The following is a 288,358-nucleotide window of genomic DNA, read 5'->3' on the forward strand; positions in this document are numbered from 1 at the left end:
TCTCTCTCCCAATGCTGTGTGTGTTTCTCTCCCCATGATTTGTGTCTCTCTCCACATGCTGTGTGTCTCTCTCTCCCCATGCTGTGTGTGTCTCTCTCTCCCCATGCTGTGTGTCTCGCTCTCCCCATGCTGTGTGTGTCTGTTTCCCCATGATTTGTGTCTCTCTCCACATGCTGTGTGTGTGTCTCTCCCCCCCCATGCGCTATGTCTGTGTATCTCTCCCCATGCTGTGTGTCTCTCCCTCCCATGCTGTGTGGGTCTCTGTCCCCATGCTGTGTGTGTCTCTCTCCTCATGCTGTGTCTCTCCCTCCCCATACGCTGTCTCTCCCTCCTCATGCGCTCTCTCTCCCCATGCTGTGTGTGTGTCTCTCTCCCTATGCTGTGTGTCTCTCTCTCCCAATGCTGTGTGTGTCTGTTTCCCCATGATTTGTGTCTCTCTCCACATGCTGTGTGTGTGTCTCTCCCTCCCCATGCGCGATATCTGTGTCTCTCTCCCCATGCTGTGTCTCTCCCTCCCATGCTGTGTGTGTCTCTGTCCCCATGCTGTGTGTGTCTCTCTCCCCATGCTGTGTCTCTCCCTCCCCATGCTGTGTGTGTCTCTCTCCCCATGCTGTGTGTGTCTCTCTCCCCATGCTGTGTCTCTCTCCCCATGCTATGTGTGTCTCTCTCCCCATGCTGTGTGTGTCTCTCTCCCCATGCTATGTGTGTCTCTCTCCCCATGCTGTGTCTGTGTCTCTCTCCCCATGCTGTGTCTGTCTCTCTCTCTCCCCATGCTGTGTGTGTCTCTCTCTCTCCCCATGCTGTGTGTGTGTCTCTCTATACCCATGCTGTGTGTGTGTGTCTCTATCCCCATGCTGTGTGTGTGTCTATATCCCCATGTTGTGTCTCTCCCCATGCTGTGTGTGTGTCTCTGTCCCCATGCTGTGTGTGTTTCTCTCCCCATGCTGTGTCTCTCACTCCCCATGCACTGTGTGTGTGTCTCTCTCCATGCTGTGTGTGTGTCTCTCCCCATGCTGTGTCTCTCTCTCCCCATGCTGTGTGTCTCTCTCTCCCCATGCTGTGTGTCTCTCTCTACCGATGCTGCATGTCTCTCTCTCCCCATGCTGTGTGTGTCTCTCTCTCCCCACGCTGTGTGTGTCTCTCTCTCCCCATGCTGTGTGTGTGTGTGTCTCTATCCCCATGCTGTGTGTGTGTGTCTCTATCCCCATGCTGTGTCTCTCCCCATACTGTGTGTGTGTGTCTCTCCCCATGCTGTGTGTCTCTCCCTCCCCATGCTGTCTCTCCCTCCCCATGCGCTGTGTGTGTCTCTCTCCCCATGCTGTGTGTGTCTCTCTCCCCATGCTGTGTGTGTGTCTCTCTCCCCATGCTGTGTGTGACTCTCTCTCCCCATGCTGTGTGTGTCTCTCTCTCCCCATGCTGTGTGTCTCTCTCTCCCCATGCTGCGTGTCTCTCTCCCCATACTGTGTGTGTCTCTCTCTCCCCATGCTGTGTGCATCTCTCTCCCCATGCGGTGTGTGTCTCTCTCCCCATGATGTGTGTGACTCTCTCCACATGCTGTGTATGTGTGTCTCTCTCCCCTTGCTGTGTGTGTGTGTGTCTCTCTCCCCATGCTGTGTGTGTCTCTCTCTCCCCATGCTGTGTATGTCTCTCTCTCCCTATGCTGTGTGTGTGTCTCTATCCCCATGTTGTTTCTCTCCCCATGCTGTGTGTGTGTGTCTCTCCCCATGCTGTGTGTCTCTCCCTCCCCATGCTCTATGTGTGTGTGTCTCTCCCTCCCATGCTGTGTGTGTGTCTCTGTCCCCATGCTGTGTGTGTTTCTCTCCCCATGCTGTGTCTCTCACTCCCCATGCACTGTGTGTGTCTCTCTCCATGCTGTGTGTGTCTCTCCCCATGCTGTGTCTCTCTCTCCCCATGCTGTGTGTCTCTCTCTCCCCATGCTGTGTGTCTCTCTCTACCCATGCTGCATGTCTCTCTCTCCCCAAGCGGTGTGTCTCTCTCTCCCCATGCTGTGTGTGTCTCTCTCTCCCCATGCTGTGTGTTGCTCTCTCCCCATGCTGTGTGTGTGTGTCTCTATCCCCATGCTGTGTGTGTGTCTCTATCCCCATGCTGTGTCTCTCCCCATGCTGTGTGTGTGTGTCTCTCCCCATGCTGTGTGTCTCTCTCTCTCCCCATGCTGTGTCTCTCCCCATGCGCTATGTGTGTCTCTCTCTCTCCCCATGCTGTGTATGTCCCTCTCTCCCCATGCTGTGTCTCTCCCCATACTGTGTGTGTCTCTCTCTCCCCATTCTGTGTGTGTGTCTCCCCATGCTGTGTGTGTCTCTCTACCCCCCCCCCCATGCTGTGTCTCTCTCTCCCCATGCTGTGTCTCTCTCTCCCCATGCTGTATGTGTCTCTCTCCCAATGCTGTGTGTGTCTCTCTCACCCCATGCTGTGTGTCTCTCTCTCCCCATGCTGTGTGTGTCTCTCTCCCCATGCTGTGTGTGTCTCTCTCTCTCCATGCTGCGTGTCTTTCTCCCCATGCTGTGTGTGTCTCTCTCCCCATGCTGCGTGTCTCTCTCCCCATGCTGTGTATGTGTCTCTCTCTCCCCATGCTGTGTGTGTGTCTCTCTCTCCCAATGCTGTGTGTGTCTCTCTCCCCATGATTTGTGTCTCTCTCCACATGCTGTGTGTGTCTCTCTCTCCCCATGCTGTGTGTGTCTCTCTCTCCCCATGCTGTGTGTGTCTGTTTCCCCATGATTTGTGTCTCTCTCCACATGCTGTGTGTGTGTCTCTCCCCATGCTGTGTGTCTCTCCCTCCCCATGCTCTATGTGTGTGTCTCTCCCTCCCATGCTGTGTGTGTGTCTCTGTCCCCATGCTGTGTGTGTTTCTCTCCCCATGCTGTGTCTCTCACTCCCCATGCACTGTGTGTGTCTCTCTCCATGCTGTGTGTGTCTCTCCCCATGCTGTGTCTCTCTCTCCCCATGCTGTGTCTCTCTCTCACCATGCTGTGTGTCTCTCTCTCCCCATGCTGTGTGTCTCTCTCTCCCCATGCTGCATGTCTCTCTCTCCCCAAGCGGTGTGTCTCTCTCTCCCCATGCTGTGTGTGTCTCTCTCTCCCCATGCTGTGTGTTGCTCTCTCCCCATGCTGTGTGTGTGTGTCTCTATCCCCATGCTGTGTGTGTGTCTCTATCCCCATGCTGTGTCTCTCCCCATGCTGTGTGTGTGTGTCTCTCCCCATGCTGTGTGTCTGTCTCTCTCCCCATGCTGTGTCTCTCCCCATGCGCTATGTGTGTCTCTCTCTCTCCCCATGCTGTGTATGTCCCTCTCTCCCCATGCTGTGTCTCTCCCCATACTGTGTGTGTCTCTCTATCCCCATTCTGTGTGTGTGTCTCCCCATGCTGTGTGTGTCTCTCTCCCCCCCCCCAATGCTGTGTCTCTCTCTCCCCATGCTGTGTCTCTCTCTCCCCATGCTGTGTGTGTCTCTCTCCCAATGCTGTGTGTGTCTTTCTCACCCCATGCTGTGTGTCTCTCTCTCCCCATGCTGTGTGTGTCTCTCTCCCCATGCTGTGTGTGTCTCTCTCTCTCCATGCTGCGTGTCTTTCTCCCCATGCTGTGTGTGTCTCTCTCCCCATGCTGCGTGTCTCTCTCCCCATGCTGTGTATGTGTCTCTCTCTCCCCATGCTGTGTGTGTGTCTCTCTCTCTCCCAATGCTGTGTGTGTCTCTCTCCCCATGATTTGTGTCTCTCTCCACATGCTGTGTGTGTCTCTCTCTCCCCATGCTGTGTGTGTCTCTCTCTCCCCATGCTGTGTGTCTCGCTCTCCCCATGCTGTGTGTGTCTGTTTCCCCATGATTTGTGTCTCTCTCCACATGCTGTGTGTGTGTCTCTCCCCCCCCATGCGCTATGTCTGTGTCTCTCTCCCCATGCTGTGTCTCTCCCTCCCATGCTGTGTGTGTCTCTGTCCCCATGCTGTGTGTGTCTCTCTCCCCATGCTGTGTCTCTCCCTCCCCATGTGCTGTGTGTCTCTCTCCCCATGCTGTGTGTGTCTCTCTCCCCATGCTGTGTCTCTCTCCCCATGCTATGTGTGTCTCTCTCCCCATGCTGTGTGTGTCTCTCTCCCCATGCTGTGTCTCTCTCTCCCCATGCTATGTGTGTATCTCTCCCCATGCTGTGTCTGTGTCTCTCTCCCCATGCTGTGTCTGTCTCTCTCTCTCCCCATGCTGTGTGTGTGTCTCTCTCTCCCCATGCTGTGTGTGTGTCTCTCTATACCCATGCTGTGTGTGTGTGTCTCTATCCCCATGCTGTGTGTGTGTCTCTATCCCCATGTTGTGTCTCTCCCCATGCTGTGTGTGTGTGTCTCCCCATGCTGTGTGTCTGTCTCTCTCCCCATGCTGTGTGTCTCTCCCTCCCCATGCTCTATGTGTGTGTCTCTCCCTCCCATGCTGTGTGTGTGTCTCTGTCCCCATGCTGTGTGTGTTTCTCTCCCCATGCTGTGTCTCTCACTCCCCATGCACTGTGTGTGTGTCTCTCTCCATGCTGTGTGTGTGTCTCTCTCCATGCTGTGTGTGTGTCTCTCCCCATGCTGTGTCTCTCTCTCCCCATGCTGTGTGTCTCTCTCTCCCCATGCTGTGTGTCTCTCTCTACCGATGCTGCATGTCTCTCTCTCCCCATGCTGTGTGTGTCTCTCTCTCCCCATGCTGTGTGTGTCTCTCTCTCCCCATGCTGTGTGTGTCTCTATCCCCATGCTGTGTGTGTGTGTCTCTATCCCCATGCTGTGTCTCTCCCCATACTGTGTGTGTGTGTCTCTCCCCATGCTGTGTGTCTGTCTCTCTCCCCATGCTGTGTCTCTCCCTCCCCATGCGCTATGTGTGTCTCTCTCTCCCCATGCTGTGTATGTCCCTCTCTCCCCATTCTGTGTGTGTGTCTCCCCATGCTGTGTGTGTCTCTCTCTCTCTCTCTCTCTCCCCATGCTGTGTCTCTCTCTCCCCATGCTGTGTGTGTGTCTCTCTCCCAATGCTGTGTGTGTCTTTCTCACCCCATGCTGTGTGTCTCTCTCTCCCCATGCTGTGTGTGTCTCTCTCTCCCCATGCTGCGTGTCTTTCTCCCCATGCTGTGTGTGTCTCTCTCCCCATGATTTGTGTATCTCTCCACATGCCGTGTGTGTCTCTCTCTCCCCATGCTGTTTGTGTGTCTCTCTCTCCCCATGCTGTGTGTCTCTCTCCCCATGCTGCGTGTCTTTCTCCCCATGCTGTGTGTGTCTCTCTCCCCATGATTTGTGTATCTCTCCACATGCCGTGTGTGTCTCTCTCTCCTCATGCTGTGTGTGTCTCTCTCTCCCCATGCTGTGTGTCTCTCTCCCCATGCTGTGTGTGTCTCCCCATGCTGTGTGTGTCTCCCCATGCTGTGTGTGTATCTCTCTCTCCCCATGCTGTGTCTCTCTCTCCCCATGCTGTGTGTGTGTCTCTCTCCCAATGCTGTGTGTGTCTTTCTCACCCCATGCTGTGTGTCTCTCTCTCCCCATGCTGTGTGTGTCTCTCTCCCCATGCTGTGTGTGTCTCTCTCTCCCCATGCTGCGTGTCTTTCTCCCCATGCTGTGTGTGTCTCTCTCCCCATGATTTGTGTCTCTCTCCACATGCCGTGTGTGTCTCTCTCTCCCCATGCTGTGTGTGTCTCTCTCCCCATGCTGTGTGTCTCTCTCCCCATGCTGTGTGTGTCTGTTTCCCCATGATTTGTGTCTCTCTCCACATGCTGTGTGTGTGTCTCTCCCCCCCATGCGCTATGTCTGTGTCTCTCTCCCCATGCTGTGTGTCTCTCCCTCCCATGCTGTGTGTGTCTCTGTCCGCATGCTGTGTGTGTCTCTCTCCCATGCTGTGTCTCTCCCTCCCCATTACGCTGTCTCTCCCCTCCCCATGCGCTCTCTCTCCCCATGCTGTGTGTGTGTCTCTCTCCCCATTCTGTGTGTGTGTCTCCCCATGCTGTGTGTGTCTGTTTCCCCATGATTTGTGTCTCTCTCCACATGCTGTGTGTGTGTCTCTCCCTCCCCCATGCGCTATGTCTGTGTCTCTCTCCCCATGCTGTGTCTCTCCTCCCATGCTGGTGTGTCTCTGTCCCCATGCTGTGTGTGTGTCTCTCTCCCCATGCTGTCTCTCCCTCCCCATGCGCTGTGTGTCTCTCTCCCCATGCTGTGTGTATCTCTCTCCCCATGCTGTGTCTCTCTCTCCCCATGCTATGTGTGTCTCTCTCCCCATGCTGTGTCTGTGTCTCTCTCCCCATGCTGTGTCTGTCTCTCTCTCTCCCCATGCTGTGTGTGTCTCTCTCCCCATGCTGTGTCTCTCCCCCCCATGCGCTATGTGTGTGTCTCTCCCCCCATGCTGTGTGTCTCTCTCCCATGCTGTGTGTGTCCCTGTCCCCATGCTGTGTGTGTGTCTCTGTCCCCATGCTGTGTCTCTCCCTCCCCATACGCTGTGGGTGTTTCTCTCCCCATGCTGTGTGTGTCTCTCTCTCTCCATGCTGTGTGTGTCTCCTCCCCATGCTGTGTGTGTCTCTCTCCCATGCTGTGTCTCTCTCTCCCCATGCTGTCTCTCTCTCTCCCCATGATGTGTCCTCCCCATGCTGTGTGTCTGACTCTCTCTCCCATGCTGTGTGTCTCTCTCCCCATGCTGTGTGTGTCTCTCTCTTCCCATGCTGTGTATGTCTCTCTCTCCCCATGCTGCGTGTCTCTCTCTCCCCATGCTGTGTGTGTCTCTCTCCCCCATGCTGTGTGTGTCTCTTCCTCCCCATTCTGTGTGTGTCTCCCATGCTGTGTGTGTGTCTCTCTCTCCCATGCTGTGTCTCTCTCTCCCCATGCTGTGTCTCTCTCTCCCCATGCTGTGTGTGTGTCTCTTTCCCAATGCTCTGTGTGTCTCTCTCACCCCATGCTGTGTGTGTCTCTCTCACCATGCTGTGTGTGTCTCTCTCTCCCCATGCTGCGTGACTATCTCCCCCATGCCGTGTGTGTCTCTCTCCCCCATGCTGTGTGTCTATCTCTCTCTCCCACGCTATGTGTGTCTCTCTCCCCATGCTGTGTTTGTCTCACTCCCCATGCAATGTGTGTGTGTCTCTCTCCCCATGCTGTGTGTCTGTCTCTCTATCTCCCCATGCTGTGTGTCACTCTCTCCCCATGCTGTGTGTGGTGTCTCTCTCTCCTCATGCTGTGTGTGTGTCTCTCTATCCCCATGCGCTGTGGTGTGTCTCTATCCCCATGCTGTGTCTCTCTCTCCCCATGTGCTATGTGTGTGTCTCTCTCCCATGCTGTGTGTCTCTCTCTCCCATGCTGTGTGTGTGTCTCTGTCCCCATGCTGTGTGTGTCTCTCCCTCCCCATGCGCTGTGTGTGTCTCTCTCCCCATGCTGTGTGTGTGTGTGTGTGTCTCTCCCCATGCTGTGTGTCTCTCTCCCCATGCTGTGTGTGTCTCTCTCCCCATGCTGTGTCTGACTCTCTCTCCCCATGCTGTGTGTGTCTCTCTCTCCCCCTGCTTTGTATGTCTCTCTCTCCCCCTGCTGTGTATGTCTCTCTCTCCCCCTGCTGTGTCTCTCCTCATATTGTGTGTGTGTCTCTCCCCATGCTGTGTCTCTCCCTCTCCATGCGCTATGTGTGTGTCTCTCTCCCCATGCTGTGTGTCCTCTCTCTCCCATGCTGTGTGTGTGTCTCTGTCCCCATGCTGTGTGTGTGTCTCTCTTCCCAAGTTGTGTCTCTCCCTCCCCATGCGCTGTGTGTGTCTCTCTCCCCATGCTGTGTGTGTGTCTCTCCCTCCCCATGCGCTATGTCTGTGTCTCTCTCCCCATGCTGTGTCTCTCCCTCCCATGCTGTGTGTGTCTCTGTCCCCATGCTGTCTCTCCCTCCCCATGCGCTGTGTGTCTCTCTCCCCATGCTGTGTGTATCTCTCTCCCCATGCTGTGTCTCTCTCTCCCCATGCTATGTTTGTCTCTCTCCCCATGCTTTGTCTGTGTCTCTCTCCCCATGCTGTGTCTGTCTCTCTCTCTCCCCATGCTGTGTGTGTCTCTCTCCCCATGCTGTGTCTCTCCCCCCCCATGCGCTATGTGTGTGTCTCTCCCCCCATGCTGTGTGTCTCTCTCCCATGCTGTGTGTCCCCCTGTCCCCATGCTGTGTGTGTGTCTCTGTCCCCATGCTGTGTCTCTCCCTCCCCATACGCTGTGGGTGTCTCTCTCCCCATGCTGTGTGTGTCTCTCTCCCCATGCTGTGTCTCTCTCTCTCCATGCTGTGTGTGTGTCTCCCTCCCCATGCGCTATGTGTGTGTCTCTCTCCCCATGCTGTGTCTCTCTCTTCCCATGCTGTGTATGTCTCTCTCTCCCCTGCTGTGTGTCTCTCTCTCCCCATGCTGCGTGTCTCTCTCTCCCCATGCTGCGTGTCTCTCTCTCCCCATGCTGCGTGTCTCTCTCTCCCCATGCTGCGTGTGTCTCTCTCTCCCCATACTGTGCGTGTCTCTCTCTCCCCATTCTGTGTGTGTCTCTCTCTCCCCATGCTGTGTGTGTCTCTCTCTCCCCATGCTGTGTGTCTCTCTCCCCATGCTGTGTGTCTCTCTCTCCCCATGCTGTGTGTGTGTGTCTCTATCCCCATGCTGTGTCTCTCCCTATGCTGTGTGTGTGTCTCTCCCCATGCTGTGTCTCTCCCTCCCCATCGCTATGTGTGTCTCTCTCTCCCCATGCTGTGTATGTCCCTCTCTCCCCATGCTGTGTCTCTCCTCATGCTGTGTGTGTGTCTCTCCCCATGCTGTGTGTCTGTCTCTCTCTCCCATGCTGTGTGTGTCTCTCTCCCCATGCGCTTTGTGTCTCTCTCCCCATGCAGTGTGTGTCTCTTCCTCCCCATTCTGTGTGTGTCTCCCCATGCTGTGTGTGTGTCCTCTCTCTCCCCATGCTGTGTCTCTCTCTCCCCATGCTGTGTCTCTCTCTCCCCATGCTGTGTGTGTGTCTCTTTCCCAATGCTGTGTGTGTCTCTCTCTCCCCATGCTGTGTGTTGCTCTCTCCCCATGCTGTGTGTGTGTGTCTCTATCCCCATGCTGTGTGTGTGTCTCTATCCCCATGCTGTGTCTCTCCCCATGCTGTGTGTGTGTGTCTCTCCCCATGCTGTGTGTCTCTCTCTCTCCCCATGCTGTGTCTCTCCCCATGCGCTATGTGTGTCTCTCTCTCTCCCCATGCTGTGTATGTCCCTCTCTCCCCATGCTGTGTCTCTCCCCATACTGTGTGTGTCTCTCTCTCCCCATTCTGTGTGTGTGTCTCCCCATGCTGTGTGTGTCTCTCTCCCCCCCCATGCTGTGTCTCTCTCTCCCCATGCTGTGTGTGTCTCCCCATGCTGTGTGTGTCTCCCCATGCTGTGTGTGTATCTCTCTCTCCCCATGCTGTGTCTCTCTCTCCCCATGCTGTGTGTGTGTCTCTCTCCCAATGCTGTGTGTGTCTTTCTCACCCCATGCTGTGTGTCTCTCTCTCCCCATGCTGTGTGTGTCTCTCTCCCCATGCTGTGTGTGTCTCTCTCTCCCCATGCTGCGTGTCTTTCTCCCCATGCTGTGTGTGTCTCTCTCCCCATGATTTGTGTCTCTCTCCACATGCCGTGTGTGTCTCTCTCTCCCCATGCTGTGTGTGTCTCTCTCCCCATGCTGTGTGTCTCTCTCCCCATGCTGTGTGTGTCTGTTTCCCCATGATTTGTGTCTCTCTCCACATGCTGTGTGTGTGTCTCTCCCCCCCATGCGCTATGTCTGTGTCTCTCTCCCCATGCTGTGTGTCTCTCCCTCCCATGCTGTGTGTGTCTCTGTCCGCATGCTGTGTGTGTCTCTCTCCCCATGCTGTGTCTCTCCCTCCCCATACGCTGTCTCTCCCTCCCCATGCGCTCTCTCTCCCCATGCTGTGTGTGTGTCTCTCTCCCCATTCTGTGTGTGTGTCTCCCCATGCTGTGTGTGTCTGTTTCCCCATGATTTGTGTCTCTCTCCACATGCTGTGTGTGTGTCTCTCCCTCCCCATGCGCTATGTCTGTGTCTCTCTCCCCATGCTGTGTCTCTCCCTCCCATGCTGTGTGTGTCTCTGTCCCCATGCTGTGTGTGTGTCTCTCTCCCCATGCTGTCTCTCCCTCCCCATGCGCTGTGTGTCTCTCTCCCCATGCTGTGTGTATCTCTCTCCCCATGCTGTGTCTCTCTCTCCCCATGCTATGTGTGTCTCTCTCCCCATGCTGTGTCTGTGTCTCTCTCCCCATGCTGTGTCTGTCTCTCTCTCTCCCCATGCTGTGTGTGTCTCTCTCCCCATGCTGTGTCTCTCCCCCCCATGCGCTATGTGTGTGTCTCTCCCCCCATGCTGTGTGTCTCTCTCCCATGCTGTGTGTGTCCCTGTCCCCATGCTGTGTGTGTGTCTCTGTCCCCATGCTGTGTCTCTCCCTCCCCATACGCTGTGGGTGTTTCTCTCCCCATGCTGTGTGTGTCTCTCTCTCTCCATGCTGTGTGTGTCTCCCTCCCCATGCTGTGTGTGTCTCTCTCCCCATGCTGTGTCTCTCTCTCCCCATGCTGTCTCTCTCTCTCCCCATGATGTGTCTCTCCCCATGCTGTGTGTCTGACTCTCTCTCCCATGCTGTGTGTCTCTCTCCCCATGCTGTGTGTGTCTCTCTCTTCCCATGCTGTGTATGTCTCTCTCTCCCCATGCTGTGTGTCTCTCACTCCCCATGCTGCATATCTCTCTCTCCCCATGCTGCGTGTCTCTCTCTCCCCATGCTGTGTGTGTCTCTCTCCCCATGCTGTGTGTGTCTCTTCCTCCCCATTCTGTGTGTGTCTCCCCATGCTGTGTGTGTGTCTCTCTCTCCCCATGCTGTGTCTCTCTCTCCCCATGCTGTGTCTCTCTCTCCCCATGCTGTGTGTGTGTCTCTTTCCCAATGCTCTGTGTGTCTCTCTCACCCCATGCTGTGTGTGTCTCTCTCACCATGCTGTGTGTGTCTCTCTCTCCCCATGCTGCGTGACTATCTCCCCATGCCGTGTGTGTCTCTCTCCCCATGCTGTGTGTCTATCTCTCTCTCCCACGCTGTGTGTGTCTCTCTCCCCATGCTGTGTTTGTCTCACTCCCCATGCAATGTGTGTGTGTCTCTCTCCCCATGCTGTGTGTCTGTCTCTCTATCTCCCCATGCTGTGTGTCACTCTCTCCCCATGCTGTGTGTGTGTCTCTCTCTCCTCATGCTGTGTGTGTGTCTCTCTATCCCCATGCGCTGTGTGTGTCTCTATCCCCATGCTGTGTCTCTCTCTCCCCATGTGCTATGTGTGTGTCTCTCTCCCCATGCTGTGTGTCTCTCTCTCCCATGCTGTGTGTGTGTCTCTGTCCCCATGCTGTGTGTGTCTCTCCCTCCCCATGCGCTGTGTGTGTCTCTCTCCCCATGCTGTGTGTGTGTGTGTGTGTGTCTCTCCCCATGCTGTGTGTCTCTCTCCCCATGCTGTGTGTGTCTCTCTCCCCATGCTGTGTCTGACTCTCTCTCCCCATGCTGTGTGTGTCTCTCTCTCCCCCTGCTTTGTATGTCTCTCTCTCCCCCTGCTGTGTATGTCTCTCTCTCCCCCTGCTGTGTCTCTCCTCATGTTGTGTGTGTGTCTCTCCCCATGCTGTGTCTCTCCCTCTCCATGCGCTATGTGTGTGTCTCTCTCCCCATGCTGTGTGTCTCTCTCTCCCATGCTGTGTGTGTGTCTCTGTCCCCATGCTGTGTGTGTGTCTCTCTCCCCAAGTTGTGTCTCTCCCTCCCCATGCGCTGTGTGTGTCTCTCTCCCCATGCTGTGTGTGTGTCTCTCCCTCCCCATGCGCTATGTCTGTGTCTCTCTCCCCATGCTGTGTCTCTCCCTCCCATGCTGTGTGTGTCTCTGTCCCCATGCTGTCTCTCCCTCCCCATGCGCTGTGTGTCTCTCTCCCCATGCTGTGTGTATCTCTCTCCCCATGCTGTGTCTCTCTCTCCCCATGCTATGTTTGTCTCTCTCCCCATGCTTTGTCTGTGTCTCTCTCCCCATGCTGTGTCTGTCTCTCTCTCTCCCCATGCTGTGTGTGTCTCTCTCCCCATGCTGTGTCTCTCCCCCCCCATGTGCTATGTGTGTGTCTCTCCCCCCATGCTGTGTGTCTCTCTCCCATGCTGTGTGTCCCCCTGTCCCCATGCTGTGTGTGTGTCTCTGTCCCCATGCTGTGTCTCTCCCTCCCCATACGCTGTGGGTGTCTCTCTCCCCATGCTGTGTGTGTCTCTCTCCCCATGCTGTGTCTCTCTCTCTCCATGCTGTGTGTGTGTCTCCCTCCCCATGCGCTATGTGTGTGTCTCTCTCCCCATGCTGTGTCTCTCTCTCCCCATGCTGTGTGTGTCTCTCTCTCTCCCCATGCTGTGTATGTCTCTCTCTCCCGATGATGTGTCTCTCCCCATGCTGTGTGTCTGACTCTCTCTCCCATGCTGTGTGTGTCTCTCTCCCCATGCTGTGTGTGTCTCTCTCTTCCCATGCTGTGTATGTCTCTCTCTCCCCATGCTGTGTGTCTCTCTCTCCCCATGCTGCATGTCTCTCTCTCCCCATGCTGCGTGTCTCTCTCTCCCCATGCTGCGTGTCTCTCTCTCCCCATGCTGCGTGTGTCTCTCTCTCCCCATACTGTGCGTGTCTCTCTCTCCCCATTCTGTGTGTGTCTCTCTCTCCCCATGCTGTGTGTGTCTCTCTCTCCCCATGCTGTGTGTCTCTCTCCCCATGCTGTGTGTCTCTCTCTCCCCATGCTGTGTGTGTGTGTCTCTATCCCCATGCTGTGTCTCTCCCTATGCTGTGTGTGTGTCTCTCCCCATGCTGTGTCTCTCCCTCCCCATCGCTATGTGTGTCTCTCTCTCCCCATGCTGTGTATGTCCCTCTCTCCCCATGCTGTGTCTCTCCTCATGCTGTGTGTGTGTCTCTCCCCATGCTGTGTGTCTGTCTCTCTCTCCCATGCTGTGTGTGTCTCTCTCCCCATGCGCTTTCTGTCTCTCTCCCCATGCAGTGTGTGTCTCTTCCTCCCCATTCTGTGTGTGTCTCCCCATGCTGTGTGTGTGTCTCTCTCTCCCCATGCTGTGTCTCTCTCTCCCCATGCTGTGTCTCTCTCTCCCCTTGCTGTGTGTGTGTCTCTTTCCCAATGCTGTGTGTGTCTCTCTCTCCCCATGCTGTGTGTTGCTCTCTCCCCATGCTGTGTGTGTGTGTCTCTATCCCCATGCTGTGTGTGTGTCTCTATCCCCATGCTGTGTCTCTCCCCATGCTGTGTGTGTGTGTCTCTCCCCATGCTGTGTGTCTCTCTCTCTCCCCATGCTGTGTCTCTCCCCATGCGCTATGTGTGTCTCTCTCTCTCCCCATGCTGTGTATGTCCCTCTCTCCCCATGCTGTGTCTCTCCCCATACTGTGTGTGTCTCTCTCTCCCCATTCTGTGTGTGTGTCTCCCCATGCTGTGTGTGTCTCTCTCCCCCCCCATGCTGTGTCTCTCTCTCCCCATGCTGTGTCTCTCTCTCCCCATGCTGTGTGTGTCTCTCTCCCAATGCTGTGTGTGTCTCTCTCACCCCATGCTGTGTGTCTCTCTCTCCCCATGCTGTGTGTGTCTCTCTCCCCATGCTGTGTGTGTCTCTCTCTCTCCATGCTGCGTGTCTTTCTCCCCATGCTGTGTGTGTCTCTCTCCCCATGCTGCGTGTCTCTCTCCCCATGCTGTGTATGTGTCTCTCTCTCCCCATGCTGTGTGTGTGTCTCTGTCTCCCAATGCTGTGTGTGTCTCTCTCCCCATGATTTGTGTCTCTCTCCACATGCTGTGTGTGTCTCTCTCTCCCCATGCTGTGTGTGTCTCTCTCTCCCCATGCTGTGTGTGTCTGTTTCCCCATGATTTGTGTCTCTCTCCACATGCTGTGTGTGTGTCTCTCCCCATGCTGTGTGTCTCTCCCTCCCCATGCTCTATGTGTGTGTGTCTCTCCCTCCCATGCTGTGTGTGTGTCTCTGTCCCCATGCTGTGTGTGTTTCTCTCCCCATGCTGTGTCTCTCACTCCCCATGCACTGTGTGTGTCTCTCTCCATGCTGTGCGTGTCTCTCCCCATGCTGTCTCTCTCTCTCCCCATGCTGTGTCTCTCTCTCACCATGCTGTGTGTCTCTCTCCCCCCATGCTGTGTGTCTCTCTCTCCCCATGCTGCATGTCTCTCTCTCCCCAAGCGGTGTGTCTCTCTCTCCCCATGCTGTGTGTGTCTCTCTCTCCCCATGCTGTGTGTTGCTCTCTCCCCATGCTGTGTGTGTGTGTCTCTATCCCCATGCTGTGTGTGTGTCTCTATCCCCATGCTGTGTCTCTCCCCATGCTGTGTGTGTGTGTCTCTCCCCATGCTGTGTGTCTGTCTCTCTCCCCATGCTGTGTCTCTCCCCATGCGCTATGTGTGTCTCTCTCTCTCCCCATGCTGTGTATGTCCCTCTCTCCCCATGCTGTGTCTCTCCCCATACTGTGTGTGTCTCTCTCTCCCCATTCTGTGTGTGTGTCTCCCCATGCTGTGTGTGTCTCTCTCCCCCCCCCAATGCTGTGTCTCTCTCTCCCCATGCTGTGTCTCTCTCTCCCCATGCTGTGTGTGTCTCTCTCCCAATGCTGTGTGTGTCTTTCTCACCCCATGCTGTGTGTCTCTCTCTCCCCATGCTGTGTGTGTCTCTCTCCCCATGCTGTGTGTGTGTCTCTCTCTCCATGCTGCGTGTCTTTCTCCCCATGCTGTGTGTGTCTCTCTCCCCATGCTGCGTGTCTCTCTCCCCATGCTGTGTATGTGTCTCTCTCTCCCCATGCTGTGTGTGTGTCTCTCTCTCCCAATGCTGTGTGTGTCTCTCTCCCCATGCTGTGTGTCTCGCTCTCCCCATGCTGTGTGTGTCTGTTTCCCCATGATTTGTGTCTCTCTCCACATGCTGTGTGTGTGTCTCTCCCCCCCCATGCGCTATGTCTGTGTCTCTCTCCCCATGCTGTGTCTCTCCCTCCCATGCTGTGTGTGTCTCTGTCCCCATGCTGTGTGTGTCTCTCTCCCCATGCTGTGTCTCTCCCTCCCCATGTGCTGTGTGTCTCTCTCCCCATGCTGTGTGTGTCTCTCTCCCCATGCTGTGTCTCTCTCCCCATGCTATGTGTGTCTCTCTCCCCATGCTGTGTGTGTCTCTCTCCCCATGCTGTGTCTCTCTCTCCCCATGCTATGTGTGTCTCTCTCCCCATGCTGTGTCTGTGTCTCTCTCCCCATGCTGTGTCTGTCTCTCTCTCTCCCCATGCTGTGTGTGTGTCTCTCTCTCCCCATGCTGTGTGTGTGTCTCTCTATACCCATGCTGTGTGTGTGTGTGTCTCTATCCCCATGCTGTGTGTGTGTCTCTATCCCCATGTTGTGTCTCTCCCCATGCTGTGTGTGTGTGTGTCTCCCCATGCTGTGTGTCTGTCTCTCTCCCCATGCTGTGTGTCTCTCCCTCCCCATGCTCTATGTGTGTGTCTCTCCCTCCCATGCTGTGTGTGTCTCTGTCCCCATGCTGTGTGTGTTTCTCTCCCCATGCTGTGTCTCTCACTCCCCATGCACTGTGTGTGTGTCTCTCTCCATGCTGTGTGTGTGTCTCTCCCCATGCTGTGTCTCTCTCTCCCCATGCTGTGTCTCTCTCTCCCCATGCTGTGTGTCTCTCTCTACCGATGCTGCATGTCTCTCTCTCCCCATGCTGTGTGTGTCTCTCTCTCCCCATGCTGTGTGTGTCTCTCTCTCCCCATGCTGTGTGTGTCTCTATCCCCATGCTGTGTGTGTGTGTCTCTATCCCCATGCTGTGTCTCTCCCCATACTGTGTGTGTGTGTCTCTCCCCATGCTGTGTGTCTGTCTCTCTCCCCATGCTGTGTCTCTCCCTCCCCATGCGCTATGTGTGTCTCTCTCTCCCCATGCTGTGTATGTCCCTCTCTCCCCATTCTGTGTGTGTGTCTCCCCATGCTGTGTGTGTCTCTCTCTCTCTCTCCCCATGCTGTGTCTCTCTCCCCATGCTGTGTGTGTGTCTCTCTCCCAATGCTGTGTGTGTCTTTCTCACCCCATGCTGTGTGTCTCTCTCTCCCCATGCTGTGTGTGTCTCTCTCTCCCCATGCTGCGTGTCTTTCTCCCCATGCTGTGTGTGTCTCTCTCCCCATGATTTGTGTATCTCTCCACATGCCGTGTGTGTCTCTCTCTCCCCATGCTGTTTGTGTGTCTCTCTCTCCCCATGCTGTGTGTCTCTCTCCCCATGCTGCGTGTCTTTCTCCCCATGCTGTGTGTGTCTCTCTCCCCATGATTTGTGTATCTCTCCACATGCCGTGTGTGTCTCTCTCTCCTCATGCTGTGTGTGTCTCTCTCTCCCCATGCTGTGTGTCTCTCTCCCCATGCTGTGTGTGTCTCCCCATGCTGTGTGTGTCTCCCCATGCTGTGTGTGTATCTCTCTCTCCCCATGCTGTGTCTCTCTCTCCCCATGCTATGTGTGTGTCTCTCTCCCAATGCTGTGTGTGTCTTTCTCACCCCATGCTGTGTGTCTCTCTCTCCCCATGCTGTGTGTGTCTCTCTCCCCATGCTGTGTGTGTCTCTCTCTCCCCATGCTGCGTGTCTTTCTCCCCATGCTGTGTGTGTCTCTCTCCCCATGATTTGTGTCTCTCTCCACATGCCGTGTGTGTCTCTCTCTCCCCATGCTGTGTGTGTCTCTCTCCCCATGCTGTGTGTCTCTCTCCCCATGCTGTGTGTGTCTGTTTCCCCATGATTTGTGTCTCTCTCCACATGCTGTGTGTGTGTCTCTCCCCCCCATGCGCTATGTCTGTGTCTCTCTCCCCATGCTGTGTGTCTCTCCCTCCCATGCTGTGTGTGTCTCTGTCCACATGCTGTGTGTGTCTCTCTCCCCATGCTGTGTCTCTCCCTCCCCATACGCTGTCTCTCCCTCCCCATGCGCTCTCTCTCCCCATGCTGTGTGTGTGTCTCTCTCCCCATTCTGTGTGTGTGTCTCCCCATGCTGTGTGTGTCTGTTTCCCCATGATTTGTGTCTCTCTCCACATGCTGTGTGTGTGTCTCTCCCACCCCATGCGCTATGTCTGTGTCTCTCTCCCCATGCTGTGTCTCTACCTCCCATGCTGTGTGTGTCTCTGTCCCCATGCTGTGTGTGTGTCTCTCTCCCCATGCTGTCTCTCCCTCCCCATGCGCTGTGTGTCTCTCTCCCCATGCTGTGTGTATCTCTCTCCCCATGCTGTGTCTCTCTCTCCCCATGCTATGTGTGTCTCTCTCCCCATGCTGTGTCTGTGTCTCTCTCCCCATGCTGTGTCTGTCTCTCTCTCTCCCCATGCTGTGTGTGTCTCTCTCCCCATGCTGTGTCTCTCCCCCCCATGTGCTATGTGTGTGTCTCTCCCCCCATGCTGTGTGTCTCTCTCCCATGCTGTGTGTGTCCCTGTCCCCATGCTGTGTGTGTGTCTCTGTCCCCATGCTGTGTCTCTCCCTCCCCATACGCTGTGGGTGTTTCTCTCCCCATGCTGTGTGTGTCTCTCTCTCTCCATGCTGTGTGTGTCTCCCTCCCCATGCTGTGTGTGTCTCTCTCCCCATGCTGTCTCTCTCTCTCCCCATGATGTGTCTCTCCCCATGCTGTGTGTCTGACTCTCTCTCCCATGCTGTGTGTCTCTCTCCCCATGCTGTGTGTGTCTCTCTCTTCCCATGCTGTGTATGTCTCTCTCTCCCCATGCTGCGTGTCTCTCTCTCCCCATGCTGTGTGTGTCTCTCTCCCCATGCTGTGTGTGTCTCTTCCTCCCCATTCTGTGTGTGTCTCCCCATGCTGTGTGTGTGTCTCTCTCTCCCCATGCTGTGTCTCTCTCTCCCCATGCTGTGTCTCTCTCTCCCCATGCTGTGTGTGTGTCTCTTTCCCAATGCTCTGTGTGTCTCTCTCACCCCATGCTGTGTGTGTCTCTCTCACCATGCTGTGTGTGTCTCTCTCTCCCCATGCTGCGTGACTATCTCCCCATGCCGTGTGTGTCTCTCTCCCCCTGCTGTGTGTCTATCTCTCTCTCCCACGCTGTGTGTGTCTCTCTCCCCATGCTGTGTTTGTCTCACTCCCCATGCAATGTGTGTGTGTCTCTCTCCCCATGCTGTGTGTCTGTCTCTCTATCTCCCCATGCTGTGTGTCACTCTCTCCCCATGCTGTGTGTGTGTGTCTCTCTCTCCTCATGCTGTGTGTGTGTCTCTCTATCCCCATGCGCTGTGTGTGTCTCTATCCCCATGCTGTGTCTCTCTCTCCCCATGTGCTATGTGTGTGTCTCTCTCCCCATGCTGTGTGTCTCTCTCTCCCATGCTGTGTGTGTGTCTCTGTCCCCATGCTGTGTGTGTCTCTCCCTCCCCATGTGCTGTGTGTGTCTCTCTCCCCATGCTGTGTGTGTGTGTGTGTGTGTCTCTCCCCATGCTGTGTGTCTCTCTCCCCATGCTGTGTGTGTCTCTCTCCCCATGCTGTGTCTGACTCTCTCTCCCCATGCTGTGTGTGTCTCTCTCTCCCCCTGCTTTGTATGTCTCTCTCTCCCCCTGCTGTGTATGTCTCTCTCTCCCCCTGCTGTGTCTCTCCTCATGTTGTGTGTGTGTCTCTCCCCATGCTGTGTCTCTCCCTCTCCATGTGCTATGTGTGTGTCTCTCTCCCCATGCTGTGTGTCTCTCTCTCCCATGCTGTGTGTGTGTCTCTGTCCCCATGCTGTGTGTGTGTCTCTCTCCCCAAGTTGTGTCTCTCCCTCCCCATGCGCTGTGTGTGTCTCTCTCCCCATGCTGTGTGTGTGTCTCTCCCTCCCCATGCGCTATGTCTGTGTCTCTCTCCCCATGCTGTGTCTCTCCCTCCCATGCTGTGTGTGTCTCTGTCCCCATGCTGTCTCTCCCTCCCCATGCGCTGTGTGTCTCTCTCCCCATGCTGTGTGTATCTCTCTCCCCATGCTGTGTCTCTCTCTCCCCATGCTATGTTTGTCTCTCTCCCCATGCTGTGTCTGTGTCTCTCTCCCCATGCTGTGTCTGTCTCTCTCTCTCCCCATGCTGTGTGTGTCTCTCTCCCCATGCTGTGTCTCTCCCCCCCCATGCGCTATGTGTGTGTCTCTCCCCCCATGCTGTGTGTCTCTCTCCCATGCTGTGTGTCCCCCTGTCCCCATGCTGTGTGTGTGTCTCTGTCCCCATGCTGTGTCTCTCCCTCCCCATACGCTGTGGGTGTCTCTCTCCCCATGCTGTGTGTGTCTCTCTCCCCATGCTGTGTCTCTCTCTCTCCATGCTGTGTGTGTGTCTCCCTCCCCATGCGCTATGTGTGTGTCTCTCTCCCCATGCTGTGTCTCTCTCTCCCCATGCTGTGTGTGTCTCTCTCTCTCCCCATGCTGTGTATGTCTCTCTCTCTCCCCATGCTGTGTATGTCTCTCTCTCCCGATGATGTGTCTCTCCCCATGCTGTGTGTCTGACTCTCTCTCCCATGCTGTGTGTGTCTCTCTCCCCATGCTGTGTGTGTCTCTCTCTCCCCATGCTGTGTGTCTCTCCCTCCCCATGCTCTATGTGTGTGTCTCTCCCTCCCATGCTGTGTGTGTCTCTGTCCCCATGCTGTGTGTGTTTCTCTCCCCATGCTGTGTCTCTCACTCCCCATGCACTGTGTGTGTGTCTCTCTCCATGCTGTGTGTGTGTCTCTCCCCATGCTGTGTCTCTCTCTCCCCATGCTGTGTCTCTCTCTCCCCATGCTGTGTGTCTCTCTCTACCGATGCTGCATGTCTCTCTCTCCCCATGCTGTGTGTGTCTCTCTCTCCCCATGCTGTGTGTGTCTCTCTCTCCCCATGCTGTGTGTGTCTCTATCCCCATGCTGTGTGTGTGTGTCTCTATCCCCATGCTGTGTCTCTCCCCATACTGTGTGTGTGTGTCTCTCCCCATGCTGTGTGTCTGTCTCTCTCCCCATGCTGTGTCTCTCCCTCCCCATGCGCTATGTGTGTCTCTCTCTCCCCATGCTGTGTATGTCCCTCTCTCCCCATTCTGTGTGTGTGTCTCCCCATGCTGTGTGTGTCTCTCTCTCTCTCTCCCCATGCTGTGTCTCTCTCCCCATGCTGTGTGTGTGTCTCTCTCCCAATGCTGTGTGTGTCTTTCTCACCCCATGCTGTGTGTCTCTCTCTCCCCATGCTGTGTGTGTCTCTCTCTCCCCATGCTGCGTGTCTTTCTCCCCATGCTGTGTGTGTCTCTCTCCCCATGATTTGTGTATCTCTCCACATGCCGTGTGTGTCTCTCTCTCCCCATGCTGTTTGTGTGTCTCTCTCTCCCCATGCTGTGTGTCTCTCTCCCCATGCTGCGTGTCTTTCTCCCCATGCTGTGTGTGTCTCTCTCCCCATGATTTGTGTATCTCTCCACATGCCGTGTGTGTCTCTCTCTCCTCATGCTGTGTGTGTCTCTCTCTCCCCATGCTGTGTGTCTCTCTCCCCATGCTGTGTGTGTCTCCCCATGCTGTGTGTGTCTCCCCATGCTGTGTGTGTATCTCTCTCTCCCCATGCTGTGTCTCTCTCTCCCCATGCTATGTGTGTGTCTCTCTCCCAATGCTGTGTGTGTCTTTCTCACCCCATGCTGTGTGTCTCTCTCTCCCCATGCTGTGTGTGTCTCTCTCCCCATGCTGTGTGTGTCTCTCTCTCCCCATGCTGCGTGTCTTTCTCCCCATGCTGTGTGTGTCTCTCTCCCCATGATTTGTGTCTCTCTCCACATGCCGTGTGTGTCTCTCTCTCCCCATGCTGTGTGTGTCTCTCTCCCCATGCTGTGTGTCTCTCTCCCCATGCTGTGTGTGTCTGTTTCCCCATGATTTGTGTCTCTCTCCACATGCTGTGTGTGTGTCTCTCCCCCCCATGCGCTATGTCTGTGTCTCTCTCCCCATGCTGTGTGTCTCTCCCTCCCATGCTGTGTGTGTCTCTGTCCGCATGCTGTGTGTGTCTCTCTCCCCATGCTGTGTCTCTCCCTCCCCATACGCTGTCTCTCCCTCCCCATGCGCTCTCTCTCCCCATGCTGTGTGTGTGTCTCTCTCCCCATTCTGTGTGTGTGTCTCCCCATGCTGTGTGTGTCTGTTTCCCCATGATTTGTGTCTCTCTCCACATGCTGTGTGTGTGTCTCTCCCACCCCATGCGCTATGTCTGTGTCTCTCTCCCCATGCTGTGTCTCTACCTCCCATGCTGTGTGTGTCTCTGTCCCCATGCTGTGTGTGTGTCTCTCTCCCCATGCTGTCTCTCCCTCCCCATGCGCTGTGTGTCTCTCTCCCCATGCTGTGTGTATCTCTCTCCCCATGCTGTGTCTCTCTCTCCCCATGCTATGTGTGTCTCTCTCCCCATGCTGTGTCTGTGTCTCTCTCCCCATGCTGTGTCTGTCTCTCTCTCTCCCCATGCTGTGTGTGTCTCTCCCCCCATGCTGTGTCTCTCCCCCCCATGTGCTATGTGTGTGTCTCTCCCCCCATGCTGTGTGTCTCTCTCCCATGCTGTGTGTGTCCCTGTCCCCATGCTGTGTGTGTGTCTCTGTCCCCATGCTGTGTCTCTCCCTCCCCATACGCTGTGGGTGTTTCTCTCCCCATGCTGTGTGTGTCTCTCTCTCTCCATGCTGTGTGTGTCTCCCTCCCCATGCTGTGTGTGTCTCTCTCCCCATGCTGTCTCTCTCTCTCCCCATGATGTGTCTCTCCCCATGCTGTGTGTCTGACTCTCTCTCCCATGCTGTGTGTCTCTCTCCCCATGCTGTGTGTGTCTCTCTCTTCCCATGCTGTGTATGTCTCTCTCTCCCCATGCTGTGTGTCTCTCACTCCCCATGCTGCATATCTCTCTCTCCCCATGCTGCGTGTCTCTCTCTCCCCATGCTGTGTGTGTCTCTCTCCCCATGCTGTGTGTGTCTCTTCCTCCCCATTCTGTGTGTGTCTCCCCATGCTGTGTGTGTGTCTCTCTCTCCCCATGCTGTGTCTCTCTCTCCCCATGCTGTGTCTCTCTCTCCCCATGCTGTGTGTGTGTCTCTTTCCCAATGCTCTGTGTGTCTCTCTCACCCCATGCTGTGTGTGTCTCTCTCACCATGCTGTGTGTGTCTCTCTCTCCCCATGCTGCGTGACTATCTCCCCATGCCGTGTGTGTCTCTCTCCCCCTGCTGTGTGTCTATCTCTCTCTCCCACGCTGTGTGTGTCTCTCTCCCCATGCTGTGTTTGTCTCACTCCCCATGCAATGTGTGTGTGTCTCTCTCCCCATGCTGTGTGTCTGTCTCTCTATCTCCCCATGCTGTGTGTCACTCTCTCCCCATGCTGTGTGTGTGTGTCTCTCTCTCCTCATGCTGTGTGTGTGTCTCTCTTTCCCCATGCGCTGTGTGTGTCTCTATCCCCATGCTGTGTCTCTCTCTCCCCATGTGCTATGTGTGTGTCTCTCTCCCCATGCTGTGTGTCTCTCTCTCCCATGCTGTGTGTGTGTCTCTGTCCCCATGCTGTGTGTGTCTCTCCCTCCCCATGTGCTGTGTGTGTCTCTCTCCCCATGCTGTGTGTGTGTGTGTCTCTCCCCATGCTGTGTGTCTCTCTCCCCATGCTGTGTGTGTCTCTCTCCCCATGCTGTGTCTGACTCTCTCTCCCCATGCTGTGTGTGTCTCTCTCTCCCCCTGCTTTGTATGTCTCTCTCTCCCCCTGCTGTGTATGTCTCTCTCTCCCCCTGCTGTGTCTCTCCTCATGTTGTGTGTGTGTCTCTCCCCATGCTGTGTCTCTCCCTCTCCATGTGCTATGTGTGTGTCTCTCTCCCCATGCTGTGTGTCTCTCTCTCCCATGCTGTGTGTGTGTCTCTGTCCCCATGCTGTGTGTGTGTCTCTCTCCCCAAGTTGTGTCTCTCCCTCCCCATGCGCTGTGTGTGTCTCTCTCCCCATGCTGTGTGTGTGTCTCTCCCTCCCCATGCGCTATGTCTGTGTCTCTCTCCCCATGCTGTGTCTCTCCCTCCCATGCTGTGTGTGTCTCTGTCCCCATGCTGTCTCTCCCTCCCCATGCGCTGTGTGTCTCTCTCCCCATGCTGTGTGTATCTCTCTCCCCATGCTGTGTCTCTCTCTCCCCATGCTATGTTTGTCTCTCTCCCCATGCTGTGTCTGTGTCTCTCTCCCCATGCTGTGTCTGTCTCTCTCTCTCCCCATGCTGTGTGTGTCTCTCTCCCCATGCTGTGTCTCTCCCCCCCCATGCGCTATGTGTGTGTCTCTCCCCCCATGCTGTGTGTCTCTCTCCCATGCTGTGTGTCCCCCTGTCCCCATGCTGTGTGTGTGTCTCTGTCCCCATGCTGTGTCTCTCCCTCCCCATACGCTGTGGGTGTCTCTCTCCCCATGCTGTGTGTGTCTCTCTCCCCATGCTGTGTCTCTCTCTCTCCATGCTGTGTGTGTGTCTCCCTCCCCATGCGCTATGTGTGTGTCTCTCTCCCCATGCTGTGTCTCTCTCTCCCCATGCTGTGTGTGTCTCTCTCTCTCCCCATGCTGTGTATGTCTCTCTCTCTCCCCATGCTGTGTATGTCTCTCTCTCCCGATGATGTGTCTCTCCCCATGCTGTGTGTCTGACTCTCTCTCCCATGCTGTGTGTGTCTCTCTCCCCATGCTGTGTGTGTCTCTCTCTTCCCATGCTGTGTATGTCTCTCTCTCCCCATGCTGTGTGTCTCTCTCTCCCCATGCTGCATGTCTCTCTCTCCCCATGCTGCGTGTCTCTCTCTCCCCATGCTGGGTGTCTCTCTCTCCCCATGCTGCGTGTGTCTCTCTCTCCCCATGCTGTGCGTGTCTCTCTCTCCCCATTCTGTGTGTGTCTCTCTCTCCCCATGCTGTGTGTGTCTCTCTCTCCCCATGCTGTGTGTCTCTCTCCCCATGCTGTGTGTCTCTCTCTCCCCATGCTGTGTGTGTGTGTCTCTATCCCCATGCTGTGTCTCTCCCTATGCTGTGTGTGTGTCTCTCCCCATGCTGTGTCTCTCCCTCCCCATCGCTATGTGTGTCTCTCTCTCCCCATGCTGTGTATGTCCCTCTCTCCCCATGCTGTGTCTCTCCTCATGCTGTGTGTGTGTCTCTCCCCATGCTGTGTGTCTGTCTCTCTCTCCCATGCTGTGTGTGTCTCTCTCCCCATGCGCTTTGTGTCTCTCTCCCCATGCAGTGTGTGTCTCTTCCTCCCCATTCTGTGTGTGTCTCCCCATGCTGTGTGTGTGTCTCTCTCTCCCCATGCTGTGTCTCTCTCTCCCCATGCTGTGTCTCTCTCTCCCCATGCTGTGTGTGTGTCTCTTTCCCAATGCTCTGTGTGTCTCTCTCACCCCATGCTGTGTGTGTCTCTCTCACCATGCTGTGTGTGTCTCTCCCTCCCCATGCTGCGTGACTATCTCCCCATGCCGTGTGTGTCTCTCTCCCCATGCTGTGTGTCTATCTCTCTCTCCCATGCTGTGTGTGTCTCTCTCCCCATGCTGTGTTTGTCTCACTCCCCATGCAATGTGTGTGTGTCTCTCTCCCCATGCTGTGTGTCTGTCTCTCTATCTCCCCATGCTGTGTGTCACTCTCTCCCCATGCTGTGTGTGTGTGTCTCTCTCTCCTCATGCTGTGTGTGTGTCTCTCTATCCCCATGCTGTGTGTGTGTCTCGATCCCCATGCTGTGTCTCTCTCTCCCCATGTGCTATGTGTGTGTCTCTCTCCCCATGCTGTGTGTCTCTCTCTCCCATGCTGTGTGTGTGTCTCTGTCCCCATGCTGTGTGTGTCTCTCCCTCCCCATGCGCTGTGTGTGTCTCTCTCCCCATGCTGTGTGTGTGTGTGTGTGTGTGTGTCTCTCCCCATGCTGTGTGTCTCTCTCCCCATGCTGTGTGTGTCTCTCTCCCCATGCTGTGTCTGACTCTCTCTCCCCATGCTGTGTGCGTCTCTCTCTCCCCCTGCTTTGTATGTCTCTCTCTCCCCCTGCTGTGTATGTCTCTCTCTCCCCATGCTGTGTCTCTCCTCATTTTGTGTGTGTGTCTCTCCCCATGCTGTGTCTCTCCCTCTCCATGCGCTATGTGTGTGTCTCTCTCCCCATGCTGTGTGTCTCTCTCTCCCATGCTGTGTGTGTGTCTCTGTCCCCATGCTGTGTGTGTGTCTCTCTCCCCAAGTTGTGTCTCTCCCTCCCCATGCGCTGTGTGTGTCTCTCTCCCCATGCTGTGTATGTGTGTCTCTCCCCACGCTGTGTGTGTCTCTCTCCCCATACTGTGTGTGCCTCTCTCCCCATGCTGTGTGTGTATCTCTCTCCCCACGCTGTGTGTGTCTCTCTCCCCATGCTGTGTGTGTCTCTCTCCCCATGCTGTGTGTGTATCTCTCTCCCCATGCTGTGTGTCTCTCTCCCCATGCGCTGTGTGTGTCTCTCTCCCCATGCTGTGTGTCTGTGTCTCTCCCCACACTGTGTGTGTCTCTCTCCCCATGCTGTGTGTGTCTCTCTCCCCATGCTGTGTGTGTATCTCTCTCCCCATGCTGTGTGTGTCTCTCTCTCCCCGTGCTGTGTATGTCTCTCTCTCCCCCTGCTGTGTATGTTTCTCTCTCCCCATGCTGTGTCTCTCCTCATGCTGTGTGTGTGTCTCTCCCCATGCTGTGTGTCTGTCTCTCTCTCCCATGCTGTGTGTCTCTCTCCCCATGCTGTGTTTGTCTCTCTCCCCATGCGCTGTGTGTGTGTCTTTCTCGCCATGCTGTGTCTGTCTCTCTATCTCCCCATGCTGTGTGTCACTCTCTCCCCATGCTGTGTGTGTGTCTCTCTCTCCCCATGTGGTGTGTCTGTCTTCCTCTCCTTATGCTGTGTGTGTGTGTGTGTGTGTGTGTGTCTCCCCATGCTGTGTGTCTCTCCCCATGCTATGTGTGTGTGTCTCCCCTGTCTGTGTGTGTGTCTCTCCCCCCCATGCTGTGTGTGTCTCTCTCCCCATGCTGTGTGTGTATGTCTCTATCCCCATGCTGTGTGTGTCTCTATCCCCATGCTGTGTGTGTCTCTCTCCCCATGCTGTGTGTGTCTCTCTCTCCCTATGCTGTGTGTGTCTCTCTCCCTATGCTGTGTGTGTCTCTCTCTCCCTGTGCTGTCTGTCTCTCTCTCCCCATGCTGTGTGTCTGTCTCTCTCTCCCCATGCTGTGTCTGTCTTTCTCTCCGCATGATGTGTGTGTCTCTCTCTCTCCCCATGCTGTGTCTCTCCCTCCCCATGCGCTGTGTGTCTCTCTCCCCATGCTGTGTGTCTCTCTCTCCCATGCTGTGTGTGTGTCTTTGTCCCCATGCTGTGTGTGTCTTTGTCCCCATGCTGTGTCTCTACCTCCCCATGCGCTGTGTGTGTCTCTCCCCATCCTGTGTGTGTCTCTCCCCATGCTGTGTCTGACTCTCTCTCCCATGCTGTGTGTGTCTCTCTCTCCCCGTGCTGTGTATGTCTCTCTCTCCCCCTGCTGTGTATGTTTCTCTCTCCCCATGCTGTGTCTCTCCTCATGCTGTGTGTGTGTCTCTCCCCATGCTGTGTGTCTGTCTCTCTCTCCCATGCTGTGTGTCTCTCTCCCCATGCTGTGTTTGTCTCTCTCCCCATGCGCTGTGTGTGTGTCTCTCTCGCCATGCTGTGTCTGTCTCTCTATCTCCCCATGCTGTGTGTCACTCTCTCCCCATGCTGTGTGTGTGTCTCTCTCTCCCGATTCTGTGTGTGTCTCCCCATGCTGTGTGTGTGTTGCTCTCTCCCCATGTGGTGTGTCTGTCTTCCTCTCCTTATGCTGTGTGTGTGTGTGTCTCCCCATGCTGTGTGTCTCTCTCCCCATGCTATGTGTGTGTCTCTCCCCTGTCTGTGTGTGTGTCTCTCCCCCCCATGCTGTGTGTGTCTCTCTCCCCATGCTGTGTGTGTATGTCTCTATCCCCATGCTGTGTGTGTCTCTATCCCCATGCTGTGTGTGTCTCTCTCCCCATGCTGTGTGTGTCTCTCTCTCCCTATGCTGTGTGTGTCTCTCTCCCTATGCTGTGTGTGTCTCTCTCTCCCTGTGCTGTCTGTCTCTCTCTCCCCATGCTGTGTGTCTGTCTCTCTCTCCCCATGCTGTGTCTGTCTTTCTCTCCGCATGATGTGTGTGTCTCTCTCTCTCCCCATGCTGTGTCTCTCCCTCCCCATGCGCTGTGTGTCTCTCTCCCCATGCTGTGTGTCTCTCTCTCCCATGCTGTGTGTGTGTCTTTGTCCCCATGCTGTGTGTGTCTTTGTCCCCATGCTGTGTCTCTACATCCCCATGCGCTGTGTGTGTCTCTCCCCATCCTGTGTGTGTCTCTCCCCATGCTGTGTCTGACTCTCTCTCCCATGCTGTGTGTGTGTCTCTCTCTCCCCATGCTGTGTATGTCTCTCTCTCCCCATGCTTTGTCTCTCCTCATGCTGTGTGCGTGTCTCTCCCCATGCTGTGTGTCTGTCTCTCTCTCCCATGCTGTGTGTGTCTCTCTCCCCATGCTGTGTTTGTCTCACTCCCCTTGCAATGTGTGTGTGTCTCTCTCCCCATGCTGTGTGTCTGTCTCTCTATCTCCCCATGCTGTGTGTCACTCTCTCCCCATGCTGTGTATGTGTCACTCTCTCCCCATGCTGTGTGTGTGTCTCTCTCTCCCCATGCTGTGTGTGTGTCTCTCTATCCCCATGCTGTGTGTGTGTCTCTCCCCCCATGCTGTGTGTCTCCCTCTCCCATGCGCTGTGTGTCTCTCTCCCCATGCTGTGTGTGTGTGTGTCTCCCCATGCTGTGTGTCTCTCTCCCCATGCTGTGTCTGACTCTCTCTCCTCATGCTGTGTGTGTCTCTCTCTCCCCCTGCTTTGTATGCTCTCTCTCCCCCTGCTGTGTATGTCTCTCTCTCCCCATGCTGTGTCTCTCCCCATGCTGTGTGTGTGTCTCTCCCCATGCTGTGTCTCTCCCTCTCCATGCGCTATGTGTGTGTCTCTCTCCCCATGCTGTGTGTCTCTCTCTCCCATGCTGTGTGTGTGTCTCTCTCCCCAAGTTGTGTCTCTCCCTCTCCATGCACTGTGTGTGTCTCTCTCCCCATGCTGTGTGTCTCTCTCCCCACGCTGTGTGTGTCTATCTCCCCACGCTGTGTGTGTCTCTCTCCCCATGCTGTGTGTGTATCTCTCTCCCCATGCTGTGTGTGTCTCTCTCTCCTCATGCTGTGTATGTCTCTCTCCCCCTGCTGTGTATGTCTCTCTCTCCCCATGCTGTGTCTCTCCTCATGCTGTGTGTGTGTCTCTCCCCATGCTGTGTGTCTGTCTCTCTCTCCCATGCTGTGTGTCTCTCTCCCCATGCTGTGTTTGTCTCTCTCCCCATGCGCTGTGTGTGTCTCTCTCCCCATGCTGTGTCTGTCTCTCTATCTCCCCATGCTGTGTGTCACTCTCTCCCCATGCTGTGTGTGTGTTGCTCTCTCCCCATGTGGTATGTCTGTCTCCCTCTCCTTATGCTGTGTGTGTGTCTCTCCCCATGCTGTGAGTGTCTCTCCCCATGCTGTGTGTCTCTCTCCCCATGCTATGTGTGTGTCTCTCTCCCCATGCTGTGTGTGTGTCTCTCCCCCATGCTGTGTGTGTCTCTATCCCCATGCTGTGTGTGTGTCTCTCTCCCCATTCTGTCTCTCTCTCCCCATGCTGTGTGTTGTCTCTCTCTCCCTATGCTGTGTGTGTCTCTCTCCCTATGCTGTGTGTGTCTCTCTCTCCCTGTGCTGTGTGTCTCTCTCTCCCCATGCTGTGTGTCTGTCTCTCTCTCCCCATGCTGTGTCTGTCTTTCTCTCCCCATGATGTGTGTGTCTCTCCCTCTCTCTCCCCATGCTTTGTGTCTCTCTCTCCCCATGGAGGAGAGGGGTGTAAGGTTTGTGTGTTCTGGACCCTACCTGTCACTGTGGAACATGAGGGGGGGAAAGCTATCTTGAGCCCTGGCAGCAGACACCGGAAGCTCTCACTGTCTCACTGCTGGGGCTCCGCTGACACTAACCCTGCCCCCACCCTCTGCAGCTAACCCCGCTCCCACCCTCTGCAGCTAACCCCGCCCCCACCCTCTGCAGCTAACCCCGCCCCCACCCTCTGCAGCAAACCCTGCCCCACCCTCTGCAGCTAACCCCACCCCACCCTCTGCAGCTAACCCCACTCCCACTCTCTCCAGCTAATCCCGCCCCCACCCTCTGAAGCTAACCCGCCCCCACCCTCTGCAGCTAACCCCACCCTCTGAAGCTAACCCGCCTCCACCCTCTGCAGCTAACCCCGCCCCCACCCTCTGAAGCTAACCCGCCCCCACCCTCTGCAGCTAACCCCGCCCCACCCTCTGCAGCTAACCCCACTCCCACTCTCTCCAGCTATCCCCGCCCCCACCCTCTGAAGCTAACCCGCCCCCACCCTCTGCAGCTAACCCCACCCTCTGAAGCTAACCCGCCTCCACCCTCTGCAGCTAACCCCGCCCCCCACCCTCTGCTGCTCAGACCCCACCCCCACCCTCTGCAGCTCCGACCAAGCCTTTGCTCTCCTCCCTCCCAGCATTCTCTGCTCTCTGCTGCCCCCCTGCTCTCCTCCCAGCATTCTCAGCTCTCTGCTGTCCCCGCCTGCTTTGATGGTCAAAACCGGGAAAGCCAGAAAAAAACGGGACATTTTAAAGAATGTCGGGCAGCCGGGACAGACATTAAAAAACCGGGACTGAAAAACTTATCGAAAAAGATCGTGTTCTTCTCGCTGGGAGCGTATAAGCAGGCCAACGTGATTCTCTGCCCCCTAATTGTTCCTACAACAATGATGTATCTACCATCCGTATCACGTTTAGTTAACTGCACCTCGAACGGAATGCTGTTCCGGAATAGTATAGCTACCCCCCGTTTTTTGACTGCTGCTGCTGATGTGAAAACCTGGGTGAAATCTTTGTCAAGATATTTAGGGGCACTTGATTTACTAAAGTGTGTCTCCTGTAGAAAAAGGATTTCAGCATGTTTCCTTTTATAGTCTGTAAAGGCCAACTTCCGTTTGGTTGGGTTGTTAAAGCCCTGTACGTTATGGGAAATAAGTATCAACGCCATTTATTAAAGTGTGTGTGTGATAGCTTCGTGAAATCTTTGGACTCACCCAAGAATCCATCCCTGGAGCATGTCCGGTCTGTAGTGCTGAGACGCATCTGTACCATCTGTTGTGTGTTTTGACGGTGTGGACGATGTTCCCCTGAGAGGTGAAGGGAGGGAGAGGTGGGAGGGTGAGAGGTGGGAGGGGGAGGGGGGGAAGGGAGGGTGGGAAGGCGGGGGATGGGGGACCACATGCAGGTAAGAACATTAGGGAGGAAACAAAAAATAACATGCATATATAACGACAATATTGCAGAGACATCAAATAATAAAAAAACAAGAATCCACCTCGGGAGCCCCCGAGTGTGTCTCTTGCGCCCATGGGGTTGGTCTCCTGGTCCAGTCTTATAGAGGGATATCTCCGTCTTGCTGGGACCCGACCTCCCTGGGACTTGTGTGCGATCCCTCTTTCTCAGGGATCGAAAGTGGAAATGCATGCACGCCAATACGGGGGATCCCGCCGGCGTGTTTTTCATAATCAGCTACTATATGTAACTCCGTTAAACTCTTCAACGATGGAAACTGGAACAGAAACTGCATATCAATAAACACCTCCAAACATAACGAAAAACTTTGCCCTGTGTCTAACCTTCTGTCACCCTCCCTGAACCACGTTACCAATTTGGAGCTCATCTACTTAGTTCCTTGGAGAATGTTAACTCATATACCTCCAGTCTGAGAAGATCATGTCCACAGCAGCCCTTTTCTTCTGGGTAACTCTACCATGTATGAGGATATCTACACTGATGAACAGATGTACCCTGCCCTCCGTGAATCCGAGCCTAACATATCAAGTGATTAATCCTCGTCAGTCTGACTATACCCTCCAAGGAGCCTATCCCCTCTTAGATTGTGAGTTGCATGTCTTCTAGTAGCCCTATGCAGAGATCCCTCTGTGCATGTGCCACAGACGTAGCGGAAATAACCTGTCTCCCTGCCCACTTATGCCTGCGCTATCTATATACCTCCGGAGGCTACGTTGTTCAGCATCTTAGCGGCTCCTGTACTCATCACTAAGGTATCTCAGGTCAGGAGTCTAGCTTCCCAGATAGCGCTTTATAGGGAGAGATAGGCTTTAGTCTCTCTAGACCGTGGTCGAGGGACTTAAGTAAATTTTTATTTTATTTTTAAACCTTATATTATGAATCCTGTGGTGGGATTGGCTTGTTTTTTGTTTACCCAACCAATCGCCCCTCTTCTTCCTCCCCCCCTTCTTCTTCTCCTTCCTCCCCTCACCTCCTCTTTCTTCCACCTCTTCTCCCTCCCCCCTCACTCCACCTCTTCCTCCCATCTCTCTCTCTTCCTCTCTCCCACCCCCCTTCTTCTCCTCCATCCCCCTCTCCTCCTTCCTCCCCCACCCCCCTTTCCCTTAGATCCTTTTTATTGTGTGTACATCTGCATCCCCTCTCCTCCTTCCTCCCCCATCCCCCTCTCCTCCTTTTCCCCCTCCCCCCTCCTCCTCCCCCCCACTCCCCCTCCTCCTCCCCCCCTCTCCTCCTTCCCCCCCCCTCCCCCCTCCCTCCCTCCCTTAGATCCTTTTTATTGTTTGAATGTTTTATATGCGTGTATATGAATACTGTATGTGTATATGGAAGACCACAGTTCTGGGGCACAGGCACAGGCGGAGGCTGCTATGCACACTTCTCTGCAGCGCGCCTAGAGCTCCTCTATGCCTGCGTCCCCGTCAGCCTCCTCATTCAGTGTGGCTGCGCTCCTCGGCCGCCATCTTGGTGAGGGCAGCAAGCCCCTCCGCTTCCTCTCTCTTCTGCGCAGGCGCCGGGATCCCGCGTGTGGCAGCGCTCCTCGGCGGCCATCTTGGTAGGTTTTTCAGAACCCTAAACTCAGTAGCCCAAGGGAGCGTCGTACTCGCGGGTGACTTTAACATAGTCATGCAACCGCACATGGATAGGTCAGGGGTCGTAGGTCAGTACAACAAAGGAGCGGGTGTATCTTTGCGCCGGGGCCTCAAGACCAACCAATTGTCAGATATATGGAGGGAACTACATCCGGCGGACAGGGATTACACTTTCTTCTCTCACCCACACGGCTCGTACAGCAGAATTGATTACTTTTTTGTGTCCTGTCAACTGGTTCCTGAGGTTACCCGAGCAGGGATCCATGATATTTCATGGTCAGACCATGCACCAATAGAGCTAAGGTGCAATAATATCCGAACTGATAGACCTGGGACGAACTGGAAACTTAATGAATCAATCTTAAAAATACCGGAAATATGTGATATTATTGGCAACGAGATTGACCAATTCTTCAATATCAATACGGGCTCTGTTGACTCACAGCTTGTCCTATGGGAAGCCCATAAAGCAACGTTACGCGGCACGTTAATAAATATCACAGCCAGACGAAAGAGAGAAAGAGAGTCCAAAATTATCAATCTCCAAAACAAATTACAGACTTTCTCCTCTAACCATAAAAGGAATTTAGACCCCAAAACCTTACAAGAGGTAAAAGATGTCAAAATTGAACTTAACATGCTACTAGCTTCCAGAGCTGACAATTCACTGAGTTGGTCAAAGAGAAAATTTTACGAGAAAGCGAACAGGCCGGATACAATGCTGGCCCGCATGCTAAAGGACAGGCAAGCTAAGTATAACATCCAAGCTATACGCTTAAAATCTGGTATCCCCACGTCTAATCCTCAGAAAATTGTAAACGAATTCGGCTCCTTCTATGAAACACTGTATAACGGTGAAAAAGTGGCACATAACTCTACAACGAGCGGTGCCCTAAGAGATTTCTTAGCCAGCTCGGAACTAGGGAGATTGACGGACACTGATAGAGCAGTTCTGAATGCTGACTTCACTATGGAAGAACTATCTCAGGCCATTAAAGAACTGAAGCCATCAAAGGCCCCTGGGCCTGATGGATTCTCAGGGCTTTACTATAAGAAATTTATAAAGCTGCTCGCCCCAAGGTTGCTCCGCATGTTTAACGCTATTTTAGCGGGAGCCCCCATCCCCAAGGAGATGTTAAAGGCGTCAATATCACTAATTCATAAAACTGGGAAAGACCCGCTAGACTGCAAAAGTTACCGGCCTATATCATTAATTAACACTGATGTTAAATTATACGCTAAATTATTGGCCAATAGACTTAGTCTCATCCTACCCAGACTTATACACCCAGATCAAGTCGGATTTATCAAGGGCCGGCAAGCAGCGGATAATACACGACGATTTATTGATCTGTTGGATTTGGCAAATAGTAAGGCAACTCAAAGCATGTTGTTAAGTCTGGATGCAGAAAAAGCTTTCGATAGGATAGACTGGCCATATCTAAAAGAGACGCTTGCGACATTTGGCTTTGGAGATCGGGTGAGTGAGGCGATTCTATCGCTGTACTCTGACCCCACCGCCAGGGTCATACACCAAGGCTACCCCTCTCTGCCATTCCAAATAAAGAGTGGCACGAGACAGGGCTGCCCATTATCCCCGCTTTTATTTGCCCTATGTATCGAACCACTGGCGGCACAAATCAGAGGAAACCCAGACATCTCAGGGTTAAACGCATACTCCCAGACCCATAAAGCGGCCCTGTATGCAGATGACATCCTCTTGATTATCACAAAACCCCTTACATCCCTACCAAACCTCTTCGACCTACTAGATCGATTTTCTAAGGTCTCCGGCTTCAAAATCAATCAATCCAAATCGGAAGCCCTCAACATCAACCTCCCTAGACACATGGAGAAATTACTAAAATTAAATTTCAAATTTAATTGGCAACAAAACCACATAAAATACCTGGGTGTCCACATCACCAAAACTGTAAAAGACGTGTACAATGCAAATTACCCCAACCTGATTCGGACCTTAAAATCTGATTTACGGAAGTGGACATCCAAAAGGATATCCTGGATTGGACGTATCCATAGTGTCAAAATGAATTTACTCCCCCGTTTATTATACCTCTTCCAAACTCTCCCAGTGCCACTCAGTTGGAGGGACTTGCACTCACTTCAATCTGAAATATCCAAATTCATCTGGGGAGGTAAAAAACCAAGAGTAAGTAAATTAAATATGAAACGATCTGTGGCGGCGGGCGGCCTGGCTGTACCCTGCCTGGTATCATATTACAAGGCGGCACAATTAAGTCAGATTGTACAATGGCATTCTAACCCAAAGTTAAAGAGATGGGTGGAATTAGAAAATGCTGCATGTGCACCTCTGGAACTGAGCAGCTTAATTTGGTTACCTAAAACGGCGCGAAAATTTACCGCCATGCCGCTCTCCTCGATGACCAACTCAGTGTCAATTTGGGAGTCTACGAAATTTCGGTATTCCCTTACGACAAAACATTCTATGGCAACACCCATTTGGAATAACCCTGATTTCGCTCCAGGTCTATCAGTCAGTAATATCTCAATCTGGAGACAGAGGGGCTACAATCGGATTAGAGATCTGGAGGGTCACGACAGAAAAATCAAAACATTCGACCATATCAGGGAAGAAAAAGAGATCCCTCACTCAGAATTCTTTAGATACCTCCAGATCAGGGCATTTTATAACAAACTTGCCCCATACCCCCTATTAACATCTTTCGAAAAGCTCTGTCTGGCTGAGACCGACACGAAGGGACTTACATCTCAGCTATACGGAGAAGTGATCAGTTCTGGTGAACATGAGCAGCAGATACCCTCATTCCGTTCTCAATGGGAAACAGATCTGGGAGAAAACTTAGAAGATGAAGAATGGAGCGCCATATATATGGCCACAGCGAAGAGCTCCATATGCACCACGCTCAAGGAGAACGCATATAAAGTCCTAATGCGATGGTACCTCACCCCACTGAAATTATCAAGGTTTGTGCCGGGTTCCTCTCCCCTGTGCCCCCGCCAGTGCGGAGGAACAGCCGACCTGTTACATATGCTGTGGTCTTGTCCACGGATCTCTCCACTGTGGGAAGCGATTAGACATTGGATACAGAGACTGTTCGATCTCACCATTCCCCCAGACCCGTGGTTGTTCCTACTGAACAGGCCATTGACGGGCCTTTCCAAAACAAATAACAAACTAATTGCCCATTTCGCAATTGCAACGCGGTGCGAGATCGCAGCATTATGGAAACAATCTGATATTCCAACCATCCCAAAGATTCGGAATCGAATTTGGTTCATTTGCCAGATGGAAAAATTAACGAGTTTAGTTAACGATACTGGTGACAATTTTCTAAAAGTCTGGACGCCTTGGCTGGCACAGACAGATATCCCGGGGATTGAGAGGTCCTCAATATGGCTCTGATAACAGTAGGTGCGTTCTCCCTGGGAGGGGCTTACAGGAAGTATTCTATTCACCCAGGACCCCTTATAGCAACATTATAACATAAGTAATAAGAGAGACGACTCAGCTTGCAAACATCTGCGATGCTTAGCACGGAGCCACGTGCCGCACATACTACCAATGCACTCCCCCTACCTCACCCCCAACCTACCCCTCTCCCCTCCCCTCCCCATCCCGCCTCAATTTTTTTTTTTTTTTTTCTGTGAGTATGTATTGTCTCCCCTTTTAAGTTGAGTTATATGTGTCTGTTTGTCCATTTAAGTAGAGTCGGCTTGGACTATATAGTCCACACCAAAGTACCCGGAAGACCGGGTCCCGAAGCACAGCAGGACCTCGTTGTTACTTATATAATTGTTAAAATATTGTTTGCATACAAGACAAAAGTATTCTGTAATGTATTTTATGCTGTCTTGATTCAATAAAATTTAAGTTATAAAAAAAAAAAAAAAAAACCGGGACTGTTCCGACTAAACAGGGACATCTGGTCACCATAAGTGTCACTCAACCTAGCCCTTGTCAGCATGTAACATGCAGTACACATTCAAACTAGCCCTTATCAGCATGTAACATGCAGTACAGTGAGTGTCACTCAGCCTCGCCGTTGTCCTCATGTAACATGCAGTACAGGTTTTCCTACAGCTAGACGGGAAGGGACACAATATCTCACGATCACAGACTTGAGATTCTGGCTGGTATTGCATATAGCGCCACATATCGAATTTCTGCCCGCCTTCAGCTATCACTTCACCCAGGTTAAATCGCGGATAAATCGCGTAAATGTCTTGGGAAATCTCACGCAAGGGACAAGCTCGGGTCAGGTAAATCCTGGATACAAACAGACTACATCTGTATGGCTCCGTTGGGACAGATCACATGACACCGCTAAATGCATTATTTGAATTAGCTCTCACAGACCAAATGTCCTTCCATGCTTCTTAGTTTATATTAACCCCCTGACACTTTACATATCTTTATTTAACCCTATTACTGCTGGGAGCAGTTGCAATGCAGTGCAATGTGTCCATTGCAGGTGTGACGATAAGTAATTGTAGGTTGTAAAATAAAACAGCCATTTAATGCAGTTGTAACGGGTATTCCACCCCACCCAATCTCATATGTACTGCACCGACACACTTTATTCGAGCAAATACCCAGTATGTACCTGGCAGATACCTGGAATGCGCCGCTCCTCACCTCTGACAAGCCCCGTTGCATTTGCCTTCCCAGCCTGGGTTCATGCCTGGCTGACGGGCGGCTGATCTGTTAAATGATAATGATTAGGATTTAATAGGCTACAATGCTTCGCGTGTCTACCAGATGGCATAAATTCATGAATTGTAATGCAGTATATATATATATACTGTGCAGTATTGCAGCCAGCGGGAATAAAATGCTTCAATCCCTGCTTGGAAAATACCTCAATGCACTCGGGCAGAAAACAGTCACAAACCTCAATACACCCGGGTATACCCGAATTCGTGGGACTAGCCGAGCTCGAATAAAGTGTGTCGCCAGTGTAGTGTGGGTGAGTAGAACATGTGGTGTTACCGGTGTGGTGCGTATACCTGCAGGCTCACAGGAGGTCTGAGCCTCCGCTAATGAGAGCCTGGGGTGAATCCTCTGGAACGGATCTTCGTTTACAGCGCCTCCACCTATGTAGGATTCTAGGGAAGTGTGGAATGACCGTACATAGGAACCCAATAAGAAACTACACACACAGTGATTATATATAACTAAGGGCTTTACTACGAACATAGAGAATATCATAATCCATTACATAACATCATAACCTGTGTCCCTCTCACGAGGAGACACTACCCATGGTGACGTCTCACAGGACGATTCCCCGACACCAGGTGATCCCACCCAGTGTCCCTAGAACCCCACCCAATGTCCCGTACTCCTACAGAGATAGTCACTGGGTGACTGCGCAGTCACTAAAACCTCTAGGCCTGTTGGTGCACATATAATATTGATACCTTCCGAGCACTCCGATGCTCGGGCCTGCAACACTCTTCTCAAAGGGTCAGACGTCCGTCTGATCCTTTCCAGGTATTCTGCCGGTGGACCCCAACGAGGGTCCCACCGCTCCACGGGAACTGCAACCGATCACGGCAACACCAACCGCATGGGAACAGCAACCGCCGTTATCAGCTTTCTGCCTAACTACTTCTAGAGTGACAGCAACCCTAACCTAGGGCCTGTCCCTGAGGAACCGCAACCTGGGATGGCTTGGGGAAAACTCCTAGGGCCTGTGGAACATTAACCTGCCCCCCTTCCCCTAGCTACCCAGTCTCAACTGTAACTGCTAATCCTAACAGCCTAACGCACCTGCAGCCAACACTCAGCTCACACTGTCAGCCTGCAGGGATCCACACACACTTCACACACACTGCACGCACTGCGCCCAGCACATGCAGCGACACACACACAGACAGCTGCAATCACACACAGCCACCTGGATCCCGTAACAATCCACTACTAGCACACTGTGCCTATTTGCCAGTGCCCACAGCCCTCTCCGCTGTGGCACTGCCCAACCTGCACCTTACACACACTAAGGGTGACCTCCCTATCTAGGGCCGTCCCTTATCAGTTACCCACTAACCTGGTGGGGAGTTGGGGCCTACCTGGAGGGTGAGGGTACCTATCAGGATGCAGGAGCTGCACTCACTCCCCGCATCCTTCCTTCCCCTTCAGCTCCTCTGCTCCAACTGACAAACGTGCTGCAGCCCAAACAATGTATCTCTTTCCTCCAGGCCTTCCTAAGCCCTATTGGCTCCCTGGTATCACATGGGGCGTGCAAAGGCTCTTGGGATATGTAGTCCCATCTCAGAGCCTTCCCTGGTAGGCTAGGGGTTTGCGGGCTTTTCCTGCACTGCGCGTGCGCAAGCTCTCCCGGGCTTTCTCTCTTCTCCCCGAGCTGTCCCTATGCTCGCGCGAGCTATCCCTAGCTCTGGGGCTTTCCCTGCGCCTACGCGTCCCTGCGCATGCGCAACGCTGTCTTCAATGGCGGCGCCCTGCCTCACCGGCCGCCGGGACCTTAGAGACGCGATCGCGGCCTTAGCAATGGCCCGATCGCGTCCCCGGCAACCGGCCGCAGGCAGGAGAAGCCGCGCTGCTCCCTGCTCCAGCCCCCACTCTTGGAAGCAGCCGTCGGGTTGTTCAGTACCCGCGATCGAGCTGCGCCAGGGGAGGGGGGTCTCCAGGAGCTGCTGGGGACCAGGGTTACACTCTCCCCCTGGTGAAACACCCAACGCCCTCGCTTGGGGAACGACATAGCATGGTACACAGTTATACAATGAAAAGGCAGTGCATATGTACAACTTATCAATGGTGACTTTAAACCCCAGGTTACAATGCATTTCACACCCATTAATACCCGAGACTAGCTGAGACCGTTTGTGGGGTGCCCCTACCAGATCAGATGGGGGTACCTCACTTTTGCGTCCGTGAGCCTCCCCCAGAAAAATTTCTTGGAGAGCACACTCTAAGGCGACAGTTTCTGGCTCTTCGCTACTTCCTCCCCCTGGTGGAAGGAGTAGCCCAGTGTCTCTGAAGCAGACCTTTACCCGGTCATCCGCGGCAGGGATGCGGTAGACCAGGAGGCCAGGACCTTTCCCGCGGTCCACCACCTGGCGAATGGCACGCTCCTTTTTGGGCGTAAAGGAGGCCAGTCTCCCTGGATCGTCCTTTACACAGTCCTTGTCCCTACGGACTTGCGAGGCTTCCACTGAGAAGCAAGCACTGGGAAATGTCTCGGTTTCACCTGGCAGGGGGGGGAAAAGTAGACACCTTACCCCTGCGGTGATTCATGGTGGCCAACAGGTCCTCGGGGACGCTGTCAGTTCCCACCTTGGTGGTATCGGGACCTGCCCCCGGCACTTCTGTGGCAGTCCACTTACGCGCTGGAAACTCGGGAGCGTTGGATCCCAGTCCTGGGACCTCTTGCGTCGGAGCACACGGGCTCACACTCCGCTCAGGAACCGTAGCTTTGGCCTTCTTCACGGCCACCTCCATCGGAGTCGGTGGGGAACAAGGGGGTTCCTTACTACTCTGCTGGCTGACGATGGGCTTCCCTTCTTCCGGAAGGATCGACGGTAGACACTGGTCCACTCTCTTCTCTGGACAGCCACCTTCCAATGAGGACACCTCCACCAGGACGCGATGCAGAGGGGAGCCCTTCGCCCGGGCGACCAGACTTAAGGAGCCATCGTGCTCCGCGGTCACCTGGAGGCTCACCCCCAACACCCCTGGGGCAGTCGACTCACCCTTGTCATCTGTAGGTACTGGTCCCAAGCCTAGGACCGATGGTACCTCTGTAGTAGGTTGGACTGACCATTGTAGGGCACACGGGCCCACAGCAGGGTCCGCAACATCGGGACACACTTCCTCTAGGGCACACGGGCCCACAGCAGGCTCTGCATTCGCCGAGATAGTGTGTTCATTGGTGTCACTAAAGTGGTCCGCCGGCAGGCGCATCACCACAAGTGACGGGTCGCTGGATTCACTAGAAGAAGGTGGGGGTATATACACCTTACCCTGTGATTCCTCTGTCTCACTGCTGGGGTGGTTCGCCAGTCGGCGCATCGCCACCGATGGGAATTCAACCTTGTCCGCTGGCAACATCACGATCGGATCCTCCGCCAACGTGTTGCTCGGCTCCAGGATGGGCTGATCCGGGTTCTGTGGTTCCTGCTCAGGAACCAGGTCTAGAAGGTTCACTTGGGCGCACTGGCCCTCCGAAATGTCTATGAGAAGGGTAGATGGGTTAGTTATACTGACCGGCTCTTCAGGCTGGGGCACAATAGGTTTTAAGAACCAGGCACCGCAATCTTCACATTGAGGCTCCCACGCCAATGCCGCTCTAGAACAGTCACATGTGGGGCTAAAATACTGTATGCTCAGTTCTCCATCCACGTTGCCGGTCTTGAAATCCAGCGGTAGCTGAAATAGGTCGGCTCCTTGGACATAAGCTTTTTGCAGGCATGTGCACATTAATGTAAGGGCTTTCACTCCTGGCGCGTGCCAGGCCACATACACATTGGGGTGTACTCCCTTACAGTCTGTTTCATCACCCTTATCAGGAAACCAAGAGTCTATTTCATTTATGTCGGCCACAGTGCCCTCTTCCTCGGACTGTCCTGTAACCGCCAACGGCACGGGTTGCAGAGTCGGTATCCTGCAGCAGCCACATATGCGTCCCCAGGCCAATTTACAAAAGGAGCAGTCACCGTTGTTACAGAAACATTCCCGGCACCCATCCTCGTTTGCGTTTTCCAGCCGTCCTCTTATCAGGCACGTCAAAACAGCAAAGTTCATACTACCCGACGGACTCAACGATTCTATCATACACGGACACAACAAAAAGGATACGGCCCCGGCCTTCGTGGGCCAGAGTCCATATGACGGCGAGCAATTTTCTTTGCCCCCAGTACTTTCTTTGATGGAGACAGCAGTTACGGGTGAAGGCTCACAGTGCTTGCTCCCCCTGGTGGAATCTGAAGGAGGGGCAGCACACTCTTTCATTGAGTGACTCTGGCTCGGCACAGAGTTATTCAGTTGGCGGGGGCGGGGCTTAGGATTTCCCGCCAAGCTCGGACAGTCTGCAACATTTTCCCGCGCGGCCGGGAAATCAGCACGTGACTTCTTCATGGCGAACAAAAATAGCACAATTTAGAAAAAAATGAAAACAGGGCACCCCAGGTCAATCTCAGCAGCGCCTCCAAATGTAACGGGTATTCCACCCCACCCAATCTCATATGTAGTGTGGGTGAGTAGAACATGTGGTGTTACCAGTGTGGTGCGTATACCTGCAGGCTCACAGGAGGTCTGAGCCTCCGCTAATGAGAGCCTGGGGTGAATCCTCTGGAACGGATCTTCGTTTACAGCGCCTCCACCTATGTAGGATTCTAGGGAAGTGTAGAATGACCCTACATAGGAACCCAATAAAAAACTACACAAACAGTGATTATATATAACTAAGGGCTTTACTACGAACATAGAGAATATCATAATCCATTACATAACATCATAACCTGTGTCCCTCTCACGAGGAGACACTACCCGTGGTGACGTCTCGCAGGATGATTCCCCGACACCAGGTGATCCCACCCAGTGTCCCAAGAACCCCACCCAATGTCCCGTACTCCTACAGAGATAGTCACTGGGTGACTGCGCAGTCACTAAAACCTCTAGGCCTGTTGGTGCACATATAATATTGATACCTTCCGAGCACTCCGATGCTCGGGCCTGCAACACTCTTCTCAAAGGGTCAGACGTCCGTCTGATCCTTTCCAGGTATTCTGCCGGTGGACCCCAACGAGGGTCCCACCGCTCCACGGGAACTGCAACCGATCACGGCAACACCAACCGCATGGGAACAGCAACCGCCGTTATCAGCTTTCTGCCTAACTACTTCTAGAGTGACAGCAACCCTAACCTAGGGCCTGTCCCTGAGGAACCGCAACCTGGGATGGCTTGGGGAAAACTCCTAGGGCCTGTGGAACATTAACCTGCCCCCCTTCCCCTAGCTACCCAGTCTCAACTGTAACTGCTAATCCTAACAGCCTAACGCACCTGCAGCCAACACTCAGCTCACACTGTCAGCCTGCAGGGATCCACACACACTTCACACACACTGCACGCACTGCGCCCAGCACATGCAGCGACACACACACAGACAGCTGCAATCACACACAGCCACCTGGATCCCGTAGCAATCCACTACTAGCACACTGTGCCTATTTGCCAGTGCCCACAGCCCTCTCCGCTGTGGCACTGCCCAACCTGCACCTTACACACACTAAGGGTGACCCACCTATATAGGGCCGTCCCTTATCAGTTACCCACTAACCTGGTGGGGAGTTGGGGCCTACCTGGAGGGTGAGGGTACCTATCAGGATGCAGGAGCTGCACTCACTCCCCGCATCCTTCCTTCCCCTTCAGCTCCTCTGCTCCAACTGACAAACGTGCTGCAGCCCAAACAATGTATCTCTTTCCTCCAGGCCTTCCTAAGCCCTATTGGCTCCCTGGTATCACATGGGGCGTGCAAAGGCTCTTGGGATATGTAGTCCCATCTCAGAGCCTTCCCTGGTAGGCTAGGGGTTTGCGGGCTTTTCCTACCCTGCACTGCGCGTGCGCAAGCTCTCCCGGGCTTTCTCTCTTCTCCCCGAGCTGTCCCTATGCTCGCGCGAGCTATCCCTAGCTCTGGGGCTTTCCCTGCGCCTACGCGTCCCTGCGCATGCGCAACGCTGTCTTCAATGGCGGCGCCCTGCCTCACCGGCCGCCGGGACCTTAGAGACGCGATCGCGGCCTTAGCAACGGCCCGATCGCGTCCCCGGCAACCGGCCGCAGGCAGGAGAAGCCGCGCTGCTCCCTGCTCCAGCCCCCACCCTTGGAAGCAGCCGTCGGGTTGTTCAGTACCCGCGATCGAGCTGCGCCAGGGGAGGGGGGTCTCCAGGAGCTGCTGGGGACCAGGGTTACACAGTTTTCTCACACCAGCTGTGATATTGTCATTTAAACGAGGCATGAAAATAGAATTTTTTTAAATGAAAAAAAAAACAGGATAAAAAAAGTAATACATATCATTATAATATTCGTACACTGGCTCCTCCTATCTAGTTCCCATTATAAGAACGTTACTCACAGCTCTCGCTCCTAACAGAGAGAAATCAGTACTTGAACACTGCCATTAAGAGGGCAATTTAACATACTCCAATAATGAAGCCGCCTGGAAACCCGCATCCAAGTCAAAGGGGCTTTGAAGGGCTGGGCCGTTTCGGAGCATAACGTGACCAAAAACGTAACCCCCATTTTGTATAAGCAGGATGTATTTGAAGAAGAGTTACAGCCTTTTTGCTTAATTGCTAGCCTTTTTATTTTTTTTTAAATTGAGATGCAACTTTGTGCAGACTCTGCTTTAAAACAGAGACGAAGTCCAGGATTCTTTAAGCCAAGGTATCTCAGCTGCAGTCCTCAAGACAAACAGGTCAGGTTTTCAGGATATCCCAGCTTCAGCACGGGTGGCTGAAGCAGGGACTGATTGAGCCGCCTGTGCTGAAGCAGAGACTGAGCCACCTGTGCTGAAGCTGGGACTGATTGAGCCACCTGTGCTGAAGCAGAGACTGTTTGAGCCACCTGTGCTGAAGCAGAGACTGATTGAGCCACCTGTGCTGCAGTTGGGATATTCTGAAAATCTGACCTGTTGGAGGTGCCTGACGACTGGAGTTGAGATCCCCTGCATTAAGCTGTGACACCGGGCATCACACCCCGATCTGACAGTACCTGCCTTGCCTGGAATTACACTTGCAAAACTCTGCATTGCGGCTTGATGAATCCCGGGCAAATATCTATATTCACTAACCAGTGTTAAACTGCCAGGCCTCTTATAGCTCAATCAAAGGACTGGGCTATAGATTGCCTTCCGTCTTTGTTCTGCACACTACACATCGCCCATGATGACTAAACAAGGTCACTTACAGGGATATGTATCAAACTCTTCTCATTGCAAAAACAGGGTAAAGTTGGAGGAAAAAACAGTCTAAAATGTATCACTGCACAAAATCATTTCCTTTAATTGGATCCCTTTTCCTTAGTAAATCTGGTGCAGATTTTTCCTCTACGTTTGCCCAAATTTAACAGCCACAAGACTTTGATACATAATCCTTTTAGAGATTTCTTATCCTAAATAGAAGAATATTATTACACTGTAAAGTTATTGGGGTGTATTTATCAAATTCTCCCATGGATTGATTTATGAAGGAAAAGGCATCGCATTAAAAACCATTGGAGATTCATTTATTAAAGTGCCCCGGCTGCACGATGGGAGCAAAACCCCCCACAAACTTTATCTAGGAAAAACATTCCCATTGAAACCAGTGATAGTTTCTTCTTTAAAAAAAAAATCTGGCAGTTTTGCGACCAGGAGATTATGATAATTGACCTCTGGGTTTTTTTTCTTGATAAATATGGTGCCATGTGATGCTGACACTCTTAGCAGCGTTTCGAACCTTACATGGATCTTTCTCAAGATAAAAAGCATAATTAGGGTACACGTAAGGATTGAGACGTTGATCCTCCCTTGTATACACCAATAAACGAGTTTTTCACGTCTTGCTGAGTGCCTGCACCGTTTGATTCTGTTGCTGCATTGTTACCACTACTGTCTGGAGCATCCAGGCTGATGTTCCTTTGATGTATGAGCGTGCCATTTCTTTTTTCATGTTTATGTTTAGATATAAATGCTTTTGTTTTGTTGGTTCTGGCTCAATTCATTACCTCTGGAGCCTGTGATGGCAGATAGAATAGATATCTTTAAAAAAAAAATGTTTTAGAAAGGTATACAGGAATATACCTGAATATATCGCAGCGTCACCCATGTGACGTCACACGGCATCGCGTTGCCATGGTAACGAGATGCCGTGCCACGTTGGGGACGTCTGTGGCGTCATTTGATGCTGCGATTCGGCAGGAGAAGGAGGGCGGCAGCAAGGAGGCCGGGCCGCCTCATGTAAGTGCCTTCCCATCAGGCCCGATAGGCCAGAGAGCATGGCAAATATATATGGGGCGGACATTTTTGCTGCCCCCAGATTTCGCCGCCATAAGCCCGGACCTAACGGGCCTAATGAGAAATCCGCCACTGCAAAAAAGTAAACATGGGAAGGATGTTGAGCCAGGGAGAAATCTGATTATGTGGAGTCAGTAAGAAATGTATTTTTCCCCTTATGAGACAGCATTGGATGATGTTTCACTGGGGTTTTTGTTTGCTTTTCTCTGGATCAAAATGCAAATATAGGATAAAGTATCTGTCAACATAATTTTAACATAGGTTGTACTCAATGGACATATGTCTTTTTTCAACCTCATCTACTATGTACTGTAGCGATGTAACTATAAAACACATGTTGCATACACAATTTATTTCAACACTTCCATTTCACGAGACCCTATAGTCACAGTTTTATTCCTACAAATATGGAATCAGCCATGAATGACTTCCTGTGTCATTTAAAGTTACCCCCATATATGTATAGTTAAAAGCATGCTTGGCGGGGGGCATCCAAATGCACCCCCCCCTCCGCCCCACATCAGTGTAAAAGCATGTCACAAAATGTTCATTGTACAGTATCTGTTATAGAAAGGGACAATCAGCATAGTCACCATTTGACAGTTTCAAGTGACTTCCCAGGATTCCTCTAATTGTCCACTTTCAGGAAACACAAGTTGTGCCTGGGTGTAATACTGCTTAGTTACTGTAATTACATGAGAAAACAGTGGTGCGTCATTCTTTCCATAGCTACTTTGGGACCCACCACCTTGTTTTAATGTAAAAAACATGAACTAAGCAAAACGTAAACGTATTCAATGTTATGTATTCAATATTATTTCATGTGTGTGTGGTAAAAAAAAAGGAAAAAAGCTAGACACAGAATAATACTGTTTTGCAATGTCTTTTAATTGTTCTATACTATTTAAATACAGATATTTTGCAAATGGAAAAATATTTAAAAATAAATAAAACACATAATACACACTGATTTCCCCCAAAAATAAACACCCAAAAGCATATAATCATATCCCTACATATATAAGCATATCCCTACATATAATGCAGCCTTTATAAAATCAATCATTTAGATGTTGCAATTTCTGTTAACCCTTTGGGTGCCTCAGGACATAGACACTATGTCATTGGGACTGACTCTCCGGGGGCCCCATGAAGTAGTGACTGTCATGCCTGGGGAGGGTGTTGGTTTGCGTTCCCATGGAGCCCAGCATGTGTTGTAACCAGTAAGGAAATGACGCACCCCATCACTGTTTTTTTTCCCTCTCAAAATGGCCACTACGGTCACATGACCACTATTGAAAGCAGTCACGTGACCACATTGTGCTGGAGGGGTTGTGGCACTCAGGCACCACAACCCCTACGGCACTCAAAGGGTTAATTGATACATGGCTACTGGTCTGGTAGCAATAATTATTCCCAAATGTAGACCCAATATTTATCTTAGCACTGTCAGTCAACTATCCTTTACTTGCAGTCATAAAATGTGAGTGGCAACTATCTCAACACTGCAGCAATCTCTCAAAAACAGGCATTGCTTGAATAAAATCACTATACTGCATTGAAATTCTGCCTATTGTAGTCAGGGCCGTTGTAGACGGACATTCACAGAGGTACACAATTGGAGACTTTTATAAGGTGAAATTATAATAAGGCTTTATTGTGCCTTTTCCTTTTCATCAGGAAATCATCCAAACACTTGGGAGTATTTCTAGTGAAATCCTATGCAATTAATTCACATCTCCCTTAGTTAAGCATTTCTCCCAGCCCCAAACACATAGCATGTAATAAGCAGATATAAGAAGTCTCTTAAGAATGAAAGTCTTATCTGTTAGCTGCTGTAGAGTAAGCTTCTTTGCTCTCCTGGAACCGCACCCGTGCATGCACAGAAAATGTCAGCATCCAGGTTTAGAAGTCTTATTGGTCAGCTCCAGAGATCTGTGTTCTCTTGGTCAGTCTCTCCTGGGAGACTCAAGAACCACTGCTCTGTCTCCAAAGTTCAGCTCACAAGTGAGCTAAGGAGTCACTTCCTGTCTCACAAGACAGTCTTTTGTAAGCAATCTAAATCAGGCAGGTGGTGTTTATTAATTGACTACCAGCAGTTAACCACCACACTGCTAGATTAAAGGCACATTACTTGAACAGGGATTACTCCCCTGTTACAGCCGTCTTAACAACATTATAGGCCCCCGGGCAAAGCATTGCACTGGGCCCTACCTACACAACCACTCACAGGAATTTCTACCGAGTTAGCGGGAGATTTGAATGTTGAGGCGAGGGATCGGAAAATTAGTGTTAAATTCTGATCTATGCATAGATTAGCGTGGAGCCCCTATGCTCGTGGGGCCCCCGGGCAACTGCCCAGAGTGCCCATGCGTTAAGACGGCACTGATTGTAGTGTTCAGCAAAGCTGTGATATGAGAACAAGTACATGATCAACCACGCATCCTTCATCTCGGCACTTAAAAATGAGGTCACATAGTGCCGTAAATTTTTTCAGAAAATGTATACTTTTGTGGGGGTATTTTTTTTTTTTTGGCTAGGGATGTCATGGAACAAGAATACCCCTGTCTGTACTTTTGTTTCACCCCCCCTCCTTTTCCTCGCAGCCCTGCTTGTCAGCTTATTAGTGCTAGCTGTATGTGTTTGGCTCTGTACACAAACACAGTGCTTGTGTGATAATACAGTGCCATTTCCCTACTCCCAGCAGCTTGTTGTATTAAAGATGCAACATTATTGCTACATGTTGTAGCTCCCCAGACACTCCTGTGAGTTGCCATAGCAGCCCCAGCCTTTCTCTCAAATGGGCTAGTCTGCTCTCTCCCCCTCTGCTCTGCCCACAGATGGTCTGTCCCCAGACTATCTTACTACCCAGCATACATTGCCATTTCCTTTCCACCATTCCTCTGGACTCGTGAGTACCTTGCTGTAACCCCTGTAATGGTACTGCAAGATTATCTTTTCACCTCCCTTTACTACTAAGCACACACAGAGATATTTAGACCTACACCTCTACACAAGAGACTTTTTTTCCCTGCTTTCTCCAAAATAAAGTAAGAAAAGAAACAGACCTTGTCGTGCTTGGAAAAGAGGGCCGAGTTGACACTATCTGAGCTAAGTCATCACCACGTGACCCTCTGGCTTCCAGAATAGTGAAAAGATATCGTGTGCCTTACAGACACTTACAGGAGCTGCTACTCCAGACTCCATGATAAAATAGGGCAGTCCCTGCAAACTAAGGAAGCACCAAGTAGCTCATACTGCACACAGCCTGCAGCCTTAACAGACAAGCATCAGCCTACACTGCACAGCAGCTTTGCAACAAACAGTGCTTCTTATACAAAAAACCTAACTGCCCTTTTCTCTGTCTGAGTTCACCCTCTGCACAGCCCCATAATGAGGAGCCACCATCTCACCTACCCCTGCGCACGTCCCCACGGCTAGCGCCATGAAGGGCCACGCTACCGGACACCCGCCAGGACACAGGTCAGAGCCACCGGACACCTGTGAGTACAGCTACTCCTACGCTGCACGCTGCAGGACACCGCTCGGCATCATCTGAGACAGACGCCCATCGCTGACAAGGTAAAAGACCGCACGCCACGCACACTGGCAAAAGGCCTACACACACCTACAGCCTCACCAGACATCACGCAGGAAAGCGATCACTCAGACACAGAGAACGCTGCGCAACTGCAACAGGCGGATGCAGGCGCAAGGCCCAAACGGACAGTCACACTGACACAAAAGGCCCGCGAAAAATATGAGACTGACATTGAAGCACACCGCGCCAAATTAGAGTTGGCCTGGGAAACAACCGCACTTGGGGTATGCAATGTCGCCCGCGCTGGCAATTCTGTACAACAGCTCAAGCAGGCAATAACTCAATAAAAGATAGATCACGCACGCTACCAAAGACTGTCAGAGGCATACGTCACTTACCTGGCCAGGGCTAACACCGGTGAAAGCCTGCAAGAAAGGGACTTACAGCACAATATTGACTTGACACGAGACAGCCGCGTGCGAACCGCCATCGTAGACGCCCAAAGCGAGAGAAAAGAGCTCCTCCTGGAGACCGCATCGCAGCGCTCAAACACATCCAGACACTCATCAAGGTCAGCAAGATCAGCACAATCCAACGCGTCCAGCGCAAGCGCTACCAAGGCGCGAGCCACTGCGGAGGCCGCACGTGCCAGGGCCGAATATGGTCGGAGAGAGGCAACCGTACGGGCAGAAACAGCGCGCATAGAAGAGGAAGAGCGGAACGCCGCCGCTGCTACCGCCGCCGCTGCCAATGCCGCCGCCGCGCGTAGAAAGGCCGAATTGGACGCGGATCTAGAGGCACTTAACCAAGAGAAGGAAGCCGCCGCCATAGCCCAAGCTGAAGTCCTGGAAGCAGCCGCGCAACAGGATGGCGGGGAGCAACCGTACAGACGGATTGCCTCACAGGATCCGGTCCGACGCACTGAAGACTATGTAAGGAGCCTCTTCAGTGTAAACACCAGCGCACCATCTCAACACGGAGGGAGTGACACCACAGACACCGAAGACTTGCTAGGACCACGAGGAGAAGATGCTGCTCCGTCAATGGCACATGCTGCCTGGGATAGCCACAGCCGCAACAGTGATCCACACGCCAGCGCGCACACGGATGCACCACAACAGGCTTGCAATCCAGGTACACCCACGCGGGAGAAAACAGCCTCTCACACTAGCCAGCAGCCATCACGCGTCCACACCAAGGAAGAGGCGACCGCACAGACCGTCCCAGCAACTATCTCAGAACAGGACAAACACGCCGATGCCTCAGGTCTGACAGACATAGCCAAGTACATGATCCGGCGTGACCTGGTGCACGCAGGACTCATCAGCTTCGACGACCGCCCTGAGAACTACCGGACGTGGAAGTTCACGTTCAAAGACACAATCAACAGCTTGGACTTCTCAGCAAGGGAAGAGCTCAACCTGTTAGTCAAGTTCCTGGGGAACGAATCCAGAGAGTACGCAAAAAGACTGCGGGCAGCAAACGCGCACCAACCCCAAGTAGGTCTTGACCTAGTGTGGGAAAGGCTAGAAGAGTCCTATGGCAGCCCCGAAGCAGTCGAGGATTCGCTCTTCAAAAGAGTCGACAGCTTCCCCAAGATCACAACTAAAGACTACTTGAAGTTACGAGATCTTGGAGACCTGCTGCAAGAACTGGAGTTCGCAAGGAAAGACCATTCCTTAATAGGTCTCAACGTCCTAGACTCAGCTCGTGGAGTGAGACCCATCCTGGAGAAGCTACCCTTCAACCTCCAAGAAAAATGGATCTCACAAGGCTCCAAATACAAAAGGGAAAAGCAAGTCGTCTACCTCCCATTCTCAGTTTTCTTGAGCTTCATTCGCGAAGCAGCAAGGACGAGGAACGACCCCAGCTTCTTCTTAGGTGCGCAAACCACACACAGTGCAAGCAGCCTGAGGAACGAGAGACCAGCGACGAGATATGGTAACCCCCAAACACCCATCTCGACCCGCAGGACGGACGTGCCTCCCACGACCCAAACTACTCCCGATCAGTCGGTCGCCGAAGACAAGGAACCAAGGGACCCAAACAGGGAATGTCCCATACACAAGAAACCACACCCACTCAACAAGTGCTTTGGGTTCAGGATGAAGTCCCTAGAGGAACGCAAGAGGTTACTTGGAGAATTCAGAGTTTGCTTCAAGTGCTGCGGCTCCACGACTCACCTAGCCAGGGACTGTAAAGAAGAGATCAAATGCACAGTGTGCGAAAGTGACAAGCACGTGACATCGTTACACCCAGAGGCGCTGACACTCCACCAACTCAAGAACCCATCCCCCGTAGCGGAGCATGGCGGGGAGGAAGGAGAAGGAGAGCCAACATCCGTCACATCTCAGCGCACTGAGGTTTGCGGGAAGGAAGGTGACAAAATATCCTGCTCCAAAATATGCCTTGTCGCAGTGCACCCCCAGGGACAACCTGAGAGGGCTATTCGGATGTACGCAATCCTCGACGACCAGAGCAACCGATCGCTGGTCAGGTCAGAGTTCTTCGATATGTTTAACATACAAGACGGTGCTTCTCCTTACATCCTCAGAACGTGCGCAGGGCGAATTGAGACCACAGGGAGAAGAGTGAATGGCTACACCATATGCTCAATAGACGGCAAAGTGAACATGCCCCTTCCCACAATCATTGAGTGCAGCCACATGGCCACAAACAGGGACGAGATTCCCACACCAGACATGGCACGCCATTACCCGCACCTCAAGGGAATAGCCAACTACATCCTGCCGGTAGAACAAGGCGCCAAGATCTTGCTGCTGCTCGGCAGGGACATCATGAGGGTACATAAAGTCCGTAAACAGCATAATGGACCCCACAACGCGCCATACGCACAAAGACTTGACCTAGGATGGGTGATAGTGGGCAACGCGTGCACCGACAAAGAGCACGGATGAGACTATGTTGACGCCCGCAGAACGGTGGTAACAGAATGTGGACACACACCCCTCTCTGAATCATGTCTTGGCCATCTCCAAGTGATAGGAGGGCCAAGTGAAGAGAAGGGACAAGGTCATACCCGTGAGATCAACAAAAACATCCTCACATCAGGGGGATGTGACAATGGCCTGGGATGCTCAGCAGTCCAGACAGCTAACGATGATGAGTCGATTCCACCGAAGGAAGAAAGTAACCTCCCAAAGGTGACCGACAAAGGGATCATCCAAAAGTCAATGAACGATCAAACAGTCCTCTCGCGAGCAGTGGCACGACAAAGATGTACAGTTGTTCCTCTCCACAGAGTATCAAGCGACAAAGCAACCAACTGCCACGGCTGGCATAGCCGCAAAAGATTGCGCCCCACAGGTGAAGCCACAGTGCCAAAAGGACTGTCCTCTCACACATCTAAAAAGAGACAGCCACAGAGACATTTCATAAAGGGTTTTACTAGGGCAAAAGAGACTGTTCTTCGTTACGTCCGGGGAGACAATAACCTCCCGATGTCAGTCAACAAAGAGACACAAAGGCGTTTCACCAAACTACGCGGAGATGTTCTCATGCAAGAGAAATGCACCGATGACCTATGGTGCACAGCGTTCCAGACAACAAGGGACGACAACAAACAAACACCATTGAGGGAAGATAGAGGATTCCCGAGGTTAACAGTCAAGGAGCTCGTTAAAGATGGACTGGGCAGATGGGTGAACCCACTACCACTCTGTTCACCTAAAAGACGCCTCCTCAACAATAGAGAACCTGTCATCTCTAGGCTCACTTCGCATCTCTGCGACCTACAAAGGGAACCAGAGACCAAAAACAACTTTGTGGCCTTCATCCAGAAGATATTCTTTACCGGCCACGCAAAGCCAGTACCTCTAATGGAGGAAGGTGAAGAATGTCGGTACCTCCAATCACCTGGGGCCTACCACCTTCAGGAACCCGATCAAATCCGGGTAATGTTCAACCCCAGCACTCAGCTTCAGGGAGTCTCTCTGAGAGACGCCCTCTTTACTGGACTAGATTCGACAACCAGTCTTCCAGAAGTGTTGTTCCGCTTCCGCAAGGCACCAAAAGCCATCTCCTTCTGCCGAACGCCAGGTGATAGGGTGACAAGCTACCATGACTGGCACACTTACAAGGGGATGTACTCTGTGGATAAAACTACAGAGACAAAATGACTGTTTTCTCATAAGGCTAAAAGGAAACAGTGCCAAAGACTCTTACAAAAGACATTGTGGTGCATCAAGCTAACCAAGAGCTGTGCATCCACCTGGCTTCCCTTACTGGAAGGTTGGCCAAAGGATTTGACGCCAGTGGTACCGGCCGGTATCACCTTGCTATGGGAATATGGACCTTTGCATTGTTATGTTATGTTTGCATTGCACATATGTTCCACATAGCCTGTTATATAGTGGTATCTACAGATACCAGACTGGGAGTGTCATGGAACAAGAATACCCCTGTCTGCACTTCTGTTTCACCCCCCCCCCCTTTTCCTCGCAGCCCTGCTTGTCAGCTTATTAGTGCTAGCTGTATGTGTTTGGCTCTGTACACAAACACAGTGCTTGTGTGATAATACAGTGCCATTTCCCTACTCCCACCAGCTTGTTGTAATAAAGATGCAACATTATTGCTACATGTTGTAGCTCCCCAGACACTCCTGTGAGTTGCCATAGCAGCCCCAGCCTTTCTCTCAAATGGGCTAGTCTGCTCTCTCCCCCTCTGCTCTGCCCACAGATGGTCTGTCCCCAGACTATCTTACTACCCAGCATACATTGCCATTTCCTTTCCACCATTCCTCTGGACTCGTGAGTACCTTGCTGTAACCCCTGTAATGGTACTGCAAGATTATCTTTTCACCTCCCTTTACTACTAAGCACACACAGAGATATTTAGACCTACACCTCTACACAAGAGACTGTTTTTCCCTGCTTTCTCCAAAATAAAGTAAGAAAAGAAACAGACCTTGTCGTGCTTGGAAAAGAGGGCCGAGTTGACACTATCTGAGCTATGTCATCACCACGTGACCCTCTGGTTTCCAGAATAGGATAATTTTTCTTTTGGTCTGCCCCTTTTATATTTAGTCCTGAAAAATTCAGGTGGGAAAGGTCTTGCCAAACAGTATGAAAACCTACACATCAGTATAATCAGGGGACATCTGATATCTGGGACAATATTTAGAAAAGAAATAACATTTTCCCCCTCATATTTAGGACACTACAGTATATCGTGTTTACATGATCGGCAATCCATCCGAGACAGATACCAATAATAAGTTGAACTATATAACAATATATAGTTTCCATAGGTGGTACATACTTGAAAACGAGAGGTAACTCTCAATCTATGACTTCCCTGTAAAACATTTTTATAAATAAATAATATAACGCTGCTCACAGGAATCGTACTTAAAACACATGTTAAAATTAGATTCCTGTGCGCTAATTTTCCCCCTAAAGACCTGTTTGTGATACTTAGTTCCTTTTGAGTTTTCCCTTTGATATATCTAGTGCAAGGATTTTGCTTTAGTTTTGCAGCTGGGAGATTGAAGTAAATATAAATAACACTGTAGACTAGATATTAACCTCCCACCATTTTTTGTGAGGCCAGCAAAAAAGCTAACATTTGTTGTTTTTAATTTTTCTCAGTGGAACAAAAGTATGAAACTTGTAAATTAATCAAACAGCTGATGCAGATTATAAACCAAAGTAGGTATATTGATACAATGACACAGGGTCAAAAAGAACTTTTTCTACTGCCAATGAAATAGTAAAACTGATTTATCATTTAAGTTTGAAACCTTCCCAACAATGTATCGAAAAATCAAAGAGAAGTTAAGTTGTCTCAGTTTTCCCTTCATTGTAAGCATTGGCTAATATGTTCCATGTATATTGTATGTTATGTGTAGCGTTTCCTATACATAGGTCATGTAGCAGATGTTTATGCATAATGTTGTATCATTCAACTAAGTAGAATATTTGAATTTAACAATAAAAAGTAGAACTTTGTTACAGCCACAATTAATCTACGTTCATAGATTGAGTAAAATGCATAGTTTGCTTTGTTGTACAGAGAAAGGACTTGACCAAACAACGGTTTAATTCAAACTACTGCTAGTTTCTCTACATCAGGCCTGCACAACATACGGCCCGCCTGGCCTCTCTGTGCGGCCCGCGATGACTCCGGCCGGGCGCCAGTTAATTAAATAATTTTTTTTTAAAAGTTTGAAAAAATGGCGATTCATCCCCCCTTCCTCCTCCCTCCCTCTCCGCCCCCGGGTTTTGCGGTGCGCGGGGGCAGCAGCAGCATGAGGAGGATGCGTCAGCCGTGATTTTTTTTTTCAATAGCTGGATGCCGGGGGCGGGGCTTAGTACCGGGGAGAGGTGTGCTGATCTAAAAGAGGTGAGACTGTGTGTCTATGTGTCTGTGTGTCTGTATGTCTGTGAAAAACGGGCTGGTGGGGGTGGTGTGAAAAACGGGCTGGTCGGGGGGTGGTGTGAAAAACGGGCTGGTGGGGGGGTAGGCTGCTGACATGTGAGGGGGGGTGGGCTGCTGACATGTGAGGGGGGGTGGGCTGCTGACATGTGAGGGGGGGACTGCTGACATGTGAGGGGGGGGCTGCTGACATGTGAGGGGGGGGTTGGTGACATGTGAGGGGGGCTGCTGATATGTGAGGGTGGGCTGCCGACATGTGAGGGGGGGCTGCTGACATGTGAGGGGGGCTGCTGACATGTGAGGGGGGGCTGCTGACATGTGAGGTGCAGTGGGAGGGTGTGATGTGAGTTGCAGGGGGGAGAGAGTGTAATATTGAGGGGAGGGGGAGAGAGTGTCATTTAGGGGAGGGGGAGAGAGTCATATTGAGGGGAGGGAAAGAGTGTCATATTGATGGGAGGGAGGGAGAGAGTGTCATATTGAGGGGAGGGAGAGAGAGTGTCATATTGAGGGGAGGGAGAGAAAGTGTCATATTGAGGGGAGGGAGAGAGAGAGTGTCATAGTGAGGGGAGGGGGAGAGAGTGTCATATTGAGGGGAGGGGGAGAGAGTGTCATTTAGGGGAGGGGGAGAGAGTGTCATTTAGGGGAGGGGGAGAGAGTGTCATTTAGGGGAGGGGGAGAGTGTCAGATTGAGGGGAGGGGGAGAGTGTGTCATATTGAGGGGAGGGGTAGAGTGTCATATTGAGGGGAGGGGGAGAGTGTGTCATATTGAGGGGAGGGGGAGAGTGTGTCATATTGAGGGGAGGGGGATGAGGATGATGATGATGATGATGAGAGGTGCTGGAGGAGAGGATGATGATGATGATGATTTAACCCGTGCGGCCAAATTTTTTTTTCCTTGGAGCAGTTCGGCCCTTCTCACTTTACGAGTTGGGCAGGCCTGCTCTAGATACATTCACTACCAAGATGTTGTGAAAGTATTGACATTTGGGTGGAGGAACATACAGGCACGTCTGTTGAAAAGTCTGGGCTTTTGTAAATTAACATATTTCTGGCCTCTCCGGCAGGTAAGAAGTTGAGTGGGTATAAATGAGTGCAAATTAATTATCTAAAAAGTACAAGGGATATTAAAAAGAAATAGAAATTATTTAAACAGTGTTTTGTGCAGCTCTCAAAAGACTAAGGGCCTCATGCAGTAAGCGCCGATAAGGCTTATATCGGCATTTTCCTGCCATAATTGGATTTGAGATTCAGTAAGCGCCGATAAGTGCTCACAATCGGCAGTTTTTCTTGCCGATAAAAAATTATCGGCATGCGGCTGCCAATAACCCACTTATCGGCACTTTTCGGCACTTTTTGAAATCGGCTGTATTTAAGTAGCCCCGATCAGCTTATCGGTGCTGATCGGCACTCAGAAATGGAGATTTCATCGGCAATTGGTGCCGCCAACTAAAGTTGACAAGTTGGAGGGGAGAAGGATCGGCAAGGTTGCCGGGACGGCACTTAGAAAAAAAACCTCATCTTTACATCAATGGAGTCAATGGAGCGGGGACTTATAACATTATAGGACTGTTTACGTTCTATTGCTCATAATAAAAATGTGCTTGGCATTACAGTGTCGAGGTCATTTACTTCATCGTGTCAGCGCTTACGTTTATTATTGGCAGAACATTGTACTTTTATATGTTATGATGATTTGCGTGTCACATTAGTCTTAATGTTATGATGTGTCAAGGGAAAATCCTATACTCAACTCTTAAAGGAACAGGTCACATAATATGAAACATGTTACTTAAGTGTGCTTCAATTTATTATATGATGTAACACATTTCACACATCTAACAGAATCAGCGTATAGTAATGTTGCTATACATTATACAATGCTTGTAATGTGTAACGCATGATCAAACGTAAATGTAGCTGTTTGTTTTCATGTTTACATGTACTTTGTGACCTCCCTCTTTTGATGTCGTTCGCAATTGGACACTCAATAACATTGCATGTTTACATTGTACACAATGCATTAGAATCACTTCATGCTGTTACGCTGTGCTCACCACGGACAAGGAGGTACCCCGAAACTAAGGTGAGATGGGTAACAAACTGCACCCACAGCTACGGGGACACGCCTGGAAAGTGGAAAATAGGCGTCTGGAACCGTCTGGGAGTATAAGATAAAGTAAGATACTCGCCAGATGAGAAGGGAGGTTCCAGAAGATAGGTGGTACCGAGAGCATGGGGTCCAGAGCCGGGAGTTAGGTCGGAATCCACAAACCAAGGTAAAGGGGTCGGGGAGTCCAGGAGGTCAACATACAAACCAAGGGTAGAAGTCCAGAGCGGATCCACAGCCAGGCCGGTTCGGTACACAAGGGATCACTAAGGAGACAAAGAGACAGGAACTGAGGCAGGCACGACTGTGGTTAACACAGGTCATACAAAGCTATGCTCAGCCAAAGAATGAATGGCTGAGCAAGGTATAAGTAGGAGGAAGGACCAATAGGGATAGTAACGAGGGAGCGGCCCCAGGGAAGATAGGGATTGGTAGGGAGAAACTTACCACAGCTGTGCTAGATGTGCAGCTTGTGAGCGGTGCACGCGCATCAGGTGTGTGCGCCACGCGGGAGAGGCGCGCGCGGCCTCAGCTGGGGGCGGTAACTCTTCCTGAGGGAGGACAAAAAGGTCCTCCGCCGTGCGCGCGCATGCGCGAAATCTGTAGCCGCCGCGGGAAGCGGAGGAGCAGGAAGATCCCGCCCGCGGCGGCGAGGAGGCAGAGCTGGAGTGGGGGTAAGTAAAGTCGCGGGAGGAACCCCTTTAGAGAGAGGTGTTCCCCCGGACCTTACCGTACCCCCCTTGAGGAGCGGCCTCAGGATGACTCCAATATGGCTTTTGGGGAAATTTGGAGTGAAAGAGTCTCAGCAGTCTGGGGGCATGTATTTGATGGTAGGGTACCCAAGATCTTTCCTCTGGACCAAAGCCCTTCCAGTGAACCAGGTATTGTACCGAACCCCTCGTCCTCCTGGAATCCAGAATAGACTGAATTTTGAACTCTTCCTGCCCCTGAACTATGACTGGTTTAGGGTCAATCGGTGTCCTATGGAACCGTGGTCTCTGGGACACAGGTTTCAGCAGTGACACGTGGAACACGGAGGGTATCCTCATTTTATGATCAGTAAAGATCGAAATGGGGGTCTCCGTTCCCTCCAGAAGATGTCTCCATTCCTGAAGGGCGAGTTTAATAGCCAGGAGCTCTCTGTTTCCGACGTCATAGTTCCGTTCTGCCGAAGAAATTTTTTTGAAAAGAAACCACAGGCATGAAGCTTGGCCTGTGGGGACTGTCCGCGGTCTGCGCGCCCTGACGCGCGTTCGGCTCACATGTGTTAGGATGTGCTCACCACAAACGAGACGAGACCACGGTGCTGAGGTGGGAAGGTAAGAACACCACCCACAGCCACGAAGACACGTCTTGAAAGTAGATTGGTCGGGGATTCCGGATCGGGGCAGGAGAGGTACGGTTGGTAGAGAGTGCCGTTTGCCAAATCCAGGGTTAGAGAGAGGGACGTTGTCGTTTACCGTAAGCCAGGGTCGGGATGCCAGAGATGCGGAGAGTCGAATTGCCGTGTGCCGAGTTCGGGATGCCAGAGGTGCAGGAAGACGTGGCGGAAGCCGGTTTGATACACGAGGAGATCTGTAAAAATAGAACTAGGGAGGCAGAGAATGGTAAGGACAACTGGTACTATGCTCAACCAAAGAACCAGTGATTTTGGCAGGTATATAAAGGAGTGAGGGTCCAATAGGATTGCAGCCATAAAGGGGTGTGTAGAAGGAGCCAGCTGTAGCAGGGATAGGTCCCTTATGAGTCCCAGGAGATGAGGCATAAAGGGCAGCAGTCTGGCTGCATTCAATAGCAGCAACAGTCTTGGGACCTGTACCTTTAAGAGGCGGTTGCGCCTCCGTGTGGCCGCGCCTCTGTGTAGCAGCGCCTGCGGCTGCGTGCGCACCCCCACGCCCTGATCCGAGGGCAGAAGAGAGAGAAGAACGTGTGCGCGCGCGCACAGTGCAGGAGCTCGCGCGCCTCTCTCCGGCGTCCCTGCGAGTCAGGATGGTGTCAGGCGAGGCAGCAGGTAAGTGGGAGGCACGCCGTGAACGGCGTGTCTCCATAATCCTTACAGTACCCCCCCCCTTCAGGGGCGACCTCCGGGCGACCATGATAAGGCTTGGAAGGGTTTCTTCGATGAAAAGCCCGTAGAAGTTGAGGTGCGTGAAGATCCCGGTAAGGAATCCAAGAACGTTCCTCTGGACCGAACCCCCTCCAGTGAACCAGGTATTGTACTCCTGCTCTGGACTTTCTTGAATCGAGGACAAACTGGACCTCGTACTCCTGTTGACCCGAAATCATAATCGGAGGTGGAGAAGAAGTTTTCTTGGAAAAGCGAGAGCTGCGAAACACTGGTTTGAGTAAAGATACATGAAAAACTGGTGAAATCTTCATAGAAGGTGGAAGGCGTAGTTCGTAAGCCACAGGGTTAATCCTCCTAACCACGGGAAAGGGACCGAGGAACTTGGGAGCAAGCTTCATGGTAGGAACCTTCAACCGGATATTCCTAGATGAAAGCCACACCGTGTCCCCTGGAACGAACTCCGGCACTTGTCGTCGAAGGCGATCTGCTTGGAGTTTCTGTCTCCCTGTAGCTACCCTCAAGTTTTCCTGTATCTTAGACCACAAAACCTTTAGGTGAGAGACGTGTTTGTCCACTGCTGGCACCCCAGATGGTAGTGAAGAGAAGGGTAACCGGGAAGGATGGAATCCATAATTTATAAAGAACGGAGATTCTTGGGTAGAGTCGTTGCGGAGAGAGTTCAAGACAAACTCGGCCCAAGGAAGTAGATCCACCCAGTCCTCCTGAGTATCCGTGATGAAGCATCGGAGATATTGTTCTAAGCTTTGATTGACTCTCTCTGTTTGCCCATTGGTCTGTGGATGGTATCCTGAGGAGAAGTGAAGAGCGATTCCCAACCTTTTGGAAAAGGCACGCCAAAATTTTGACACGAATTGCGAGCCCCGGTCAGAGACAATGGTAGAAGGAACTCCGTGAAGGCGAAAAATCTCCTGAATAAACACATCTGCCAGCCTGGGGGAATTTGGAAGACCCCTCAAAGGAACAAGGTGCGTCTGCTTGGAAAATCGATCGATGACCACTAAAATAGTATTCTTCCCTTTGGATTCTGGAAGTTCCACAATAAAATCCATAGAGATATGACTCCAGGGGCGATCTGGAATGGGTAATGGAAGGAGTAGACCAGCGGGTCTGACACGAGGTACCTTGTTACGAGCGCAAATGCTACATGCTTTGACAAACTCCTCTACGTCTTTAGCCCTCTCTGGCCACCAGAAGGTACGTTGAACTAGATCGTTGGTCTTCCGTATCCCTGGGTGTCCTGCTGATTTAGACGAATGACACCACTCGAGAACCTTCTTGCGGTGTTGAGATGCCGTGTAGAGTCTTCCCTCCGGAACCTTGAGTCCCCTCGGAGTCTGTGACTGTTCCGACTGGATTTTGCTCATGACCTCAAAGGAGTTGGCAGACAGGATACAACTAGAGGGGATAATAGACTCAAGCTGTTCCTCGGACCTGTCATCCGCAAGAAATTGTCGAGATAAAGCATCCGCCTTAAGGTTCTTGGAGCCAGGAATAAAAGAAATAAGAAAATTAAATCGTGAAAAAAACAAAGCCCAGCGGGCTTGTCGAGCATTCAACCGACGTGCCCCCTCCAGGTAAAGGAGGTTCTTATGGTCCGTAAGGATGGTAATAGGTGTCTCGGTACCCTCTAAAAAATGTCTCCACTCCTCCAACGCCAATTTGATCGCCAAAAGCTCCCTATTTCCGACATCATAATTCTGTTCAGCGGAAGAGAATTTCTTAGAAAAAAAAGCACAGGGATGCAGTCTGGCTAACGGAGAAGTTCTCTGGGACAGAACAGCCCCGGCCCCAATGTCCGAGGCATCTACCTCCAAGGTGAACGGGAGTCCAGGATCTGGGTGGGTGAGGATGGGAGCAGACACAAAAGCCTTCTTGAGACTCTCAAACGCTTCTTTAGCGGTCACTGACCATGATGACGGATCTGCCCCTCTCTTGGTGAGGGCGGTTATGGGGGATACGGTATCAGAAAAATTGCGGATGAACCGTCGGTAATAATTCGCAAAACCTAAAAAGCGTTGCACGGCTTTGAGAGTAGTCGGAAGAGGCCACTCCAAGATAGCTTTAAGTTTCTCCGGATCCATTTTGAAACCGGAATCCGAGATAACGTAACCCAAGAATGCCACGGATTTAAGGTGGAACTGGCACTTCTCCAATTTCGCAAAAAGATGGTTCTCCCGTAAACGTAATAGTACTTGTTGAACGTGTTTAATATGATCTTGAGCAGTCTTAGAAAAGATGAGGATGTCATCTAAATAAACAATAAGAAAAGTGTTGAGAATGTCCCGAAAGATCTCGTTGACAAAATCCTGGAAAACTGCTGGTGCATTGCACAACCCGAAAGGCATAACAAGATACTCGTAGTGGCCGTCATGGGTGTTGAAAGCAGTCTTCCACTCGTCCCCCTCTCGTATCCTTACTAAATTGTAGGCACCTCTCAGATCCAATTTAGAAAAGATGGTTGCTCCCTGGAGGCGGTCGAATAATTCTGAAATCAAAGGCAGGGGGTAGCGATTTTTGCGAGTGATATTATTCAAACCCCGATAGTCTATGCATGGACGGAGAGATCCGTCCTTCTTCTTGACAAAGAAAAAACCTGCTCCGACCGGGGAGGAAGACTTCCTGATGAAACCCCTCTCCAAGTTCTCGGCAATGTAGGTGTTCATAGCCTTTGTCTCTGGGAGAGAGAGAGGATAAGATCTTCCCCTGGGAAGAGGTGCGCCAGGAAGTAATTCAATGGGACAATCAAACGGACGGTGCGGCGGTAGTACCTCAGACCGTGCTTTGTCAAATACGTCACGGAAATCCCAGTACACAGAAGGTAAGGAGTTGATCTTCTCGGCTATGGTAGACACTCCTCCAATCCTCTGGAAAACCTTGGTACATGTCTTGGCACAAGAAGGAGCCCACTGAACCGGTTCCCGATCCGTCCAGTCGATGCGAGGATTATGAAGTTGAAGCCAGGGAAGACCCAAAATCAACTCAGCAGAGGGCGTGTGGATGACATCGAGAGTAATGATCTCTGTATGGACGTCCACGAACTGCAGTAGGAGAGGTACTGTCTGAAGCGTGATAAATGCTGGCTTAAGAGGTCGACCATCGATGGCCTCCAGACCTACAGGCGTCTCCTTGTTGACAAAAGGGATATTGTTCTGTCTAGCAAAAGTTTCATCAATGAAATTACCTGCCGAACCGGAATCAATGAACGCCCGTGCCCGGGTGTGGAACCCCTCTCCAGACAGTATTATAGGTAAGACTATCCTGGTGGGTAGGATGTTTTGGATGATGGAAGAAGGGGTCAGTATTCCCAATGAAACTCTCCCGGATCTCAGTGGGAGCTGGCGTTTCCCGGTTTAAGGGGACACTGGGTCACGGCGTGAGTGGAATTGCCACAGTACATGCAAAGACCGGCCGTGCGCCTACGTAACTTCTCAGCCGGAGATAGTCGGTTGCCCCCCAACTGCATGGGTTCAGGAATGTCCCCGGAAGAAGGTGACGGAGCCACGAAGGAGGGTGCAAGAGTTCTTGGAACCCTTAAACGATAATGAGTACGTTCATATTTACGTTCCAACAGGCGTTGATCCACCCGAATAGCCAGAGCGATTAAGTCCTCTAGGTTAGTAGGACGATCTCGTGCGGCGAGCTCGTCCTTTAGGGTCTCCGATAATCCTTGCCAGAACGCGGAAGATAGGGCGTCATCGTTCCAACCTGTTTCAGCAGCAAGAGTGCGAAATTCCACCGCATATACAGCAACCGAACGGTCTCCCTGGTTAATGTGGTTGAAGAGCAGAAGCTGCTGTTAACTTTCGTGCTGGTGTGTCAAAAACTCTTCGGAATTCCTCAACGAAGAGATCGATGTCCTGTGTGAGCGCCCCCTGTTGCTCCCAGATGGGAGAGGCCCACGCCAGTGCCTGGTCGGTGAGAAGGGAGTAGATGTAGCCAACCCTGGAGACAGAAGACACAAAGCGAGAGGGAGAGAGCCTAAATTGTACAAGACATTGGTTAATGAATCCCCGACATCCTTGAGGATCCCCCGCATAATGTCTTGGTGGCGGAATACGTGGTTCCGGAGTGAACGGAGATAACGAAAAAGGGTTAGACTGTGCAGTAGGTGCCACGAGAGGAGATTGCCGAGTGAGGGTTCGGACCTGAAGAGTAAGAGAGTGGAGGCTTTGCTGCATGGTATCCAAGCGTCTATCGGATTGCTCCAAATAAGTCTCTAATCTGGTAAACAGAGCAGAATGGGCATTTAAAGTCCGCTCCACCTCAGCTTGGTCCATGTTTGTTGGGTTGAGCATAATGTTAGGATGTGCTCACCACAAACGAGACGAGACCACGGTGCTGAGGTGGGAAGGTAAGAACACCACCCACAGCCACGAAGACACGTCTTGAAAGTAGATTGGTCGGGGATTCCGGATCGGGGCAGGAGAGGTACGGTTGGTAGAGAGTGCCGTTTGCCAAATCCAGGGTTAGAGAGAGGGACGTTGTCGTTTACCGTAAGCCAGGGTCGGGATGCCAGAGATGCGGAGAGTCGAATTGCCGTGTGCCGAGTTCGGGATGCCAGAGGTGCAGGAAGACGTGGCGGAAGCCGGTTTGATACACGAGGAGATCTGTAAAAATAGAACTAGGGAGGCAGAGAATGGTAAGGACAACTGGTACTATGCTCAACCAAAGAACCAGTGATTTTGGCAGGTATATAAAGGAGTGAGGGTCCAATAGGATTGCAGCCATAAAGGGGTGTGTAGAAGGAGCCAGCTGTAGCAGGGATAGGTCCCTTATGAGTCCCAGGAGATGAGGCATAAAGGGCAGCAGTCTGGCTGCATTCAATAGCAGCAACAGTCTTGGGACCTGTACCTTTAAGAGGCGGTTGCGCCTCCGTGTGGCCGCGCCTCTGTGTAGCAGCGCCTGCGGCTGCGTGCGCACCCCCACGCCCTGATCCGAGGGCAGAAGAGAGAGAAGAACGTGTGCGCGCGCGCACAGTGCAGGAGCTCGCGCGCCTCTCTCCGGCGTCCCTGCGAGTCAGGATGGTGTCAGGCGAGGCAGCAGGTAAGTGGGAGGCACGCCGTGAACGGCGTGTCTCCATAATCCTTACAGTACCCCCCCCCTTCAGGGGCGACCTCCGGGCGACCATGATAAGGCTTGGAAGGGTTTCTTCGATGAAAAGCCCGTAGAAGTTGAGGTGCGTGAAGATCCCGGTAAGGAATCCAAGAACGTTCCTCTGGACCGAACCCCCTCCAGTGAACCAGGTATTGTACTCCTGCTCTGGACTTTCTTGAATCGAGGACAAACTGGACCTCGTACTCCTGTTGACCCGAAATCATAATCGGAGGTGGAGAAGAAGTTTTCTTGGAAAAGCGAGAGCTGCGAAACACTGGTTTGAGTAAAGATACATGAAAAACTGGTGAAATCTTCATAGAAGGTGGAAGGCGTAGTTCGTAAGCCACAGGGTTAATCCTCCTAACCACGGGAAAGGGACCGAGGAACTTGGGAGCAAGCTTCATGGTAGGAACCTTCAACCGGATATTCCTAGATGAAAGCCACACCGTGTCCCCTGGAACGAACTCCGGCACTTGTCGTCGAAGGCGATCTGCTTGGAGTTTCTGTCTCCCTGTAGCTACCCTCAAGTTTTCCTGTATCTTAGACCACAAAACCTTTAGGTGAGAGACGTGTTTGTCCACTGCTGGCACCCCAGATGGTAGTGAAGAGAAGGGTTTAATAGCCAGGAGCTCTCTGTTTCCGACGTCATAGTTCCGTTCTGCCGAAGAAATTTTTTTGAAAAGAAACCACAGGCATGAAGCTTGGCCTGTGGGGACTGTCCGCGGTCTGCGCGCCCTGACGCGCGTTCGGCTCACATGTGTTAGGATGTGCTCACCACAAACGAGACGAGACCACGGTGCTGAGGTGGGAAGGTAAGAACACCACCCACAGCCACGAAGACACGTCTTGAAAGTAGATTGGTCGGGGATTCCGGATCGGGGCAGGAGAGGTACGGTTGGTAGAGAGTGCCGTTTGCCAAATCCAGGGTTAGAGAGAGGGACGTTGTCGTTTACCGTAAGCCAGGGTCGGGATGCCAGAGATGCGGAGAGTCGAATTGCCGTGTGCCGAGTTCGGGATGCCAGAGGTGCAGGAAGACGTGGCGGAAGCCGGTTTGATACACGAGGAGATCTGTAAAAATAGAACTAGGGAGGCAGAGAATGGTAAGGACAACTGGTACTATGCTCAACCAAAGAACCAGTGATTTTGGCAGGTATATAAAGGAGTGAGGGTCCAATAGGATTGCAGCCATAAAGGGGTGTGTAGAAGGAGCCAGCTGTAGCAGGGATAGGTCCCTTATGAGTCCCAGGAGATGAGGCATAAAGGGCAGCAGTCTGGCTGCATTCAATAGCAGCAACAGTCTTGGGACCTGTACCTTTAAGAGGCGGTTGCGCCTCCGTGTGGCCGCGCCTCTGTGTAGCAGCGCCTGCGGCTGCGTGCGCACCCCCACGCCCTGATCCGAGGGCAGAAGAGAGAGAAGAACGTGTGCGCGCGCGCACAGTGCAGGAGCTCGCGCGCCTCTCTCCGGCGTCCCTGCGAGTCAGGATGGTGTCAGGCGAGGCAGCAGGTAAGTGGGAGGCACGCCGTGAACGGCGTGTCTAAATAATCCTTACAACATGCACGGCTCCCGCACTGTGCGAGCACGTTTCCAGTAACTCGCTACCCTCCGTGGTAACCGTATTCCTCGGCGTGCCTCTATCACCCCAGCCCTTGCATTACTTGGCTCCTCCGCCTCTCCTTCCCTCCCGCCTGCGGTGCCGAGAGTCTCCCTGGCGGTGCGCCCCTCGCGCCCTGTGACACGCGCGGTGCACGCGCATAACACACTTACAGAAGGCGCACGCACCCGCTCCAGTTATTTGCCGCCCCTAAAACCTAGCTCTGCCCCCCGTGGCTTACGGGCCATCTCACTGGATTATTTCCCTGTCTCCTCCCCTGCTCTCTCAGACCTATCCCTGCAAACACTCACTCAAGCCTCTGCTCCACCTCTCATCCCTATTGGTTCCCCTTCCTTTATAACCCCACTCTGTCCTCTTAGTCATTGCTCTGCATAGCTTTCCTGTAGCTCCTGTGTGTGCATTGTCTATGCCTAGCTCCCTTGTCCGTTTCAGCGCTGGTTCCTGTCCCTGCCCCTGTTTGGATTCCCTTGGTTTGAACTTGAACACTGCTTTGGATTTGACAAATCTGCCTTCACCTGCCCTTGTATTCTGGCTTACGGACATCACTACGCTGCTCTCTTCAACCCTTGAACTCTGGCTTACGGACATCACTACGCTGCTCTCTCCAACCCTTGAACTCTGGCACACGGACATTACTCTCTGACCTCTGTGTCACGGTAACTTGTGATAGGATATAATATACACCAAATAACTGGGTTGAACTGAACACGACTTAGATATAATAAAGAGAATTTATTCCTTAAAGAAGGTGAGCACACAGGATAGTACAAATAACAGACAAGAAATACACTTACTTAGGGATTGGAATGAAGAAGTAATCATGAAAACAGGATTAGCAATTCAACAGCAATCAGGCATCAAGTAGTTGGTAAAATGAAGACAAAGGGTATAGGGCTGACACCAGTTTATATGCAATTCCAGTCTTATACCTATCATTGAGTGCAGGCCATTGGAGAACAATTACCTGCACCCAATCTCTAACATGGGAACATTGATAACCCCTGCCCCCCAGCTAGTTGGCACATGCGTACTTCTGGCCCTGGGGGTCTCATTTCTTTAGCCCCACACAAAAGTCAGGGCGCCGACATATCTACCAGACCTGGATCTGGTTAGGAAACTTTGTCTGTAGGTGTGAATTATAGCACTTACAGACCACTCAAGCCCTGCATTTCTCTGCTCTAATGTACAGTATACAGCTAGGGTGGCTGAGCCTTTGATCAGGGTGTCTGTTGTAGACAATAGGTCACCCCCCTGAGCATTTACATTCCACAGATTCAGAAATCTTCGCGGGCTTTTATCCCCGCTTCGAAATACAATCTAGTTTTTAATATCAAGACATGTTAATATAATCCATTCTGTTGGGCCGAGCCGGTTGAAACTTGCCAGTCCCTCATGCCGGAGGTGACTCTCCATGGTGGCCAAGTTTCAGCTTGCTGCAACCTTCCAGACCGGAAATACACAAATACCGTTTAAAACTCTTATTACTTTAATACAGGATTCTCCGCTCTAAAAATGAATCTCTTTTCACTCGTTCCCATTGAAATCAACGGGCTCCACCGCTATAGGCTTCCAATGGAGCAACTCCGCCATTGAAGTCAATGGGCTCCGCCGCCATAGTCTTTCAATGGAGTAACGCAGCCATTGAAGTTTATGGGGAAAATCACACTTCTTTACAGTTGCCATACTCCGTCTGGTTGGTCGTAGAGGGCTGGAAATGGCCATGCAGTCATGCCGGAACAGTGACTACATGCGACCCAAATCCCAGCCCCTGGTCCTCCCAGAACCGGAGATATGTGCTTACACATTTGACTCTTTCGGACTTAGCCGTTTTCTCGCGCTGCTCTTCTCTCTGCCATTGGAGTCAATGGCACGACCCTCTTGGCAAGCGCGACCCTTTACGGGGATCCTTAATCTTCGGACCCGGTGGTGTTCGAGTGTGGGGGTTCCTAGGATCTAGGGGCAAAAATTATTTTATTTCTGGGTGCCTTAGAACCTAGGGTTCCCACGCCAATTGTAGTTGACCTTGAACTAATGTGATAAAAGCTCTTTTTCAGACATTGTATCCGATTCTGCGGTTTGCGGTTTGGATGGCTGCCAACCCGTTCCTGGAGATCGGCGTCGAGGAATCCCCATTGAAGTCAGTAGCTCCATTGACTTACAATGGGAAACCGCCGCTCTTCCTCTCGGACGCCACCTGCTGGTCTTCGATGGAAACAGGCCCCAACCGCCGTATTCGCCATAGGTTTCAATGGAGCTGTAATGGCGACCTATGGGAAACTGCAAAATGGAGCCTGAAAAGGCGGGAACATGGAACAAAGGGCTATAATCACTTCCTAACTATTAACCCTTCTCCTCCCGAACGGATCCAAGTGTGTGTGTGGTGCAGACACTGAAATGGTGACAATACATTATAACAGGGGAATACACATTTGGATGTTGCAGCAAGGTAAAAACCACATCCCTGGACCGCAGCCCAGTTAACCCCTTGCCTCCCTGGTGAGGTCAGGTGGTGGCCATATGGGGTGCAACCCCTTTAATACCGGGCCAATCCCCCTCTCCCTCTACACTCTGGCACTCCGAACTCAGCAAGTATACGTTAACTCTTTGTTACCAGGCCCGGCAACGCATTACCACACCCGGGCATGCCCTCACTGCTGTGGGTGCGTGTTATACCCTTACCCACCTCAGTACTGGGGACTGGCCAGGTCTGCGGGCATACAGGTGTTAAACATGTATCTCCCCCAGCAGCCCTCATTATCATCCTCATATATCTCTCCCAGCATCCCTCATCATCATCATCCTCATATATCTCCCCCAGCACCCCTCATCATCATCATCCTCATATATCTCTCCCAGCACCCCTCATCATCATCCTCATATATCTCCCCCAACACTCCTCATCATAATCCTCATATATCTCCCACAGCACCCTTCATCAACATCCTCATATATCTCCCCCAGCACCCCTCCTCATTATCATCCTCATATATCTCCCCCAGCAGCCCTCATTATCATCCTCATATATCTCTCCCAGCACCCCTCATCATCATCATCCACATATATCTACCCCAGCGCCCCTCATCATCATCCTCATATATCTCCCCCAGCACCCCTCATTATCATCATCCTCGTATATCTGCCCCAGCACCCCTCATCATCCTCATATATCTCCCCCAGCACCCCTCATCATCATCATCCTCATATCTCCCCAAGCACCCACCATCATCATCATCATCATCATGTCTTCATAGATTATCATCATCATCATATCATCTCCCCCCCAGATGTATGAGGATGATGATGATGAGGGGTGCTGGGGGAGATACGAGGATGGTCATACCAGACAGGGCCGTAGACTGCTTTCCTATGGCTCAGGGCAACAGATTCCATTGCCCTTCGCCCCCAGTGTTGGTGGCCTTTGCGAAACTCCCCCTCTATCTCTCACACCCCCATCCCCCCCGCTCACCCACACACATAATACTCCCCCTCCACCTCACACACAATACCCCCCTGCACACCAAACACATCCCACCCCCCCTGCACCTCACATCACTCTCCCCCACTGCATCTCACATCACCCTCCCCCTGCATCTCACATCACCCCCCCTGAATCTCACATCACTCTCCCCCCTGCATCTCATATCACCCCCCCTGCACCTCACATCACCCCCCATGCACCTCACATCACCCCCCCTGCACTTCACATCACTGTCTCCCCCTTGCATCTCACATCACCCTCCCCCATACATCTCACATCACTCTCCACTCAATCTCACATCACCCACCCCCACCTGCATCTCACATCATTATATCATCGGTTGAGGCGGCGGCGGGCAGCAGACTGAGCAGAGCAGGCAGACTCCTACCCTGCCGTCCTCCTCTGAGACTCATGAGAGCAGGCTCGGGGGGTGTTGTGTGGGCTTGGGAGGGAGAAGGAGGAAAGTGGGCAAAGCCGTCGCAGGCCGCACAGTGAGTGCAGGCGGGCCGCATGTGGCTCGCAAGGCCGCATGTTGTGCAGGCCTGCGCTAAGATAATGAAGCTGCCTGCAAATGTGTTTTATTGCATCGGATTGATGCCGCGGGTCTCCGGTGCTGGTATTAATGTGTGTCCCGGTATCAATCCGATGTAGAAAAAAATGCAGTCCAACTCTTCAATCCCATCCTATGGGGTGGCGAGATGAGATCTGTCATAAGCTCGCTATTTCAGAGCCCCGATTAGATTATTGGGGCTACTAGAATAGTGCGATTTTATCAAAATGGTGCTATTTTGCTTTTTTCAGCTCCCACTCAGTGTGTTTGAGCAGGAGCGAGACCGCTCGGGAAAATGCAGTTCCCGAATGAGTTTGGCAACTTATCTAAGCTTTCTGAATAGCAAACTTGCCAAAATCGTTTGGGAACTGCTCAAAAAGCTCGATGAGTTTGTTATCAAACCTACTAGAATAAGCCCCTATATATACCTAGGAGGGGCCAACACCACTTAATCCCTGATGAAGCAGATGAACGATCTGAGAAATGCGCGTTGGTTTTTTTGAGGCTGAGTTTTGTGGAGAGGCAAGCCGAGGATGTAGGAGGAGTTGACCATGATTGGGGCGCAGGACTGAGGAGCCAGGTTATGACTAAACCTATGTGCACTTACAAGACACTGGCTTGTGTCTAGTTTGGAGGTTTATTGTAAATGATTTAAACTTATAAGAAAAGTTATTCTCCATCAGAGGACATTTCTGCTTTTCTTATCATTGCAGCTGTTATAAAAAAATATGTTTCTCTTTACTGACATAGTGTACTTTTCTTGTGGCAAACAAGTTCACAAATAAATTAGTTTATCTTGACACATTTACATGTGTAAAATGCAATAGTGAAATATGTTAGTGGTATTTCCTCTGTCTGTATAGGACATGCAGTATCTATATGTGAATTTGATCTACCGAAAGTCACATGTAGTAGAAAGTAATCCAGCTAAAATGCTTTAATAAACTATTGACATGCAATATGTCTAGTCTATTTCTGAAACGGCACCACCAACATTAAAACAACTCCAGCATTGAAGAAGGTAATTAGGTAAGCTTTGTGGCATTGTTTCATCCTACAACCAGTTAAAGAGGATTACATTTTATTTCTGGATTAGCGAACGTACACCGATTTCTCTGTAGATATTAGGCTCAAGAAGAAATAATGCCTTGTATTTTTTTTTTTGGCATTTGTTATGATTTAAGTTTCCTCTGGAACGGGTGTTATCCCCCTTGCCGGCATGTGATGCACCTGCCCCTATCTATCAAGGCAAATGTGGGGCAATTCTTGGGCCAAAAAGATGCTTGTGCCAGAGACAAAAAAATTCCACTGAAATTAATATTTTTTTCTTTCATAACAATGAATGCAATTGTCTTGGCTCAAAACGACACCACTTTTGCCTTAATACAAAGACCCCAATAGTATTATGCAAATGAGTAGGTACAAGTAAAAAGTCGTCATATCCATTGTGACTTGTGTTTTACTTTCCATTGGGATATGGCAATTTAGGGAATGTGTGGGGCTTCTTTGGGATTCATGTCCCTGAGGAGATGGTCATGATATTTTTTCCTCTTTTATCCGCCCTGTAGCTATAATATGAGGAGATTACATAGGGCAGTAGTGGGAGTTAGGGAAGGGATGTACTGTATACATAATATTTGATACACTGCTTCAAACATAGTATAGTGAAATGTATTTTTCCATTGTATTGGTGGCAAAAATCTGTGATTTGGCACATACACTAGATCCACTGATATGAATCAGTCTGTTTCAATTATGTTTTTTGGCCCAAAAACCCCAAATCTCACTCATTTCACACCTTTGAGGTTCACTGCTATGCAAAGACCTATTTGAAATTTAAGACATTTCAAATAACTTTTATAGCAGGCGCCTCCCCTGGTCCCCTTACCTTCCACTTCGGCTATGACCAGTAGCGGAGGCTGGGGAGAGTGCGAGCAGGGCTGCGGTAGCTGCAAGGAGGTTGCGCTGGGCAATCGGGTCACCAGAGGTCCACGGCGCACCCGACCGCGGGAGACGCCATGTTGAATATGTGCGCGCAGGTGCAGTACAGTTCGTGCATGTGCAGTTCGGCCTGAGATTGCAACGGCCATCTTGGCACACCCCGCGCATGCGCAGAGATTCACACAGCGGCGGCCATTACAGCAAGTACTCCGCAGGGGAACTACAATCCCCAGCAGCCCCTTGGGCTGCTAAAACATGGGCTGCAGCAGCCAATCTCATGGCCGGATTCCCCTGCAACAGTGTGGATACATTTGGCAAGCTGAGGAGACCACGACAGTCAGAGCTGGGACATCAGAGTGTAAGGGTGTGTGTGCAGGGTGTCTGTAGGCCCCTGCAATAGGCCAGAGACCCCCTATTAGGCCCCAGCTAGGCCCCGACTCCCCTGTAGATTGTGGCTGCTACAGGGACTGGCCCCTTAGATAGGGACACTTCCCCAGTAGCATTCTTAGTGTCAGGGACACAGCAGAGAGCGCCACACAGCAGACACGGCCTGTGGTCTGGAACCAGACCACCACTGCATACAGAGACTCTTGCGGTGGGACCCTCCAACTGGATACCACCCCACGTGGAGGCGGATGCCTTCGCGGACCACGTCGCTGGAGCAGCGGACCCTGTCACCATTCTGTCAACCTACCAGTTGTGGGAGCACCCAGCAGGTATCACACCTCCATCTACAAGTGCACCAACTCTAACACTAGTTGTGGGCAGCACTGTCCCACATACATTGGGTGGGTTGGCTTCTGTGAACACTGGGAGGTTGAGTGCCCAGGGCACCTCAGTACTTTGGGAAACCCCCCCCAGGGTATGGACTGGGTGTTGGACAGAGGGTATGGTGTGTGGGTAAGGCCGTGCGAGGCCACGTTCTATGGTTATGGTTTTGCCCATTGCATGTTAGTAAACTTGTTATTATGTACATGGTGTGATCTTATTGCATTGGGTCCTATGAAGGGGTTACCTGGCACTGTCAGGATCCCTCGCAGGTGGAGGCGCTGTCATCAGACGATCCAGGTACACCTCAGGCTCCCAGCAGCAGAGGTTCAGGCCTCCTGTGAGCCGCAGGTAAAGCACGCACACACTCAGTAGCTGCCACATCTCCCATAGGGTGGGGGAAACAGTGCTACACTTTTTTTTTGTTTGACAAATGATGTGGCCATACGGGGACATTTTTTTATTGTGCGATTATTTGGTCTTCACAGGGCGTATGATGGAAAGCTCCCAACGCAGGGAGAGCAAGGCTCTGTTATAAGGCATTTTAAAATAATGATAACAATAACAGCCAATGAAATGTTATGAGTAATTGACAGAGAAGCTTATATGTACAGTAAGAAATCAGATTGCAGATTGACAGCTGTTAGAAAAGTACTGTAGTTCTGGCCTGAAAACTATCCTTTTCTGTCAAAAACAATACATAAGTGATAGTCACATTAAATCCTGATGTCGATGGGCGGAACATTTCCAGAAGGTTGGAAGAGAATCTACAGAGAATCTACAGACGACCCCGGAGCAGAGGAAGGAGAAGTCTGATATTGGGTATGCTACTTGTGAATTCCATGCTAAGCCAGTGTTCACTCTGAACACTTCACCAGCAGAGAGCCATTGCATTTGCAACTGCTACTGATCCTCATTAAAAAAAAAGCTGTGTGTGCTGTGCACGCGCATAGTAAGTGAAACTTCTTTGACTTTTGTCACAGAAATTGTATTTGTGTTGGTGATGTTTTAATTAAAAATCAAAATACAATCTCAATGACAAAACGCAAATAAATTTGACTTAGAATGCGCGTGCTCGGCACACATCCCCTGTATTAGCTATTTGCACTAAGTGTGAATTCCGCGTGTGACAGTGTGCGTGTGACTGAGAGTGTGTGTGTGACTGAGAGTGTGCGTGTGACTGAGAGTGTGCGTGTGACTGAGAGTGTGCGTGTGACTGAGAGTGTGCGTGTGACTGAGAGTGTGCGTGTGACTGAGAGTGTGCGTGTGACTGAGAGTGTGCGTGTGACTGAGAGTGTGCGTGTGACTGAGAGTGTGCGTGTGACTGAGAGTGTGCGTGTGACTGAGAGTGTGCGTGTGACTGAGAGTGTGCGTGTAACTGAGAGTGTGCGTGTGACTGAGAGTGTGCGTGTGACTGAGAGTGTGCGTGTGACTGAGAGTGTGCGTGTGACTGAGAGTGTGCGTGTGACTGATAGTGTGCGTGTGACTGATAGTGTGCTTGTGACTGAGAGTGTGCGTGTGACTGAGAGTGTGCGTGTGACTGAGAGTGTGCGTGTGACTGAGAGTGTGCGTGTGACTGAGAGTGTGCGTGTGACTGAGAGTGTGCGTGTGACTGAGAGTGTGCGTGTGACTGAGAGTGTGCGTGTGACTGAGAGTGTGCGTGTGACTGAGTGTGCGTGTGACTGAGAGTGTGCGTGTGACTGAGCGTGTGCGTGTGACTGAGCGTGTGCGTTTGACTGTGCGTGTGACTATGCGTGTGCGTGTGACTGTGCGTGTGCGTCTGACTGAGTGTGCGTCTGACTGTGAGTGTGACTGAGTGTGCGTGTGACTGAGTGTGACTGAGTGTGCATGTGACTGTGAGTGTGACTGAGTGTACGTGTGACTGAGTGTACGTGTGAGTGTGACTGAGTGTGCGTGTGACTGTGAGTGTGTGTGGGGGTCTGGGGGGGTCAGTGTGTGGGGGTCTGGGGGGGTCAGTGTGTGGGGGTCTGGGGGGGTCAGTCAGTGTGTGTGGGGGTCTGGGGGGGTCAGTCAGTGTGTGTGGGGGTCTGGGGGGGGGGGTCAGGCAGTGTGTGTGGGGGTCTGGGGGGTCAGGCAGTGTGTGTGGGGGTCTGGGGGGTTCAGTCAGTGTGTGTGGGGGTCTGGGGGGTTCAGTCAGTGTGTGTGGGGGTCTGGGGGGTTCAGTCAGTGTGTGTGGGTCTCTGGGGGTTCAGTCAGTGTGTGTGGGGGTCTGGGGTGGTCAGTCAGTGTGTGTGGGGGTCTGGGGGGGTCAGTCAGTGTGTGTGGGGGTCTGGGGGGGTCAGTCAGTGTGTGTGGGGGTCTCGGGGGGTCAGTCAGTGTGTGTGGGGGTCTGGGGGGTTCAGTCAGCGTGTGTGGGTCTCTGGGGGGTCAGTCAGTGTGTGTGGGGGTCTGGGGTGGTCAGTCAGTGTGTTTGGGGGTCTGGGGGGGTCAGTCAGTGTGTGTGGGGGTCTGGGGGGGTCAGTCAGTGTGTGGGGGTTTGGGGGGGTCAGTCAGTGTGTGTGGGGGTCTGGGGTGGTCAGTCAGTATGTGTGGGGGTCTGGGGGGGTCAGTCAGTGTGTGTGGGGGTCTGGGGGGGTCAGTCAGTGTGTGTGGGGGTCTGTCAGTGTGTGGGGGGGTCCGGGGGGGGTCAGTCAGTGTGTGGGGGGGTCAGTCAGTGTGTGGGGGGGTCCGTCAGTGTGTGGGGGGTTCGGGGGGGTCCGTCAGTGTGTGGGGGGTCCGGGGGGGGTCCGCGCGGGTTGCGCCGGGTTTTTGTACCACCGCTTCCTGGGGGGCCCGCAAACGCCCGCGTCACTGGAGGGCTGAATGGCGCCGCTGCCAGCCGCTTCTGCGCATGCGTGGCTTTCCTCCAGTCCCCATGATTACTGAGCATGCGCGGCTTGGCAGCGGATGTGCGGGGGGAATGGCGGCCGTTAGGCTATCGCCGCCGCCGCCGCATATGTCATCAGCCATGTATGGGGAGCAGCGGCCGTTAGGAGCGCGCCGGCGGCTATCGCCGCCGCCGCATCTGATTTGTGGAGCGGGTGTGATGTCAGTGTTGGGGTCGGGCTGAGCCAGAACACAGCCCGGCCTCAACTGCCAGCACTGACGTCACATCCGTTTCATTTCTGTCTCCACAATCCATTTTTGCCCCAGTTCGAATGAGGTGCCACTAAGGAAGTTTCACTTCAAAAAATTATAAATCTGTTCAACATCGGGACAAAGCTTTTTGTCGGATCGGACATTTGGTTGCGACCATCTCGCCACGAGCAAATCGGCGCCAGCCTTTGGCTGCCGAGGGATCCTTCACTGCAGCTGCTCCACCGCTGGACAATCAGCCTCTGGCCGTTTCTCCAATAAGGTAAGTTAACGTAAGGGGTTTTAGTGGGTAGGGGGTTTAGGATAAGGGCTTAGGGTAAGGGGTTTAGGGTAAGAGGAAAGGGTTCATATTAGGGGCTAATATTAGGCGTTTTTAGGGTAACATTTGGGGTTTTACCTTGGTGGCAAAACAGCCGGCGGTGAGATGTGACTGCGGCGAGTGGCAACAAAACGGCCGCGACCAAATGTCCTTGACCGGCTTTTTGTACCTAACTTTTTAAATGTTGATACAATATTAATGTTGTAAAAATATAAAGGGGCAATTTTTCTAAATACATCCCTTTTTTTCTTTCTCGTAAATAGTGGAACTCAAAGTTTGTTAAAAAAAAAAAAAAAGAAAAAAAAAAGAAGATAAAAAGTTCACACCTGCCAACTAACTCCGGATTAACAGTGTGATAATGATCCAGTCCTGGTTTTGCCGTCCATTTTGCTGATCTCATAGCAACATTGGAATTATACAGTAAGATATGAAAAAACACTGGCCTGGATGCTACACTGGCGACACACTTTATTCGAGCTCGGCTAGTCCCACGAATTCGGGTATACCCGGGTGTATTGAGGTTTGTGACTGTTTTCTGCCCGAGTGCATTGGGTTATTTTCCATGCAGGGATTGAAGCATTTTATTCCCGCTGGCTGCAATACTGCACAGTATATATATATATACTGCATTACAATTCATGAATTTATGCCATCTGGTAGACACGCGAAGCATTGCAGCCTATTAAATCCTAATCATTATCATTTAACAGATCAGCCGCCCATCAGCCAGGCATGAACCCAGGCTGGGAAGGCAAATGCAACGGGGCTTGTCAGAGGTGAGGAGCGGCGCATTCCAGGTATCTGCCAGGTACATACTGGGTATTTGCTCGAATAAAGTGTGTCGGTGCAGTAATTGCGCTGTTGTTGTGCCTGTAATGGAGTTGATTGGCAGGTATGGTACTACCATCACAGTTTGGCCACTGACACTTTGGTTGGGAGCTCTGGACACGGTACATGCATGTTGTACTATCTGTGACTGATTATGAGTGCAATGACTGTAGTGTAGTTCATCAACATGTACAGAAGGGACTTTAGTAGCACCCAGGAAACATTTACTTATTTTCTAAGTGTAACGCTGTTTAACTCCCCCCTCCCAATCTCTCACATAGGGTCTCCTAAGGGAACTAGCTCTCTGATTACATGATTCTGGTTGGTGCATACCTGCTGGTAACAGGGGGCCCTGAGTCTCCCGCGATGTCATGGGGGATAACAGGACAGGCTTCTGGGGCTGAGCCCGAATTCTTCTTACTGGTGCAGCGCCTCCATCTTGTGCAGCCCCCAGTGGTGTGGGGTGGAGTATCTGCAAAAGAGTTATGCCCCCCTCCTCCCAATATACTCCACTCTCAGGCAGGAGGTATAGATAAAAAGCAGATGTTCTTTATTGGTCCTTACTGATTCGGCACAGTCTCGGTTACAGCACACAGCAATCAACTGTTGTCACCTTCAGAATGTCCCTGGACACCACTCCTAGTCAGAGCCCTAGGAGCTGTTCTTGCTCTTCCCTTACTCCCTTGTGGAGTTAGAGGAATATCTCTTCCCTCTCCCAGAGGGAGGGCCTTAAGCGTACCCGAGCCCTGGCAGCTTGCTGGAACCAACTATCCTCTCTCTAAAATGGAGAGGAACTCACTAAAACAGGAAGTGGTAGTTCATTTCGTACAGATCCAGTAGACTCACCCCTGTGCCTTTGATTGACACAAGGCCTGAGCACTACCTTCTCTGACCAGCAGAATTACAGTGGGTGGGGCAAACCCATATTTACTCCTGGCAAACCTGCCCTTACCAGGGATTATTGCACAGGAGGAGGACAGAATAATAGCCCTAACGTACCAGGGCTATATAAGTAAAAATGACAGTATGAATACAATCATAAAGTAATTGTATGTCAATGTCCTGCTTTGAACCCAGCCTATGTGTAAGTGACATGTACAGAGGTATAACAGACATATTTGGGGGAAATAAACCATGGCTTTTATTCAGCCCATAGCTTTAAGCAGTACAGTTTAACGATGCACACAAATAAACAAGCAGCCTTTCCCTTTGTAAGGGCTAACTCACTTTCCCAGTCCCTATCTGCAGGGCTGGGAGGATAGGCCTCTTGCGAGCCTATGACTCCAAAGTCCAAAGAGGTACCTGTACGAAGGGGGCTTTTTACGTCAGTCTCTGGGCTGTGTCTGTTGGTGGGCAACCCTCTGGCAGGTCCCAGGGTCCTAGGCGTACTGGATGTAGAGGGTCTGGTTTGAGGGTGTCTTGCACAACTGTTCCTGTGAGTCTCATGCTGGCAACACAGTCCCTCTGCGCTCAGGAGATCTCTCCTGCAGTTCAAACAGGAGGCTATTCTACATGTCTGATGAGCCAGGTGGAGACTGGTTAATTGTCTGTAGCTGCAATTAACCAACTCCCTGCTGGATTCCTCAGACCGATACGGGCTTTCTATTGAAGCCCTTTTAGACCGAGGTTCTGCCCTGGCACACTATGGAAATTGAATATAATATTTTCTTGTATCATCAATGGATCAAAAACGAATACAGAGGTAAACGATGTTAGTATAATGCACTTGGATAATTTTGATATTCAGCTTTAGGGTAAAGGGCCACCCTTACATTAACTGCAAGGACACCACAGGTTCCATGCAAAACGTGCAATCTAGTTATATTTTTACTGCACAGTATTTGTGCATAGAGTTAGTTATTATATTTTAGTTATTATTATTAAACGGCAGTTTATTTCAGTACAGTATTTAATGTAATGTAATTGTGTAAAACAAACATCCCGGTAACATAATTTCTTTTCCTTCTCAGGGGGAACGTGAAGCGAGATGCTCAGAATCACAGGAGCTGCATGTTTTTTGCACACCGATTCATACCAATAGCTTAGAAAGGTTGCCGGAATGTCATTGTGTTAAAAGGGTGAAGATCCCAGGAAATAATGAATCTGGCAGAATAAATTGCTGTCCTGGATCTTTTCCAGGATATTTCATGTTAAAATTGTTAGATTCTTGGCTACGACTAAAAATAAATATTTACCCCTGTGATGTAATTTACAGGAGTTTCATAAAGGACACACTTCACTCAATACATATCATAAAGCCCAGGGGGCAGACACGGGCATTTCTCAATCTATCCACTGGGTGGCACTATATACTCTATCAGCAATGGTGAATTAGGAGTCCTAATCTCACTGTAATGTGTGCAAATAGGAACATTATTAGCATATGGGTCTTTAAAGATACATTTAAAGATACTTTTTGCCCCTCTCTAGCGGGGAGTGTGCGAAAGCTTAAAGCCGCATCTCTGTGCGGTGGAAAGGGGAATGGAAGGCGATTAAAAGTGGTTTATAAATAATATAATAATAAAGAAAATAGAAGTGCGAAGAAGGACCAAATGTAAATGTCACATGGGAAGAAGACTAGTCAGTTTTAAAGGAAGGCAATATACGCCAGCTCCTGTGTTAACTCCATGCCACGCTAAACTTCTGAGCTCTGGGTCATATTCTATATCGGGTGGCAGACTCCAGTCCTCTGGGGGCTGCCGGCGGGTCAGGTTTTTGGGATGTCCCTGCTTCAGCACAGGTCACTTACAGTGGTTCAGTCAACGTAAAACAAATATATATATATGTAACAGTGTTTCCCCCACCCGGTGGGAGATTTGGCCATTACTACGGTGTATGATGCATATACCTGCTGGTAACAGGAGGGCTGAGTCGTCCGCCGATGGTAGTGGGGACACAGGACTAGTCTTCTGTGGTTCATACCCCAAATATCTCTTTAGCAGTGCAGCGCCTCCATCTGCCGTAGGCTCCAGGAACTGAAGGTGATCTTCCACGGTAGAACTATTACCTCTCCCCCAGTAAGGTCACGCACCAGGCAGGAGGTATATAACAACAGGAATGGTTTATTGTCTTCTGTACAGCACATTTACACGGCAGGCTCCTGCCCGATGCAGTACTCTCAGCTCTCACTGAAGGATGGTCCCTGGACCACCACTACAGGCCAAGGGCACCCGCAGCATTCCTAGCTCTTCCCCACCTCCCTAGCAGAGGCAGAGGTATGGTCCACACTCACTCTCACCCGGAGGGAAGAGTACAAGGGAAGGACCCAATCTCACGCTCCCAGTTGTGTGACCTGCCTTCCTCAGTGGGAGAAGGACACTACTAAATTTATGGTGGTCCTGCCTTTAAGTATTGCCAGGAGGAGGGCACCAGGTCTGCCTCATGATTGGTCATGCCCAGGCCTGATGTCACCGCCTCCCGCTGTTACTCACATGCAGCTCCTCGGAGGGGGAAAACCCCATAGCAACTACTGCCAACCTGATTGTACCAGGGTTTACTGCCAACCCAAGGGCAGAATAGTAGCCATCAGGTGACCTGGCTACACTCTCCCTCTGGTGGATTCCCAATGACCCCGCTTGGGTCCTACATTTTCAGGTACTATCGTCGAATGAAACCTGAACATAACAAGATAACACTTCACATAATTGATATCACATAATTATGCATGATATACATTCTCTGTGAATACAGTATATGACAGTTTTATTTGAATATACATCCACAAAATGGCTGACATACTGAAACAAAGGTTCCTCCCAACATGGAGAACCTTTTTATCAATAGTAGTGCTGTGGGTCAGGCTTTCTTATTAGCGCTCCTGACTCCTCAGTGACTGTAATGGAGTACACGCGTTTTGGGTTTCGTTCTGAAATGTACTCCACCCTATCCATATACACTGATCTGCCTAACTTCCAGAGATGCACCATATAAGCTATCCTTTCCTGCATATTATGGAAAGTGCTCCGGGTATGTTCTAGCACATAAGCTTTTACAGCCTCTGTTAACCACTGTTCCCGGTTAGTGTCAATTTCCCGTATTAATGGCTCAGGGACATACCGGGTACTCAAACTCATGGGAGTTCCAGTACTTTAGGACTACATGTCTCTCAGCTCGGCTGATTTTAGTGAGCCGTCGATCCTCATCCTGACCTGGCAGGACTCAGTATAATGGTTCTTGAACCAGAGATTCATAATTATCTAGGGCATTACTTGTAGGTGATATAACACCCAACCTAATCTCTGCTTCTCTTTTCCTCATTTCTCTGGCGGCCTCATCGGGACTAAATACTCCTTTAGCCCACCAATCATCTACTATGGTTCCTGTCTCTAACAAGAACCCTGTGCAGTCCATAAAGGGCACGTACCCCCTGAATATAGGGTGCCACCATGGTAAAGACCTGGTTGGCTCTTCTACAGCAGACCCTGTGTTGGATGTTGTGCTTGAGAACCCTGAAACCTCAGATGCAACAGACATGGCATAATGACTAACCCCACTGTTGACACTACACACATCATCTTCTATACATTCGTCATCTAGTAACATCTCATTCCCATAGAACCAGTCCTTCCAATCCGAAGAGGGAACAAAAGTCTTAGAGGCCCGTAGACTTCCTCTTTTTAGAGTACCGTTCTCGTGCGGCCTGATCAGATTCCCCAGGTGGTACTCCACCCTGAGACATTCTGGTAGAAGGGGTTCCCTGGTTAGAAGTCCTGGTAAAAGAAGGGCGGCAAGACACCTGGAGACCAGCCGTACTGATCGAAGGTAAAGGGGCCTTGAAATTGTCCAAGTCCCGATCAGTGTCTCGTAAGGCTACATTACCCATGTGATTCACACCAAGTGATGTGTAGGGGCTGGTGTGGGCCTATGGGCCCACAAATAGTCCAGTGACTGGGCCAGAAATGCAGGGGTTGGGGCATAGGGGTACACCAGAGGTCAGTCGACCTTTTTGGACACTTCAGAAATTTTCTGTCGAGTCTCACGATCATACATAGACTGGATAAATGCAGGTCTCTTTAAACGAGTGGGAGCTGTACTCACCGGAGCAGGAATAGGAGTCATCTCATCAGTCCCAGCGGTCGCTAGCAGTTCCCCATCACTTTCAGCAAGTCGATCAGGGTCCTGGAGCATATCCAGATCCCACACCGAAAAGGCATCGACATCCTGTCGCGGCGTAGAGGTGGGATCTTTATCTATGTCCGCTTCTGCCACGTGGTCGTCTGCACCGGAAGGTACCTCCATTGGTACCGGAGAATCGCTGGATAGGCCTCTGGACACCTCCACAAAAGGTAGGCTCATCCGCCTCTCAGGTCTCACGGTCATCGGTAACGGGCTCCGCTATCGGGCAGAGTCGTTGCCACCATTCTGTCCATCTTTAATCTCGGTTGGCATAATCGACAGCGGCCGAAACACCACCTAAGATCAGCGGCTACTGGTACAGGAGGAAGAGGGCAGGGACACATCCGCAGGGGAAAGGCACCGGATCATTTCCGAGTCCACAGTGGCAATAGGCAAGGCCTTTCCAGGCTCCTGCGCCTCTGGGAACAACGGTGCCTCCTCACCCCAGGCAGTCACCTTACCCGACATCTTGTGGGCTGGCTCCAGTTCAACGACCTACTCTGGTTCCTCTGCGGGGACTGGGTCTGGTTCTGTCTCAGCCTGCTCGATGTCGTCGGGATACTCGAATCCCCTTAGGTCTCATCTCGGGCGCACGGGCCCTCTGAAGCCTCCATACTTTGAGGTAGATCATTGCTTGTTAGCAGCAGGATCGACTGCCCAGGTATTGGAGTCGGTCGCATTCTTTGCTGCGAATTCCGTAGGCCGCAGCAGCGTGGGCTTCAGGAAACGTGCTCTGCAGCGGGCACACTGGGCTCCCTAGACTAGTTAACCCGGAAAGTCGCATTTGGGACAGAGGCATCGAAGATACCTCTTCCCTTCCACTGTTACCACCAAGAGTTCTCCTGGTAGTCTGTAGTGGTCGAAATCCATAGTAGCCATTCGTTTCTGAATACACGGGCACAAAAGCAAGGGGTAGATCACTCCTTTCACTCGCCAGGCTCCGAAGAACTGAGGGTGCGGTCCGCTGCATCCGGTACCTCCCTTATTCTCCAAAGTCTTTAGGCATTGGCTGATGGTGTATCCCTTCCCTCTGGTGTATATTAGAGGAGGAGCACTCGGTGATGTGGTTAGGGCGTAACTCTGACTCCTGGCTGAGCAAGTCACATGGCTTGGCTGGGGTTCTGGCTTTCGCGCCAGATCCCCGCAGGATTTTGCAAAAATTTTGCGTGCAGCCTGTTTGCAATCAGCACGTGCGCTCTCCAGCCTTGACGGGAGATGCCATTTTAGCTCATGTAACTCACGTGGCGCATTCCCGAGCAAGGGAATCTCCATTTTGGGTACAATTCCTTCATAGACCACGCAGTGACTGCGATTCCAGCAGGAATCCGTTCCTCGTGTGTCCTCACAACACATAGATTAGCAGTCTACCAAGAGTAGGTTGTACCCCAGGCTAGCAAAGCTCCATCTCGATACGCTGTACACGATTTCAGCACTCTGAGGTTCCATGATTTGGCAATGGCTAGTAGTACTCCCACAGTAGAACTATTACCTCTCCCCCCAGTAAGGTCACGCACCAGGCAGGAGGTATATAACAACAGGAACGGCTTATTACTCTTCTGTACAGCACAGTTACATGACAGGCTTCTGCCCGATGCAGTACTCTCAGCTCTCACTGAAGTATGGTCCCTGGACCGCCACTACAGGCCAAGGGCACCTGCAGCGTTCCTAGCTCTTCCCCACCTCCCTAGCAGAGGCAGAGGTATGGTCCACACTCACTCTCCCCCGGAGGGAAGAGCATAAGGGAAGGCCCCAATCTCAGGCTCCTAGTTGTGTGACCTGCCTTCCTCAGAAATGCATTACTAAATTTAGGGTGGTCCTGCCTTTAAGTACTGCCAGGAGGAGGGAGACTCCCACTGTCACTCACATGCAGCTCCTTGTAGGGGGAAAACCCCATAGCAACTACTGGTAACCTGATTGTACCAGGGTTTACTGCCAATCCAAAGGCAGAATAATAGCCATCAGGGGACCTGGCTACATATATATAAACCGCGCTTCTCCGTGTAAGGAGCATGCTGCTGGTGAAAAGATTGACCATACATATGTAAAAAACAGAACGTGAATCCCTGCGCTTCTCCCATTGGGCTAAAAATAAATGGGGAAATAAATATACATAGTGAAACCTAAGCTTGTAAGCCAAAGGAGACTTTTGGTTACATCTATTGATCAAATAATGACAAACCTGCTAACCAACGTCAAGGTAAGTCTCAGTAGCAGGTCCCTATGCTAAATGCATACAAATGTTCTGTGAAATATACCATGAAGGGGCTAAAAAACTAAGTATAACATGGGTCCCCCTGGTCCCTTTTTGCCCTCCCTTGGCCACTCACCTTCCAATCCGCTGTGGAGGGGCGCGGGTACCGTTGGAGGTTGCGGGAGAGGCAGGGACAGGTGCCGGTAGACGCAAAGGGAACTGTGCAAGCAGAGGGGGCGATCAAGTTGCCGGCGGCACCCGTTGCAGGGCGCCGCCATGTTTGAATGGGTCGCGCATGCGCAGTGACACTTGCGCATGCGCAGAAGCGCAAAACAGCCCGTCGGCCATTAAGGAGCTTTGCGCATGCACAAAAGGTAGCGCAAGGAGAGGCCAGTACAGGAAAAGTTCCCAGGGGGACTACAATCCCCAGCAGCCATAAGGGTTGCAGATCACGTGGGCGCAAACAGCCAATAGGGCTGCAGCAGTCCCCTGCTCACCAAGAAGATACATTTCGCGTGCACAAGACACGCTAGGCAGTCAGAGCTGGGACAAGGAAGGAGTAGGTTGTGTGTACAGGGGTCTGTGGCTCCTGCACTAGGCCAGAAACCCCCATTAGGCCCCAGCCAGGCCTCAACTGCCCTCAGCTTGTGGTTGCTGCAGGAACAAGCCAATAGATAGGGACACTGCCCTGTAGTACTAGAGTGAGGGACACAGACAGGACACGGCGGTCTCCTGTTCACAGGTGATCTGGGACCAGACACCTGCAACAAAGAAACACTGCATATGGTGGTACAATCCATGCGGGACCCACCCACCGTAGAGGCGGAGGCTGCGCGGTTATCGTCACTGGATCCGTGGATCCCATCTGCATCACTGCGCGCCCTGGTGTGGACACACCCGGCAGGTACCTCTATCCAGCTAGTGCACCAACTCAACACTTTAGTGGGGGCAGCGCTGTCTCACACATTTGGAGAATACCCGGATGAAACGCGTAGGGTTATCTGAAATTGCGCAGAGACTCGTGAGCTGTGTGGAGCTTCTTGCCGTTCCCTGTGAAACAGCTGTCCTTCCGTTGCAAAGACCATCGCGCTGTCGCTGACGCTGACTCCGTAGCCTGCCACCTCCCTTACCATTGGAGGAAAGCTGAGGAAGTTCTGTGACGTCAGACGCTGTCTGTATACGGAAGAGACAGATTCTATCCAGAGGACTCATGCGTAGCTGTACTATCGGCGTCGCTCCTAACCCTGAGTTGGTTACACTGCTGTTTATTATCGTGGAGCATGTGAGTGTACTGGAGCTCATTGCTCAAAGGATTTTTTGTTTATTAAACTGTATTGTACTATGATCTTTTCACTTTTCTCTTAACACATGTTGATCTGATTCCTGTGAACTACCATTCATCCACGAGAGGAGTTCTTGCGCTTTGTGTACTCCTCCTGGGTCTTGGGGACACTGGGAATGTTTGGTGTCCAAGACTCTTGATTCATTAGCAATTCCTTTAGGAAATATTAGACTATACACCAGGTATTCTCCACCCTGCTATCTTTGGGGGTTTATTTGGAAGTAGGCAACAATTAGCTATAATTTAATCATTAGCTAGTCCTTTCCCATATCACTACTATGATTAAAATTACTAAGCAAATTCACTGATCTCTGGTGGATTATTCCACCCGTGCTGATCTATACCTTATATTCCCCACCACCTTACAAACTGTACTAATGTGTTTGAGTGGTTATATATGTAGCCCTCTTTCTGACGCTCTAGAGAGACTACGAGTACTGCACACATCTGTGGGCGCCAGGAGATCTGAGCCTCCGCTAGCTGGGAGCCTGGGGTAACACTTATCTTAGCGGCAGCGCCTCCACTTACCCAGGTTCCCCGTCATGTAAGATTCCCCTGGGCAAGAACCATATCCACACACATATATTTGAATGCTTGGACTGACTTTACTAGAATACAATAATAACCTTAATGCTTAACTGAGGCAATAACGCATATCATACCATACTTATCACTTTATCATGGCAATAACACATAACACGTAGCTAACTTGAACTGTCCTTATAACACTAGTGGCTCGGCCACTCTCCTAAAGAGTAATGTCTCTGTCCCGTCACCACGTGCTCTACACCATCTCCATATACTAAATAGTTATATAGGCTCAGTTCTTTGGCCACTCCACTAGTGTCCCCAAAGAGTGTTCCCTAAGGCGGGATCAGCGCCTGTTGACCGGTGTTGGTGCACTTGTTGTAAATACCTTCCGGTTACTGCGGTGACCGGTAACAGCTTCAAAAAGGATCCGTCGATCCAACGCTTTGCTTTCTGATGACACGATGCTCAGCAACCTGGTCCCAGATGACTGCAGCAACCGCAACTCTGCACCTTGTCCCTAACTGTTAATCAGTAAGGGAATAACGCTACCACTATAGGGCATCCCTACAGCAACTCACTCTACGGTGGCTCAGGGATTCTCCTAGGGCCTGCGGGGAAGATCTGTCCTATGCAGGCGGGTCACGGACACCCTGCACCCACACTACTTCTTCCTTTGCCCTCCGGTTCCCCTCTGCCTTGCGTGGTCTCTCCCCCACGCTTCCCTTTCCTCCTCCCGCAAATCCAGTCCTCTGATTGGCTCCCGGCATCAGGTGACTGCGCTAGAGCTCATGGGAGTTGTAGTACCCCAACAGAGCCTTTCTCTTATTGGCCCGTCGTTCGCGCGCTTGCATTGTGCATGCGCGACCTTTCTGCTCTGCCAGTGCCCTCCGTATGTTGCACAACAAACATGGCGGCGCCCTATACGGTCGGGCCACAGCGGAACCCCATACCACTCACTCCGGGCACGCACCGCAACCGCATAAGGTACCTAACACACCCCTACATTCTCCCCCTCGCAGAATCCAACGGCCCCGCTTGGGAACGTAACCATAACATATTTACATTTCTGTACACCTTACTCTGTATGCTCTACATGAGGTTATACATTTCACTGAACATGCCAATTACAGATCTCACTTTATGGCAAGCCCACTGCTGAGCCTCATAATGGGGTGCCCCGAATTGATCATAAGCCATCCTCATTGGAGGTTGACCAGTTCTTTGGCTTCTGCGAAGCTGCTCTTCGGCTACTTCCTCGGGAGAGTAGCAAGTTTCATTTGGCATCTCAAACTCCGCCCTGGAGGGGCTCAATGGGTCTACAAAGTCTTTTTGAGGCACAAAGCACGGGCTCTGTGGGTCTAGTGGCTGGCTCACTGGAGTCAGTGTATCTGTTGTTGGACCAAGGGGCTTTTTACCCGTAGCTCCTTCGGAAGATGCCCCCACGGTTGGAAGGCCCCTTTGAGAGGTTCCTTCCATAGGATTCTCAGAGGTGGCATTTGTTACAGTCTCTGGGCCATCCTCTGTACTATCAGCTTCTCCATCAAGTGAAACAGTGGCCATTTCCAAGTCGTTATCCCCTACTTGAGGTATGGGGAGGAGATGGTTTCTATGCCATACCTTTACCCGGCCATACCTTTTCGGAGTCCTTGATGCGGTATACCGAGAGGCCAGGCATGTGAGATTCCACTTCATACACCCCATCTCTCCACCGATCGGCCAGTTTGTGCTTCCCGGGGATGCCCAGGTTACGGAGAACTGCATCCCCCGGGCGGATTTCTTTATGCCGCACCTTGTGATCGTATCGCCTTTTGTTACTCGCATTTAATTGCGCTGCCGCCTTCTCAGCCAGTTTGTATGCCTGCTGCAAGCTGTCTTGTAACCTTTGCACATATCGAACATGCGTCCTGTTGGATACCCCATCGGTAGATATCAGTAGTCGCACATCCACGGGCAGCCTAGCTACTCGTCCAAACATTAAGAAGTACGGCGTATACCCTGTAGACTCATGTCGGGTACAGTTTTAAGCATGCACCAACGTCTCTACATGCTTGCTCCACTCAGTCTTCTGAGATCCTTTCAATGTGCCCAGCATGTCAAGTAGCGTTCGGTTGAAACGCTCGGGCATGGCATCCCCTTCCGGATGGTACGGGGTAGTCCGGGACTTGGTGATGTTCAACAACTTCAGTAGTTCTCGAATGAGAGTACTCTCAAAATCCCTGCCCTGATCAGAATGCAGTCGGTTCGGCAACCCGTAGTGAAGAAAGTATCTCTCCCATAACACCTTAGCCACTGTCACTGCCCGCTGGTCCTTGGTAGCAAAGGCTTGAGCGTATCTTGTATAGTGGTCTGTGATCACCAGTACATTTCCAATGCCCCGAGTGTCAGGCTTCATGCACAAGAAATCCATACACACCAAATCCATGGGGCCGGAGCTTTTCAGGTGGTCCATGGGGGCCGCCGAGTGGGAAGTGTCTTTCTCTGGGTACAGCGAGTGCACTGCCGGCAATGCATCTCCACTGACTCTCTCATTTTTGGCCAATAGAATCGGTCACGGAGCAACCCAAACATTTTGTCAATGCCCAGATGGCCATGATCATCATGTAGTGCACGGAGGACCATATTTCTCAGAATTTGAGGCAAGAATAGTTGTCGTTGGTCGGGATGATTATGGTACGGTATGACCCGATACAGTAGGCAGTTCTCCAGTTCGAATTTTCCGAACTCATTCAGCAATAGTTTCACCAGTTCCCTGGGGGCTTGCTTAAGTATAGAAGGATTCTCTTGTTGCAGAGCTTGGCGAGCTAGTTCCACCACTGGGTCTTGAATCTGATATTGCATCAAGTCTTTCCACAAAATAATTTTATCCTCCGTAATGTTCATTCCTTCCGGACGTCGGTACGCTCGGGGGACTCATCGGGATTGACACCCTAGCGAATCAGCTAGTCTTAACTCCGAGAATCCCACTTGATCGTTGACCACTGCAGCTAGTGAGCATAGAGCACGTATGCCAGGCCCCGGAATTTCTTCCCACACCTCCTCATCAGTGGTAGGTTGAAGCCCAGGTCTCCGCGACAGAGCATCTGCCCCTATGTTGGTGGGCCCTGGTTTATACTTAAGGTTGAACCGATAGTTGGCCAGCGCCGCCAACCATCGGTGACCAGTCACATCCAATTTGGCGGACGTGTTGATGTAGGTCTTTGGATTGTTATCAGTCCTGACTTCAAACTGTACCCCATACAAGTAATCATGTAGCTTGTCCACTACAGCCCATTTGAGGGCTAGGAACTCCAACTTGTGGACTGGATAGATCTGTTTGCTTGGGGTCAAGCTTCGACTAGCATACGCCACCGGTCGGAGTCCTGTATCATGTTTCTGGTGCAACACTGCTCCCAAGCCGCTGAAACTGGCATACACGTGTAGAACGTATTCTCGGTCAGGATCGGCATAGGCCAGCACCGGGGCCTGCGTTAGGTTGGCCTTCAATCTCAAAAATGCTTGTTCACAAGCAGGGGTCCATTTCTCCCCAAAGGGTGTTTGTGCAGTGGTAGCTTTCCTGCCTGGGTCTTCAGGATACATTTTTAATAGGTTATTCAGGATTTTAGCTTTGCTTGAGTAGCCTTCCACGAATTCGCCGGTAGTAACCGCAGAACCCCAGAAAGGACCGTAGTTCTTGGACGTTGTTGGGCCGGGGCCAATTCACCACTGCCTCTATCTTCCCTGGATCGGTGGATATCCTTTCCGCTGATACAATGTGGCCCACATATGTCACGGAGTGTGGCAGAACTTGCATTTGTCCAGGGACAGCTTAAGTCCTTCCTTTTGAAGTCGATCCAACACCTTCAACAATCGCTCTTCATGCTCCTCCAGTGTCTTCCCGAACACTATAATGTCGTCCAGGTACACCAAGCATTCTTGCGGGTTCATGTCTCCCAGCGTCTTCTCCATTAACCTCTGAAAGGTGGCTGGAGCTCCACATATCACCTGCGGCATACGTGTGAACTGGTAGAACCCTAACGGGCAGATGAAAGCGGTTCTCTATTGGTCCTCCAGGTCCATGGGCACCTGATACAGTGCGGTTGTTCAATGTCCTATAGTCTACGCATAGACGTACGGTCCCATTCTTTTTGCGGACCACCACGATAGGTGAGGCTTAGGGACTGCGTGATCCCTGAACAATACCGGCTTCCTCCATCTCAGCTAATAGTCTCCTCACCTCTTCCACATCTCGGGGTGCTATGCGGCGGGAACACTCGTGGAACGGTGCGGTGTCGCTCAATCGAATGGTGTGGCAGGCGCTGCGACTGCACCCCACGTCCATATCACTTATGGAAAACACCTCCCGCCGATCTTCCAGTTTGGTCTGCAGTCTTCCTCTCCATTCCTCCATCAATGGCGAGTCTCCGAAATCAAACGCCAACCTTGGAGTTACTGCATGGACGGTGGCCACCGGGCGTTCACTTGCTGCCTTCCTCTCAGGAGTTACTGGATAGATTCAACCCAACGGCTGCCGGTGGTCAATGCACATGAGGTACGGAGAAAGGTTTCGCACGTATACCTGAGTTCGAGCCGGAATTTTCCCCGACCACTTCTTAACCGAGGCCAATACTTCGTAGCCGAGCCGCTGGTCATCACGTATCGTGCTTTCCAAGGAGAGTAGTTGATCCTCCGGATGTCTGGCAGGATAATGACAGGCTGCGACCATCATTCTTCCTTCCCCGGGAGGGATCTCGGTCAGCCCACGCTCTTGACTATACAGCATCCCATGCTCCTCTTCGGTCGCAATCCTACCGCAAACCTCTTGTAATGCTGGGAGAGTGGCTAGAGCCAGCAACGGTAATTCACCCGCTTCCTGCAAGTACATGCGGATCACAGATTGTACGATATCTGTATTGGTCCCCATGATTATCGGAGTGCTGGGATGATCCTGGGGTTCTGGGCACACTAACGCTTCCACCTCCATGGGATGATGCATGCCGGTGTTAAACTGGGGAATGTCCAGGTGTACCTTCACCACTCCATCAATAGGGTAGTCTTCATGGCTCAGCCCTCTCAAACTCAGGGAGTCAGCGGATAGTAGCGGCAGCCGATGCAAATGTTGATCGTAAAAGGGTCGATACACTATGGTCACCTGGGACCCAGTATCCATCAGTGCAGAGGCGTAGATGCCTTCAATCATCACCTTGACGATGGCCGCCGGTCTGATTCGACTACTCGTCGGGGACTGGCCCACTGCGGCATTGGCCTGCGGAGTACACAGCATGGACTTAGCCGGACGGGACGAAGTTCTCCGTGGGGAGGGGCAGTACGCTCGAATGTGCCCCATTTTTCCACAGGCGTAACACTGGAGGTGACTTCGGGAGGCACTGTCTCGGGAGGTCGGAGACGTTCGCCCCGACACGGGGCGCTCCCGGGCGCTTCAAAGTCCTCCTTCTCCGGGTTCGCATCCCCTGCCGCCTCGACTTTAGCTTCCAACTTCTTGGCTTCTTTGACCGCTACCCCCGTCTTTTTCCCCGGGGTTAAGTCACGTCCCAACAGCACAGTCTCATGTGCCTGGACTCGATCCATCAGGTCATCAAACTCCAGCGCTTGCCCTGGCACTAGGCAGCCACTGACGCGCACGGACACCGGATGCAGTTGAAGGAGTCCTCTTAGTAACTGGGTGGTGCGCAATCCGTCGGCATCCGCCTTCTCCACCACCCTATTTCTCACCAGGGTCCACAGATCCAGATGTAGACGTCTAAGAAAGTCAGACACCATCTCTCCCTCCTTCTGAGTCAGAGCATGAAACTTGGCATCAGTGCAAATGCATCCACGGGAATCCCATACGCTTTGGTAAGGGAGTAAATGTTACGCCGGTGCTGCCCGCAGACCAGACCCGTCCCCTGAGCTGAAGGGGGAAGTGGTAATACACGCACCCGCAGCAAAGGGAGCGTGTCCGGAGTGTGTTATAAAGTGTTGCCAGGCCAGGTGTTGTAAGGTAGACAATACTTGCCGGTACCGGTTGTAGAGATAGAGTGAAGAATGCCTTGCCGAGGTCAGGGAGTGGAGAGCGGACATAGGTCGTAGTCCAAGCCGTGTTCAAGGGGTTATCAGAGTGAGCGTTGTCCAAGGAGTGCCGAGACCGAGAGCCAGAGGGGGTAGTCGTACAAGCCGCATCAGAACCTGTGAAAACACTGAGAGAATCCAGAAGTACTTCCATACAGAGACTATGTTGAGCAAAGACTGAGAGCAGAGAGTTAGCTAGATAAAGCAGGAAGGTCCAATTAGGAATGGAGGCGGGACAGGAAGAGCTACAGGGAGACACTGCAGATTGGTGCAGGCATAACAGGCCAGGTGAGTCTTGTTGGTAACCTGAGTATGCCCGTGTGGGGTGCGGGGGGCGGAGCCTGAGGTCCGGGGGACGGGAAGAAGAGTGTGCAGAATGAGCGTGCTCCGTAATGCGTGTACGCGCGTGGACTGAGCCAGTGGATGGTGCAGGTGTTCGCGCGGAAGGGCATGGGCGTGCCCGGCGCTGAGCAGAGGAATCGCTGAGGGGAGTGATCCCATGACGGCAGCAGGCGCAGGGAGCCGCGGAGGTCGGTAAGGGGAGAGCTCTGTGTGGGGAGCGCGGAGAACGCCGATTCCTGACAGTACCCCCCTCTTCAGGAACGGCCTCAGGTCGGTCCATGAACGGTTTCTCTGGAAACTTTTTCCTGAAGGACTTAAGAAGAGCCGTGGCATGAATGTCCTTTAAAGGTACCCAGGATCTCTCTTCAGGGCCAAAGCTCTTCCACTGCACCAAGAACTGGAGCTGGCCCCTGGATAGGCGAGAATCCAAAAGAGAGTGAACTTCGTATACCTCATTATTTTGGACAGTAATGGGGTCCGGTTTACGAGTCTGATCCGGAAAGAAGTGACTGGAGATGAATGGTTTTAAGAGGGACACATGAAAGACATTGGGAATCTTCATACTGGGTGGTAGTTGGAGCCGGAATGCCACGGGATTCATTTGTTCACAAATAGGGAAGGGACCCAGGAACTTAGGTGACAGTTTAGGAGATGGTACCTTGAGGTTGATATTCTTAGAGGAGAGCCATACCAAATCCCCTGGTTTGTAACTGGGCACCGAACGACGACGACGATCGGCCTGTAGTTTCGATCTGCGGGAGGAGTCGAGAAGGGTAGACTGAATCCTGGACCATGCGGTTTGGAGGGAAGAAATGCGTTCATCTACGGCTGGTACTCCAGAAGGGATGTTTGGGATGGGAAGACAGGGAGGGTGGAACCCATAATTTATAAAGAAGGGCGACTCTCGGGTGGCCTCGTTTTTGGCAGAATTGACGGCATACTCCGCCCAAGAAAGGAGTTGAGCCCAATCATCCTGAAAATCAGATATGAAACATCTCAGGTACTTCTCCAGGGATTGATTGATTCTCTCCGTTTGTCCATTGGACTGAGGATGATAGGCGGAAGAGAAAGAAGAAGAGATGCCTAATCTCTTCATGAATGCTCTCCAAAATTTGGATACGAACTGAGAACCTCTATCAGAAACAATGGACGAAGGGATCCCATGAATCCGGAAAATCTGCTCCATAAAGATATCAGCAAGGGCGGGGGAAGTGGGTAATCCTTTAAGTGGAATAAAATGGGACATCTTCGAGAACCTGTCCACGACCACTAAGATAGTGTTCATTCCTCTGGACCTGGGCAACTCCACGATGAAGTCCATCGAAATGTGGGACCAGGGGCGGTCAGGAACTTTTTAGGTAACAGAAAACCCTGAGGCTTTTGACGGAGAGTCTTGCTTTGAGCGCACGTGGGCAGGCGCGGGTAAACTCCAGAATATCTTGAGACATCCTTGGCCACCAGAAATTCCGACGAATGAGATCAGTAGTCTTCTTAAAACCTGGATGACCTGCAGATTTAGAGGAGTGAACCCAAGACAGGACCTCTGGAACAAATCTGGAAGGTATGAAGAGTTTGTTGTCGGGAACGACCAAGTCCTTGGGAATGCGTCTCTGGGAGTGCAAAATCTTGTCAAGATTCTTGAAAGAAGACGTGGCGAGAATCCTCTCTTGTGGAAGGATGGTCTCCAAAGGTTCCTCTGGTCTCTCTTCAGAAGAATGTATTCGGGAGAGTGCGTCTGCCTTTACGTTCTTGGTCCTGGGGATATAGGAAAGGTGAAAATCGAATCGAGAAAAAAAAAGAGCCCAACGAGCCTGTCGTGGACCAAGGCATTGAGCGTTTTCTATGTAAAGAAGGTTCTTGTGGTCCGTGAGAATAGTAAATGGTTTTTTCGACCCCTCCAGCAGGTGTCTCCACTCTTGAAGAGCCATCTTCACGGCCAGAAGTTCCCTGTTACCCACGTCATAGTTCCTCTCGGCAGATGAGAATTTCTTGGAAAAATATGCACAGGGATGTAACTTATCTTGAGGCGTGGGTCTCTGAGAAAGAACGTCTCCAGCGCCGCAATCAGAAGCGTCGACCTCCAGGATGAAGGGAAGATCAATGTTGGGATGACGGAGAATAGGTGCGGATATAAAAGCTTCCTTGAGTGTCTCGAAGACGGAGATGGCCTCGGGTGACCAAGCAGAAGGATCAGCTCCTTTTTTGGAGAGCGCAGTGAGGGATGCCACAATGGTAGAAAAATTACGTATAAACTTACGATAGTAATTAGCGAACCCTTCAAAACGTTATATGGCCTTGAGAGAATTGGGTCTTGGCCATTCAGTGACTGCTTGAAGTTTACCGGAGTCCATCATAAACCCCTCATCGGAAATAATGTACCCCAGGAACAGAGTAGAGGTCTGATGAAAGGTGCACTTCTCCAGTTTGGCGTACAAATGGTGTTCACGGAGACAGGAAAGGACTTAGGAGGTGTGGCGTATATGGTCCTGGAGATCTTTGGAAAAAATCAGGATATCATCCAAGTATACTATAACAAAAATATTGAGTACCTTACGAAAGACGTCATTGATGAACTCCTGGAAGACAGCGGGAGCATTACATAAGCCGAAAGGCATTACAAGTTACTCGTAGTGTCCACTACGCGTGTTGAAGGCCGTTTTCCATTCTTCCCCCTTCCTGATGCACACCAGGTTATAGGCACCAGGTAGATCCAACTTGGAAAAAATCTTGGCCCCCTGTAATTTATCGAACAGTTCGGTAATAAGGGGAAGGGGGTAACGATTTTTAATAATTATGTGGTTCAAACCCCTGTAATCGATGCAAGGACTCAACGACCCGTCCTTTTTCTTGACGAAGAAAAACCCAGCCCCTGCTGGGGAATTGGAGTGACGAATAAAGCCTTTCTTGAGATTCTCCTGGATATATTCATCCATAGCGTGAGATTCTGGTAACGACAAGGGGTAGGTCTTGGACTTGGGTAGGGAGTAACCTGGAACCAGATCGATCGGACAATCGTAAGTCCTGTGTGGCGGCAAATGTCTGACTGTACCTTATTGAAAATGTCCCGGAATTGGTGGTAAACAGAAGGTAGAATAACTTCGGGAACAGAGGTATTGGCCAGCAGTTGGTGAGTCTCGCCTGACCTCGGCCTCCAGGAGATGGGAGCAGAGGAAGTCCAGTCAATGAGAGGATTGTTAAGCTGTAGCCAAGGAAGACCAAGGGTGATGGGTGTCCCAGGAGCGTGAATGGCATCGAGAACTAAGATCTCCTTGTGCAGATATGAGGACAGAAGCAAGGGGACCGTCTCTAAGGAGATGTGGGCCGGGGTAAGAGGGCATCCATCGATACCGACGAGTGCGATGGGAACTTTCTTCCTCACGAGCGGTATCCGGTTTAACCTGGCGAATTCAAGGTCCACGAAGTTTCCTCCAGCTCCTGAGTCAATGAAAGCGGCGGTAGAAGTCTGGAACTTATCGCCTGAAAGGGAGACTGGAAATGTAAGTTTCTTAGGGAGTTCACCTTTATGAAGGGGACGTGGAGACATTACACCCAGAGAGAGCCCCTCTGCACTCACTGGGTGTTCCCATTTCCCGGACGCAGTGGACACTCCCGAACCAGATGCTCCATGGATCCTCAGTAGAAACACAATCCCCCGGAATGGCGGAACTGCCGTATCGGTGTGCGATGCGTTGTACCCCCAATTGCATTGGCTCTGGCAACTCCAGTGCAGGATGAAGAGGTGTGGTAGCACTTGAGGGAGCAGGAGTGCTGCTGAGAGTACTGGAGAATGGAACTTGAAAGTTATGGAAGCGAGTGCGCTGACGCTCTGAGCGGCGTACCTGGATATGTTGATCCACTCGGACGGCCAAATCAATGAGGACCTCCAATTGATCCGGCCAGGATTGACGAGAGAGTTCATCCTTGATGGGATCTGCCAGGCCTTGCCAGAATACGGAGACGAGAGCCTCTTGTCCCCAGTTAGTCTCGGCTGCTAGAGTCCGGAATTCCACAGCATACTGTGTCACCATTCGCCATCCCTGAGTGATCTGGTGAAGAGAAACAGATGCCATCTCCCGACGAGCGGGGGAATCGAATACTTGTTGGAACTCGGCTTTAAATGCCGGGTAATCTTGGGTAAGGTCAGAACGTCGCTCCCAAACCGGGGAAGCCCAAGCTAGGGCGCTGCCATTGAAGAGGTTATAAATGTAGGCTACCTTCTTGCGTCCAGTATTGTAGAGATGGGGGGCCATTTCAAACTGCACCTCACACTGGTTTAGGAAACCCTTACATTCTTGCGGTTCACCTGCATAAGGCTTGGGGGGGGGATCCTTACATCGCAGCTGCTAACTGCGCTTGCAGAGTGGGGGCTTACATCTGGCGAGGTCGCGGTCGGTACTCGGTCTGAAGTACTGCGACCTGGCTTGTAAGTGCCACAATTTGATCCGCCATGGCCTGGTTTTGCTGAAGCAGATTGGAGAGAAACTGTTGAAGTTTGGTCTGGTCTGCGTCTTGTGGGCTCGACATAATGTTACGCCGGTGCTGCCCGCAGACCAGACCCGTTCCCTGAGTTGAAGGGGGAAGTGGTAATACACGCACCCGCAGCAAAGGGAGCGTGTCCGGAGTGTGGTATAAAGTGTTGCCAGGCCAGGTGTAGTAGGGTAGACAATACTTGCCGGTACCGGTTGTAGAGATAGAGTGAAGAATGCCTTGCCGAGGTCAGGGAGTGGGGAGCGGAGATAGGTCGTAGTCCAAGCCGTGTTCAAGGGGTTACCAGAGTGAGCGTTGTCCAAGGAGTGCCGAGATCGAGAGCCAAAGGGGGTAGTCGTACAAGCCGCGTCAGAACCTGTGAAAACACTGAGAGAATCCAGAAGTACTTCCATACAGAGACTATGTCGAGCAAAGACTGAGAGCAGAGAGGAGCTAGATAAAGCAGGAAGGTCCAATTAGGAACGGAGGCATGACAGGAAGAGCTACAGGGAGACACTGCAGATTGGTGCAGGCATAACAGGCCAGGTGAGTCTTGTTGGTACGAAGTGTGTGCAGAATGAGCGCGCTCCGTAACGCGTGTATGCGCGTGGACCGAGCCAGTGGATGGTGCAGGTGTGCGCGCGGGAGGGCGTGGGCGCGCCCGGCACTGAGCAGAGGAATCACCGAGGGGAGTGATCCCGCGGCAGGGGCGGGGAGCCGTGGAGGTCGGTAAGGCAGGATTGTTTTGTGTGTCCAGGGACTCCCCGAGGGGAGAGAGTGCTCTGTGTGGGGAGCGCGGAGAACGCCGATTCCTGACAGTAAATTATGCCAGCCGTATCAGCATCCGGGTGGTCGTCTCGATAACAGTGCACTATGTGGGACGCTGGGGGTCGCAGGCATTCAATTATATACTGCCTTCGGACGGCATCCGTGCAGGACCATTCAGGAAGTACCTGTTCCGTGTGATCCAACCATTCTTCAAATCCGACTTCTCCCAGAGGGGTGGGTTTGTCGCCAGAAAACGCCTTCAGCTTCCGGTATTGGTGGGACTGCGTGGAGTGGTGTATGGCCTCTGCGAGCACAGGAAGAGATACATTATCCGACAGGCTATTCCCAGCAGGGGCGTAGGCGTCCAATCTATACATGCTGGCTCTACTTAGGGCTGGCCTAAGGGCGGGGGGGGGGGTGAACGAAGCGCCTAGACCCATTGCAGCGGGCCATCGGGGGTTCAAACTGCTCTCAGGGGTACGGAAAGGGCTGGTCGTGACTGTACTTGACGGGCCAGGGTAACCCCTCTGTGGTGTGGATGCAGCCAGAGGTTCGGCGTGATCCACCTGTACTAACGGGCAATGGATGCCGGGAGCGTCGGGCAGGATTAGTACTGAGGGAAGGGCTTCGCGGCATATACCCCGGTCCGTAACGAATAGTATTTTACGCCACTTTTGCTCCCTGTCGTAGTAATGGTCTTGCACTCGGGCAGTATCCAGGAGCGGAAGCTTCCTGACTTGATATTACGCCGGTGCTGCCCGCAGACCAGACCCGTCCCCTGAGCTGAAGGGGGAAGTGGTAATACACGCACCCGCAGCAAAGGGAGCGTGTCCGGAGTGTGGTATGAAGCGTTGCCAGGCCAGGTGTAGTAAGGTAGACAATACTTGCCGGTACCGGTTGTAGAGATAGAGTGAAGGATGCCTTGCCGAAGTCAGGGAGTGGAGAGTGGAGATAGGTCGTAGTCCAAGCCGTGTTCAAGGGGTTACCAGAGTGTGCGTTGTCCAAGGAGTGCCGAGATCGAGAGCCAGAGGGGATAGTCGTACGAGCTGCAAATGTCGAGAGACTATGTCGAGCAAAGACTGAGAGCAGAGAGGAGCTAGATAAAGCAGGAAGGTCCAATTTGGAACGGAGGCGGGACAGGAAGAGCTACAGGGAGACACTGCAGATTGGTGCAGGCATAACAGGCTAGGTGAGTCTTGTTGGTAACCTGAGTATGCCCGTGCAGTGTGCGGGGGTGGAGCCTTAGGTCCGGGGGACGGGAATAAGAGTGTGCAGACTGAGCGTGCTCCGTAACTCGTGTACGCGCGTGAACCGAACCAGTGGATGGTGCAGGTGTGCGTGCAGGAGGGCGTGGGTGCGCCCGGCGCTGAGCAGAAGAATCGCCGAGGGGAGTGATCCCGCGACGGCGGCAGGGGTGAGGAGCCGTGGAGGCCGGTAAGGCAGGATTGTTTTGTGTGTCCAGGGGCACCCTGCGGGGAGGGAGTGCTCTGTGAGCATATAGAACGCCGATTCCTGACACTTGATCAGTCACCGTGCCCAGGGAGAGGGTAGCGGGGACGTGTCCCACGGCAAGGGCATGGGTCAGGGGAATTTCATGCCGCTGGGCCCACTTACGCACCTCGGGCTGTGAGGGCACAAACATGGCGGAACAAAAATAGTGCACAGTTGAGAAAAAAATATTGGGCACCCCAGGTTTGAATACAATAATAACCTTAATGCTTAACTGAGGCAATAACGCATATCATACCATACTTATCACTTTATCATGGCAATAACACGTAGCTAACTTGAACTGTTCTTATAACACTAGTGGCTCGGCCACTCTCCTAAAGAGTAATGTCTCTGTCCCGTCACCGTGTGCCCCACACCGTGTCCATATACTAAATAGTTATATAGGCTCTGTCCTTTGGCCACTCCACTAGTGTCCCCAAAGAGTGTTCCCTAAGGCGGGATCAGCGCCTGTTGACCGGTGTTGGTGTACTTGTTGTAAATACCTTCCGGTCACTGCGGTGACCGGTAACAGCTTCAAAAAGGATCCGTCGATCCATCGCTTTGCTTTCTGACGACACGGTGCTCAGCAACCTGGTCCCAGATGACTGCAGCAACCGCAACTTCGCACCTTGTTCCTAACTGTTACTCAGTAAGGGAATAACGCTACCACTATAGGGCGTCCCTACAGCAACTCACTTCAGGTCAGTGGTGTCCATGTGTCTTGGTGTGTTTGAGGGTCCTCTTGTGTCTTGTTGTCAATACACAGTCGTCCGGTGCACTCAAGAACTCTTTGCTCTTGGCAGCACCTTGTGTGCTGAGGAAAATCTCTAAGGGAGATTTTGCTTTAAGAACAACGCAGAGGTCACGAACCTTTTCACGAAAACAAGTGGGAGAACAGGAGTCTGAGAAGTTAGCAGGAACCCAGAAAGGTAGAACGGAAAAGGTCAAGAGCAGACGTTTCTGAGGGAAGAGAGGAGGAACAAGAAAAAAGAAAAAGGTCAAATGCAGAGAGAGACTGGGAGGAGCCAAGTGAGGTGCCGGTCAGGTGATTCGTCCATCAGAGGAACAGTGACGTCATCACTGCGGACCAGAATTGTGTGGAACACACACGGAGCACACATGACATGAGAACTGTTACAGGCTGTGTGGAGGTCCCAAGCTGTCTCGGCACTTCTATCTATTGCTTTTAACTTACAGGAACATTGTGAGTATGTTTCTGTACATGGGAGGTCTTGTTCAATAAAGTTTTAAACGTTATTGCGCAATCCCTTTTTCTTTTTATCCCATTCCACGGAGGTTCATCCATCATCTGTGAAACGGGCATCTCTGAGACCAGTCGGAATCAAGGATATCACGTGGGGTTCGTGCCACCTTGAATCCAGAGGACTCATCAACAGATTCTATCCACTGCGTGTCTCATTCCTATTTCTAGTAAGTAGGCACTGTTTGGGATATCCATGTGGGAGGACATTCATTGTTCATACGATACTGCGCAATGGCCTGTCCCTGTTTTTATTTAATCTGTTAGGACCATAATTGCAGCAAGAGAGGATTTATCTTCTTTATGGGCAAGCTACCCAGCTACCTGAACAAGCTCCTCACCCCTACTACATGCAGCACCTATCACCTGAGATCAGACTCCAAAAGACTGTTCATGGTCCCAAGGCTCAACCCAGTATCCGGCCGCTCCTCCTTCTCTTACTGTGCACCTACCGGTGACTCTTACATCCACCACCAGTCTAAGTTCTTTCAAATCTAAGGCTGTCACACATTTTAATGTGGTCTGTAATTGTTTCATACGCCCATAATACAAATTATCTTTAACTGTGCATGCAATGTCTTGTATAACTGTATTTGTAAACATGTATTATTTGTCTTAACTCTGTGCCCAGGACATACTTGAAAACGAGAGGTAACTCTCAATGTATTACTTCCTGGTAAAATATTTTATAAATAAATAAATAAATAAATTTACATCATACTTGGGACTAAAATTCTCATCAAGAAGAAAAGACTCTCTTCATTTCACCTAAGGACTCTGGTTATATCCTTTGAGGACTTTCATCACTTTATATACTTTATTCACTGTATATGTGTAAGGATTCAGGAGTCACGCCGCTCACGACGTGCTCCTCACTCACCTGCAGCTCTGCCTGGGTCTCCCGCGGCTCACATGGATTCCCCAAGACGCCGAGCTCCGGTCCTCCTATGCGCGCGCGCGCACGTCAGTTCTCTTCTTCTGCCCTCGGTTCAGGGCGTGGGTCCACGCACGCATCCACAGGCGCGGCCACACGGAGGCGCGGCCACACAGAGGCGCACCAGCCTCTTAAAGGCACAGTACCCTTTTCCAATGCCACAATGCAATTCACCAATTCTTCTAGGATCTATAGCTCCTCCTCCAGGAACTCATCTAGACCTATCCCTGTCTCAGCCTGGCCCATTCACACACCCCCACCTTGCTACTCGGCCATTGGTCCCTCGTACCTACATATACCCTCCAGATTCATTAACTCGTCGGCTGAGCATAGAACCAGTTGTTCTCATCACTCTCTGCCTCCCTAGTTCTGTTTCGCAGACTTCCTCGTGTACCGGACCGGCTTCCGCTACGTCTTCCTGCACCTCTGGCATTCTGAACTCGGCATACGGCATCACGACCCTCCTCATCTCTGGCATCCCGATTCTGGCTTACGGTAAACGATTACGTCCCTCTCTCTAACCCCGGACTTGGCTACCGCACCCTCTACCATCCGTACCTCTCCTACCCCGATCCAGGAATCCCAGACTACTCTACAATCAAAACGTGCCCTCGTGGCTGTGGGTGGCGTAATAACCTTTCCCACCTCAGCACCGCGGTCCCGTCTCGTTTGTGGTGAGCACATCCTGACATTATGCTCAGCCCAACAAACATGGACCCCGCTGAGGTGGAGCGCACTCTTAATGCCCATACTGCTCTTTTTACCAGGCTAGAGACTTATCTGGAACAAGCGGATAGACGGATGGATACGTTGCAGCAAAGTGTTCACTCCCTTAGTGTTCAAGTTCGAGCTCTCACTCGGCAACCTTCACCCGGAGCTTCCTCTGCACCTGCAACTACCTTTCCAACACCTCCATTTGCCCCGGAACCTCGTATTCCACCTCCCAAACACTATGCTGGAGATCCCCAGGGATGTAGGGGCTTCCTTAACCAATGCCTCATCCAATTTCGTCTCTCTCCCTCTCGTTTTGTCTCTTCTGTTTCCAGGGTCGGCTATATCCTGGCTCTTCTCACCGACCAGGCGCTGGCATGGGCCTCTCCCATCTGGGAACAACAAGGGCCTCTCACACAGGACATCGATCTCTTCGTCGAGGAGTTCCGAAGAGTTTTCGATACCCCTGCACGGAAACTAACGGCAGCCTCTTATCTTCACCACATAACCCAGGGAGATCGTACCGTCGCCGGGTATGCCGTGGAGTTCCGCACTCTTGCTGCTGAGACGGGTTGGAATAATGAAGCACTTTCTTCTGCGTTTTGGCAAGGTCTGTCTGAATCCCTGAAGGATGAGCTCGCTGCACGGGACCGTCCTACTGACTTAGAGGAGTTAATCACTCTGGCGATTCGAGTGGATCAGCGTCTACAGGAGCGGAGATACGAACGTTCTCGTTACCGTCAACGGGTTTCAAGAAACCTTGCTCCTTCCTTCAGTCCTCCGTCACCTCCTTCCGAGAACATCCCGGAACCAATGCAGTTGGGAGGCAACAAGCTGTCTCCTGCCGAGAGACAACGTCGGCGCAATGCCGGCCTCTGCATGTACTGTGGCAATTCCAGTCACACTTTACCCCAGTGTCCTCACAAGCCGGGAAACGCCAACTCCCAATGAGATCCCGGAGAGTTTCGTTGGGAATTCTTACCCTTTCTCCCATCGTCAGGGACGTACTCCCCACCAGGATAATGTTGCCTATAACACTGTCTGGAGAGGGGTTTCACGCCCAAGCGCGAGTGTTCATTGATTCCGGGTCCGCTGGTAACTTCATCGATGAGACTTTCGCTAGGCGAAACAACATTCCATTTATCAACAAGAAGACGCCAGTAGGTCTGGAGGCCATTGACGGTCGACCTCTACAGCCGGCATTTATCACGCTACAGACGGTCTCTCTCCTACTGCAGTTCATCGATGTCCATACGGAGTTCATTACTCTCGATGTGATTCACTCTCCCTCTGCTGAACTGATTCTGGGTCTTCCTTGGCTTCAACTCCATAATCCTCGCATCGACTGGACGGATCGGGAACCCATCCAGTGGGCCGCTTCGTGTGCCAAGACATGTACCAGGATTTCCCAGAGGATTGGTGGGTTGTCTACCCTGCCAGAGAAGATCGACTCTCTACCGTCTGTATACTGGGAATTCCGTGATGTGTTCGACAAGGCACGTTCCGAGATACTACCTCCGCACCGTTCTTTCGATTGTCCCATTGATCTACTTCCTGGGGCACCTCTTCCTAGAGGACGATCCTATCCGCTCTCTCTCCCAGAGACAAAAGCCATGAACACTTACATCGCTGAAAATTTAGAGAGGGGTTTCAGCAGAAAATCTTCCTCTCCAGTTGGTGCAGGCTTCTTCTTCGTCAAAAAGAAGGACGGTTCTCTCCGTCCATGCATAGACTACCGGGGTTTGAATAACATCTCACGCAAGAATCGCTACCCTCTGCCCTTGATTCCGGAACTATTCGACCGCCTCCCGGGAGCTACTATCTTTTCTAAACTGGATCTGAGAGGTGCCTACAATTTAGTAAGGATACGAGAGGGGGACGAGTGGAAGACTGCTTTTAACACCCATGACGGCCACTACGAATACCTGGTGATGCCGTTCGGTCTGTGCAACGCTCCAGCAGTTTTCCAGGATTTTGTCAACGAGATTTTTCGGGACGTTCTTAACACATTTCTTATTGTTTACTTAGATGACATCCTTATCTTCTCTCAATCCGCTCAAGAACACATCAAACACGTTCAACAGGTGCTGTTACGCCTTCGGGAACCATCTCTTTGCGAAATTGGAGAAATGTCAGTTCCATCTCAAATCGGTGGCGTTTTTGGGTTACGTTATATCAAACTCCGGTTTCAATATGGATCCAGAGAAACTTAAGGCTATTTTGGACTGGCCTCGTCCGACCACTCTCAAAGCCGTGCAACGCTTCCTAGGTTTTGCAAACTATTATCGACGTTTCATCCGCAATTTTTCCTCTACAGTATCTCCCATAACTGCTCTGACTAAGAAAGGTGCAGATCCTTCATCATGGTCTGAAACTGCCATACGGGCATTTGATCTGCTGAAAAGGGCTTTTGTGTCTGCTCCCATCCTCACCCACCCAGATCCTAAACTTCCATTTACCTTGGAGGTAGTCTGACATCGGGGCTGGGGCTGTCTTGTCCCAGAGGACATCTCCCTTAGCCAGACTGCATCCATGTGCCTTCTTCTCGAAGAAATTTTCATCCGCAGAACGGAATTACGATGTCGGGAACCGGGAGCTTTTGGCGATCAAGTTGGCATTAGAAGAGTGGAGACATTTCTTAGAAGGTACAGAGACACCCATAACCATTCTTACAGACCATAAGAACCTTCTTTACCTAGAAGGGGCATGTCGTTTGAACTCTCGGCAAGCCCGTTCGGCATTATTTTTTTCACGATTTAATTTTCTCATCTCCTTCATTCCTGGCTCCAAGAATCTAAAAGCAGACGCCCTGTCTCGACAGTTCCTTGCAGAGGACAATTCTGAAGAACAGCTATAGACAATTATTCCTTCTAGATGTATCCTGTCCGCCAACTCCTTTGATATTATGGGCAAGATTCAATCCGAGCAATCACAGACTCCTATAGGTCTCAAGGTTCCGGAGGGAAGACTCTACACGGCACCCCAACACCGCAAAAAGGTTCTCGAATGGTGCCATTCCTCTAAATCTGCAGGACATCCGGGGATACGGAAGACCAACGACCTTTTTCAACGTACCTTCTGGTGGCCAGACAGGGCTAAGGATGTGGAGGAGTTTGTCAAAGCGTGTGGTACTTGCGCTCGCAACAAGGTACCTCGGGTCAAACCAGCAGGCCTTCTTCTTCCTTTACCCATTCCAGACCATCCCTGGAACCATATTTCTATGGACTTCATTGTAGAGCTTCCAGACTCCAGGGGGAAGAATACGATTCTTGTGGTCATTGATCGTTTTTCCAAACAGACGCACCTTGTTCCTTTGAGGGGTCTTCCGAATTCCTCCAGGCTTGCGGATGTGTTCATTCAGGAGATTTTTCGTCTTCATGGGGTGCCAGCAACCATTGTTTCGGATCGTGGGTCTCAATTTGTGTCAAGATTTTGGCGTGTCTTTTTCCGAAGATTGGGGATCTCACTTCAATTCTCCTTAGGATACCATCCACAGACCAATGGGCAGACGGAGAGGGCCAACCAAAACCTGGAACAGTACCTTCGATGTTTTATAACCGATACGCAGGAGGACTGGGTGGATCTGCTTCCTTGGGCTGAGTTTGCTCTTAACTCTCTTCGCAATGACTCCACTCAAGAATCTCCATTCTTTATTAATTATGGCTTTCATCCTTCCCGGTTACCCTTCTCCTCCCTATCCTCAGGAGTACCAGCGGTGGACAAGCGCATCTCCCGGCTGAAGGACTTATGGCCGAGGATTCAGGAGAACTTAAAGGTAGCTACAGGGAGACAGAAACTCCAGGCAGATCGCCTTCGACGCTTAGTGCCGGAGTTCGCCCCAGGAGACAAGGTGTGGCTTTCTTCCAGGAATATCCGACTAAAGGTTCCTACCATGAAGCTTGCTCCCAAGTTCCTTGGTCCCTTTCCCGTGCTTAGGAGGGTTAATCCTGTGGCTTACCATCTACGCCTTCCACCTTCGATGAAAATACCTTCGGTCTTCCATGTGTCTTTACTTAAACCAGTATTTCAGAGTCCTCGCTTTTCCAAGAATACTTCTCCTCCACTTCCTCTTATGATTCAGGGTCAACAGGAGTACGAGGTCCAGTTTATCCTGGATTCTAGGATTTCCAGAGGAGGAGTACAATACCTGGTTCACTGGAAGGGGTTCGGACCAGAGGAACGTTCATGGATTTCCCACCGGGATCTTCACGCACCTCGCCTTCTCCAGGCTTTTCATCGTAGGAATCCCTCCAAGCCTTGTCATGGACGCCCAGAGGTCGCCCCTGAAGGGGGGGGGGGGGTACTGTAAGGATTCAGGAGTCACGCCGCTCACGTCGTGCTCCTCACTCACCTGCAGCTCTGCCTGGGTCTCCCGCGGCTCACATGGATTCCTTCCCCAAGACGCCGAGCTCCGGTCCTCCTATGCGCGCGCGCACGTCAGTTCTCTTCTTCTGCCCTCGGTTCAGGGCGTGGGTCCGCGCACGCATCCACAGGCGCGGCCACACGGAGGCGCGGCCACACAGAGGCGCACCAGCCTCTTAAAGGCACAGTACCCTTTTCCAATGCCACAATGCAATTCACCAATTCTTCTAGGATCTATAGCTCCTCCTCCAGGAACTCATCTAGACCTATCCCTGTCTCAGCCTGGCCCATTCACACACCCCCACCTTGCTACTCGGCCATTGGTCCCTCGTACCTACATATACCCTCCAGATTCATTAACTCGTCGGCTGAGCATAGAACCAGTTGTTCTCATCACTCTCTGCCTCCCTAGTTCTGTTTCGCAGACTTCCTCGTGTACCGGACCGGCTTCTGCTACGTCTTCCTGCACCTCTGGCATTCCGAACTCGGCATACGGCATCACGACCTTCCTCATCTCTGGCATCCCGATTCTGGCTTACGGTAAACGATTACGTCCCTCTCTCTAACCCCGGACTTGGCTACCGCACCCTCTACCATCCGTACCTCTCCTACCCTGATCCAGGAATCCCAGACCACTCTACAATCAAGACGTGCCCTCGTGGCTGTGGGTGGCGTAATAACCTTTCCCACCTTAGCACCGCGGTCCCGTCTCGTTTGTGGTGAGCACATCCTGACAATATGTTGCGCCAGGGTTGTTAACCTTTTATTTGTATTATCACTTTTTTTGGTGATTATTTTGAGATAGTCTCTGCACTAGGGATCCTAGCCAGCACCCAAACATTTATTTCACTCTCACCACCGTGCACTGCACTGTTTTATTAAGATTAAGCGCTATAGTATCACACATTTGTATCACTATACCTTATCTTATGTAGCCAGGTTCCCTCTGGTGTGTGTGTTTCCCCTCCAGGTACTCACCGCGGCGGTCGGGAGTAGAGTGGCCGGTCGCGGGGGGGGGGGGGAAGTGCAGGGGTGTGTGCGCGCCTCTTCAGTAGCGTGGGGGCGGTTGCCGGGGACGCCCGGCGGTGTCTGCCGAGGGGGCCGTCATCTTTGGTGTGCTCACGCATGCGCAGTAGTAGCACGGAGCGACGGGAGGCACTGAGACAGGTCGTGCATGCGCAGTGAGAAGCGCGCAAAGCACTAGCCTACCAGGGAAGGCTCTTGGACGGGACTACAAGTCCCATGAGCCTCAGGAGCGCCCCACGTGACGCCAGGGAGCCAATAGGGCTGCAGTATCTCCCTGCTCTGAGGGATTGATACATTTCGCGCGCGGAGCCACGTCAGTCGGCGCCAGGAGAGTCTAGGGGAAGGAGGTGAGGGTGCAGGGGTCAGTGACCTACTGCACTAGGCCAGCAGCCCCCTAGGCCCCAGTTAGCCCCTGAGCCACTCAGTAAGTTTGTGGTGCTTCAGGGACAGGCCCTAGGTTAGGGACCCTGCCCCTTAGCTATTACAGTGTCAGTTAGGGACACAGCGGATGCTGCGCTTCCCACCAAGAGGCTTGGGATCAAGCCTACTCCGCTGAGAGATCGGAACTGTACCCAGGGTGGACGGTTCTGACCTATCATCCCACCGGAGGAACCGGACGTCGCCAGGAGGTCGCCGGATCCTTTTTGAAGATCCTTTGAACGCCCAGGTGCCGTGGCACTGGGCAGGTATTGTTACGCACGTGCACCACCTACAGAGTACTCACACATAGTGGCAGCGCTGACCACGGGACAAGGGTTATTCTGTGGACACGGTGTGGGGATACACGGTGGTGGGTAAGGGGCATACACTCATAAGTGGGTGTGAATGACATTGGGACCTATAGAGTATAAGAGTTATATATGTAAAGCATGTTCAGTAAAGGTTATTCTTGCTTATTCATACCAATTGTGTGTTATTGGGTTGTGTCCTGTGAGGGCCCCTTCCCGCCCTGTCGGGATCCCTATGAGGTGGAGGCGTTGCACCACGAGAAAGCGAATCTATATGTACCCCAGGCTCCCTGAGTGGAGGCTTAGGCTCCTGAGGGCCACACAGGTAATATACAGCATTAGTAGCGTCTGCATACACCGTTACACTTAGAATTCACTTTATTGTATATATCACATTGTCACAACTTTATACAATTAAATGCAGTTTTTCTTTTCTCTATAATACAGTACATGTGTATGTGGTATTGACCCTTTTTTAAATAATGTCAATCACCTATATTTAACCAGTGAAACATTTCACTTCCATGGGTTACGTTACTGATTGCTCTCTGGGTCTGTCCCTCCCAGCATTTTACATGACAGGAATATCTTGCCCCTGACAGCTCTCCAACAAGGAGTGGAAATATCTGAGAATAATCCCTTTTTTACTATTCCTATCATTACTGACAGTGGTGTGCCGATCTAATAGATGGCAAATTTGAATTGTGCAGTTGTTTATTTCTGAAACAATTTTCTACTTTTGCGCACAAATTCCATACAAAGTTGAAATAAAAGTTATTTAGCGAAGTTTCTTTGCCGCAAAAGTGCGCTACAAACTAGTGCAAAAGAACAACACCAGGATTATCCAGCACAACATCGCATTTTTTCCCTGCGGCCCTTTTATAATTCCGCTGCTTTTCTTCATATTACTTTTTGACACCACTTTTGCATCTAAGAAAAGGTATTGTATTGTATGTGTAGCCATGCTGTAAAATGGTCTGCAGTTATCCCTCCTGCTGGCAGTAAGGCCTGGTAAGTTACAGGGATGCCAGCAGTAATCATGGAGGTTTGCCCTCACACCCTGGTGAGGTGCCCTATGTGTGGATGGGAGGAGCTACATACTCTGAGTCCACCGTTAGTGACATCAGAGATGTGCCTGCCCCCTGAAGATATAAGGCACAGCACTGTTCAAAGTTAGTGTGTTGAAGAAGGAGCAAGTCTGCGTTGAGACTTGGGAGTGGGTGGCACACTAGTGCATTAACTAGTGTCCCCACTCCATATTACATAACGTCTAGCTGTCAAAGCCATACTGTGTCCAGGGACCTGGCACAGGGGTGATCTCCCTGAGGGGAGAGGGGATCCCACTCCATTGGGAGGGTGTACCTTTGAAAGGATCACACGGCGAGATGTGCGGCTGAGTAAATCGCTGCAAGGGGCAGCTAGCCCATACCAAGCAACAATAAAGAATGACCTTGAATAAAGACACTTCACTGTGTGAGTCTGGAATTACTCAGCAGGGGAAGGCACCACCAAGAAGGAGTTCCTCATCAGAACCATCTCCTTGCGGACGCAGAGATCCTGATGAGGTGGAGGCGCTGCACTGGATATAGGTAGGACTCATACCCACTACCTCAGCTGCCTGTCTGGGTTGGCATTCCCCACACAACATCATGCGGGAGACTCAGGAGTCCTGTTGCCAACAGGTGCACCACCAGACACTACCATGTAATGGGGACTGGTTAGACCACAGGGGCCAATGTGAGATTGGGTGGGTCAGGCTAGGCCAGAAAATCCGTTACATATGTCTTTATTTATATCGCGCCATTAATGTACATAGCGCTTCACAGTAGTAATACATGTGGTAATCAAATAAATAACAGATAATATAAATAACAGATCATGGGAATAAGTGCTTCAGATATAAAAGTAACATTAAGGAAGAGGAGTCCCTGCCCCGAGGAGCTTACAGTCTAATTGGTAGGTAGGGAGAACGTACAGAGAAAGTAGGAGGGAGTTCTGGTAAGTGCGTGTGCAGGGGGCTAAGCTTTATATCATGTGTCCAGTAATATCCACAGTGCTATTCATATGCTTCTTTAAGCAAGTGTGTCTTAAGGTGGGTCTTAAAGGTGGATAGAGTGGGTGCTAGTCGGGTATTGAGGGGAAGGGCATTCCAGAGGTGCGGGGCAGTCAGTGAAAAAGGTTTAAGGCGGGAGAGGGCTTTAGATACAAAGGGGGTAGAAAGAAGACATCCTTGAGAAGAACGCAAGAGTCTTGATGACGCAAGAGATGGTGTATAATGAGAAATTAGGGCTGAGATGTTAGGCGGGGCAGAAGAGTGTAAAGCTTTAAAAGTGAGGAGGAGAATCGAGTGTGAGATGCGGGATTTGATCGGAAGCCAGAGAGGGATTTCAGGAGGTGAGACGCGGAGACAGATTTAGGAAAGAGCAGAGCGATTCTGGCAGCAGCGTGTAGGATAGATTGTAGGGGACCTGAGAAAGTCCTGAGGGATGAAACGCGTTGGTGCGTGGTCCTGTTTGTTGCCTAAACTGACCATTAAAGGCTAATGTATATTTTTTCCCTGTTTGGAGTTGCCCTTATTTCCCTGCGTTCGTTAACGCTGTGAGCTGTGCTCCTCTTTTCTCCTACCTCCTTAGATTGTAGGGGAGACAGGTGAGAGGCAGGAAGGCCGGAAAGCAGGAGGTTACAGTAATCAAGACAGGAGAGACTGAGGCCCTGAGTCAGAGTTTTAGCAGTCGAGCAACAGAGGAACAAGCGTATCTTAGTGATATTGTGGAGGAAAAAGCGACAGGTTTTAGAAACGTTTTGAATGTGAGAGGAGAAAGTGAGAGAGGAGTCCAGTGTGACCCCTAGGCAGCGTGCTTGGGCTACTGGGTGAATGATCGTACTTCCAACAGTAATGTGGAAGGAGGTAGTAGAGCCAGATTTGGGAGGAAGTATGAGGAGCTCTGTTTTTGCCATGTTGAGTTTAAGGCGACGGAGGGCCATCCAGGATGATATAGCAGAGAGACATTCAGAAACTTTGGTATGTACAGCAGGTGTAATGTCGGGTGTTGAAAAGTAAATTTGTGTGTCATCAGCGTAGAGGTGATAATTAAACCCAAGAGATGTTATTAGGTCACCTAGAGAGTGTGTGTACAGAGAAAAGAGGAGAGGTCCCAGGACAGAGCCCTGGGGTACCCCAATAGAGAGATCAATAGAGGAGGAGGTGTTAGCAGAAGAGACACTGAAAGTACGATGGGAGAGGTAGGAGGAGATCCAGGATAGAGCTTTGTTCCGAATACCAAGCGTATGGAGAATGTGAAGGAGAAGAGGGTGGTCCACCGTGTCAGGTATAACAATAATAAATAATCCCCTCCCAGACGTAAATCAGCTTTTGTGCAGCTTTTCTTTTTTTCACAAGCACATCATAAGGCCGCGCTTATAGTGCCGGCGACACGACCGATGACATCACCCGTCGCAATAGTTATATTTAAAATTTAGGCGACTTCGCTGGCTCATAAAAGGGGGAAGGCAGAGGGACAGAGAAGCTCCTGATTGGCCGCAAGGGGAGACCGTCGCCGAAAAAAATCAATAAAAGTGACTACCAGATTTTTGGTAGCACGGTCACGCTGTCGAGTGCACTATAAGTGCCAACGACGGCGACAATGCATTTGTTTTGACGCGACGGTCGACTCGCCGGCGCTATAAGCCAACAAGTATCTGCCATTATTGACACATTTTGTTTCATTTAAACAATGGATACATAAATGCAGAGGGGGGTTTTAAGCCCCCAGTGGAGCAAGAAACCCAGGGCTGCACTCACGAGAGAGAGTATAGAAGGGAACACACAATATGTCCCGGGCCAATAGCCCTAAGCTACGCAACGCAAAAACAAAAAAGGTTTATTAAATATATATACAAGGGAAAGGAACATCCGGGGGTGTAGGGTAAATGGGTAGAGAAAAGTGCATTAAAACATGAGGTGGGTAAATGACCAGGGTAGAAAACTAAGTCTCATATATCAGGTGTACTGGAGGTACATGTGTATTACCAGTATATATGACACTGGAAGTACTGACTGATAAGAGACTTGAATGGCCTGGAGAGCAGAGAATGTACCTTGGTAGCAGCTAGCAAACAGGTAAGTTGCAGGGGGATAATCTACTATACAAGATAATTATCCAATCTGTTAGAATCCCCGGCTGATGACAGGAGTATACCTAGGTAGGTATTCACACATGATAATCCATAATTGCCATATAATATGCACATATATATACACAGTGTTGCCCCTATAATAGGGAACCAAAGATGTAAGTGTCCTCCCACTGGTATACTGTGTTAAACAGCCTAGGTAAAGCCTTGTGTCAGGCGCCTGCAAACATACACTCTCCGATAGTGAGGGGCCGTGCGCATACACAGGCCTCCCGTAATGGGTATGAATAACAGTGTCCCGTCACCCAAAGCTATGTATTAGGCATGAGAGGTGTATAAATGAAAAGACAGGGCTAATACAACCCGTTCCGAACATATGCTTCCTATGCGAAAAGGTCCGTCGGTTTTAGATGACGTCATTCCTTTGACGTAGGTGGGGGCGACCAGGATGTGGCCAGGAGAGGTTGCTGTACCGTGTCTACGATCAGCCACGCGGCGGAACGGGTTGTATTAGCCCTGTCTTTTCATTTATACACCTCTCATGCCTAATACATAGCTTTGGATGACGGGACACTGTTATTCATACCCATTACGGGAGGCCTGTGTATGCGCACGGCCCCTCACTATCGGAGAGTGTATGTTTGCAGGCGCCTGACACAAGGCTTTACCTAGGCTGTTTAACACAGTATACCAGTGGGAGGACACTTACATCTTTGGTTCCCTATTATAGGGGCAACACTGTGTATACTGTATATATGTGCATATTATATGGCAATTATGGATTATCATGTGTGAATACCTATCTAGGTATACTCCTGTCATCAGCCGGGGATTCTAACAGATTGGATAATTATCTTGTATAGTAGATTATCCCCCTGCAATTTACCTGTTTGCTAGCTGCTACCAAGGTACATTCTCTGCTCTCCAGGCCATTCAAGTCTCTTATCAGTCAGTACTTCCAGTGTCATATATACTGGTAATACACATGTACCTCCAGTACACCTGATATATGAGACTTAGTTTTCTACCCTGGTCATTTACCCACCTCATGTTTTAATGCACTTTTCTCTATCCATTTACCCTACACCCCCGGATGTTCCTTTCCCTTGTATATATATTTAATAAACCTTTTTTGTTTTTGCGTTGCGTAGCTTAGGGCTATTGGCCCGGGACATATTGTGTGTTCCCTTCTATACTCTCTCTCGTGAGTGCAACCCTGGGTTTCTTGCTCCACTGGGGGCTTAAAACCCCCCTCTGGATTTATGTATCCACTAATTTTTTACCCTATGCACCATGAGCCATATTACGCTCTACATTGAATAGTTAAGGTGAGCGATAAGCATTTGTGTGTTTGTCAGTTCATTTAAACAATGCAATTATTGTGTCAAATATATCAACATCACCATTACATTCAGTAAGCTGTGCACGTTATTACACTCAGTAACTAAAAGGGCTCAATTCAGCTTTAAAAACAAATATATATATTTACTTATTCATTCTTTTTCTTTCAAATGATAATAAAACGAAACAACAACAACTAATGTAAGTGCTGTTATTTATCACAATGCCTGGTCCATAATAATAACTGGTAACTGCAGCCACTGTCCCCCAGCTGGAAGCCTCTCCCTGAAACGTCACTGCCCCCATTGTGGCACGCGCCCCTACGTCACAATGGGGCGGGCGCTTCACTTCGCGCGCATGAATACAGCAACCGGCTTCGCACGCCAATTAAAAAAAAAAACAAAAAAAAAAAACCGCATTCCCTCCATTATAAACACGAGTTAACAAAATAATAAATCGCGCGTAAATGCGTTTTTTTTGTTGTCGTATTCGGTTTGTGGGGAGGGTGTGTATTCGAGCGGGAGCAGCAGGGACTATTTTCCGTCACCGTGTCTTGAAGGCTCGCGGATGCGTCGCGCGCGTGCGCGGGTGTAGCCGGTGAGCGCGAAACAGAGTGCGCGAGAGGGAGAGAGAGCGCGCGCGCGGAAGGGGAGGAGGAAAGCGAGAGCGAGAGAGCGGGATGTGAGGAGGCCGCACAGAGGCCACACATACACACACAGAGTGCACACACACCTACACCCCCCCCCCATACAGCACAGCCGGAGTGCACACTGCCGGCATGGCCGCCCCGCCGGGGCACCGCTGCTCTGTGCCGCTGGTGGAATCAGGTAACTTTCTCTCAGCTGCTGCAGCCGCACTCACTCACTGAGTGTCACTCACTGCAGCCAGGCTCACTCACTGAGTGTCACTCACTGCAGCCAGGCTCACTCATTGAGTGCCACTCACTGCAGCCAGGCTCACTCACTGCAGACCGTACTCACTGAGTCACTCACTGCAGCCACACTCACTGAGTGTCACTCACGGCATCCAGGCTGCACTCACTCACTGCATCCAGGCTGCACTCACTGAGTGTCACTCACCGCATCCAGGCAGCACTCACTCACTGAGTGTCCCTTACGGCATCCAGACTGCACTCACTCACGGAGTGTCACTCACCGCAGCCTCACTCAATGAGTGTCACTCACCGCAGCCTCACTCACTGAGTGTCACTCACCGCAGCCGCACTCACTGAGTGTCACTCACCGCAGCCTCACTCACTGAGTGTCACTCACCGCAGCCACACTCACTGAGTGTCACTCACTGCAGCCACACTCACTGAGTCACTCATTCACTCATTGTCACTCACTGCAGGGCTCACTCACTGAGTCACTCACTGCAGCCATGCTCACTCACTGAGTCACTCACTGAGTAACTCACTGCAGCCATGCTCACTCACTGAGTCACTCACTGCAGCAGCACTCACTGAGTGTCACTGCAGCCACACGCTCACTCAGCCCTCCTACCTGACAGGCTCCACATTATTATTGTATACTCTGGAGGAGGAACCAAAACATGTGAAGCTGAGTTGTTTATGCCAGAAAACGGGTATAAAAAGGATAACTTAAAAAAAAAAAAAATAGAGATGCAATATATATATATACTATTTTTTTATATATTTTTTTTATATAATATATATATATATTATATATAAAATATAATGTATACATAAATACACTTCTATAATCTACATATATGCATACTAATGTATGTACCGTATGCAGATATGGATATGTAGATATGCGCATACACACTTATATAATCTATATAAATATGCATACTAAAGTAATGTATATACAGTAAGCCGATATGCGCCTACACACTTACATAATATGCACACTAAGAAATGTATAAATGCGGATATGTGCACACGCAGAAATGTATGTAGAGTGACGTACATGGATGCGCATGCGTGTGTACAGGCCCACACGCATACATGGGTGCGTGCGTGTGTAGGTGCACAAGCATACATGTGCACGTATAGGTGCACAAGCATACATGGGTGCGTGTGCGTGAATAGATGCACACATAAATGGGTGCGTGCGTGTATACACGGTGCACAAGCATACCTGGGTGCGTGTGGTAGCGCTCCACAAGCATACATGAGTGCTTGTGTAGGCACATAGTCCCACACCCATACATGGATGCACGTGTAGGCGTACAAGGTACCATTGTTATGCGCGAATGTAGCCGCACGCATAAATGTGTTTATTTGTTGCAAGAAGTTAAGAGCGGTGTGTATCTCATTCCTCCTCTCTTTAAACATTTATTTTATTGCTCGCTCAGCTTAAATATATAAAATGTGTGTACAGTATGTGTGGAGACTAAATTGCTGCTGTCCAGGGGCTGAGTTCAGTTTGTGAATCTGATTTAAACACACCAGCTCAGTACTAAAGGAGTGAGTTATAATAGATTGCTAGTGTCAACAAAAAACAACCTCTTCCTGGAGTAACCTCTCTACTTTCCAAAACCCCTGAAGTGTCTGCTCAAAACTGGTCAACTTTTGTTGCTGTGTTTTTGGGGTGACGAGACAAGATGCGCCGTCAAATCTCTCGTCCGTGCACCAAAAACACAGCAACAAAATGTAAACAATCAGGAAGTGTCATCAAAGGCTTATAATCTCTGACACAATCACTTCCTCCACTGTACCTTCCTACTCTGATCCTATTTGTATGTTTTATTATTTTTTAGAGCTGTATTTCTTAATCGCTCGTTTCCTTTCGTCTGGACGCTGTCGTAAATCTGCTGAGGTGAGTGTTGCGATACTTACCCGCTGATGAAATCCAACAGTGAATTCATACGTGAGGCCGGCTGCACCTTTTTAAGTATATTGTGAAAGAATGCATAGACGGATATCCATACATAATGGGAATGTCTGTGTGATACTTGACACCCTGTTTAACACTATCGCAGTTTAGTGAATACACCCCAGTGTGTTAGGCTGAGCTCAGGCAGAACGCGATGCGACGTGCGAGCGCACGTTCGACACTCATTCGCTGTGTTCTGTGGGAGTTGTCAAACAGAAAACGGCCCAAGGCAGAGAAGTGCAGCGTTGTCGCGGCTGTAGCTCAAGCTTTCAACTGAAGTTGAAATTTCAAGCAACAGCCGCGTCACGTGCACTTCTCCAGCCAATCAGAAACACACACTTGTTTTTTTTTTCTCTTAGGTTACAACCCAATCGCGTCATTCTGTCTGCTGCGGATGTTCACACATCGCCCATCAGACAGAGGCTCGCGGACGCACGTCCGTGCAGCAGCCTGTCTGAGCGAGGCCTTGGAGAGGCCGAAGTGCTCAGTTTCATTAGCACAAACCTGTCGTTGCAGATTATCTTAAACGCGGCGCCATTCGTGTAGAAATATTTTCCCAACATGTTGGGACTATATTTTAAGAAGGTTGCATCCTGCTTTCAGGAAGCGTTGGTGTGGCATAGAAAAGCATAATCCCAAACAATAGCAGTGCTTTGTTCCCAATGAAATCTAGCAAGGATGTAGAAAAGGCAATGGAACCTAAACATAGGCTTTACTTTAATGGATATGATTAAATACTTGTTCAGTTTTCAGGAGTTGGGAGTCTTGTCAGATCTGTAACTGTCTAAAATCTTTTTATTTGGTGATTTTCTTGATTTCAAACAGATTCATATTTTTAGTTGCTTTCAATCTCTGGATTGTTCATGGCAGAGTGAGTATTTGTTGGTGTATGGAGCAGTGGGCAAAGGAGCAATAATATGTATAAATTAGACAATGTCACATACAAGTATCATTTGCATATTATATCCCCTTTTCCAGCCCGGAGATGTGATTTTTCACTTTTTATGCATACAGACTTGGGTGATATTACCTATTGAATAATGCAAATTGGGATCCATCTCTGCTTGTGTGTATGTATATCTCTAAAGAACCAATATGTGCTCCTTTTAATATCAGTGTTGTCTCCCTATTTAAAATATAATTCCCAAGTAAGTCACTGTCACGGGCCTAGGAGACTGTAGCTGTCTGTTTTGTTCAGGTACTTCTGGCAGGGAACAGATAATAATGTTGTTTTGATTGTGCTTGGGATGTGATATTACCCTTTTTGTTTAAACAAGAGCTCCTTTTCTTGTGTGTTGTGTAGGTGCTGGTGCAGGAGCTGGATGAATACCAGGTATGTAGTGTACATATATTTCACTGGGCATTACAACATGCTGACCTATACAAGTTAATAAAGAGACTAACGCAAGTCCTGGGTAAAATGAATCGCTGCTCGTAGCTTACATGTGAAACTCCCGTTGTTTGCTGTGTCCTTACATTATGTTGGCCTTTCCCCCCCCACTTGAGACTTCCCTACCCTTCCCATTGACATTGTTCCACTGTCCCTGCTTATGTTACCCGCTTATTAAAGGTGGTGTCCCACACAGCAGGTCAAAGCAAATCTGGAGAATTTTTTTTCCCAGTGTAATCTGCTGCCCTAGAAAAGATAAATCACAGTTTAATGAATCCTTTTACAGTACTTATTTGCATTGTCAAGGATAAATGTTTCTCTTTTCTCTGGGTCTGCTGAAATGATGCACGTCAGCAACTTCTGTATCTGTTTCACTAATAATGACTTCATATTTACTAGTACAGGGGTAGCTGATTCCAGGCCTCAAGTCAGTTTTCAGGATATCCCTGCTTCAGTACAAGTGGCTCAGTCTTTGACTGAGCCACTGATTGAGCTACCTATGCTGAAGCAGGGATATCCTGAAAACCTGACCTCTCCATAGCTCTTGAAGAGTGGAATTTGCTACCCCTGTACTAGACCAACAATAGACTAACAAGGACTGACAGACGGTGTGATCACAAAGACAGTAGATAGCAGATGTCCCTTGTCAGGAGAATAACCTATGAGAGGAAGGAGTTCTGCTATGAGGAGTGCTTCTCTGAGGGGAAGGTAAAAAGGATTTCCCTTTCTGAGGGAGCAGTGGAAGAAGTGTCTACTCACTTTGGCTGCTTGTTGGAAAGAAAGCACACTTTTCTGTTGGAAAGAAACAGGCTAAGGGGCATAGCAATATGCAGATAAAGCAGGGGGAAAGGAGTTGCCAGGGCAATTGACTAGAGGCTGTGTAAAAGGGAATTACTTGTAAGAACTATGTTGCAATATACACAGCTCTGGCTGCTTCAGAGCAAGGAAAAACATGTAACTTTAGCTGGGGAGGGCTGGCAGCCTGAGAGCAGGAAAAATACAGAGAAATAAGCAATCCTGTTCCAGGACACCCCCTGTCTGGTATCAGTAGATACCACTATATCTGACACATGTGGAACATATAAAATACAATAACAAAATATCAAGTCCACGTTCACATAACAATGTGGTGCCGGCCGGTACCACTGGCTATGAAATCCCTTTGGCAAGGGAGGCCAAGTAGGCGCACAGGTCCAGGATGGCTGGGTGCTCCACAATGTCTCTGCCAAAGTCTCTGCAACTGTTTCTTTTTGAACGTGTCGGAGAACAGTCTTTTTTTTGCCTCTGTGACTTTGTTGACAGTATGCAACCTTTGCGTAGATGCCAGCCGTGACAGCTGGCTGCTTTGCCGCTAAGCATTTGGTGGTGAGAAATGGCTGTGCGTCTGGGATGTGCCATTGCTCTCAGGAGGATTGTCCGATTTTTGTTTTTCTTATTTTGGGCGATCTTTGTCGATCACCTTCAGGTTGTTTTCTTCCCTTAGTGAAGTTGACTCATCATCTTTTGTCGTCCGGATCACTGAACATCCTAGGCCATTGTCACATTCCCCTGATATGACAATGTTTTTGTGGTTCTCAGGGGAATTACCTTGTCTCTCTTCCTTGCTAGACCTTCCTGTCACTTGGATGTGGCCAAGACATGGTTTGGAGAGGGATGTGTGTCCACGTTCCGTTATATTTGTTCTGCGGGCATCAACATAGTCTGGTTTGTGCCCTTTGCCAATGCATAAATTGCCCACTATCAGCCATCCTAGGTCAAGTCTTTGAGCAAATGGGGCATTGTGAGGTCCGTTGCGCTGTTCACGGATCTTGTGCACACTCAAGATGTCCCTGCCGAGCAGTAGCAAAATCTTGGCATCTTGCTCTACCGGTGGGATGCAGTCAGCTATTTCCCTAAGGTGTAGATGATGGCATGCCACGCCTGGTGTGGGAACCTCGTTCCTGTTTGCCTCCATGTGATTACACTCTGAGTGTGGGGAGAGGTTTACTCTGTCGTCCACTGAACATATGGTATAGCCGTTTGCTCTCCTCCCTGTTGTCTCAGTCAGTCCTGCGCAGGTTCTGAGTGTATAGGGTGAGGCATTGTCTTGTGTGTTGAACAAGCTAAAGAAATCTGACTTCGCTAATCTGTTGCTTTGATCATCGATGATTGCGTACATCCTAATAGCCCTCTCAGGTTGTCCCAGGGGGTATACTTCGACAAGGCATATTTTGGAGCAGGACCTTTGGTCACATCCTCAGCAAACCTCGGTGCACTGGGATGTGACAGATGCTGACTTCTCTTCTCCTTCCTCCCCGCCATGCTTTGCCGTGGAGGAAGGGTTGTTGAGTTGGTGAAGTGTCAGCGCCTCTGGATGTAGAGATGTTACATGCTTGTCACTGTTACACACTGCACATTTGATGGCTTCTTTACAGTCTTTGGCTAGATGTGTTATGGAAGTGCAGCACCTGAAGCAAACTGCAAACTCTCCGAGTAAGTTCTTGCGTTCCTCTATGGACTTCATCCTAAACCCATTACACTTGTTAAGTGGGTGTGGCTTCTTGTGTATGGGGCATTCCCTGTTTGGATCCCCTGTTTTCCTGCTTGGAACGGTAGAATGATTGGGACGTGTAGATGTTTCAGAAGACTGTCCTGTGGACCGAGATAGACATTCTGGTGCTTCCATATCTTGTCACCGGTCCTTCATTCTTTAGGTTGCTTGCAATGGGTGCGGTTGGTGTACCTAGGATGAAGCTGGGATCATTTTTTGCTCTTGCTGCTTCGCGAATAAAGCTCAAGAAGAATGAGAAGGGAGGGAAGGCGACTTGCTTCTCCCTTTTTGTATTTTGAACCTTGCGGAGTCCATTTTTCTTTGAGGTTCTAAGGTAGCTTCTCCAAGATGGGTTTCACTCCCCGAGCAGAGTTTAAGACATTGAGACCCAGTAGAGATTGGTCTGCTCTTGAATACTCCAATTCCTGCAGCAGATCTCCGAGCTCCCGTAACTTTGAGTAGTCTTTGGCTGTAATTCTGGGGAAGTTGTCGACTCTCGTGAAGAGTGCATCTTCGACTGCTTCGTGGCTACCATAGCACTCCTCTAGCCTTTCCCATACTAAGTCAAGACCTACTTGGGTGCGGTTTATGTTTGCTGCCCTTAGCCTCTATGCATGCTCTGCGGATTCTTTCCCCAGCCATTTGGTTAGCAGGCTGAGTTCTTCACTTGCAGAGAAGCCCAGGCTCTGGATTGCGTCCTTGAATGTGGACTTCCATATTCTGTCATTCTCAGGATAGTCGTCGAAGTTGGTAAGTCCTGTTTGTACCGTATCATGCCGTATCATGTACTTGCCCATGTCTGATGCATCGGTGTGTTGATCTTGCGGAGGATGTGGTCGGTCGCGTTCTGATATGGTTTCTGGGAGGGGCCTTGTGGTCGCCTCTTCCTTGGTATGGGTGTGCGATGACTGCTGGTTAGTCTGAGGAGCTGTTTTTCTCCGTGTGGGTGTACCTGTATTGTGAACCTGTGGTAGTGCATCCGTATGCGTGCTGGCGTGTGGATCACTATTGCGGCTGTCCCAGGTACCGTGTGCCTTTGAAGAAACAGCATCTTCTCCACGTGGATTTTGCAAGTCTTTGGCACCTGTGATGTCCTCATCGTGTAGAGATGTTTACACTGGGGAGGCTCCTCTCATAGTCTTCAGTGCGTTGGGTTGGATCCTCTGAAGCTATCCGACTGCACGATCGCTCCCCGCCATCCTGTCGCGCGGCTGCTTCCAAGATTTTGGCTTGGGCTGCGGTGGCGGCGTCCAATTCGGCTTTCCTACGCGCAATGGCTGCTGTCTGCTCCTTCTACGTGCGCTCTCTCTGCCCTTATGGCTGTCTCTTTCCGACCATACACAGCCCTAGCCCGTGCAGCCTCTGCGGTGGCTCACGCCTTGGTAGCCTTAGCGCTTGTGCTGGACGCGTTAGATTGTGCTGATTTCGCGGACCTTAATGAATACCTGGATGCGTGATCTGTGTGTCTGACAGCACTCGGTAGCACGAGTGGTTACGCCTTAATTGAGTTATTGCCTGCCCGAGCTGCTTATCATTGCAACATTACACATTTCAAGTCCAGTTTTTTCCCAGGCCTTCTCTAACTTTTTACGGTGTGCGTCAATGTCAATTTCGTACTTTTCAGGGGCCTTTTGTGTAAGTGTAACTGTCCGCTTAGGCATGGAGCCTTCTTGCGTCTGTTGCTGTTGTGTAGCGGTCTCAGCGTCTGAGTTGTTATGCGTGGTGTCTGGTGAGGGTCTGAGTTCTGCTATGCTGCAGGTGTATGTAAGCCTTTTGTCAGTGCGTGTGGCGTGCGGTATGTTACCTGCGTCAGAGATGGATGACTGTCTCAGATGGTGCCTGTCGGTGTCCTGCAGCGGTCGTGTCCGTGGCTCTGACCCGTGTTCTGGCGGATGTCCGGTGGCATGGACCTTGGTAGACCTAGCCTTGGGGACGTGCGCAGGGGTGGGTGTGATGACTGTACCTCACTGTGTAGCTGTGCAGAGGGTGGACTCAGGCAGGATAGGAGAGTGATAGTGATGTGTATAATGCACTTATCTGTATAGCAGTGCTGCAGCTTCTGTGTAGCTGTATAAGGCCGCGCCTATAGTGACGCGACACGACGGGTGACGTCACCCGTCGCCACCGGCGAAAGTTATATTTCGCAGGGCGACGGCTGCACGGGTTTCCGGCCATTTGAATGGTTCAAGGGCCGTCCCATGAGGCGACAGCCCTTGAAAAATCAAATTTTGCCGGCAACCAGTTTTTGCTCCGTCGCATTGTCGCCGTTGCGCGCACTATAAGCCCACGCGGCGGCGGCAATGAAATTGTTTTCCCCCGACGTCGCCGGCACTATAAGCGCGGCCTAAAGCCGTTTGCTATGTGTAGCTGTATAAAGCCGTTTGCTTTGTGTAGCTGTATAAAGCCGTTTGCTTTGTGTAGCTGTATAAAGCCGTTTGCCTTGTGTAGCTGTTTGAAGCTGTAGTGCAGCATCTGATCTTCCAGAAAGGCTGTTGAAACTGGAGCTTTCTGTGCTGGATCCCTAAGCACAAGGTATCCTTTTTACTATTCTGGACACAGGCTCATATGTAGCACGTGAGTAAGTCCATGTAGCTTAACTCGTCCCCTTTTTAAAGCACACAAAGTCCTTCTATTTTCTTCAACTTTATTGAGGGAGTTAACAGAAGTGTAAAAGTTCTATATGTGGATTGTGCTAGCAGATCTCTCTTGTCAGGAGAATAACCTATGAGAGGAAGGTGTTCTGCTATGGGGAGTGCTTCTCTGAGGGGAAGGTAAAAAGGATTTCCTTTTCTGAGGGAGCAGAGGAAGAAATGTCTACTCACTTTGGCTGCTTGTTGAAAAAGAGGGAGCACACTTTCCTGTCAGATAGGAACAGGCTAAGGGGCATAGCAATGTGCAGATAAAGCAGGGGGAGAGGACTAAACCAATCTCAAATATGAGCATTGGGGGGTGGGGGGGGGGGTTGCCATGGCAACTGGCTAATAGCTTGTGTGACGGGTACTATTTGTAACTATAATGTTGCAATATACACAGCTCTCTGGCTGCTTCAGAGCAGGGAAAAAAATATGCAACTTCCCTGGGGAGAGCTCGCAGTGTGAGAGCAGAGAAAATATGCAATCCTGTTCCAGGACAAACGCAGCTCGTTATATAATGGAAGTCAATAGGAAAATCAGGAACATATTTCCATATATATTGAGGGATTCCTGTATATACTGTATGTATATGAGACAAGCAGGTACAGGCCACTTTGATAACCAGTAAGATAATGGTACAGACACGCATACGGTCTCGGGCATTTTATAAACGTCTTAAGTTGCTTATACTTGTTCAATTATTTGAAGGTGTCAGTCTGCTACATTTAACCATTCAAACATGCCATTGCCTTTAGTTAATTTAGTTCATCCTTAGAGGGAGTGCCCTTTTAACGCTTTGTGCTCTAGAGATCTGCAGCAAATACTTTCTTTGAAACCCTTTATTTACTCTGTTTTAGCTTCTTCCTAAAAGATTGGATTGGCTGGGAAATGAACATGCCAGAACGTATGAAGAATTGGTGAGGTTTTTATTTTTTTACAGTTTGTGAAGTTGAAATAAGGCAACAAAACTGCATGTGTCTGTAATAGGAATGTCATGTTTCACACAGTGGGTTTTCTGTGTTCAGCTGTTGACTTGTTGCGTTTACATTTATACAAGGTAAGGCAAGGAGGCTAGCTTGGGTCACACACCTTATACACAGCCATCTCCCTTTCATACCAGTGGGGATACAGTTTAGTCTGTAGGAACAATGGCGTCAATCAGCACATTTTAGTAAGAGGGCAAATATTTCGTTTTCTTTACCGATTAAAAAAATCTGGATTTTAGGACTATTCGTGCCTGCTTTCAAACAGGCCAGCGTATTGTATCACATTTGAACAAAGAGCTTGAGCGACTGCAAGCTTGCACCCACCTCCCACCATCTGACATTTCTTTCTGTCAGAAGAAAGACTTTTAATTTGATTTGTCGTTTTTTTATTTGTCTGAGTAACAGAAATCTTGCATTGCCAGCCTATCCTTTCACCTCAATCTATTGCGTTTTCATTTGGTTTCTGGTATTGGGGTTGTGGGCAGAAACAGTTCTGAAATCTGTTTCTATTGATGCTTTTATTTTTTTTAAATCAGCCATGCACACAGCATGGAACCAATCTACTATATTTTTTGGAAAGTTGTTTCTGTTCATTATGCATTTGGACACCTTAAGATATCGTAACCACATTTTGCTTGATTGTTTCTGAAAACAACGAGCAGGTTTTTGTTAGTGGACACCATTTTGAATCAAGATGGCTGACTGGACCTTTCAAAACTGCACTGATTTTAACCAAATTCAGCAGGATTGTATTTTGTATTGTACTGTGTGTGTGTGTGTGTGTGTGTGTGTATATATATATGAGCTATAGCTTACCATGCATATATACACTTGTAGGAAAAAATGGTTGTCTGTTGATGCACTGCAGCGAAACTGAACTGGACTGCCGGTGTATTAAACACACCGAATTTTAATGGCACGTATAAGAGCAAGCTAACGCGTTTCGTGCTGTCAAAGCACTTTATCAAAGAGTACTCTTTGACAAAATGCTTTCTGAACGTGCGAAACACGTTAAAGTGGCTCTCTCCAAAGTTATAATCCTGCAGCCACGTCATGGCATGACCACCATGCAGGTCTTATACACCGGTAGTATTAGGACCTGCATAGTGGTCATGCTGTGATGTGGCTGCAGGCTTTGGCCAAAGGATTTTAATACTGTAAATGACCCTTATGACAATACAAATATTTAAGTATTTAACTATGTATTTGTTTTGTCATATTGGATGTAGCATTTGGGCATTTGTCTTGTTATATACATTTTGTGAGGCCCAGTAGCACACCTTTTGACGTGTGTGTTTGTTGGGGTTATAGCTTGCAGGGATTGTTTCCAATACCAAGTACTTCTGAAAAATGCATTCCAAACCTGGTATATTATGAAGAACTCATGCTGATATAAATTCATCAATATTGTATATAGTCAAAGCCTTTGGTAATGTAATGCAACAATCGGCTTCTGCTTCTTAGATTATAGTCATAGTGTATTATTGTTCCATGCTAGGTTTCTGCCAATAAACACGTGGCTCCCAACCATTTGCTACAAATATGCCAGCGTATGGGCCCTGTTCTGGATAAAGAAATTCCAACCAGCATTTCGAAAGTCAGCTCTTTACTTGGTGCTGGGAGACAGTCTTTACTACGGACAGAAAAAGGTAATTTCCAGATTCTCCTCATGTATATGTGTATGTGTTTACTAAAATAGTATGGTGTTTTTTGTGTGTAGTAATATGTATATGTGTACAGATATCTCTTTCTCTCAGGGGCAGCGATTCCCAAACTTCATCGTGGTGGGTGTGGTATAGATCAGGGATGCGCAAAGTTTTGACCCTGCGCCCCACCCTCCTGCAAGGCTCCGACGTCAAATGACGCCACGAGGTCATGTGATGTCACATTGCCCCGCTGCGTCATTTGACACCGGTTACCATGGCGACGTGTTGCCGAAGATCAGGTAGGAGATGCTGCAGAGGCCTCGCGTGGTCACCCAGCACTTTAAGTGCCTTGAAGGAGAGCGCGGGACCTCTGTAGCATCCGCGCCCCCTCTGGAAATTCTCCTGCCCCCTCACTTTGCGCACCCCTGGTATAGATGCAAATTATAGCAGGAGCTTTTAAAATTACCCCCCAAATGCTTTGCATCCACAGCAGAAGACATTGTGGGGGGAACTTCGGAAGCTCCCGCATTGGTTGATTGCTATAACACCCACGATTTTTGCACATGCATGTTCCCTCCCACCACAAGCTCAGGACACTCTACTGCCTGGGATCGATCAAACCATTTTCTTAGCAGTAGTACACTACCGACACGCTTTATCACTCTGCGGCCAGATCCGCAAGCCGGGAGATTTCCCGGCTTGCTAGTGGCCGCCCCTCGGCGTGCTGCGCGTCTATGACGCGCGGTCACGCGTCTTCGGGAGCGTGCGCCCCCTGCACGCGCGTCCAGGGGCTCCCCGAGGGAGCCCTGGTGTCCCGCGATCGCGGGACAGCGGCAGGGGGTTCCGGGGGACCCGGCGGACCCGGCAGCGGTAGGGAGAGCGCCCCGATCGGAGGGCGCTCTTCCGCTGCTTCGGCGCGCGCCCGTCACTCTCGGGCGCGCGCCAGGCTACTGCTGCGGCCAAGAACGGGCAAATGCTCGAATAAACTTGGCCGCAGCAGTATGAGTAGGCAATAAGATTAATTAGGGATTTGATTAACAAATATTTGCTAGCAGGGAGTGCACAACATAAAAATAAAGTTGGGAGCTGCTGCTCATGGGGGGGGGGGGGTGTGTGTGTACAAATATCGATCTATAGATATATTTACCGAGATCATGTAAGAGTTTTCAGAATTAAACAAGAAATGTAATGCATTATATACATCTTTAAAAGACCACTATGACTCCTTATGGCTTGTAGAGTGTTTATTAAATCCGAGGCTGGTGGCTGTGTAATAAAAAATGTCCTAGTAACAGTTGTGCACGTCACATTATTTAACTTGATGCTTCACTTAGCTTTAGAGTTGCATGTTACTGAGGAATACATCTATATACAGTACTACTATACTGCACCACCAATACAATATTGTGATCAGGTTACTGTTTTCCCTATTGCTGAGATCTTGCAATTAATTGGGATTAAATGAAAACAAAGTGTTTGGTAATAATATTTTGATACATACTGTAATTGTTGACGCGTGTGAATTAATCTTTAGGGGAATATAACTTTTTGTATAAAACTTGTTAGATGCAGTACGTACGTATCTAATGAAATGTAACTTGTTCAGATTGCAGGAATGTTGGATGGAAGAGGCCAACGTTTGCTGCTCTTCACCGAGGGAGACCACCTGAAATGCCGGTTAATTACAGAGGGCCCCCAAACGTTGGTATGGAAGTCCTCCTCAAATTAGGAATTGTACTGTGTGTTCTTGAATAGCATGCATAATGTATAGGTGTGATGCTTTCTGAATTTTCACATTTTGTGCATTATAGTGGAGGTGCATCGTGGGAAACACTTAACAGGCTGTGTCCGCTTTACTTCTGCATTTCATGGAAACATGTATCAGCAAATGAAGATGCACAAGCGGATCCTTGGCCACCTCTCTTCTGTTTACTGTGTTGCATTTGACCGCACAGGTCACAGAATTTTTACCGTGAGTAGATACTGACCTTGTTTGGGACACTGCAATTACTCTTTCTGTTAATTCCATTAATCTAAACTTTCATCTAGTGATACCAGGTTTCCCCCCCCCCCCCCCCCCATGTATGCAGAAGACCTGTTTTATCTCTGCACCTGTTTCCGGATATGTGCACCGATGCACCAAGCAAGTTGCACACCCCAGGAACTGGAAAGCATGCAATAACAATCGGCCCAGTAATGCAGACAATGAGACAATGTATGTCAATGATCAGCAGTGTGCACATGTAAGCAGCAAATGGTCTGTCAGTGGCCCAGATAATGTGATATTCGTTCACCTATCCTATGGGTCATTGAATACAGACTGCTGTATGCTAATGTGTGATTAAAGAATCATTGTTCCTATTGCGGTGCTGGTTAAATCGAGCTCAGGTGGCGAGTTGAGATTCCTCCGTAGGTAATGCTTCCGTCTAGCCTAGTGTTCAAATCTTTTTGCCCAAATGCTGTATTTCAATCATTCACAATCCAACATCGGCAATCAAAATAAATCAAATGCCACACAGGAATTATGGAAAAGGGGTTGGGGTTTCAGTACTAAAATAAAACGCTATAAAAAAAATAGAGTAGAGTTGAAAGTGTATTCCTGAGTCCTATATAGTTCTTCAAGTGAATGCCGCAATGAACACCACCAGCTAATGAAGACTTATTGGGGCGGCTTCACTGAGCTCCGATGCAGAGTATTGTGCACCGATCTGGCCTTAACTGCCAGTCAAGTCAATGGCCGTTGGCACCGGATACGAGTGCGATACCCTACGTTGGCGATAAGTGAATCCCGGCGAATGAGTCTCTGTCCCGGGGTGCTTGTAATCTAACTTCCTGCATGAGCCACACGTCCTTCCTTGCAGAGGTTTACATGGAACAGGCGCTGGCTGTTGAGCAGAGACCTCCTACATCAAAACCTAGGCAGGGGTATGCTCCTTAATGTTTGTGTCATCTGCAAAGACGCACTTCACTGAATGCGGTGCAGGCTTTTGCATTGGCAGTTGGTGGTTACGCACAGCCACAGTGTACTTCCCTAATCTGTTTTCTGAGAGTTCAATTGTATTGCTTTATGTATTTCCTTGTACAACAGTAAAATAAGTCAGTGGTAACGTTGATTACAATCCATCTGCAATAGGCAAGTATACAACAGTAAACAAAGCAGCCCCAATGCACATCCAATACGACACATTATTTGATTCATTTCAATGTTTTATTTCTTCTCACCTTTATGGGTTATTTAGTTCAATCTTTTGGCCAAAACATGTTGAGCTGCAACCAGGTCCACTTAGACCCACTCAGCAGGTACCGCAATGAGCTTGGGAAGGATATAGATCTATATATTAATTTGGAATATTTTTCACCATTTCTTAGGGCACATCTGTATTTTTTTTATTTTTTTTTGCTTTTAACCAGTTTTAACTGCTTTTTAGCTCACGCAGCCCATATAGTGCTTCTAAATTTTAACCCCTTGGATACCGCATACTGTACATCTCACACATCCCATGCTATTTATATCATAGCTTTGTTTTCTCTTTTCTCTAAAAAGTGAAAGAAATGCAAGACACGTATAACATTGGTAGTGTAGGAACCTGCTGAAAGGGTCTTTCTTGACCCGGTTGCAGCTTAACATGTTTTGGCCAAAAGATTAAACTAAATGACACACATGAGAAGAAAAAAACATATGTAAATGAATCAAATAATGTGTCCTATTAGATGTGTATTGGGGCTTCTTTGTTTACTGTTGTATATTTGAGGTGACTTTCCCAGTAGCACTCCAATTGACACAATAAATATATACAAATAGAATACTGTGGGACTAGGTTTTGAGCTTGTATACAGTATGTCCAATTGGAATAGGGAAATAGTCTGTTAGCAAGTAGGAAAGTTGTAAAATACACCAGATGTCTGTGTAAAAATAAAATAAAAATCAACAAATGTGTGGAAACCTTGATTGGGAAGCAGGTATTTAAAAACAGAGGCTCAAGTAGGCTGGATAACTTCTGTCACCAATTTAAGACTGTGTACCAATTTTTTGTGACCAGGGAATTCTATTTACTAATATTCATAGGGCTCGGATGACTGCCTTGTGAAGATCTGGTCAATACACGATGGGCGGTTGCTGGCCACCTTAAGGGGTCATTCAGCAGAGATATCAGACATGACTGTGAACTATGAGAACACCCTGATTGCTGCTGGAAGCTGCGATAAGATCATCAGAGTATGGTGCCTCCGAACATGTGCACCAGTTGCAGTGCTCCAGGGACACTCTGGTTCTATTAACTCATTGCTAGTAAGCATTCTTTATATTGCTTGTTACATTAGACAATGTGTACAGTGACTCCTAGCCTCTTGTCTTGTGTAACTGCCTTCTGTTCGGCTACCTGGTTTTTTCCCCCCCCCCCCCCCCATTGTTCTCCCATACAATTCCCCTCCCACACAACTCTCCCAACTCCTCACAGTATTCTCCCCCTCCCTCCCACACAACGTCAATTGTGATGCATCACGTTTCAGGCGGTAGACGACGCGCGTTTCGCCGACTAGCGGCTTCCTGGGTAGCTGATGCCCCTGCAGAATGGCTCCTTCTGTAATCACTGGTTGCCTTGACAACCGACCACGCTGATGGCTAGCAGGGAGTCAGAGGATCTGACAGCCGTGCATAGTCAAATTCTGTAGCTGTGTTTGTACGAGGGCAGAATAGGTGTATTTAATTCAGTGAATTCGTGTTGTCAAGCAATAAAGTTTACATATCTTAAAATGAATGGGCTGGCTCATCTACAAAGTAGTATGTAATTCATTTATTACCTTCAATGAACTGAAAATAAAGGAATGATTTGGAAATGATTGTTAATGTTTTATAATGTTCCGTTGTCTATTTATTCACAACTGTTTACTCGAAATGTTGTATGGACTCGAATTATATTAACATTTGGCTAATTTACCCACAATTATACTCCTTTTTCAGAGAAGTTTTTATTAACAAACACCTGTCCTGTAATTACAAGTTAGGATGAACAGGGTAAAACACACAATGATAACATGATTAAAGTTCGCTATTGCACTGTCGGTGCTCTCTTAGTATTTACAAACTTCTACAAAGCTTCTGTAATCTGCTAGCTGCCTGTCCATAGCAACATAACACTTTGCAGTCAATTATGGCCGGGGTACCTTTGACAGCGAAGGAGTTTATTATTGAGTTGATTAGTAGCGGGGGAGGTTTAATCTTGTTTAGTTAATTTACTTACATTTTTGTAGTTTATACATTTTTCTAAATGGAAATGGTTGTATTTAAGTAACTCTAAAAATACAATGTTTTCCAGTTTAGTCCACTGGTCAAAGGTTCTGTGAGGTACCTGGTCTCTACTGGAGCAGACGCAACTGTTTGCTTCTGGCAATGGGATGTGGAGACCATGAAATTCAAGTATGTGTTCATTCCCTTTTTTTTTTATTTAAATATTTTCTGTTTTACATTTTTAGTTTTCTAGATTTCACTCAAATGAACTTCATTTCTATTTATTTTTTTAATATATAGCAACCGTCCTCTGAAGTTTATAGAAAGATCTAGACCTGGAGTTCAAATGCTCTGTTGTTCGTTTAGTGTTGGTAAGTATGTATGTATGTATGTATGTCTTTATTTATATAGCGCCAAAAGGTGTACAGGTACTCAGCGCTTCACAAAGAATACAGTACAGGGAATTATAATAATACAACAAGTGCAGCAAAATCATACAATGGGAAAGGAAATCCCTGCCCCGAAGAGCTTACAAGCTAAGAGGTCTGAGGGGAAACTTACAGAGACAGCAGGTGAGGGAATAAGTGCTTTAGATGGGTGTGCTTGGCCACAATGGGTGGTAGAAGTGACTGTGGGACAATAGCCATGAGTGCAGGCTATTGTGATGCTTGATTTGTGGGGCGCGTTTTCAGGTTAGTCAGTGTTAAATGAAAAAAGGTTTACGCCATTTACAGGGGAAGAGATGGCAGGGAGGCGTGGGTGAGATCAGGTGTGTATGTCTGGCTTCAGGCTTAGGGGAGATCCCCAGCAGCAGAAAGGAGTAGATTGAGGGTGTGAATAGAGGATTTGTGGGGGTGATTTTTATTGAGGGTTGTTGGGAGAGAGGTGTATAAATAATGGTGCAGTGGGGAGTGGGAAAGTTGGAGAGAACAGGGACATTCACCAAGGAGTGAGAAAACAGTAAACAGAAAATGCAATAAGGAGGGCATAGTGAGATACAGGAGGAGAGACCTCCCAGGTACTGGAGGATAGGAAGAGTACAAATAATCACAGCTTTTAGAAAGTAAAGTTCTCACAGTTGTAAAGTTGTTGTTAAGAGTCCAGATCTTCCTCAAAAGTAAAGACGGCATGCAAACTGCAAGCCGTTTCACTCTGTGTAAAGAATAAAGATGCTGGTTTTCAAACTGTGCTTTGTTTAATTATGTGTCTTTGATTCCTGTAGGTGGCATGTTCTTGGCAACAGGCAGCACTGATCACACCATTAGGCTGTATTATTTTGGCTATGAAACCCCAGAGAAAATGTCAGAACTGGAAGGTCACACCGTGAGTATAGGCCGTCTCCTATAGTTCCTTCATTTCTTTATTCTTAATGTTTACATTATTCGCTGGATTCTAATATCTCTCATAGTAGTGTGCAAGCTGTACAAATGAAAATATACATGAATAATGCAGGTGTTGGAATTGTTTGTTTGCATTTTTAAATAAATGTGCACATACCCTTCAGGTAAGATGTCAAAGCAGTGACTTGCAACATTTTATTTGCAAACTTTTTTTTTTTTTTTTTTTTTCTTCAAACGTATGAAACTTGAATAGTTTTCTATCTTCCAATTTTCAGGATAAAGTTGACAGTATTCAGTTCTCAAACAACGGAGAAAGGTATGTTGGCCCATAGAACTATGTGGTTATTTTTCTTTGCATGAAAACAGATTTGTTAGGATGCAGTTTTCAGAGTTTTAAATGTAGCCAGTTAAAAGTCATTTAGCTAGATTAGTCTGCAAAGTGTCACAGGCCCATTAGGAAGCTACAGTGTTAATGTACAAGTACAACGTGTAAATCAATATGAACTTTTAGTTTCATGAACTATATTTGTAATTTGTGTTTAAAGATTTATAAGTGGGAGCAGAGATGGAACTGCTCGAATCTGGCAATTCAAACAGCAAGAGTGGAAAAGCATTTTGCTGGATATGGCCGCTAAACTGGATAAAAGGTAAGAATATTTCTGTGCTAACATTCTATTACATTTTACATGAAAAAAAAAACAAGCAAAATAACTGTTAGAAACAGTTTTGTAAATATCCCAAAAACAAAAAATATAATCCAAAATCCTTGCTGACTTAAGTCACACTATAAAACATGATATCTTTAGTGTGATTCCTAACAGTTTAAAGCGGTGTTTAAGTTGGTAGCACTATTTGGATACCCCAGCCATATTTCTGTGACAGAGAAACAAAAAGAAAACAGCGCACAACGCTCATAGTGAAGTAAATCAAGGATAAAAATGTATTAAATATCCAAGGATAGGTAATGTGCGTACATCAGGGAAATAGTAAAACAGCATTTCATGGGACAAGTTACCCATACACCACACCAACATGAAGATCTGGACAATCACGGATCAATCAGTCATCAGGCTCCACAGGTAAGTATAATCATAGGTCACCACAGTGATGAAGCTGGTCCACAGGTGGGGTGCGGTGAGGGCAGTAATCAAGTCCCAAATATCAAAGTCCCCCAAAGACAAGTCTCAGTCCATCTCTACCACGGCAAAGTGACTCCAAGTGTAGTTCTGGGGCTTCCGTCGGCGCTCAAGTGACGTCACTAAGGGGCGTCGCGCCGAAATTTACGGATCCGCAAGGGGGAGCAGGGGTGGAATGATAGGAGCTTAGGGGACTAGATGTAAACTCAGTATCCTGAATAAAAAGCTAATTCCAACATGTTTCAAGGCTCTAAATGCCTCTTCATCAGGGAATAAATGCAGTATTAAGCATTGGTGGTATATACCCCCCAACCTGTCCCGATTGGTCACATAATTAAGGTAAGTCTCCAATCGGAGCTGGTGTGGGAGGGGATACACGAGCCATGCCAAACAATGATCATTTGAATTACAAATCTTTAATAAAAAAAACTTCAATAAAATACATCAGTAAGCACACGGGCTAAAATTATTATGCATATTATATAAGCAATTTAAGCATATTGTATAAGCAATGTGATAGCTAGAAAAACAAAAAAGATATTATTAGTAGGAAACACTTGTAGTAATAATCCACAGAATATATATATATAAACAAACAAATAAAAATTATAATAATTTAAATATATATATTGTGTAACCCAGCTTATTTAAAAAATAATAAACTAAAAATCAAGCACAAGAAATAACGGATAATTTAATCAAATCAATCTAAATGAACAAAGACGAATTAAAGAATCAATATAAAGACCAAATATCAATGTCTTCATTCAGACCTTTTGGCGTTAAAGTATCTAACTTATGTATCCAAAATGTCTCTTGGACAGAGACATTTAACCCTGTCTCCACCTCTCCTACTAAGTGGAACAGACTGAATTCCTTTAAAGGTTAAAGATGAAGGGTCTTTATTATGGTGTAGAGCATAATGTCGTGATAGATTATGTTTAAGATATTCATTTTTAATATTTCGGACATGTTCTTGAATGCGCACTTTTAAGTTACTTTTGTGCGACCCACATATTGTGAGCCGCAAGGGCATTCAATCAGATACACTATGTGATCTGAGTTACAATAGATGAAATCCTTAATATCAAATTTTTCATTTGTATAATTGGATTTAAAAGATTTCTTTATTGGGTGGAGAAACCTACAAACAGAACATTTTCCGCAACTGTAGTTACCTACAGGATAATTTTGCAACCAGATGTTATTCATATTTCTATCTGGAATTTATACTATTCCCTATGTCACTTGGGGCCAAAATATCTTTTAAATTGCTGGACTTCCGATAGATAAATTTGGGGTTCTGCGCAATATGTGATCCCAAAATGGGATCACTGCGCAGAATCCCCCAGTGTTTTTTAAAAAGGTTTTCTATTTTGTTAGTCATGGAATTAAAATTTGTGACAAACGCAATGTCAATCAAACGGCCATCTCCAGGAGCCTGAATCTTTTTTTTAATTTTATTTTAGGTACCAGCATTTGTTCATCTCTAAAACCTATTTCAAAGAAGTTGATGCCAACAATTTTTTTTTGGCATCAAGTAACCATAAAAAAACTTGGATTAAATAATATTCTGGGTGGACAGCTAATTAGACTTAAAAAGAATTGCAGTAAGCAAGAAGACTTTGAGAAGCAAGCTCAAGATCTTCTCCAAAAGTTTAAAGATAGAGGTTATGCGCATGATAAATTGGATAAAGAACTTGTTAGGGTTAGGAACCTTGATAGGGAACAAATGCTGGTACCTAAAATAAAAAAGATTCAGGCTATATATATGGGTCGCACAAAACGTAACTTAAAAGTGCGCATTCAAGAACATGTCCGAAATATTAAAAATGGATATCTTAAACATAATCTATCACGACTTTATGCTCTACACCATAATAAAGACCCTTCATCTTTAACCTTTAAAGGAATTCAGTCTGTTCCACTTAGTAGGAGAGGTGGAGACGGGGTTAAATGTCTCTCTGTCCAAGAGACATTTTGGATACATAAGTTAGATACTGTAACGCCAAAAGGTCTGAATGAAGACATTGATATTTGGTCTTTATATTGATTCTTTAATTTGTCTTTGTTCATTTAGATTGCTTTGATTAAATTATCCGTTATTTCTTGTGCTTGATTTTTAGTTTATTATTTTTTAAATAAGTTGGGTTACACAATATATATATTTTAATTATTATAATTTTTATTTGTTTATATATATTCTGTGGATTATTATTACAAGTGTTTCCTACTAATATCTTTTTGTTTTCCCAGCTATCCCATTGCTTATACAATATGCTTCAATTGCGTATATAATATGCGTAATAATTTTAGCCCGTGTGCTTACTGTGGTATTTTATTGAACTTTTTTTATTAAAGTTTTGTAATTCAAATGATCATTGTTTGGCATGGCTCGTGTATCCCCTCCCACACCAGCTCCGATTGGAGAGTTACCTTAATTATGTGACCAATTGGGACAAGTTGGGGGTTATATACTACCAATGCTTAATACTGCATTTATTCCCTGATGAAGAGGCATTTAGAGCCTTGAAACATGTTGGAATTAGCTTTTTATTCAGGATACTGAGTTTACATCTAGTCCCCTAAGCTCCTATCATTCCACCCTGCTCCCCCTTGCGGATCCGTAAATTTCGGCGCGATGCCCCTTAGTGACGTCACTTGAGCGCCGACGGAAGCCCCAGAACTACACATGGAGTCAGTTTGCCGTGGTAGAGATGGACTGAGACTTGTCTTTGGGGGACTTTGATATTTGGGACTTGATTGCTGCCCTCACCGCACCCCACCTGTGGACCAGCTTCATCACTGTGGTGACCTGTGATTATCCTTACCTGTGGAGCCTGATGATTGATGATCCGTGATTGTCCAGATCTTCATGTTGGTGTGGTGTATGGGTAACTTGTCCCATGAAATGCTGTTTTACTATTTCCCTGATGTACGCACATTACCTATCCTTGGATATTTAATACATTTTTATCCTTGATTTACTTCACTGAGCGTTGTGCGCTATTTTCTTTTTGTTTCTCTCTTTTAGCTCCTGGTGGTGTTGAGCCACCCCTCATTCCGCTGCAGACGCTCTTTCACCAGTTCACGTATAATTTTGTATATTTGTTATCACTAATATTATTATTTTAGTGCAGTTTCACACCCTTCACAGCACTGTTTATGGTTGCGCACTGATTACTCCTCTTGTATATTTATGTGACACCTGAACCAACTAGTATTTGGCGTTAGAGGGTTTATGCTCCGTAAACGTAATGGTAAATGGACATAGGAGGAGAATGAAGTCCACAGTCCAGCTTGACATTGAGTCTTTGTTGCAACCCTTTTTAATACTAGCGGTAGGGATTCTGGCTTTGTCTTATAAAGCTGGTCGTCGTTTTTTAACCCCATATTTTCGCAGAGGCAATACATTAGATGCTTGCCCTCGGTCACTGAGTCAATTTATTCTTCTTAAACTGTATGTCATTATTTTTTGAGAAGTATTTTTGAAAAATGTTTGCCTACAGCTGGTATTTACAGTAAAAGGTCATTTATTTTGTTTTTGTTTTTCCCCCTCACACTTCTCTTGCCAGTTCCCCAAGCTCTGAAGAAGAGAGATTCATGAAGCCAAAAGTCACAATGATTGCGTGGGATCATTTAGATACCGTAGTTGTTACCGCTGTCACTGACCACCTCCTCAAGGTGTGGGATTCCCAGACCGGAGAGTTGCTCCGTAATCTGAAGGTATGTGGAGGTTGTTTGCACCAATAGATAATGGGAGCAATCTAGGCATTAAAACGCAATGTAATCTGATTTGCCGTTTTATTTCTTACACACACTTTGAGCCGGGTGGTATCTGCTGCAGGACTATTGCTATTCTGAACTTCTTTTTTTTTTTTTTATGCTAGAATAATTTGAAGCAGCATTCTTGGCTGGGATAATTGTTCATGGATTTATTTATTATTTATTGCTCGTTTCAGTTTTGTTTTCCGTCCAGCTGATTGAACTTCCAGCATTTCCGGTTGATGGCACCGGTAATCCCGGCTGTAACACCCCCTTCTTCGTTTACCAGCTGTATCCTCACGTTCTGTTTCATTTTGCTCCAGGGACACCAGGATGAAATATTTGTTTTGGAGCATCACCCCTTTGATTCCAGAATAATGTTGTCTGCCGGACACGATGGCAACATCTTTATATGGGATGTTACAAAGGGGACAAAAACAAATCATTACTTCAACATGGTAAGATCAATTAAAAATGAGTCCCTCTGACAATCCTAGTATAAAAACAGCGTGTCGACATTAGGGGTTGGTTATTTAAGCACCACCGGGCTCCAATTCTAAACATTACCTTTGAATGCACAATAGTACTGCAGCTTCTCTTCTATCTAATCATTGTTTAAAGGCCATGAGAAGCTCTTCAGTACTTTTTTCTGGCATTACACAATAATTGATTAATCTATAGCAATACGTTTGGCCAAACTAGAACTGGAGTCGTGTGAAATCATACTAACATTTCAATAATGAAATTTGTTCCCAAACAAATCAATATTTTAAGTGAAAGCATCTGTTTTTGGCAAGTTTGGACACACAACTGAATTGTTTGTTTTTCTTTTAGATTTTTTTCCCCCCCATAAACTGCTGACTGTGATTAATACATTATCTCCAATATGTTTTTTGGGGAGAAGTGACTTTTATAAATCCGTTTTACTGTCCCCACATGTACTAATGTACTAATTTGGATTAGCTCCTCCCTTAGGCTGCGCTTATAGTACAGGCGATAGCGACGCGACGTCGCGTGAAAACAAATGCATGCATTACCGCCGTCGCGTGTGCTTATAGTAGACGCGGCGGCTTGGTCGCGATCGATGGAAGTCATCTCAATTTGATTTTTCCAGTGACCGCAGCCTGACGTTGCCGTCGCGTCGCCGTCACTATAAACTCAGTCTTAGCATTTGTAGGACAGGAAACTCTTCTGCAGGGAACTGGTATATAAGACCCTTTCCCTGCAGAGGCAGTCTTTATCCTGTCCTACAGCATAGCAGTAGTGTTTACCTTAAGTTGGGACTCGGCAGGACTGTTGGTGCAGTTCAATCTGGGGGGTGGAGGGGATGTCAGCCTCTGTCCCACTGAAGGTCCGGCTGAAGTGCCGTCTGGAACGGCTAGCCAGAGGACCTGTGACCGGGCAGAACACTGCAGAAGCGCCTGGGAACGCAGGGAAATTGGAACGCATGGCTAGAGTAAGACACGCTGGATCCCACTGTGAGCAGGAAGCAGAGAAACAGCAGCGCACCTTCTCATCCCCTTAAAGCTGCAATGACCCTCTGACGTCACATGCGCCAAGACATGCGTACCCCACCAACGTCTTAAAGGGGCAATACCATCTAGTGGTACCTGACATTGTGAAGCATTTCTAAAGACTATAGAGATTGCTAGTTTGCACAGATTGAGTATAGAAACTGAATAAAGGGTCGCTGCCCAAAACTTTTAGGTGAGTTCCTAGATAGTCACTCTTTTTTTATAAATAATTTTACTAACAATGAGGTGAAGATTTGTTTTCTATATGCTCTATCTTCGATGCAGTACCTCTGGGGTCAGTGAGAGGAAAGTGGCTAATAAGCCAGGAAATGCACGGCTTGCAGTAAGCCAGTGCTTAAGGCTGCGGACAGGGGTCCAATGACAAGATTTATACAGGCATACCCTGGTTTAAGGACACTCGTTTTAAGTACACTCGCGGGTAAGGACATATTTTTAATAGCAACATACCCCTGTGTCCGTACGCTCGCCTGACGAGTACAGACACTTATTCTGCCGTACAGACCACCGTAGTAGTGACACACTGATACCCCTCGCCCAATAGGCAAACGGCTGCTTGCGCATGCGCCTGTGAGCACGTCCTGAACAGCAATACCGGCTCCCTACTTGTGCCGAAGCATCGATAAGTGCGGAAAAAAAAGGTAGTGCTTCACTTTCAGTACATTTTCCCTTTACATACATGCTCTGGACCCATTGTGTACGTTAATGCGGGGTATGCCTGTACTTCTATACTGGATGATGGACTGTCTCCTATTATGTCTAAAAGTCCCTGAAGAGATTAAGGGCCCAAACAAGCCTGGATAGGAGAGGAGCATCTTCGTCAGAGGAGTCTGACGTGCTACAGCAGTATCTGGAAGGAGAGTACTGTGATTCATCTGATGATAGGGACTGATTGGAATCAGCCCGGTGAGACGTTTGTCACCCAGAGATGCTTTCCGCGATGTATCCCTTCTTTTAACAAAGACCTCAAAGATTGGGACAATTCCTTGAAGGTGGACGCTGCAATCCCCGGTATTGCAGGAAAGATACCAGTGTTGGATGCAGTGACGTTTCAGGACACATTAGATTGAAGGATGGAATGTCCTGAAAAAATCCTTTCTGGCAGCGGGTCTTGCCTGCAAGCCTATAGGAGCAACAACCTAATTTTTCAGAGCCATAAGATTGTTGCTAGGCAATCTGGAGGGGGTTTTGGAAAGCGTTGTCAGGAGAACCTCAATTCTATTGTCATTATCAGAAATCAAGAAGGCGACTGACCTATATATAGCAGAAGCATCGCTGGACGTAGTGCACCTCTCGGCAAGAAGCTTGGCCCTGTCTGTGTCAGTAAGAAGAGCGCTGTTCGACTTAAAAGACCAACTTGTTCTCTTACCTACATAGGTGAGTTTCTGGGAGAAAACTAGACCCCATAATAGCCAAGGTATCGGGGAACGTGCCTTTTTCCCAGGGAAGAAAGCGAAAATTCTTTGCCTCTGCAAGACAGAATGCCTTCTAGAGAAGCAAATTCCTCTGACTGGGAAGGCCTTTGACTCAACAACAAATATTAAGAGGGGGACAAAGTAGTTTTTTTCATGTCCCTAATGAGGATTTTTTTTTTTAGTAGTGGCAAGTTCACATTAAAGGAGGCGAGCCCTACAGTATGCGGTCGGAGGAAGAGTATCTCAATTCGCTACTGTATGGGCACAACCCATAAAGCACAAGTGGAATTTGTACAAGAGGCTTGACAGAATCTGTTTTGGAGATCCTGAAATCCAATTTCCTCTCAGACGCAAAATCCTTGAACAAAGTAATTCAAGAAGTTAAGTCTGAGGATTGGTTATTTTCAATAGATTAAAAGGATGCATGCCTGCACATAAGTGCACAAGAGCACCAAAAATATTTGAGATTTGCGGTAAACGGAAGGCATTAACAATATACCGCATTCCGTTCGGCTTGGCCATCTCTCCCAGCATCTTCACCAAGGTGTTGGTTACTTTAGTCCCTAATTTCAGAAAAAGGGCTTTCGGGTCTATTCTCGTCTAGCCGAGCGGCGTTTAAATCTCAGCAAAGCTATTCTGATGCAGCATATTCAGAAAGGGATTGTGTTCCTGGAGTGGCACATGTGGATAATAAACTCCCATTGTTAATTCCATCACGGTCCCTAACGTTCCTGGGAGTCCTATTCCAAATGGAACAAGGACGGGTCTGACTAATACACAGCAGAATTGAGCAATTGTCAATACAAGACGCAAAGCTAAGGTTAAGGTAGGTCTCTGCAAAAGAATACATGACCTTGCTGGGGAAATTCACTTTAACACCAGGTGTTCTAGAGTAGGCAAGACTCCACATAAGGCCACTCCAGAGAAATTTGTTGGATGAGTGGAACAAAGATCCAAGATCTTTACACCAAGGATTATATGACTCTATCCCTCAAGGCGGGATTTTAAATGGTGGGAGAATCGGCAGAAACTAGAGAATACATATTTTCTATTTCGGAAGAAGTCTGGTTAACTGTCACCCCAGATGCCAGCAAGTCGTCTGGTTGTGGAGCACAGGCGGGACTGCAGTGGCACAAGGAATTTTGCCAAAATCCTACAGCAACCTCTCAGCAAATATGAACGTCTGTTCTTTCAAGACCACGTTCAAGGCATAAATAGAAGGATAGAATCCGACCACTACATGACAGTAAAATATGTTGCAGGGGGGAAACTCAGAAGCGTAAGGCTTCTAGCTCTGGCAGTATCAATTATTTTTTGGGCTGAACGCCATTTCATCTATTTTTTTAGCAGGTCCCCGACTCCACAATACGAGGGCTGATGTTCTAAGCCGAACCATCATCCATCCAGGAGAAAGGGAACTGGACTTGCAAGTATTCCAACAGCTTATACTTCGGTTGGGACAACCCGAAATAGATCTGATGGCAAGACATCAAAATAAGAAGGGGGAACATTTCTGCTCAAAGTACTCCCACCGTCTCATCACCCAGGTAGAAGCTTAAAGTTCCATTGGAACTTCGATCCAACATGTATTTTCCTACATATAGCGAAGATACAAAGATTAGAGACGAGGTAGGAATAATACCTTCCTGACCAAGGATGATATGGTTTACCCATCTGCTGAGTAGCACTAGATCTGCCTTGCAATCTCCCACTGTCGAACTTCGGAAACAAGGATCAGTACAGCACCCTGAACCAAAGAAATTGGCCCTATTGGCAAGCGTTAAAATAAAAGGTCTGTTCCGAAAGAGCAATATCAACGTCAAGCCAGACAATTGTCAACTTCTATTTATCGTGTCTGGCACTGTTTTCGGGCATGAGGTAGGAATATGAGCCCGGACTGTCTCAATGCTGCCTCTGTCACCTGGTTGCATTTCTACAGGCTGGGTTTAAAGCTGCAGTTCAAGCTCCCGTTTTTTTTTTTATTTATTATTATTATTATTTTTTTTTTTTTTACTTCAATAGTTTCATGTGGGCAATCTCTACTTGCCTAAAGAACTGCATAGCTGCCGATCAATTCGTTCTCCGTCTATTGATCGGCGAAGTTTGGTGACATCTTTAGATCTGGGGAGTGTAAATGGTTTCTATAGGAACAAACATGCTTGTTAAAATAGAATACAAGAAAATTGGTCTTTCAAAGTTGTTGGGTTTTTGTTTAAAACAGAAAATGCTAAAAGTATTTTTTCTTACTACAGAACTGATTTATTAAAAAAAAAAACACATGCAGGATATTGCTTGACCTGTAGCTTTAAGAAAAGCCTAGTTTCCTTTAAGAAAAGATCTAGTATCATTAGTGCTGAGATTTCTACATACGGTGAGACCTCAAATGAATGTATAGTTTCAACGTGGGATCTTTCCCTTGTGTTGAACACTCTAGTAGGTCATTACCAATATGAACCTTTGCAGCAAATAGTGTTAAGACTATTAACGTAGAAGACAGTATTGGTAGCAATTGCATCTGCAAGAAGAGGGGGAGAATTGCAGGCTTTCTCGGGCAGAGAACGTTCTCTTGTTTTTCAGCAGGGCGAAGCAGTCCTAAGAACTATATATGGGGGGGCACAAACTAAGGGGGGGGAGGCTATCTGCATGGGGCGCGGGGTTTAGAGGTCCCGCACGCTTCCAGAAGGCAATTAAATACCTGGTAAGTGGAGAAGGCCTCTGTAAACTGCACTTACCTTGTTTCAGACGGCTTCTGGAGGCACGTCACCATGGCAACACGACATCAAATGACGCCACGGGGCCATGTGTCATCACGTTGCCATGGCGACGTGATGTCATGACACCCAGAACGTCTGAACCGAGGGGGGGTGGGGGCGCACAGAGGAGACTTCCGGCAGGGGGACGCAGGAGAAAAGATTGCGCTCCCCTGACCCATGTCACGTTCCCTTACAAAAGTCTGGTCCTCCATTTCACCTCAATCAAGAGATCAATCTATCATTCTGCCCGGATCCTGCAAATCCTAATGAGGTGAGTGTACATTACTTAAATCTCGTAAGGGGTTTCACGGTAAACATACTCCAATTCAGAAATACAGAACATTTTCGCATTATTTATAATCAGAAGGTCCAAGAAGAGGGCAGGAAGCCTCCAGGTCAATCATATCACGATAGATTACTTCTTGTTACAAATTTGCCTATAACTTTAAATTCAAACGGGTCCCATAGGGAGTAAAGGCACATTCGACCAGTTACTACCTTACTGGCAGTTACTATCTTATTGGCATTCAAAGCCCAAGCATCTCCAAGGCAAATTTGTAAAGTGCAGTCTGGTCCTCATTCACACCTTTGTGAAATACCGTATTTCCTCATTTGTAAGACGCCATCGATTGTAAGATGCACCACTGATTTAACACTTATTATCGAGGAAATACGGTAATACAGTAACAATTTTCCTGGAAAAAAACGACAACCTCCTGCTCAGCCAATCAGAAGCAAGGTGGGCGGGCAGAATAGGCCAATCACAGGCAGGGACATGGCTACAGGAGGAGTGAGGTCAGTGTTCGTTCTAACTTCTGTTCCACTGAAATATCAGTATATTTAATTACCACTACTATAAGGGCCCACATTACACAGTATACTGTAAAATCTTAAATCTGATTCAAGTGAACAGGACCTGCAGTTTAGTAGTGTCTCCAGTTCTCCTCTTCCTCCACGCCAAAACTGTTTCATGTTTCCAAATCCGATTTCTGCAAGGAATTCATTTGCAATGTGTTGGAAGCTGCTCCGGGATCGTGGATATGAAATCACTGTGCTGCCAAAGGGTTTTATGATTATTACTGCATTACCCTGTGATAGCAAAGTTTGCTATTTGAATTGGGATTTTTGCCCGAAGGCGCGCGTCTAGGAGATGGAGAGATAAGTTCTCCTGGTAAAATCAAGCCATTACCTAAATCGGAAGGGCACGGCACGCATCCCCCCGGGCAGATGTACTTACCCACAGGCGGAGTCAGAGGTGGAGGCTTGGTCTGGCACTCGGCCGAGAAGAGGTGGCAGCGGGAGATCCATAGCGGGCATCTCATCTCCAACAGCTGAGTCGCAGGGGGTGGGGGTGTATGGCGGGGGGGGGAGGGGTTGAAGCGGCCTGCACTTCAACCAGCCGCTGCACCGCCAACAGCTGAGTCGCAGGGGTAGGGCCGTGGTTCAAGCAGCCAGCACTTCAACACCAGCTTTTGGTAAGTGCTGAAAGCAGCCCAGCTGTGGCTGCTTAAGCAGCGTCCCCTTTGTAATCGGTTCTAAGACGCATTCCAATTTCAGACATGTAAAAATGGGAAAAAAGGTGCGTCTTAGAATCGATGAAATACGGTACTTCAAATCGGACATACAAGCCTCAGCTAAAGCAAGCGATTGTAGAGTGATTGAACCGTTGACTAAAAATGTGTGTTTTCTTGTCCTTGATTTTCCTCCCATTGGGTGAGTTTTTTGTTTTGTCCCAATTAGTATCCACTGCCATGTCGGGAACAGGAAAATAAAAAATGTATTCAGTTTATCGTAATGTTCCTTTCCAGTACTCTACTACTAATGTCAGTGGGTACATCATACCCTCCCTATAATAACCGGATATCAATTATGTTTATAGCCATGGGAGAAACCGAAGATTGCCTCTGCAGGGATGGGGTACCAGGTCCCTGCAGAAGTTTCCTGTCCGACCTATGCTGAGGGAGGAGCTAATCCCAATTAGTACCCACTGCAATTGGTGGCGTACAGAAAAAATGATGGAAAACTGAATACATAATCTTTTTTTTTTTTATATCTGTAGTTCTCTAGCAGCCCAGGGCGGCTGTGGCCTTGTTCAGTGATTTTGTTGTTGTACAATGCAGCTTCTTTATTTTGTGAGTGAATGGTGTGGCAGCAATTTCTTTTCTGGTTTTACGTTGTTTTATGTATTGGAATACATTCTTCAGAACAGTCCATTAATCGGTATCAAGTTATTGGCGGTTTTATTGTTTAATAATTTTCTTTCCCTTCCCCTCAGATTGAAGGGCAAGGTCATGGTGCAGTTTTTGACTGTAAATTCTCTGTTGATGGGCAACACTTGGCATGTACAGATTCTCATGGGCATTTGCTGATTTTTGGATTTGGGTGTGGTAAACCCTATGAGAAGGTAAGTGTTTTGTTTACCAGTACATTCTTAGGTTAGTATCTTTATCATATTTTTCTAATGGCCTATAATGAAGGACCCTGTAGCTTTTTAACGTTTGAATTGGCATGTGTCCGTTGTACTGCAGAGGTTCTGCCGTTATGTAATTACTATGTGGACTAATTAAGCCTACAAACGTGTAACGATAACCAAACATATGCAGTTCCCAGTAGTAAAATCTTAAGGACTGTCTTGAACTGTTGGGACCCTTATATAATTATTCCTCATCTCTTTCAGATTCCGGATCAAATGTTTTTCCACACAGACTATAGACCTCTTGCCCGAGATGGAAATAACTTTGTCCTTGATGAACAGACCCAGCAAGCTCCTCATCTCATGCCGCCCCCGTTTTTGGTAGATGTTGATGGGAACCCTCACCCACCAAAATATCAGCGCTGTGTGCCAGGGCGAGAGAATTTTGCAAATGAGCACTTGATTCCTCAGTTGGGATATGTGGAAACCAGTAAGAATCATGGATATATAAGCTTTTCAAGTCTCTGCGAAGAGTGTTTTTAAAGTCTGGTGTAGTATAGGGTGCTACAGGTGTAATTGCGACCTCTTGCTTGTTCGTAGAGGTTTATACTACATCTACAGTATATAAAGAACTGGCTCAATTAAAAAATATAATTACTTGCAACAAATATCTAATGGCGTCAGTTTGAAAACATAAGCTTATTTCATTGTTTTTTTTTTTTTTGGAAGGGGCTACATCACTTTTTGTCCTTGCATTTTTTTTTTTAATTGAGATAATCCAGTAGGTTTTGGTTTTGGAAAATTACTGATGTGAAATTCCTGGAGTCTTCATTTTTTTTTTTTCCAATCTAAAAGGAAATAATTTTATTCAACTCATCACATTAACTTTGAGAAAACTGCAACATCCCTTTTATCAATATGGTTTATCATCTTCTAACGAAACCCTCCTGGCCGGGATTCCCTAAGCTCTGATAACTGGTATCTGATTGACTTAAATGTATGTATATATATATATATATCTTTATATTGTATCTCCAGTGTACTTGGCGCTTTATAAAAGAGAAAATACAGTACAGGGAATTGTAATACATTAAGTGGAACAATAGGAAAGGAAATTCCTGCCCCCCGAGAGCTTACAATCTATGTGGTATGTTTGGAGAGTTAGACAGACGGTGAGAGAATAAGTGCAGTAGGTGTCAGTGCTTGGCTACAATGGTTGGTAGGAGTGACTTTGGCACAGTAGCCATGAATCTAATTGAAATGCTTCGTTTAAGATGGAAGTGTTAAGGTTTAACTAAAAGGTCGGGTAAGACAGTGCTTGGCATATACGGAGTATGAGGGAGGCAGTGAGGAAAAAAGGTTTAAGGCAAGAGCAGTAGAGGTGAAAGAGGTAGAAAGGAGACTTTTGGATAGAGGCATAATTAGAGATGAAAGCTTATTGTATATATTACTATAATCTGGACGTGAGAGAGGATAAGGGCATGAATTAGTTTTAGCAGTACATTGATGGGAAAAGAGGTGGAACTTGGCAATGTTATGGAGGAAGAAGCAATAATTTTTAGCCATGCTGTGAATGGAGAAGGAAAGGGAGGAGTCAAATGTCACTTCTAGGCAACTTCCTTTGGTGAGATGCTTGTAGTGCCGTTTACTGTGATGGGAAAAGGGGAGACAGCGGAGCACCATCCACAAAAATATGGCTAGGAGACAATCTAAGATTTAGGAGTGTATTACAGGTGTGCGGTTAGGGGTGGATAGATTTATCTGCATATCGTCTGAACAGAGATGATACCTAAAAGCCAATAGAGTTGCTGAGGTCAACAAGTGATGTTACAGAGCAAAAAAAAAGGAGAGATTCCAGAACAGAGCCCTGAGGTACACAGACAGGTCAATAGGAGACGAAGACCTATTTGTAAAAAAGACCGAAAATGATGGGAGGCAAGATGAGAACCAGGATAGAGCTTTGATGCAGATACCAAGAGCGTTTTGAACATGAGTTATGGACCGTATCGAAGGCAGTTGAGAGATGGAGTCGGACAAGTAGAAAAAAATGACCATGGGATTTTGCTTTATGTAGATCATTGCCTACTTTAGTGAGCACAGTCTGTTGAGTGAGCTGTATGAAAGCCAGATTGTAAAGGGTCCAAGAGTGGCATCGGCATGGGTATTAAGAAAGTTGATCATACGGGAGAACACTAGACCTTCTAGCCGTTAATGCCATGTAATGTGGGATCGAACACCGATGGAGCTTAGTTGATCGTCCCCTATGTATTTTATTTTTACCTAGATTTTTGTGCGGTTTGGCTTTTAGACCTATTTTTTTGAAAGGCCATAAATTATATTAGGAGGGTTCAAATGACTGAGCACTGCTTACCTTTATTGCAACTCCAGTATATGCTGCCAAGAGGAATTGCATTCATAAAGCAAGCAGAAGTCATTGTAATGTGTAACTTTTGACAATGGCATATATATGCGCACATGGTGAGAGGTCTTTGTGGCATTAAACATGATATTTTATGACATGGCAAAGATCAAATGTATTTTGTGTTTTTGTAAAGGTGATGGAGAAGTAGTGGAACAGATAATAGGACAGCAAACCAACTATGATCGCCACAGCCAGGAGCCTAGCATTCTGGATGGGATTATAAGGCAGTTACAGCGACAACAGGATCAGAGTCAAGGGCCAGAGCAAGAGCCTGGCTCCAGTGGACAGCCACAAATTGCAGACGCGATAAGAAGAGGTAATCTTCATTTTTATTCAGTGCTGCTGCCCCTACATACCAACAATAGGGTAAAGGAAATGCGCTCTTTGATTTGTTAAACTCAGCAACCCCAACATGTGTTTTTCATTGAGCTCAGAGTGGTGAGGGAGGATTATTCCAATTATTTCATCGGCCAACACTTTTGAGATCCAGCAATTTTTAGTGACTAAAAGTTTTCGTAGCCCCTGTTGAAAAACAAATTGACGTTGGGTTACTACTTTGCCTGCACCAATCCTTAATTAAATGTGACCACCTTTTAATGCACTATTTGCAATGCGTGTGTATCCCACAATTCATTGAAATGCTGTGGCCTTCAAAGATTTCCTTTCTTGAAAGGAGATGGACAGAGACCTCTTTCCTCATCCGCGAAGTTGACTCTTGCTTTCATATACGTGTGGAACCATCAGAATACCTTCATGTAGTTCTCACTTCCTCATTCTGAGAGTAATGCGATAAATATGACTTTATAAGCCTGAAGGTGCCATGATGAAATTGCCACCATGCCCAGCCTTCAGGTTTAAGTACCTTTTAATGTAAAACAACTGCTTTTATTTTATCTCCAGACCTTATTTCTCCCCCAAATATTGGCCTCCGTCGCAGCGGACAGGTTGAGGGTGTTCGTCAAATGCATCAGAATGCCCCACGGAGTCAGATGGCCACGGAGCGAGACCTTCTGGCTTGGAAACGTAGAGTTCTTGTACCAGAGATGCCACTCAGTATGAGCAGGTGCTGTAGCGTTTACTTCATGATGTAGCCTTCTTCCTTCTAGAAGCAGGTTATATGTATTTGGCAGGGTGTTCTAAAAGGGAACCGAATTAGTGTAGCCTACTTTTCTTTAAGACGTTTCCACAACATGAAAACACTGCATTAATGATTGCTTGGCTGCTTTCAAAGTTTTTGTTTTCAAATTATACAGCCCCAAGTATTAAGACCTAATTAAGCTAATGGCTGTGATTGTTTCATTGTTAATACAGGTGATACATTTTATTTTCATTTCTGCAAATTAAAATATCAATTGTGAGCTCAGACAGGTATGAAACCTAGCTTTTCACCATGATCTCCTAGCATACAGTGCATCCACTACAACAAGAGATTCTGGGAAATGACATGCAAATGAGCACAGTCACCATTTGCTTTAAATTCATTTGACATGAACCCCTATAAGCTTTTGCCTGCCATATTACACAGCTGTTCAGCACAGCGTGGGTTAAAATGCATAGCCAGTAAACCTACTCACAGATGGTTGTTTCGACCTTTTGGGTCACATCAGTGGGAGGCTGCTTATACTCGCTTTGCAATATACTCTATTTTCCTTTCTGAAATTCTGAACTTTTTCCTTTTTGTTTCCAATTGGAATAGGAGTGGTATAGGGAAGGGTATTGTCAATCTATTTAAAAAAAAAAAAAAGAAGGAAGTTAAAGGTTAGGTGCTTGATGTCTGTCTCACCTATAAATGTCTTCAATTTGGTTCTACCTGGCACAGCACCTGTATTAGTGTTGAGATTTAGGGTTAATGTAAAAAAGCACAGCAAATCCAATGTAATATGCACCGTGCACTGCTTTTGTTAGGGGCTCATAACTAAACGGTCTACAGAGGTGACCAGAGCTGGAAATTAAATAATGGCCATTGATGAGATGAATCTCCAAACATTTTTCTTCAATGTAAGCTTGGGTTTTCTATGCAGTCTCAGCCCCTTAGACTATATCGTGTATGGCAAATCACTTGGCCACCGATTTATAAAATAGTGTGCCACTTAACTCGTAATGTGGAAGGCTTCAAAACCTATTCAGCAGCTGCCTTAATATCATTGTCTGCTAACCCAGGAAGGTGCTGCAGGAGTTGACATCTGGCAGTGGCAGATTGAAGGCAGATTGAAGGCCTTGTCGTGTCATAAATTGATATAGAATCAGAAATAAATAGATCATTAGATGATGTAAAAAAACGGTAAGCGTTCTTTTGTTCCCAGTATTTGAAAGCGACTTTTACCTTTTAATTCTGCCTTTAAGGTAGTAAAATATATGTAGGGTAATCAGTGCTTATTCCATCTGCAGTGATTCTGTTGCTGCAAGGACTATGCACTCTACGGTCCATTTACTATGATATTAAAATTTGATTTTTTTCCTCACTGTAGACAGCAGGAGGAGTATAGAATTGCAAAAGGAGAGGAAGAGCGAGCTCGCTGTGCAAAACATAAGAGAAGAAAGCAATTAGAATCATCTCAGGAGGTAAGCAGGAACCGCAGGTGCTGGAGCTGTACAATGGTAACCAAACTCCTATCTACATTAATAACTATAAAGGGTTTTTCTCTCCTGTCCCTCCATGTCGGCGCATGACTTGTGGGAATGGGCTTCTCTCATCCGAAGGTAGAACACACTTCTGAACTGTTCACAGCCTTATAAGCCCCTCTTATGCCTGCCTTCGGTTAGTTTTATGTGTCCTACAGATCCGATATCACGTCACTCTCGGCATCCTTTGGAGGGGTGTTCAATCATGGACTGCCGTTTGCTGACCTCCCTCCACTGAGGACCCGTTCTATTTCCCAGTCGGTCTAATGTCCCACCACAGTGGCTTCAGATTCCAGCTTGGTACTTGGGCTGGTTCTCCAGCCCGAGCCACACAGTATTGCACCTTATTCCCGCTGCTTGAAAGCAAATGCAGAGACTTAAATATATTCCCCTTCCCCCCCTCCCCCCCCGCCCCTCTTCCCGAAGACCTGTAGTTAGACCAAAAACAGGTGCTGCTGTAGTGGGAGCCTGCCTGTTGGTCACCCAGACAAGTTATGTGAGGCATGAATCAGACAAACTGTGTTACAGGAAGCACCTTCATAGATGGAGTTTTTCAACAGGCTCATGACCTCAATGATGGTAACATTCAAAGAAGCCTTACAGGCAAATGTCACATGTCAGAGCATATGAAACCCTTACTTCTCTGGCCCAGACTCAAAGCAAGAGGGTATATCAGACCCATATCTTTATTCATCCTCCGACAAAGAGGATGTCAGAGAAGATCCAGCCTTAACCTTGATAATATTAATGAGCTTATTAAAGAAATGATGAATACAGTGTGTTTTCCCAGCACAGCAAAAAAGGTGACACAGATTTTATGAAAACAAAGGATCAATGTGTATTGACAAAATAATGGCAGTAACAACGCAATTTGAAGCAATTGGAGATACAGGATAAATTAAAGTACAAGCGTGGTCTGAGGCGAAGGGGGGAGGGAAGGGAGGGGGGGAGGGGAGGGAAGGTGAACACCGACAAGATAAAGTGAAAAGTAACGCATATATATATATATATATATATATATATATATATATATATATATATATCATGAGAAAAAATGCGGGGTTAACGTTTCGGGGTCCACAACCCCTTCTAATGGCGCAATCCCACAGTCCCCCAAAAGAGGACTCACTTGCAACACTTCCCTGTAGGTAAAAACAATAAGCGACACAACAGCGCTGGCAATTTATAATGTACTATGCAGTAGATTCCTCCTGTATTGGGATAAGCCACATAAGTTAAATTTTTAACAGTACACTATAGACAATACCACATATAATACTGTACTATGGGCAGAGAAGATCAGGCACAGTAATTAATGTAAAGATATCCTGGGATATAGAGCAACAGGTAAAATGAACCAAAGTCACAGAAGTTCAACAATACAAGGGTCCCACACCAGCGTAGGTGATTATTGCTATAGAGAGAGCCCACAACTAGGTACATAGGGGAACCAGTTACTATAATAGGCTATGAGAGTTCCAAACATTAATACTCTGACACAGGTCACAAGGGGGTGCTAGCGGATCCACAATCAAGTTGCTACAGAAACCAATAAGTGATGGAGGAAAAAGTTGTATACGACCCGTGCTCTGTAGGCTGCACTCCACAGCCTGCAGAGCATGGGTCCTATACAACTTTTTTTTCTCCATCACATTGGTTTTTGTAGCAAGTTGATTGCGGATCCGCTAGCTCCCCCTTGTATTGTATTGTATGTCTTTATTTATATAGTGCCATAAATGTACATAGCGCTTCACAGTAGTAATACATATCATATAAATAACAAATAAGATAAATAACAGATCATGGGAATAAGTGCTTCAGACATACTGTAAAAGTAACATTAAGGAAGGAGTCCCTGCTCCGAGGAGCTTACAATCTAATTGGTAGGTAGGGAGAACGTACAGAGACAGTAAGAGGGAATTCTAGTAAGTGCGTCTGCAGGGGGCCAAGCTTTGTGTCATGTGTCCATGATTATCCAGTGCTACTCAAATGCTTCTTTAAGCAGATGTGTCTTAAGGTGAGTCTTAAAGGTGGATAGCGAGGGGGCTAGTCGGGTATTGAGGGGAAGGGCATTCCAGAGGTGAGGGGCAGAAAGTGAGAAAGGTTTAAGGCGGGAGAGGGCTTTAGATACAAAGGGGGTAGAAAGAAGACATCCTTGAGAAGAACGCAAGAGTCGGGATGGTGCATAGCGAGAAATTAGGGCTGAGATGTAAGGAGGGGCAGAAGAATGTAAAGCTTTAAAAGTGTGCAGGAGAATTGAGTGTGAGATACGCGATTTAATCGGAAGCCAGGAGAGGGATTTCAGGAGGGGAGATGCTGAGACAGATCTAGGAAAGAGTAGAGTGATTCTGGCAGCAGCATTTAGGATAGATTGTAGGGGAGACAGGTGAGAGGTAGGAAGGCCGGACAGAAGGAGGTTGCAGTAATCGAGACGTGAGAGAATGAGGGCCTGAGTCAGAGTTTTAGCAGTTGAGTAACAGAGGAAAGGGCGTATGTATCTTTGTGATATTGCGGAGGAAAAAGCGACAAGTTTTAGAAACATTTTGAATATGAGAGGAGAATGAGAGTGAGGAATCAAGTGTAACCCCTAGGCAGCGTGCGTGGGCTACTGGGTGAATGATCGTATTTCCAATAGCAATGTGGAAGGAGGTAGTAGGGCCAGGTTTGGAAGGAAGTATAAGGACCTTGTGACCTGTCAGAGGATCCAGAATCACACGGACGACAATTATCTCTCGAGGATGCAGCACCCTTCTGAGATCCTATTGACGAGGATTGGTGGGCCACTAATAAGGCTGTATTCTACATCAGAGCTTCCCTCAAGCCAATGAATGCATCATCATGTCTGGTAAAGACTGATCTGGTATTCCAGTGTTCAAGAAGCAATGCAATCCAGAACATTGTCAGAAGATCCTGAAAGACAGCACTATCTTGGTCAGTTACTGGATTTTCTCTGCAACGCCTCATCCGACAGAACCAGACTACTGGCCAGATCTACAATATCAGTCACCGCACATACAGCTCCCTGGCTCAAACCCTGGGCTCCCGATGTCGCGTAAAAAATTTTTTTTTGTTTCTAGGAAAGGCTCTGTTTTGGCTCAGAATTATACACCATAATTGCAAGAATTACATAGGGGAATGGATCATTCTTAACAGAAGACAGAAAAGACCCAATTTTCCCATTTCATTCAACGGTCCGAGGCACTCCTTTCCAAGCTACTGATCATTCAAAAGACCAAGACCCTCAATCATGCAGGGAGAACAAGTCAATCGACCAGTTAAGTTGCCCCTTTGAGATCCAGCGGATCCCCTTTTGAACACTCTAGCAGTAGGGGGTAGGCTAAAAGGCATGGATCCAATCAACTACTGATCAATATGTACTGTAAGTCATCAGGATGGGCTACTCAATGGAGTTTCCACCAAAAAACACACCTGTCAAGATTAGTTCAGTCATCTATACCTCAAGATCCACAAAAATGATAAACGTTTCATCAGTGTTTGGAGACTCTTCTCGATCAACAGGCAAAAGCAGCGCACCTCACACCTCCTTTTGGTAATGTTTAATGGACAATAAATTGTCATATTTTGATACCACATGGCTCCCAGGCCTGTGCGCTGCTTTTGCCTTTTTTTGTTCCTCTATAGAACCTGTACCCTGGACTCTTCCACCAAAGAAAGTTCCAATTCAACTTTCTTTCCAAATGGAACAAGAAGAATCAAGACCTGTCCCAGAACAGATGCGAGCTCTTCCGGATGGGGAGTCAACTGACAGGAAGTTTGTTCAAGGAATTTGCAGAATTACAGAAACATTTTCAAGCAGCATGAGATACGCGCAATCTTCCAAGTGCTTTTTGCATTTGCAGGGATAGTCGATCAAAATACTCTGACAATATCATAGTGTTTTCCCATATAAACCATCTGCAGTACAAGGAGTGGTCAAGCCGCAAGAGTCGCTAACATTTTCTGATGGGCAGAACTCCATATTCCAGCATTTATGGTGTTTCTTATGGTCACCAGAATGTCCCAAGCCAACTTTTTAAGCCAAAATATTATAGACCAGGGGAGTGGTCTATGAATCAGGAAATTGTTTGTCTCAATCATCAATAGACCTCATGGCAATAGATTGCAACACCAAATGCCATCCTTTCGATTTATTTATTTTCCCCCCGAAGACACCGGGGTCACCAGGCATCAGCAATAGATGCTTTCGCCAGAGTGATAGTTCCCATTGGTCTGTCTTTCCACCAATTCTTCCGATATAGAGGATATAGCAGAAAATCAAAACGGAGGATATTAAAGCCATATTTATAGCACCAGGGTGGCCAAGAAGATCCTGATTCACAGAGCTAAAAGAAATGTCAGTGGACTTGCCAAGGCCGCTTCCAATCTCCCTGAATCTTCTCATGCAGGGCCTAATCAACCATCCAAACATACAGATGTTCTATCTTACAGCTTGGAGACTGAAAGGGAAATCCTAACACACAAGTTTCAGACACTGATCAAAGCCAGAAAGCCAGTAACTTCTACAATTTATTACAGACTATATGATTCGAAGTAGAATATCCTGCTCCACTAAATATATTGTGTGGGGTTGGTGCTAGCAAAGACTGATGAATGCAACAGAGACGAGAAGCAAGGAGTCCTTTATGCTGCACTCTGAAAACTCCAAAACAATCGTGCCAACCAAATCTAAAATGTAACCTTTAATTTGTATGTATTTAAAACAATAAGGCGGGTGGGGGGCTGGGGGGCTGGGGGGCTGTACTTTACATGGTAGTCCTGATCCTTCTAGTCTGTTTCTTTTTTTTTTTTTGTCCTCTGAGTAGACCATGTATTGGTATGTAGGAGGGTTCAGTTGTAAGAGGAATTCTAAATGGAGAGGAGCAATTGTACCACAATTACGTGCATTTAAAAATATTTTCTGCCGGTGGGTAATGGTGTATGGTTTAGAAGGCTGTGTCCAAGAAGAGGGCGTGCAGGCAGTGCACTGCTTGTAGAATGAGGCAAAAATATGATCAGTATAAAATTAACAGCTTTATTGAAGATCAGACATCACATCACAGGACACACATCACCGTGAGAAGTACTCTGACGCGTTTCGGGATCCCTGCCCTTTGTCAAAGAGTGTATTCTTTGAAATGGCAGATTTTCAAAGCTCCCGCGGGCCAATAGGAAGTCGTGACCATGTGACGCGGGAGCTTTAAACTGCGGAAAACTGCGGAAAACTGTAGAGAGATATCGGGCCCCCCTTCGGAGGTAAGAATCTCTGGAAGCAGGGGTGTGTCTCGAGCTGAAATTAACAGGATTCAGCTCCGGAGACCCCCCTGCTTTTATCCTGCATTAAAAAAAAATTAAAAAGCTGCAGAAAAAAATCTGCTTGGATTGCTCCTTTTTGCTCCTTACATTTTATATTTGGTTGGCGTCATTGTTTTGTGGTTTTCAGAGTGCAGCATAAAGCGCTCCTTATTTCTCATCTGTTTTATTACAGAATATGGTCAATCCTCCAATGATCCTGGTGTGTCAACAATAACGTGAGCACACAGTTGGCATCGAGCCCGATCATCTTAGATTACCTTCAAGAGGTTTTCAATAAGGGTCTCTGCAGTCGGCATCTTTTATTATCAGATAGCAGACTAAAAATATATTCAGCAATTCTTAAAAGCAACTGGAAAAATAAAACCAAGCACCACAGATCCAGTCCCATTGTAGGATTTAAATCTAGTGTTGGACACATCCTTTCAAACCTCTTCATTCAAATGGTTTGTCATTGAAAGCTGTATTTCTCATGGCAATATCTGCCAGAAGAGCGAGCGAACTGAGCAATAGGTCAGGTTTTAAGGATATCCCTGCTTCAGCACAGGTGGGTCAGTCAATGACTGAGCCACCTGTGCCAAAGCAGAGATCCTAAAAACCTGTTTGTGACCCTTGAGGACTGGAGTTGGCCATGCCTGCCTTAGGCTACGCTTAGTGCCGGTGGCAGCGACGTCAGGCTATGGTTGCTGGAAAAATTAAATTGAGATGACTTCCAGAGATCGCCACCAAGCCGTCGCATCGCGCTTAGTATAAGCGCATGCGACAGCGGCAATGCGTTTGTTTTGACGCGACGTTGCGTCAGTCGCCGGCGCTATAAGCGCAGCCTTAGACATTTAGTGTGTTGAAGACCTATATCTCAGAACAGAATCCTTTTAATGATCCAGAAGTTTTTCTCCTCTTTGCCGGGCAACAAAATGGAAAGCCCGCATCCAAAAACCTCATTATACAGGCTTTTATAGGGTCTGAAACTCACCGACAATGTCTTTAAAAGCTTATTCTATCCGAGCGATCGCAACTTCTTGGGCTATGAAACCACAGGCATCCTCAGAGCAAATCTGAAAACACTGCCAACTAAATGTATATGCAGAAGGGATATTCCCTCATTTCACACGCAGACGTGGAGGGATAGGGGAGAAAATTGACATTTTAGTAACCAATAAGTTTTCTCCTGGTTCCACCATGGCAGTGCGTGTATAGTTCCCACCTCCTATTTTTTTTATTTTTTTTTTGCAATATATTTTCTTTGTCCTTAATGTATATTATCCCTAGTTTTCTTTGGGTGCATATGTATACGTAGTTCAACTTGGCTAAACGTACAACTGACCCGAGGCGGGAGTAGGAGGGACTTAAATGGCCGCAAACAGGTTAGAATTCTGTCTTGCCTTCACACGGGCAGAGCCTATTCCCTAATGTCATGCGCTGCCATGGGGGGACCGGGAGAAAATACATTATCGGTGAGTAAAATTTCAGTTTTGTAGCCGTTTCCACACAGTGTCACTTTTTTACATCTCCATTGTTTTTTTCATGTACTTTTAATATGGGTGCATGTTATTTCATAGGGGAAGCTACAAGTGGATATCTCTAGATCGGTAAAATGGGTAAAGTTGGCCAACAAGTTTGTATTGTTTAATGCTGATCTTGTGCAAAGTTGTATTCAGAAATGATTTTTGTTTTTTTTTATAACTGTAAGCACATGATCAATGGGGAATACAGAACAACATTGATCCACTCTAGTTATAGGAGCATCAAGCATATAATTACATTAGAAGAACGGAATCCCTGCCCAGAACAAAACTGCAGCATGTAAACGGTGTGCAGTGGTTTTCAGAGTACAGCAGTGAAAGTGTGTTAACATTTAGCTAATTAGAAAGGGTATTTTAGGCAAAGTAAAGGTATTGGTTTGAAATATAGCATAGTCTCCTCCAGCATGGTGGCAGAATATGTATTGAGGAACAGCAAAGTATAACCAGGATTATTATTTTGACCAGGACGACTCTGAAGTCCCGACTTTCCATTATCGCCGAAAACGAAAACCCCCCAGTCGACGGTCCCGACGTGATGTGGAACAGTTTATTGATCTCACATGTGAGGAAGGAGAAGAAACTCCTAGGTCGGAGGAAGAGATTGAAGAGGCAAGTGATGTATTCTCATTCAATGCAGACTTGTGTTTTTTTTTTTTTCTTCTTTTTTAAACAGGTGGAGTTGTAAACCAAGAAATCGGGTTGCAGTTTATTTTTCCATTACCAATTACAGCTCATACATGGGAACATTGAAAGTGCCCTCCTCTTTCCAGGCGTCTGCTTTTTTTTTTAAGCTTACTAACATGATCTCCATCACGTCTAAAATTCTGTAACTTCCTACAGCCGATACCTCCTCCAAGTACTCCTTCACCCCGTTTTCTTAGCTTACAGCAGCAATTCCCCCCCACACCTCCAAGAATCGTGTATGTATATGTTGGTATCTTGCCCCTTTATAAGGGCAATTTATGCTGTTTTGTTATATTTTTTAATATAGGATTGAAGCAGGGGGTCTCTGGAACTGAACCCCATTAAATTAGTCTCCAGGGAGACCCTGCTTCCGGAGATACTAACCTCCACAGTGTGTGCCGGCATCGCTGCAAAGTTTAAAGCTCCTGCTTCACGCGAGCGAATAAGAAGCTGAATCTGATGACGTCACGGCTTCCTATTGGTCGCAGGGTGGGGGGTCTTCGACATGCCATTACACGTTCCCTGCTAGCCGAGCGGCTACCGGCAGAAGCAGAGGGACCTCAGAGCTGAATTTAATGGTGTTCAGCTCCGCCGACCCTCTGCTTCGATACTATGCTAAAAAAAGAAAAGAAAATGCGGCAGCATATACCGCAGTATCGGGAGTGCTCCTATGCCCTTTTGAGGGAATGATTTTGAATGTTTTAAGCTTCCTGGGGTTGCCATAGCAGCCATCTGGACAACCACACCACTTGCTCGTTTGAAATTGGCAGCTATATGGTGAACACTGGACAGCTGGATCTTCGCTGATCGATCACGGGAGAACAGATCAATCGACAGCTTAGATCAGGGGTGCTCAACTCTAGTCCTTAAGCCCTCCCAAACAGGTCAGGTCCCAATCAGTCCGTGCTTCAGCACAGGAGGCACAATTGTGAGCCACCTGTGCTGAAGCTGGGATATCCTGAAAACCTGACCTTTTGTGGGTTCTTGTGGACTGGAGTTGAACACCCACCCACTGGCTTAGATAATTCCACGTCCTTAAATGTATAGAATTGCGGCATCTATTAGAACAAAAAATACCAGGCAACAGTCCAATGCCCCTTTTAATTTCTAGCCCAAGTTATCCTTGGTCACCTCCCTGCACGGGGCACCAGGGAGTGATCCATTTGACTTCATATTTCAAACGCGTATCTCCTGAATGGAGCAGTGGATTTAAAAATAAATAAAAACCGCGTTGGATAAGGCACGAATAGATTTTGTTAAAGTAAAACATGCAACAGAAAAAGTGCCCTTCTGCTTTAAGGTTTACAATTCTATACCCGTCATCTCCTTCTACCTGGCCTCCCTTTTTATTGTTACCAAATGATTGGAACGTGCTCATTCTACAGACGTAGTATAAATCACAGGTCACCTGCAACATAATCTTTTATCTGTTTTTCTTGTAACCACTGTAATATCATCCTATTGTACAGTAGGCGAATTAAACATGTGTAGGCGTTTCCATTTTCTGTGTGGGTTTGCGTGTAAAATCCTCTTACAAAATGGGGAGGGAAAAAAAATCTTGATTTTGGTGTATTTCTCATGCTTCTGTTCTAATTTTTAGCCTGCAGTCTGAGACAGATTACAACTCAAGGGGGGTGTAGAGAATTGTGTATTTTTTTCATTTTGTATTTATTGATTTAAACTGAATTGGTCACTGGCAGTTATTCCTCAACATGTTGTAACCTTATGTGTAACTCTTAACCATTTTTAGGAGTGCTCATGCTGGTATTTCTGGAACCTACCTGTAGGCACCGGCTAATATTAATCAGAGAACATGTTGCTTTGTCTTGGGGATGAGAAATGCAATAGGTGTTACAAGGCCAAGTACTTGCACATTATTGTGAATCCAAAATGTGACTGCTATGCCTGCTAATGTTTAATGTACTGACATTTCGTAGCTGCCTTCCTGTGTTTTACGTCAAGTGTAAATTCTGGATGGCAAAATTGAGTGACATTTGTACATGTTTTCCTTCTCTGCTTAGGACAATGGCATTTTATTATCAAGTTCAGCATCCTCTGATAAAGAGGAAGAATGGAAGAGTGAGAACAGCAGCTCCAGGTAACAAATACCTTTCAGAATCGTGCTTGAATTATACATACTCCTACACACTTTTTTCAACTCTCGTGACATTGGCACATTGCTCTAAATCAAGTACAAAATCATTCAAGTGCCGCCTTTGCAAGTACATTGTGTTTCCATACATGAGTATTTTCATTGGCTCTAATGTACAGGGCTTTGAAAACCTCATACGGCTCTTAAAGTGTACTGTGGCAGCACGGTTGAGAGGTGGATGAATAGCAGAGGTGTGAAGGCTATCATGCTCACATCTTCCCCAAAATGTGGTGCAGGAAGTGGATTAAATGTTGCGTTAATGTGACACACTTAAAGAAGAAACCCTACTTGGTTTTGATATGTTACATGATCTATTAAATACATTAATGGTGGACCACCAAAAGATATCCCAACCTACATTGAATATACAGCTCAACCCCGTTATGGCGCGATCCGTTAGAACGCGAATCCGCTTGTAACTCGGTCTGAGCATGGCTCCCGAATTTTAAACCTCCTTTTAAACCTCCATTTTGCCGCGCAAGAACCTTACTGGCATCTCTCTCCTCACTTCAAAGAAGCTTTACTCTCTGCAGCCGTCCACGTGCTCTCCTTGCTCGGCAAAATGGATGTTAAAAAAAAAAAAAAAAAAAAGGCTGCACATGACAGCTGCAGAGAGGAGAGAGGAGAGCGTACGTGGACGGCTGCAGAGATGAAAGCTTCTATGTCATTGAGGAGAGAGATGCAGGTAAAGTCCTCGCGCGGCAAAATGGATGTTAAAAAAAAAAAAAAAAGGGCTGCACATGACAGCTGCAGAGAGGAGAGAGGAGAGCGTACGTGGACGGCTGCAGAGATGAAAGCTTCTATGTCATTGAGGAGAGAGATGCAGGTAAAGTCCTCGCGCGGCAAAATGGAGGTTTAAAAAAAAAAATATGAACTGCCGGTGAAATTTTAACGCGATCCCAGATATAACGCGGTCTAGGGGCTGTGGACCCTAAGGACCGCGTTATAACTGGTTTGAGCTGTACTATCTCTAAACTGTCATTTACAGGTAAAGCAATGTCCATGGTACCATCGTGTATGTGGACTTCACAGGAATAGGTCTCGTATTACTTTGCATTTGCCCCAACGTAAGCTGAAAAGAATATTTCATTATAAAAAGGGAAAGCTTGCTCAACTCTCTGATAGTCAGGCTGAGCAATGACACGGGGGATGCATAATTGCTACAGGATGCCATGCTGGAATAATGCCTGTGGTGTTCTTTTAAATAGGACCCCCTTACTTGGTAACGTGGAGGCTGAAGTGTTTGCATAGAAATATGTTGTCTAAAAGGAGCGACCCAACTTACAGTAGGTCACAAAAGCACATTTTGTGAACCACTTAACCATGCTCTTGGGTTCTTTAAATACATGTAATCATTTTAAGTAGGGGCCCTGAAAACACCAGCGCATGTCTGCAAATGTTTCTCCACTGCCAAAACATGAAGCAGAAAGGGGTTTTGCCCGCAGGAAAAATGGCATGTGTTAATCAACACTGACACAATATTAAATAGCAAGGCTAATTGAAACCATTCTCAAGTCTCAACTTGTTGAGAAACAACATTTAAGAATGCGTATATGAGACTTTCTGCCTGCTCTTAAAAAAACAAACATAAAACAATAGTTCTAGGTGGGCGATTCATCAATTGCCGATGTCGGGTATTTGTGGCCGATCCGGCTATTTGCCATAGACTTGGATCAGATGCGATACCCTGCATCCGTGGTTCATGAATCCGTGAGTAAATATGTTACTACCATTTTTCATTTTCAGCAGAGGGTACTACACCTTTAATAGAGACCTATAAGCAGACTGGTTCTTCAAATAGCCTTGATCTACCCCCACCCCCCATGTTTTTGTTATTGCAGCGACTCATCAAGTGAATATTCTGACTGGACAGCAAATGCAGGAATTAATCTCCAGCCCCCCAGCTGCACCTCGAGTCGTCGCCGGGTTCAGAGGTTGCTCAGCAGTTCAGAGGATGAGAGCTCTGCAGAAGAGAAGACTTCTCCACCAAAGAAGAGAGGACGCAAACCAAGAAAACAAGATGGGGTAAGAAGAGTTTTGATATGTAGTTTTCAATAAACATTATTAATTATTACCGTATTGTAAGTGCTGATTGCTGTAAGTAAATGCAAGAAAAACGCAATTGCAATATATGACTAAAGATTTTTGAAGTCACAATTCCCTCCAGGAGCCTATAACGTTCATATTTTGCCCCATGAACATGTCCTGCTTTTTCTGGAGTGTTAATCATGATTTACACATAATTAAAGCGTCCAAATTTCTGGAAAGCTGAACTAGGACAGGATTACTTGGACCAACGATGTATTGGAAGTAAAGTAGAAAGTGGCAATAAAATCAATCGCAAAAATGTTTTCCTTTTAAATAAAGTGTCATAGGTTATATTTTAAGGAAGCAATCTCACTGAAGCGCATCAGTTTAATGTAATGTTAGTATCTTACTCCCTGAGCATAATGTGCCTTTACCTGTCAATCACCACCGCACTCCCCAGCGACATCTGTCGGATCGGGTGCACATGGACAGTCAGCGGCAGTGATTGACAGGTCAAGTCACTGTCGCTCAGTGAGGTTGCGTGAGGGCTGGGGATGAAGGGGTCGGAGCTCTCTCGTACCTTGCCCGCCGCTGCTCTCAATGCATACTGTGACTTGAGGAGGAGGGAGGAGTGTGTTTGTCACACTGACTCCTCCCCCCCCCCCTCCACCTAACAATACTGGCTCCTAAAAATTCTGTCTGGCTCTTAATTTTATATTTTTGTCCACCCCTGAATTATATATACAGTAGTTTGCAGAAGTTTTTACCCCCTACCAATAGCATAGCAAATTGTTGAATTACAAATAATGTATGCACATTTTTTTTTTTAACAAACTATTTGTATTCAAAACTACAAAGCAGTATTGGTTAAACTGAACACTGTTGTATGAGGAGGAAGTTAAATTGGTAGAAGTACATTTTGCAGCAATTGCTGCTGAGTCTTTTTGGATTGGTTTCTATTAGCTTTGCACAGTAGGATGGTGACGTTTTGGCCCATTCTTCACGGGAAAATTGATCCAGTTCTGATAAGTTTGTTGGGGATCGTCGATGGATTACAATCCACAGGATAGAAATGCAGCAGAATCAAAGCACAAACTTAGCTCAAGGTACATATGAAATAAAGAGAAAACGTGCAATACAGCTCCACAATATAGCATCAAATGTGGTTAGAAACTGTTGGTGTTCAACTCAGCTTCTATCCACATTTTACAGTATGCTATATTGCACTGTTTTTTCTTTGTCATTTGTACCTTATCCCTTGAAATATTGCCTTGTATCTTCCAAATGCGCTCCATTCCATCTTAATTTATTTTATTCAGAAGGTTCCCATCCATTATTTGTCGGCCACAATAGACTTGCAGACTTGACACATTTGTTGGACATCACTTTGGTCTTTGGTCCTTAAGATCAGAATATTTACTTTCATTCCATATTTTTTAAATTTGTCATTCTTATATGTATGGTTATTTTAACTTGTTAGGTTCTATTGGACCTGGTATTAAATGTCATTATTTTATACTGATCCCCCTGTGCGCTGTGCATATTTTATGCCACTTTAATCTTGCTGATTCATATGGAGGTCGACATTCTTTCTTGCTTTGGCGAGTTCTCCAATTCGTTGCTAGATGTCTTCTGGGCTTATGGCAAAAATAAGTCATCTGCAAGTCATAGATGACTCAAATATTCACTAGTTGATTTTGATTCCTTTTTCTTCGCAATCTAATGTCTTGGAACAAAGTGTTGCAGTGAAAAGGTTTGGTGATATTGTCTCACTGCCGCAAACCCTCGCTGATCCTTATCTTGCGCGTATCTTCATGTAATCTAACGTTTGTGGTATTCTCGTAAATGTTCTTTAAAATATCAGAATACGCTTCTTCAACATTTTGGGCCTCATGCAGAGAGTAGCGAATTTTAAAATTGGAGAGTTTAAAAAAAAGTAGCTTTTTTGGAGAGTTTTATTCTCCATATGCAGAAATGTGCGAATTCTGCAATGTTTGGCATTAATGCGTGTGGCGAGTTAGAATTGGAGAGATGCGCGCTGCAGAAATGTGTTAAAAAAAAATCGCGCATTTTTTTTTCCCTTTCCTATAGGCGGCGAGCTCCATGTAATTGCCAACTTTTCTTGGCGAGGCAAATACTAGCAAATCGCTCCATTTTCTTGGCGCGAACAGCCGCTAGATGCCGTTCGCGGCTCTCTGCATTAGGATATTTTTAAAACTGGCGAGATGTAGGTTCTCGCCAGCCGCGCGGCGAGATTTTGAAAACGAAAAAAAAAAATGGCGAGTTTTCCGTAGCTCGCCATTTTCGGCAGTTTTCTGCGCGAATTTCCCCAAAAAATGGAGAGATTTGTAATAGCGCTGCTCTCTGCATGAGGCCCTTTGTCTTAATTCATCTAGGACCTCCTGAGGTGTAGACTGAATCAAATGCTTTGTCGTAATCTACTAATCCTAAAATGAGTGGTAGATCGTATTTATTACTTCGGGAAATCGCTTATTATACTACTTAGGTGTGGTCCAAGCTGTTGTAGCCATTGCAAGATCCTGCTTGTTCTCTAGGCAGGCCAACGTCGAGGGTCTGTTTTAGCTATTAGTGAGTATCTTCGTAAAAATCCTTTAAGTGATTGGAATCTGCATGGTCTGTAGTTCTTAAGGACTTCTCGTCTCCTTTCTTGTGGATGAAGAGAACTATGACATTGTTCCATTCTTCTGGAATTTTCCTGTTCTTCAAGGAACATGTAAAGAGTTTTTTTTGCAATGATTTTTTTCTACTTCCCCCAGCTTCTTTCAAGATTTCCGTTGGAATTGCATCTTCCCTTGGAGCCTTCTCATTCTTCATGGATGTTATTGTTTTTGCTGCTTCTAGAAGTACACATGGTATATCATTGGTGGTTTCTTCTCGCGTGTCCTGTGCTGGATTATGCCCTGTGTTGTGTGTCATGTGTTCGCGTACAATTTCACGTAGAAATCCTCAACTCTCTTTATAAGTGCACAGTCATTTATTGTTGATCCATCATGTTTGAGTGCAATGATTTTTCTTCCCAAACATAAGTCCATGCTTTCTCTTCTTTAATAAGCTTTTGTTATCTTCATTAGTCTTCTTCACCATATCTCAGTAAAATGTTCCTACATCTACAGTTATACAAACAAAAAGAACGATTCCTGCGCTCCTACCAATTAGGCTAAAATAAAATTATAATCTCATGAAAAAGGGTATTTTGTTCAACCCTTTGGCCAAAGCATTTGTAAGCCTGCATGCCACGTCAAGGCATACCCGTTAATGCAGGTACCTACTATATATAATTTTTCTTTTTTTTTTATATATATATATATATATATACACACACACACACACACACACACACACACACACACACACACACACACACACACACACACACACACACACACACGCTATCTTTTTACCTGCAGCAAACTTCTCTAGGGAGGAGCGCGGTATTATTTACAGCATCTTCAGTTATACGTTCGCAAATTGTCTTGCACAGCTCTGCATATTCAATTCTTATTATTGCATCTTGGGATTGCTTCATTTCTTGCCATCTCCTTAGTAATTGTTTTCTTATCAGATATTTTCTTATCCAGTTTGTTGCCGATTCCTCCTGTTTTTTTTTCTTCTGCTTTTTCAACAACAATCTTCATAATTGTTAGTGTCCCAATGTATTTTGAGCAAGCTGAAGCCATTTTTCACTTCAAGTTGAAATTATCTGCTGTTATTCTTGAGGTCATTGTTGATTTGTTTTTATCGTCTTTTTATTCAGTTTTCTTCTTTTCAACTTCACATTCACAAATAATCTGCAGTGAACCAATCAGTGATCACACCTGTGTCAAAACGGTTAATGATTGAAGACTACACAATCACATATTTTTTTGTTGGGATATAATCATTTTTGTTCTTCACTCCAGTGGGTCCATTATATGTCAATTTTAGATGCTTTTTGAAGAATAAATTCATGATGTACAAGTTTTCACATTCTGTAAATTCTACCAATCTGTCCCCACGTTCATTCCTTTTACCTTAACCATACTTACCAACTAATGGTTCATCTTTCTGATGGGCACCAATCTATGTATTGAAATCTGCCATAACGATCTTGTAGTGACCATTTCCTTTGTTAAATTGGTACAAGTCTTCTACTTCATTATCTGCGTGACTTGGTGTTGGGGCGTACACTTGGATTATTTAAAGCCTGTAGCTTTGTCAACTGAATGATGGTTCTGACTACTTTTTCTGATGAGCTTTCATTCTCCACTGGGTTTTGTTTCTCCATCTATTAACGATGAAGCCTACTCCACCGATTCTTCCATTATCTGTACATCTGTAATATGTCCGCTTTTGAGATCAATGAGGCTTTAATTTTTTCTTCCAACATCACGAAGGCCAACAATATCTCATTTAATCTTCCAAGTTCCCGTTCTTGCAGCACTGCCTCACTGGAGAGAGTTGTAGGTAGCCAGGTTTAGGTTTGAATTACATCTTTCATTTTAACTTCCTGGGATTTTTAGCACCTTCTGCCTTCATGGCTTCTTTCTGAATGCTGTCAAGCCCCAGTACATTCCAGCCCCTGGAGAATGAGGGCCATTGCTTTTTGGTGTGTTCCATATTTGGAGTCTGAGCCCTTATTTGCCACGCTGGCTCAATTGTATGTTGGAAAGTACATCCACTGGATGTAATGGATGAGAATTTATTAAAAGTATAATAATGTAATTTAACTAGATACAAATTCATTCATAGTTACACAATGTTCATTAAACATGATATTCATTTTTAATAATGTACATAAAAGTTAAAAATATAAAAAATTAGCTTGAAATGTAAATAACCGATTATTTCCTTCCCATTTAACATACTAAAGTGGACCAGTGCATGAGTGGGGATGGAAGTGAGGAAGAAATTATGAAATGTTTAAATGGGGAGATAAAATGTCCTGGTGTGACATAGTAATGCAAAGCCATGAAGAACATGTATATGGGTGTTATCACATCTCCATTTACATTAGTAGTACACATGATACAGACACAGTGCATGCAATTAAATGAGCAAATATAGTTGAAAATTTGCTATACGTAAGTTTATCTGAGGAAAGGTGTGAGCTCTATGGAATCATACAAACCGCCTGGAAACTTGGATTTTAAAGTAAATATCTAGTATTGTTTCCTTTTCAAAAGGCGTTGGTATCTGGCCCTTGCTCTGATACTGGATGGGACTACTAGTATACCCATACATTTAATGTGGTCTGAATTACATTGATGAGTGTTTCAGCAAGTGAGTTGAATGTTTTTAATGTTCTAACAGCTTTAGGAGTTAAGGGGAACTACAAATGCAAAGTGTGCAAACAAATGACAGCACACAAAACAATGTTCCCAAGTCACTGGTCAAGAATTTCCAATTAGTTTCATTAACTGTTTGACTACCTTTTGTGGTCTATGTAATGCAATATAATTTCGGACTACTGTGAAGGTCACTTACCACGGACTCTCAAGGATCCCACCTCTGGCTATATAGTCTTCTTATCCACTTATGCAAACCCAATTGTAAGTGTACATATACTTTTTTTCCTCTTGTATTGCATCCCATAACTGACATCTGGTGCCCTCTGTTTCTTCTTTCTTCTGTCCTTGGAGATCTCCATTGAGACGCCCCTAGGAGTTTTGGTGTGCTCCATCACAGTAGATGCAAGGAGAACAGGTTCTAGCTATCACTTGTGGAAGCACGAGTGTGGTTTTCTTCCACATCGATCAATAGAGAGAGACCGTATTTCCTCGATTGTAAGACGCACCATCGATTTGGCCCTTACAATCAAGGTAGATGTGAAGAAAAAACAAAGAGCACTGCAGCAAAGAGAACTGGAGGCAGGTGAAAGTTTGAAAAATAAAAAAGGTTTATTCAATGAATCATGCCCATGAGAAAGCTAAAAAAACACACTCTGACGCGTTTTTTTTCAAACTTTCACCTGCCTCCAGTTCTCTTTGCTGCAGTGCTCCTTGTTTTTTCTTCACATCTACCTTGGACTTCTATGCTGGGAGGCACGCCAGGATGAATACGTTTACAGCTGTCCGTTAGTACCTATGATTCTTTCCTGCTGTTGGTTTATTACCTATGGAAAATCACGGAACTGACCTAGAATAGCTGGTTGTTTATTTGACTCCAAGAGTTTCCTCTTCATTGTGAGACACTTTTTGGCTTCTATTCAAGCATTTCAATCATTTGGTCATCTATACAGCTTATGTTTAAACTACATCCTATGAACTACCATCACAAAAAGATTTAAAGATGTCTAATTGCATTTTGGATTTTGATTAGTTCCTGTTGCACCACAAGGGGATTTATTTCTCCATTATATATTCCCTTACAATCAAGGAAAATTACTTTTTCGCTTTCCATGTTTCAGGAAAGGTCCCATGTCAGCGGAGGATGAAGCGGGCGGCGGCGGCAGTAGAGGTCCCACGTCTGCAGATGGTTGAATATGAACAGCAGGCAGGAGTGCGGCGGGACAGGTCCCAACTCTGCAGATGAATGAAGATAAGACAGTGGGCGGGCAGGTGATGGCGGTGGCAGGAAATCATAATAGCAGGAGAGCTGAGCAGGAGCAGAGTGGCATAAGGGAACGGCTTGGGAGGTGCAAACTGTAACATCGGATGTTGACCGGTGTCTGACTTCTGGTTACAGTGTGCACCCCCTATGCCGCTCTGCTCCTGCTCAGCTCTCCTGCTATTATGATCTCCTGCCACCCCCACCGCACGTCCGCCCACGTCTTATCTTCATTCACCTGCAGACTTGGGACCTGTCTTGCCGTACTGCCGCCGCAAACCCGGTACACTCCCACCCCCCGCTTTATCCTCCGCTGACATGGGACCTCTCCTGAAACAAGGTAAGTGAAAAGAGGGGGTTAGTACTGTAGACACTTTGTTTTTTTTTTGTTTTTTAATACATCGATTCTAAGACGCACCGCGATTTGAGACATGTGAAAATCAGAAAAAAGGTGCTTCTTAGAATTGAGGAAATACGGTATCTCTCTCTCTAAAAAAAAAAAGGTGCTAAATACACTCCAATAAATATGGATAACAAGTATAGGTATGTCCATATATAGTCCAAATAGCCAGATATGATGAAAAAGAATATGCTGGATGGAGTGGGACATCCCTGGGGTCTTATGATTCTAATGGAATAGCCAGTTCCAGGAAAATCTCTAAGACGAAAAACAGAAGTGCATGCTCCATTGCGTAATTCAATTTTAATAAATACAGCTGAATCCCGTTATAACGCGGTCCTTGGGGTCCACAACCCCGAGACCGCGTTATAACCGGGGTCGCGTTAAAATTTCACCTGCATCTAGCTCTCTCTCCTCTTCATACGGCTGTATACCCCCCCCCCCCCCTCTTTCTAGGCCTCTTTGTTATCGGTAGGTCACTTGCCTCGGGCAACAGGTTTTGCCATCCTTTCCCCCCCAAAAAATACAAAAATGTTTCTCTATTAGGCTATGCATATCGTTCTTTGTATGTACATTTTATATCTGCCTAATAAAAAAGTTTGGAGAAAAAAATAGATGGGCTACTGGGCTCTCTTTCTACCTCGCTCAATGTATCCTTATATCCAAGACTTCGTGTAAAAAAAGGTACCTCCCCATTTTCCCCCTATCCATTGATGTTTTTCTATGATTAGAACACCCAAAAAGGTTGATGACTTTAAAAGTACTGTATATGACATCACTTAGGTACGTCTAATGATTAACGTAATAAAAATTGAAGTTATATCATTAAAACATTTTTTTTAAAAATGACTCCACACACAACGGGAGAGGAGAGCAGAGAGATGAGCACGTGGACAGCGGAGAGGAGAACAGAGAATTGAGCACGTGTACAGCGGAGAGCAGAGAGATGAGCACGTGTACACAGCCCTATGAAGTGAGGAGAGAGATCTATATGTCTGGAGCCATGCTCAGACCGCGTTATAAGCGGATTCGCGTTGTAGTGGATCGCGCTATAACGGGTTGAGCTGTATATGGTTTGGGAGAGAGCTTGCAAAAATGTACACAAGTGTATAAAATGCAGTTGGTATAACCTGATATATGTAGGAGTCAGCACGTCATACCGGTAACGGAGTCCCCAGGTGCTGCTGGATCAATGGTTGGAGAAAGATCTCATCAGCATCTTGGTTCAAGCCGAGATAAAAAACTGGAACGGAGGGTCCAGGACGCACTCCAGGGGCACAGTATCGGCTGAATTAAGGCCCCACCATACCCTGGACTATTAGTCCACGGTACTCCAGAATTAAAAAAGGGGGGAAAAAAGAAATGTAACACATCATGAGATACAAACAATAAAATCCGAGTGACGTTTCGAGCCAAAAAAACAGCCCTTTCTTAAGCTCCTATATAGGCTATGTGTTTTTTAAAGGGTTAATCATGATTAATCTCTAGCTTTTGAGGTTCCTATGATAACTGGGTGACTGCACAGGGCTTTTACATTTTTACCTCCTTGACACTTAATATTTCAAATTTATATCCCCTAAATGGAGCACTAGTAAGGCAAGTCAAAATAAATAAATGGAAGGCCCAAAAAAGGCAATTAGTGGAGTCAGATTAGCTGCTTTAAATTCTCCTCTGGAATAATGAAATTAAGATTGTATCATTTGGTAACAAACATTATATTCTGTAAGAGAACATAGCAGCCATTTTACCATCCCAAGTGTGTCTCCTTTTTAGTACATGTATTTCTATATCGGTTATAGCTAACTTTTTGTCTCATAATATATTTGAGGTTTTCCTTTTGTTCTTTAAGGTGATGCTAGGTCTGGGAAGGCCTCCTTTAAACAGAGAGATTTCAAATGATTGGCGACCCCCAGTCTGGATAACGGATACTACGCCTCGAAGATCTCCTTTTGTTCCACAAATGGGAGATGAGGTGAGACATTTGTGTTTCCTAAACGGTTGTCTTTATTTGTGTTTACTGTATTGGTTCAAATGTATACCCACCGCACAAAACTGACGCCAACATTTTCGCCTTCCAAATATTCATTAAATATATTTAGTTGGTCCACAAAACATGGTATTACTTACTTAGATTGCATCACTGTAGTTGAATCACTTTATTTTTTGTGGCCAGTATAAATGATTTACAAATATAATTGTACATGACCTATTGAAATCACATTACTGCCTCAACTACGTCATAAATTGAACAGATTGCTTTTTTTGTCACCAGTAAATCAGTTCATATTAGTTACGTCGAATATTTTCAATATTTTGTCAGCATAACCATGGTTTTTGTTCAATAAACTAAAAACAGAGCTTGCAAAATGGCTGCACTAAACCGTGTAAAATAAAATCAATCCTTCGTTTTGATTGGGATTCTTTATTCTAGTACACAATCTAGAATAGCATCTCTTCGGAAATGTATTTTGAAGACGCTCCAGAACCCGAAGGCGACTTGCAGCTCATTTACTTGAATTGGACCGCAAGGTTGTCTGCTGTTCAGGTGTCTTATGGATGGTATCTCTTGGGAAATAGGGGGGATTCACAAAGCTCCAGTAACGGATATTGGGGCTCGATCTTTGGTTAAGGGCCAGTGACATGTATGGCACTTAACAAAAACTGGATGCCGATACCAGTTATCGATGCTTTAGAGTAATGCTAACAGTTATATGCTCTGTCCTTTCCCCAGATTATCTACTTCAGACCAGGTCATGAATCTTACATTAATGCGGTCAGAAGACACAAAATTGACACTTTAAATTCTCTGAAGGAACCCTGGAAGAAAACGATGCTCAGGGTAAGATCATTATTTGTGCGTCTGTAATTCTAGTTGCCCTAGTAGTAGTGGTGCACATTTGTTATGAACTATATACCATTTAAAATATAAAATTATGGTTTGACCTTTGTTTTTTGGTATCAGAATGCATTAATTGTTTACGTTATGTCTAGGATCAGGAATTGGTGAAAATTGTCGGAATCAAATATGAAGTTGGCCCCCCCACTTTGTGCTGTCTCAAGCTTGCCCTGATAGACCATGACAGCGGGAAGCTCACAAAGCAGTCCTTCTCTCTCAAGTGCGTGTTTTTATTTTTTTTTATCTTTGTTCGCATGCCGTTTATAAAGTGTGGTTTAAAAAAAAATGGTAGTTCGATTTCTTGGCCCCGTTTTTACAATGACACCTATAAATGTACAGTTCCATGTAGGATATCCAAGATATGTGTAAAGCATAATTTATAACCAGGCGGTTCTCTGAAGCTGAACAGTGTTATTTTCAGCTGTGGGGACCCACTTAGTTCCCGAGATAATTTAAATTGTAGGTGCCGGTGCTACCTCATGGAATAAACAGCATCGCTGTAGTAGTATTTTTTTTTTTTTTTTTAAATAAGAAACTGCAACCGAGACGACGTTGCGGCTTCCTATAGGCTGCAGATTCCACGAGATTTGGCGGCCATATTGTTTCCCTATAAGTGTAACTTAAACAAGATGATTACACTGGTAAGTGTTTTGAAAACCAAGGATTCTCCGGAGCTGAAAATTGTGATTTTAGCTCTGGGGTACCCATGCACTTCCAGTTACGTAAAAAAATAAAAATAAATTAAGCTGCAGTCTTGCCTATAATTATACGTTTGAACTAAGTCATTGATGCCTTTAGAAAACAAGGGATTTCAATCATGTTTTTGAACGTTTAGCCTAATGGGTTAAAAACCTTGCAACTGGAGTTGTAGAGTGTTTTATTGCCCTTCTGTGTACACTTTTTATATTGATCCATATCGCCGATCTAGACTTCAACATTCATAAATCTGATACAAAATTTTATAGTGAAAACGAAGGACATTTTTTTTTGTACAAGTCTCTGAAAATGAGTTAAAACTCTTGTCTGATTTTTGTGTAACATAAATACGATTGTTGTAACCCATTAATGGTAATTTTCCCACATAGTGACCATAAAATTAAGCTTCTCAGTGTAATTGAGACATAATGTGGAAAGATCTGTCACTCTCAAAAATGATGAATGATCAAAAAATGAAGCAATAGTTGGTGCCTGCAGCAAAAAATGACGAGAGCCTCTCAACATCTGACGAAAAGTAAGATGGATGATAAACTGTTGTGAAGCTGGGCACTGTAGCAAGAACATTGGCTATTTCTGATTCCATAAACAAACGAAGCCGACGTGTCGGTCTAAACTAGACCTTCATCAGGGAAACATAATACAAGACAAACTGAATTTACAAGGCAATTTATACACTTGCATGAAGAAGAAAAAAAGCCGCGTTACTGCTGTCTCCCGAGGGCGTGTGATGTCATCACACGGCGCGGACAGAGAATGAGCAAGCGTTGCACAATGTAAGGCCACTCCCCTGAGTATGGCGTTGAGCCGCTGCCAAGATGCACGGGCAGAAACAAAACAGCCTATGTTGTAAATTGTGCAGGTGGGAACAAAAACTTAGGGAACAAAAACCGCTCATAACAATTACCATACATCTCTATGATACTCAAAAGTACAAAATGACAAACCTAATATACCCTATTATGTATACATTAAGAACAGATCTACACAATCTATCTAAGCCAATTACTATCCCCAGTATATCGTTACATCTGGTACTGACTGAAGGGAAATTAATATCATGAATAATAAAGCAGATATAGATAAATCATACTAGAAGTAAACGCATAAACTATCAATAAATCTACTCCACTCCCTGATGTAAATTTACATCCGATGGATTCTTTAGACTTATTGATAGTTTGTTTACGTCTGGTATGATTTATCTATATCATCTGCTTGATTATTTATGATGGGGCTTTCCCTACAGTCAATACCAGCTGTAATTATATACTGGGGATAGTATTTGGCTTAGATAGATTGTATAAATCTTTTCTTAATGTATATATAATAGGGTATATTGGGTTTGTACTTTTGATTATTATAGAGATGTATGGTGATTGTTATGAACAATTTGTTAATAAAGTTTTTGTTCACATCTGCACAACTCACGATGTAGGCTGTTTTGTCTTTGTATCTCAGCAACGGCTCCTCATTATACTCAGAAAATGGCAGTATCACTGCTTTTTTTTAATTGGAAGTGTATAAATTGATGTGAGTTTGTCTTACATTATGTTACCCCGATGAAGGTCTAGTTTATAGACTACAACTCCGGCCTTGCTATTCCAATAAATGTTTTTGCTACAGTGCCCATCTTCACTTCAGTTTATCCTTCTCAATCTAATTGACCTAAAAGTCGCCAATAAAATATTGTATTGCCGTTTTTGGGTTATTTGAAAAACGGAGGGTCCTCTGATTAAGCATACTTTGCTGCTCTTATCTCTTAGGTTAATTATGTCATAATGTAAAAATATAGTCTCTGGCTTCTAAGATCCTCAGACATTTATCAGGTTACCATGGAAACAAAGTTGAATATTACAAAATAAATGTGTAAAATATATATATATATCAGTGATTCCCCCCCCCCGGGTGTTTTTTTTTTGGTATGTATTTTGTACGGTGGATTGAGTGAGAGTGGGGTAATTGACGGAAGGTAGGGGCGAGTGAGAGAAGGGAGGGGGGCAGAAGGGAGTGAGTGAGGAAAAGTGGGAGTAAGAGTGAGACGTAAGGGATAAATACATGCAAGGCGGGAGCGAGTTAGTGAGACGGATGGGAGAGAAATACATGGGTAGATTGTAGGAAATAGAGGTGGCTCGTGAGGTGTGAAATTTTGTGACTGACCCCTGTTGAACCTATTATGTGTCAGCCAGATAGGGGTTCCCCGAGATTTTTCGAAATACTTCAAGGGTTCCTCCAAATAAAAAACGTTGGAAATCACTGATATATAGATATATAGATATATATATATATCACACTTATTAAGGTTATGGTGGGTAAAAAAAGTGACAAAACCCTCCACAGTAAAGCATATAGCAACTGTAAATATTACTGTATGTTCATTTGCATGTCTTAGACAGGTCTGCAACCCTGTCTTTCACCATTATCGCCCAGCACTTCCCCTGCAGCAAGGGATTCTGGGAAATGACATGCAAATGAGCACACAGTGCCAATTTTTGTCTCAAGCTCATATTACACGAGCAACCCTTAAGCCAATGCATGCTGCTTTAAACACAGCTTTTAAGCATAGGCTGGGGTGAGATGCAAAGCCAGTAAACCCACTCAGACAGTTGCGCTATATATATATATATCTATCTATCTATCTATCTATCTATCTATATATATATATATATATATATATATCAAACCAAACACACAAAAAAATATGTTGCTCAACACTGTATATAAGTAGATGAGTCAGACCCCAAAATTAATAATGCCTAATAGGGTACACAGAAAATATATACACCCAGAGAGGCAGAAAGAAATATAAATATAAAGGGGTAAGCTGATGGTGCTGGGGGACAGATACAAATATAAAAAACACACAAGGAGAGAGACAAAGACAGTCCCCTTTTTTGCACATAGTAGTATTGATTTCATACTTTTCCATATGCCTTTAGTATATTTTTGCTCATTATAGCGTCAGGGTTTAACCAGATAGAATATCCCTTTTTTGTTTTTTTTTTGGTTAAATTATTTTTGTTCCATTTTTGTCTTTTGATTGCCTCATTATATTACTATTTTTATAAGTTAGACGCATCATAGCTTTTTGGTTCAATTATCAGCATCTACTTTTGTAATTTAATTGCCTTCATTTTCTTAGCTGCCAATTGTTTGTTCATGTTTTTAAGTTAGTGTGTCTTGCTGCTTTAATAAAATCGTGTTCATTTTTTTGCCCTGAAGGCGCATTTGGGTCTTTTTGTCAAACTCGCTCAATAATATTTTTGTAGTATACTTAGAGTGCTAGCTTAGGGGACTGTCTTTGTCTCTCTCCTTGTGTGTGTTTTATATATACAGTATATTTATATATATATATATATATATATATATATATATATATATATGTACGTACATGTACATGTACAGGTATCAGTACCGTGTTAGCCGAGCTTCAATAATCAAAAAATAAATAGATGATACCGTTCTGTGGCTAACGAAATGCTTTTACACAGCGGACACAATACAAATACCACACAGGAATCGGGAATACAAAATCAGAGGAAGGTTCACCTGTTCTTCCAGCAATGTCGTGTACCTCATCATGTGCATGAAATGCAAATATAACTGTATGCTCATCTGCATGTCTTAGGCAGGTCTGCAACCCCGCCTTTCCCCATTATCACCCAGCATACAGCACTTCCACTGCAGCAAGGGATTCTGGGAAATGACATGCAAATGAGCACACAGTGTCACTTTTTGCCTCAATAACCATTTTTAACATGGTTCCCTATAGGCTTAAGCTTGCTGCATGGTCACAGCTTTGAGCACAGCCAGGGTTAAGGTCCCTTGCTGCAGTGGAAGTGCTGTATGCTGGGTGATAATCGGGAAAGGCGGGGTTGCAGACCTGCCTTAGACATGCAGATGAGCATACAGCTATATTTGCATATTTGCTTTCCTGTGGAGGGTTTTTGTCACTTTTTTTACTCACCATAACTTAACTCAGTATTATGGTTTATATATATATATATATACATTTTTCTTATTCACCAATTTGCACCTATGTGCCGTGAGCCTGGGTGTGGACTGCCCTTCAAACCGCTCGTTACCAGCACCGCTTCACTATCGCCCTTAGGCCGCGCTTACAGTGCTGGCGACGCGACCGATGACGTCAGCCGTCGCCACCAGCGAAAGTTATAATTTGATTTTAAGCGACGTCGCTGGCGACAAAGCCAGTGACGTCAAGAAAGGGGGCGGGCCGCGGCCTCTGGTTTAGAGACAGTCACATGTGGCGACTGTCTCTAAAAAATCAAATAGACCCGGTTTCAAAATTTTGGGTCGCCGTCGCGCACGGAGTTAATGTATTTGTTTCGGAGCGCCGTCGCAAGGCACAATAAGAGCAGCCTTACTGGGACTGCACCATTATAGGGGCGTGGGCACTGGGCGTGTCCCCCACATTTTCTCATGAACAGCTTGTGTATGTAATTGGCTCCATTAATAAGATCACCCTTCCTATCCTTTCTTTTTGATATTACGAATATCACATGCTATCAGACGCTTTTTGTTCTCCTTTACTGTCTTCTTAGATATCATGACATGCCAGATGTCATAGACTTCCTCGTTTTGCGCCCGTTTTATGATGATGCCCGTGAGAGACACTGGCGAGCTGGTAAGCTCCTCCAATATTGGTTGTAACATATTGAGACTGTCCTCATGTTTTCTTGATTGCTGTTGAACCCGACTCCATACATTTACTCTACATAGTCAAAGATGGTAGAGTAGTTAAACTGGATCTCTGTCTTGGCAGATCTGGCAAAAATTGTACTTACAATGTTTCCAATTTTTTTCATTGATGTGTAAGCATTTTCTGTGAAACTTTACAACCTTATATCAGCCACAATGAATCAATCTGGTAAATATTTGAAATTACAATATTCTATTTAAAGAACAGTACTGACTTAACAAAACAATGTCATGAACACAAACATTAAACCTTACGTCAGTTAATCCAAACTTCTAAACAATTACCTCTTTCCTTACAGCGGAACGTGTGCTTTTAAAGTCTCCATGAAGACATTGAACAATTACCCACTAAACATCATAAATATATATTTAAAAAAAACTTCAAGCATTTGGTTCAAATCACAGAATTATTTTTTTGAAATTTTTTTTTAACAAATATTAAGCATTGATCTCCAGGAGAAATTGCCCCTTTCATGCTTACGGATCTCAACCACGAAATCGCTTGGTATAGGGACCACGTGGTTATAGGCAGGTCCCCCAGGAGTGAAGGATACACCACTTCCTTTACGATCGCATTCATAAACGCAATCTGCCCCTAGGAGACGCGCATTTAAAGTATGACGTGCCCTGTACATCATTAGGCCCCCAGAGTGCCCGCCCCACATGACGTGCAGGCTAAAGGACTTGAGGCAGGCAGTTCTTGCGTTTTGGGGTGACTTCTTTCTTCTTTGTTTAGGTGACAAGTTTCGTTCCATAATAGACGATGCCTGGTGGTTTGGAACCGTCCTGAGTCAAGAGCCTTATCAAGCAGATTATCCTGACAGCCTCTTCCAGTGTTATACTGTGAAGTAAGCATAGTTCCTAGCACATTTCTCTTGCCTGCTACAGCTAGTCCCTCATGCTCTGCAATACAATATAACAAAATGCTGCAGTGTAAGTCGGACTGATGATTTTATGGACAGTTCTTAAAATAATTTGACGGTTTCCTGGGATGTTTGCTGCTGCTATAGCAATTGTATGTCCTGAATGCAGTTCTGTAAGAAACAGTTTGTTTATAAGGTTTGCACTTTCTTGACCCAATTCACAAAATGCAGGTGGCTTTGAATCTAGTTCACTTGCGTTACTGCAGGCGGTGCTCCAATCGAAGCTGAAAATAAATGATGCCTATTAGTGGTGTCATTGTCTGCTTATACAGTAAAATCTGTGACAACGCCATGTCATTATTTAGTGTAAAAAATGTGTTATCACACTTGAAACTTTTTATTTTATTTTAACAGATGGGATAACACAGAAACAGAAAGGTTGAGCCCCTGGGATATGGACATCGTTCCTGAACATGGTATGTGGTGGTCTGTTACACATTTGCCATTAGAGATACTGTAGTGGAGGAAATACGAAGGATACAGGCATACCCCGGTTTAAGGACACTCACTTTAAGTACACTCGCGAGTAAGGACATATCACCCAATAGGCAAACGGCAGCTCACGCATGCGCCTGTCAGCACGTCCTGACCAGCAATACCAGCTCCATACCTGTACCGAAGCTACACGCAAGCGGGGAGACTATGGAGCCTGTTACACATGTGTTATTTACATCAGTTATGCACGTATATGACGATTGCAGTACAATACATGCATCGATAAGTGGAAAAAAGGTCGTGCTTCACTTTAAGTACATTTTCGCTTTACATACATGCTCCGGTCCCATTGCGTACGTTAATGCGGGGTATGCCTGTATAGTGTATAAGACCTGCTGAAAAGGGTTACCTTGACGTGGTTGTAGGCTAGATAAGTTTTGGCCAAAAGATTGGGCTAAATGACACGTACTGATGCAGCAGCCGTTATTCGAACACTTCATGCGGCAATTAATGCGGGAAACCGTGATCACAACGGGGACAAAGCTCGCTGTGTTTAATGAAATGACCGCGACGCATTAACTTCCGAAAGCAGGGTCCCCTGCTGTGTGAATGCTACCGGCGTCTGCCTTTGTGTAATAGACGCGCAGAAAGAGAGTCTGAATCAGTCCCTCTAACTGCGCGCCTCTCACAGGCGATCGCGGGGGTTTTATTAAAATTCTAAAATTACAGTTTTGTAGCAGGGGGACTCCTGAGCTGAACAAAGTTGATTTCAGGTCCGGGGGCCCCCTACGTCCTGAGTCACAGGCCCCGTTATGGGGTGCCGGTACTCCCGCCATGTTAAAATCCTGTGGGATCCAATCAAAACAATGCAGAGGGATACGGGCACCCCATAACAGGGCCTGTATCTCGGGAAGTAGGGGGTCTCCAAGGCTGAAATAAACTTTGTTTAGCTCGGAAGACCCCCTGCTCCCCCACACTAGTATCAAACCCCCCCCCCCAAAATAAAAAATCATTACCTTAGCGGGTAGCTGCTATGGTAATGAAGCTGCTTACATTTTATTTTTATACATAGTGTGCGTGAGCAGGGGGTCTCTTGAGCTGAACAAAGTTTATTTCAGCCTTGGAGACCCCCTACTTCCCGAGTTACAGGCCCAGTTATGGGGTGCCGGTATCCCCGCCATGTTAAAATTGTGGGTCACGTGACCTCGGGACTAGAGGGATATGGGCACCCCATAACTGGGCCTGTAACTCGGGAAGTAGGGCGTCTCCGGACCTGAAATCAACTTTGTTCATTTCAGGTGACCCCCTGCTCATGCGCACAATAAATAAAAATTAAAAATGTAAGCAGCTTCATTACCTTAGCAATGCCCACAAGGCAATGAAGGGGTTAAGGCACAGGTGCCAACCCTGTGTGTAAAAAACCTAAAATATGGCCTACACAGTACAGTACATTTAAATAAATCACCCCCGTACCACGAAACACTTACATTAATGGGCCAAATAACTATTATCCAGATATGGATAATAGATTATTTGGCCCATTATTAAACACATTAACTACAGTAGCATAACAAAATAAATACAGTTCTACTGTACTTACTACCACCGCAATACAGTACATTCTGACACATGGAAAGGGAATATGTATCTAGAGGCGCCTAGGTGATTAAATGAATAACAAAAAGGATATAAAAACCAAGCCTGTTGGACGATCAGGAAATGGCTCCTCTGGGTGTGCTTAAAAGAAAAAAAGCACAACACATAGCATAATACTGGACGCGCAATGTTGTCAGTCTCCTACTTGGAGCTGTTTTTAATGTAGTGTTTGCAGTATCCTGGGTGTAACTGTGAAGACCATATGAGTTAACTATTCATTAATCAATTCATGGTCAGTGTGCCTGGTAACCTTGCACCTTATGTGAGGCGTCTTCATATCACACTGCTGTGTATTCAAGCCAACACTGCTGTATTTGGAAGCTCTATAATACAGCTATTATACCATCACTTACCAGCGTTATTACCTCTATGTAAATGTGCAGGGGAGCTATATTTAGCAGTAATAGGATATTCAATCCTGTGGCCACCTACCTGAATATATCTATATACAACTCTACATTTGGTCTCATCGTTGCCCCAGAGGGGTCAATACCCTACTCATAGCAGTCCCTGTCTTTAACATCCCATCATATCAATTGGTACTGGGATAGTAAGAATAACTAACGACACGGTTGCTTGATAGCTATGATTTAATACATTTTTAATTCACATAACACGTTACTTTGGTAATATATGTTTTAAGTATTTATTAAAAGTTAATTTTTACACTTGGGTGGTGTGCATTTAAGTGAATTCTTTTGGGGGCACATCCATTTTGTGTTTCCCCTTCCCCTTTTCTGATTCACTTTCAGTTCACAGTTTGCACCCACCTTTTGATTACCTCACTTATGAATATAAACACTTCATTCAATTAGTATGGTCCTGTGATCACTCCCCACTCTTTGTTGTTTCGTCAGGTGTAAAATTAAGATATAAACATTTAATAACACAATTCATATAACATACATAGACATATAAAATGAATATGGACAATAAAAGATTAGTATAAGCACAATGCAGCACAGGTGGAGTCTGATGAAATGCCCACTCACCAGATGGATGATATAGGCAAGCGGTGGATATATTTGAGAGTATCCCCTCTCTGTGATGGTAGCTGCTAGCTGCTCCTGGGCGTCTCCGTGCATGGAAGGTGTGCACGCCAGCCGGCGTGTGGGCGGATGGTCTCACTCAGCACACTGGAGAAAACGTGCAGCTATTTCCAGATCGGCAGCAGCAGATTCGACTCGATGTCGCAAATGACCAGCTAGTTAGCTGCCAGCAAACGCTGATTCGTCTCTGCTGTCGTGGAGGGGGAATCGCCAACCAAATGATGCAGAAGTGCTTAATTCGCCACCCTACGCGTTTCGAAAGTTAACCGCTTTCTTCCTCGGGTATATAATAATAAAGTCCATGAAGGTCCTTTAAATAGAGCGTCCATAATTAATTAAATAATTTTCACCTGCAGACTTGTGCACATGCGCATATGGGCAAACTGGACAGTTCGTGATCATGCTTTGTGTTCAAACACATGCGCATTAAATAGTCCTTGCCAATGTTAATCGTGCTGCTGGGGTCTGATAGCTCAGCTGTTAACAAACAAGACATACAAAGAACTGATACAAAAAAAACCCCTATAAAACAATAATGATGATAATGTGAAAGTGTGATTTGTTAAGTGTTTGATATGGCCATATACAGTGTTCGACAAACCTATACATTTGCTCGCCCCGGGCGAGTGGATGTAACCCCCGGGCGAGTAAATATTGGCCCAAGCAGCACACGTTTGGTACTAGGTGGCGAGTAGATTTTTTGGTGATTTGTCAACCACTGGCCATATATATATATGACCACTTAGGAAGTGTATAGTGAACTACTAATGTGTATATTGACTATGATATTAAACAAGTATGTAGTGCATATGAACCATAAAATTATATAATAAACTATATGCTTAGCATAATGTGTTGAACTATAGTGAATTAAATACTATAAAACCTTATGTGGTAATATAAAGTGATGTGTGTGAGATTAATTTTATTAACAAAGTGAATGTGAATGATGTTATAAACATGATGAACATACATGACATAACAAATTTATTTTAGGAAGATAAACAAATAGGTATAAACAGTATTGGGCATGAGTTTATACATGTACCAAAGGGTTGCCAAATTTAGCAAATATTCAATAACAGTACAGTATGTTCCCAAACAGACATATGGATAAATTGCAAAGATAGATATAATATAGGTATAATATATGGATACAGTGCAGGTTTAGCCAACCAAGAATGCCTTCAGATCAAAGTCCACGTTTAGGCCTAGTGGGGATAGAGTACGCAATTCGTAAATCCAAAAGGATTCTCTCCTCCCCAGTAGGCTCACAACGTTTCCTCCTCTCCAATGTGTAGTGATGCTTTCTATTGCGATACATTTTAGGCCTTTGGGGTTCTGACCGTGCACTTGGAAGAAAATGATTCGACACACTATGTGTAACTAAACCAGTTTTAATATTATATATGTGTTCATATAGACTTCTTTTGACCTAGTAGTCATACCCACATACTGCAGACCACATGGACATTCAAGCAAATAAATAACAAAAGAACTATTACACGTAATATGTTGTTTTATTTTATATTTTTTTTAAGTGTTATTTGATGCAAATACTGATTTTTTTTTTGTGCTGTATTTGCAAGAGGTACATCTATTACATATGAAGTATCCCATGCAAGGGGTAATCCTCCGATGAATAAGTTGCAGCGATGGACAGCTTGGTGCCAATTTTTGTCCTATATTAGGTGCTTTGGTGAATATAATTTGTGGATGTTCTGGTAATAAGCCTTCTAATTCCTTATCTTTTTTTAATATCGGCCAGTGTTTTTTGAAAATTTGGCGTATATTAGGTGCCATTTGGTTAAACTGAGTTATAAAAGCCAAATTAGCTGTTCTGTTGGTGTTTTTCTTTTTATATTTCAAAAGATTGGTTCTGTCCATCGCTGCAACTTCAGTGATTACATTATCTAAATCTTGTGGGGAATACTTCCTTTCTATGAATTTGTTTTTAAGATCTTCCGCTTGGATGTTAAACGTATCTATATGTGAGCTATTTCTTTTTAATCTAATGAATTGACCCTTTGGTATATTTTTAACCCATGAAGGGTTATGGTGACTTTGTGCATAAAGATAATTGTTTGATTGTACAGGTTTAAAATATGTACTAGTATGAATACAATTATTTATAACTGATATTTCCAAATCTAGGTATTCTATTTTAGTAGGGCTAGTGACAAATGTAAATTTAAGATTATTGTTGTTACTATTCATATATATTTTAAATTCTTGTAACTGTAATAACGTGCCAGACCAAATAAAAATATCATCGATGTAGCGCCGCCAGAGCACCAAATTTGCTCTGGACAGCCGGACCATATGTGTTGTTGTTCCCAGCTGCCCATAAATAAATTTGCATAGCTAGGTGCAAATTTGGTGCCCATGGCGGTGCCACACACCTGTAAATAATATAGTTTATTAAAATAAAAAAAATTATGAGAAAGAATAAATGTAATACCCAAAATTAGAAAATCTTTATGTTCCATAGAAATAGACGGATCATTGTTTAATGTGTTCAAAATAGCTTCACATCCTTGTTCATGATTTATGATTATATATAAAGAATTAACATCTGCTGTTACAAAATAATAATAAGGTTGCCATTGAATGTCCTGTAGGGTCTGCAGTATGTGGGTAGTGTCCCTTAGATATGAAGGTAATTGAATAACATACTGTTGTAACTGTCAATGTACTGGGATAAGTGAGATGTTAAGGACTGAATGCCAGAAATGATGGGGCGACCGGGGGGAAATTGTATATTTTTATGTATTTTGGGTATTATATAAAAAATAGGTAATTTGGGGTATATATTGTAAAGAAAATCAAATTCATGTTTGGTAATGATGTGTTGAGCTATACCTAGTGTTAAATAGTTAAAGAGTTGTTGTTGGTACTGTGTGGTAGGGTCAGAGGGGAGGAGTTGGTAAGTGGACCTATCCCCCAAGATTCTGAGTGACTCTTGGATGTAATAGGATTTATCCATGATTACCAACCCCCCCCCCTTATCAGCCGGTTTTATAATGATGGTATCATTTTCCTCAAGTGCACGTAATGTGAGTTTTTCATCGATACTTAAATTATCTGCTTTGATTTTAAAATTACGGCTCTGGGTCTCTAAATCATCAGTTACCATTTGTGCAAATGTGTCTATAAAGGGGCCACTTACAAATTTAGGGAAGAAAGTAGACGGATTCTTAAAAGTAGTATTAGTGGGAGTTGTGGTTGTAATAGGTAAATTAGTATTAGAATCTATTTTGGACAAAGCATCTCTAAGAAAATATTTCTTAAGACATAGTTTACGTACATAACGTTGAACGTCTATGTATAATTTGAAACTGTCAGGTTCTGTAACTGGTGCAAAGGATAATCCTTTGGATAATAATTTGCTTTCTTTGACAGAAATAGGGTTTTGGCTAATATTAAAGATGTTATTGTGTACAGATTTATTGTTTAATGTTTTTGTACCTTGCCCAATTTTTCTCCCTCCTCTCGTTCCTCTAAAGTATTTTTTCTTTTTCTGTTGTCCTTTATAGAATTCTCTTTTCCTAATAGGTCCCTTATTGCTTCCCTTGCATGTTTGGGATCCCTGGATTGTCTCCAGTCTAAAAAAGAGAATGTGGCTTTCTCTTCTTCACGACTGTGACTGGGGAGGTGTTGTTCCCTGTCTAAATCAATAAGAGGTTGATACTTATTATGATGATATTGATCAAATATATTGTCAATATCATTCTCTGGTACATTCACTAATGGAGTAGGAGGAACAGGGGGGGCAGAAGTGTTGGATTTAGTAGTATTACTACCCAATTTCGTATTAGATGGTATATATGATCTTTTGGACATCCTGGGGGATATGAACTGCACTGGATCTGAAGACATTTCTTTAGCACTCACAATATTTTTTCTGTAGTTGGATGGTATTTTATGTGAATAATCTTTTGAATACTTTTCTTTATTAGATTTATATTTTTCAATTTCGTGTTTAGGTTTTTTCCAATTCCTGTAACATCCAGTTACATAATCAATTTTATCCCTTTGGAATTTTGTTTGTTTGGAAATAATAGTATCTTTTTGCAATTTATCCATTCTGTTTTTAATTCTGGTTTCCAACATAGGTAGTTCACTATTGTCTTTGTATTTATCAAAATATCCCTTCATATCATTGATTTCTTTGTCTAATGTTTGAAGGCAAATTTTGCGCTTAGATATTAGTAAACGCATTAGTTCAAATGAACAGTTGTCGAGTATGCGATTCCATTCGAGAATGAATGATTCACTCTGGAAGTCAGTTGTTGGCTTTTTAAATAGCCTAAGACCCCGAGGGATTCGTTTTTGTTCTATATACTTCTCGATTGTAATCGCATCTCAAAGTTGCTTATTTTCATTCACAAGTAATTTTTCTAACTTGTCCGCCATATACATACTGTACATACATACATTAATGGGCCAAATAACTATTATCCAGATATGGATAATAGATTATTTGGCCCATTATTAAACACATTAACTACAGTAGCATAACAAAATAAATACAGTTCTACTATACTTACTACCACCGCAATACAGTACATTCTGACACATACTACACTACAGTACTGTATGCCAAGCAATGCTCTAAATAAAATAAATAAATTACCATAAATCAATCCGTTCACAAATCAATTACAATACAATCCAAATCAATTACTGTACACAATTCACTATTCAAATCCTAGAAACAAAACAAAGAATCAGAAATAAATTACCATCAATCAACTAAATCTAACCAACAATAAGCCACTATTAAAAAGCAAGCCGCCCCCCCCCCCCGAAATAAACCATAACAAACACATTTGCACACCAAGCTGCAAAATACAGTTAAAAATGCATCAAAAAAAGCAAGCAACATGAGCAATACAAGCTTTTATTTGCTCTGTATTATGTATATCCATAGGGACAAACAAACTTACCATTACTTGTCCCACTCACCGACTCCCGTTGATACTGCTTACTCTCGAACCAATCCACGCACAGGAACCCATAAAATAATAAACAATAAAATAAAAAACCATAACAATCCAGGGGTCTGTGTCTTCTATTTGAAAGCTCATATTACTCGACCTCTCTGCAGCATTTGACACCGTGGACCACCCTCTTCTCCTTCATATTCTCCATACTCTTGGTATTCGGAACAAAGCTCTATCTTGGATCTCATCCTACCTCTCCCATCGTACTTTCAGTGTCTCTTCTGCTAACACCTACTACTCTATTGATCTCTCTATGGGGGTACCCCAGGGCTCTGTCCTGGGACCTCTCCTCTTTTCTCTGTACACACACTCTCTAGGTGACCTAATAACATCTCTTGGGTTTAAATATCACCTCTACGCTGATGACACACAAATTTACTTTTCAACACCCGACCTTACACCTGCTGTACAAACCAAATTTTCTGAATGTCTCTCTACTATATCAAAAAACAGGAAAAAAGTGATGCATCCAAATTGGTCAAAGTTCCTCAATGACATATGTAAATGATACTGGATAGCAATGGAAAGTCCATGATTGATATGGCAATTATCCGGTGCGGGCTAGGAGTCTAGTGGGGTCCACATGACCACCACAGTTGAAACACCATAACAGCCCCCCCTAGTAACCAATATAAAATAAACAGAGGCACTGGTAAACATATACATATATGTAGGGGCCGTTGGGACGATGACGTCACACCCGGCTGCGCGAGGCACAGTACAGGTGAGTATAAATCACGCAGTTTTACACTTGTTTGTCACCTTGATAAAGTGCCCCGTGCACGAAACGCGTAGGTGCGTTCGTGTGGCTTTGCTGTCCCCTTGCTGCACCACCCTGCAATAAACCTAACCTGTTGTTTAGCTGAGTGCTCACTTTGTATTTTTTCCGGTCTCATTGGGAGTTGGAAATTGAGGCAGTGCAACACATCTTCACCTATCTTCCTGCTCTCTGCTATATCATCCTGGATGGCCCTCCGCCGCCTTAAACTCAACATGGCTAAAACAGAGCTCCTCATACTTATTCCCAAACCTGGCCCTACTACCTCCTTCCACATTACTGTTGGAACTACGATCATTCACCCAGTAGCCCAAGCACGCTGCCTTGGGGTCACACTCGACTCCTCTCTCACATTCGCCCCTCACATTCAAAACATTTCTAAAACTTGTCGCTTTTTCCTCCGCTATATAACAAAGATACGCCCTTTCCTCTGTTGCTCGACTTCTAAAACTCTGACTCAGGCCCTCATTCTCTCCCGTCTTGATTACTGTAACCTCCTGCTGTCCGGCCTTCCTGCCTCTCACCTGTTTTTTACAATCTATCCTAAATGCTGCTGCCAGAATCACTCTACTCTTTCCCAGATCTGTCTCAGCATCTCCCCTCATGAAATCCCTCTTCTGGCTTCCGATCAAATCCCGCATCTCACACTCGATTCTCCTCACTTTTAAAGCTCTACACTCTTCTGCCCCTCCTTACATCTCAGCCCTAATTTCTCGCTATGCACCATCCCGACTCTTGCGTTCTGCTCAAGGATGTCTTCTTTCTAACCCCCTTGTATCTAAAGCCCTCTCCCGCCTTAAACCTTTTTCACTGACGGCCCCACACCTCTGGAATTCCCTTCCCCTCAGTACCCGACTAGCACCCTCTCTATCCACCTTTAAGACCCCCCTTAAGACACACTTGCTTAAAGAAGCATATGAATCGCTCTGTGGATATTCTGAACATATGATACATAAAGCTTGGGCCCCTGCAGACACACTTACCAGAACTCCCTCCTACTGTCTCTGTACGTTCTCCATACCTACCAATTAGACCGTAAGCTCCTCGGGGCAGGGACTCCTCTTCCTTAATGTTACTTTTATGTCTAAAGCACTTATTCCTATGATCTGTTATTTATATTATCTGTTATTTATTTGATTACCACATGTTTTACTACTGTGAAGCGCTATGTACATTAATGGCGCTATATAAATAAAGACATACAATACATTCCGTCTGTGGCGTCTTCATCTGTATTCTTTCTCCGCTCTTCTGTTCCTCGGTCGCGCCCCGGCCTTCTTCTTGGAGGGGAGGTCCTCCCTCCACGCTGTCTGGCTCTAAAATGAGACGACATAGGCTTTTAAAGGCCCATGACGTCTCATTTTCGTCATATGGTTCCCACGGCCCTTATTGGGCCGTGAAAACCATGTGATTAAAAAAAATTAATAAAAAATTGATGACGTCATTTAAAGGCAATGATGCCAGCCAATCAGAATGATTTCAGGTCCGGAGACCCCCTACTTCCAGAGTTACAGGCCCAGTTATGGGGTGCCCGTATCCCTCTAGTCCCGCGGTCATGTGACCCACAATTTTAACATGACGGGGATACCGGCACCCCATAACTGGGCCTGTAACTCGGGAAGTAGGGTCTCCCCAAGGCTGAAATAAACTTTGTTCAGCTCAGGAGACCCCTTGCTCACGCACACTATGAATAAAAATAAAATGTAAGCAGCTTCATTACCTTAGCAGCTACCCGCTAAGGTAATGATTTCTTATTTGTAGGGGGGGGGGGTTGATACTAGTGTGGGGGAGCAGGGGGTCTTCCGAGCTAAACAAAGTTTATTTCAGCCTTGGAGACACCCTACTTCCCGAGATACAGGCCCTGTTATGGGGTGCCGGTATCCCTCTGCATTGTTTTGATTCGATCCCACAGGATTTTAACATGGCGGGTGTACCGGCACCCCATAACGGGGCCTGTAACTCGGGACGTAGGGGGTCCCCGGACCTGAAATCAATTTTGTTCAGCTCGGGAGACCCCCTGCTACAAAACTGTAATTTTAGAATTTTAATAAAACCCCCGCGATCGCCTGTGAGAGGCGCGCAGTTAGAGGGACTGATTCAGACTCTCTTTCTGCGCGTCTATTACACACAGGCAGACGCCGGTAGCATTCACACAGCAGGGGACCCTGCTTTGGGAAGTTAATGTGTCGCAGTCATTTCAAAAATAATACACCAAAACCGGGGAGAATTAGGGGATTATATCGTTTTCCAATTCGTGATCCGTTCGAATAACGACCGCTGCATCAGTACTTATGACAAGAAAAAACACACAAAAATGAATTGAATAATTTGTTATATTGGATGTGTGTTGGGGCTTTAATTTTTTTACTGTTAATAAATGTGCAACAGTTCAGTTCATGCAAAATAAAAAATATAGTTTAGACTTGTTACCCAACAGTGGAATTGATTCCTCTATAGTTGTTGGATTCAGATTTAGAAAATAACAAATGTAAGACTGAATTTGCATTAATATTATTCTGCTTATTTTCTTTCACCTATTGTCTGCTGATATCCTCAATCTCTACATTGTCATTTTCATTCACCTATTGTCTTACTGCCAGCTTCTACCAGTGCATGTCAGCATGCCTGAGACTGTTTTTTTTATTGTCAAATAGAGAACCAGAATAGTTTTCACCAAACATACATTTTCAGACTTCCCTGTTTTCTTCTCGGTGACGTCATTGACCCCTGGCACTGACTTAATCTTTATCAGAAAGTCTGAACACGCGCTAAAAAGTACATCGGTTTATTAGTCATTTAAAGATGATTAGGAATGCTATACCGGAGGAGTAGCAAAAACACAAACCTGTTTTGTGACTCCCAGGCACTTTATCAAAGGGGACATTTCATTGTTCTAAAAGAACATTTACTGCTCAATTGCATCCGTACCCTAGAAATGAACAAGCTTTATTATTGCCGTGTTGGGTCCCACTTTACTAGGTCTCTGCGGTGTTTGTGGGAAGCGATGCACGTTCTTTGAAATGTGTTCCTGGGGCTTTCATTGAGCGCTATAAAAAAAACAAAACCATTCATGTATATATTATTGTTTAGCGTTTCTGAGATTAACAGCATTTTCAAAGCACATGTGTTTTTTTTTCTTTTTACTGCTTTGGTAGTGGTTCAGCCGGAAGAATTGGGAACCAGTGTTTCCGTGACGCTAGATGAGCTGGATAATCTGCTGTACAAACCCCAGAAGGGAGAGTGGGGGAACAGGTCCCGAGATGAGGAATGTGAACGCATTATCTGTGGTATCGATCAGTTGCTTAACTTGGGTGAGTAAATGGAAAGGCAGTGGGAGATGGCTCGGTAATAGCTTAAGAACATACACCATATACAAACAGAAATGCATCTTAAATGTTAAACTTCTGTCTTGGCATTTTAACTCTCCTAGCAAGTAAATAGGAAGATAAAAGAGAGGTCTCCCACAGATCCCTTTGACGTCAAGGAGCACTATATCCTTGTTACTATTTATTATTAGCCTGTTTGTGCAGTGGTAAATGGGATCTGTGGGAGACCTCTCTTTTTTCTTCCTATTTACTTGCTATGCCAGTACCATCCCTTTGCACCGGCTACTTTATTGCTATCTGGTGAGCGGTATACTATCTGTTATTTTTATATAACATTTTAACTTTCCCTTATATATTTACTGTTTTTCCCCTCATAATTTCAGTTTCTTATTACTGCTTGTCCTTGTTTCTTTTTAATTACATTTTTTCTCATTTTCAAAAATGGCTTCCTATGACACCAGGTGCTGTTTCAGTAATTTTAGAAAATGATGGCAGTGAGGATCTCAAGACTGTGAGGGTGTTAGAAAAAAAAGAATCTAGTTAATGCCTGCTCTTTAGGAGCAAAGATCATTTTACTAGTGTGACAAAAACATTTTCTTGGTAAAATAGCTGCATGACTTTAGCTTTCTTTAAAACGCGTTGTCGCTGTTTTCAACAGAGATGGCTACCGCTTTTTCTGCTCCGGTTGATTTGCATAACTACCCATCATATTGCATGGTTGTGGCCTACCCTACAGATCTCAGCACAATACGGATGAGGCTTGTGAACCGCTTTTACAGGTTGGTCATAATTCAGTTCTTGTTGCCATATTTGAATCAATGTTTTTTTTTTTCTGTGAATGTCCGTATTTTTCACTGGTGTTTCCGGGCTTCCATCCTCCAGCATATTTTTAATGTCACCCTAAAGCCGTTCAGAAACTGATTGCACACTTTCAGGTGTTTAAAGCTTCTTCTGCAGAAAGAATGCAATATCAAACATTCATGGGTCGCAGTAGCATAAGCCAAATTCCTTTCACTTATTGCAAGTAAGTTCATACATCTGTTGTTTAAACTTACGTATTGTCCTTCCTATATACACCTCTTGCCACATTTACATTCGGCCATACTGTATATGCAACGTATTTGGATGAACCATTAAAAAAAGATTTAATTTTAAAATGTTTTGCTGGAGCCATGAAACTAATTTCCCTTTACCACAAATTTACACTTAAAAAAAGGTCCATTTGGCTTTACAAATTACTTCTTTGGTCTTTCAGTAGTGCATGACAATACCCTAACTCCCACCTTTTTTTTTCTTTTAAAGTGATCTTATTCTATCATTTTGCCTGCAAAATTATCTGTGGTTTTCTAGGAATAATTTCCCTGTAGACTGGGTCACATTTTAAACTGAACCCGTTTTTGCGAATAATTTCCCCCGTTGCTGTGCTGCTGGGGGTTTGTCCCTGGGGGGAGGGGTTCTTTGGGCACGTAGTTTTGTGTTCCAGATGCTCCATTTGTTCTTCGTTGTTTGTATGCACTGTTGGTATATCTTTATATAGCGCCCACAACTGTACTTGGCGCTTTACAAGACAGACAATACAGAAAAAGAAGTGCAACAAAGAAGATCAGACCATAGCTTATTAACTCTCTGGGGCAGGGATTTCCTTTCCTTAGTTGTATGGTAGGAGACTTGGAGACAGCAGGTGAGGGAATAAGTGCAGTAGATGGCAGTCATTGGTACGAGTGACTGGTTGTGGGACAGTAGCCATGAGTCTAGGCATGGGGGCCCTACATGCCTGCTTACCTCCCATCTCATGCCCCTCCTCCTCCTCGGCTCCAGCGTCAAATGACGTTGCACGGTCATTTGACACCAAGTGACCCTGCTGTGTCATTTGACACCGGTTACCATGGCGACATGTCACTGAAGATAAGGGAGGAGAAGCTGCAGAGGCCTCGCGCGGTCCCCCCCGCCCCCCCGGCATTTAATTTAAATGCCTTGGTGGAGAACGTGGGACCTCTGTAGCCACTGCGCCCCCCACTTTGCGCACCCCTGGTCTAGGCTATAGGAGCACTTCATTTATGATGTGAGTTTTAAGGTTTGTCTTAAAGGTGGTGAGAGAAGGTGCTTGGCTTATACGGAGTGTAAGGAAGTTTCTCAGTGAGGGGAAAAAAGTTTAAGGCGAGAGAGCTGAAGCGGTGGAAAGGAGACAGTTATGGGTAGAGCGCAGGAGACGAGCATCGGCATAGCGAGAGATCCGAGCTGATATATAGGAAGGAGCAGACGAGTGGAGAACCTTGAAGGTAAGGCGGAGAACAGTGGGGCTGATCCGAAACTTGATGGAAAGCCAGGAGGGGGTTTTCAGGAGGAGGTGAGCAGTGACTGTTTTGGGAGAGAGTGAATTGTTCTGTTCTTCCTCATGTGTAGTGCTTCTGATTTTTTCCAAGCATACAAAGGAGTCTCTGTTATGTTGCAGAAGGAGCTCTGCATTGGTCTGGGAAGTGAGATACATTGAACATAATGCCAGGACCTTCAATGTGCCGGATAGTGCTATTGCTAAATCTGCGAAGAAGGTCACTGACCTGCTGCTAAGGTTCATAATGTAAGTAAGCCCTGTATCATCCAAGCATGCGGATCTGGTTGTGTGTGATGTTTATTTTTTTGATTGTTTTTTTTTTAAATAGTGTTCATGTACTTCTTTATTCTCGCCATCTGTTTGCAAAGACTGCTTTTCTATACAGTAGGTAACTCCTAACTGGGACAGATCGCTTTCCACATGTTGATCTATATTGTCTTCTGGTTTTATTACAAAATTTCATTATTGTAAAGTGCTGTATTTTTTTTTTTTTAAATATATAGATATATCTATACTATATCTATATATCTATCCATTTCCAGAAATGTTGTTCGCAGGACCTACTGTTTTCTTTAATGTAACTATTTTTGCACCTGTAGGCCCACTATACGGACAAATGTTTGCTTTTAATACCATGCATATATTTCTGTTGCAGGGAACATGATTGTACCAATTTTACTGATCTGTGTAATACTACTGAAGCAGAACACGACTCCTTGGAAGAGCAGGTTAGGGTTATCTAGCCACCCCCTGCTATTTCCCTCGCCCCCCTGGTTCTTTCTCCTCCACCCCCCGGTTCTTTCTCTCCCCGCTGTTTTTTTCTCCCCCCTCACCCCCCCGGTTTTTTCTTTCCCCCACCCCCCCGTTGGGTTTGTTTTTCTCTACCCCCCCTCCTGTTTTTTTTTCCCCCCGTTTTTTTCAAACCCCCCCCCCGCGCTCTTTCTTCCCCCCCCGCCCGCTCTTTCTTCCCCCCGCCCGCTCTTTCTTCCCCCCGCCCGCTCTTTCTTCCCCCCGCCCGCTCTTTCTTCCCCCCGCCCGCTCTTTCGTCCCCCGCCCGCTCTTTCGTCCCCCTGCCCGCTCTTCCCCCCCCGATCTTTCTTCGTCCCCCCTGCTCTTTCTTTCCCCCCCGCTCTTTCTTCCCCCCCGCTCTTTCTTTCCCCCCCTGCTCTTTCCTTCCCCCCCGCTCTTTCCTTCCCCCCCTGCTCTTTCCTTCCCCCCCGCTCTTTCCTTCCCCCCCGCTCTTTCTCCCCCCCCCCCCGCTCTCTTCCTCTCCCGCTCTTTCTCTCTCCTCCCCATCCCACCCCCGCTCTTGCTCCTCTCCACCCCTCTACTCATTCTCTCCCCCTCCCCCCCGGGCTCTCCCACCCCTGCTCTTTCTCTCCCCCCACTCCGCTCTCTCCTCCCACCGCTGGGTAGGGGTATCTATTGTACGACTGCTTTATCACATCTCAACCTCAGTTCAAGGTGTGCACATTGTTAACTTGATCTTGTGTTTTGTCTACTTGACAGGAGGATGATGTGGAGGATCGTCCTAAAGCATCTTCTATAAACCGGGTGAGTCCAACCTTTTTTATTTAAATGCTAAAAGTACATGTTTAAATTTAAAGCATGCAGGCGGAGGGAAGTTTAGTTACCATAGCCATGTTTGAAATGGATGAGTCTGATTTTGTAAATTGCGTTGTTGACCGCTTGTGATCTTTGACAAAATACAGTAGCAGGCATAAAAGCGTTTTCTCCCACAAAAAAAAAGAAAAACGGAATATAGTTCACCATATCTAGTCCTACATTGGGTCTCTTTCAAAGTTTGTCATGTTTGTTCCAAAAATGATTAATCGGCGCTATTGGTGTTTGTTTACCAGAAAAACATTATGTCCTTGCTTTGCCTAATTTTATAATTTATGTGTAATTTAGCGAAGGAAGATGCAAAAGAATAATGTCCTTGACTATAATGAGGATACCTGGAAGAAACAGTGCATGGAGCTGGTCAATCTTGTAATAGAATGTGAGGACTCAGAGCCTTTTAGACAACCTGTTGACCTGGATCAATACTCGGTAAGTTACTGGTAATGACTGTGTTCTTGATATGGCTATTGATAAAAGCTGATGTGAGAGTAGTTTGTTTTATCCCTAAAACAATGAAAGTAACAATTACAATAGTACAGCTCAACCCTGTTATAACGCGATCCGTTACAACGCGAATCCGCTTATAACGCAATGCAAGTGTGGCTCCCAATTTTCGTATTTATGAATACATTACAACGCGATTAGTGGTATCTTAGTATTGTACTTTATTGTACAATGCATACAATTCTGCATATTTCTAAAGCGATCCACTTATAACGCGATATGATTCTTTGGACTCAAAGCACAGCGTTATAAGGGGGTTGATGTAGAGTCCTGTATTGATGGAAGGAATAGGAAGTGTTATTTGCTTGTGTGCAGAAGAGCTTTTACTTGTTTTATTTACTGTCCATGACGAACTAAAATATGATTGAAAACGATTGTAAACGATTGTATGCACTTTTTTTTTATTTTAGTGTGGTTGGAATATATAGATTTTTTTTCATATTGCTTACTTCCCTGGTTTCCGAGATACATGGAGCTTCACCGCCATAGGACACATGTCCTGGCCATAAATAGAAAACGTTAACATCATAGAGCAGTTGTTTTGCAACCTTTGCTTAGTTAAAGAACACTATAATTATATTAAATTCTGCGAACCCCAGCCCTCTCGAACAGCGAGTTTGAGATCAGATGCATTGTAAGGAACCCCGACTCGAACAGCGAGTCTGAGATCAGATGCGTTGTAAATTCTTCTTCATTTTGGTACAATTTTCAAATTACCTGAACATTTACAGTGAACCCTTTAGGGAATACTCTGGAAACCCAACAGTTCCTATGAACCTCTCTTGAAAAAGTCAGATGTAGTCACATTTTTCCATTGGTGATCCTGTAGTCATATGTTGGTGTTTCTTGGGAGGGGGGGGGAAATAGGTTGGAGGACTACAGATCTGCTCTAGTGACCCCCCCCCCCCATTTCATGTACATTAATAAATTAAAAAGGACTGCGGCCTGAACACCTTATTGTCTCAGTTTTAGCTCTTATAGTGAGTTTTACATTCTTTGAAATAAATTTTAAGTGCATAAAAGGAAAGCTTTGCACTGGACATTGCCCTAATTCCATTTTAAGTTGGTATATTAATTTTTTTCTCCTTTGTTTTTAGGATTACATGGACATTATAGATACGCCAATGGATTTTGGAACCATAAAGAAAGCATTGGGGGATGGAAATTATATCAACCCTATGGAGTTGTGTGAAGCTATGAGATTAGTCTTTGCTAATGCTAAAGCATATACACCAAGCAAAAGATCAAGGGTAATACTTTTCTTTTCAACCAGTTTTTAAAAATTATTATTATTCATTTCTCAACCATATGTAAAATTGGGGGGCAGGGGGGTTGGTGCAAAAATACTGTATAACAGTGTTATTTGCGACGGAGAAGGGTGAGGAGGCAATAAGATATATAATTTGAAAGATTCTTACTTCATACAAAGCTTCTCTTCATATAAATTATACCATTCGTTTGCATCGTGACACGGTCTTTTCTCAGTTGTCTTATATTATCAATAGATTTACCATTGCGTTCAGGTCTGAGAATGTTTTACACCAGGGGAGCGCAAACTTTTGAAGCTGCACCCCTCTGTCTCCCCTTCCCCGGCTCTCGCGCCTCTCCCGCCCCCCCCCCCCCCACCTTGGATCTGCAACAAATGACGCTGCAGAGTCATGTGACCCGCTGCGTCATTTGACGCGTGTGCCTTCACATCACATGGCCCCACGGCGTCATTTGTTGCCATGGCGACGTGTCACACAGCCGGCTGAATCCTGGTAAGTGGGGTGTTGCGGGGGCCTCGCGCGATCCCCCGGCATAAAAATGTTTTGGAAACATTTTGTTCAGCTTTTGGGTGAGATACCATGGGAATAGACGTTTGTAACTGTTTTCCTTAATAGATGTGTTATTAAAACTTTTCTAAATGCTTCCCAGATTTCATCCCAGTCCTCCCTCTCCACTGTCTAGAACTTCCTCCTCCTCAATTTTATTAGAGAAGTTTCTTCTCTTGTTCTAATAGTAGTAGAGACTGGTATAGGGTTGATATGAGCACCTTTTTGTGCAAGGATCTGCTTACAAATTAATTCACAACTTTATTGGAGACATCTACTGTAGCCTGTAGGTGTCTAAACAGCTCCATTTTAGGAGCTTTGTCGCTCTAATTTCCTCAACAGTGCATAGCTGGTCTCCTATGTTTTTTTTTTTTCTCACCTTTGGAATTCTCCTCTTCATCTCTGGTTCAAACGTGGAAGTAATCAGGACCGAGGTTATATTGGTTTTTTTTTTGTTAGCTTGTACTTAAATTTTAAAAAGTCCCAGAACTTTAGTTCGTGAGCTATAATTGGATGTGTCTTGGTCGCTAAGAGTCTGTGCTCTGGAACCAATCACAATAAAGTTATGACAATTTGGGGTTTAACCTCTTAGTTTTCTATCTCTACCAATATGGCATCTGGCGGGTAGATGCCACATCGCGTGCTGGCCTACTCTTGCTGCTCTGTAGTTGGCAAGGAGGTTTGGAAGAGCGAAGCCCCCTTTCTGTGTTTGTCTATAGGGTTGCTTTTTCTTTTTTGCCATATAAATTTTGAGATTTTTTTTTCTGTAGCTATTATAGTTATTTTAATTTAATCGGAATGTGCAGGGATCGGAACAAATATAATAATCTGGGGAGTTGGTGCATCTTTACAGAATACATTTTACCTAGCCAGGATATCGAATGTTTAGCCCAGATTTCAAAATCTTTGCTCAGTCGTCGTCCGAACTGGATTATTGTATTTATAGAGGGAATCCGTTGTTTTACTTATTTTAACTCCTAGATATGAGGTATAGTCTTTCTACCAGGTTAGTTCGATATTTAATGATTCATTTAATTGTTGGTTATGGTATGTTTATTACCAGTGCTTCTGATTTTGCGTTATTGATTTTAAAGCCAGAAAATTGTCCAAATGTATTTAATTATTTGAATATATCTGGTAGGGATATCAGTGGGTTGGTCAACGAAAGGAGTATGTCGTCCACAAATAGGCTTATTTTATATTCAATTAATCCTATTTTGTGGCCCAACTATGCATGAGTGTCGTCTTATTTTCATGGCCAAAGGTTCAATTCAAAAAGGGGGATAGGGGGCATCCCTGTCTTTTTTCATTTATGATCTGAATTATTTCTGATATGTCCTGAGTTAAAAATGTGGGATTGTGAATCACTTATGAGCACAATGAAAGCTCTATACAATCTTCCTTTGAAGCCAAACAGCAAAGGTAATACAGCTTAACCCCGTTATAGCGTGACCCGTTATAACGCGAATTCGCTTATAACGCGGTTTTAGCATGGACCCCGAATTTAAAAAAACTGCACACTGCACACACTCTCACTGCACACACTCTCACTGCACACACTCTCACTGCACACTGCACACACTTTCACTGCACACACTTTCACTGCACACACTCTCACTGCACACACTCTCACTGCACACACTCTCACTGAACACTCTCACTGCACACACTCTCACTGCACACTGCATACACTCACTGCACACACTCACTGCACACTGCACACACTCACTGCACACACTCACTGCACAATGCACACACTCACTGCACAATGCACACACTCACTGCACAATGCACACACTCACTGCACAATGCACACACTCACTGCACAATGCACTCACTGCACACTGCACACACTCTCACTGCACACTGCACACACTCTCACTGCACACTGCACACACTCTCACTGCACACTGCACACACTCTCACTGCACACTGCACACACTCTAGCTGCACACACTCTCACTGTACACTGCACACACTCTCACTGCACACTGCACACACTCTCACTGCACGCACTCCCAGCACACACTGCACACACTCCCAGCACACACTGCACACACTCCCAGCACTCACTGCACACACTCCCAGCACACACTGCACACACTCCCAGCACTCACTGCACACTGCACACTGCACACACTCCCAGCACTCACTGCACACACTCACTGCACACACTCACTGCACACTGCACACACTCACTGCACTCACTCACTGCACTCACTGCACTCACTGCACGCACTCCCAGCACTCACTGCACGCACTCACTGCACACACTCCCTTCACACAGCACACTCACACAGCACACAGCACACTCACACAGCACTCACAGCACACTGCACACACTCCCAGCACGCACTCCCAGCACTCACTGCACGCACTCATTGCACACACTCCCTTCACACACTCCCTTCACACACTCCCTTCACACAGCACACAGCAGACTACACTGCACCACACTCACACCACCCCTCCCACTCCCCCTCCCTACCTTTGGTGTCGGCTGCTGAGATCGGAGCGGAGCTGGCATCAGGAGGACGGGGGGGTGTCGGCAGGAGGAGGGGGGGGGTGTCGGGAGGAGGAGGGGGGTGGTGTGGATGCTGGTAGGGGGGGTGAGTGAGGAGCAGGCTGGGAGGAGGAGGGCCGCGTGGGCTAGGCCCAAAACTGATTGTGCCGCGGAGGGCCGGTAGGTCGGGGGGGAGAGGGGGAGGAAGTGGATGTCGGTGGAGGGGGATGGATGCCGGTGGTGGGAGTGGAAGATAAGGAGCAGGCCGCTGCTGGGGGACGTGTAGGGCTTCCGGCCACCTCTTCCCTCCTTCCTTCCTCCCTCCCGATCGGGCGCGCGGCGGCCATTTTTTTTTCTAGCAGATTGGGTGGCCCCCGAGGACCGCGCTATAACGGGGTGTAGCTGTACTTTTTAAAAGCTATTGAATGTAATCTGCAATGTATGTAATTTAACAATCTGGTAATTGATTGTTTCACATAGCTTTCATTGTTTGAAGCCCGCCTGGCCCTAAACATTACATATAAGAGCTTTTTTTTTTTTTTTTTTTTTTTTTAATTGGGTTAATTCCACGGTTTGACAACACTAAAGCATGGGAGGTAACGGCAAACACAGTATAAATTGTTTTTTTTTCCCCGTTTTTTCCCCCGTTTTTTTTTTCACTTTTTAAAAAATAAAGAATTCTGGGAAAAATGCATTTAATTAAACATTTTTTTTATATAGATCTACAGTATGGCACTAAGGCTTTCTGCGCTGGTTGAAGAAAAAATGAAAGTCATTATCTCACAATATAAAGCTGCCCAGAAATACAGAAAAAAACTGCAAAAAACCACTGTTCCGTACAGTATGAGGAGATCAGGGTCAAATCGTGTACAACAGAATAGAACGTTTCTCAGGTAATCGGGAGAATAGCAATTTTTACTTGGTTCCTGGAACAAGCTCAAATTATCTGCATAACCCCTCTTTGCAGACAAAATATTTTTAGCAACCGGACAACGTAATGTTTAAAAAGCAAAAAACAAAGATTTCATCCGTTATAGTGTAAATTTTAAGTGTTCTGCGAACTTCTATTTAATGAGTACTGTGAAATTCTTTTCAAATCATTGTCCTCTAATTTTAGTAGTTAGCCTAATGATAACATAATTACTCAGAGACTCAAGTACCTACATTAAACATGTTTAACGTTTTACGGTCTTTACGTTTTCAATAGTGTGTATGTATGTCACTGAGAATTACATAATTAAAAAGTAAACAAAAAGCTTAGGTTCTACTCTCCCAAGCACCGGCCTCATAAATTAAATTTCTCATTACCCTGCCAAAGAAAGAGAGCTGTATGGGCTTTGTCTCCTGTACATTTCTGTTTGATGCATCGTTTTCTTTTTAATTTTGCTACAGTATTCCCAGAAATGTGAAGCAGAAACCGTTGATGTCCCAGACAGAAAATGAATCCGAGCTGGAACATTCTTCCTCGCGACCTACCTCAAGCGGAGTGATATACTCTTCAAGCAAGGCGAGCATCGCCAGCACGTCTAGCAAAAGTTCGTATGGAGAATCCGCAGGCAGTGCCCCCTCGGTGACTTCTAAACGGAATGCGAAAGCCAGAGCTGTGAGCGCAGCCCCTAGTTTCTCAGCTTTATCAGGTGGTCATATATTTTTTACTGTTCTACAAATAGTGTTACCCACGGTTGGGGAAATTAATGAATCATGTTTTTCAGCATTTTGCATTCTACCACCCCAGCATAGAGGTACTGCTGGACATGTATGGACAATATTACCTCTCTGGACTTAGTGACCCGACCGGCTTGGGGGGCTGTGGGATTTCCCTGAGCAGGGCTGTTGCTTCCTCTATCCTGAGTGGGTGCTGCTGGGTAATGCAGCCAATCAGGTGGTGTCAGGAGCCTGTGGGTGGGGCCAAGGAGAGGAGGAAACAGCATTGAGCAGAGAGAGGCGAGAGGTGTGTTGTGTCGCACCGTTCACCATTGTGTCCAATATTTTTGGATAAACCACTTAACAACCCTAGTAGCGGCGGCCATATTAAAATATTCATGAGATGCACTGAAAAACGGTAATTAGTTTGGGAACTAGGGTGGTCCCCAGAGCTAAAAATAGAGAGGCTCAGCTCTGGGGGACCCATGGCTCCTATTATGTTTAAAGAAAAAAGCATGTTGCATGTTTTGTGGGATTGTCGCTTTAAGTTTATGTTGCATTTGGGAATGTGTACTTCTGCTACGATACGTCTTTCAAATGCCAGATTAGCAAAAAAAAAAAAAGTTGGAGTACATTTAAAAGTGCAAATTTTAGTGTAAGTTTTGACTGTCCCTGCCCCTTATTAGACAAGGGAAGGATTTGTAATGCACAAAGGCCCAAATGATGGTGCTGCGTTGTTGCACATTGAATTGAGAGCAAAGCTTGGCACCCATCAGTGAATCTGGGCATAAGGTTGTGAGAGGTGGCAATTTTGAAATTAGCAATTTTGTAGAGAGCCCAGTAAAGTTGGTCTTTATGTTGTCAAAGTAAAAATAGTTTGTAGAATTGGGAATGTGTAGTCTTATGTTTTCTTTTTTTCTTTCATTTGTCTTGGCAGTAAAAAAAAGTTAGTGAGGGTTTTTTCCCCCAGCCGAAAGTGCATTGTTTTGGCAATGAAAGGATTAAAAATCACATTTGAAACTGATTACATACAAGGACAACAGTCTGAGCAATGGGACCTCTCTGGTCTCAGATACTTGGTTACAAAATAGTAATAATTCATGTTGACATTAATTTGTCCATTTTAGTTTTATGGTATGATTTACCTTTGTTGAGACGCTTTGCATTTGTACATTTTAGAACGGGTGGACAACTCCAGTCCTCAAGGCCACCAACAGTTTTTATGAATATCCCTGCTTCAGCATAGGTGGCTCAATCAGTGGTTGTCTAAAGCAGGGATATCCTTAAAACCTGACCTGTTAGCAGCCCTTGAGGATTGGAGTGGCCTGCCTCTGTTTTGAAAGGATTGAATAACTCTTGTAACGCTGTTCTTATGTGCCCCATTGATTTCTAGAGAGTGAAACAGAAGAAAATGGTTCAGCATCGTCTACCTCTGATTCTGCACATTCCTCAAGTTCTTCCTCCTCCACCAGTTCTGACGAAGCTGAGACCAACGATAAGTCTGAGTCAGACTCTGACACACGAAGGGTTAATGGCTTAAATAAAGCTAAGGGGTGCAGTCAGAGGCAAAGTAGGAGACCTGTATCTATACAGCAAGGTATATGTTCTTTAATATCTGCTTGGGATGCATTAATGGATACCGGGAAAACTAATCTTGCACAGTCACACTACATTTTTATCAGCTGCTAATTTAAGATGGCTATTGAATGCGAGCTTGCGTTAGCTCATTTGCTCAAATCATGCTTAAGGCTACGGTCTCAGTGGCCATGGCGGCGCGTGCATGGGTAAAAGCTGCGCTTCACTGCCATTGGTCTACACTACCCGCACTCCTATTGGTCCAGCCATTGGCTGCCCGCACACCACATGATCGCGTGGCAAGGAAAGACCAAATTCTGGTCTTACCTGCCAGTGGTCCCGTCACCGCGCTTTGCTCGCCCACAGCAACTCGGGCCTGCCCCATAGAGGGCTGTGCTCTGGTGTGTGGCGCGCGCGCTGTAGCGGCCACTGGGGACTCGGCTTAAGACTGTTGTTAGGTTGTAAATATATATTATGTGTTCTAGTCATGCCGATAAAAAGAAACACTAAGTTAGTTGTAGGATTATTCTGTTGGCAAAAACCTAAAATAATCTGATTTGTATCTAGATAGTGCCAACAATGTACGCGGTGCTTTACAAAATTACAAAGCAGGGGAAAATAAAGTCAAAACAATTGGGATAAGAGCAGCAAGGACATTACAGAAGGCAAAGTGAGGCCCTGCCCCCAAAGAGCTTACAATCGAAGTATATGGTTAGAATTGCTGGCACAGTGGTAGTAAAAGTGTATTTGTTATTAGTGCAATCGGGGGGGTCACGGTGCACCTGGAGTCAGTAGTGTGGACTTTGAAAACAGAAGGGGAAAGGGTTTGAATATATGTAGTGCAAGAGTATTCTATATGTAGGGAGAGGTTAGTGGAAAAGGTGGAAGACGTGAAAGGCCTATAGAGGAGGTAAAACACGGAGATGACACCTGTTCGGGTCGAGCATAAGGCCAGGTCCCCAGTGGCCGCTGCGGCGTGCGTGCCACACAGCGCAGCTCTCTATGGGGCGTGTGTGCGTGTGTGTGTGTGTGTGCGTGCGCGAGCGCGAGCTGGCAGGGAAGACAAGAAATGTCGTGCCGCGACGCGATCGGCGCGCACCAATAAGAATGGCAGATATCCCCATCATGGCCCCGCCCCCCACACGCCCCTACAGACCGCTGAAAGCGGCTTTAAACTGCATGCGCCGCCAGGCGCGCGTGCTACAGGCGAGACTGGGGCCGTAGCCTGAGTGGCGAGTAGGGGTGTAACGAGATCAGAGGTGTAGAGTAGTGTACAACCTTAAAGGAAAGCAGGATCATTTTGTAGTGTATACAGAGATTTCAGCAGAGATTTCAAAAGGTCAGAAGCAGATTTTAGTCTAGAAGAGCAGGACAGGGTTCGACCAGCAGCATTTTAATGGATTTTAACGGCGAGAGGGGAAATGCAGGGGGGTCAGATAAGGACGTTGAAGTAATCCATATGGGAGAGAACGACGGTATGCGTTGGATTTTTTTGGGGGGGTAGCAGGGGGGGTTAACCGAGGATCTTTGCATTGTTGCGGAGAAACAAAACCTTGCAGTTTCTAGCAGCGTTTGAGTGGAGAAAGAGAAGTACACGTAGTTGGATGTAACCCCAAGGCAACAAGCTTGCAGGAGGTCTGGGGGAATACTGGTGGTATTGACTAATGGAGAAGAGAAGAACAATGGGACCTGGTTTGGGAACGAACGTGAGGAGCTTCATTTTAGCAATATTAAGTTTGAGGTGCTGGGCCACCCAGGCAAAGATTGCTGATAGGCGCGCTGGAATTTCTACATCTAGATTTACGTCTTGTCGGTAAACATTTTATGCTTTCGAAATCACTCGTACACGGTATTGGGTAATGTTTCCCAAGCTTCTCATGGTGAGTAGCTAAATGCAAACACCCCAAATGTATCCAAAGGAGTGATTTTTATGGAGGGCTTTAGAAGAAAAGATGTATACTCAATACTTGAAGTTAAAATATAACAATGTGCACAAAGTTGAGAACAAATGAAACAATAGAACCAATGAGCAGGCATTTGATATATCATAGGAAATATCTATTTTTACTTCATTGGCGTCCTACTTTTATAGGTACACGTTACTTTCTGCATTTCCAGCTTTCTAGATTATTAAAACTGATTCCTCCAACGTTTTAAGAACGAATGAAATGTTTATTATTGGTCTAAAATACAAGAATGTAATAAACGTTTGTTTCTCTTTCTCTCCACCCCACTCCCCCCTCCTTTCAACTACAGCATCTCAGGGCAATAGCCACAACAGAAATGGTTCCAGAAAAAGGAGATATATCGGCGACTCGGACAAAGCTTCTAAAGGTGCAGCCGGAACACGCAAGAAAATGTTTCGCAAATGTGCTGCCCTGGCAGCGAATAAAATAAAGTGCATGAGTGACGTTGAAGAGGGGTTGTCTACTTCAGATAGTGACTGCAGCGCAAGCAAGAACAGTAGAACATTACCCCACCGAACAGCTGCCGCACAAGCTAAAAAAAGACTGGTGGAGGACTCTGAGGAAGAAAACGGTTTAAGGAGTGAGAGAGCAGTTAAAATGAAGCAAGTTGCAAGGAATGTTCATGTTCCCAGGGCTTCTGCTGCCGTGGCAGCTAATAAAATTAAGTGTATGAGTGATGTTGAAGAGGGGTTGTCCACTTCAGATAGTGACTGCAGCGCAAGCAAAAACAGTAGAACATTACCCCGCCGAACAGCTGCCGAACAAGCTAACAAAAAGCTGGTGGAGGACTCTGAGGAAGAAAACGGTTTAAGGAGTGACCGTGCGAGAGAAGTTAAAATAAAGCAAGTTGCAAGGAATGTTGGTGTGCCAAGAGCTGCTGCTGTGAGGAAATTTAAAAAGGATTCAAGTGACGGCAGTTCAGATAACTGTTCTCAATCTCCCGATCCATCCACTGAGGATGATGTAAGTGAGGAAGAACAAATATTAAAAGCTGAGAACTCTGACCAAAACGTGGCCGACCAGTCTTTATTGGACTCTCCTCCTCAACCTCCACCCACCACATCCCGAAAGTATGTTAGTGAGTCCGAAATGTCCTCTGAATCCGACTGTAAAATGTCAAAGGCAAAATTGTGCACACAAACCAAAAAACAGCAATCGGAAAGCAATGTAGCTTCAAGAAAAGAAAAAAGAAAAAAAATCTGTCTGACCTCAGAAGAATATTCAGAGAAGCCCAGAATTCTTCGTGCGAGCAGAAAATCCTTTTCTCAGCTAGTTCAGGAGAGAATCTTGAAAACTGATACGGATTCGGAATCTGACATTAAGGAGAAAAGGATGAAGAAGAGGTCAGTGACTCGAGGAATTTCACCACCTGCGAGAAAAACGAAAGTAATAAGTGATTCGGAGGGCACTTCAGATTCAGGGAGGGAAGATAACAGTAGGTGCTCAAGTTCTACTTGCAAGGAGGTTTCTGGGTCTAAAACCACAAATGGCGTAGAGTCTTGCTCAGACTCTGAGTCTTCCCTTTCTGACTCTCCTATCACTAGTCCTCATAAAACCATTAATGGAAAAAGTCAAAAAGTTAAGCCCAGGGCACCCGAGCTACTGAAAAGGAAACGGCCAAAGGTCCGCTGTGAAGATGAGTGGAAAGACCTAGACTACGGAAAGCGCAGAAAGCAAACTCGCTGCTCTAAAATACGTACACGGAATCAAGGCAAAAGAACTGTGAGGTATGAAGATGAAGATAAAGTTATGCCGAGTGATGAAAACTTAAATCCTGGGCTGTCCACACCAGGGCGTTTACGGAAGAAGGCTTCAAGAACACGAGTCAGACAATTCTTACTGTGATGGCCCTAGAATCTGGAATGAATACTGACTTTTCTACTTGTTCACAAATTCAGGGATTATATTTATATTTTTCTATAGAAATAAAAATGTATGAATGTGACTTTCAAAATATTTCGACTTGCACTTGCCATGATCAACGTTTATAGCACAGATGCCAACTTGTGCCTCAGAATGGGGCAGACTTCACCTGGGGGCAGAAACATTGTTTATATTTTGGGTGAGTTTATAACCGTTAATTTAAGTACGCTGCTGCAGTGGAGTCTACTGCCTAGATCCTAACTAAAGTGCTAGAAAGATTGGCCTTTGAACACGAAGTTGCACACAGTAGTTTGTTTACAGCCTTTGCGTTTGAAGGCAATGGAGTTTATGTATTTAGTTTGTCGAAAAGCATTTCTGTTGGTATAAAGGTAAACTACAACTGTGGGCTTGCTGTTCCTGCAACTTTTTATTTAAAACTTTAACAATGAATTGCTTCCCAAGGTACACATTAGTACCCTTAATAGTTCAACCCAATAAATTAAAAAAAAAAAAAAAAAAAATCCAGATGAAATGGTATTAATTTATACAGTCTGCTTGTGTTGTAATTTTAGTAATCCACAGGTCAGCTTTCCACGATCAGGTGGAAATTCTGAATACAATAAACTAAGGTGTGTGTGTGTGAATACTTCACATGTGCTTGCGTGCACATTTTAACGAGCTTCTTAAGCCTTTCAAGGCTTGTTTGGCTTAATTACCGTTACATGAATTTCGTTTTTGTTTCCAAAGCAAAGTTCTCATGCGCTTTCAAAAAGCAGAAAATTGTTTACATCCATCTTCCATACTTCCCAGCTAGAGCATAACTTTATATTATTTACACACGTAAATGCAAATTGACATGGTCTTCCATTGTTTGCTTATTTGCAAAGAGAACCAATCGTTACATGCCTACTTCGAGACTGCAATTTGTCTGCTTAGATTTTTTTTTTTTTTTTTTAAAGTACTTTTAGTCATGGAAAAAGTGTTCAGGAATTTGGACAAAATATTGATAGTAGGATTTTAAACCAGATATGTTGGGTTACCTGCTACCGAACGTTTTGGGAGGAAGTCTTGTGAAACATGCTGAATATGAGCCTCATTGTTAATGCAGGGAGAGCATTAGGGACTGTTAATCATTCTAAGGATGAATATTTACAGGGAGTACACAGCCAATCTAACTGAAGTAGCTATTTACCCTCGTTTTAAAGGGATGGTGGTGTGAGAGTGTTGCCCACAGTATTTAATGAATTCAGACACATTTCTTATGTTTTAATAAGCATGTGTATACAGCTTTTTGGAAACTTGTGTAAAACAACCACACACACAAGAGCATTTTGCACTGTATTTGCAGCTTGGTCAGACGTGTACGTATGTTTGTGTGTTCGGGGACGACGACGACCGACCCTGTAGGTATGCAAGGTATTCATAATAAATGATTTTGGTTTCAATTTCAATTCTGAAAGTATTGTTTTTCTGCTCCAAATTAAAGATTATATGCAATCGAAACAAACTTGTTTGGATAATTTATTTGACAACTAGTGATCTGGATTTTCCTATTTATTATAAACTTTTGACACCTACACCAGCTAACGTTTGGTATCTTTTTGACACAAATTTGTAGGTAATTAGAAAAGGTTTGCATGCTCCCCTTTCATATTATACATAGTATGCACTTTACACGTTTATTTGTGCGGCATTTTGTGAATGACAATGCAACAATGACAATAGTCACAGGTCAGCCACTTATTTCCTGTGACTTGGTCAATTATATATTTTTCTTGAAAAGAGACCACTACTAGGTAATGTCAGTGGGGGGTACATGTTTGAGATAAAGGAAAACATTTCAATGTTTTTAAACATTGTGAAAATGCAAGTGCTTTGCTGTCGGAAGGATTCTTACAGGTACAGAGGGAGTCTTAGAGTAGGATACAGGACCAAGATCACACTGCTGGAACTGGGTGTTCAGTTTCTCACTTGAAAGATTATTGCCCTATGCACAACTTGTTTCCTTCCTGATTAACCTTGTGACAGATCTCAAACCCATTTAGCAAGGATTCCTATATTGCAGCCAGAAAAAAAAGATTTAATTTTAAAGCAGCATTCCATTAAAAATTCTGTTTAAATGGGAAACAAAAAATTTTTATGTAGTATTAGATATTTACTACTTTTTTTTTCCTCCGCTATGCCCTTTTCGATTATTTTTCATGTATTAAGCGTCCTTGAGTTGCTATAGCAACTAATTTTCGGCCACTACTGTCATACAGTATACCTGTGAGCACGTGACTTGTGTGTTTGAAAAGGGTTAATACATCCAGCTATCCTGACTCTCCTCCCGGCCCTCAAAATGAGCAATACCTCCCCAAAAACAGTCATGCGCTTCCACCACCAAGAATAATTTAAGGTCTTGGGAGTTTTTGGTCTCCAGTTTACTGGAAAAATATGTCATTAATATAAATCCAATGTAGCAAAATGTGTCTGATAGAAAAAGATCATAGTGCAACACTGACACAAATGAAATGATAAACCAATAAACAGATACTACATAAAACAGAATAGCTCAAAATAGCCACCAGTGCTATTTAATAAACACAACATAGACATAACCAATGCCTAAAAATGAGGAACACAAGCTGAAGGGATCCAATCCAGATGGAGTAAAATTGGAATCCTACTCACGACAAAATATATGATTTATGGCGTTGTCAGCAGCTCAGTCACTCCCTTGGTGCAGAGTTTCTAAGGAGAGCACTCCATGAGGTTCTTTTCCGGCAGCAGTGAGTGTGGCGGCGGCGTCCAAACCGGGGAAGAACCTCATGGAGTGCTCTCCTTAGAAACTCTGCACCAAGGGAGTGACTGAGCTGCTGACAACGCCATAAATCATATATTTTGTCGTGAGTAGGATTCCAATTTTACTCCATCTGGATTGGATCCCTTCAGCTTGTGTTCCTCATTTTTAGGCATTGGTTCTGTCTGTTGTGTTTTATTTTTAGCTATTCTGTTTTTTATGTTATTTTATATAGTATCTGTTTATTGGTTTATCATTTCATTTGTGTCAGTGATGCACTATGATCTTTTTCTCTATCTATTTTCAACTGTCATGAGACTACAATCAAGATCCTATTGGACATAGTTTGGACACAAAGGACTGTATCATCTTCTGGTCGGATATCACCTTAAGGTTTATGGTTTATTTAGGCGCCAGTATATTGTGTTGTTTTTTGTATGTATTGGTGATCCGATTAGATCTCTAATAGCCTAGCCCTTATATATTTTAGGTTTGTTTTTTGGTAATCACTTTAGTATTAGTAGTACTATATTTAAGCACTAGCGCTATATCACAGTTTCTTCTTTTTTTTCCAAAATGTGTCTGATACCACCCTTGCTCCTGTTACTAGTTATTCAAACTTGGGCATATGGTTTGACTCCCATTTAACATTTGGGTTGCACATTGATACCCTGACATCCAAAACCTATGCCAAACTAGGTGTACTTTATAGGAGCAAATCCTCCCTAAGTCTGCTGGTCAGAAAGCGTATCGCACAGCAGAAGCTATTGCCAATTATAGACTATGGGGACATAGTATACGGCTTGGCACCCCGAACCCACCTTAGCAAACTTGATACCCTATACAATTCTGTATGCCGTTTTGTTCTCCAAAGCAATTACAACACACATCACTGCGAGATGTTCAAAGAACTAGATTGGCCATCACTTGAGTCTAGGCGCAAAGTTCATCTTTCCTTCAAATACTTTCTGGGCAAACTACCCATCTATCTGAACAAGCTCTTCACCCCTACCACACGCAGCACTTATCTGAGATCTGACTCCAAAAAACTGTTCATGGTCCCAAGGCTCAACAAAGTATCCGGCCGCTCCTCTTACGATGCACCTCACAACTGTAACAATCTACAGGAGACTCTCTCAGCCACCACCAGTCTAAATTCTTTCAAAACAAAAGCCATCTCATTTTAATCTGGTCTGTAACTGTTGCATACGCCTATAACATATATTATCTCTTACTGTGCATGCAATGTCTTGTATATAAGACACTTATGTAACTGTATTTGTAACTCATCATAACTGCCCAGGATATACTTGAAAACGAAGTTCGTATCGATCTTACGACTGAATGTTTGCTTTTTCTTAAAACAAAAGTGCACCTCTTGTTCATTTGCTTCAGCTCCGTACAGCCCCCAGCCACGGTCGTATGCAGCTCACAAAAGGAGGTATTCTAATCCTCACTACATGCATGCATGCATGTATATCTTTAAATAGTGCCCTCGGTATACTCTGTGCATTACAACGATAATACAATAAGGGCAACAAAGTCAGACAGTAGGAAAGGAAATCCCTGCTCCAGAGCGTTTACAATCTACTGTAAGTGGTATGATGGGAAACTTACAGAGAGAGCAGGTGAGGGAATAAGTGCTGTAGATGGCAGTGCTTGGCCGGAGTGACTGGAATCCAGGCTATTGGGATGCTTCATTTAAGAGGTGGGTTTTCAGGTTTGTCTTGAAGGTGCTTGGTGTATACTGAGTGTGAGGGACATATATAAAGATATTTATAGTGCCATAAATTAACGGAAAATATATAAACACACTTTGGTCACATGTTTAGCGTTTATAATCTATCTGTCCATAGAAACAATCATATAAAACACAATTTGTAAACATTTCTTAAAGGTTTTTACCCAGTGAATGAATCCTGTAACAAGTCCCCTTTTATCAATGTATGTCTTTGTAAATCTAAACCGATCATGGTATGCAAGCACCATTATGATCACTGTATCCAACAGTTAAATAACTATTAATTACAAACCGGATAGTTCATATATATAAATTAACTATCCGGTCTGACACTGATAATATCACAAACCCGTGCAACAACAGACGTTGTACATCCAGGAATGTAGTATATATGATTCAGTGTAGTAAATGTGACCAAGTATGCTACATTGGCGAAAACAGCCCCAAATTTCAAGGCAGAATGAATATGCAGACACTATACAAAACCATGAAGAAGGAAGATACTGCTCTCCAGTGGGACATCATTTCTCACTACCAGATCATTCCATAAATGATTTAAAAAATAAAAATCCTCAATGGAATGTTTAACCGCCCCCAAGAACGGAAAACATTTGAACTCAGAATGATAAGACGCTTTGACACCAAAACAAGAGGACTTAATGCGTATATGGGGTTTCTAACACACTATCATTGCTTTTAATTATCCTGCCTGGCTTGTTAGGTGTTAGTCCAGATGCGATGCAGAATAAATGAGTACTTCAGTATTAGGTGGTTTCCTTTTTTATATGGACTAACAATTTATGTCATGGGACAGCTTCCGAGAGTCCTCTCAGTTATTCTGTGAAGTATGTGCAATTATTTTTTTTACTAATCTTTTTTAATTGTTTTTTTTTTTTTTGTACAGTAGGGCCCCGCTTTTTGGTGTTCCGCTCATACAGCGGTACCGTGAAGGGGGCCGCCATGCCTGCGCATGCACAGAACAGGGGCTGCTGGGGTCGCGCATGCGCAGAACGCGGGGTGCAGAGGTCACGCATGCACAGAACAGGGGCTGCTGGGGTCGCGCATGTGCAGAACGGTGGTCGCGCTTGCACATAAGCAGAAGGGGAAATTACCGGTCTGCACAAGCGCAGATGCCGAAAATCGCCGGTTCCGTTTCCGCAGATTTTCACTTTGCGGCGGGACCATAGAACGGGACCCGCCGCATTACAGGGGCCCGTCTGTGTTTGACATATTGCTATGTATGTGCAAACAGTGGTTCGCAGAAGTATTCACCCCCTGCACATTTTTCACAATTTGTTGGAACCTGAGTGTACTCCCCAATGCTCTCAAATTAGACCTTTGCCTGGATATGTATTCTACCTGCCTTTCTCCTGCCCTGAACTTGGGCCATGACCCTGCCTACATTGCTGCACCCTGCCCTGATCGAGTAACCGTGACCTCGACTACGCTGCTGCACCTTGCCCCATGACCCCGACTTGTATCCTTATCAGGACTCGGCCCCGCGGCCTGTGGTCAGTCTTCACATCCTGCCTCAGCCCTGCGGGTCGGCTTCCTGGTCTGAGACTAACATCATCACATTTTGCTCGGGCCATGGACCCCGCTGAGGTAGGGAAGGCTATTTCAGCATCAGGCCCTGCACTAGGAGACAACGAGCAGCGCCCGTCTCTTCAAGACCAGCGACTGATTATGATCACCATGTCTTTGCAAGCCATTGCTACCCGTCTCGCTTCTCTACAGAGGGTTCTTGCTCCCTTACCACTTCCAGTGGTTGCATCTATGGCCCCTATACCTCTCCGTCTCGCACCCCATGAACCATGCATTGCAGCTCCACAGTGCTACAGGGGGGGTGGGGGGGGGATTCAACTGCATGCCGAGGCTTTCTGCACACTCCTCTTACCTCTCCCATCACACATTTTTGGTCTCTGTTGCTTACATGTCTTCATCTCTTATTGAGCTGTTGGTGTACTGCAGGGCTCTGTTCTGGGACCTCTCCTTTTCTCTCTGTACATACTATCACTTGGTGACCTCAGCAGCTCTTTTGGACTCAGGGATCATCTCTATGCAGACAAGACACAGATATATATATATTTGTAACCGCCGGAAGAAGAGATCAGTGTATCTCGAAAGCTCGCACAAATAAAAGCATTTCATTAGCCACAGAACGGTATCATCTATTTATTTTTTGATTATTAAATATATATATATATATATATATATATATATATATATATATATATATATATATACACACACAACATACATATAAAGATTAGATATATTGTATATACTGTAAATGCATCAAGTTATAGATATTTCACTGTTGCTCACTGCCAGTCAGCAGTATTGTTCCGGCTCCCTCTGCTGGTCACTGCCGCTCTCTGCAGTCTCTGTCATTGCGGCAGTGTGGGATGTCCGGCTCCCTCTGCTGGTCACTGCCGGTCTCTGCAGTCTCCCTCAGTCCCTCCTCTTGATTGAGGCCTGGGTGGTGCGTGTGTGTGTCATCCCCCCATCCGGAGATCAGGACTCAGGAAGCAGCGGCAGCAGCAGCAGCAGCGGGGAGATTGTGCTGCCTCATCCCAAACAGCAGAGTAAATGGCCACTTTTTTTGGTGAGGTCTTGTCTGTTTTCTCCAGGGCTGTGGATGAGGAGGAGGAGGATGAAGAAGAAGAGGAAGAAGAAGACAGAGAGATCAGGAGAGAGGTGGAAAAGAAAAGGTAAATATGAGCTAAAATGTGAATAATACAAAGTAATGCAGCCAGATCTGCCCTGGTCTATACCATAACTATGTATATCTATTTATAATGCAAGAAATCTAACAAGAACTGACCCCTCCTATCCCCAAAATGTGAGTAATCTCAGAAATAACATCACATTAATTGTTTTAAGAAGTACAACAGTACAACCTGTGAATAATCTGCGCAGTGCCGATGTATGTGTAAAAAGCATGCGATGTTCATGCAGTAAATGTGATATCTGATTAATGTATTACTCACAACGTGATTAATAATCCAAAGTAAATCGTGACAACCTGAAACCGAAAGGGGAAATACTTAACCATGTCGCTGAAAAACGCCTCCGTTATCTGCGCCTGTTTATAAATAAACATATTAACCACTTAGATTCATCTATGAAATATATCGCTGTCCACCTGGAAACATGACTCCAACTGCGCTGTGCTCTTATCTGGCAGCGATAATCTTGTGTACTTTTATATAGGGTCAGTCCCCGTGTAGCAGACGACAAAACATTCATTTATTTTAAGCAATTTATTCTTTTAGTCGCCTTCTTTAGAAAGACGAGTTTCTTGTTCCCCTCGCTTGTTTTGTTTTTGCGTCAAAAATAAGTTCTTTAAAAAATAATGAAATAATAATAATTTTTATATACGTTCGGGACATTTTAACGCCGCCCGCTTCAATACATTTTAGTTATTATGGAAATGTTAAAAGCTAAAAAAAAAAAAAATGACCAAGGTTCAGAGGGGAGGTCCCCCAAAAATCCCATTCAGGAGAATAAAGCCGCGCTCCTCAACTTATTCTCCTCGAGTCTTTAAAGAGAGTCCTTCAACATTTTGTAATCATGTCTAACATCTGCACCGTCTACTTGTGTGAGGTTCAATGTGAAACATTGCACTGAGCTGTGTGAGAAACCGCAGTAACATTAGCAGGAGCAGCCAGTCTCCACTCCGAGGCCCCCCGACCACTCCAAGGCCCCTCCGACCACTCCAAGGCCCCCCGACCACTCCAAGGCCCCTCCGACCACTCCAAGGCCCCCCGACCACTCCAAGGCCCCTCCGACCACTCCAAGGCCCCTCCGACCACTCCAAGGCCCCTCCGACCACTCCAAGGCCCCTCCGACCACTCCAAGGCCCCTCCGACCACTCCAAGGCCCCTCCGACCACTCCAAGGCCCCCCCGACCACTCCAAGACCCCTCCGACCACTCCAAGGTACCGGGGTTCAGAATATGTCCGCTATTTAAAGATCTTGGGCCATGTGGGCCAATAGGAAGCTGTGACATCATCAGTGCGGCTTCCTATTGGCCCACCTATTGGCCCATTCCTATTGGCCCTGCTTGCTCAGCCGGAGCGGCTGCCGGCACCTACTTCGGAGGCAAGTATCTCCGGAAGTGAGGGGCCACCGGAGCTGAAATGTATAGGGTTCAGCTCCGGAGACCCCCAGCTTCAATACTAAAGTCTCCTGCCCCCCCCCCCCCCGCACGTTCGGAGACCCTGGCCTAACGTCTGGTCCCGAGTCAGGTCTTCTGATGGCAGTAAGTGGTCTGACAATCTGTGTCATTACAGGGAGGTTCTTGTCTCCTGGAACGCGGAGATCAGCGCAGCGATTGAAAGCTCTTCTGACAAGAGGTTCCCGTGCTGCACGTTTGTTCTGGCGCTCGGAGACAATGCGACAGGTTAGTGGGTGTTAATGATGTAGCCGTTTTATATAAAGATTGAGGCTAATTCACGATGCGAATCAAAGCTGAGCCGCAGTTTGCTTTGTAATTTTGCTATGTATGTATGTCCTGGGTTCTGGCCTCCTGGGGGCACCACAGCGTAGCGTATATATATGTCCTCGACGTAGCGTATATATATGTCCTCGACGTAGCGTATATATATTTCCTCGACGTAGCGTATATATATGTCCTCGACGTAGCGTATATATGTCCTCGACGTAGTGTATATATGTCCTCGACGTAGCGTATATATATGTCCTCGACGTAGCGTATATATATGTCCTCGACGTAGCGTATATATATGTCCTCGACGTAGCGTATATATATGTCCTCGACGTAGCGTATATATATGTCCTCGACGTAGCGTATATATATGTCCTCGACGTAGCGTATATATATGTCCTCGACGTAGCGTATATATGTCCTCGACGTAGCGTATATATGTCCATGATGTAGCGTGCTCGTTCTTAGGCTGTGCGTATAGTGCCCTCGACGGGCGACGCGGCGATGCCCAAAAACAAATACATTGCTGCTGCCGCGTGCGCTTATAGTAAGCGAGACGGCGGCAATGCACCGCGGAGCGATGTTGCGTCGCAGACTTTGGAAGCTGGCAATATTTGATTTTTCAAGGGCTGTCGCCTCCGGCTTCCCTTTTGAGCCCAGGATGTGATGTGCAATGATGATGGAGCGATCACGCGACTGCCATTGCCAGAGGAACCGCGGCACTCAAAGGGTTAAAAGAATTCTGTTTTTACGGATTTTCACCCGTTTAGCCACCCGCTCCCGCACACTTCTTGGGGTTAAACACTTGGCACGATTGGTGTGTGTCCTGCAGGGGGGGGGGGAGCAGCCGGTGGGGAAGCGCAGCGGGATGGGAAGCAGCGGGGGGAAGCGCAGCGGGATGGGAAGCAGCGGGGGGAAGCGCAGCGGGATGGGAAGCAGCGGGGGGAAGTGCAGCGGGATGGGAAGCAGCGGGGGGACGCACAGCGGGATGGGAAGCAGCGGGGGGAAGCGCAGCGGGATGGGAAGCAGCGGGTGGGGAAGCGCAGCGGGATAGGAAGCAGTGGGTGGGGAAGCAGCGGGTGGGGAAGCAGCGGGATGGGAAGCAGCGGATGGGGAAGCGCAGCGGGATGGGAAGCAGCGGGTGGGGAAGCGCAGCGAAATGGGAAGCAGCGGGTGGGGAAGCGCAGCGGGTGGGGAAGCGCAGCGGGATGGGAAGCAGCGGATGGGGAAGCGCAGCGGGATGGGAAGCAGCGGGTGGGGAAGCGCAGCGGGATGGGAAGCAGCGGGTGGGGAAGCGCAGCGGGATGGGAAGCAGCGGGTGGGGAAGCGCAGCGGGATGGGAAGCAGCGGGTGGGGAAGCGCAGCGGGATGGGAAGCAGCGGGTGGGGAAGCGCAGCGGGATGGGAAGCAGCGGGTGGGGAAGCGCAGCGGGATGGGAAGCAGCGGGTGGGGAAGCGCAGCGGGATGGGAAGCAGCGGGTGGGGAAGCGGCGGGTGGGGAAGCGCAGCGGGATGGGAAGCAGCGGGTGGGGAAGCGCAGCGGGATGGGAAGCAGCGGGTGGGGAAGCGCAGCGGGATGGGAAGCAGCGGGTGGGGAAGCGCAGCGGGATGGGAAGCAGCGGGGGGAAGCGCAGCGGGATGGGAAGCAGCGGGGGGAAGCGCAGCGGGATGGGAAGCAGCGGGGGGACGCACAGCGGGATGGGAAGCAGCGGGGGGAAGCGCAGCGGGATGGGAAGCAGCGGGTGGGGAAGCGCAGCGGGATAGGAAGCAGTGGGTGGGGAAGCAGCGGGTGGGGAAGCAGCGGGATGGGAAGCAGCGGATGGGGAAGCGCAGCGGGATGGGAAGCAGCGGGTGGGGAAGCGCAGCGAAATGGGAAGCAGCGGGTGGGGAAGCGCAGCGGGTGGGGAAGCGCAGCGGGATGGGAAGCAGCGGATGGGGAAGCGCAGCGGGATGGGAAGCAGCGGGTGGGGAAGCGCAGCGGGATGGGAAGCAGCGGGTGGGGAAGCGCAGCGGGATGGGAAGCAGCGGGTGGGGAAGCGCAGCGGGATGGGAAGCAGCGGGTGGGGAAGCGCAGCGGGATGGGAAGCAGCGGGTGGGGAAGCGCAGCGGGATGGGAAGCAGCGGGTGGGGAAGCGCAGCGGGATGGGAAGCAGCGGGTGGGGAAGCGCAGCGGGTGGGGAAGAGCAGCGGGATGGGAAGCAGCGGGTGGGGAAGCGCAGCGGGATGGGAAGCAGCGGGTGGGGAAGCGCAGCGGGATGGGAAGCAGCGGGTGGGGAAGCAGCGGGTGGGGAAGCGCAGCGGGATGGGAAGCAGCGGGTGGGGAAGCGCAGCGGGATGGGAAGCAGCGGGTGGGGAAGCGCAGCGGGATGGGAAGCAGCGGGTGGGGAAGCGCAGCGGGATGGGAAGCAGCGGGTGGGGAAGCGCAGCGGGATGGGAAGCAGCGGGTGGGGAAGCGCAGCGGGTGGGGAAGCAGCGGGGTGGGGAAGCAGCGGGGTGGGGAAGCGCAGCGGGATGGGAAGCAGCGGGTGGGGAAGCGCAGCGGGATGGGAAGCAGCGGGTGGGGAAGCAGCGGGGTGGGGAAGCAGCGGGGTGGGGAAGCGCAGCGGATGGGGAAGTGCAGCGGGTGGGGAAGCGCAGCGGGATGGGAAGCAGCGGGTGGGGAAGCGCAGCGGGTGGGGAAGCGCAGCGGGTGGGGAAGCGCAGCGGGTGGGGAAGCGCAGCGGGATGGGAAGCAGCGGGTGGGGAAGCGCAGCGGGATGGGAAGCAGCAGGTGGGGAAGCGCAGCGGGATGGGAAGCAGCGGGTTGGGAAGCGCAGCGGGATGGGAAGCAGCGGGGAACCTGCGACACTACGCCACGCGTTTTTTCGCCTCCCCCCAGCAATGTTTCGCACAGTGATTTTAGATTTTGGAGGGGGGGAGGGGGGTGCTGGGGACTGGAGTTGAGCCCCCCTGGTCTAGCTGCCGAAGTGATGTCACCATGATGACATAAAGGTGATGTCATCTCCTGACTGCTCGCAGTATAATATAACTGAGCTCTCCTTGGATACCAGGAAGATTCTATGGAGCAGTTCAAGGGGTTTTGGGACAGAACTCAGGATGCCCTTTATTGGAGTTTAGTCAATCCGGGCCAATGTAACTTAATGATCTAAAGAAAGAGCTGTACTAACCGCTGCTGGAAGCACAAAAACAGACACAGTGTTAGCCTGAGGTGCAGTGACAGAACAAAAATATCGACACACACTTACACACACACTAAGGCTAAGGCCCCGCTCCCTCAGTCAGCGCGCCCGCACTGCAGACAGGCGGGGCGCTGACAGACACAGATCGCGATATGCGGTCTGTAGGGAGCGGGAGCCGGGGCTGGAGTGGGAGGGAGGGGCGTGGTTTAAGCGGAGGGACCCGCTACCCCCCCCCCCCCTCCACGGGCTCGGGCTCGGGAGATGCTGCGGGCTGCCCTACTCACACGCTGACACTCAGGCACACATACACACACTCATGCACACACACACACACACACAGGCAGGCACTCATGCACACACACACACACACACAGGCAGGCACTCATGCACACACACACACACACACACACACACACACACACACACACACACACACACACACACGCAGGCACTCGTGCACACACACACACACACACACAGGCAGGCACCCTCGCAGTCGGGCACACACATACACAAACACAGATAGGCACTCAGACACACACACAGACAGGCACTCACGCACTCAGGCACACACATACACAAACACAGACAGGCACTCACGCTGCTTTCCGTCCACACTCTCCTCCCCGCTCCCCGAAGCCTCCCTCTCCTCCCGAAGCCTCCCCTCCTCATTGGCTCACAGCCACACCACGTGACGCGTCGACGCTAGGGATTACAATTCTCTTGAATCCCCTAGCGGCTGGCACGTCACAGCGTGTAGTGAGCTGTGCCGTGAGGGGGGACTGGGACCGTTTCGGGAGGATTCCCCTGCTGGTGGGGAACGCTCGTGTGGCCGCCCGCGCCGACGGGCGCAGCGGGTCCCAGGCCTTACACACACACGACAAAACAATAAAGTGTTCTGTAGAAAAAAAAAATATATATAATCTAGTTATTTTGAAATACAAAGAAAAAAGTGTTGATGTGCCCCATCCTTTTGTGGTATGTGTGCGTATAACTAAATGATCTAGCAGCATACAGCAGATGTCTCTGTCACTGGTGATCACTGGAAAAGAAACGCTGTATCCTATAAAAAACTTCATGCAAAAATAACAGTCCCTCACGCTACACAAAGTGGTCACTTCCACAGGACTCCCCGAGAAGTAATAGTGTGACAGCACAAACGTGTGGGGCTGTGGGGCACGGCGCGCGCAGAAAGACTTGATAAAGGGCGTCTCTTTTTGCCCGAAACAGCGAGTCTCTCTTTGCCTACTGCAGGTGTCAGCCTGGTATATCTTTATATACAGGAGCGCGATTTTATTTGTATATCTTTTCTGTGTGCTGCCGTGATGTGTCTTGTGCATGGTTTATGCTTTTTTTCTGATTGATTTTTGTCCAATTTAAATACATTTTGAATACATTTACATACTGTGTGACAACTTCATTTGTTTATTTTTTCTCTTGACACTTGTCCCGTCACATATAGTATTGCACAGCGGCACAGGGTGAATGCCTCACGAATAATGTCATTTATTCATTTTTTTTGCCGTTTTTGTACGTTAATAGGGAGAAGGAACGGCTCAGTGAGTAAAGACACTGACTGGCACTGAGTTTGAAGCAGGGGAACCTGGTTCAATTCCCGGTGTCGGCTCCTTGTGACCTTGGGCAAGTTGCTTTATCTCCCTGTGCCTCAGGCACCAAAAACATAGATTGTAAGCTCCACGGGGCAGGGACCTGTGCCTGCAAAATGTCTCTGTAAAGCACTACGTAAAAAACAACTAGCAGCGCTATACAAGAACATGTTATAATTAATTGTCTTTTTTTTTCTAAGTATCTATACTAAGATGTTGGCGTGTATAGCCTTGATGTTCAGCACACAGATGTAACAGATGTCTAACTCCGTTTTTAGTAATTCCCATAGATTTCCAAACTCCTTTGGTGTATTTGCCGGACTCTCTGCTGTTTTTTTATCCCCAGGATTTGCCTCTTCCTACATCCTGAGCTCGGGGAGTTGGGAAGTGGCGGGATCGGTCAGAATTTGGAACGAGAGGGGTCGAGATTCCAGCTCCCGGAGTGAGAGTCGCCACGCTCCGTTATCCTGCACCTTTTATCGGTCCATCACAGATCCAACGGTGAGGGCCTGGGGGATGTACCGGGGCCGTTGTTACGAAAGAAGACTTGTACTTCATTGATCATTTAACCTTTGCTGTCCCCTCTTGATGAGTAGGGGCAATGCAGATTTGTGGCAATGAACGAAACATTGATGTAAAATAGCAATTAATAATAATAATAACAACTTTATATAGCATTTTTCTCTCAATGGGACTCAATGAATAATTCTAATGATAAATTCTGGTCCTTCACAAGTGCTGCTTTGTTGTATGTTGTGAAAACCTTTCAATGAGTCCTGGATAAAATCGTATAATAATAATAATAATAATAACATGTTCTTGTATAGCACTGCTAGTTTTACATGCGCTTTACAGAGACATTTTGCAGGCACAGGTCCCTGCCCCGTGGAGCTTACAATCTATGTTTTTGGTGCCTGAGGCACAGGGAGATAAAGTGACTCGTTCCACAAGGAACACAGAAAAAAAAATGGGGGAGCACAAGGTGAGGGAGGATAAAATAGAGCAGATATCAACGAGCAGTCATCCAACTCAAGGGGTAGATGTTCCCATAGGTATGCAGCAATTTCCAGCAGCCAATCTCAAAAGAAGAACAAACCAATAGTGTAGATCGAAAATATATTGGTACACAGTAAAATACAATTATAGATAATGTGACTTGCCCAAGGTCACAAGGAGCTGACGCCGGGAATTGAACCAGGCTCCCCTGCTTCAAACTCTGTGTCTTTACTCTCTGAGCCACTCTTTCTCAACGCGTGTTCTGCGCTTCTGAAACCTCACAGGTCTCTTCTTTGTGTTCTGTACCCGTGCAGAAAATACCTCTGTGGTCCCAGAAAGCTCTTGGAATGTACATTTCGTCCATGGAAAAACTCTCCTTTTGGTCCTTGGCCACCTACAATTCATCTATCAGACCCTGCAGTGCTGTTCTCAGATCTGCAATACGTTTCCCACTTTTCCTACAGCAGCGGCTTTAAAGAGGCAACCTGCGTTTCTCAATATTGTGGGGGGATATTTTTTCTTACCTGAACTGGGGGGTTCCAAGACCCGTGGGCACACCCCACTTCCCAAAGTACTGGCACCAGGCCAACAAATTGCCCGCCTGACACACCATTGCCACCGTGTCAGGTTTGCTCCCAAGGCCAATAACACAGCGGCGATGTCTCTGGGAGAAGATAATGCCACAACTTTGTGTGTCAAATACTGGCAAAAAAACATACAAGTATCTCGGGAACCAGAGGGGACCCCTGAGATTGGGGAACCCCAGACTAGCTCAGATGGACCCCCTGGTTCAGGTAAACCAAAATAAAAGGATGGGTTTTGGGGGAATGGCTGCTTTAAAGATGCCCCCTCCAGTAAGTTTTTAAAAGACAGAATAATATATTTTTCGGGTCCACATTTGATTGTAAGTATTAAATCTATAGGGAATAACTACATTATACAGCATTATATTCATAGGGAGCTGCCTGAATGTATTTATTTTGATAATTATATGTAATATACTGATGAATAAGTGCTGAATAAAAATGTGCGAGGGTTTCCCAAGTAATAGGGGATTGTTTCAGAATCAATATCCTACAGACACCTTAAACAGCTGAAATATAACTTTACCGCTTCAGTATGTGAGAACCAGGAATCCCCGGATAGCCCTATAAAATATAGTAAATAAGGCAGAGAATAGTGTGTGAGTGAAGCATGTAGAACTGGTGTCAATAACTTTGTGTAATAAATGTCCTGCCTCTAAGCCACGTGAGCTGCCTCACCGCGAAACATCTCATATCGCCCCATCGGGCCCACAAAACGGGGTCTCCTTCACACGGGATCTGCTTTGATTGACATGCTTGGGAGACGCCTCTTACCATGGAACTGTGTGTGTTTCAGGCAGTGCTGTGCCAGTGCAGCTGCTACGTGGCGGAGGACCAGCAGTTTCAGTGGTGTGAGAAGGTAAGCGGGAGGAGGGAGGGTATTGTGGGGGTTACAAACGCATGGAGACGGGGAACGCCCGCCGGCTTCTCTAACACGGTCAGTTACTTTTGCAATAGAACTCTAGTAAGTATCTATCACTGTAATGATTATAATGTACATGTGTTGGTCGTGACATTGGCTGAGCTCCTGCTCCTATTGTTCTTGAACATTGTTCTGTATTGTTAGATGGGGGGAGGGTGTGGTAATAGGGCTATTATTGTTAAAGCAGTATGTTATTTTTGTGCCCCGGGCGTCAACATACTGCAATATAAAACAATATTAAGTACGACTATGAGATTTGCCTTTGACTACAACCTTACATACTTGCATATGGTTATATGGTGGTGTGATTTTTTTCTTTTTTCTATCTGCTCCTTTCTCGCAATATGTGAAATAAAAATATTTGTGAAGTGCTCACCCAGGCTGACCGCGGTGATCTGCTGCGCATGCGCTAAACTGATACTTCTGGGTTAAATATTTAAAACACGTCCGTATCAATCTGGAGTATATGGGGTGGGGGAGGGAGGGGGAGAGGTCTCTTTTTTAGTGTTGCATGGTTTATCGCTTCCGATCCAAAGGGCACAGTGCAAAACTATCCTATCTATCCTATCTATCTATCCATCCTATCTATCCTATCTATCCTATCTATCTATCCTATCTATCTATCCTATCTATCTATCCTATCTATCCTATCCTATCTATCCATCCTATCTATCCTATCTATCCTATCTATCTATCCATCCTATCTATCCTATCTATCCTATCTATCCTATCTATCTATCCTATCTATCCATCCTATCTATCCTATCTATCCTATCTATCTATCCATCCTATCTATCCTATCTATCCTATCTATCCTATCTATCCTATCTATCCTATCTATCCATCCTATCTATCCTATCTATCCTATCTATCTATCCATCCTATCTATCCTATCTATCCTATCTATCCTATCTATCCTATCTATCCTATCTATCCATCCTATCTATCCTATCTATCCTATCTATCTATCCATCCTATCTATCCTATCTATCCTATCTATCCTATCTATCCTATCCTATCTATCCTATCCTATCCTATCTATCCAATCTATCCAATCTATCCAATCTATCCAATCTATCCAATCTATCCAATCTATCCAATCTATCCAATCTATCCAATGTATCTAATCTATCTATCCTATCTATCCTATCTATCCTATCTATCCTATCTATCCTATCTATCTATCCTATCTATCTATCTATCCTATCTATCTATCCTATCTATCTATCCTATCTATCTATCCTATCTATCTATCCTATCTATCTATCCTATCTATCTATCCTATCTATCTATCCTATCTATCTATCCTATCTATCTATCCTATCTATCTAATCTCAATGTCTTGTATGGGGAACCTGGCTCCTGTGCGCTGCCAGCAATGCGTTGCTTGACCCTTTTGTAGGGAAAGTGTTAACACCGTTCCGTGCTGGAGGCTGATACTTTGCAGAGTCCTTGCATTGGAACATACGCCGCCAGTGCCAATCCATTCAGTGGCCTTTTCTGTAAAAGTCAGGATTTTAGACAACTAAACCAAAGAACACAGACACTTACCCTCAGACTAGTGGCACTCAGGCAAAGTATAGCAGAAGGGAACAAGGAAATGCTATAACTATGTACACTTAAAACATGACTTTGAATATACTCGCTGAATATATAACCTTTATACATTTGGTTATATACCAACATCCATTACAAATATATGTGCCTCAGCGAGTATATTAAAAGTTAGTTTTAAGTGTACATAGTTATAGCATTTCCTTGTTCCCTTCTGTTATACTTTGCCTGAGTGCCACTAGTTTGAGGATGTTTGCCTTCTTTGGTTTAGTTGTCTTTAGTAGACTAGTTAAGCACCAGTCACACACGCGAGTCTGGGGGGGCGTCTGTGCAGTCTGCTGTGTCAGGATTCTGTCCCCCATATTTCATGCTCAGAATCTGCCACTCTGCTTTTCTGCTTTGGCAACAAACCTCTAAACTATTAGGTTTCAGTTTGCTCAAATCTCTGATTCAAAAGAGGCGGAAAATGGGAGTTTTAACATAAACCAGACACTTGGCGCGTAACTGTATCAGCACAAACACACTGTCGGAATATGCATAGGGCTGTGTGGAAAGTTTTTCCTGAGCAAGACATTTTTACAAATAATTTATCTACACTCTCGGCGTGTCCAGCACACGTGTGCTTTACACGTGGTGTAAATTACACTGATTTTAAGTAGTATTTGCACAAATGGAGTGGAATTACGTATATAAAGGAATATGCCATCTTCTATCGAATGAGATTTAAAAAGTCACATTGTGGGGTAAATGACATCGTTCAATCGTAAAAATTCCAAAATGGTGAGGATTTCAGATCCTTGGTTTGTAACACGATTTTTTAATTTAATTAGTAAGTAGAAAGTAACAGGCAAATTGGTTGGTGATCCATAACTTGGCAAAGACACCCATCCCCACACTGCCACTCACACTGCCACACACACACCCAACACTGCACTAGCTGCCGCCCTCCTGTGGGTGGGAGAGTGAGTTAGAACCTCCCCTTTCTTTTACGCGGCTGATTCAAAACAATGTCCGTTTCTCCCACTAGTGCCTTGTGTATGTCCCACTGTAACAGGTCAGCAGGAATATTAATGTTGGCTACATCTGTATATTTTTAGTGGTAAATATTAAGAAATAAGCTGTACAGTAGAATGGTTGTGTTCTTTATCAAGAACCAACATGTGACCGATACCATGTTTATTGCGATAGATACTTTGGGAAAGCTAAATATTGGCTTCCGTTAGCGTCTCCTTTCTTTGTGACGTCATCGTGCATTAAGCGCGCTGTATCTTCCGTCTGACGGGAAGAAGACGAAACATTAAAATAACATGTATCCTTCTTTTCAGCCGGACGAGTACAAAAAGATTTTCTTTCTTTTTCTTTTTTTTTTAATCTCATGAGAAACCAAAATGTGAAATGTTTCCTTTGTGGATGTAACACTTCCTTAAGTAATCACACTTGTTAACTTGTTTACAGAATACTGAGATTGACCATTTGTGTCATTACTGATGTTGAGCTTCTCAAAGGGAATAATGTAATAAGAAAACTCTTGCTTCAAAAGATGACAATCTAAGAACAGTTGAGTTATGCGTTGTGGTTATTGTTCTCGTTCTTGCAGGTTTTTAGCTGCATGCAGAAGAACTGCTTAAAAGTAACGGTGCTTTCCACCTGCCCCGTCTCCGACTATAAAACTCCAGAATCCACTTACACGCTTCCTGTCCCCTTCCTGAAAGTGCTGAAGACCAAAGAATACAGGGAGGAGACCTCCTGCTCTCTGATGGAGCAGCCCAATATCGTAGAAGGTCTTCCTGCTGCAGGTAAGGGACACATTCATACTAGTGTGTGTAATTCTGCACTATTCAGGGTTGGAATTGCACTCGTGGTGATAACACGGATAGATTTTATCATTCGTTTGACATCTTGTTTCAGTCAATGTACATCAATTACACATCGCTGAAGGGAAACATAAACGGTTTTACATGTATTATTACAACGTCCTCCTCATTCAAACCCCAGATCAGCTCTGAAGCATCACACATATGAACGCTGCAATACCGCCTGACAATACCGGAACGGTGCTTTTATAAACATGTTAGTATATCGAGTCCGGCGTTGTTATGGGAGAATACACACAATGAACGAGAACTAGTATTCAGGTTATCAGACAACGTGGAAACCAACCAAAGTAGCTTGTGTGGTTTCTTGATAACCTTTGAAATGTTGGTATGTATGTTTATTTTTTATCGTGCCAACCAAGTGGGGAATATATATTACAGATGGAAGAAGGGCATTGAGACCTCAGTGTAACATTAGGAGAAAAGAGTGCCTGCCCAAATAGATTACAGTAAGGTCGCAATGTTGGGGAGACTTACTCTTACTGTTTCTGTTTGAGTGGTTGGGTTGTGTATAAGAGCATACTGTAGTTCAAAGAGTGGTGTGCACCCAGGACTATTTAAACCAGGGGTGGTGGCGTGGTCCTCTGAGGATAAGCCTCTTCTCTCGCCAGCCTACACTGGAAGTTGGGATAAGTGAATAAGGGTATAGCAAGAGATTAAATCTGAGATATAAGGAGGATAGGAGAGCCTTGAAAGAGGTAGGACAAATTTTGCTGTGAATGCAGAGTCAGAGTGGTGAGAGTGCTATAGAAGAAGGCGAGAGTGGTAGTCCAAGCAGTTGGAAAGGAATGAGTTGTAGCTGGTAGCAAGATTGTCAGGGTCAGTGGAGGATAGAGAAGAGCGTTTGGATCTCAGGGTGGGTTCCAGCGCCTGATGGTCCATGGATTGCAAGTCTCTGGAATAATGACAGGAGGTGTAATGGAAGATAAGTCAGAGATAAATGTCACTAGGGGATGGTCCGAGAGCCGGAAAAGGAAGACAGTTGTCACAAAGTGAGCTGTTTCTGGTGGAGACAAGTGGCCATCACTATGGGTCCTTGACGTCCATTAGCGAGGGAGAGAAAATGAGAAGGCCAGGGGACCGGAAGCCTTCTAGGAGAAGCATTGGAGAGTCAGATGGGAGAAAGGACAGCCACGATTTAGAGAGAAAAGTGGAGGTAGCGGAAGAAAGTATATCAGCAATATGTATACGGGAACTGGAGAAAAAGCATAGGTAAGCATAAAACGCAAAGGATAGGCAGGTCAGAGACGCATATGGGAAATGGAACATAGATTTCTCAATAACCAACTAGTATAAGAGAGCAGCAATGTGTTTGATACTTAACAATGATGTGCAATATTTTCCATGCACCCGAGGCCATACTGTCCGTAGCAGCATAATGTACATTGGTGCTTTCTTACTATTGTTTTAATTTTTAATAATTATAGGTATGTTAACTTTTTGGGGTGGTTGGGGCTGAGAAGCTAACGGGGGGGATAGAAAAGGGGAAGTAAAGGCAGTTCTCATCAGTAAATAATGTGGAACTTGCTGTCTCTGATTTGCAGAAGGGTAAGCATTGCAATTACAAACATATAGACTATAGGTGGTTATGTTACAGCGGCGGAGTGACGCCAGTGTCCCTGGGAAACGTTTTATTCTGCGCTCTCTTGTTCTCCTCCTGTAGTTCTGACGTACTGTCAGGTTTGGCAGATTCCGGCCGTGTTTTACCAGTGCTATACCGACATCACCAGATTGGATTCCGTCACGATGGAAGCGTTCCGTCCTCTCCTCTCCTGTCAGGGCATGAGCCGCCTGGCTGCGGTAAGATCGGGGGGACCTCGGGATGGATATATATATATATATACATTAGAAGTGTGCTTAGTTTGGGCACTCCATTAGTGTAGGTTAAACGTCCATTGTGGGGATGCATGACCTGTCCTGTAGTGATGCTTTGCGATGCGTAGCTAAGCCGCTCAGGCATTAAAGAGCTCGTACGTAGTGAGAACGCGACATATCAATGTGCAGCTTTCCTCCGGTAACAATGTTTATCTCGCAAGTAATGTGATATTGTTAGAAGGAGCATTACCTCCCAAATCCTGTGTATTTTTTTTATTTTAAATAAATCAGTTATGTAGTATTAGATTAACCTTACTGCATTCATTTTATATTATTGATTTACTCCTTATCCCTTTTTTTGTTAATGAGTTTTAATGTATTGCGTCCTTGGGTTGCTACAGCAACCATTTAGAAAAGCACCGCACTTCCTCTTTTGAAACAGGCGGCCATATTGGCGGCCCAGGGAAGCACGATCTTTGCCGATCGATTGGCAGCTTAGATACTTAGATTGCCGTAACGGTCTAGAACTGCTGCATTTATTAAAATGACCCCCGCACCCCCCCGCCGCCAAAAGAAGTGGGAAGAGGGATCGTCCCTTTAAAGCTTACATCTGTATGTGTAAACATTGCACCTTAATTACATGAATCCAACACAAATAGGGGTAGCCCGCACTCAGTACTGCAAGAAACTAACCGTGAATCAGATAGAGATGCCAAAAAAAGAATATATTTACTCGTAATACACAAAAAAACATAAAAAATTAACCAAATGAACAGGCAACGCCCCAGTAAACCAACGAGGAGCTCAAATTCTGCCTGTTGTTCTTGCCGCGCGAGCACCATCGCACGGACTATAATCTCAGCCTAAGACTCGCGACGCCTCTGATATCAACACCTTATTTTATAAGGATTGGGTAATGAAAGGCGCACATGAGGGGTAATTACTGTTTGTTATGACAGCGGGGGGAGGAGATTATTTAATAGGAGCCACTGACTCCAAAAGACCTGTTGGTCTACTGATTGGATTTATGGAGTCACTTTGCTCTCGTACGTCACTGAAATGAGTGGTACTGTATATAAACGCACATCTGTGGTAACGGCAAATCCCAGCACACGCAGTTTTGAGAGGTTATGTGTACACTATACTCGCGCGTGTGTGTTTCGCTTCCCTCTTCCCCGGCATCGCTGCGGGTGGTCGCGTTACTTCAGAATGGGACCACCCATGACTAGGTTTTCCCGCTGCTTCCCCTGGCAGAAAGAAATCTAAGTCCGGCTAACTGCACATGAATTGAAGATGGTGATCGAGCCGCGGGGCTCATCACACCGGGGTTTGAACCAGGCTCCCGCGCTTCAGAGTCGGGGCCTGTGGTCACTGAGCAGCTCCATCGGTTTGGTGCCATCGGCACCATTCATTTGTCTTGGACTTTGTTAAAATATAATAATCCCCTTTTTTCTTTTCCCTGCAGGACACTCTAAACATCAACGAAACGCTGAAGAAAATTGTAACGAACAGGGAAATTCAAAGTAACCTCTACATCTAAACGTGGCACAGACATCATACATCTTAATCCCTTTGACATACCAAGTAGCGCATATCACAACAGAAAATAGTTTTTTTGTATACAATGGTATTTAATAAATGTTGAATAAAATGTTATTTTTTTTTTAGTTTTTGTTTTTATGGAGTTCTGGTTTTATATTATAATAAGAATTTGCCTTTTACTTCAGTGCTATTGAGTTGTCAAGCCAACGCATTTCTCGCCAGAGTTACAAGTTCTAAACAACCTACTAAGGTACAAGCAGTAAGCTTTGCCGTGTGATTTAATCATATGTATTTGTGTGTCTTTGTGCCATTTTCCTCTTGAGGTACAAAGAAATGGTTTCCAATGATTTGAGAAAGACAGCCCATACTCCGGAGCTCTGGAATAGGGAAACATGCTTTAAACTGGTTTCAGTCCTACTTATCAGGTAGATCCCAACATGTGTCCATCTCAGGCTCTAACTCCAACCCCCTGGATATCACCTGTGTTGTCCCGCAAGGCTCTGTTCTGGGGGCCCTACTCTTCTCAGTGTTCATCAATGATCTTCCCACAGCTTGTAAGGAAGCCTCAATACACATGTATGCAGATGACACAACCCTATATGCACACAGCCATAGCCTCTCTGACCTTCAACACATACTTCAGTCTGACTTTTTGAGACTCGAAAACTGGATTTCCCACAACAAACTGTTTTTAAACACTGACAAGACTGTAAGAATGGTATTTGGGACCAAGACTACATTTTTAAAGCTTCCAGTGACTGAGCTCCAGATTAGAACCAACACTAACACCACCCTAACCCCTATCACTAGTTTTAAATACCTGGGCATATGGTTTGACTCCCACTTAACATTCGGGATGTGCATTGATACCCTGAAAAAGTGTACAAAAGAGAAACCGGCGCCAAAAAAAGCGTCAATAAATTCCAAACCATAAAGGTGAAGTCCAATTGGAAGTCCTTAGATGAACAAAGGAATTGTGCTGACAACTCTCCTCCCAGACCATGCAAATGGAGAAAGAAAAAGGAAAAGAAAACAGATTATGGTGCAGTATGCCAATTACTGTTGACTGATAAAACAATACCAACTAACAACACATAACGCACAAGACTGACAACACACCAACACTAGCAAGGCTAAAAAGTAAGATTAAAAAGCTATTTATTAACACAACTATTGTGGGTAACGGAGGTGGGGTATCCAGAGGGGTAAAACTGGAATCCTACTTACAGGACCCCGGTTGGGTAAAGGCAGTTTGCACAGAGTGGATGGTGAAGTCCTCCAAAGATGGCGACCGGAGCTCCCTCACGGGCGTCCCCACGTGATGTGGGTGGGAGATGAATCACTCGAATTGCAGGGCTTTCCGGTGGATATGACGTCACGCCCCTCACTGCTCCTAACGCAACGCGATGTGATGCTCCCAATGTGAGTGTCCTCTCGCACCGCTCTGCTCCTACGGCTCCACCGGCTGTGACTCCACACACGATTCCCCAATGTCCTCCGCAACCACAGAAAAAGCTTCTAAAATCCTAAAAACCCTGAAAACCAAGACCTATGCCAAACTAGGTGTACTTTATAGGAACAAATCCTCCCCTAGTCTCCTTGTCAGAAAGCGTATCGCACAGCAGATGCTAATGCCAATTATTGACTATGGAGACATAGTATATGGCTCGGCACCTCAAACCCACCTTAGCAAACTTGACACCCTCTACAATTCAATTTGTCGTTTTGTTCTCCAATGCAACTACAACACACATCGCTGCGAAATGCTCAAAGAACTAGATGGGTCATCACTCGAGTCTAGGCGCAAAGTTCACCTTTCCTGTCTCACCCTCAAATACTTTCTGGGCAAGCTACCCAGCTACCTGAATAAGCTCCTCACCCCTACCACATGCAGCACTTATCATCTGAGATCAGACTCCAAAAGACTGTTCATGGTCCCAAGACTCAACAAAGTATCCGGCCGTTCCTCCTCTTACCGTGCACCCCAAAACTGGAACAACCTACCGGAGACTCTCACATCCACCACCAGTTTAAGTTCTTTCAAATCTAAGGCTGTCTCCCATTTTAATCTGGTCTGTAACTGTTTCATACGCCCATAATATATATTTTCTTTAACTGTGCATGCAATGTCTTGTATATAATGTATACCCTGTTCATTTATGTAACTGTATTTGTAACCATGTATTATTTGTTTTAACTCGGTGCCCAGGACATACTTGAAAACGAAAGGTAACTCTCAATGTATTACTTCCTGGTAAAATATTTTATAAATAAATAACATAGACCAATATCCATTGGTCTTTCATAATTTAGTGTTGAGAAAAGGGGTATTGCTTGGGGGAACAAGGCTGCATTAACATATGAACCATGCTATAAATGGCCTTTGAAGGGTAGCTATATAAATTAAATATAAGTGTCAATGTGGCGTTTGAAGGTAGCCTTTAAAGTGCAGTATTGGATTGAAGTAGGAACTACCATAGATTAACCCTTTTATCTTCCAGACGGGCCTGTATAGCGTCGGGTGAGTGGCCCGTATGGTGTCGGGTGAGGGGCCCGTATGGCGTCGGGTGAGGGGCCCGTATGGCGTCGTGTGAGTGGCCCGTATGGCGTCGGGTGAGGGGCCCGTATGGCGTCGGGTGAGGGGCCCGTATGGCGTCGTGTGAGTGGCCCGTATGGCGTCGGGTGAGTATAGCTGAACTTGAACTTGGAATCATATTTATTTATTTACTAGCTTTTGTGCTCGGCTTTGCCAGGGGAATGTAATATTGAATACATGTCCCCTCCCCACCCCCCTGCTGCCAGCACATCTTCCCGGCCTCCCCCGCTCCCCCCCACGCTGCTTGATTTAGTGCAGGGTGAGATTTGTCTCTGTCTGTGTGTGTGTGTGTGTGTATATGTGTGTGTGTGTGTCTCCCCCCCGCTGCCGGAACATGTCCCTGCCCCCCCCCTTCCCGCTGTGGCATGTCCCCTCGCTGCCGGCACATCTCCCCGCCCGCTCCCCCCGTTGTTACATCTCCCCTCGCAGCGGCACATTTTCCTGCCCCCCCCTCCCCGCCGGTACATCTCCCCACCCCGCCCCGCTGGTACATCTCCCCACCCCGCCCCGCTGGTACATCTCCACCCCGCCTCGCTGGTACATCTCCACCCCGCCCCGCTGGTACATCTCCACCCCGCCTCGCTGGTACATCTCCACCCCGCCCCGCTGGTACATCTCCACCCCGCCCCGCTGGTACATCTCCACCCCGCCCCGCTGGTACATTTCCCCACCCCGCCCAGCTGGTACATCTCCACCCCGCCTCGCTGGTACATCTCCCCACCCCGCCCCTCTGGTACATCTCCACCCCGCCCCGCTGGTACATCTCCCCACCCCGCCCCGCCGGTACATTTCCCCACCCCGCCGGTACATTTCCCCACCCCGCCCAGCTGGTACATCTCCACCCCGCCTCGCTGGTACATCTCCCCACCCCGCCCCGCTGGTACATTTCCCCACCCCGCCCAGCTGGTACATCTCCACCCCGCCTCGCTGGTACATCTCCCCACCCCGCCCCGCTGGTACATTTCCCCCCGCTAGCTTGCACATCTCCCCGCACATCTCACATCACACACACAGAGACACACACACAGCCCCTATCCAGGCAAGGACATGCCAACTCCCTTAGTAGCCACGCCCCCCTGCTCATGCTCTAACAGATTTGCTAGACAGCCGAGGGAAACTTAGAATGTCGATAATTTGGGAGGTGAGTCATAGGAAGCTCAAAATAGTTGCGTTGACCTACAAATCCACAGCAGAATGTACAGTGAAAGTTTTGTTGTGCTACGTGGTGCCGTTTCTGAGATTTCGATGCTTCGGACATACATACAAACAAACAAACAGACGGAATCCAACTTAGAATTATAGTATAGATAAAATGTTTTACCAGGAAGTAATACATTGAGAGTTACCTCTCGTTTTCAAGTATGTCCTGGGCACCGAGTTAAGACAAATACGGTTGCTTGGAATGTAAATGATTTTGTAGGAAGCTTTACACTAATTCCTGCGAAGTCGAGCACAGATGATGGGTGCATTACACAGATGTCTGTGCCAGTGTGATTCAGATGGAAACTAATACCCCTGTGGAACCCTTGTTCAAAGTCCGTATACATTTTAATATCTTCACTTATCAATCTTGTTTATTTCATGGTAGTTCTCAGTTAAGACACTTGGTGGCAGTATTGGTTTATCTTAATCGATACATTATTATGGATGGGAAAATCAAGGGTTTCTGTATAAACCTTCTGCCTTTGCAACTGATTGAGTTGGAAACTTATTCTGTCCTTATTCACTAGCACCATGACACGGTTTCATATTAGTCAACAGTGATTAAAAAAAAAGGGGGGATCTTTAAAGTATATATTTTTCATTGAATATGCCAAATATATTGTAAATAAATATGGTAAAGTATAAGGCAAGACATTGGGAGTTATTAATGCAATTTAATTTTTTGGTGCGGCCATTGCCCGCATTTTAGAGATTTATTCTCGCCCTTTCCAACGCTGTTTTTATTTTTCAAATCTCAATGCTCCCTTTCGAGAGAGAGAGATAAGCTTTAGAAATATGAAGTGGAGGTTAATTTAGTAATAGGCCAGTTCCTTGTCTAAGTGACTATGGGAACCTCGGACGCGAGAGATTAAGACAAATTCTTTCTTAGCTTTTTATTTGATATTTTATGTTTCAATTTATTTTTATTGTTTTAGAGAGACATAACAAATATATTGTCCATACAACAAAGAGCATTAACAGTTCGTCATCTGAAATAAAATAATTGATATAACACGCGTCTCTCATGAGCTTAACAAAGGAAAGAGAAGAACGTAGAAAGAAGAAAAAGAAGGGTGGGAGGGGTGGAAGGGGGGGGGGGGGGGGGTAGGACGAGCCCATTTGTCTGGTATTTCTGTATTTATTTATATAAATAATATATATTTATATATATTTCCCTAGTTTCCTGGCCATATTTCCCAAATTTTGTGAAATTTGTCAGTTTTCTGGTTCAACTGTGCTGTGAGGAGCTCCATCATCTTTATTTCCCTTAGTCTCCGTAAGACAGTCTGCCTAGAAGGCGCATTCACCTTTTTCCAGGCAGCCGCAATAACACAGCGGGCAGCTGTCAGTACATGAGTGATCATCTTACTTTCTGCCGTTCCTAATTCATCTATTGGTTTGGCCAGCACCATGGTCAGCGGTTCCACCTCAACCTCCACCCCCAAGTACTCTCTGATCAATCTTTGTATCATGATCCAAAATACCTGAATTTTTGGGCAACTCCACCAAATATGAACCATATCTCCTTTTTGCCCGCATCCCCTCCAGCACAAATCCGGGGACCCGGGGAAGATCTTAGCCAGCCTGCTCGGGGTTAGGTACCAATGAAATAGAATTTTATAAATATTCTCTTTGATAGTGGTACAGATTGACGTTTTTGCAGCTACCTCCCAAATGTCCTCCCAGTCTTCTCTATCGATCTCTGTATTCAAATCTTCTGCCCATTTGATCATATAGCTATGTTGGGAACAACCCGCTGATCGCGCCAGACCCAGATATATCTCCGAAATCAGCCCTTTACAGTAATATCCTTTCCTACACAGTCTTTCAAAATTTGTTAAATCTTTGAATGCCGAATCTTTGGAGACTGATTGCAGGTAATGCTTAATTTGGAGGTAACCAAACACTGGTATATTTATGATTTTGTGTTTCTTCTCCAGAGCTTGGAGTGGTAGAATTATACCGTTATCTACAAAGTCGTCAGCTACCATCAGCTTTAACGTCTTAAATTTATTGAGTCTCTGTGGTAGCCAGCCTGGGGAGAATTCAGGGTTATAGAATATAGGGGTTAGTAGTGTTGGACTGGCTGTCAGACCATATTTATTTTTATTTCTAGACCATATCCGCCATGTACATTTCATTGCTCCCAGTTTTAATGTTTCCAAGAAGGTCTCTCCTCCCCTCTCGGTCCACATAGCAGCTGGGAGAGAGAGAGGTCTTGTATAAGTAGACTCAAGTCCCACCCAGCAACTGGTGGCTGGATCATTGTTCCAAATTATTGCTTGTTTGAGTTGGGCCGCCAAATAGTATTTAATGATATCCGGGACTGCCAAGCCTCCGCAATCTTTTGGGGCTAGCATAATAGATCTAGCTACCCTGGGTCTTTTATTTTGCCAGATAAATTGGAAAATTCTGTTTTGTATGTTTTTAAGCTCCGGCATTGGAATATCTATAGGAAGAGTCTGGAAATAATACAGGAGCCTTGGTAGGATATTCATTTTGATCGTGGCTATTCTTCCTAACCAAGATATCTGGTATTCGTTCCAGCTCTGGAGGTCATTTTTTAGCCTCTCAAATAATGGTGGATAGTTATGTTTGTATAGTGTATTATACTCCCTTGTTATTTGGATTCCTAAGTATTTGATCTTTGTGGAGTTCCACTTATATTTAAAATTTGCGTGTAATAATTTAACTTCAGAATCCGATAGGGTTAGGTTCAATGCTTCCGACTTATCCATGTTGATTTTATATCCCGATATTTTGCTAAATTTATCTAGTTGTGAATGTAAATTCGGGAGTGAAATCAAGGGGTTGGCGAGAGTTAGGATAATGTCGTCGGCAAATAGGGATATTTTGTAGTTTGTCTCTCCTATTACAATTCCATTTATGTTTTTTTCGTCTCTAATTGTTGCTGCCAAGGGTTCAATAGAGAGAGCAAACAGAAGCGGAGACAAAGGACATCCCTGTCGAGTACCATTCTTTATGTTTATAGGATTTGAGTCTCCTCCTGGGAGTTTCACTATAGCCGTGGGAGATCTGTATAGGGCTCTTACACCTTCTAGATATGGGCCCTGAAATCCATATTTAAGTAGGGTTTGGTCTAGGAAGTCCCACCTAATCCTGTCGAATGCTTTTTCCGCATCCAAGCTCAACAGGATGGCCTTTGTGGATGAGAGATGTACATGGTCGATTATATCTATAATTTTTCTAGTATTGTCTGAGGCCTGTCTGCCGGAAATAAACCCGACTTGATCTACAGTATATGTATCAGGCTTGGGAGTATGGGGGTCAATCTATTTGCCAGAATTTTGCTGAACAGTTTTAGATCCGAATTAAGGAGGGCTATGGAGCGATAGTTACCACACTGTAGTGGGTCTCTCCCCTCCTTTGGTATGATTGCTAAATTAGCTTTAGACATAGATGGTGGGATGACTGTTCCTTCCAGAAACGCATTAAACATATCGAGTAGATACGGGGCCAGGACCGCCTTAAATTTTTTGTAGTATTGATTGGAGAATCCATCTGGGCCTGGCGTTTTGTTGGGTTTTAATTGGGCAATTGCATCTATCAATTCTTCTAGAGAGATTTCTTTATTTAGGTCTGAGAGGTTACTTTCCGAAAGTGTCGGAAGTTTACACGCCTCCAAGTATGTATAGATAGCCTCTGCATCTGATGATTTATTTTTGGGAAAATTTAGGTTATATAATTTGTTATAATAGTCCGAAAATTCGTTCGCTATTTGCGTCTCACAATGTGTCTTCGTACCTGATTTTTTCAAAATAGCTGTTATTTGGGATTTAGCTCTCATACCGCGCAATTTGGAGGCGAGTAATCGGTCGGCTTTATTACCTTTATCATAATATTTTTGTTTGGTCCACCGCAACGCCCTCTCCACTTCATCCATTTGGGTCTGCTTAAGTTCAGATCTAGTTTTATCTAGCAATTTGAATAGATTTTTCGAGGGATTAGTTTTATGTTTCTGCTCCAAAAGTTGGACTTTCTCCACTAGCTCATTATAGAGTTTTTGCTTTATTTTTTTCTTATGTGATGCTATGGAGATGATATTCCCTCTGATTGTCGCCTTATGGGCTTCCCATAACATTGCTGGTGACTCTACAGAGCCCTTATTCAGCGTGAAGTATTCTCTGAGTTTTTGTTTAATCTCTATTTCTACATCTACTTGATTTAACAGAGAATCATTCAGTTTCCAATTATATTGTTTAGTTCTATAGAAGGGGAGGGAGAGTGTCAGCGAGACCGGGGCGTGATCCGACCAAGATATTGATCCTATGTCTGACTGATATTTTAGCTTCGCCCTTTTCAGTAACGGAAGCAGCAGCCCCCTCCATCGTCATCCTTTCTTTGTAAATTAGCGCTACTTGTAGCTTTCCAACCTCCCTTGTTCCCAAGATCTTGCCCCTTTTCTATGACTGTAATAAAAATGTTAAACCCGATCACCGCACAGGTCAGCCAACAGATATCTGCCGTGCCGCGGTGCACATGCTTTCACTGATGACTGCTGGCTTTGGCCTATACAACGTTAACCTGGCGGCCATGTACATTTGCCAGGAGGAGGAAAAGAAAAGCCGTGACATTCTGGGATTTGGAATAAAGTAAGGGCACTTTGACACGCAACATCTTGTACTGCTCACTGTCACATCACACAGGAAGAAGAGACCCTGCAGGCTTTGAAAGCTCTACACGTTTAACTCCATCTATGAAGAACTATGTTATCATCGGTTAAAGGTATCGCATCTATGACAAATCTACACTACTTTGAGCCAGAGCTACAAAAGGGTGTTAATCTTTAGCACCCCTTTACTCCCATTCTAATGGAGCTTGGCGCCCTTTACTCCCATTCCAACGGACCTTGGTGCCCTTTGCTCCCATTCCAACGGACCTTGGCGCCCTTTGCTCCCATTCCAACGGAGCTTGGCGCCCTTTGCTCCCATTCCAACGGAGCTTTCCGCCCTTTACTCCCATTCCAAGGGAGCTTGGCGCCCTTTACTCCCATTCCAACGGAGCTTAGCGCCCCTATACTCCCATTCCAATGGAGCTTAGCACCCCTATACTCCCATTCCAACGGAGCTTAGCACCCCTATACTCCAATTCCAACAGAGCTTGGCGCCCTTTACTCCCATACCAAAGGAGCTTGGCACCCTTTTGAGGATCTAGGCCTTTGAGCCATACTACAGTGCTGCTTCAATAGTGAAAGCTGTTAACAGCTGGCAGAGTCCTGTGCCATGTTACACAGTGGCCCTTCTTCTTTATCACCAAAATGAAGTCGTATTAAAAATGGAAACCGCAGTTTGACTCGAGCACAGTATACAATCACTGAAGATTTGACATCTCAAATGTGGTGCCTGAGCGCTACACACAGTAAAACATTCTATCTAAACTGCCAATAAGCCCTCCTCGTATTTCAATTTTATAACCGCTGTATGGAGCATATTGATGAGCTCTGGGGAAAAAAAAGTGCCCACAAAGCCTTGTTTATAGTTCTGCTGTATGCAACGTGATAGACACTGAAATGCGTTGGCTAGGGAAAGAGTCTCTAAAACGGGTAGCCAACTCCATTCCTCGAGCTGCCAGCAGGTCAAGGTTTCAGGATAACCCTGCTTCAGCACAGGTGGCTCAATCAGTGGCTCAGTTGACTGAGCCACCTGTGCTGTAGCAGGGTTATCCTGAAACCTTGACCTGTTGGCAGCTCTTGAGGACTGGAGTTGGCCGCCCCTGCTCATTTCTATAGCCTGTGTTTCCTTCCTTGTCTTTTCACTCTGAGCTGCCAAATCTGCTCTTTCTCTGTCCTTCCAGGCAAAGCTGACATCAGTAATTGCCAGACTTGGTTTAACCCCTTCAGAGGCCTCAATGGCATTGTACCAACATTTAAAAAAAAATAAAATCCGGAGAACGAACATAAAACTTTAAGTCCACAAAGTGATCCTGAGAAGTGTGTTTCTTCTTGGAGGTGTTGACATATGGCTGCCAGACTGTGAAACCCTGTACATTAAAAACGTTCAAAGCCAATACATTTTATATAAAAAGGAAAGAAAAGGAAAAAAAAAATGCTAGTGTTGAATTTAAACCATATTTTAATAATTGGGCCACCTGCACAATAGCCTAATGGTCCAAAAATAGGGCTCTGGAGATCCTCCATGACTTGATGTGGAGCAGATGTTTGGCCTGCTGGTGTGATGTACACGTTTACACACAAGGAGGCTGACATTAAGCATGACTTGCTTAAAAGTAACTCCAAAGGGCACTGATATAAAAGAAATAAAGGGCTTAACACAGGATCTGGTATCTCAAACACCAGATGCAACGTTAGGAGTATTTCACTTTTTTTTGGCGGGAGGTAGAAAGGTGGACTGTATACTCTTTAAGATATCTTCAACATGTTACAATGTGCAGAAGCCAATGCAGAGCTTCTGTTGCTTCCAAAGAAACAAAAACCACCATAGGATAAGTAAGGAATCTCAACATACTGCAGCTTGTCTGATGCTTGCACGAGATCTCACAAATCTGAGATGGTCATTTTCGGATTCCAGAGTTGAAGTAAATATATCCTAGGTATTTTATAATTTCTTTAGTGTAGCCCCCACAAGTGTACATTTGTAACATTTTGAATACACATTTTAAATGTGTCAGTAATGCAAAACAAAAGGAAACTCTAGTCCCAGACTGGTTTCCATGGAAGAGAATGCTGGTGATCCGTAGTGCTCTTGCTTTAGGCACTAGATTAGGAGTGGCCAACTCCAGTCCTCAAGGGTCACCAACAGGTCAGTCCTCGACTGAGCCACTGATTGAGCCACCTTTGCTGAAGCAGGGCTATCCTGAAACCCGGACTTGTTGATGGCCCTTGAGGACTGGAGTTGGCCACCCCTGATCTCGTCTGTACATTTCATTGGCTATTTATCAAGAACCTAGACTGCCTACAGTATATTGGCTTTAAATAATGTTGAGGTACTTAATAGAATTTCAAGGTACTTTGAGCTGCTCCCTTGCGTCCTCAGCCTGTGGTTTTATGGAGCAACCGTAGGAGTTGGGGGATGAGATCATTAGACTCCACATAAAAATGACATGTCCATTTTGGAGTGCTTTGCTGTTGGTTTACTCACCTACTTGTGGGTAATTTCAGTCGCTAGTTCTGATCTGGTAAAAGGTGTCGACACTGCAGGGCACTAATGTTTTTCGACAAAAAACGAGAAGGAGTTGATGGAAAGCAGAAAAAGTTTTTATGAATTAATATATACTCTTAAATCAAATAAAAATAAATTGGTTCCTTATTCTTTTTTTTCCTGGTAAGTGATGGTATGATACTCGACACTAATTTAATCTTTGTGCATTAGTGATACAATCTGAAATTATTTATAAAAATGTTTTACTAGGAAGTAATGCATTGAGAGTTACCTCTCGTTTTCAAGTATGTCCTGGACACAGAGTTAAGACAAATAATACATAGTTACAATACATAGTTAGATAAGTGAACAGGGTTATACATTATATACAAGACATTACATGCACAGTTAGAGATAATATATGTTACAGGCGTATGTAGCAGTTACAGACCAGATTAAAATGTGAGACAGCATTAGTTTTGAAAGAACTTAGACTGGTGGTGGCTGTGAGAGTCTCCGGTAGAATGTTCCAGTTTGGGGGGGGGGGGGCAGGTAAGAGAAGGAGGAGCGGCCGGATACTTTGCTGAATCTTAGGAAACGTTGACCTTTTTTCTGAATTTTAAAGATTGTCACGTATGTGAAAAGGTAAAGCCTTGATGACAGTTTTTCAATCGCATGGTGCAATTATTCCTTCTGCAGAAAAAATACACGTTTCATTTCCTTAAAGCTCAAGGCTTCATAAAACGCAAGTTCTTCCTCATTCTGCATATTTTGTTACAATGTTTCAATCGCTTTCGTCACTCACGCAGTAATTCACTCATTCAGAAGTAATTGTAAGACTGTTCTGTTTGCAGAAGAGGAAGAATTAAGTTTATGAAACCGAACCATAAGTTGTTCATAGTTTTATGGGTGACAACGTAAGTCTAATTTATGAGTCTCTGGTGTGGTAAGAACATTAGATAGAGACTGATTTATTTCTACGCCATTGGAGAATTTAGCAGCATTCCTAACGCCATGGGCTCTCCTGAGCGTTCCCACCACAAAAAGGTTTCTGAAGTGGTAACAAGGACAGACATTGGGCCCTTTTCTTCTAAGCGGGCTACTCCACAAGACTCTTCCAGTGCTGGAAGACACCATACGGCGTATCTACCTAAATGAGCTTACTAAATACTGACATACAGTAACCTCCAAGGCATAATTGAAAGTGGAGTTCGGACTGGTGCAATCTGCATCCATAGAAAGCCATGTTTCACAATGTGGCCGTATATGTGGCAAAGCTGCTTTCATGTATCCTGCCGCGGACACTCTACCTTTCACGAAATGGAAACGATACCATATTTTACAGTAATAAATGTTAATGTTATCTAAAGCTATGCAGAGTTATTCCACATGGTGATAAGAGAAGGAGCAGCTCAATGAGTAAAGACACTGAGTGGCACTGGTTCAATTCCCGGCGTCAGCTCCTTGTGACAAGTCACTTTATATCCATGTGCCTCAGCCGCCAAAAAATAGATAGTAAGCTCCACGGGGTAGGGACCTGTGTGTGTAAAGCGCTACGTAAAAGTAGTTGCTATACAAGAACATGCTATTATTATTATTATTACCATATACCTGAGAAGATAATGTATCTGACTCGTTTTTTAATAGTGCTACCAGCACTCATTTTTTTAAGATTCCGAAAAGAAATTTTCTCATCCAAAGTTGGCTGCCATTGACTTGAGTGGCAGTTACCAACGGATCGGGGTATAATACCCTGCATCGCGGCTTAGTGTATCCCGCCCTTTATTTTATATTTTACACTCTTCTGCCCCTCCTTACATCTCAGCCCTAATTTCTCGCTATGCACCATCCCGACTCCAACGTTCTGCTCAAGGATGTCTTCTCTCTACCCCCTTTGTATCTAAAGCCCTCTCCCGCCTTTAACTCTTCTCACTCTCTGGAATGCCCGTCCCCTCAATACCCGACTAGCACCATCTCTATCCACCTTTAAACACACCTCTGTAACAAAGTATTTGAGTAGCACCGTGGCTGATACTTTACACCTCATACATCAACCTTGACCACTTGCAGGCGCACTTACCAGAACGCCCTCCTACTGACTCTGTACGTTTCTCCTACTTACCAATTAGATTGTAAGCTCTTCGGGGCAGGGACTCCTTTTCCTAAGTGCCACTTTTATGTCTGAAGCACTTCTTCCCATTATGTGTATTATTTGTTATTTATATGATGTCATGTATATTACTGCTGTGAAGCGCTATGTACATTAATGGCGCTATATAAATATATATATATATATATATATATATATATATATAAAATGCACACTGAAATAAGTCACCTGTTTTCCTTTCGCTTGGGGATATCTGTCTTCTGCTTTTCCCTGTTTTCCTCATTGAAACATGACATACTGTACCTCATATTCACTTAGTCTCTCTCTTACCTGGCTCTTTGCTTTTCTCTTATCTTTTCTCATTGCATTGATTTTTTAAGTAAAACCCCCTCCCCTGCCTCGTATATTTTCTCTAATATATATGGCTGCCAAACACTATTTGTGTACACCCTCCTCTCCCTCACAACTCTCTTTCAGGCTCTGCACTAAGCCGCCTCTTCTCTCTCCGTTCTGTCCAAATATATATATTTTTTACCTTATTTATTATGAATTATCTATGCAGAAAGATCCCCCCCCCCAAAAAAAACACTATTCATTTACGCACTAAAATGTGGTGAGCTGTAAGGCACTTTATGATTCATTCCAATACTTGGGCTGTAAGGTGCTTTATGACTTAGCACTTTTTAGTAAATATGGCCCTTTATGTTTCTCGCTCCCGGAAAGGTGGTAGAATGTGATCTATTCCAGATATTCCGCCCTGCTGTCCTCCTGCATAACTGGGATGTTATGGCAGGTTTTATTTCACAGCCCAAGTTACTTTTTGCTGCCATGGTTTAGGTCCTGTAGTATATTTATGGGCCATGACTGTCTTCCCCATATGGTTTGCATATGAGATGCATGTTGCTCTTATTAGCCACCTCCGAAGCAGCCTGTCATCCAGGTCCCCACTCAAAAGCATATAAATTGTCTACCATATTTCCTTTCAGGCTACATTCTCCACTTTAAACTTGGCTCTGTTTCAGAGCAATCAAAATCCAATCAGCAGCAGTCCCAACTCCACAGGCTTGGTTTTCAGTCTCTGTTACAGAGAGGAAGCTAGAACTATTTTAATAGGTAGCAATGTAAAGGGCGACATACCACAGACCTACGTGTGCTTCCATGTAAGCAGTTAAGCACCCCACATTGTAGCTACTCAGGTTTCATTTGTCATTGTTCAAAAGCCAAAAATAACATACAGTCTTTTTTTTTTAAAGGCAATTACTTATGGGGGTTCTGCTAGAAGATCAGTAATTTTGGGCTGAGACTTGACACATTTTCAGCAATAAAGATTCCGGCTTAAAACTCTCTTCATACTTTTGGGCTTATAGGGAGGGTGTTAGGGCTGTGGTGTCCACAGTTTCATTGTATCTTCCTCTGGTATATATCATCTATGATTTTCAATATTACTAGTATACAGTAAGTGGGAAGAATTTGTAGAATAGAGCGGTGTTAACTAGGTGATTCCTGGAGTGGCTAATGTATTTCTTGGTGAGCATCCAGTAGCAATCTCCATACAACAGTGAGACCTATGTTTTCAGGAGATATTCAGCTCTGAGATCTCGGCACTCCTGACAAATGGAAGTTGCTGGTGTCATTGCCTGTTGACCAATTCCAAAGGTACAGGGAAACAGCCTCCGGCGAAGAGAAACCTGGCAACACAACACAACACAGACAAACGAAGAAATTGAATGCCTGTTGACCGCAAGTGATAAAAGGATAACGCAGGCACCTTAGGCCATGTCATTGTGGCCATCCAATGCAACCTCCGTTCCTTTTCTTCTTCTTCCTGGTCATGGGAGAATGTGCTAATAATGGGAGGGCACATTATATAAAAGGGGGGGGGGGGGCTAGTGGCAACACGGAGCGGTGTTTTTCTTGGCGTATTTTTGGATTGGTTGTACACCCTGCAACAATTTTATATAAAAAAAAGTTAATGAGAAACAGTATAACAACAAAACAAATAAAATAACATATAAACAAAAACAATTAATAAATATATGGAAACATGCTTGCATGCGAAGGTTATCACCGACAAAAAACTGGGCTCATGTTGTTTGCTTGATATTGTTACGAGTGTGTATGGGAACAAGTCCCAATTCCAGTGCTACAAAAAACCCTTTCATGGACCAATGTAATTATCGTAAAGGGCTGTTGATATATAAAGATTCCCTTGAATTTCAGTACAAGTTAAATCATCCACATAGAGCAGCAGTAATAAATAGAGTAAATATAAATGCAGAGCGGTCTGCTGGTATCTAAACCCGCTTGGGGGAGAAAGGAGAGGTAAGGAGCCTAGGTTAGCACAATGTGAGTGCGCCCTCTATGGCAAACCTCCCCAAAACACTCCCCGCTGTACCTGCAGAAATGACCACACTAGCTCATAAAAGATATGCTGAAAGCGGCTCTCACACTCACGATACTGATGGCCTTGTGGTGGTTCCCGGATGGCGTGCTCGCTGCCAGTAGAAGTCAGCAGCTGAAGAAAAACCATTGTGGCCATGCACAGAAACAAGTAAAAGACTTGACGTCAGACCATCAGATACAAAAGGCATAAATTTATTCCGCTCTTAGGCCGCGATTATAGTGGCCGCGACGGTGCATGTGTATGCGTGTCACGAACCACATGCCTCAATCCTATGAGGCCGCCCATAGTGACAGCGCGACCGCGTTTTTGACAGACAAATCAATTTGTCTATCCAAGCGACGGCCGCGTGAGGGCCGCTTCACGTGAAGTGGTTCAGCCAATGAGGGCGAACCGCTCATGTGACATCTTGGCCACGCCTGTGCCACGCCTCCGTGTCACTTCCCGATCTCTGCTGCCTGCAGTGCATGTGTCGCCCGTGTGCATGCCGGCACTATAATCGCGGCCTTAGACAAACATATCTTCAGTAAAAAAAGAGTCCTCTGACGCGTTTTGCACCTCAGTGTCTCAGGAGGCATGACACACTCGAGAGGACTCTTTTTTTACCGGAGTTATGTTTGCCTAAGAGCGGAATAAATGTATACTTTTTGTATCTGATTGTCTGACGTCCAGCCTTTTTCTTGTTCCTGTGCACCGCCACACAGTGTTTTCTTCAGCTGGTTGATATTGTTGTTGTTATACTCCAATGCTGGTTATACACTTTGTGAGCGAAAAAGTCTACAGTGCCTGGAGGACCTTCTCCAGCTCATCCTCCCGGCATCTTACGTCACTTCCCATCCTTCCGCTCGATCAGCTTCCGGTATCCGTTCTGCGGTGCTTACTCTTTTCATCTCCGTGTCATCCACCAACCTAACGCGTTTTACCTCGTTAGACTATCTCAAGAGTTGAATGATGCTTCCTCTCTTCGGGATCTTATATTCCCCATTTATTAATCATGCCCTTTCAATCGGCGTAATAACTTAAACTGATCAGGCGTATGGACCAAAGTGGCATAGGACACCTAACGGAGAATATTAGCTGGTGAGATCTTCAAGGCAATATAGCGTTTAATTCGAAAGGAAAATCTGCCTATAGTATAACAGCTAAGTGTATTAAATATAATTTTTATGCGTGCAAACGTTGACAATTTGTTTTTTTAGCAAAATTTTACAATATACTATACTATATTCTGTATTTATATCACTGATCTATGCGGAGGAGAAGCACATACTGTATATTACATCCCACGGAAGATACCAAGTGTGAGATGCCTACAGTATATCCATCATACTTTTGTGAGTTCATATGGAGAAAACTTTATACACATGTCGTGATTTATAAAAAATACAACACTATATAGTTTCACCATTATGTTTATACTTCTATATGGTTGTGCTGCCAACACTTAAAGGGGATATTTCAGAAGAACTGAAAGGACAGTAGTTTTATGGTGAATCAATACCATATAGATCCCCGGTAATGTATTTTATTTTGTATCACATATTAATTGTGTTTCATTATAATATTCCACAGGATATAACTGTTTTTTGTAAACGTTTTTTTTAACTAATTGATTTACATTATTTATTATCTATAGAAGCGCCACTGTGTGGTTTCACTTGTTAAATTAAAATATAGACAGAACATTGATGTAGGAAGGGATGTGAGGTTCTGCAGGAATCTGTTTCTTTTCCTTGTTAGAGATAATAGGCAAATGCTGCACTGAGGATTTTTGTTTGCCTTTCTCTGGATCAATACATACAGTATGTAACACGTGTACCTCCCCCCCTACCTCACTTAGAGACCAATATCTGGGAAAGGAGCGCATTACCTCGCAGTTTGGTGCTTCACAGGGGACACACACACACGAAACAGGGGGGGGGGACACACGAAACAGGGGGGGGGGACACACACGAAACAGGGGGGAGACACACACGAAACAGGGGGGACACACACTCACGAAACAGGGGACACACACACACACGAAACAGGGGGGGACACACAAAACAGGGGGGACACACACGAAACAGGGGGACACACACACGAAACGGGGGACACACACACGAAACAGGGGGGGACACACACGAAACAGGGGGGACACACACGAAACGGGGGGGACACACACGAAACAGGGGGGGGACACACACGAAACAGGGGGGACACACACGAAACGGGGACACACACACGAAACAGGGGGGAGACACACGAAACAGGGGGAGACACACACGATACAGGGGGACACACACACACGATACAGGGGGGGACACACACGATACAGGGGGGGACACACACGATACAGGGACACACACACACGATACAGGGGGGGACACACACGATACAGGGGGAACACACGATACAGGGGGACACACACACAATATAGGGGGGGACACACGATACAGGGGGGACACACGATACAGGGGGGACACACACGATACAGGGGGGGGACACACGATACAGGGGGGGGACACACGATACAGGGGGGGACACACACGATACAGGGGGGGGCACACGATACAGGGGGGGACACACACGATACAGGGGGGGGCACACGATACAGGGGGGGACACACACGATACGGGGGGGGGACACACGAAACAGGGGGGGGACACACACGAAACAGGGGGGGGACACACACGAAACAGGGGGGACACACACTCACGAAACAAGGGACACACACACACACACACGAAACAGGGGGGGACACACAAAACAGGGGGGACACACACGAAACAGGGGGACACACACACGAAACGGGGGACACACACACGAAACAGGGGGGGACACACACGAAACAGGGGGGACACACGAAACGGGGGGGACACACACGAAACAGGGGGGGGGACACACACGAAACAGGGGGGGGACACACACGAAACGGGGACACACACACGAAACAGGGGGGAGACACACGAAACAGGGGGAGACACACACGATACAGGGGGGGACACACACACGATACAGGGGGGGACACACACGATACAGGGGGGGACACACACGATACAGGGACACACACACACGATACAGGGGGGGACACACACGATACAGGGGGAACACACGATACAGGGGGACACACACACAATATAGGGGGGGACACACGATACAGGGGGGACACACACGATACAGGACACACACACACGATACAGGGGGGGGACACACGATACAGGGGGGGGACACACGATACAGGGGGGGACACACACGATACAGGGGGGGGCACACGATACAGGGGGGGACACACACGATACGGGGGGGACACACGAAACAGGGGGGGACACACACGAAACAGGGGGACACACACACGAAACAGGGGGGACACACACAAAACGGGGGGACACACACGAAACAGGGGCGACACACGAAACAAGGGGGACACACACGAAACAGGGGGGACACACACGAAACAGGGGGGACACACACGAAACAGGGGGGACAAACGAAGTGGTGGTGTGGGGGAGGGGGATAAATCTAAGTGGTGTGGGGGGGGGGTAAAACGAAGTGGTGGTGTGGGGGGGTGGGGTAAAACGAAGCGGTGGTGTTGGGGGGGGTAAAACGAAGTGGTGGTGTGGGGGGGGGGGGGTAAAACGAAGTGGTGGTGTTGGGGGGGGGTAAAACGAAGTGGTGGTGTGGGGGGGTGGGGTAAAACGAAGCGGTGGTGTGGTGGGGGTTAAACGATGTGGTGGTGTGGGGGGGGTAAAACGAAGTGGTGGTGTGGGGGGTAAAACGAAGTGGTGGTGTGGGGGGGGGGGGGTAAAACGAAGTGGTGGTGTGGGGGGGGGGTAAAACGAAGTGGTGGTGTGGGGGGGGGGGGGTAAAACGAAGTTGTGGTGTGGGGGGGGTAAAACGAAGTGGTGGTGTGGGGGGTAAAACGAAGTGGTGGTGTGGGGGGGGGGGGTAAAACGAAGTGGTGGTGTGGGGGGGGGGGGGTAAAACGAAGTGGTGGTGTGGTGGGGGTAAAACGAAGTGGTGGTGTTGGGGGGGTAACACGAAGTGGTGGTGTGGGGGGGGGGGGTGGGTAAAACGAATTGGTGGTATGCAGGGGGGTAAAACGAAGTGGTGGTGTGGGGGAGGGGGATAAATCTAAGTGGTGTGTGGGGGGGGTAAAACGAAGTGGTGGTGTGGGGGGGTGGGGTAAAACGAAGCGGTGGTGTTGGGGGGGGGGGGTAAAACGAAGTGGTGGTGTTGGGGGGGGGTAAAACGAAGTGGTGGTGTTGGGGGGGGGGTAAAACGAAGTGGTGGTGTTGGGGGGGGGGTAAAACGAAGCGGTGGTGTTGGGGGGGGGGTAAAACGAAGTGGTGGTGTGGGGGGGGGGGGTAAAACGAAGTGGTGGTGTTGGGGGGGGGTAAAACGAAGTGGTGGTGTGGGGGGGTGGGGTAAAACGAAGCGGTGGTGTGGGGGGTAAAACGAAGTGGTGGTGTGGGGGGTAAAACGAAGTGGTGGGGGGGGTAAAACGAAGTGGTGGTGTGGGGGGGGGGGGGTAAAACGAAGTGGTGGTGTGGGGGTGGGGGGGGTTAAAATGAAATGGTGGTGTTGGGGGGGGGGGGTGTAAAACGAAGTGGTGATGTTGGGGGGGTAAAACGAAGTGGTGGTGTTGGGGGGGTAACACGAAGTGGTGGTGTTGGGGGGGGTAAAACGAAGTGGTGGTGTGGGGGGGGGTAAAACATAGTGGTGGTGTGGGGGAGGGGGTAACACGAAGTGGTGGTGTAGGAGAGGGGGTAAAACGAAGTGGTGGTGTGGGGGGGGGGGGTAAAACTCAGTGGGGGTGTGGGGGAGAGGGGGTAAAACGAAGTGGGGGTGTGGGGGAGGGGGTAAAACGAAGTGGTGGTGTGGGGGAGAGGGGGTAAAACGAAGTGGTGGTGTGGGGGAGGGGGTAAAACGAAGTGGTGGTGTGGGGGAGAGGGGGTAAAACGAAGTGGTGGTGTGGGGGGGGGGGTAACACGAAGTAGTGGTGTAGGAGAGGGGGTAAAACTAAGTGGGGGTGTGGGGGAGAGGGGGTAAAACGAAGTGGGGGTGTGGGGGAGGGGGTAAAACGAAGTGGTGGTGTGGGGGAGAGGGGGTAAAACGAAGTGGTGGTGGTGGTGTGGGGGAGGGGGTAAAACGAAGTGGTGGTGTGGGGGAGGGGGTAAAACGAAGTGGTGGTGTGGGGGAGGGGGTAAAACGAAGTGGTGGTGTGGGGGAGAGGGGGTAAAACGAAGTGGTGGTGTGGGGGAGGGGGGTAAAACGAAGTGGTGGTGTGGGGGAGGGGGGTAAAACGAAGTGGTGGTGTGGGGGAGGGGGGTAAAACGAAGTGGTGGTGTGGGGGAGGGGGGTAAAACGAAGTGGTGGTGTGGGGGAGGGGGTAAAACGAAGTGGTGGTGTGGGGGAGGGGGGTAAAACGAAGTGGTGGTGTGGGGGAGGGGGTAAAACGAAGTGGTGGTGTGGGGGAGGGGGTAAAACGAAGTGGTGGTGTGGGGGAGAGGGGGTAAAACGAAGTGGTGGTGTGGGGGAGGGGGTAAAACGAAGTGGTGGTGTGGGGGAGAGGGGGTAAAACGAAGTGGTGGTGTGGGGGAGGGGGTAAAACGAAGTGGTGGTGTGGGGGAGAGGGGGTAAAACGAAGTGGTGGTGTAGGAGAGGGGGTAAAACTAAGTGGGGGTGTGGGGGAGGGGGTAAAACGAAGTGGTGGTGTGGGGGAGAGGGGGTAAAACGAAGTGGTGGTGGTGGTGTGGGGGAGGGGGTAAAACGAAGTGGTGGTGTGGGGGAGGGGGTAAAACGAAGTGGTGGTGTGGGGGAGAGGGGGTAAAACGAAGTGGTGGTGTGGGGGAGGGGGTAAAACGAAGTGGTGGTGTGGGGGAGGGGGGTAAAACGAAGTGGTGGTGTGGGGGAGGGGGGTAAAACGAAGTGGTGGTGTGGGGGAGGGGGGTAAAACGAAGTGGTGGTGTGGGGGAGGGGGGTAAAACGAAGTGGTGGTGTTGGGGGGGGGGGTAAAACGAAGTGGTAGCGTGGGGGGGTGGGGTAAAACGAAGTGGTGGTGTTGGGGGGGGTAAAACGAAGTGGTGGTGTGGGGGGGGGGGTAAAACGAAGTGGTGGTGTTGGGGGGGGGTAAAACGAAGTGGTGGTGTGGGGGGGTGGGGTAAAACGAAGCGGTGGTGTGGGGGGTAAAACGAAGTGGTGGTGTGGGGGGGGGGGGGTAAAACGAAGTGGTGGTGTGGGGGTGGGGGGGGTTAAAATGAAATGGTGGTGTTGGGGGGGGGGGTGTAAAACGAAGTGGTGATGTTGGGGGGGTAACACGAAGTGGTGGTGTTGGGGGGGGTAAAACGAAGTGGTGGTGTTGGGGGGGGGTAAAACATAGTGGTGGTGTGGGGGGGGGGGTAACACGAAGTGGTGGTGTAGGAGAGGGGGTAAAACGAAGTGGTGGTGTGGGGGGGGGGGGGTAAAACTAAGTGGGGGTGTGGGGGAGAGGGGGTAAAACGAAGTGGGGGTGTGGGGGAGGGGGTAAAACGAAGTGGTGGTGTGGGGGAGAGGGGGTAAAACGAAGTGGTGGTGGTGGTGTGGGGGAGGGGGTAAAACGAAGTGGTGGTGTGGGGGAGGGGGTAAAACGAAGTGGTGGTGTGGGGGAGGGGGTAAAACGAAGTGGTGGTGTGGGGGAGAGGGGGTAAAACGAAGTGGTGGTGTGGGGGAGGGGGGTAAAACGAAGTGGTGGTGTGGGGGAGGGGGGTAAAACGAAGTGGTGGTGTGGGGGAGGGGGGTAAAACGAAGTGGTGGTGTGGGGGAGGGGGTAAAACGAAGTGGTGGTGTGGGGGAGGGGGTAAAACGAAGTGGTGGTGTGGGGGAGGGGGTAAAACGAAGTGGTGGTGTGGGGGAGGGGGTAAAACGAAGTGGTGGTGTGGGGGAGAGGGGGTAAAACGAAGTGGTGGTGTGGGGGAGGGGGTAAAACGAAGTGGTGGTGTGGGGGAGAGGGGGTAAAACGAAGTGGTGGTGTGGGGGAGGGGGTAAAACGAAGTGGTGGTGTGGGGGAGAGGGGGTAAAACGAAGTGGTGGTGTGGGGGGGGGGTAACACGAAGTAGTGGTGTAGGAGAGGGGGTAAAACTAAGTGGGGGTGTGGGGGAGAGGGGGTAAAACGAAGTGGGGGTGTGGGGGAGGGGGTAAAACGAAGTGGTGGTGTGGGGGAGAGGGGGTAAAACGAAGTGGTGGTGGTGGTGTGGGGGAGGGGGTAAAACGAAGTGGTGGTGTGGGGGAGGGGGTAAAACGAAGTGGTGGTGTGGGGGAGGGGGTAAAACGAAGTGGTGGTGTGGGGGAGAGGGGGTAAAACGAAGTGGTGGTGTGGGGGAGGGGGTAAAACGAAGTGGTGGTGTGGGGGAGGGGGGTAAAACGAAGTGGTGGTGTGGGGGAGGGGGGTAAAACGAAGTGGTGGTGTGGGGGAGGGGGGTAAAACGAAGTGGTGGTGTGGGGGGAGGGGGGTAAAACGAAGTGGTGGTGTGGGGGAGGGGGGTAAAACGAAGTGGTGGTGTGGGGGAGGGGGGTAAAACGAAGTGGTGGTGTGGGGGAGGGGGTAAAACGAAGTGGTGGTGTGGGGGAGGGGGGCAAAACGAAGTGGTGGTGTGGGGGAGGGGGGGCAAAACAAAGTGGTGGTGTGGGGGAGGGGGTAAAATTAAGTGGGGGGTGGGGGGGGGGGTAAAACGACTGTCAGTCCCAAGCACCTGCGCTGACATCACTGAGTCTGTGCTGATTCAGTTCAGGAACGGGGGGGGGGGGGGGGGGGGGAAGGAGATGAAACAGCAGCTGGACGGTCCGCGGCCAACTGGGGAATAGAACCTGCTCCTATCTCAGCATTGCAAAATAATACTTCATTAGCCTAATCAGGTTTCTTTAGTAAATATAGGGCATTCCTTTGCCCCACTACTTCCCCTACCCGTGTTTATCCCTAACAATCAGTGTTTAACTATCAGGATTTAGACACAGAGTGGCCTGACTACCTTTGTATCAATTGACGCTACTAAGCCCGTCACTTTCTTTAGGCAGTGGATATTCAGAGTTGAGTGCAAATAGCTGCACGGCTATTCGCACTCAGTAGAACTTAACTGAGTGCGAATAGCCGAGCTGTTATGAACAGGTTTCTATGGAACTTAACTGAGCCCCTGCAGCCGCAATGAGAGCAGGGGCTTGTTTCTTAGCTTGCCGGAGTGCAGGGCCGGTCACGTGAACCCCCGTACTGCCGCCCCCCCGCAGCATTGTTCCCCCATCCGCAGTACCGACGCCACCACCCGCAAGCACCCTCACGCCGCGCCGCGCCCCCCCCCCCTGCTTTTTGGGTGTGTTTGGGTTATTTTTTTAATATATATTTTATTGCAGCTATTTTTTATATTATTACACATTCCTAGTGAGAGAGACAGATATATATATATATATATATATATATATATATATATACACACCACAAAAGGTGACATAAACACACATAATACAACCTTTTTGGATGAACAATTTATACATTTATACGGCCAGAAAGAGTGGATTTACCCTCTGGGTGAGCAACTATTGGCCCAAGCAGCACACGTGTTTTTTTTTTAAATTTCCCTGCTCCCGCGCTTTAAAAAAAAACAAAAAAACTCCCAATACCTACAAGCTGATTGGCGCGCGCTCCCAGGCTTTGTGGACGCGCGGCCAGACTCTATATGAGCCCGCCCCCAACGAGCAGCCATTCCATGGAGGACACGGACACAGTAAGTATTATTTTTATTCTTTGTGCCTTCCCCCCTGTCCCCGTTGTGGAGGTGTTAGCGGGTGTGTTCTCCTGTCCCCGGCGCTCCCCCCGTGGCGGAAGATGGGAGCGGGGATGCCCCTCAGGTCCCGCTTGCCTCTGTGTAAGGCCGCACAGGTGATGCCCCTCAGGTCCCGCTTGCCCCTGTGTAAGGCCGCGGGGCAGGAGACGTGTGCGGGGATGCCCCTCAGGTCCCGCTTGCCCCTGTGTAAGGCCGCGCGGGTGATGCCCCTCAGGTTCCGCTTGCCCCTGTGTAAGGCCGTGCGGGGCAGAAGACGTGTGCGGGGATGCCCCTCAAGCGGGGGGGGGGGAGGGGAGCCTGGTCGCGGTGCAGGTCGCGGCCTTAACCCCCCACCCCCTTCCCTGTGTGTTGTTGTATATATGGGAGTGTGTGTATATATGGTAGTGTGTATATTGTGTATATATGGTTGTGTGTATATTGTGTATATATGGGTGTGTGTATATGGTGGGGGTGGGGGTGGGGGGAACTCCTTTTGATATTCAAACATACCAAACTTATCAATGCTTAAGGCCACTGAGTAAATATTTTAAACAGAACTTGCACATCAAGGGACATACAGCTTTACTCACAGCTATTCCAGCTAATTACATCTCATAGCTCCTTCAGCTTACTAGCAACTGGCAAAATCAATTTCATTGTGTTTATAAAATCTTGCAGCACGCCGTGGCTGCACCTTCAGCGTGAGGGTGCGTATTGGGCCATTCCCCATTGAGAGGTGGTGCTTACATGCACAGCGCACACCGAGCAGTGCGCTGTGGCAGTGACTGGGACCTGCCGCGCCTACCTAAGCGGTTCACCTAATGAGGGCGAAACAGCTCAGTGCCGTTGTGGCCGCGACCACAGATGAGCGTGCACCTAGCCACAAATTGCACGGCCGAGCAAGGGGGCAGCGCTCGTGTGCCAGCACGCCACGCTCCCTCCCAGGCCGCAGCCTAAGGCTTAGTCCATAGAGACTGAAGACATGCGAAAGGCACGCTGAGGCTGAGGGGAAACGGTGCTTTCCCTGGCCTTATAGCGCGCGCCGTCCGTGGGCGTGTCTGGGGGCGGGCCAGTGACGTCACGGAGCTGGTTCGCCCTCATTGGCCGAACCGCTCACGTGACCGGCCCTGCGCTCCGGCAAGCTAAGAAACAAAAGATTTCTTAAGACACGCTTCCGCAGGCGTGCGGAAGCGTGCGCGAGCCCCTGCTAAAGCCGCTCTCATTGCGGCTGCAGGGGAGCAGCAGCGCGCCTCAACACGGGTCAGCGCCTAAGCGATGACCATGCCCGAGGCCTAAGGACTCGGGCATGGTGCCTCGGGCCGCGCTCCTGCTCTGCCTCGCCTCCAGAAGCTGGTGCTTTTTTGTGGCCTGACAGGTGAGGCAGTGAGCGCGCTTTGGGGGCGGGGCGAAGGTGTGGCGGAGGTGGGGCGGGAGGCGGGTCTAGTCCCTCATCCCCATTGGATGTTTGCTGTCACGTGACCGCTCCTCCGCTCCCCTCAGCGCGTATATTTAAACTTGCCTGTCGCCTGCATTTACACACGCCTCCGCACGCATGCGTAAGCGGCTCCTAAGGCTGCGGTCCCAGTAACTACTACAGCGCACGCCTGTGCGATCAAGCCCCGCCCACCCAGTTCCAACCGTCCCAGTCCCTACTGTGTTGCGCACCTTTCCCCAGGCAGGAAGGGGAGTTTAATAAAGGCATAGAAACCTGTTCATAACAGCTCGGCTATTCGCACTGTTCCATAGAAACCTGTTCATAACAGCTCGGCTATTCGCACTGTTCCATAGAAACCTGTGTATAACAGCTCGGCTATTCGCACTGTTCCATAGAAACCTGTGTATAACAGCTCGGCTATTCGCACTGTTCCATAGAAACCTGTTCATAACAGCTCGGCTATTCGCACTGTTCCATAGAAACCTGTTCATAACAGCTCGGCTATTCGCACTGTTCCATAGAAACCTGTGTATAACAGCTCGGCTATTCGCACTGTTCCATAGAAACCTGTGTATAACAGCTCGGCTATTCGCACTGTTCCATAGAAACCTGTGTATAACAGCTTGGCTATTCGCACTGTTCCATAGAAACCTGTGTATAACAGCTCGGCTATTCGCACTGTTCCATAGAAACCTGTGTATAACAGCTCGGCTATTCGCACTGTTCCATAGAAACCTGTGTATAACAGCTCGGCTATTCGCACTGTTCCATAGAAACCTGTGTATAACAGCTCGGCTATTCGCACTGTTCCATAGAAACCTGTGTATAACAGCTCGGCTATTCGCACTGTTCCATAGAAACCTGTTCATTACAGCTCGGCTATTCGCACTGTTCCATAGAAACCTGTTCATAACAGCTCGGCTATTCGCACTGTTCCATAGAAACCTGTGTATAACAGCTCGGCTATTCGCACTGTTCCATAGAAACCTGTGTATAACAGCTCGGCTATTCGCACTGTTCCATAGAAACCTGTGTATAACAGCTCGGCTATTCGCACTGTTCCATAGAAACCTGTGTATAACAGCTCGGCTATTCGCACTGTTCCATAGAAACCTGTGTATAACAGCTCGGCTATTCGCACTGTTCCATAGAAACCTGTTCATAACAGCTCGGCTATTCGCACTGTTCCATAGAAACCTGTTCATAACAGCTCGGCTATTCGCACTGTTCCATAGAAACCTGTTCATAACAGCTCGGCTATTCGCACTGTTCCATAGAAACCTGTGTATAACAGCTCGGCTATTCGCACTGTTCCATAGAAACCTGTTCATAACAGCTCGGCTATTCGCACTGTTCCATAGAAACCTGTTCATAACAGCTCGGCTATTCGCACTGTTCCATAGAAACCTGTTCATAACAGCTCGGCTATTCGCACTGTTCCATAGAAACCTGTGTATAACAGCTCGGCTATTCGCACTGTTCCATAGAAACCTGTTCATAACAGCTCGGCTATTCGCACTGTTCCATAGAAACCTGTGTATAACAGCTCGGCTATTCGCACTGTTCCATAGAAACCTGTTCATAACAGCTCGGCTATTCGCACTGTTCCATAGAAACCTGTTCATAACAGCTCGGCTATTCGCACTGTTCCATAGAAACCTGTGTATAACAGCTCGGCTATTCGCACTCAGTTAAGTTCTACTGAGTGCGAATAGCCATGCGGCTATTTGCACTCAACTGTGAATAGCCATGCGGCTATTTGCACTCAACTCTGAATATCCACTGCCCTTTCTTTATTTGAGCGAAGTATGTGCATGTTGCTGCTAGATTCGTGATCTAGTTAGACTGCTATTATCTGCAGCTTCGATTTTCTTGGATAGCTACAATAGTCAGACCCAGGGGGCATCCGTATTACAATTAGACAGATATCTGTATTAGCAGCTGTCCTACTAAGCCATCATTGCCTTTTATTGCTATGATCAACAGCTGTCTAATTAAGTCATTACCCAATTCTGATTGCTCTGATTAAATTCAATACCGGTCCAAGCCATCACTTACTTATAATTGATTATCCCGGCTATTACATTGTTTCCATTCCGGGATTCCTGAAACGATTTCCTTTTATTATACTGTATGTGTCTGTATGTTTGTTTCAGAACATCAAGCACCATTTTCTTATTTTTTATTTAATTCACATTGATTTTATTTTTCACACACTCTCCATTTGTGCACCTGCTGACTGGATCTTCTGCCACCGAGGCAGTACCCATGCAACTATATTGTCCACTTTAGTGCATACATGTTTCATTACAAATTTGGCTGGTATCCTGAGTACTCATTTTCAATCATCCAATTATCTAGGGACTGGCTGCAGTCAAGGGCTGAGACTTTCTGTTCTCCCTTTTTGGCTTCAGTAAACTCTCTGTCACTTGCACCTTCCCTCATGTATCTGATTATACTAGGCTGAGGCAGGAGCTCGCTCTCTTGTGTGACCTTTGCAGAAGGAGTCTAAGCAAATAATCAGATGTGCAAAGAATAAAAACAAAACAAGGAATCGTAAGACTAAAGACAGAAGAGAGTAGTCTTGTAGAGGGGGAAAAAAGTATATAGCTGACCCCCTTAATAATCAGTCTTCACAGCTGAAGATGAATTAGAGAGACCGCAGTTTGGCAACAGAAATATAAATGGGAAGGAATTGGACTCAACAAGTCCATTTACAGAGGAGAAAGTCCTGCTGAAACTTTCAAAACTGAAAGTGGATGAGTCAATGGCGGCAGATGGGATACAGTACATCCAAGGATATTAAAAGAGCTTAGGAGTGTGCTGGCAACACCATTAACAATTATCTATCTCTAGTATTTTAGTGAGGCATTTGACACTGTCCCACTATCTGATAAACAAGTTGCAATGCTTGGGATTGGACTGCAAGTTGGTAGAATGGATCATAAGACATTGGGTGAAGGATAGGTAACAGAGTATTGCGGTAAGAGGGAGTACATTCAGAGTAGAGGACAGTAACCAGTGGAGTGCCTCAGGGATCTATACAGGGACCGGTGCTCTTTAATATCTTTATTAGTGACATTATGAATTATTTTGGAGGGGAAAGTATGCCCTTTTACAGATGGCACACAGATCTGCAACAGGGTTGACACTCCAGGGAAGTAAACAAAATGACTAATGGTTTTGATAGATAAGGGGAATGGTCAACATTGTGACAACTACAAAGGCAGAATACAATCGCACTAAATGTCAGCTACTATAGAGGAAAGGGACCTGGGAGTCATTATTTCAGCAGACTTAAAAATAGGCGAGCAATGTAACAAAGCCATGTGGGAAGCCAACAGGATGTTAGGTTGTACAGGGAGAGTTACAGTATCAGCAGCAGAAACAAAAAGGTGAAATGGCTGCTCATTGTTGGATGGACTATATCTCAGGTTGGGTTATAGTCCAGCCCGATAGCTGGTCCCATTAAGGTTTGAGGGTGGGAATGTTAAGGGGGTGTTACATAGCGTGGAGATTGGTCCAGCTGCATAGCTCATCCTAATAGGGTTGGAGAGTGGGAGAGGGAGATGGATGTTAGAGGTGTGACAGATATGCTTCCATGAAAAGGCGAGTTTTCAGGGAGTTTTTAAATGTCTGAAGTCTGATGGTACGTGGTAGAGAATTCCAGAAAAAGGGGGCAGCATGGAAAATGTCTTGAAGGAGGGAGTGAGAGGAGGTGACAAGGCAGGAGAAAAGGCAGATGTAATGGGAAGAACTCTGGGGCGTTAAAATATATATATATATATATATATATATATATATATATATATATATATATATATATATATATATTTTCACCAAGGCCCCTAACCTCAAACAGAGATTAGCTCCCAGCTGTTTGAAAAAAGAATGCATCAAACCTGTAAGTATAACAAATGGCTTCTATAAGTGTCTGACATGCAGAGGCTGTAAATTATGCCAAAATACACCAAAGTCTTATAAACAAATAACATCTGCAACAACAAATGAAGAGTTTGAAATAAAGGATTTTATTGACTGCAACTCAAGTTACGTAATATACATGCTACAGTGCCCATGTAATAAACAATACATAGGGAGGACAACACGTAAATTGAAACTAAGAATTGCTGAACACGTGAAAAATATAGAAAGAGGTTTTGTCCAACACAGTGTATCAAAACACTTTAAGGAATACCATGGCCAAAACCCAAATGGTCTGCAATTTGTTGGAATAGACAAAATTCATCCCAAATGGAGGGGTGGGAACCAGGTCATAAAAATATCCAGACAGGAAACATTCTGGATTTATACCCTAAAAACGTTAGCACCATTGGGTATGAATATTGATATTGATCTGGGGTCCTTCCTGAGAGAGTAATATTATTATCCTACTCGACATACCTCTATACTCTCGGTACTGTATTCAATTAAGTGTTCTTGTCCATATTCCATCTTCCCCTATGTAGGCCTGTAAGATGCCTCCCAAAAATCCTTTGAACTGTTGTAAAAAAATTTAGACTGTCAACCTCTGCTTAAGAGAAGTAAGATAAGCCAAATTATCTGTTTAGTCTGAGTGCTATAAAGTAGGAAGAATGTAATTACTGTTCAATGGCCTTTGGTGTTCTTGTTTACTGAAAGTACCGCTCTTCTTTCTTGATTTCAATTCACTTAGCTTATGGGAAGATCACTAAATAGGTGCTCATCCATCCTGTCCCCCTTGGAAGCATTTATGTTTATTATTAGTGTGTAGCAATCTCATACCCCAATATGACTGTGGGTTGTATCACCCTTGATACCATCTAATTCATGCCATTAGTACTAATATGATGCTCCACATGAGATAGTGGATTATATAGTGTAAATACTGTGTCACATGTAACAATCAGGAACACCAACAGTATAGATCTATAAGGGTTTACCAAGTAACGATTACTATGCTAATCATATAAATAATCTTTATTAAGTTCGCAATGTTTAATACCGAATTAAATAAGTTTTTTCATGATCTGAATATGTTCTACCTAAGCCATAGGAAATTGTAATATGTTTTATCGGAAATATGATATGTGGTATGTCCACTTATAGTGTTTATTTTGGGTTTGTTGTTTATCAAAGATACCAGCTACCAAATTATTCAACTGTATTCAAGTCTCTGCTTCACTTAGCTATATATAGATTTGTGTATATCGTAATCTATTAACTCCTGACTCAATGTCTCTCATCTGTATATATAGTCTAGATCCAATATTTAGTAATACTCTTGTTGTCAGATCTGACTAAATTTTCTGGTCCCTTCATTATCAATAAGCTTGATGTGTCATTATGATGATTTGCCAATATACTATCCAAATATAACATATTACTGACTTCCAGTCCTAAGTATAAATCTCTCTATTGCTGGTACTTAAAGAGTTGGCTCTAAACTATTTGCTAAAAAGAGCCTATGCCAATTTAGTGAGCTCTGGCAGTTTTAAAAAAAATTGTATATAAGCATATCCTAGCTTTAACAATGTATACAACTTGTCCTAATGGTAGGGGCATTAAGCTCCATTTAATTCACCTTCTAATTGTTCTTGTGTGTGTATGAAATTTTGTTGTGCTTTCTGTTACCCAGCCTAGCGATTCTAGTTGTCATACAACATATATACTATCTATTGACACAATTAGATATATGAGGTTAACTTATGTTCCTCAATATGATCCCTGATTAGTTTATGTACTCAATATGATCCCTGATTAGATTAGGGCAACAAGATATTTTGGCAATATAACCAATTGACTCTATAGGCTAAGGCATAAACCAGTATTGTCAAATGTATACATTATGTAATTTTCTCTTCCTAAAGTACACATAGGTATCGCCAGTCTGGGTAATAGGGACATTTGGTTCATCTTGTGTTCACCATTCGTTTTTAATTAGTACCCGTCACGGAGGTAAAGTGTTTAATATAATTGTTTGCAAGCATCCAATCAGTCACAGGAGGTGGGTATATATACCAGGGGTGGGGAGACACAATGGTATTATGCCCCTGAGGAAGCCCTAGAGGAGAAACGCGTAGGGCAGACCCTGCAGTCATTGCAGGCATTGCAAACTGAGCAGAGTGAGACGCGCTGCAGAACGGAGTGGAGATAGCGCTGTGACGTCATTGGAGGTCGAAGTCTCGCGAGAATTGGAGCCGGAGCACGTGACGCGGAAGTAAACCAGGCTAGCAGCAGTGCAGTGGACCGGACAGCTTACTCTACGAGTGTGAGAGACTCAATTCAAACTCTCAACTGCTTGAAATTATTTCACACCATGTGAGTGAGATACTGTTTGTTATTTTTTAGATAGTTTTTACAATAAAAGGTTTTATACTATTTTTGTTCCATTGTCCCTTAGTAGAATTAAAAAAGTGAAGTAACCCTTAGGCTTAGCTGTGAGTAGGTCATTGACTGTATTTGTTAGTGCTGTTTCAGTGGAGTGTACAGGATGGAAGCCAGATTGCAAAAGGTCAAGCAGGGAGTTGGAGGAAAGAAAATGAGTCAGGTGGTTGTACACACGTCACTCAAGTAGCTTAGAGGCAAATGAGAGAAGAGAGATAGGACGGTAGTTAAAGAGGGAGGCTGGGTCAAGAATAAGTTTCTTTAGAATGGGTGTGATGAGTGCATGTTTAAAATAAGATGGGAATCTTACGGAGGTGAGAGGAAGGTTCAAGAGGTGAGTTATAGTTGGGTGATGCTTAGTGTGCCAGAGAGGGAGCGAAGGAGATGTGAGGGAATAGGATCGAGGGGGCAGGCTGTAGGGCAAGATGATGAGAAGAGCGCAGAGAACTTGTCCTCAGTCATGGAGGAGAATGATCTGTGGGTGGATTTAGGTGTGTGAGGGGAGGTACAGTAGTTGTTGTGTGTTGAGCTTAACATGAAGAGATGTCGTGTCTGATTGACTTTTTTTTGTCTGTGAAGCAGGTGGCGAGGCCTCAGGGTGTGAAGGTTGAAGGGGTGCAGGTGTAGTTGGGCGGAGAAGGGCGTTAAAAGTGGAAAATAGGCATTGAGGATTAGAGGACAGAGTTTGTATGAGTGAAGAAAAGTGATAGAAACTTTAAAATATATAAAAGCATTCAACAGAGTACAGGAGGGAAGCATTCTCTGAAGAAAGAGGTGTGCTGGAACAAGAGGTCATTCTGTGAAGAAAGAGGAGAGCTAGAACAAGAGGACTACATGAACGCACGGCAGGCATAGAGGTCACGAAAGGGAGCTCTGCGCATTCACCCATTGGTTGGAGCGAGGCAACCAGGAAGCACCAGCGGAGAGAACCGCCTGCCGTGTGTTCGTGTAGTCTGGACATTTTGCGTTCTCATATGGCACCGCTGCCGCTTGTGGTCAGTACTTGCTCCCCTCATTGTGGTTTTAAATCAGTTTTTAACCATTGATACTTCATCAGTGAATGTTTAGTGGGATTTTTCTGGCTTAAAGTTTTTTATTTTTGTTGCTGCTGTTATTGTGCTTCACTGAAGCTGTTATTGGGTTAGCGTCCTTATTTGGGAGTAACCATGCATTTTTTGTAATTGTTGCATGTGTAGTATTGTGCTTAATTATTCATTTATTGTGTTTTTGTGGTCTGTTGACCGGATATTAAATATATTCACTATCATGGTTTACACTCTGGCCTCCAAAACAGTAGCAAATGGGTCTCAGAAACAACTGACATTTCTCCACTGTGAAGTCTAGTATTAAGCTAAGTGCAGTGCAAATAATATTTGTGGTTTAGATGGAAAAGTGCTGACTGGTAGCTTATTGGCATTTACAGCCTAACACTTATAAAGGCTTATTTTCTGAATGCACAAGGGAATATTATGTTATATAATTGAACACAATTTTGAGTTAAACCACTGGTGCCACAATGAATCTTAAAACACATGTGCTCTTTCAAGAATATAAGCAAAAACTTTTAAGCTTGGTCTTTGAAAGATAGGTAGACCCTATTGAGTAACGAAGCATATGGATGAGCTCCGCTGGCTGACACTGTACAGAACATCTGATATGTGCTGACCTTGGCCCCTTACACACACACTTACCAGAATAACTCCCTGTAACAGGGACTTATCCCTGTTAAATAAGGCTGCAATTTAAGCCTCTAGTGGTCTGAAGTATCCAGCAGGGAGCTGGTTAATTGCATTTAGACAATTAACCAGCTCCACCTGGTTAATCAGACAAGGGTAAAAACCTGCTGCTGGGAACAGACCCAGAGACGCTTGAGCACACAAGACACCAGGGAACTAGACCTCTCCTCCAGGGTGCAATGAACCCAGGAACCTCCCAGAGGCTGGGCCCTCAACGGACACCAATCCAGACCCAGAGCGACAGGAAGGGACACCTACTTTGAGGTACCTCTTTAGACTTTGGAGCGATAGGTTGATAAGGGGCTTGCAGATAGGGACTGGGGAAGTGAGTTAGCCCTTACACAGGGATAAGCTGTTTGTTTCTTTGTATATATATATATATATTTTTTTTTTATATATATATATACAGAAAAGGACTGCGCTTTGGTATGGTGTGACAGCAATAGTATAATAATAAATGATCAGAAAATGTATAAATATATAAAAAACCTAAATGACAATAATAATATTTAACTGTGCAATCAATACGTTCACCAAATGCATATATAGTTATAAAAAGATGTGCTGTGGACCCAATAACAAACTTTTGTCACAAATTCTTTGAAGTCCAAATGAAGTCCAAAAAATGCAAGAAACAGAAAAGCACTGACAGGAAAAAGGCTGCTTCTTTAAAGGGCACAACGACCTCCCTCTCCACCTGCATAGAAAATAGAAGAAAAAGGGATCCCCTGATGAAAACAGTTTAGCTGTTGAAACGCGTAGGGCCAGGTGTGCTGTGGATTCCTGCAGCGTTGATTTATGAGTTCTGCCTGACATTCTCCTGCTTGCCATCTCCGTGCATGGCGTGACGTCATCTGTTCGTTCCGCCGCAAACATTGTCCCCAGTGGGAACCTAAACTATCTGGAGGTGTGTTCCCAGGGAAAGAATACTGTGAGGAGACTGATGACGTGAGTTCCTGCTGGCAGAGATACACGAGGGCTGTACTGGATGCGGTGGTGTCACGAAGCAGAGTAGCAGAGCAGCAGCGCTTACAGATCCTTTGGAGCATGAGTATTACTCATACAATGCCATTTTATGAGCCTTTTATTGGGAATTAAACCATTTTTTGCACAGTAATGCACTAGGATTGGGTGCTTTTTTCTTCTATATATAAGACCAACCTCACACTGATGATACCCATCAAGGTTGAAACATGTCTGTGAGTGGGTTTAATGGCTTTGCATCTCATCCCAGCCTCTGTCTAAAAGCTGTGTTTAAAACAGCATGCATTGGCTTGAGGATTGGCTTGTGTAATACGAGCTTGAGACAAAAGGTGGCACTGAGTGCTCATTTGCATGTCATTTCCCAGAATCCCTTGCTGCAGTGGCAGCACTGTATGCTGGGTGACAATGGGAAAGACAGGGTTGCAGACCTGTCTAAGACATGCAAATGAACATACAGTAATATTTACAGTTGCTATATATATATATATATATATATATATATATATATATATATATATATATATATATATATATGTATATATATGTTCCCACTATGTGTTAAAATATTATGTCACGTATATGGTAAATTGCTATGTACCTGGATGGCACTACATACATACATACATAAAGACATACATACATAGATATATGTACAGTATATATATATATATATATATATTCAAACATTGACTCCACATGAATACTATAAATACTTTACATATATGGTGCATTATTTTCCTAGACTAATCTGTACTAGCGTCCCCCATTACAAAAAGTCAAGGTCATATATTTGTCTTTCCCTAACTATAAAGATTGCTGCTGACCCTTCCATACCAGTGGAAAGCACTACTGAATATATTTCATACTGGGGATTCTGAAGCAATGACTGGCAGAGACACGGAAATACCCCCCATTATTTACCAGAATTAACAGTGTCAGTATAAGAGTTACTTATAGATGCAGTTACACTGGGGTATTTGGTAACTTTAGAAATGTAGCCTTGGTCCCAAATACCATTGTTACAGTCTTGTCAGTGTTTAGAAACAGTTTGTTTTGGTAAATACAATTTTCAAGTCTCAAAAAATTGGATTGTACAGTGGTGTGAAAAAGAAAGTACACCCTCTTTGAATTCTATGGTTTTACATATCAGGACATAATAACAATCATCTGTTCCTTAGCAGGTCTACAAATGAGGTAAATACAACCTCAGATGTACAACAATACATGACATATTACACCGTGTCATGATTTATTTAACAAAAATAAAGCCAAAATGGAGAAGCCATGTATGAAAAACTAAGTACACCCTTACTGCTTCCATAGGAATTAAGATGCTAAGTAGCAGACAGGTGCTGCTTTTCAAATGCCCTTGATTAATTGATCATCAGCAAGTCTGACCACCTCTATAAAAGCTGAAGTTTTAGCAGTTTGCTGGTCTGGAGCATTCAGGTGTGTGTTAACACAATGCCAAGGAGGAAAGACATCAGCAATGATCTTAGAGAAGCAATTGTTGCTGCCCATCAATCTGGGAAGGGTTATAAGGCCATTTCCAAACAATTTAAAGTCCATCATTCTACAGTGAGAAAGATTATTTAAAAGTGGAAAACATTCAAGACAGTTGCCAATCTTCCCAGGAGTGGACGTTCCAGCAAGTTCACCCCAAGGTCAGACCGTGCAATGCTCAGAGAAATGGCAAAATACCCAAGAGTTACATCTCAGACTACAGGCCTCAGTTAGCATGTTAAATGTTAAAGTTCATGACAGTACAATTAGAAAAAGACTGAACAAGTATGGTTTGTTTGGAAGGGTTGCCAGGAGAAAGCCTCCTCTCTAAAAAGAACATGGCAGCATGGCTTAGGTTTACAAAGTTGCATCTGAACAAACCCCAAGACTTCTGGAACAATGTCCTTTGGACAGACGAGCCCAAAGTGGAGTTATTTAGCCATAATGCACAGCGCCACGTTTGGCGAAAACCAAACACAGCATATCAGCACAAACACCTCATACCAGCTGTCAAGCACGGTGGTGGAGGAGTGATGATTTGGGTTTGTTTTGCAGCCACAGGACCTGCGAACCTTGCAGTCATTGAGTCAACCATGAACTCCTCTGTATACCACAGTATTCTAGAGTCAAATGTGAGGGCATCTGTCTGACAGCTAAAGCTTGGCCAAAATTGGGTCATGAAACAGGACAATGATCCCAAGCACACCAGCAAATCTACAACAGAATGGCTGAAAAAGAAAAGAATCAAGGTGTTGCAATGGCCCAGTCAAAGTCCAGACCTCAACCCTTTTGAAATGCTGTGGCTTGACCTTAAGAGAGCTTTGCATAAACAAATGTTCACAAACCTCAATGAACTGAAGCAACGTTGTAAAGAAGAGTGGGCCAAAATTCCTCCACAACGATGTGAGAGAGTGATAAAGTCATACAGAAAACGATTACTTCAAGTTATTGCTATTGAATCATAAGGTGTTCTTGGTTTTTCACACATGGCTTCCCATTATGGCTTTATTTTTGTTAAATAAATCATGACACAGTGTAATATGTCATGTGTTGTTGTTCATCTGAGGTTGTATTTAACTCATTTTTAGACCTGCTAAGGAACAGATGATTGTTATTATGTCCTGATGTGTAAAACCATAGAATTCAAAGAGGGTGTACTTTCTTTTTCACAAAACTGTAGTACTTGTTCAAGGTTACAGAGGCTAGGCTGTGTGCATATAGGATTGTGTCATCCACATACATGTGTATTGAAGCACTGTAACAAGCTGTAGGAAAACCATTGATGAAGACTGAGAAGAGTGGGACCTCAGAACAGGGCCTTACAGGACACCGCAGGTTGGAGCTAGTGCCCGAGATAGACACATGTTGCGATCTATCTGATAGGTAGGAATTAAACCAGTTTAAAGCATGTTTTCCTATTCCAGAGCACTGCAATTTGTTTAGCAAGATAGCATGATCACCTATCAAAAGCCTTTGCAAAATCTAGGAATATTGCACCAGTGAGTTGTCCCAGTTCCATTCCACACTAGATCTCATTGCAAACTTTTAGGAGGGTGGTTACCGTGGAGTGTTTAGGGCGAAAGTCAGATTGGAATAGGCTAGGGAAATTTGTCTTGGTCTAGTAATCGCTTAATTGGGAGTGAACACATTTTTCCATGACTTTGGATAGTATTGGGAGAAGAGAGATTGGCTTGTAGTTTAAGACAGTGTTTTTGTCCACACTTTTGAATATTGGGACAACTCTGGCAGTTTTCCAGGTCTTAGTGATATGACCTGAAGACAAAATAGAGTTGACTAGGGAAGCAAGCGATTTGGCAAAGGCTGGGGCACCAAGTCGTAGGAACTTAGATTGCAGCAGGTCAGGTCCACATTGGCTACTTAGTTTTAATTTTGAGGAACGCTTGTGTAATCTCCTCTTCAGATACTGGGACAAATTGAAAATTGTGGGCAGTGTTGGGAGAGGGTGGGGCTATAGGAGTACCCCCAGATTGAGCTTTATGTTTGTAGTTCGGGATTCTTTTTGCTAAGTTAGTAGCACACCCCACAAATGAATGCATTTGCAATGTAAGTCGGATTTGTCAAAATACTGTAATATCATCCTTAATGATATTAGATGGTTGTTGATGGTTAGACGACTGGAATATATTGTTGATGACCTTCCATAAATTTGCTGGATTTGATGTATTCTGGTGAAGATTACAACAAAAAACAGACAAAGATGCCCAAAGCTACTTCCAATGTGACAAAAATACACAGTGCAATACCTATATATTCTCTTGATAAAAGGGTCATTTAGTTTAACCCTTCGGCCAAAGCATCTTAAGCCTGCTGCCACTTTCAAGGCATGACCGTAGCAGGTCCTGGTGAACATTGTGGTGAAGATTGTCAGAGTAATATTGTGCTTTTGCAAGTCTTGTTTGCCTTGTACATTTATTCCGCAGACATCTGTAGTTATTAAGATCATTGGTAGTGCCAGTTACTTTGTAGCTTTTCCACAATGCATCCCTGACATGGTAGAGTGCTATAAGGTCGGTTGTAACCCACGGAGGGTGGGCCCCCCATACTCTTATTCTGTGTAGTGGAGCATGGGTATCACAGAGTTTTAAGAACCCTAATTGGAAATAATCGAGCACAGAATCAGGGTCGGGAATTAAGTCGATTCTGTACAAAGGGCAGCTGGTAAGGTCAGCCAGAAACTGTTGTGGGTTAAAGTTTCTAAAATGTTCTAGCGAGTAGAACTTTAGGGCTTGATTGGGGTGGTCTGATTTTCCTTACACAGTACACTATTGCATGGTCACTTAAAATGTCAGGTAGGATGCCCGAAGATTGGTTTCTGCTGGGACTAGAGGAGAGAAACCAGTCTAGCAAGGAATTGTGAGATTTCAGGTTTGTCCGTGTGGGTTGGGAAATTAGTTGCATTAGGTTAAGTGTCTTGAGTTGTACCTGAATGTTGTTGTTTTTAGAGTAAAGTCAATTGTAGTTGAAATCGGCAAAAACTAAAAGTTCACTCTTCTCATTCAGAGAGGAAATTGAGTCAAGAAACTGGGTGATGTCAGTCAGGGGTTGTAGTGGGGATTTAGGGGGGCTGTTGATGCCATCAATAAGAACTGGCTTAGAAAAGGGGAGGCACATTTTCCCAACTAGAATTTCAAAAGTGTGGGCTTGGAGGGCAATTTAGCAGTGTAAATTGTAAGATGTCTTCAATATAAAATAACACCCCTCCTCCTCTCTTTGACCAATCTTTCCTAGAAATGGAGTATCCCTGAATGGCAATATTTGCATCAAGGGTTTTAGGAGTTAGCCATGTTTCTGTGAGAATTATGGCTTTGGGTTTATGCAGAAGACACCATGCCTTTAGTTCAGGGGTGCGCAAAGTGGGTGACGCGCCCCCCCATGGGGCGTGCGAGATTGTCCAGGGGAGGGCGCGGCGGCTACAGAAGTCCTGTGCTCTCTCCCAATTTAAATTAAATGCTGGGGGACCGCGCAAGGTCTCTGCAGCTTCTCCTACGTGGTCTTCGGCGATGCATCGCCATGGTAACCATGTGTCAAATGATGCCACGGGGGTCACGTGACATCGTGTTTCCATGGAAACGTGATGTCACATGACCCCGCTGCGTCATTTGATGCCAGAGTCGAGTAGGAGGGGGGGGGGGGTGGGTCGTGAGCCGGGTGTGAAGGCAAGGGGGCGCAGTATCAAAACTTTGAGCACACCTGCCTTAGATCATCCAGTTTGGACAACAGACTATGGATTTTTATATGGGCGACAAATAGTCCTTTTTGGAATTTGAAAGGGTTACTGTACGGTGAAGTAACAGAAGTCGCACATTCCTTAATACATAGACATGCAGCAATATACAAATGTGACCCCACCCTATCTCCTCCCACTTGCTCCATCAATCCCTTGTCTCATCACAGACAGACGCAGATGTCCCTGGGAAATGGCGCAAGCAAGATTAAAACATGGCGCAGGTATATTTTAACGTGGAAACAAAAGACAAAAAACAAGCGCAAAACGCAATAGTGAAGTATATCAAAAAACTTTTAAGTGTTTAAAAGGGGTAATAAATCTGCGTACATCAAAGGATTAGATCATAAGCATTTAGTGTATCAAAACACAAGTTACCACACGGCCGTCGGCAGGATAGGCGATGGTGGAGCGATGGGTGTACTTCTGCACTTGCCAGGTGTTGATTGGCTCCATTGCTGTAATCGGTCACCGGTATTTCAGTCTTCTATTCTCCCCGCCCAATTTATTTTTCTCTCGCCGGATAGAGGAGGTGCTGCATGAACCGCACAGCACCACCTAATGAGCCGCACACCACCTCACTATTGCGTTTTGCGCTTGTTTTTTGTCTTTTGTTTCTAGCTTGTGGGAGTGTCTGAGCCACTCCATATATCCAGCAGCATACGCAAATTCACCAACGGTTATGTATGGTTATGTAATTTTATCACTTCCACATTAGGGTTGTGCTTGATTTTATTGTTTTGTACAAATGATCAAGGAGGGTAAAGTTAATCACTTGTAATCACCAATAGACACCGTTCTAATATCACAATTTGGTTATTTTTGGTTGCGCACTGTTCTTCTCTTTTTTCAATATTTTAACGTGGGTTGCGACAAAATAACGACTTTGCGCCGGAATTTGTCATTGGATACATAAGGTTAGATCCACAGAAGTCTGTCACTTTTGCGCTAATAGCGACCGTTACCAAATTTAGTAACGGATGTTATTTTTCTTCAATTTAATGGGGATCCTCAAAGCTAATGATATGAAAAATGGCATCCGTTAAAAAATTACTATCGCTTCTAATGGGGATTTTGGTTGAGGAGATATCCTTTAACCAACCCACTGCACATGCGCTTTGGCAAAACTTCAACTTGCGTTATTTAATGCATTAGTTACTCATGTGCGTTACATAAATCTAATGCAATTATTACTATAATATGAATAACTATTTTTGGGGACATTTTTTAAGTATTTAAGTTATTTATAGTGTTTTTTCGTCATTTATTTTATTTGTGGATTATTAAAAGTTATTTATTCATTATTATTGTAGAGATATGTATGGATAAATATTATGTACACCCACACAGTTTATACCATATTAGATCACATAAACACATCGATTTAATCACTAAAAACTATAGTATAATTTAGGATGCGTTTCAGACATTTATATGATCTCTAATATAAATCTTTATATGTCCGACACGTATCACTTTTTGGAATGAAAGAGTTAAGTCCGATACTCAGAACATTGAGTTTTTCTATGGAATAGGCTAAATATAAATGATGATAATCAGTGTCTGGATGTGAGTAAGGGGAAGCTTTTGGAAGGTCTTACATATCGTAGCGTTATTCTCATGCGCTCACATGAATGAGGATCTCCATTGTTAGGGAAACTGCTCATCACCATATGATTTTCATTTGACGACGCAGGGCGCCCGTTAAAAGGTCGCGATCAGCTATTTTTCAGGTGAATACGAGCACAGCGTAACGCAGAGCCCCTTTGGGGAGACCGGTATGTTAAATGGCGATAACGTTCCGAGATAAAAAAAACCCGGATCTACCCCATAAAGTGCTGTGTACTTCCGGTCATACTCATACCCTCATATCCTTAACCCCTTATCTCCCATAGAAGAGGAGAATCCTTACAACAGTATTTTGAATAGGGGCCTACAAGAGATTGATAAGTGGAGAACGAAGTCAAATAGTAATATAAGCGCTTGCCATAGCTGTGTCAGGCATCTTAATAGTCACAAGGTCCCCTATATTCCTTGGTAACCCTAGCCTCTGTTTGCATTTTGGACAGGAATACTTCCCAGTACTGAAAGGGATCACTGCTGCACTTGAATATTGTGGTGAACTAGACATCTTTAATTAAGCTAAAGTCCTTTTTTTTTTTTTAAAGATTTCCTTTTATTTCATCCCTTGGCGGGAAAAACCTGTAAAATCCACGTTTGGGCAGAAAAGGAGGAATGAGTGAAGAAAAAACAAACAAACAAACACTGACCGGAGAGAAACTCCAGGAATGGACAAAGAAAAAAAATGAATATAAAATTATAAGAACTTTTTTACACAATCAAATATGTGTTAGTGATGGATCACTGGTGTCCCATGGTGCAGTTAAGGATCTCGTGTACAAAGTGCTGCTCCGTACTGAAATCTTTATAAAGCCCTTTCAGACTTTACTGGTATGCAGATCTTTAAAGTCCTAATGTTCCCCCAGAAATATATACTTAAATACAGAATTTGTTAGCTAGATGTTTTACACACGGCAGACAGCTTAATTGCTGTGGTAAACTGGTCTGATATTTTTGGAAAACCTTGGGTGCTATAATAATCCATGCAAAATCTGCAAAAATAGGTCCTAATTCAAACAAAAACACAGAGAATGTTGGCTTGGATCCAAACATTATATCCAGCGCTCATTATCTTATTTAAGCTACCTGATACCGCTACTTAATACTATAACTATAATGTAGACAGAGAGACAGCAGAGGAACTCAATGGAATGCATGCGCTGCACTTTTCATATTATAAATCGTGTTTGTAGCATAATCTGAACACATTTATATATATCGACAGAGAGCCGACATTAATACTTATTTGAAGTAATCAATCCCTTTGCTGCATAATTGCTGATTAGAGCAGACTACTGAAAAAAACCCACAAATATATATATATATATATATATATACTAACTATACTATACTATACTAACTATATTAGTGTGTGTGTGTATATATATATATTTTTATATATATATATATATATATATATATATATATATATATAAAAATATATATATATACACACACACTAATATAGTTAGCGAAAAAATGCAAACTTTTAGTTTTTGGGCAGAGGTCCTACAGTCTTACTGTATCCTGCTTTACAATGTGTGTAATTCTTACTAATTATCCTAAATGTAATTTTTTACCATGGGTTAATAATAATATGCAGAGCATTCATGTTGATTATCAATTGTAACACGAGTAAACCACTGCTTTTTGATAAATTGGTTGAACAGTAATTGCCGAGATGGTAACCAGAGCCACCAAAGGGAACAGCTTTGGGGGCCTGCTGGCCTGGACAGGAATTTGGTGTAATGAGTGCTCGCCACGGACAGGACTGTGAGGCCAAGGTAGGGATGAGTAAACACCGACCAGAATCCGAAAGGCCTCGTCTGGTGTGCAGGTTCGTTGTCATGTAGCCACATCAGGGTTAGGAGAGGTAAGGTAGTAGGTATACTCACCGTGGTCGAGGGTAGGAGACTGGAGGATAGTAGAGGTCACTTAGCCGAGGTTGCGGGTAGTAGAAGGTAGAGAAGTAGATATCCAAGCCGAGGTCGAGCGTAAGAGACTGGAGGGTAGTTGGTAAAGGTCTGTGGTCAAGGTTCAGGTGTAACTGCAAGGCAAAACAAGGCACAGCAAAGCAAGGCAGGACAAGGTACAAGATAGTGCTTGCAACCAGCACTCACAAGTAACAAACTGTTATGCTCAGACAATTTGCAGAGGCAAACGCTGAGCTTATAAAGGAGGAACAGCCAATAGCTAAACGGCTGCATGGCAGAGGCTGATACTACAATTCGAGCGCTGGTTCGTTGCTGGGCGGAGTCTGCACAGCATGCACTGATGAGGCACCAGGTGCAGCAAGGTCTGAATCAATCTCGGGGCGGATCCTGCGACCGATGCTGACATCATGGGGCGTAGCCAGCGTCCGACCTTCACAGTTGACAATGCCAGCAACTGGGCAGGCCCCGCTCTCCATCCAGAAAATGGGCCTTTCCGTCCAGCACATGGGCCTCTCCCTCTATCTGGACCTTTGGCTGAGCCCCTCCTCGAGCCGCAGATAAGCCCATGGTCTTGTGCCCTCATCTGGGCACCTCTCCCCCAGACCCATACATTCTCTCCTGTCTAAGGCCCATAACTACCCCACACTCCCTGGCCCTTACCTACTCCTTCTCCCCCTCCCAAGGTCGATACCTACCCCCTCTTCCAATGCTCTTACCTACTCTTTTCCCCCTCCAAGGCCCTTACCTACTCCCCCCTTCATGGTCCTTACATACTCCCCTCCTCCCAAGGCCATACCTATTCCCCCAGGCTTATACCTATTCTCCTCCCTTCCAGGCCCATACCTTCTCTCCCCCTGATCATATCTAATCTCCCCCCAGGCCCATACCTACCCCCCCCCCCAGGCCCATACATACTTCTCTCCAAACCCATACCTACTCCCCTCAGGCCCATACTATCCATCCATTACCTCTTTCTCCCCCCATAGCTCATTCTCCCTACCCCCCCATAGCGCATTCTCCCTCCCTAAAGCTCCTTTTCCCTCCCCCCGTAGCTCCTTCTCCATCCCCATAACTCCATCTCCATTCCCCATAGCTTATTCTCCCTCCCCCAATATCTCCTTCTCCCTCCCCTACACCTCCTCCCTCATCAGTAGATAAGTCTCCCCCTCAACAACTCCTTCTCCCCCAATACCTAATTCACCCCATCAATACCTTTGTAAGGAATCGGGGGCCACGTCCCTTGCGGCGTGACCCCTCCTTACCCACTACCAGTACTGCAGCGGCTGCTGCCCCTGCCCCCCGTCGCTACCCATGCCGCCGCCCAGTGCATACCTTGAACTCTGCCGTCGCCATCTTGGATTCTGGCACTGGTGTTACAGACCCTCAGCTGGGCTCTACTATTTCCTGGTCTCTCAGCCATTCACGAGCAGCTCCTCGACACGCCTCCGCCATGCCCCTCGTTCGGATTGGTCACTGTCGCTTTAAATATCCGGCTGTGACTTCACTTCCTTGCTCTGCATAGCTCCTTGCTTCCTGTGTAGCCTGGATACTGTGTCGTGCTCCTGTTTGTCTTTTCTCCTACAGATTTGAACCGGCTTGTCTGACTTACCCCTCTGGCTCCCGACTTCAGCTTACCCATCACGATTCTTACCTCTCAGACCCTTGGACACGGAAACGGATTTAAACTACGGAACTCTCTATACTCCTGAACTCGGCAAGTACTACGACTATTCTAAATCTTAACCCAGGCCTGGCCACGCTACAACCACATCCCGGACCCGCTCCCTCTGCTGTCGGTGTGTATATTCAACATCCCACCTCAGTACAGGGGACTGGCCTGGTCTATGGGCTGCACAGCGTGACATTATGCAGAGCCCAACAGAAACAGACCTGACTGAGGTGGGCCAACTAATCAGGGGACTCGCGCAATGCATTGATACTTTGGGAAATCAGATCACAAGCCTGGTAATGCAGCTTTCCCAGCTTTCACTACAGCCTATTCCGGCCCCAGCCGCGCAGGGTGGCGACCGGCCATCAGAACTCAGGATTCCTACGCCTAAAGCATATGCGGGTGCTAGCCTGTCGTGGGTTTTTGAATCAATGTGAAATACAGTTTGAGATTTCTCCCAGCCTGTTCCCCACCGGACGCACCAAGGTAGCCTATGTTTACTCTCTTTTAACAGGGGACGCCTTGGCATGGGCCTCTCCCATCTGGGAGTTGCGTGCGGAAACCACCCAGGATTACCAGCTCTTTCGCCAAGAATTCCAGCAGGTATTTGATATTCCCGCCCGCAGAGATACTGCTGCTGCTTCTCTTGTTCAATTGTCTCAAGGTCGTAGGTCCGTAGCCAAATATGCATTGGAATTCCGGACTGTCGCGGCGGAGACGCATTGGAACCAAGAAGCCCTTATTGCTGTGTTTTGGCAAGGTTTTTCCGACTCTATAAAGGATGAACTTGCAGTTCAGCCCAGGCCCCAGGGATTGGAGGAATTGATCGCAATATGCATACGAGTGGATCAGCGCCTTCAACAGCGCCGTCATGAACGCCAGCGTCCCAGAATTTTCTCTTCTGACCCTATTCTTCCCAGATCCTTCCCAGCTATTCATCCTGTTCTAGACACTGTGGAACCCATGCAGATTGCCAGTCAAGAGTTCCGTAATACCGACAGGACTGCCGATAGAACTCCTGACCGGACTGCCGAAAGGGCTCGTCGCCGGAATGAGGGCCTTTGCTACTACTGTGGATCTCCTGAACATACGGTACGTTTTTGTCCTTTAAGGCCCAAAGAACAAACACGACCAATGGGGCAAGATGGACTCATTTTGGGGTCAATATCTTCTCACCCTATCTCTGAAGAGGAACTCCCTAAGAGAATTATGCTTCCAGTCTCGCTTAAAGGTCCGAATTTTCGCGTAACCACAGCCGCTTTTCTTGATTCAGGATCCGGTAGTAACTTTGTGGATCAAGATTTTGCTACTCTTAACAAGATTCCACTCATCGCTAAGAAATCGCCGATTGGCCTCGAGGCTATTGATGGTCGTCCTTTGCAACCTGCCTTCATCACGTTAGAGACTCTTCCTCTCACCCTTTCTGCCGGTACTCATACCGAAATCATATCCTTTGACGTGATGCACTCTCCTGCCGTTCCAGTTATCCTAGGATTACCCTGGCTACAGCAGCACAACCCACGCATTGATTGGAGGGATGGCAAGACAATTCAGTGGGAGCCAGAGTCAGATGCCTCACCATTGCCAGTCATTTCTCCTACCACAGTCTTCGCGGGAGTGGAAACACCCCCGGCAAATGTTTCCGCTCTTCCTGAAGCATATGCGGATTTCATCGACGTGTTTAGCAAGACACAATCGGAGGTTCTACCTCCTCACAGACCTTATGATTGCCCCATTAATCTGGTTCCAGGCGCTGTTCTTCCGAAATGTAAGTCCTACCCCTTGTCTCTCCCTGAAACTGAAGCCATGGCAGCATACATCAAAGAAAACCTTGAAAAAGGATTCATCCGTAATTCTTCGTCCCCCGCTGGTGCCGGTTTCTTTTTTGTCAAAAAGAAAGATGGATCCCTGAGACCATGCATTGATTACCGAGGGCTCAATCTCATCACAGTCAAGAATCGATACCCCCTTCCGCTGATCTCCGAACTTTTTGATAGGCTTCAAGGGGCAACATTTTTTTCCAAGCTAGACCTCCGAGGAGCTTACAATCTTGTTCGCATCCGAGAAGGCGATGAATGGAAGACTGCCTTCAATACCAGAAGCGGCCACTACGAATATCTTGTAATGCCCTTCGGTTTATGTAATGCTCCTGCTGTTTTTCAGGATTTCATGAATGATGTATTCCGTGATGTTCTCAACTCTTTCGTAATCGTCTATCTGGACGATATCCTAATTTTTTCTAAAAATCTTCAAGATCATGTCCAGCATACCAGGCTCGTTCTCGCTCGCCTTCGTGTCAATAATCTCTACGCTAAGCTCGAGAAATGTCTTTTTCATCAAACCTCTACTGCCTTCTTAGGCTATATAATTTCTGATAAAGGATTTTCAATGGACCCTGAAAAACTTAAGGCTGTTTTGGATTGGCCTCAGCCCAACTCTCTCAAAGCCATCCAGTGTTTTTTGGGCTTCTCCAATTACTATAGGAAATTCATCCGAAATTTTTCCACCACTGTGGCTCCTATTACGGCCCTTACCAAGAAGGGAGCTGACCCGTCTGTATAGCCTCCGCAGGCCGTCTCGTCCTTCGAAACCCTGAAACAAGCTTTCGTCTCGGCACCCATCCTGCGACATCCCGATGTTAGTCTTCCTTTTACTTTAGAAGTTGATGCATCTGATTGTGGTGCAGGCGCCATCCTGTCCCAGAGATTCTTCCCTCAAGATAAGCTTCATCCATGCGGTTTTTTTTCAAAGAAGTTTTCGCCCGCTGAAAAGAACTATGATGTTGGCAATAGAGAGCTCTTGGCTATCAAGATGGCCTTACAGGAATGGAGACATCTCCTGGAAGGTTCCCACGAACCTATCTCTATATTGACCGACCATAAAAATCTTCTGTATATCGAAAATGCACGTCGTCTGGGGTCTCGTCAAGCTCGCTGGGCACTATTCTTCTCAAGATTTAATTATACTCTGTCTTATATTCCTGGTTCTAAAAACACAAAAGCTGATGCCTTGTCCCGACAATTTTCTCCAGAGGAAAGATCCGAAGAGACCCCTGAAACTATTGTACCCTCTAAGTTTATAATTTCCGCCAACTCATTTGACATTCTCGAAAAGATCGTTGAAGCTCAAACACAAATTCCGAGTGGTCTAGAGGTACCGGAAGGAACTCTTTATGCCGCACCCAGGTTTCATCAAAAGATATTAGAATGGGGTCACTCTGTCCGTTCAGCCGGCCATCCCGGCTTCAAAAGAACTTTGGATCTTATCAAGCGTACTTTTTGGTGGCCTAATATGGCAAAGATGGTTCATGAATTTACTAGTGCTTGTCCAGTATGCGCACAAAACAAGACTCTTCATCGAAGACCCTCAGGCTTGCTCATGCCCTTGCCAGTACCTGAACGTCCATGGTCACATATTTCAATGGATTTCATTGTGGATCTACCCTCTTCCAGAGGGATGAATACCATTTTGGTCATCGTTGACCGTTTTTCAAAACAGGCCCACTTTGTTCCACTCAAAGGACTTCCCTCCTCGCCCACCCTAGCTGATATCTTCACCAAGGAGGTGTTTCGCATCCATGGGATACCTACTTCCATAGTCTCGGACCGAGGCACGCAATTTATATCAAAATTTTGGCGAGCTTTCTCCAAGAGGCTTGGCATGGCGCTATCCTTCTCGTCAGGCTATCACCCCCAGACTAATGGGCAAACAGAAAGACTAAATCAAACGCTGGAATAATACCTGCGGTGTTTTATTTCCGATTCCCAGGATAATTGGGTTGACCTGCTACCTTGGGCAGAATTTGCAACCAATTCACTTCGTAATGAATCCACGCATGAAACCCCGTTCTTCATGAATTATGGTTTCCACCCAAGTCGACTGCCAATCTCAAACATTCCGATAGGAGTGCCGGCGGCTGATGAACGGGTAACTACTCTTCAGAAGTCATGGATCAAGATTCAGTCCGCGCTTCTTAGCACCGCTCAGAAATTCAAGTCTCAAGCAGACCACCGTCGTCAACAGGCCCCTAATTACAAGCCAGGGGACCGAGTTTGGCTTTCGTCTAAGAATATCAAGTTGAAGTCTCCGACCCCGAAATTAGCACCTCGATTCTTAGGGCCTTTTCTGGTCCAGGAACAAATTAATCCTGTGGCATTTCATCTGCAACTTCCGTCTTCCATGAGGATTCCAAACGTATTCCACGTTTCCCTGCTCAAGCCATTCGTCCAGAGCAAACGGTTCCCTGCTAAGACCCATAGACCCAAACCAGTCACGGTCCAAGGACAACCTGAATTTGAAATCCAGACAATCATGGATTCTCGTGTATCCAGAGGAAAGATACAATTCCTTGTTCACTGGAAGGGTTATGGTCCAGAGGAACGCTCTTGGGTACCCAAGGAGGACATCCATGCCCCAGTTCTCTTGGACCGCTTCCACAAGAAATTTCCGCAGAAGCCTTGGATGGATCGTCCTGAGGTCGATCCTGAAGGGGGGGTTACTGTAAGGAATCGGGGGCCACATCCCTTGCGGCGTGACCCCTCCTTACCCACTACCAGTACTGCAGCGGCTGCTGCCCCTGCCCCCCGTCGCTACCCATGCCGCCGCCCAGTGCATACCTTGAACTCTGCCGTCGCCATCTTGGATTCTGGCACTGGTGTTACAGACCCTCAGCTGGGCTCTACTATTTCCTGGTCTCTCAGCCATTCACGAGCAGCTCCTCGACACGCCTCCGCCATGCCCCTCGTTCGGATTGGTCACTGTCGCTTTAAATATCCGGCTGTGACTTCACTTCCTTGCTCTGCATAGCTCCTTGCTTCCTGTGTAGCCTGGATACTGTGTCGTGCTCCTGTTTGTCTTTTCTATTACAGATTTGAACCGGCTTGTCTGACTTACCCCTCTGGCTCCCGACTTCAGCTTACCCATCACGATTCTTACCTCTCAGACCCTTGGACACGGAAACGGATTTAAACTACGGAACTCTCTATACTCCTGAACTCGGCAAGTACTACGACTATTCTAAATCTTAACCCAGGCCTGGCCACGCTACAACCACATCCCGGACCCGCTCCCTCTGCTGTCGGTGTGTATATTCAACATCCCACCTCAGTACAGGGGACTGGCCTGGTCTATGGGCTGCACAGCGTGACAACCTTCTTCTCCAACCCCCCATACCTTCTTCTTCTCCCACACCCCATCCAGGCTCACACCTCTTTCTTCTCGCCCCTCCCCACACCCAGGCCCATACACTGGCGACACACTTTATTCGAGCTCGGCTAGTCCCACGAATTCGGGTATACCCGGGTGTATTGAGGTTTGTGACTGTTTTCTGCCCGAGTGCATTGCATTATTTTCCAGGCAGGGATTGAAGCATTTTATTCCCGCTGGCTGCAATACTGCACAGTATATATATATATATATACTGCATTACAATTCATGAATTTATGCCATCTGGTAGACACGCGAAGCATTGCAGCCTATTAAATCCTAATCATTATCATTTAACAGATCAGCCGCCCGTCAGCCAGGCATGAACCCAGGCTGGGAAGGCAAACGCAACGGGGCTTGTCAGAGGTGAGGAGCGGCGCATTCCAGGTATCTGCCAGGTACATACTGGGTATTTGCTCGAATAAAGTGTGTCGGTGCAGTACCTTCTCCCGACCCCACCAATGTCTCCACAGCATGCTGGAGGGTTAACAGGAGGGGGGGGCTGCTCCTTTCATTTGTCCTGTGCCCCAAGATTTCTGTTGGCGGCCCTGAAGGTAACAAACAGCGGACTGCAAGCAACTGATGTTCCTCTTCGACAGACTTTAAATAGAAGCTTTCCTGCCTCCAGCTTTGCATGCGACTCACTCAAAGAGTGATGGGGGGGGGGAGGGGTTAGGAGGATCCGTAGCACTAATACTTTTTAATTTCCATACCCAGAGGGCCGCTATTTTATAAAATTCTCCATTTTCTTTTTAACTAAAAAGTTCTTCATTTTAAAAATCCTCTCCTCCTTCAAATGTTTACTGCACGAATGTTGCTTACTGTAGATCTTGTATAAATCAGACACAGCACCACTTCTTTAAACTACTTCCACCACTGGGCCCGCTGCTTTACTATTTATTTTGCTGTGTGAAATGTCCTTTGCCTTATTGATGCTCTTAACACACATTGAAGTATCTATGATGGAGATTTCTGGGAGACGGGCTTAGCTAGTGGCTGCATTTTACTAAGCTCCCCTCAGCTCCACACTCTTCACACTCATCTAGCATCAACAACTGAGTTTTTCTACTTAAAATAGCCTTTATAGTCCAAGGGGATAAGTTGGCATACAAGTGCAGCCAAAATCTTTCTCGCTCTCTACCATATTTCACCCCAAGAAGTAAAGGGAAAAAGCTGAAGGCCTTTACCTTCCAAATCAAAATGGCAGCTGCAATGGAAAAGGAGCCAGGAGTGCTGATCTGATCCCCCGCGCAGACTTCACATAGCTTCAGACTCCCCATCTATTGTCTATGAGCCCTTCTACAATGACACAAGTACGCTTCAGGTTAAGGCTGCGTCCATAGAGGGACAGTCTGCGCTGAGCCGTGCGGACGCTCCGTGATGAGCCCCATCATCCTCAATGAGGATGTCTTGAGAAGGGGCTCCCGTGAGCGTCCGCAGGCGTGCTGAGGCGCAAGGATTTTCAGCCGACAGCAGAACCTGTTTCTGAGCACACTGTCGGCTGAAAACCTCCAATCAGAGCAAAGCAGCGTCAACGTCACGGCGCCGTGACGTCGGCGCCATGACGTTGATGTCGGCGCTTGGCGGACTATTGGCCCAGTGACGTCAGTGCCCTGCCTCCCAATCGCACACGCAGGCTCGTCTGCTAGTTCATGCAATCGCTCCTGATTGCGCAGACAAGCCTTCGCGTTAGCGAGGAGGAGTGCGGCTCCCCCCTCCATGGACGCAGCCTAAGGCCTCGATTATACCAATGCCGCTGAGCGGCAGCGCAACCCGGTGACATCACCCTCACTCTGCTGCCGAGCGGCATCTTGATCAAGGAGAGGAGGCACTGAGAGAAAACAAGAGAGGAGACAAGGAGGCCCTCATTGGCTGAACCGCTCACGTGACGCGGCTGTCGCCTGCCAGAAACAATTTTGAAAATCCCTTCCTGAGTCTGCCGCCCTGCAGCTCCAAGCGGCGCACACGGCCGCCGGCATGTTTAGATATAATCACGGCCTAAGAGGGGAAGAGAGAAAAGTCCAAAGATCATCCCCTTGAAAGGGCACAGACTTGGATACCATACGAGGGCTCCAACTGAAGGTGACCCATACCAGCCTGATAGACCAACAATGGCAGAAGACTAGGTGGGGTGGTGATTCCGGGTGTTGGTGAGAGCGGACGATCGCAGAGGCAGTGCAAAGGAGCAGAGACAGAGGGATACTGCTATTCTGGCGCGAGAATGAATACGTGACTCAGAGACAAAACAGTCCTGGTCAGTATAGAAGGGCTCTGAGGAGTAGAGATGGGTAAATTCTTCACTGTATTTTAAACAAAATTAGATGACGAATATTCAAATGCAAGATGGTGTTCATAAATTCGAGTAAATGTTCAGTATCCAAATCCACCAGCGGTGACCATTCGCACATTACATTCAATCAGAAGGAGAGAGAGACGTGGGGAGGCACAGATGCACAAAAAGGAGCACATCGGACATATATGCCAAGAGGATATACAAAGTTTATTTAATTGAGAACAGTTAGCATATATCCCAGGTATCTCAGATGCGCTCCTTTTTGTGCAGTCGAAGGTAGGCAAATGTCCTTTTTTTTTTTTTTAAATTAAGCCGCGAATATCAGCGCCTGCAAAGAAATGCTACATTTACAGCAAAGTCGCATGTCGGCAAACACTTCGCACATTATTATTGAGGAGGCTGAGGAATGCAGATACTCACCCAAAACCCACCTTACATACCAACCAGTGCAATAACACGTTAGCCCCGTCTCTTTTTCACACGCAGCTAGTGCAAACACAATGGTATCTGCACGCGCTGGCGCGTTGTGTGTGTCCCTCTGTAATGCGGCAGCGAAATATTAATGCCTGCTACATCTGGCGCAATTCTTTTTGCCCCGGTTTTGCAGCAGGGAAACTCTAGTAAATAACTCCCAGAATGAAATGTCAGCCCCATTTTCCGCAGAGCAGGAACAAACTTGAAAGGAGAACAATATTAGTTTATTTTCCTAATAACATATATTGCTCAACACGAAAGAACGGAATGATACGTGGTCCAGATGGGCCAGTGGTTCAGAAGCAGGTCCCCTATAAATGTGCCCTCAATATCACTCAAAGGGAAACGATGGCAAATGAGCATACATGCACAAATGGATATGAGAGTTCCCCCTAAGAACAGTAGATGGTAGAATGGTATGAATTTATAAATCTTTTATCCTCACCGTGACGTCACGCGCATGCGCGCCAAGGTGCGGTTTGAGTGTGTTTTTTGCACGAGTGCTTCTAATTGTTATAATTGAGTTAGGGGTATATAAAGGCACCTACTTGCTCAACATCCCATACTCCTTGATAAAGGACCTACCTGTCCGAAACGCGTAGGAGGCTGTGTGTTCCCCCCTGGGGTATGATTTTATCAGTCATGCACTGAAATAAATGGATTATACTTTTTATCTACCACCTGACTCCCTGGCTGTGCGCTATTTGCTCCGTGTTCTACTATTACTGGATTTCTCTTCCATGGCTGGCACGCCTTGACGGACCTCCAGAGAGTGTGGGAGTGGGTAAGAGACTTACCTTTATGCTTTATGACTGTTATAGCTGAGTACTCATATTTGGATTACCTTGAGTGGAAACTTCATTGTTTATGGTCCATGAGTGACTCACAGGTCATTTTCATTTATGCCCACTCCCACTTGCTCTATTAGGGGATTTCTCCTTAGATGTTTATGTATGGATGAAGTTACTGGGGTGGAGCACCCTATTTTCCCCATTTGCCCATAATATAAAGTGTACCTGATTGCTGCTGAGAAAAGTTGCTGTACTCCTATTAGTGCAGCTGTAAAGATCGTCAGTGCAGCATGAGGACAGCGTGAGTCACGCCTAGCACTCTCTGTCACTGTGCTAAGGCAGCAATGGTGTGTCTGTGAGGGCAGACATGCATCTCAAGTTCTCAGTGCAGCGTGAGTGGAGCCCAGCGTCGTGGTGAGTGTGCTAGAGCATCAATAGCGTGTCTGTGAGGACAGACATGCATCCCGATGGGCGTTTTGCAGAGGCACGCTTTTTCAAGGCTGTCTTGCCTGTTAAAACTCACACTATTTGAGTTTAACGCCCAAAGGGCTGCGTCTCACACACCATGAACTCAATGTCCCACTGCCGGGAGACGCTGAGACAGAGTCCTAGCCCTCCCACATCCCCAATGTCCCAGACCCAGTCCCTACCGCATGGCCGGATTAGGCTTTGTGGGGCCCCAGGTGGCATGCTGGCTGCGGGGTCCACCCCCTGTAAAAAAGTTAAGGAGATTTACCATTATGAGCGGCCCTCGGGCAGTGTCACTTTGTCATGGCGGTATGTGATGTCACGTTGCCATGACAATGCGATGTCATGGCAGTATGTGACATCACGTTGCCATTGCAACGCACTGTCATATGACATTACGGTGTCATTTGACATTGCCATGTTGACCAATGGGACGCTACAGGAGGTGCCCAGCACCGGAAAAGGATACACTCTCTAGAAAGTAAAAACACAATAGAGAGAAAAAAGACACCACACTCCCTCTTCCAGCTCACCCCTACAGTCGGGTGGAAGTTGGATCCCAGCGTCCAACAGTTGGAGGGAACCAGGGGCCCCCCGAAGGCACGGGGCCTATGGCAGCCCCCTTGCTAGCATTGCCCCAAGGCCGTCCACATGTCATAACCCCACCCCATATGTCACGGACCCCCTCTACCTGTTATCACCTTGCCCCCCAGCATCACAGACCCTGCCCCCAGCAGACCGCGGATATCCTGCTCTGGAGGGGAGGGCTGGAGGGCTCTCATGCAAACCTTATGGATGTGTAAGGTCCTTTCCCCCACTCCGGGGTGGGGAACGCCTGACAGCATTGCTGCCTCTTTGTGAGAAGCACTCCTGTACAGTATATAGTTAGTCACTGACACTGCTTTACATTCTCTTTACATGCCAGCAGAGAGTGCACTGTTTCCACAAACCTGAATAGTCAGGAAATGCACAGGAAGTTCAGTGATGCTCACTGATTTATATGTTATTCAGAGATGCATGAGGGCTAAGGTTACATTCTTTCTGTAGATTCTATACATAACGTGCTAAGAACGCAAGGTCAGGCTTGCATCCTACACAAATTGCACAAATACAGTACACCCAATGTTCTGCTGGGAAAGCTGATTTATAATTCATTATCATCTTCCACCTATTGTATTAGAACCGATGACTCAGTGAAGCATCTTGATGGTTCCTATTCTACAAACAACAGATCATTAAGGAACACACTTCCCCTTATTAGATAGTAATGCTAACCTCTCATGTAACACTTATACCTAATGTATAGATTGTGGACCTTAATTCAATAATAAGTCACATACTGTACAGTATTATTTGTTTTTTTATAGTACTGTATGACATGAACAAATTATTATTATTATTTTTAAATAGAAGGCAGTAAAACAAGACTATAGCAAATGGGATCCAGTTTAAAATGTGTGAAGCCTTCCTAGAGACCTTAATTAGAAGGTTATACATTGAAGACTAATTAATTCCCTACCCCCCTCTAATATCCATGCACTACTCCCTCTTCCCGCATCGGGGTAGTTATTTACTACAATCCTCCGGATGCATTAATCAATGGAAAAATAATTTCTTTGATAATTATGGGGCTGTTTTATGAGCGATTGTGTCCAGTTCTGCATCTGGGAAATGTTACGAAGTAGAGACCCTCATCTTCTTCTAGCAAATGTGCCTATTTCTGCCAGGAAAGGGAAGCCTTCCAGTGGCTTGGTTCAGAACATTCATCTTAGACATCTTTCCCCCTATATGGTTTCTTATAGAGACTGGCACATTTTTATTTTGCAGATTTGGATCCGCCACAGATTGGTCAGTGACTTTGGCACCGGAGTTCCACAGATCCGTCCTAAAAAGGCTAATTCGCCATTTTGGGATTATTTTATCAAAGACCAATGGAGAGAGAGATACAGAGAGAGAGATACAGAGAGAGAGATACAGAGAGAGAGAGAGAGAGAGAGAGATACAGAGAAAGATACAGAGAGAGAGAGATACAGAGAGAGAGATACAGAGATACAGAGAGAGAGAGAGTAAGAGAGAGTGAGAGAGATACAGTGAGAGAGAAAGAGAAATACATACAGAGAAAGATACAGAGAGAGAGTGAGAGACACAGAGAGAGAGAGGTATACAGAGAGATACAGAGACAGAGAGAGAGATACAGAAAGATACAGAGAGATAGGGAGAGAGCGAGCGAGATAGAGAGATTTCGAATTCAATATGAAATCTGAGTTTGGATTCTTAAAAATCCACCCGGATTGTATTCAATGGCATATTTGAAATAATCCGCTCAATTTTTTTTAGTACCCAACCTGCAGACAGATTTTGGTGATGGGGGGATGGGGGGGGGCGGATTTGGTCTAAACAATCTGTGGAATTCTGGGAAATGGATTTGGAATGGTTCTTTTAACAGCAAAATCACTTACAGCAGACAGGAAAGAGAGGTATCTTGTGAGTACAGATGTGGTGGTCAGACTAACTCTCCCCCCCCCCAGGAAAGCTGTGGTCACATGACCGTGGTGGTCTCAGTGCCAGAGGATTACAGGAGGGGGAGGGGGGGAGAGGCTGATCTGGAAACATGAAGAGCAGCCATGGCAGACACTGTCTCTGACGCCACAGACTTTCGCTTTTTCGGACGCAGCCCGGTTTAACTCTCGTTACGTCTGTAGGTGAATGACTTTGCAACTTCACAGCCCATTTCTCCTTAAGTGGTTAATGGTTTTGCTTTTTGGAATGATGTGTGGAAGAAACAAAATGCACCAGGGGTTAAATATCAAAGCCGCCCAAGTGCAAAACTGGAGGAAGAAATACACCAAAATGATGCAAGAATAAGGTCACATGGAAAACAATGGGTATTTTGCTTTGATAAATACATCCAGGCTTGCACCCGTTTGCAGCTGGGAGACATAATTTTAATCCAGTTCTGGGGGACCTCAAGGTGGAATTTGTTGGTCTCACAGACTCCGATTATATTTCCTCAGATCACTTGCTGGGTTAATCAAGTAGGGTGATCCTTATTTGGGACTGATTCGTGGGAACTGTCCTCCGTCCATTGTTGGAGACCCACGGTTCCCATATCCTCTGAAATCTCTGGCGGGTACAGTGGCAGATTTCCCAACAGGCCCGATAAGCCTGGGCCAAGGGCGGCAAAACGTTGGGGTGGCACATGTTCTGGGCTTTTTTCTCTCCCATATACAGAAGCCCCACTCTCTTCCCCACTGATTGCCGGGGGGAGAACGCGGGGCCTATGTAAAGGTCTCTTACCTTCTCCTTCACCTCTCCCTCCACCTTCTGCAGCATCACTTCATAGGCCGTCAAGGTTGTCATGGAAACGCGTCGTCACGTGACGTTGCGGCATCATTTGACGCTGCGACGCTGCAGGAGGAAGTGGCTCGGGTAAGTGCCTATGGGCGGCAACATTTTAAATCCGCCTCTGTGCGGGTAACTACAAGCAGAAAATCATATTTCTTTTAAAAAGATTTCATCTTTCCTAATCTGGTGCAGTTTGCTGCCCATGAATTGCACCCTGTTTGTTTTGATACTTAGAGGAACAAGTCTCCCGGCTGCAAAACTGGGTCAAAGTCTGTGCAAAAGAATTGCACCAGATGTAGCAAAGGAAAAAATCCTGTTGCTTTCAATGGGATTCCTTTTCTTTGATGAATACGGCTCTGGTTTTTTTGCACTGGTTTTGCCCTTCTTTTGCAGACAAGGGACTTTAAAAACTAGACCCCCCCGAAGTGACGAAAGCCTAACATACTGCATCAGATATAAGAAACTGTTTGTACTTATACAGCTGCTGTGCGCTACAAAACGGAGCTACACACACACATATTCTCTACGGTGAGAGATTAAACTCCTACAGGTCTATAAGAGCTACTGTATGTATCAAGGCAAAAGTGGTGCAATTCTGTGTAAAATAATAAGGAAGATATTATTAGATATATCTATGTAAAGAAAGTGGGAATAGAAAACTGTTTTGATGCCTTGCTCCATTTTCTGCTAGTTTGAAATGTAAGAAATAGCTCCTTACATTTGATGCGTGTTGTTACCCAGAAATGTTTACGCCACCTCTGACCTGGCAGATTTAAAAAAAAAATGCAACTATGACAAGTGATGTATACATCTCACTATAAACTGTGCATCGTGTAACTCCTCCTTCACTCATATTGTCACGCCTCAAATCCCAAGCTGGCACGCATAGCAGAAAACTTAGAGCAAAGATTTTGATACATTGACACAAAGAAAGGAAAATGACGCAACTTGTGTCAATTTGGCTACAAGTTTGCTTTGATACTTTACCCCCATTATAATTATTTTCTTTAGCACATCTGATGCAATTATTTTGCCTGGCATTATCTTAATACATGGGGGCTTATTTACTAAAGTATCCTGCCTGCAATACAAGTGCAAGAAGTATTTCACCAGATTGATCACTGGAAAAACTCAAATTCTCCTGTGTATCACTGCAGTAATAGAACCATTCTGTGGCAAAGATGTACTGTATCAAACTAAAACACACAAACAGCAGGATGCAATTTGTTTGTCCCACAAGTGCACCAGTTTTGTCTTCATACGTACAGTAGACCGCAAGCTTTCAATGGAATTTATTTTCCTTGATAACTATGTGCTTTGCTTTATATTAGCTTTGCACCCGGGAGAGTTTAGTAAACAGATCCCAGGGGCTTCAACATGTTTCTAATTGTTTGTTACAATTCGTTTCGATATATTAGTACTACGGTATAGTAGGTTTTACTTTGCTGGCTTGTTTCAGACTTGGG

The 288,358-nt window shown here is 46.8% G+C and overlaps 2 protein-coding genes across 4 annotated transcripts; both read left to right on the plus strand.

Annotated features, from left to right (window-relative positions):
* Positions 1-114,053: 114,053 nt before the first annotated feature.
* BRWD1 (bromodomain and WD repeat domain containing 1) lies at positions 114,054-207,528 on the plus strand. 3 transcript variants are annotated; one of them, XM_075593736.1, is made up of 40 exons: positions 114,058-114,281; positions 116,182-116,240; positions 117,601-117,630; positions 123,708-123,767; positions 125,335-125,485; positions 127,089-127,187; positions 127,294-127,454; positions 129,549-129,770; positions 130,798-130,898; positions 131,010-131,080; positions 131,932-132,032; positions 132,325-132,365; positions 132,595-132,696; positions 136,761-136,911; positions 137,274-137,408; positions 144,926-145,054; positions 145,328-145,553; positions 147,619-147,801; positions 148,386-148,548; positions 149,954-150,047; positions 157,406-157,549; positions 159,646-159,722; positions 161,618-161,801; positions 170,600-170,722; positions 171,482-171,589; positions 171,742-171,866; positions 176,923-177,005; positions 177,816-177,927; positions 178,357-178,418; positions 190,082-190,237; positions 190,911-191,031; positions 192,705-192,830; positions 193,240-193,312; positions 194,094-194,138; positions 194,496-194,636; positions 195,809-195,961; positions 199,749-199,921; positions 200,421-200,665; positions 202,066-202,269; positions 204,504-207,528. In XM_075593736.1, the coding sequence occupies exons 1-40, from the start codon at positions 114,233-114,235 to the stop codon at positions 206,057-206,059; spliced, it is 6,339 nt and encodes a 2,112-aa protein (XP_075449851.1). In that variant the 5' UTR covers positions 114,058-114,232; the 3' UTR covers positions 206,060-207,528. The 3 variants fall into 3 exon arrangements, with proteins under 3 accessions (XP_075449852.1, XP_075449851.1, XP_075449849.1); XM_075593734.1 differs by having other exon boundaries at positions 178,357-178,416; positions 190,071-190,237; XM_075593737.1 differs by lacking the exons at positions 144,926-145,054; positions 145,328-145,553; positions 147,619-147,801; ... (20 more) ...; positions 202,066-202,269; positions 204,504-207,528 and adding an exon at positions 141,245-141,412 and having other exon boundaries at positions 114,054-114,281.
* Positions 207,529-213,082: 5,554 nt separating this feature from the next.
* On the plus strand, positions 213,083-229,250 carry PSMG1 (proteasome assembly chaperone 1). The gene is made up of 7 exons (XM_075593738.1): positions 213,083-213,314; positions 214,899-215,008; positions 220,185-220,339; positions 222,215-222,277; positions 225,492-225,690; positions 227,432-227,568; positions 229,049-229,250. Exons 1-7 carry the CDS (start codon positions 213,193-213,195, stop codon positions 229,121-229,123), a joined length of 861 nt encoding a protein of 286 aa, XP_075449853.1. The 5' UTR covers positions 213,083-213,192; the 3' UTR covers positions 229,124-229,250.
* The last annotated feature ends 59,108 nt before the right edge of the window (positions 229,251-288,358 follow it).

Source organism: Ascaphus truei, chromosome 3, assembly GCF_040206685.1.
Source record: "Ascaphus truei isolate aAscTru1 chromosome 3, aAscTru1.hap1, whole genome shotgun sequence".
NCBI classification, from domain to species: Eukaryota; Metazoa; Chordata; class Amphibia; order Anura; family Ascaphidae; genus Ascaphus; species Ascaphus truei.

Bases quoted from the DNA above. Each gene is read 5' to 3' on its own strand.
- BRWD1 (XM_075593734.1), top strand. From the start codon at position 114,233: ATGGCCGCCCCGCCGGGGCACCGCTGCTCTGTGCCGCTGGTGGAATCA. The intron at 191,032-192,704 runs GTTGGTCATAAT...GTTATGTTGCAG, and splicing joins CTTGTGAACCGCTTTTACAG to AAGGAGCTCTGCATTGGTCT. The intron at 193,313-194,093 runs GTTAGGGTTATC...TCTACTTGACAG, and splicing joins ACGACTCCTTGGAAGAGCAG to GAGGATGATGTGGAGGATCG.
- PSMG1 (XM_075593738.1), top strand. From the start codon at position 213,193: ATGGCCACTTTTTTTGGTGAGGTCTTGTCTGTTTTCTCCAGGGCTGTG. The intron at 220,340-222,214 runs GTGAGGGCCTGG...TGTGTGTTTCAG, and splicing joins GGTCCATCACAGATCCAACG to GCAGTGCTGTGCCAGTGCAG. The intron at 222,278-225,491 runs GTAAGCGGGAGG...TCGTTCTTGCAG, and splicing joins AGTTTCAGTGGTGTGAGAAG to GTTTTTAGCTGCATGCAGAA.